Raw genomic sequence first — 204,008 nt, 5'->3', positions numbered from 1 at the left:
GAATTAAATTAAATTCGAAGTAAATTTAATTTAATAATTTTAATTAAATTAAATTTGCAAATTAAATTATATATGTAAATTAAATTCAAAAGTAAATTTAATTCAACAATTTGAATTAAATTATATATTAATTAAAGCCGTAGTAAATTTAATTTAATAATTTTGAATTAAATTAAATTTAAATTAAATTCGAAGTAAATTTAATTCAAAAAAATATTTCAATACGTTCAAAATAATTTATTAAAAAAAAAGAAAAGAAAATATTTCCACAATATAAAATACTGAATTTAAATCAAAATAAAATTTTTTTCTCATTACTTTGAATGATCAACTTTTGCCAATAATGATAATAATGATAATAATATTAATAATAATAATGATAATAATAGTAATAATTATAATAATTATGATTATAATAATTATGATTATGATAATTATGATTATGATAATTATGATTATAATAATTATAATAATAATAAAAATTAAATTTATTGAGATTATAAGTATATTCTAAACACTATATAAAAGCATGCCAATATTGTCAAATGTCAATCAAATATTACACTATTGTCAAATGTTGCATTAGGCAAATAATATAATTTTAAAAGTAATTTTTCACACTCTCTTTTTTTTGCGATTCTTAAGTACATTCGTCATGAGCTCGAAAAATAAAAAAAAAATTCCCTTCCCTCTACTGGGCAATGCAACCGGCAACGTGTTTAATATTTGACGTGTAAAGATATTTTTGGATAAGTAAGAAGGCGTTTTAACGTCCCCGTTAGCCGATGAATCTATTTAAGCTCTCGCATCATGATATTTCCGTCAGAGTTGAGCTTTTAACCGCGTAAAATTGTAAACTCGGAGTGAAATTCAAGTTTTCATTTTGCATTTTCAAATGTATGTATTATATATTTAAAAAAAAAAAACGATGAGTGTGTATTTTTTCTTTTTTTGGATTTTTTTACCTGACGACAACTTTAAATACAAATTCTTACATATCTAACTTACTAATGAGTCTCTCCTTAATTATATTTTTTTTTTTCATCCCCCACGATATGATAATATTTTCCCATCCCTTTTTTTTGATATTTATTATCCATCCCATTATTTTCCCCCCCTTGTACTTTTTCGACATTCCTTATTTATTAATTATATATTATCCTTCATTTTTTTTGATTTCATTTCTTATTTGGTATTATCTTTCCTTGTGTGACGATATTGTAATAGCACGCGGAGTATTACTTACAATAATACAAATTCACTTTTCTCATTTTTTTTTTTTTTTTAATCAAATTCTAATTTTATGCACGCAATTATCAATAGTTTTTAATAATTATATACTTATTTTTATAACGTTTATTAGAAACGTTATTAAGGTAGGTATTGTTATTATTGTAATTTAATTATTGTTTATGTATTTTAATAATTATTATCATTATTGTAAGTGACGACTTTTCCCTATAACAAACTCTCATTCATAATATTTATAATTATTTCTAACATTTAAAGAAGATAAGAGGAAATCGCGATCTAAAATCAGGCACTAATGATGAAACTACAGGGATTTTTGCACAATTTTACTTTTTTTTGGACTTCACACATTTTTTTTCAGAATTCAAAATTTTTTTTCTGGATTTATTTATTCATCTTGATGTTCTTTTTCGTTACCTTACAGTAATTTTGCAAAAAAATTTTAATATGCGTGAAAAAGAATACAAAAATTTTATGTAAAATAATAATTTAAGATAAATTTTTGTTCAATTTTATGTAAATTTACCAATTTTAATATTTTATGATATTAATTTTAATGAAAAATTAATATTAAATTTTCTTTTGTCAAAAAATGTGCAATTCAAAGCAAAAAGAGGAAAAAAAAATTGTAAAATTAAATTTTATGATTTCTAATTGTGCGAATTTTGGGATGCTGGCTAATTTATAGATATTTTTACTATAATACGAAGCAAGAAACGACAATATATTTTTTGTTAATATTGAGAGACAAAGATCAAGATTAAATATATATATATATATATATATTTTATGATTTAGATTCTGAATAGATGAAAGATTTTTTAAATTTTTGGAAGAACTGTTTTTTTTTTTTTTTTTTTTTTTTTATTAAATCTCTGATATTATTAAAAGATTATCTTAAAAATACGAAGCATATAGAAGCAATCGTCTCATCATTATGACTCCCAATAACAGACATTTATAATTCCTTAAATCATTATTTTTTTTCATTGTCATTTAGATCACTACAAACCTTGGACTATATTTTTTTCTTATTTACTAAATAAATCCTCAAAATAATACGCAACTCATCGTTTTTTTTTTTTACAGATGTCAACCGTTCCTTTGATGTATCGCGATTGGTGGGACGATTTAGATCGACCCAATCGATTGTTGGATCAATATTTTGGTAGCGGACTCAATCGAGATGATCTTTTCTCGTCATTTTCAAATTTGGCTTTAATGAGACCGCGCTCAACTTTTGGAAATAGTTCCTATTATCGACCGTGGAGAAACGTGGTTCGTCAAAGTTCAGGCGGTGCAAGCACCATTCAAACCGATAAAGATAAATTCCAGGTATTCATTACGTTTCTTTTTTTTCGATTTTTGATCTTTTTTTCGATTTCCGATCCTATCGATCTATTTATCGATATTAAAACAGCGGGGACAAAAACTAACTTACATTTAAAAAATGCCCATTTTTTCGATTATTATTCAGGAAATTGTTTTTTTTTTTTTAAATTATTCTCTTGACGATTGTCAAAACCATTATTGATGGTCCACTCGCGTCTTTTTCAAAACATCAAAAAAAAATTTCTATTTTAATTTTTTGAAAAAGACGAAGGCTGACACAATCATTTTTTCTTTTTCACTCAAGAAACCCCTTTTTTTTTGGCAGTTTTTATTTGCCCTCTACCAAAACAAATCTCAAAAAAAAAAATTTTTGCAATTCTTACCAAATTATTTGGTCATGGATAATAAAATCACAGGCTAGATTCTCTGTGAACTACTTCGAAAATTTTCAAGACAACAAACTATTCCATGATTTTCTTTTCTAAAAAAAAAAATCATGGAATAGTTCGTTGTCTGTTTTTTTTCTAAACTATTTAAAACTTTTTTCGAAATAGATAACAGCCAAATGAAAATCGAACAGCCGTAAACTAACTTATTTGGTCAGGAACTTTGTTTTTTTTTTAAAAAGAAAAAAAAGGAAATAAAAATTTTTAAGATAAAAAAAACTTTTTTAATCGAAAAAAAACTAAATTTAGAAAGAATAAATCTAATTCAAATTGAAAAAATTCAAAGGGTAACTATAAAAAAAAAAATAAATAAAAGTCTAATTGAACTTTTAAAAAAAAATACTTAGGACTAGATGTTAGCAAAAAACGCTATTTCTAAACCTTATTAATAAATTACCTTGTTTAGAAAATGTTCTTTAAAACTGGATAAAACGATTTTTAAAACACACACTGAAACGCTCTCTAACAAAATATTCTTTAAAAAAATCACTCTTTTTTTGTAACTCAGTAACTCGATTTTACATATTAATATCTGATTTCTAACAAACTGCAATTTTTATCATACGCAAAAAATCTTGTATAAAATTGTGCTTTTTTTTTTTGTAGGCGAAATTCTATCAGAAAAGAAAATTTTTTAATCTCCTATACACGGGGTCGTATTCGTAAAACGTAATAAAAGTAAAAAAAAAAAAAATAAAAAAAAAAATTAATTTAAATTCGGATTTCTAGAATTTTTTTTTCTTTTTTGCAAAATTACAAAACCAAAAAAAAACTACGCGGCTCGTGATTTAGAAAGCCACGGACAAACCTCCTCACAAACATGACTATTATCTAATTTTTTTTCATTAAATTTTTTTTTTTTCTCAATTTCCCTGTATTATTTGATAAAGTAACGCATTTTTTTTCGGCGACCTTTTACAAATTTCTATTTTCATCTATTTATTTAAAAAAAAATGTTATAGAAAATAAATAAATGAAAAAAATTATTGGGTAAACTCTAGATTGTATCTACAAATCACAGCACGATCTGTTTTTGTTGATTTCCTTTTTGTAAATATGTTATACAGTAAAGGATTATTATTTTGTTTTTTTCTACAAAATTTCAATTCAGTCTTTTTTTATATATATATATATTAAAAAGGGTTCAAAACTGTTAGGTCGACATATTTTTTTTTTCTTGAACCAAATGGAAGGTCTAAAAGCACGCGCCCCTAATAAAAGGGGCGCGTTAAAGTACTTCTATCACTTGGTTGTGGCCAATTTAAAAAAATAAATACTTTTATACAATCTCAACAATAGAATCATATACATATACAATGGTTTATAAATAGATTTTCTTTATATTTATATATACAAAAAATGTCGCTCAATAAAGAAGTTCCAATTATGGATTAATCATTTTTTTTTTTTTTTTTTTGAAAAGTTCTATTTCAGAACAAATTCGAAAAAATTCAAATAAAAAAAAATTGATCACCTACTTGCATGCATCACCGCTTTTTACGAGAAAATATCACACAAGTAGGTATTCTTTCCCACTACATCTTTTCGAATTTTAATTTAAGGAACAGAAAAAAAAAATTTATTTCTTTAATTACATTTAAAAATTGATCAACAGAATTCAATTATCATTTTCAAATTTTTTCGAAAAACACAAAAATTGGTACTTCTCTATTGGCGTAGGATAATTATATTTAAATTAATCGTAAAAAAAATAATTAAATTGTAGAAAAGTAGTTGCGCTTTTTAAATTAATAATAATAATAATAATAATAATTTTATAACAATAGAGATGTTAAAAGATATACCGTTCAAATCCTTGATTTTCTTTTTTTTTCCCCCAGGTGATTTTGGATGTTCAGCAATTTTCACCGGAGGAAATCACGGTGAAGACACGGGATAATTTTGTTATTGTTGAAGCCAAACACGAGGAGAAGCAAGATGAACATGGATTTGTTGCTAGAAGTTTTATCCGAAGATATGTTCTGCCAACAACTCACGATGTGATGCAAGTCACCTCATACCTTTCCTCGGACGGTGTTTTAACAATAACGGCACCCCAAAAGGTAGATGGAATTTTAATTTTTTTCACCCATTTTTTTTTTCTTTTTTTTTTTTTGAAAAAAAAGGGAGTCGATTCGTGATAAATCACGAGTCTGCTGTTTTTTTTCCAATCTGCTTTAGTCTTGTTCTTTTTTCTTTGATCTTTTGCTTTTAAAGTTGATAAATGACGATCATACTTTACACCTCTAAACACCAAAGTGAAAAAAAAATTCTAATTACATGATTTTGATTTATGTATTAAATAATATTACTAATAAATAATATATTCATTTATTTATTTTATAATAATAATATTTTTTTTTTAATATTATTATTATAAATATTATTTTTATAAATAATATAATAATATAATTAATAATATTATCAATAATATTATAAATAAAAAATATAATATAAATATATAAATATTAATGTATTGTGCAGATAATTTTTTTTTTTTTTCCAAATTTAATAATTTTTTAATCAAATTTTCCTTCTTACCTATTGTTGTTGGCCTTTTTCAATTCATTTAAGAAAAGAGTTGCTGCAAATCCAGGTGAGATTCATATGGATTGTCCAAGACCCAGAGGGTGCTCTGTAAAATGAAAATTAAAAAAAATATTAAATATCAAATTAATTAATTATTAAAATTTTAATGTATAAATTCAATGTTAATTATTATAGAACCCGATTTATTAATTTAGCAATTATCAAATTATTAAAACAAAAAAATTTCTTTTCAGACGGTAACACCCAGTGGTGCCGAAAGGCTCATCGATATCGTGAAAACTGGAACACCGGCAGAGAAAAAAGAAGAAAAATCAGAATCAAAGGAAACGAAAATCACAACTGAATTTACATAAATTTGAAAAAGAAATAAAAAAAAAAAAATTTATGTAACAATTTATATAAACCTTTTTTTTTGTATACGTTTTTACACGGTATTAAATGTTATTAAAAATTAGATAATTTTTATGGATAAAAAATAAAATTTGCAATCTTTTTTTTGGTATTAAATTTTAATACGATTAGAATTAAAATTTTCGATTTACAGCAAAAAAAAAAAAATATTTATCTCAGAAATAAATAAATGTTTCAAATTTATTAATTATTAATTCACTATTTATAAATTAATTAATATTTATTTATAAATTAATTGATAATTAATTAATTTTAAATTAATTTTAAATTAATTGATAATTAATTAATTGTAAATTAATTTATAAATATAAATAGTTATTCAGCCTGAGAAAAATATACTTTTATTTAAAAACAAAAAAATAATTTTATTTACATTTTGGAGTAAAAAATGTTTGGAAACTATACGAATTTCAAAGATAGTGAAACATTTTTCCGAATTGACAAAATTAAAATATTTCAAAGTACAAAAGAATTAAAAAATTTTTCGAATTCGAAACGATAAATTTTTTATAAACCAAAAAAATGTTTAATTTTTTTTTTTTTTAACGCTGTACTGCGCACAAATTCAATCACTTAATAAATTGAAAATTTACACAAGACTTTATTTAATTAATATAAACAGTACCTGCGAAACAAAGATTTATCATAACTTAAATAATTTCAGAATTAAATTAAATTTACAAATATAAAAATTGTGCTACCGCTTCGTCAAAAAAAAGAAAAAAAATAATATTTCTAATATTCAGACTACGGATTTTGAAAAAATTAATTTTCTTAATTTTTTTCAACATTTTTATAAACAAAATTAGTATTGATTCTTGATTAGGGAAACACGATTTAAAGTTCAAGGACAAATTAAAGAACATAGACCGTTATATCTAATAATTGTGAAAAAAAAGCAGTATGTACATACGGTTGCACTCCGCACTTGACAGCCTCGCTGTCTACATTTTGTTGTTGTTTAACAGCGTTCAAATTGACACATATGTGTGGGAGGATTTAAAAAAACAAACTTTTTAAAGGTGTTCTCACTTTGAGATCTGAATGTGACGAAGTTGTTTATACGAATACGCCGGGCGCCGGTGAGCCGCACGCTTATATAGCCTTCTACATCGCAGTTTCCAGAACATTCGAGATCGCTTCATTCTCTTACTGCGCATAATTTTCTAGAAACCAATTTCTCATTTTTTTCCCTAATAAAATTGATGAAAAATCATTCATTTATTTTAAATAAATATTATTATTTTTCAGTTTTTTTGCAATAAATTAAAAAAATGTCTTTTATTTTCCATTTTAGGTCTTTTGCAAAAAAAGAAAAAAAGAAACAAGGAAACTTGGCAGTATTGATCGGTTCAAAGAGAGCGGACGGGATTTCTGGCACGTTCGCCAGGTCCCCCATCTCCCATATACCCATACCACAAGAGGAGTGAATCGACTTCCCCACCCGGCAGCCATTGTTGATGTGCTGGAAATTAACGTCCCAGGGACATGAGAAAGAGAGATGAAACTATAAAAATTAAATGTTAGATAGAAAAGGAGAGGACAATAACAGAATATATATTTTGCGCAGTTCAAACTTCCTTTTGGAAGGATTTTGGGGGGATTTCGTTATTCAAGGTCAAACTTGGAGAACTGCGTATTATTGCGTTTTAGGGCTTGTACAATTTATATATATTCGTTTATATAAAAAAAAGACAGTTAAATTTAGAATTGTATAATTTGATGCAGTCATTGAATGCATCTGACCTAACATTAAGTTTAACGGCCTTTTTGTAAACGATAAGAAGATGTATGCAATTTGCATTTATCCCTTATGAAAATTTCTTATAAGAAAATAATGTTAAAGTTGAAATATTTTCAGTATAATGTTTTTTGCATAATATTTTCGCGATTATAGGTAATTTATTATAAGAAATTCATTATAAAATTTTTTTTTCCCAAATAATTATAAAAATATAATTATTAGAGACTTTGTAATGAAATCATTACAATTTTATAATTATGAAAATGTAATTATAGAAAATAAAATTTTTCATGTGCAAAAATTAAAATATTATAAAATTAAAATTATAAAAATTTAATTACAGAAATTAATTAATTTTGTATTTTACTGATAACTATATATAGTTATCAGTAAAATACAAAAAATTAAAAAAAAAAATTAAAACTATATATAGTTATCAGTAAAATACAAAAAATTAATTAATTTCTGTAATTAAATTTTTATAATTTTAATTTTATAATATTTTAATTTTTCGCACGTGAAAAATTTTATTTTCTATAATTACATTTTTATAATTATAAAATTGTAATGATTTCATTACAGAGTCTCTAATAATTATATTTTTATAATTATTTGGGAAAAAAAATTTTATAATGAACTTCTTATAATAAATTACCTATAATCGCGAAAATATTATACAAAAAAAATTATACTGAAAACATTTCATAACATTATTTTCTTATAAGGAATTTTCATAAGGGATATTTGCAAAAAAAAAATTGTTTGCATATTTTTTTGTTATAATTTATATATAATTTAATGTTAAAGTTATTTGTAAAAATATTTTTAAGATGTAATTATATTTCAAAAGCGTAGGAAAAGTTTTACATTTCTTTTTTTAAAGCGATAGTTTCATATAAGAGATGCGTGGCTTAACTCTTTAATTCGGAATTTTGAGCAAAAAATAAATATTAATTATAATCCAAAAAATTTTTTAGATGAAAATTAAATATTTATAGAAAAAAAAACTAAAAAAAATTTATTTAATTAAAAATAAATATTTATTTTAATCAAATATATTTTTTTTGAACTTAAATTAAATAAATTATATTATTTGCTTCAAATATTTGTGTATTTAAAATAAATACAATTTAATTGACTCAAATAATAATTATTTAAAAATATTTATTTGATAATAGTCAAGTTAATCGATTATTTCAATCAAATTTAAATTATTAATATTAATTAATTTTTTAATATGCCAACAAATCTTGTTTGTTGTTGCAAGAATTTTTTTTTTCGTCCAAACAATTTGAAATTATTTAAGTAAAATGTAATGCGTTTATAATAAATGTTTATGTTTATAATTTAATAACATATATATATATATATATTTTACTGTAACAATTGTAATTATATAAAAAAAAAATCATTAAATTTTTCTCCGCTTTACAATTACGCATTATTACGTAATAACATTCTAACAAAAATTAATTGGAAAAAAAAATTTTTTTCATTAAAAAAATTAAAAAAAATAAGTATATAATATTTTAATCATATAAAATATTATAATTGTTGATAAAGTTTTTTTTGTTAATAATAATTATATATAAAATACTGTAAAGTGAAAATAATAAATGTTTATATTATAATAAAAGTTTTTCTTTGAAGTTTTATTTATTAAAAACGTTCCTGTTTTTCAGTTGAATTTTGTACTAAACGATATAGAAAATTCTAGAAGGTTGCACTGGCAGCTGAAACAGGGCAGATGGTAGGTAACATATACGTGTCTATATATGCGTGTATAATCACGTATACATATATAAATTTGCGCATTTAGCATTTTCTATATAAAAAAAAAAATTACTGATTTTTTTTTTTATGAATGAAACTTATTTTTTCTAAAATAAATTCAAGTCAATTTTTGTGAAAATATAGAAATAATTATTTTTTATTTTGATTTAGAAACAAAAAGTTATTAATAAAAATTTTCACTAAGTTGAATATTATAAATAACTTGATTATTCAACAAACGTGAGCGACCTAATTAAATTTTATCGAATTTTAAAAGTAAACCATTAAAATAAATTTATAAATAAATATATAAGAAATTAAATACATAATAAAAATAAATTATAAGAAACTAAAAAACTAATATAAAATACAAAAATATTAAAACAAATTAACATATAATTCGAATGTCTAGTGAAAAACAAATATGAAATCTCTGCATTTATAAGCGTCTTCTACATTGCGTAATATTCAGAAATTCACATATATATATAAGACAAATGAAAACGTTTTTGTGAAGCAATTTTTTTAAAAAAAAGCTAAATAAATAAATTTAGTCAAATATTTACGTAAATTATTATTTACTTTATTATATTATAAATGTACATTTAATAAATTATGTTATAATACATAAATATATAATTTTATATTCATTATAAAGTATATATTATTATTTAAATATATTATATTTACATAAATGAAAAATTTTTTTAATTTAAAAATTTTTGAAACAAATTTTTAAAGTATTTCATCGTGAATTTTTCTATCGATACTCTCTGAAGCGAAAGAATCCTTTTTACATTCTTTCGTTGGAACACCAAATAAAATTTTATATGTATATGTTCCTAGAAGTGCTCCAAAAATTGGCCCAACCCAATACACCTGTTATATAAAAATTATATATATATATATATATATATTAAAAAATATATTTTCAATAATTAAAACAAAAATCATTTCTTTTTTTTCTTTAATTTACCCAATGATTTTCCCATGCATTTTGAAATATAGCTGGGGCAAAAGTTCTCGCAGGATTCATACTGCAACCAGTGTAGGGTGACTGTAATTAAAAAAATTTTAATGGAATATAAAAATAAAATTTTTAAAAACGTTAAATTATTATTTTTTAATTTCAATTTTCGAATTAAATAAATGATTTTTTGAAAAAAAAAAAAAAAAATGCTTACAGCCGCAAAAGAAAGAGCAGCTACTGAAAAACCAAATCTTAATGCTGTTGAATCAGTCGTATGGGCACATCTTGGGTCCCATGTTGCGGATGCACCTAATAAAATGCATCCAGTACAAAGTGTTTCAATTAAAATTGCTTGTGAAATAGAAATTTCTGGATGTACAAGCGTCACACAAAATGGATTATTTTTTCCTAGGCCATCGTCTAATAGCATGTACGGAGTAACAACCTATATTTTAATAATTATTAAATAAATACTAATACTTTTAATCAAAATTTATATATAATAAACGTCAAAAATAAAAAAAAAATTGTAGATGTGATAAATGTCATATCGATAAAATTATTACCTCACGAATGTGTTTATTATCTGATTTTTGAACAAGAAGAATTGCGTCATTTTAAATCAGAATTAAATGCATTTAATTTGCAGTAATTACGATAAAAGTTTATCCGATATATAAATTATAAATACATAAATACTCTCTAAATCTGAAATAGTCATTTTTTACTAATTCAATTGCACCGATTCGTTCATTAAATAAATTAGTAACTGTTTTTACTGATTCTTAGTTGAAAATTACTAAATTTCAGTAGAAAACTATTAATTTTTAGTAGAAAATTACTAATTTTAGTAGAAAAATACTAATTTTTAGTAAAAAACTACTATTTGTTAGTAGAAAAATACTAATTTTTAGTAGAAAACTACTATTTGATAGTAGACAATTACTAATTTATAGTAGAAAATTACTAATCTTTAGTATACAACTACTAATTTTTAGTAGAAAATTACTAATTTTAGTAGGAAAATACAAATTTTAGTAGAAAACTACTAATTGTAGGTAGAAAATTACTAATTTTTTAGCACGAAACTACTATTTGTTAGTAAACAATTACTAATTTATAGTAGAAAATTACTAAGCTTTAGTATAAAACTACTAATTTTTAGTAGAAAATTACTAATTTTAGTAGGAAAATACAAATTTTAGTTTGAAAATACAAATTTTAGTAGAAAAATACAAATTTTAGTAGAAAACTATTAATTGAGTCGCCGGAAAGTATAACCACACATAAAATTCTGACTCCCATTGAATTAACATGGCCGTCAGAATTTTATGTGTGGTTTTACTTTCCGGCGACTCAATTGTAGGTATAAAATTACAAATTTTTTGCACGAAACTACTAATTGTTACTAAAGAGTTATTAATTTATTGTAGAAAATTACTAAGCTTTAGTATAAAACTACTACACTCAGAGAAATGGTATATTTGTCTCCGAGCCTACTATCTCATTTATTTGTTGCAAGTATATTTTATTTCATTGAAATAAAAAATTTATTTGAGCCAAAGAAAAATTTATTTGTGACAAATAAAACTTTTATTTACGCCAAATAAATAAGTTAGTAGGCTCTGAGACAAATATACGTTTATTTAACTCAAATATGTTTTATTTGGTTCAAATAAATCATTTCTCTGGGTGTAATTTTTAGTAGAAAATTACTAATTTTTATAGAAAAATACTAAGTTTTAGTAGAAAACTACTAATTGTTGGTAGAAAATTACTCATTTTTAGCACGAAACTACTAATTGTTAGTAGACAATTACTAATTTATAGTAGAAAATAACTAAGCTGTAGTATAAAACTACTAATTTTTAGTAGAAAATTACTAATTTTAGTAGAAAAATACTAATTTTAGGAGAAAACTACAAATTGTTGGTAGAAAACTACTAATTGTTAGTAGACAATTACTAATTTATAGTAGAAAATTACTAAGCTTTAGTATAAGACTACTAATTTTTTTTAGTAGAGAACTACTAATTTTTAGTAGATAATTACTAATATTAAGGCTAATTAGTAAACATTAATAAATTCATTAGTAGTTTTCTACTAGCAATTAGTCATTTTGGACTAAAAATTAAGACAAAATGTTATTAATAAATTTAATTAACAAATAAGCGCAATTAAATTTAGTAAAAAGTGACTAATTCAAACTTAGAGAGATTTAGTTGTATATATATTTTTTTATTTTATAAATAAATATTAATTACCATTAACATTCCATAACCAATTATTGCTCCAATAAATTGTGCTATAACATATAATATTCCAGTGGGAATGGATTTAATTCCCAAAATAACAGCTCCTATTGTAACAGCCGGATTTAAATGAGCTCCACTTATGTGACCGAGCATCTGGGGGATTTAATTATATAATCAATCAGTAATTATCATGGTAATAATATAAAATTTTATTTTTATAATTATTTTTTTTTTAAATTTTTTATTTATTTATTTATTTATATTAATAATTTATTTAATAATAAATGAACATACCATGATAATGAGATTCACAGTAAGACCAAAAGTAAGGGCACTTTGCATTGGTGGTGGTGGTGATGAACCTAATGTTCCAATAGAACCCATACATCCTATAAATATTAAAATTGCCGTTCCTAAAATTTCGGCAGAACACATTGTTAATGTTCCTTGATTTAGATTCCATAGTGAGACTGTAAGTTTAATAAATTTTTTTTATTGCAAAATTTGACAAAAACAAGGCGAGAAAATTTTTTTTTTATTAAAGAAAAATTATTTTTTTTTTAATTTTACCACTTCTTATGCTGGACATGGTAAATGATGATTATAATCTATTATAATAATTGATTTTTTTTTTGACTTAATTAACCTATTAATAATTTAATTACTAGATACTTTGTTACGTTCTAAAGAAAATAGACTGATTCTCTTTATAAAACCTCTTTTACGTGAAAATCTTCCACTTAGTTTTAATTTTTAAAAAAATCTACTTATCATTAATATAAAGTGCTACCTTACATTATATATATATTATTAAATTACAATTTACTTTGAATTTTTATATTTTACCTTCTTGACATTATCTTCTTTTAATCTGATATTGAACAGATTAAGTAAATATGAGAAATTCACAATTTATTATATTTTCTATATTTTTATATGTTTTAACAAAAAAAAAATAAAATAAAATTATTCGCTTAATATATATCTATTAAGGGATATAATCAAATAAATTATTTTTTTAGGATGATATTAAAATTCATGTATCAATAATAATTTTCGACTTGCACGCAAACATATTTAATATTTCTTTTTTCATATAAAAAAAATAATAATAATAAATAAATGTAACTCTGAATAAAAAATGAAAAAAAGTAGAAAATTTATGATTAAAATATTTATTAATAAATTTATTAATATTTATTTATAAATTTATTAATTAATAAATTTATTAATATTTATTTATAATAAAATATTAAAAAATATATACAAACAAAAAGTAAAATTATGATAATTCACACCTTAATATTTTTTTCATCTCACTGGTAATTTATAATATGCAACTATTGTGTTCTAGAACTTTCTTCAATATTTATTGCTTTCTTATCAAATTTATTAGAAATATGAAATCAATTTATGATAATACACACATTTTCTCACAATTTTATTTTTCAAAAAAATATTCCACTTTTTAAATAAATAAAAAATTTTTTTATATATATATATATTTCGACAGTTCAACTGCGTTTTCTCACCAAAAGTAAAAATAATTAAACAAATTTTAAAAATTTTGAATAATTTTTAATTTTAATTTTTGCATGATTAACCCGCGTGTTTATTTAACTGAAGAAAATAAAAATCACTCGATCAATTTATATATATATTTAACATGAAAAAAAGGTTAATGAACTTTTCAAAAAAAAAAAAAAAAAAAAAAAAAAATATCAATTAATAAGATAATATGTATAATAAAAAAGATATCTGCGAATTGGAATTCATAAATGATAACAAATATTGGAGAGTTTATAATTGGTGGAAAAAAATATTTTATAATTAAAATATTTATTAAAAATAAAAAAAAAAATTAAAAATAAAAATTTTAGAAACAAAATTTTACATGTAAAATATTTTTTTTATTTTCATATTGAACTTTGGAACAATATTAAAGTTAATAGTTGTCACAAAATGATTCAAAATAATTTACTTATGAATGTCAAATTGTTCCTATAAAAATTCAAATGATGATTAAATAATGATCTTTCTTTCTTCCTGGAAACAATTTTCCTACAACTCTTTTATGGATATAATTTAACTAAATGACAAGGGTAATTTTTGTTCCCTAATATAAACTTTTGCGCGCGCATGACTTATACAAAAAAAAAAAAAAATAGGAATGATCAAGTCAGTTATAAACTAAACATCAATTCATCATGGTCAAGAGAAACAAAGAATTTATAAATTCAAATTATTTTCACGATTATAATTATGTGGTTAAAGTTGCTCAAACATTACTCACACCACTTGGAATTTGGCCACGTTATGGAAATGATAATTTTTTTTCAAAATTACAAGTAATTTTACATATTATCATAGTTTTCAGTTTTATGCTATTTTTACTAATACCACATTTGTATTATACATTTTTTGACGCTGAGGATTTAAAGAAATTAATGAAAATAATAGCGGCACAAATATTTAGTACACTTGGTGTTATTAAATTTTGGACAATGATTATTAATAAAAAAAAAATTAAAAATTGCCTCGAGGATATTGAAAAGAATTTTCAAAATGTTAAAACAATTAATGATCGTGATATAATGTTAAAAAATGCAAAAATTGGTCGTTTTTTTACAACTGCTTATTTGGGTTTATCTTATGGTGGTGCATTACCATATCATATTGTAATGCCATTGGTGGCTGAAAGAATTATTAATAATGATAATTCAACGCAAATTCCATTACCCTATTTAACTGATTATATATTTTTTAAAGTTGAAACATCACCATTTTATGAATTTATTTTTATTTTACAAATTTTCATTAGTAGTCTCATTTTGTCGACAAATTGTGGTGTTTACAGTATGTTGGCAGCAATTATAATGCATGCTGTTTGTCTCTTTGAAATTGTTTGCAAGAGACTTGAAAATTTATCAAAAAATGCAAATAATATTCAAGAATTAATTACTGAATTGAGAATTATTATTCAAATGCATAATCGTGCAATTAAGTGAGTTTCATTTTTTAAACATTTTTTAATATTAATTTCATTTTTTTTCAATTTTATTATTTTATATTTGTTTTATTATTTTAATATTTTATTTAATTTTTATTTTTATTTTCTGTGCATTTTCAGAATTAATTATTTGTGCTAAAAATAAGAAATTTTTGAATTAGTTAAAAATTTAATCAAATTCAATAAATAATTTCAGATATGCTGAAAGAATTGAACGTTCATTAAATGTTGTATTTCTCTGTGAAGTTGTTGGTTGTACAATTATTATTTGTTTCTTGGAATATGGAGTGTTGCAGGTAATATTTTTATTAACAATAATAATATTAATATTTTTATAAAAATAAAATTTTTATATTAGTAATAAAAAATTAATAAAAAAATAGTAATAAAATAATTAATAAAAAAATTAGTAATTTTTATAAAATTATTACCACTATTAATAATTATTACTATTTTTTTTTTAAATAATTAAAAACTATTTGTCCAAATGTAATGTCAATTTTTTTTTTTTTTTTTTAATTAAACATTAGGATTGGGAGGAAAATGATCTACTTGGAACAATGACGTATTTCATTTTAATGACATCAATTTTCGTCAATGTTTATATAATTTGTTTTATAGGAGAAAAACTCAAAGAACAGGTAATTTTTTAAAAATTTTTTTTGAAAAAATAAAAAATTGAAAAATTTATTCATAATTTAAAAATTTTTCTTTTTATAAAAAGAGCTCAAATGTTGGTTATTCAACATACTCTATAGATTGGTATAATCTTCCAAAAAATGTAGTGGTAGATTTGACATTTTTAATGATGAGATCTGAACATCCATCTTGTTTAACTGCTGCTAAAATGGCTGATTTGTCACTTCAAGCTTTTACTGGCGTTTGTATAATTTTTAAAAGTTTTGTTAACTATTTTTAATTTTTTTAGATTTAAATTATTTTTTTTTAATTTTAATGTTTTAATAAAATAATTATAGTAATTAATTTTTTAATTTTTCAAATTTTAAATAATAATAAATGTTTTTAATTTTTAGGTAATTAAAACATCGGCGGCATATTTAAATTTTCTCCGAGCACTTGAAATTTCATAACAGCATTTATTAATATTATTTTATAATAATTAAAAAAAAAAATTCTATTAAAAAATTAGAATTTATAAATATGTAGTAGAAAATATATTACAAAATTAATCAGCAAAATTTTTAAAATAGCTGAAAAAAAATTGTTTTGATGCGCCTGAATAATGGCAATCAGTTTCTGACTCGTAAGTTGTGTTTCCTACATAAAGGCGTTAAAAAAATGCTGTACTGTTTTTTTTTAAATAAAAGATTTTTTTTTTCATATTTTGAAACACAAAAAAAATATCTACATTTTTTTTTTTTTTTTTTTTGGTACTAAGAAAAATAAATATTCAAAATTACTGCTATTATGAAAATTGTCAGTATAACTTTTTTTTCCATTAAAGTAATATTGTATAATTATATTTATATTTCAATGACGGCTATTAATCTATAACCCTTTATTTTACAATTAGAAGACAAAAGCGCATGCGTATATTATTTTTTCTATTCCATTTGTTCTTTAGAATAAAAAGAGTAGACTATTCTTTTCTAGTATAAAAAAAAAAAAAAATAATCATGATTGTGAGAAGAGAAAAGAAATTTGAAAATTTATTTAAAAATTCCAATTTAAATGAAGATTTTAATTTTGCTATAAAATTAAATCGACGACTATTAACATTAATTGGCATGTGGCCTATTGATAAAAAATTATTAAAAGAAAAATTAATTGCAAAATTTTTAAATATTTCTTGTATATTTTTTTTATTATTTATCATTATTCCTGGTTGTATTGATATTATTTTAACAAATGATTTTCAAATTGCATTAATAAAAATAGGACCATTAAGTTTTGCCATAATGAATATGTTATATTTTTCATTTTTTTTTATTCATCGTGATGAAATTTATTATTGTTTTGAATTAATTTACAATGATTGGCAAAATGTTAATAATAAAGAAAATCGTGAAATTATGTTAAAAAATGCAATAATAGGGAGAAATTTTATTATTTTATGTTCAAGTTTTATGTTTGCCGGTTCACTATCGTTTACAATTTTTTTCCCCTTATTGGATAATTTTATTTCATCGGGAAATTTAACAGAAAGAAATATTGCATTTCCGGGAAATTTTTTAATATTTAATACTAAAATTCGTCCATATTATGATATTGTATTTTGTCTACAAATATTCAGTTCATTTACATGTTGTTCGATAACAAGTGGAATTTGTAGTATTGCCATTTCATTTGTAATGCATATTACTGGACAACTTGAAATTTTAAATGGTTTTCTTCAATTATTAGTTAATGAAACTTCTGATAAATCAAAAATGATTTCATTTATTGTTCAACGACACATTCGTTCATTAAGGTAATTATTATTATTATTACACTGAAAAAAAAATTTATTTGATTCAAATACTTCAAATTATTTGAAAAATATTTAATTGGTTCAAATACTTTTTATTTGGATCAAAAAAATATGTATTTGATTCAAATAAACTGAATTATTTAATACAAATAATAAATTATTTAATCCTAATACACTATTTCATCAAGACAAATAAAAAAATATTTCAATCGATTAAATATTTATTTGAAACGATCATAATGATTTACTTGAAACAATTAATTTATTTATTTCACTCAAATCTTTTGTTTTATTGAAACAAATAAAAAGTATTTGATATAATAACTTTATTTAATGGATTCATGTAAACTAAATTATTTAATACTAATACACTATTTTATCAAGACAAATAAAAAAATATTTTAATCAATTAAATATTTATTTGAAACGATTATAATGATTTACTTGAAACAATTAATTTATTTATTTCACTCAAATATTTTGTTTTATTGAAACAAATAAAAAGTATTTCATATAATTACATATTTTTTAATTTATTGATTTGAGTAAGAATATTTAATTTAGAAATGGAAGAATTAGTAAATAAATAAGTTATTTATTCAATTCAAATTTTGATTTATTTGAATCAAAAAATTCTTACATTTTATGCAAATAACTTATGTATTTGGATCAAATAAAAATAATAATTGCCGCAATTAAAGAGGTTTTAGTTTCAATTAAAACAATTACTTATGACAAATAATCGAATATTTGATTCAAGAAAATTTTTAGTTGTTTCAAGAAAAATATTTTATTAATGCAAATAAATATTTATTTGAATCAAAAAACATGCAGTATTGAATGAAATAATTTTCATAATTGATTTAAATAATTATTTATTTGCTTTGAATATTCCATTTATTTGATTTGAATATTTTGTATTTGATTCAAATAAATATTTATTTGATACGATAAAATAAAATACTTATGTTTAGTAAATATTTATTTGAATGGAATAATTTTCATAATTGATTTAAATAATTATTTATTTGCTTTGAATATTCCATTTATTTGATTTGAATATTTTGTATTTGATTCAAATAAATATTTATTTGATACGATAAAATAAAATACTTAGGTTTAGTAAATATGTATTTGGTTCAAATACATATTTATTGGATAATAGACAAGTAAATGATGTATTTGAATCAAATACTTTTTATTTGATCCAAATAAATTTTTTTTTCAGTGTATTTATTACTATTTAGTATAGATAAAAAATTTTTTTTGTTTTATAAAACAATATTTGTAATTTATATAGATTTGCAGAACAATTGGAAAATATTATGAAGGAAATTTGTTTAGTTGAATTTTTGAGTTCGACATTTGGTATTTGTTTAATAGGATATTATATCGCATCGGTATATAAAATTTTTGATTCATTTTTGTTTTTATTTTTATATGCAAAATATATTTCGAAATATAATGATATTCAATTATTTTTTTTTTAGGAATTTAAAAACAATGATATAACAAAAACTATTGTTTATTGTATACTATTGATATCATATATCTTTAATATATTTATTTATTGTTTTTTGAGTGAATTACTTTTAACAAAGGTATTAAAATAAAAGTTTCTTTTTCTTCTGTAAAAAATAAAATTATTTTTTTTATTATTTAAATTTTTATAAAAAAAAAATTATTAAATTATTATTATTATTATTATAAAAAAAGTGTGAAGATGTTGGAAAACAAACGTATATGATTAAATGGAATTTATTGCCAAAGAAAAAATCACTTGATTTAATTCCAATTATAATGATATCTTCAAAACCAGCAAAACTTACTGCAGGCAAAATAGTTTCATTTTCAATAGGTTGTTTTTGTAGCGTAAGTTATTTTAATATTTAATATTCAATTATTTAATTAAAATATAATTTTTTTTTGTTATTTTTCAGGTTTTAAAAGTGTCTGCAGCTTATTTAAATTGTCTTCGTTCATTTCTAAACTGATTTAAAGAAAAAACATTTATTTACTAATATTTAGGGTAAATTTTACACAATTTATATGTATCATTGTGCATAATAAAATTTTTTAAAAAAAATTTATTATTTCATTTTTATTAATTTTTAAATTTCGCGCCTATATTTATTGTTTTGTGTTACAAGGTTGGCACTCCTCAATTCGATTCCTAACCTAAAAATTATGTTTTAAATTGTTTTTTTGTACTTATTTGTATAGCAAATTCTCGATCTATAAAATCATGAAAACAAAACTATAAACTATAAACACAGAAAATTAAAAGGCATTAAAATAAGCTGCAACGCTTCTTATTTTAATCCAATTTTGCTTATTTTAATACCAAAATGGATTAAAATAAGCAAAATTGGATTAAAATAATAAGAGTTGCAGCTTATTTTAATGCCTTTTAATTTTCTGTGAATGTTATAAACAATTATATTATTAAAAATCTAAAACTTGCGCTTTACGAAACTTGTTCTTTATTAAATTTTCATGGCAAAAATAAGTTGATAGCCATAAGATAAACACTTTTAAAAACTTTGTAAAAAAAAAACAAAACTATTTTTTATAAACAGTTTTTCTTAAATTCTGAAATTTTTTTTTTTTAATAAAAAATCTATTTTGCTTTTTAATCACAAAAAAAACTGATTGTAATTTAAGAATAAAAAAAAAAGAGTTTAATTTTACGTAGTTTATAGATGTAATTTGTCATCATTGAAGAAATAATAATATCATCTAATAAGCGCAAGCGCAAAGCTTGTTACGTTGAAATGAGTGGCTTTCAACAAAAGTTGGCAGTTGCTAAAGTATCATGATACAATGAACTTTAATAAAAAAAATATGATTGAAAAAAATTTGAAATTTATTTCAAATCCATTTTATAAAAATGATAATAAATATGCAATTAAATTTTTTCGTAAATTTTCCATAATACTTGGCCTATGGCCAATGATAAATTCAAATTTAGAATTTTTTTTTAAATTATCTTTACGATTTTTATATTATTCAACAACAATATTTACATATTCATCTTCTATTCTTCATGGAATATTTATATTAAATGATTTACATTCAAGATTATTAATATCGGGTCCAATTATATTTTGGACAATGTTATTATTTAAATATACATTAATATTGAATCGTAGTGATTATATAAAAAAATGTTTATTATTTATTGAAGAAGATTGGCAAGAAGCTAAAACAAATGAACATCGTTTTATTATGATGAGAAGCGCAAAATTTGGCAATTATTTAATAATTATATGTGCAAATTTTATGTTTAGCGGTGGTATTTTTTATCATTTAATTGCACCATTAACGGCTGATTCAATAATAACGGAAAATAATATAACAATACAACCATTTCCAACGCCAGCTTATGGAAAATTTTTCACCAGTGGCTATACACCAGTTTATCAAATTGTTTTCATTGTACAAGCATTCACGGGAATTTTTAATGATTTATTGAATGTGATGACATTTAGTTTGGCTGCTGTTTTAATTTTACATTCTTGTGGACAATTTGATGTGCTTATTATGTATTTAAATAATCTTGTTTCAGATTATGATGATGATGATGATGATGATAATGATAGTTATGATAAAAATGTTGCTTTGAGTCATAATCGTTTGGTTATTATTGTTCAACGACATTTGCGTGTATTGAGGTGAGATTTATAAATATGATTTTGATTATAAAATTATGATTTTGATTTATGATTTTAATTAAAAAATTACGAATTTAATTATAAAATGACAAATTTTGAATAACTGAAATTTGTCTTCAATACATGAAAAAAAAAAAAAAAAATTAATCAGCGAAAGTTTTCAATAGAATAGTGAAAGATTTTTAATTGAAATCATTAAAACTTTTCCTATTCTAGTGAAACTTTTCGCTGTTCCAAATAAATCTTTTATATTTCGTGTATGCTAATAATAATTAGATAATAATACTAAAAACAAATTAATAATTATTAATATAATAATTATAATAAATTAATAAAAATTTTTTAAAAACAATTTTAGTTTTGTTAATCATTTAGAAAACTTGTTGACTGAAATTTGTCTTATTGAAGTGATGGGTTCGACAATAATAATTTGCTTATTGGGATATTATATTATTGTGGTATAAATATAATTTTTATATTTTAACATTTATTTTTTAAATTTTAAATTGAAAATTTTTTTTTTTTAAATATTTCAATATTATTTTCTTTTATTTGAACTAAATAATTATTCTTTTCTTTTATGTAAAAAATTATAGGCATGCAAAGAAGTTGAAGTCTCAGATATTTTGGCATACATTTTTCTTATTGCTTCATTTATTTTCAACATGTTTAATTACAGTTATTTAGGAGATCTTCTAACATGTCAAGTAAAGAATAATAAAAAATTAAATGTTTTATTTATTTTAATTTTTTTTTTTAAATAATTTTTATTATAATTTTTAAAGGCGGTAAAAGTCGGCGATTTTGTACGCATGATTAAATGGTATAAATTACCAAAACAAACAATTAATGAACTTATTTTATTAATAAAAATGTCACAATTCCCAGTAAAAATTACTGTTGGCAAATTTTCAGCTTTATCATTAAATAGTTTTAGCGCCGTAAGTTACTTTTTAAAAACTATTATATATTTCTTTTGATTAATAAAAAAAAAAAAAAATTTGCATTTCTTCAATAAAATAAATTCTTAAATTTTAGGCACTTAAAACGTCTGCAGCGTATTTCAATTTTGTTTGGAGAATGACGCAGTAAAATTTATTTTTCTTTTTCAATTGCAGGTTTCTTTAATAATTTCCAATTTTTTAAATTTGTAATTTACAATAACGCCCTTATAGACAATTATATAATATTGATATTAATAATAATATTGACGCACAATTTTTGATAAACAAATTGTAAAAAACAAATCCTTTTTTTTTGTAATTTAACAAGTATTTTTATTTTTAAGCACACACTGTTAAATAATAAATAAATTTGTTTTTGACAATATATAAAAATAAAAAAAATTAATTTCTCTAACTTGATGAATCGTAACAAACTGATGGGACAATAATTGCAATAATGAAATTTCTGTCTATGAATTTGTTTTGCGCAAGCGTAAGCCTAACTTCTCGACTTTCGCAAAGAAAAAAAAAGAAGCGTCAGTATAAAATGAGACTGAGAACTTGAAGAAACTTACAAGTTTATAGAATACAAAAAAAAAATGTCTAATAAAAAATTGAATTTAGATTATGAAAGTGATTTAAAATTTACAATAAACATTGCTAAATTATTAGGAATAATTATATGTTTATGGCCAAATAATTCAGAGAAATTTTCATTAAAATTGATAATTAAAATAATTATCAATTTTCTATCAGGTTTTCTAATGACATGTGTTGTAATATCAAATATTCTTTGTACAATATTAAAAGCAAAAAAAATTGAAGAAAAAGTCGATATCATTGGACCAACAACATTTTATATAATGTCATTATTAAAATATTTTCTATTTTTATATCGTAGTGAATCATTTAAAAAATGTTTAAAATATATTGAAAATGATTGGATGCAAGTTAATGTTAATGAAGAAAGAGAAATAATGTTAAAAAATGCAAAATTTGGTAGAACAATTTCAATTTGGTGTACTATATTAATGTTTAGTGGTGGTTCTGGTCATCATTTTTTTAAACCATTATTGTCAGATAGAATATTAACTAAAATGAATATTAGCGTTAAACCATATCCATCACCAGTTTATGGTGATATTTTTAATACTGGTTTAAGTCCATTGCATGAATTAACATTTGGAGGAATAATTATTGCTGATTTTTTTATTCTTTCAATGAGTGTTTATTCATTTAATATATCATCAGTATTTTTAATTCATGCATGTGGACAATTTAAAATTATTAATTTTCATTTAAACGATCTTGTCAATGGATTAAATGGAATGAAAAATACTGTTGAGGAGAGATTTATTGCTATTGTAAAGCAGCACACGAGAGTATTGAGGTATTTCTATTTTAAAAATTTATTTCTCATAAAAAAAGGAAAAAAAACCCCATTTAGGTTTTAGAGTACTTTAATTAAATTTTTATATAGAGACATTGTCTGACTGAAACCGATTTTTATTACTGATTTCCAAGTTGCAAACATTTTTATTGAAAGAAATTATAAGAAAAAAAAATGTATGTCTGACTAAACCAGATTTTTACTACTGATTCCTAAATTACAATTATTTGTATTGAAAATCAAATAATAAATATATGTCTGACTAAAATTGATTTTTACTACTGATTTTTAAATTACAAGCATTTCTATTAACAGAAATTTTAATAAAAAACTATGTCTGACTAAAACTGACCTTTACTACTGATGGAACAACATTGCCTGACTGAAACAGATTTTAACTACTGATACTCAAATTGCAAACATTTTTATTGGAAGAAATTATAATAAAATAATATATGTCTGACTCAACTAGATTTTTACTACTGATTCCTAAATTACAATTATTTTTATTAAAAAGAATCTAATAACTAAAATATGTCTGATTAAAGTGAACTTTGACTACTGATGGCATTGAAAATCTAAAAATAAAAAAATGTCTGACTAAAATTGATTTTTACTACTGATTTTTAAAGTACAAGTATTTATATTTACAGAAATTCTAGTAAAAAAATAAATGTCTGACTACACCTGATTTTTACTACTGATATCTGAATAACAATTATTTTTATTAAAAAAATCTAATAACAAATATATGTCTGACTAAACCGACCCCTTACTACTGAAGGAAAAATATTGTCTGACTAAATGTGATTTTTACTACTAATTTCAAAGTTGTAAATATTTTTTTTGAAAGAAATGGCCGCCGAATGAAATTCTAATAAAAAAAATATGTCTGACTAAAACGGACTTTTACTACTGCAAAAAACATTGTCTGACAAAAACTGGATTTTACTACTGATTTCTGAATTACAGCAATTTTTATTATAAGAAATACTAATAAAATATAATAACAAAAATATGTCTGACTAAAACGAACCATTTCTACTTATGGCAAAAGATTGTCTGACTATAACTGATTTTTACTACTATTTTGTAAATTAAAACAATTTGTATTAAAAAATAATAATAATAATAAAATGTGCCAAAAATATGTCTGATTAAAACTAAATTTTACTACTGAGAAAAAATATACTCTGACTAAAATTGTTTTTTTTTACAACTAATTTCTAAATTACAAATATTTGTATTGAAAGAAATTTTAATTAAAAAAATATGTCTTACCGAAAATGACTTTTACTACTGAGAAACAATATTGTCTAACCAAAACTGATTTTAACTACTCAATTCTAAATTACAAATATTTTTATTGGAAAAAAATACTAATAAAACAATGTGTCTGACTCAAACTGACCTGTTCTACTGATATCTATATTAAAAGTATTTTTATTCCTAAAAAAATCTAATAACAACAATATGTCTGACTAAAACGAACCATTTCTACTTATGACAAAACATTGTCTGACTATAACTGATTTTTACTACTATTTTGTAAATTAAAACAATTTGTATTAAAAAAAATAATAATAATAAAATGTGCCAAAAATATGTCTAATTAAAACTAAATGGTACTACTGAGAAAAAATATAGTCTGACTAAAATTGTTTTTTTCCTACAAATTTCTAAATTACAAATATTTGTATTGAAAGAAATTTTAATTGTAAATAAAAAATCTAATAACAAAAATATGTCTGACTAAAACGAACTATCACTACTGAAGGAAAAACATTGTCTGACTGAAAACTGATTTTCACTATACTAATTCCCATATTGGAATTATATTTTCAAAAAAATTAAATAAAAAAAAAATATGTCCATACTTATAATTTTTATTTACTTTTAGTTATGTTTCTCAATTAGAAATGGTATTTAGTGAAATATTTCTTGTCGAAATATTAGGCTGTGCCATCAATTTGAGTATATTGGGATATTTTGCAATATCGGTAAAAATAATTATTTCTAATTAAAATAATATGAATATTTTTTACTTCATTTAATATTTTTATATATGTTTAAAAAAAACGAATTCATAGAATTGGAAGGAGGGAAACATTGCTAATTTTATAACATATATAATTTTAATAAATGTTTTTATTTTTAATATTTTTATATATTCCTATATTGGAGAAATGCTTACTATTCAGGTAAATATTTTAAATTTGAAATATAATTTTTTAATTAATGTTTTTTAATTTATATTTTTTTTCAAAAATTACACAGAAAATTAAAAGGCATTAAAATAATAAGCGTTGCAGCTTATTTTAATGCCTTTTAATTTTCTGTGTAATGATTCAGGCTAGAAAAGTCGGTGAAACGGGATATCTAATAGATTGGCATCAATTGCCAAAAAATATTTCCCTTGATTTGTCATTTTTCATTCAAATTTGTCAATTTCCAAAAAAAATTACAGCGGGGAAAATTGTTTTTCTTTCTCTTGCTTCATTCACTGCGGTAAAAAAAATTTTTTTTAAACAAAATTATTCATTTAAATATTGTCTAAATTTTTATTATTCTTTTTCAGATAATGAAATCATCTGCTGCTTATTTTAATATTCTTTGGAAAATGCCGTAATTAAAAAAATGGATATTACAAAAAAATATATGAAATTATTTTTGAAATTAAATTTTTTTTTTTGGAGAAATATTAATAAAAATTTTACTGAGAATTTTAAAACTTGTTTTACACAATAAAAGTTTTAGGATTTTTTTTCCGTAAAAACGATTTATATAACTTGTTCTAGTTTCTTTTTATAATTAATAAATTATTTAATTAGTTAATAATTTTTTTTTGAATAAAACTCGGATATAGACAAAAAAATTAGTTTAGATTTCTTTTTTAAATAAATTTTAACAAGTACTTTTTAAGCACACTATGAAAGAAATAAATTCTTTCAAAACAGAAATAATTTGCGAAAATATGTAAATTTCTCTAACTTGATGAATCATAAGAAACTGATGGGGAAAATAATTGCGTTAATAAAATTTATGTCTATGAATCTGTTTCTGCGCAAGCGTAACTCACCGACTTTCTTATAAGGAAAAAAAAAACCCCTTTCAGTATTAAATGAGACGGAGAACTTGAAAGCAACTTCCAAGTTATAAAAAAAAAAATAATAAAAAAAAAAAATGTCTATTAAAAAATTGAATTTAAATTATAAAAGTGATTTGAAATATACATTAGACGTTGCAAAATTATTAGGCAAAATTATATGTTTATGGCCAATAAATTCAGAAAAATTTCCTATTAAAGCAATAATTAAAATAATTATCAATATCATTGCATGTAGTCTAATGACAGGTGTTATAATATCAAATATTCTTTGTACAGCGTATAAAGCAAAAAATTTAGATGAAAAAATTGATATTATTGGACCAACATTTTTTTATACAGTGTGCCTATTAAAATATTGTTTCTTTTTATATCGTAGTGAATCATTTAAAAAATGTTTAAAATTTATTAAAGAAGATTGGATGCAAGTTAATGTTAATGAGGAAAGAGAAATAATGTTAAAAAATGCAAAATTTGGTAGAACAATGTCAATTTGGTGTACTATTTTAATGTATAGTGGTGGATCAGGTCATCATTTTTTTAAACCACTATTATCAGATAGTTTTTTAACTGAAATGAATATAAGCGTTAAACCATATCCATCACCAGTTTATGGTGATATTTTTAATACTGGTTTAAGTCCATTGCATCAATTAACATTTGGAACTGTTTTTTTTACCGATTTTATTATGCTCTCAATGGGCGTTTATTCATTTAATATTTCAACAATTTTTTTAATTCAAGCCTGTGGACAATTTGAAATTATTGTACTTAATTTGCATAATCTCGTTGAGGGATTAAATGAAAATAAAAAAAATACTGTTGAGAAGAGATTTATTGATATTGTTAAAAGGCATACGCGTGTATTGAGGTATTTTTTAATTTATTTATTTACACTGAAAATTAAAAGGCATTAAAATAAGCAGCAACGCTTATTTTAATGCCTTTTAATTTTCTGTGTAGAAAAAAAGTTGTTAATTTTTGATGATTTGAAAAATCTGTTTGGATATGACAAAAAAAAACATTCATTTGGAACAGCAAAAGATTTTATTAGAATAGAAAATGATTTCACTGAGACAATTAAAATTTTCTTTTCTACACAGAAAATTAAAAGGCATCAAAATAAGCTGCAACACTTATTATTTTAATCTAATTTTGCTTATTTTAATCCATTTTGGTATCAAAATAAGCAAAAGTGGATTAAAATAATAAGCATTTAAGCTTATTTTAATTTTTTTAATTTCCAAAATGGATTAAAATAATAACCGTTGCAGCTTATTTTAATTTTTTTAATTTCCAAAATGGATTAAAATAATAAGTGTTGCAGCTTATTTTAATTTTTTTAATTTTTAATTTATAAAATGGATTAAAATTATCAAAATTGGATTAAAATAATAAGCGTTCCAACTTATTTTAATTTTTTTAATTTCCAAAATGGATTAAAATAAGCAAAATTGGATTAAAATAATAAGCGTTGCAGCTTATTTTAATTTTTAATTTCTAAAATGGATTAAAATAAGCAAAAGTGTATTAAAATAAGCAAAAGTGGATTAAAATAAGCAAAATTGGATTAAAATAATAAGCGTTGCAACTTATTTTAATTTTTTTAATTTCTAAAATGGATTAAAATAAGCAAAATTGGATTAAAATAATAAGCGTTGCAGCTTATTTTAATTTTTAATTTCTAAAATGGATTAAAATAAACAAAATTGGATTAAAATAATAAGCGTTGCAGCTTATTTTAATTTTTAAAATGGATTAAAATAAGCAAAAGTGGATTAAAATGAGCAAAATTGGATTAAAATAATAAGCGTTGCAGCTTATTTTAATTTTTAATTTCTAAAATGGATTAAAATAAGCAAAAGTGTATTAAAATAAGCAAAAGTGGATTAAAATAAGCAAAATTGGATTAAAATAATAAGCGTTGCAGCTTATTTTAATTTTTTTAATTTCCAAAATGGATTAAAATAAGCAAAAGTGGATTAAAATAATAAGCGTTGCAGCTTACTTTAATTTTTTTAATTTTTAATTTCCAAAATGAATTAAAATAAGCAAAATTAGATTAAAATAATAAGCGTTGACAGCTTATTTTAATACCTTATAATTTTTAGTGTAGTGAAACCTTTAGCTGTTTCAGGTAAATTTTTTTTTTTCCTAATGAGCCTCAAGTTCTGAATATTCAATAGAATGAAAAATTTATTTAATACTTTTTTTATAGCTGTAAATTTTATTATAAAACATTGCTTTCTGTATTTAAACACAAAAATTAATAATTTCTAATATTTTTTTTTATTTTTCCAAATTTAAAAAAATTATTTTTAACTAAAAAAATGATTTTGTTCATTGGAACTAAATTTTTTTTTATGTATTTTTAGTTATGTTTCTCAAATAGAAAAAATGTTTAGTGAAATATTTCTTGTTGAAATATTGGGTTGTGCTATAAATTTGAGTGTTTTGGGATATTATGCAATATTGGTAACATATAAATTACTATATTATTATTCTCTCTATAAATTTTAATTTTCTATTTAATTTAAAATTCTTTTATTGAAAACATAGAGTTGGAGAGTGGGAAACATTGCTAACGTTGTAAGTTACATAATTCTTCTGAATGTTTATATTTTCAATATCTATATAGATACATACGTTGGAGAACTTCTTACTATTCAAGTAAATTGAAAAAAAAATTATTATTTCAATTTAAATAAAAAAAAAACAATTGCTTATTCATATAATTAATTAAAATTTACATAAAAAATTATATAATTAATTAGTTAATTTAATTAATTTAACTGAACTTGTTATTTTTAATTATTCAGGCTAGAAAAGTTGGTGAAACTGGCTACATGATAGAATGGCATCAATTGCCAAGAAATATTTCCCTAGATTTGTCATTTTTCATTCAAGTTTGTCAATTTCCGATAAAAATTACAGCGGGAAAAGTTGTTTTTTTATCAATGACTACGTTCACTACGGTAAAATTTACTTAATTCGAAAAAGAAATTTGTAACAAAAAAAAAGGAAAATAATTTCTAAATTATTTTTTTCAGATAATGAAATCAACTACAGCTTACTTTAATATTTTTTGGAAAATGACACAATAGAAAACAAAAAGAATTATTAACAAAAAAAAATTCACATCTTTCAATACAGATATAACTCTTCTTTTCCCAGAATAAAAGTTTCCTTCTTTTTTTTTCGTTTTAAAGAAAAACGACTATTTTCTCCCTAGACGCAACTATATAGTCTCTTAATAAAGTTCTAAAACATTAATTCTCTTTGCTTTTAATTTGTTTGAGAACAAACAACAAAAGTTTTTTGTAATTTTCAGCAAGTTGATTTTTTTTTTTTAAAACAAAGAAATTAAATTTTAATTCTAATTGCAAATTATAATAAAAGTGAAGAAATAAATTTTTTTAAATATAAAATTTTTATTCTTCATTTTCGAATTAAAAATTACTATGGGAATTTTTGATTATCAAAAATCTAAATTAAAAATTGAAAAAAATAATTTCCAAATAGTAATTATTAGTTTAAATATGTTAATATTAAAAATATCACGTAATGTAGAAAAAAAAGAAAAAATGTTAACACATTAAACTGAAGAAATTGATAAACAAATAATTGCATTCAATTTCTTTTCAACTATAAACAGCGCAAGCGCCAAAGAAAGAATGAAAGCTTTATATCAGAAATGAAACTTCAGTATAATGTGAATATTCCTTCAAAGAAGAATGTCTCCAGATTTTCAAGATAATAATAATAATACCACTAATAATAACAATAATATTAATAATAATAATAATAATAAAAATAATAAAAATTCCAAAAAAGATATAAAATACACAATAAATCTTTGTCGAATTTTAGCATTAATTTTAGGTTTATGGCCAATAAATTATTATGAATCAATATGGAAAAAAATAATAAAATTTTTTCTAAATTTTAGTGCGTGTTTTCTTATGATTTGTGCAATTTTATCAAATATTTTATCAGCTATTTTTGAAATGAATGAATTACATGAAAAAGTTGAAATTACAGGACCAACAAATTTTTATATTATGAGTTTATCAAAATATTTATTAATTTTATTACGTGGTGAATCGGTGAAAAAATGTTTTAAATATATTGAAAATGATTGGAAATTAAAAAAAATTGAATTACATCGTCAAGTTATGTTAAAAAATGCCCGTTATGGAAGATATTTAATAATAATATGCGCTATTTTTATGTATTTTGGTGGTTTTGGTTATCATTTAGTTAGGCCATTATTATCAGAGAAAATAATAACTGAAATGAATCAAACTGTTTATCCATATCCAGCGCCAATATATGGAAAAATTTTAAATACTGGTCAAAGTCCATATTATGAATTAATATTTATTACATTACTTATTGCTGATTTTGTATTATTTTCTGCAACTGTTGTTTCATTTAGTTTTGCATCTGTATTAACATTACATGCATGTGGACAATTGGAAATTATTACATTATATTTAAATGATCTTGTTAATGATGATTTGGAGGAGACAAAAAATTCACCACACAAAAGATTAATTATTATTGTTAATTCACATTTAACAATTTTGCGGTAAAATTTAATGAAAAAAAGTTAAATTAATAAAAATTTAAAAAAAATTCAAAAATTTTTTAAATTTACAGAAAAAATTTAGTCTAAATTGGTATTTTTTATTTTTAGATTTGTTAATCAATTGGAGTCATTATTGAATGAAATATGTCTCATTGAAGTTGTGGGATGCTCAGTGAATATGTGTTTAGTCGGCTATTATGTAATAGAGGTGTGATTTAAATTTAAAAATTTTAATTGAATATGAATTAAATTAATTAATTATTTAATTATTGAGAATTATTATTAATTAATTTTATTTATTTTTATTATTAATTATTATTCATATTAAGGATAATTAATAATTAATAATTAATAACTAATAATTATTAATTAGTAAATAATTATTAACTAATTAATAACTAATAATTATTAATTAATAAATAGTTAATAACAAATAATTATTAATTAGTAAATAATTATTAACTAATTAATAATTAATAATTATTAACTAATTAATAACTAATAATTATTAATTAATAAATAATTAATAACTAATAATTATTAATTAATAAATAGTTAATAACAAATAATTATTAATTAGTAAATAATTATTAACTAATTAATAACTAATAATTATTAATTAATAAATAATTAATAACTAATAATTATTAATTAGTAAATAATTATTAACTAATTAATAACTAATAATTATTAATTAATAAATAGTTAATAACAAATAATTATTAATTAGTAAATAATTATTAACTAATTAATAATTAATAATTATTAATTAGTAAATAATTATTAACTAATTAATAACTAATAATTATTAATTAATAAATAATTAATAACTAATAATTATTAATTAATAAATAGTTAATAACAAATAATTATTAATTAGTAAATAATTATTAACTAATTAATAACTAATAATTATTAATTAATAAATAATTAATAACTAATAATTATTAATTAGTAAATAATTATTAACTAATTAATAACTAATAATTATTAATTAATAAATAGTTAATAACAAATAATTATTAATTAGTAAATAATTATTAATTAATTAATATTTAATAACTAATAATTATTAATTAATAAATAATTAATAACTAATAATTATTAATTAGTAAATATTTATTAACTAATTAATAACTAATAATTATTAATTAGTAAATATTTATTAACTTATTAATAACTAATAATTATTAATTAATAAATAGTTAATAACAAATAATTATTAATTAGTAAATAATTATTAACTAATTAATAACTAATAATTATTAATTAATAAATATTTAATAAATAATTAATAACTAATAATTATTAATTATTATTATTTATTATCAAATTTTTGATAATCGAAAAAATTAATTTTTTGTTGTGGTCACAAACCAAATTTATAATTTTTTTTTTTTTTTTTTTTTTTTAGAGCTGGAAACGTGAGGAATTAATTGCCTGTTTTTCATATGCAATAATTCTTACGTCATTTACGTTTAATATTTTTATCTATTGCTACCTCGGCGAGCTATTAACGAATCAGGCAACGAAACTTGCGGAGAAAGCATATATGATCGATTGGCATCGATTGCCTAAAACAACATCATTAGATTTGCTATTCTTCATCAGAGTTTGTCAATTTCCAGCAAAAATTTCAGCGGGAAAAATTGTTATACTTTCCATGTCAACATTCAGTACAGTATGATTTTTTTTGTTTTAAATAAAAAAAAATTAAATTCATTAAATTTAAAAAAAAAATTACCTTTCAGGTGATTAGATCCTCGGCAGCATATTTTAATGCCCTCTGGAAGATGTCACAATAAATTTTTCATATTTCCCATCTGTAATAAAAAAAAAAAATTAAATTATTTTCAATATGAATAATAGAAAATTTGTTTCAATAAACAAAATATTTTTTTTTTCATTGCGAAAAATATATAATGTTTTCTTTGGAAAAAAAAATGGAAAATATTTTCATTGAGAAACATAAAAATTATTTTCATTTACTAAAAATAGAGAAGAGAAAAAAAGTGGTGCTTTTAAAGTGAAAAAATAGTTTAGAAACTTCGTCGTGTATTTGTACTTTTTACAAAGAAACTTTATGTAACTATTTTTTATAAAAAACTTGTAATTATAAAACCGAGAAATTAATTTTAGATTTCAAAATCAATTTTTTTTTATTTATTTATTTCCAAAATAATTTCCAAACTATAAAACAATATTTTTATGAAATTAAATGGTAAAATAAATAATTCTGTATAAAAAAAATAGAAACTTGGGACGATATTATTACAGATCGTAGAACTATATAATAACAAATACGCAAGCGCAAAACTTTTATGTTCTATTCTTTGAGAGGAAAAAAAGTTTCAGTATCAATTCAGAAAGAAAAGAAAGAACAATAATAATGTCTCTTAATGAAATAAAAGATTCAAATATTGAAAGTGAAACATTAAAATTAATTTCCCTATTATTAGGATTATGGCCAACATCATTTCTTGATTCAATGTTAAAAAAAATAATTAAACTAATTATAAATTTAATTGCATGTTCACTTATGATATTTGTTATTGTATCAAATATTCTCTATGGTATTTATCAAATTAATAATACAATGGATCAAAAAGTTGAACTTATTGGTGCAACTAATTTTTATATTATGAGTCTTACAAAATATTTATTATTATTATTTCGTGGTAAAAGTATTAGAAAATGTTTAGAATATATTGATGATGATTGGCGATTGGCAAAATTTTCATCTAAAAATCGTGAAATAATGTTAAATTATGCACAATTTGGAAGATATATGACAATTATTTGTGCAATATTTATGTATTTTGGTGGAATTGGTTATCAAGTGTTAAAACCAATATCGTCTGGTAAAATAATAACTGAAATGAATATAACAATAACGCCATTTCCATCGCCAGTTTATGGAAAAAAATTAACAAGTGGATTTAGTCCTATTTATGAAATACTTTATGGAACATTAATTGTCGCTGATTTTTATTTATATTCAGCGACTGTTGTTGCATTTAGTATTGCCGCTGTATTAACAATACATGCTTGTGGACAATTTGAAATTGTTATTTATTATTTAAATGATCTTGTTAATCAAACAAATAATAATAATAATGATCAAGAGAAATTAATTGTTATTGTAAATTCTCATTTGAGAATTTTAAGGTAAATTTTTGAAATTAGTATAATTAATTATTAATTAATTAATTATAAAATTTTTTATTTTTTGTTTCAAATAATCGATTAATTAATCAAATAAATATTTATTTATTAATATTATTTTTATTATTTATATTTTTATTAATATAATTGATTCGAATAATAATTATTTGAATCAATTAAATGATATTTGTTTCAAATACAGAAATTATTTTTTTAAATACAGTTTATTTAATTTAAATAAAAATTGTTTGGTTTAAGTAAATATTTATTTGACAGTCAAGTAACCGATTATTTGAATCAAATAAATTTTTTTTAGTGTACAATTTTTATTTAAACAATTTTTTGTTTATAATTATTATTTGTAATATTATTTATATTTATTATTATTAATTAATTTAAATAATAATTATTTGATATAAAAAAAATATTTATTTGTACGAAATAATTATTATTTGAATCAAATAGTGTTTCTTTGAAATACAGAAATTATTGGTTCAAGTAAATATTTATTTGATAGTCAAGTAACCGATTAATTGAATCAAATAAATTTTTTTTAGTGTACAATTTTGATTAAAACAATTTTTTGTTTATAATTATTATTTGTAATATTATTTATATTTATTATTATTAATTAATTCCAATAATACTTATTTGATATAAAAAAAATATTTATTTGTATGAAATAATTATTATTTGAATCAAATAGTATTTCTTTGAAATAGAGAAATTATTGGTTCCAGTAAATATTTATTTGATAGTCAAGTAGATTTTAGATTAAAATAATTTTTTGATTATAATATTTTTTTACAATATTTAGTTCTTTAATATTTTATTTATAATATTTTATTTATAACATTTTGTTTATAACATTTTGTTTATCACATTTTGTTTATAATATTTTGTTCATATTTTGTTTATAATAATATATTTTGTTTAATTATTTGAAATTTTCAATTTTTTAAAGAATTTATTTATAGCTTTGTTTCTCAGTTGGAAGCTCTGTTAAATGAAATATGTTTCATTGAAGTTTTGGATTGTTCTCTTAATTTATGCCTATTGGGTTATTGTTTAATAACGGTAAATAATTTAATAAAGATAATTTTAAATAATTAATAATTATTAATAAATAATTAAATTTCAAAAAAGTGATTTGTTTTTTTCCTCCTTTTTCCTTTTTTAGAGCTGGAAGCAAGGACAATATACAGCACTAATGTCTTATTCTGTTTTACTTGTTTCTTTCATATTCATCATTTACATTTATTGTTATTTGGGACAATTGCTTACAACTCAGGTTAATTTTTTTGTTTTCCTTGATTTAATTTTTTTTAACAAAAAAAAAAAAAAAAAAAAAAAAAATTATTTTCAGGCTGAAAAAATTGGACAACAAGGATATATGATTGAATGGCATCGACTACCAAAAAGAGTGTTACTAGATCTTTTATTTTTTATCCACGTATGTCAATTTCCAACAACAATATCGGCGGGAAAAATTATTGTTCTTTCAATTGGTACATTTAGTGCAGTAAGAATTTTTAAATTCAAAATTTTTATTCCAATGACAATTTCTACTGGAAATTTTTTTTTTCAGAAGGTTTTAAATTTTTTTTTTAGGTAATAATTTTTTTTTTTAGGTAATGAGAACATCTGCAGCTTATTTTAATGCCCTTTGGAAAATATCACAGTAGGTCTTGGAAAATAGTGTATAAAAAAAATGAAATGTAAATATAAATATAAATAATTAAAACTGAATTTTTCTTAAATTTTATGAAATTTAAATAATTAAAAAGTTTTTCTTGGGAGAAAATAGTTTTAAAAAAAAAGAATAAGTTGACAAAAAAAAGTATGAGAAAGAAAAAACAATTCTTTCTTCGAAAGAAGTAATTTAATAATTTCAAAGTATAATTTAAACTTGTGTTGTTATTAGTTTAAAAATAAATTTCAAACTTTTACGCAAGCGCAAACTTTTCAGAGATTAAGTCCATCAGTGTACAATCATCACTTGTGTAAAGAAGAACAAAATAAATTATGTCGGTTGTTGAAAATTTCAACAAAACATATAAATCCGATATAAGATATGCAATTAATACTTGTCGAAATATTGCATTATTTTTGGGATTATGGCCAAATAATAATAATGTGAAAAAATCATTATTAAAAAAAAGTTTAAAATTAATTATTAATTTTACATCAATTTTACTTATGACATTTGTCATTATATCATGTATATTATTTGGTACATTTGAATTAAAATTAATGTCACAAAGAATAATATTAACGGGACCAACAAGTTTTTATGTTATGGCATTTATGAAATATTCAATAATTTTATTTCGCAGTGATGATTTGGAAAATTGTTTAAAAATTATTGAAAATGATTGGCAATATATTAATTATAAACAACGTCAAATTATGTTAAAACATGCAAAATTTGGAAGAATAATAACAATTTTTTGTGCAATATTTATGTATCTTGGTGGTTTTTGGTTTCATGTTATTAGTCCATTAACTGCCGAGCCAATAGTGACGGAAAAAAATATTTCCATACAACCATTTCCATCGCCAGTTTATGGAAAATTTTTAACAAGTGGTCAAAGTCCAATTTATGAAATAATTTACATTGCTGAATTAATTGTTGGTTTTATAATGTATTCAATTGCAATTACAACATTTAGTTTTGCGGCAATTTTAACAATACATGCGTGCAGTCAATTTGAAATTGTTATTTTAAATTTGGATAATCTTTTTAGTGGAATTGAAAAATATTCCGATTTACATGATAAATTGATTGTTACTGTTAATTCGCATTTAAAGGTTTTAAGGTAAAGGAAAAAAAAAAAAATTTTTTTTTTTTAATTTTCTGAAAAGTGGATAATAATTTCAGTTTTGTTTCACAATTGGAATCTGTTTTTAATGAAATATGCTTTATTGAAATTATGGGATGTACTTTAAATATTTGTTTACTTGGATATTACACAATTATGGTACAATAATTTTTGAAAATTTTAAGAATTTTTAACAGTTAATAATATAAAATATATTTTTAGGGTTGGAAAAAACAGGAATTATCAGCTATTCTCACGTATAGTATTCTTTTAGCTTCGTTTATATTTAATATTTTTATTTATTGTTTAATTGGAGAAATGGTAACTATTCAGGTGAGTAAATTTAATTTTCTCTTTTTTTTTACTTCAATAATTTTTTTTTTACAGGCAACAAAAGTTGGTGAAAAAAGTTATATGATAAATTGGTATTTAATGCCAAAAAAAACGTCCAAAGATTTATTATTTTTCATCAGAATTTCTCAATATCCATCAAAAATTTCGGCGGGAAAAATTTTTGTCCTCTCTCTTGGAACTTTTTGTACGGTAAGTTTTTTTTAGAGAAAATTTTTTTTGAGCATTAAAAAAAAAATGTAATTTTAGGTACTAAAAACATCGGCAGCATATTTCAATGCTTTATGGAAAATGTCACAATAATTTATATATTTTACTAACAAATATATATTGTAATTTAGTAATAATACTTCCAAATATAGAAATATTTTTAAAACAAATGGAAAAAAGTTTTCTTTTTTTTTTGTAAACTTCAATTTAAAGTTGAAAATAAAAATTAAATCAATAAAAGAAAGTTTTAAACTTGCATTTTGAACTAAAGAAAAGAAAATTTATCTCTTTTATTGTTAAGTGAAAAAAGTTTTTAACGCAAGCGCAAATGTATAGTTTTTTTCATCGTTAGATTGTAAAGAACAGTATGAAATCAACTCTTGTCGTAACAAGATGAAAAATTTTAATAACAAATCCGATATAAATTATGCTATTAATAATTGTCGACGTATTGCATTAATATTAGGACTTTGGCCAAATAATAATAGAAATTTTTTTCAAAAAAATTTAATATTTTTTCTCAATTTCACATCATTTATATTTATTTTATTTATCATTGTCTCGTCAATTTTATTTGGAATATTTGAATTAAATGAAATGTCACAAAAAGTCAGTATAACAGGACCAACAAGTTTTTATGTTATGGCATTTATGAAATATACAATTATTTTAATACATAGTCAAGATTTGCAAAATTGTTTTAAACATTTGGAAATTGATTGGAATAATAATCAAACAATTGAACAACGTAATGTAATGTTAAAACATGCAAAATTTGGTAGACTTATAACAAATCTTTGTGCAATTTTTATGTATCTTGGTGGTATTTGGTATTCAATATTAAATCCATTAACGGCTGATTCAATTGTTACATATAAAAATATTTCCTGTCAACCATTTCCGGCGCCAGTTTATGGAAAATATTTAACAAGTGGTCAAAGTCCAATTTATGAAATTGTTTATGCTATTCAATTAATTGCAGTTTTTATTATGTATTCAATAGCTGTTGTGACATTTAGTTTTGCGGCAATTTTAACAATTCATGCATGTGGACAATTTGAAATTATTATTATTTATTTAAATGATCTTGTCAGTGGTGTGGGGAAAAAAAATTATAATCTAAATGATAAATTAATTGTTACTGTTAATTTACATTTACGTGTACTTAGGTAAAAAAAAAGAAAAAAAAGAAAAAAAAATTCAAAAATTTATTACAATTATGTTTTTTTGTGAAAGGTAGATAATAATTTCAGTTTTGTTTCTCAATTGGAATCGGTTTTTAATGAAATATGCTTTATTGAAATTATGGGATGTACTCTTAATATTTGTTTACTTGGATATTACACAATTATGGTACAATAATTTTATAATATTATTTTTAAAAAATTTAATTTTTTTCAGTGGCCGCAAAATTTAATTTTCAACTTGATTTTTACCTAAATAATTTTTCTTCTTCCTTGATTAACAAATTTTTGAATTTTAATACATTATTTAAATTTTTATATTGAAAATTTTGTTAAAAATTTTTATTATAAAATACAAAAAGTTTATAATTAATTTTTTCTGTTTTTTTCAAAATTCTTTTTGACTTTTTCTTTAAATAATTTTTCATCTTTTTAAATTAATAAATTTTTAAATAATTTAAAACCTTGCATTCTTTAAATTTTTATATTACTTTTTCAGTAACAATTTTATTTATAAAAGAAAAAAAAAAATTTTTTTTTTCTAACTTTTTATAAGAAAATACAAAAAACTTGATAATTTAGAAAAAAAAAATTCCCCTACATAATTTTTCTTCTTCCCTAATTTTATTTATAAAAGAAAAAATAGAAAAAATAATCAAAATTTTGTTCATAATTAATTAATTAAAAAATTTTAATTGAATTATTTTAAAAATTAATTAATTACAAAATTTAAAAATTAATTTCAATTAATTAATTACAAAATTTAAAAATTAATTTAAATTAATTAATTACAAAATTTAAAAATTAATTTAAATTAATTAATTAATTAATTTCTTTTTTTTTCAAAATTCCCTGACTTTTGAAGATTTTTTTTTACAAAATTCCTTGATTTTTTCCCTGCGGCCACAATGGAATTTTTTTTCACTTTCTTATGAAATTGATTTTTAATAGAAAAAATTTGTTTATTTTAATTTTAATTTTTATTTTTATTAGGGATGGAAAAATGAAGAAGAATTAGCAGCTATTATGTCATATACCTTTCTTCTTGCTTCCTTTATATTTAATATATTTATCTATTGTTTAATTGGAGAATTGGTGACTGTACAGGTGTGAGAATTTAAAAATTTTTTTTTTTTTTTCGGAAAAATTGGCATAATTTTTTTTTTCCCCCACAGGCTACAAAAGTTGGTGAAAAAGGCTATCAAATCGATTGGTATTTATTGCCAAAAGAAACAATAAAAGATTTATTATTTTTCATAAGAATTTCTCAATTTCCACCAAAAATTTCGGCGGGAAAAATTTTTGTCCTCTCACTTGGAACTTTTAGTACGGTAAGTTTTTTTTTTTTTGAAATAACAATGTTTCGAAAAATAAATTAATTAAATTTTTTTATTTTAGGTACTCAAAACTTCAGCAGCATACTTCAATGCTCTTTGGAAAATTTCACAATAATTTTTCCATAAATGAAAATTTATTTTAATTCACAAAAATTATTTTAGTTTTTCTCCTCTGTGTGGTACAAATTGTTTTTTTGAGAAATAATTGTACACTTCCAAATAAATTTTTAATATAATTATTTTACGAGATTTTTTTAAGTTTTTAAATTTTTATAAATTTTTTTTTATTTCTAAATTAAAAAAAAAACATTTCGGTGATATAACTATTTCAGCAGAAAAAATTTTGAATCAATGAAATCTAAGAAAGAAAGAAAGTTTTCACAATGGAAGGTGAAGAAAAAAAAATTCTGTGGAAATTATATATTTGTTTGGTAAAGAAGAAAAAAAAAAACAAAGTTGATTGTTTATAAATTCATAAGTTTTACGCAAGCGCAAACTTTTAGTTTTCATTGAAACAATAAAGGAAGGCATTTAGTATAAAATCTATTTTTGCTGATGAAAGATATGTCTATGGAAAATTTCAATAAAACATACAAATCAGATATAAGATATGCAATTAATACTTGTCGATGGATTGCATTATTTTTGGGATTATGGCCAAATAATAATGAGAAATTTTTAAAAAAATTATTAAAAATATTTATAAATTTTTTATCAATTACACTAATGATATTTGTTATTGTTTCTTGTATTTTATTTGGTATTTTTGAATTAAATGAAATATCACAAAAAATTAGCTTAACAGGACCAACAAGTTTTTATATTATGGCATTTATGAAATATTCAATAATTTTAATACATAGTCAAAATTTGGAAAATTGTTTTCAATTTATGGAAATTGATTGGCAATATCTTAAAAATAATGAACATCGTAAAGTAATGTTAAAATATGCAAAATTAGGAAGATCCATGACTATTCTTTGTGCAACATTTATGTATACTGGTGGTTTTTGGTTTCATATTTTAAGTCCATTAACAGCTGGAGCAATTGTTACGCATAAAAATATTAGTTGTCAACCATTTCCACTTCCAATTTATGGCAATTATTTAACAACAGGAGAGAGTCCAATTTATGAAATTATTTATTTTACACATATTATTGTTGTTTGTATAATGGAATCAATAGCTGTTGTTACATTTAGTTTTGCGGCAATTTTAACAATTCATGCATGTGGTCAATTTGAAATTGTTATTATTTATTTAAATGATCTTGTCAGTGAATTGGAAAAGGAGAAAATTTTTCATCTCAATGATAAATTAATTATTACTGTGAATTCACATCTTCGAGTATTGAGGTAAATTCTATTAATAAAAAAAAAAAAAAAAAAAAAAAAAACGTAAATAAAGATGCACATTTTATAATTTATAAATTTCAGTTTTGTTTCTCAATTGGAATCTGTTTTTAACGAAATATGTTTTATTGAAATTATGGGCTCAACACTTAATATTTGTTTACTTGGATATTACACAATTAGGGTAAAACTATATTAAATTATCATGTTTTTTTTTGTATAAAAAAAATGTTAATTTGGAAATATTTTTTTGATTTCGTTGGGAAATTTGATAGAAAATATCTTTTCAATTTTAATTATTATGGATCCTTTTTTTTGCAATAGGGATGGAAAAATGATGAAGAACTGGCAACTATAATATCATATACTATTATTCTTGCTTCTTTTATTTTTAATATCTTTATTTATTGTCTAATTGGAGAAATGGTGACTATGCAGGTGTGATACCTATTTTTTTATAAAATTAATTAATTTTCATATTAAATTTATTTATTTATCTATTTATTTTTTTTATTCATTTTTTTATTTAATTATTTTTTACTTTTATTTATTTATTAATTAATTTATTTAGTAATATAATAAAAAATAATTATAAATTTTACAGGCTAGAAAAGTTGGTGAAAAAAGTTACATGATAGAATGGTATTTATTGCCAAGAACAACGTCAAAAGATTTATTATTTTTTATTATAATTTCACAATTTCCACCAAAAATTTCAGTGGGAAAAATTTTTGTATTGTCTTTTGAAACTTTTAGTGCGGTAAAAAAAAAAAATTTTATTTCAATATTTTTTTACAAGTCGATAGACAATTTGTATAATTAATGATATTATTAATTTTTATAGATACTTAAAACATCCGCAGCATATTTAAATGCTCTGTGGAAAATGTCACAGTAACTTTTTGAATAGGAAAAATTTTTTTCAGAGAAATGTAAGAAAAAAAAAAAAATTATTTAAATTCTCAACTATAAATTTTAAAAATAATTTAGTAAATAATATAGAGAGTAATAAATTAATTATATAACTCTATATATATTTAATAAAAAGTTTTAAAAAATAATTAGAAAATATTTTTTATCTCCCCGTGTGGAAAAAGCCACGATCTTGCCCTCAAGAGTTCGGGGCCCCCGGCGGGGGCCCATGAGGGCTGATCCATATGGCGAATCCATGAGGGGCACCGTAGGGGCCCCGCATGGATCGCCCTCATGATCGATTAGCAAAATTTTCTAAGTCCAAAAATCAAATATTTTTTTATCACCAAAAAATTAATGTTTATAATGATTCAGAACCACGAAAAACGCGTTTTTAATAAAAATATATTTACACTTTTTTGAAAATAACACTCACACTTATGGCAAAATAGATGAGGGCCACCGTATGGGGCCCGCATGGATCGCCCTCATGATCGATTAGCAAAATTTTCTAAGTCCAAAAATCAAATATTTTTTTATCAACAAAAAATGAATGTTTCCAATGATTTAAAACAACGAAAAACGCGTTTTTAATAAAAATATATTTACACTTTTTTGAAAATTCGCCTGAGATGATTCATGATAATAATCATAAAGCATATAATTAATTATATTTTATAAATTGCATTTGATTGGAAAATATAATTTAATATCTTAACTTTAACTAAATGATGTTAAGCACTTTTCTTTGTTAGGTATTTTTGAAGTTTAAATAGCATCAAGAAGTTAGCATTCGTTTTGAAGTAGCGTACGTAGCGTAGTTGGTAAAGCGTTAGACTCATAGTCCGTAGGTCGTAGGTTCGATTCCCCCCATGCGTTAGATTTATTTATTTCTCAGGTTTGCGTTTAATCATTAATTCTATGTATGAATTAATTGAAAAATGAAAATATCCGTTAATAGTATGCATAAATTAAATATTTTTTAATTTTTTAATTAATTAATTTATTATTACTTTTAATTATATCCGACAGTTAATTAATTAGAACGTTAATTAATAAATTGAATTTGAGTAAGAATTTAATTTAAAATTGAATAATTATTAAATAAATATGTTATTTATTCATAACTTAAGCTTATTTATTATTAATTAACTTTTATTATTAATATTATTGATTAAAAAACATTATGGCAAACTTGAGGGCAAGATGAGGGCAAACGTGAGGGCCCATAAGGGCGCCCGTAGGGGCACCCTCATGGATCGCCCATGCGGGCGCCCTCATCGATGAGCATGTCGTTTCCATGAGGGGCCCCTATGGATCATCCATATGCGGCCCTCATGGCATGAGGGCGATCCATAAGGGCCCCCGCTGGGGGCCCACATCACTTTTCCACACGGGTCCCGCAAAATATAAAAATTTATAATTAAATATTTCATTAAAATTATTTTTCTCATATATATATATATATAGTAATTTTATTTTATTATTGTACTGAAGAAAAAAATTTATTTGCTCCAAATAAATAATTATTTGATATAAATAAATATTTATTTAATAAAAAGTAACCCGATTATTTGAAAAAAATAAATTTTTTTTAAATAAACATTTTTTAGACCTAAATATTTTTAAATTTAAAAAAAAATTATATTTGCAGAGATTGGGTTAAAAATCAATTTTTTTGCCAAATTTTTTTCCCCTGTGAGAATCACTCAACAAACTCTATTATACAAAGTGCAATCGAAGAACAAATAAAATTGTATTTTAATTACTTCTTACAAACTTTAGACGCAAGCGCGTAAAACTTTTACAACAACCAAGCTTTGATATCTAAAGCTTTTAGTATCATTTTATATTCGAAAGAATAATAATGTCTTCTAAATCAAATGAAGATTCAATAAAATTTTATAATAGTGACTATATCATTGATTCTTGTAGGCCAATAGCAATAGTTGTTGGTTTATGGCCAATTAATTATCAAATATCAAAAAAAAAAAAAATTATTACCATTATTTTAAATTTCATTGCAATTACATTAATGTCACTTCGTCTAATATCAAATATTCTTTATGGAATATTTGAATTAAAAACATTAGCACAAAAAGCACAAATAGCAGGTCCTGCATGTTTTCAAATAGCAAATATTTCTAAATATTTATTAATTTTAATAAAAGGTGAAAAAATTGAAAAATGTTTTCAAATTGTCAAAGAAGATTGGTGTCGTATTGAAAATAATGAGCAACGAGAAGTGATGATGAAACATGCAAAATTTGGACGTTATATAATTATTATTTGTACAATTTTTATTTTTTTTGGTGGATTAGGTTATAATTTAATAACACCATTAACAAGTAATTCAATAATTACACATATGAATATATCAGTTAAACCATTTCCATCACCGATTTATGGAAAATTTTTTACAAGTGGTTTATCACCAATTTATGAAATTGTTTTCTATTCACATATTTTAGTTGCATTTTTTTTATATAGTGTTACACCAGTGGCATTTAGTTTTGTTGCAATGTTAACATTACATGCGTGCGGTCAATTTGAAATTGTTATTCTTTATTTAAAAAAAATTCTTAATAACATTGATGATGACAAAAATTCGATTCATGAGAAATTTGTCATTGTTGTCAATTCACATTTGCGTGTGATAATGTGAGTACAATTAATTTGAGTCAAAAAAAAAAAATAGTTTCGTTTAATGAAAATATTTTTTTTTTTTTAGTTTTGTTGCTAAATTAGAAGCTGTATTCACAGAGATATGTTTAATTGAAATAATGGGTTGTTCAATTGATTTGTGTTTACTGGGATATTATATAATAATGGTATTAATATTTTATAATTTTTTTTTTGTATTTACGAATAATTTTTAAAAACTATTTTTTTTTTAGTGTGCCAAACAATCGAATTATTCACAATTAATAACATTTAGTTTTCTTTTCTCATCGTTTCTTTTTAATATTTTCATTTATTGCTATATTGGAGAGATGCTTACACATCAGGTACAAATTCCGATTTTTTTTTTTTCAACAAGAGTTCAAAATATACAAAAATTTAATTGTGAATTTTTAATTAAAACAGGCTAAAAAAGTTGGAGAAAGTTGTTTTTTGATAAATTGGTATCTTTTACCAAAGAAAACATTGAAGGATTTGATTTTTTTTATTAGATGTGCACAATCGTCAACTAAAATAACAGCTGGAAAAATTATTACATTGTCATTTTCCACATTTGGATCGGTAAGTAAATTTTTTATTGACAAGTGTTTATTTTTTTTGTAATAAAAGAAATATATTTTAAATGTCTTTTCCAATTAAAAATTAACTTTTGTGTTATATTTTGAATTTTGTTGTCTGACTAAAAACTAATTTTACTACTGGAAAAAAACAAATATTTCAAATACTTCGTCTGACAAAAAGTTGATATTACTACTTAAAATAAAATCACAAACGCTTTGTCTGACTAAAATCAATTTTTACTACTTAAAATAAAATTACAAGAACTTCTAAACTCTCTGTTTGACTAAAGTCGAATTTTACTACTGAAAAAAATCTGTGTCCAACTAAAAGCTAACTTTACTGCTTAAAAAAATAACAAACGCTTTGTCTGACTAAAATTGCACTTTACTACTTTAAAAAACCTTCGTCTGACTAAAACCGAATTTTACCACTTACAACAAAATTAAACAAAATTCTGTGCCTGACTAAAATCGAATTTTACCACTTAAAATAAAATTTAAAAAATGCTATGTCTGACTAAAACCGAATTCTACCACTTAAAATGAAATCAAAAAAATTCTTTGCCAAAGTCCAAATTTAACTACTTAAAATGAAATAAAAAAATTCTTTGTCTGACTAAAACCGAATTTTACTACTTAAAATAAAAAAAATGTTTTGTCTAACAAAAGACGGCTTTTACTACTTAAATATGAGAAAAAACATTTAACCACTTACAATAAAATTAAACAAAATTCTGTGTCTGACTAAAATCGAATTTTACCATTTATAATAAAATTTTAAAAATTATTTGACAAAAACCAAATTTTACTACTTAAAATAGAAAAAAAATATGCCTGACTAAAACCGACTTTAACTACTTAAAATATAAGTGAAACGAATTGTCTGCCTAAAACCGAATTTTATCACTTAAAATAAAATTTTAAAATTCTTTGTCTGACTAAAATCGACTTTTAGTACTAAAAATATAACAAAAAAAAGTGATTTGTCTGACTAAAACCGAATTTTACTACTTAAAATAAAATAAAAAATGTCTTGTCTTCCAAAAAACGGCTTTTACTATTTAAATATGAGAAATAACTTTAAACCACTTACAATAAAATTAAACAAAATTCTGTGTCTGACTAAAATCGAATTTTATCACTTAAAATAAAATTTAAAAAATTATTTGACAAAAACCAAATTTTACTACTTAAAATAGAAAAAAAAATTTGCCTGCATGAAACCGTCTTTAACTACTTAAACTATAAGTGAAACGAATTGTCTGACTAAAACCGAATTTTACCACTTAAAATAAACTAAAAAATTCCGTATCTGACCAAAACCGAATTTTACTACTTTAATATATAATAAAAAAAAGTTTAAATCATTTTCTCAATAATTTATAGTTTGTTTTGTAATTTTTCAGGTTATAAAAACAGCAGGTGCATATTGTAATGCGCTTTGGAAAATGACAAAATAAAATCTATTAAATTAAAAAAAAAAAAAAAATTTTATAGAAACAAACATAATGGAAAGTTTATGTAAATATATGTGTATATAGTAGAAATCAATCAAAATGAAAATAAAAAAAATATATTCGCACAATTTTCATAAAAAAAAAAATTTTTTTTTTTTAATAATTATTAAAAATTTAACAAGTATTTTTATGCACTCTTTCAAAAAAAATTTTTACACATTCAAAATTTTTTTTTTACATTTTTTAGATAATAGACAAAATTTTAATTTTCCCTATCAAACAGATTTCACTACTGTCATTAAAGTACATTAAAGTATAATAAATACAGTTGGAATAATTTCGTATCAAGTTTCACGCAAGCGCTTAAAATATTTCTAAAGGAGCATGATGTCTAAAGCTTTAGTATCATCTTGCATGCGAAAGAATAATAATGTCTTCTAAATCAAATCGAGATTCAATAAAATATTATAACAGTGATTATGTTTTGAATTCATGCAAACTAATTGCATTAATTGTTGGTCTTTGGCCAATTAATATTCAAAATTCATCGCAACAAAAAATAATAAAAATTATTTTAAATTTTATTGTACTTTCATTTATGATGTTACGTTTTTTATTTACAATTCTTTTTGTTACATTTGTATTAAAAAATATATCACAAAAATTTCAAATGGTTGGTCCAATATTATTTCAAATAACAAATATTATAAAATATTTATTATTATTAAATCGTGGTAAAAAAATTGAGAATTGTTTTAAAATTATTAAAAACGATTGGTGTCGTATTGAAAATGATCAACAACGACAAATGATGATAAAAAATGCTCAATTTGGAAGAAATTTAATTATTATGAGTACTATTTTTATGTATATTGCTGGTTTGGGTTATAATGTTATATCACCATTGATGAGTAAATCAATAATTACACATAAAAATATTTCTGTTAAACCATTTCCATCACCGCTTTATGGAAAATTTTTTACAAGTGGTGAAAGTCCTATTTATGAAATTATTTTTAGTTTACAACTTATGACGGGTTTTTTCTTATATAGTGTTACACCTGTGGCATTTAGTTTTGTTGCAATGTTTACATTACATGCGTGTAGTCAATTTGAAATTGTTATTTTTTATTTAAATAAACTTCTCAATAAAGTTGACAATGAAAAATGTACAATTCATGAAAAATTTGTTATTATTGTCAACTCACATCATCGTGTTATAAGGTAAAATTATTTTTAAATAAAATTTTATTTTATAATTTTTAAAATTTTCAACTAAATTTTTAAGCCAAAAGAATATATATATATATATATTACACTGTATAATAAATATTTTTACACATACAGAAAAATATTTCTATGATGAAGGGTCAAAGAAAAATTTTTTTTTTATAAAGGAAAATTCTTTTTCAAAGAAATTTTTTTTATTTTAAGAAATACTTTTTAATTTCAAAATTTTTTTTAGAATAAAAAAATTTTCTTTAAATCAAATAAATATTTTTTTAAATAAACAAAACATTTCTTTGACTCTATATAAAAAAAATACTTTTTTAATTAAAAAAAATATTTTTTTGGATATGCTAAACATTTTTTTTTTAATTCTAATTAATGTGACGAAAATTGTATTTTTTAGTTTTGTTGCTAAATTAGAGGCTGCATTCACGGAAATATGTTTAATAGAAATATCGATTTGTACAGTCGCCTTGTGTTTGATAGGTTATTATATGATAATGGTATAAATTTAATAATGACGTTCTTCAATTAATTTTTTTAATTTCTTCATTCTTTTTTTTTAAATTAAAATTTTTTTTTTTAGTCTGTGAAACAATCAAATTACTCCAATTCAATAACATTCCCATTTCTTTTTACATCTTATTTATTCAATCTTTTTATTTACTGTTATGTTGGAGAGTTGCTTGTACATAAGGTAACTCTAATTTGTAAATATTTTTTTCAAAAATATTAAAATTTAATAGTGAATTTTTAAAAATATTTATTATAGGTTAATAAAGTGGGAGAAAATTGTTATTTAATTGATTGGCATCTTTTATCAGCGAGAACATTAAAAGATTTAATTTTCTTTCTTCGATGTACACAATCATCAACTAAAATTACAGCTGGAAAAGTTATTCCACTCTCCTTATCAACGTTTGGTTCAGTAAGACAATTTTTAAGTTTTGATAAAAAATAATGAAAATAAAATAATTAAATATAATTTAGAAAAAAAATAATTTTTTAAACATTTTTTAAATTATTTTCAATTTTAATTATTAGAAATTTAAAATCATTCGTCTGACTACAAACTGATTTTACTACTTAACGTAAAATAACAAGAATTTTAACATTTTTATGTCTGATTAAAATTTGCTGCACTACTTAAAATAAAATAACAAACTATTTGTCTGACCAAAACCTACTTTTACTACTTATATAACAACAAACGCTTTGTCTGACTAAAATCTACTTTTACTACTTAAAATATAAAAAAAATTATTTTTCTGACTAAAACCGAATTTTATCACATAAAATAAAAAATTCATTGTCTGACCAAAACCTACTTTTACTACTTAAAATAAAATTACAAGAACTTCTAACCTCTCTGTTTGACTAAAGTCGAATTTTACTACTTAAAAAATTCTGTGTCCGACTAAAACGCTAATTTTACTGCTGAAAAAAATAACAAACGGTTTGCCTGACTAAAATCGCACTTTACTACTTTAAAAAACCTTAGTCTGACTAAAGCCGAATTTGACTACTTAATGTAAAATCAAAAATGCCTTGTCTGACAAAAATCACCTTTTACTACTTAAAATATAAGAAAACCCGCTTTGTCTGACTAAAACCGAATTTTCTACCACTTAAAATGAAAAAAAAAATTTTTTTGACAAAAAACAAATTTTACTACTTGAAATGAAATAAAAATATTCTTTGTCTAAATAAAACCGAATTTTACTACTTAAAATAAAATAAAAAATGTTTTGTCTAACAAAAAACGGCTTTTACTACTTAAATATGAGAAAAAACTTTTGACCACTTACAATAAAGTTAAACAAAATTCTGTGTCTGACTAAAATCAAATTTTACCATTTAAAATAAAATTTAAAAAATTATTTGACAAAAACCAAATTTTACTACTTAAAATAGAAAAAAAATTTGCCTCACTAAAACCGACTTTAGCTACTTAAAATATAAGTGAAACGAATTGACTGACTAAAGCCGAATTTTACCATTTAAAATAAAATTTTAAAATTCTTTGTCTGACTAAAATCGACTTTTAGTACTAAAAATATAGCAAAAAAGTGATTTGTCTGACTAAAACCGACCATTACTACTTAAAATATAAGAAAAACCGCTTTGTCTGACTAAAATCGAATTTTCTACCACTTAAAATGAAATAAAAAAAATTCTTTGACAAAAACTAAATTTTACTACTCAAAATGAAATAAAAAAATTCTTTGTCTAAATAAAACCGAATTTTACTATTTAAAATAAAATAAAAAATATTTAGTCTAACAAAAAACGGCTTTTACTACTTAAATATGAGAAAAAACTTTTAACCACTTACAATAAAGTGAAACAAAATTCTGTGTCTGACTAAAATCGAATTTTACCATTTAAAATAAAATTTAAAAAATTATTTGACAAAAACCAAATTTTACTACTTAAAATAGAAAAAAAAATTTGCCACACTAAAACCGACTTTAACTACTTCAAATATAAGTGAAACAAATTGTCTGACTAAAACCGAATTTTTCCACTCAAAATAAAATTTAAAAATTCTTTGTCTGACTAAAATCGACTTTTAGTACCAGAAATATAGCAAAAGAAGTGATTTGTCTGGCTAAAACCGACCATTACTACTTAAAATGTAAGAAAAAATGTTTTTTGTCTGGCTAAAGCCGAATTTTACTACTTAAAATAAAATAAAAAATGTTTTGTCTAACAAAAAACGAATTTACTATTTAAATATGAGAAAAAACTTTTAACCACTTACAATAAAATTAAACAAAATTCTGTGTCTGACTAAAATCTACTTTTACTACTTAAAATATTAAAAAAAAATATGTTTCTGACTAAAACCGAATTTTATCACTAAAATAAAAAAAATTCTTGTCCGACCAAAACCTACTTTTACTACTTATAAAATAACAAACGATTTGTCTGACTAAAATCTACTTTTACTACTTAAAATATAAATAAAATTTTAAAAATATTTTTGTAAATAATTAAAAATAATTACTGTATTTTTTTTTGATAATTTTTCAGGTCATAAAAACAGCAGGTGCATACTGTAATGCATTGTGGAATATGAGCAAATAAAATTGAGAAATTATAAAAACACGAATAATGAAAAAATACCAATTTTTATTTTTCATGTGCATGTGTATTGTATTTGTAAAAAAATTAATTAAAATTATAATAAAGAATCTATTTTGTGACAATTTAAGAGAAGTATATTTTTTATGTAAAAAAAAAATTATTTTAATATATTAAAAAAAAATCTAAATTACGTAAATTGATAACTTTTATTTCACTATAGAAAAATATTTTTTTTTCTTTCTTTTCATATACTTAAAATAAAAATAATATATAAAACATTCACCCTATTTCAATTGCACATGCTCTGTGGAGTAATTAATTTTCACGCACGCGTAGGTTTCAGAATTTTCAAACAAAAAAAAAAAAAAAAAAAAAAAAACTTTCAGTTTGAATACAGACAGAGAAGTCAAAAGAGAAAATTTGTACATAAAAAAATAACAAAAAATGTCTATTAAAAAATTGAATTTCAATTATAAAAATGATTTGAATTATACGCTAAACGTTGCAAAATTATTAGGTAACATTTTATGTTTATGGCCAAATGATTGTGGACAATTTTCAATAAAATCATTTATTAAAATAATTGTCAATTGTATCTCAAGTTTTCTCATGATCAGTGTTTTAATATCAACTATTCTTTCTGCATTATATATAGCGAAAAATAATAATGAAAAAGTTGATATGATTGGTCCGGCATTTTTTTACACAGTGTCAATAACAAAATTTTTTTTCTTCTTCTATCATAGTGAATTATTTAAAAAATGTTTAAATTATATTAAAGAAGATTGGATGCTAGTTAATAGCAATGAAGAAAGAGAAATAATGTTAAAAAATGCAAAATTTGGAAGAAAACTTTCAATTTTTTGTACTATTTTTTGGTACAGTGGTTGTTTTGGACATCATTTTTTAAAACCTCTAATGTCTGATAGTTTTTTAACTGTAATGAATATTAGTATTAAACCATATCCATCACCTGTTTATGGTGATATTTTTAATACTGGTTTAAGTCCACTTTATGAATTAACATTTGGTGCAATTGTTATTGCAAATTTTTTTCTAACTTCAATGGCTGTTTTTTCATTTAATTTGTCAGCAATTTTTTTAATTCACGCATGTGGACAATTTGATATTATTATTTTAAAATTAAACAATTTTGTCAATGGATTAAGAAAAAAGGAGAAATTTAATGATATTGTCAAACAACATGCGAGAATTTTAAGGTATTTTTTTTTCCTTTTATTTATTTGCAAAAAATTATTATTATTTTTTGGAAAATTAGTAATTTTTAATTTTTTTTTCCAGCTATATTTCGCAATTAGAGAAAATGTTGAGTGAAATATTTCTTGCTGAAATATTGGGTTGTGCTGCTAATTTAAGTGTTTTGGGTTATTTTGCAATATTGGTAATGTACAAATAATTAATATTTTTGTAACAATTGTTTTATATAATTTAATATATTCGAATTAATATTTTAATATTATTTATTTAAATTGAAATTAAATAATTATTGTTTGTAATTTTATTTATTAATATTTTATTAGTCAAGAAATTTATGTGAAAAACAGTTTTTGTTTAATATATATATATATATATTTTTTTTTAAAGAAAACTGGTTATTTTTATGCTTCTATGAAATTAATATTAATAATAAATAACAGGAAGAGTAATAAATATAATGAAAATGTGTTTGTTTTATAACTTTCTTTGAAAGGGGCTCCAAAACATTACGCTCCACTAATTCGAATATATTAAGAATTACAAAAAGGTTAATGAAACTTTACTAACACTTGATTCAATATTTTTATTTACCGATAAAACAAAACGTCAACGATCAATAGAATTGGAAGGAGAACAATTTTGCTAATGTTGTAACATATATAATTCTTCTAAATGTTTATATTTTCAACATTTTTATATATTCATACATTGGAGAACTGCTTACTACTCAGGTAAATTGAATTAAACAATAATTATTATTATTAATTATAATTATTATACTTATTATAATTATAATTATTTAATTAAATTATTTTTTAAATTATTTTTTAAATTATTTTTTAAATTATTTTTTAAATTATTTATTTAGATTATTTTTTTATTATAATACTTAAAATTATTATAATTATAATAATAAATGAGATTTTACACATATTAATTGAAATTCTATTGTTTTTTAATTAGGCCAGAAAAGTTGGTGAAACATGTTATATGATAGACTGGCATCAATTGCCAAAAAATATTTCGCAAGATTTGTCATTTTTAATTCAAATTGGTCAATTACCAAAGCAAATTAAAGCTGGAGGATTTATTTTTTTATCTATGACAACATTTGCAGCAGTATATGATTTTTCTTTAATTATTATAAAAACTATAATAAAGTACTTCTTTTTCTCTATATTTCTAAATTTGTATTATTCTTTTTCAGATAATAAAATCGTCTACAGCTTATTTTAATATTCTTTGGAATATGCTTTAATAAATTAAAACAAAATTTGTAAATTTAAATAAATAAATAAAAATACTAAAACCTACATTTACTACTTATAAAATAACAAACGCTTTGTCTGACTAAAATAAATTTTTACTACTTAAAACAAAAATTACAAGAACTTCTAAACTCTCTGTTTGACTAAAGTCGAATTTTACTGCTTAAAAAATTCTGTGTCCGACTAAAACCTATTTTTACTGCTTTAAAAAAAATAACAAACGCTTTGCCTGACTAAAATCGCACTTTACTACTTTAAAAAACCTTAGTCTGACTAATACCGAATTTGACTTCTTAAAGTAAAATCAAAAATGCCTTGTCTGACAAAACCGCCTTTTACTACTTAAAATATAAGAAAAATCGCTTTGACTAACTAAAACCGAGTTTTACCACTTAAAATAAAATTTAAAAAATGCTATGTCTGACTAAAACCGAATACGATCACTTAAAATGAAATAAAAAAAATTCTTTGACAAAAACCAAATTTTACTACTTGAATTGAAATAAAAAAATTCTTTGTCTAAATAAAACCGAATTTATTAATTTATTTTTTTAAAATAAAATAAAAAATGTTTTGTCTAACAAAAAACGACTTTAACTACCTACTTAAATATGAGAAAAAATATTTGACAACTTACAATAAAGTGAAACAAAATTCTGTGTCTGACTAAAATCGAATTTTACCATTTAAAATAAAATTTAAAAAATTGTTTGACAAAAACCAAATTTTACTACTTAAAATAGAAAAAAAAATTTGCCTCACTAAAACCAACTTTAACTACTTAAAATATAAGTGAAACGAATTGTCTGACTAAAACCGAATTTTACCACTTAAAATAAAATTCCTTGTCTGACTAAAATAGACTTTTAGTACTAAAAATATAGCAACAAAAGTGATTTGTCTGACTAAAACCGACCATTACTACTTAAAATGTAAGAAAAAATGTTTTTTGTCTGGCTAAAGCCGAATTTTACTACTTAAAATAAAATAAAAAATTTTTTGTCTAATAAAAAACGGCTTTTACTACTTAAATATGAAAAAAAACTTTTAACCACTTACAATAAAATTAAACAAAATTCTGTGCCTGACTAAAATCGAATTTTATCACTTAAAATAAAATTGAAAAAATTATTTGACAAAAACCAAAAAGTGAAAAGTAATTTGAAATAAGCCAAATTTAATTAAAAATAATATGCAATTTTTCTTAAATTATTATTACTCTCTAAATCTGAATTAGTAAAAATGTTTACTAATTTGAATTAGTGACTCACTTTTTGCTTAAGAATTAGTTAAATTTTACCAATTGTTAGTAAAAGTTACTAATAATTAGTAAAATTTTACTAATTCTGAAGCAAAAAAGTGAGTCACTAATTCAAATTAGTAAAAATTTTTACTAATTCAGATTTAGAGAGTATTTAAAAATAATTTTTTATTAATATCATTGCAATTTTAATTAAATAATTTCAAATTTATCGTCCTCGTAAAAATAATCAACAAACTTGAAAAATAACCACCAAGGAAACATGGGAAAATATCTCGATTTATCGAAGTATATTTGAAGAACAAGAAAATGCATTTGAATAATTTCATGTCAAGTTTTACGCAAGCGCGGCAAATAGTTTACAAGGGTTCTTATAATGTCTAAAGCTTTAGTATCATTTTGTATGCGAAAGAATAATAATGTCTTCTAAAACAAAACGAAATTCAATAAAATTCAATAATAGTGACTATGTTATTAATTCATGTAAACCATTGGCATTATGTGTTGGTCTTTGGCCAATTAATTATAAACATTCACAAATAAGAAAAATAATTAGTATTATTTTAAATATTATTGCAATTTTATTAATACTACAACGATTTTTATTTACAGTTATTTTTTCAACTTTTGTACTAAAAAGTATAACTCTAAGAATAGCAATTTCAGCACCCGCATGTTATCATATTTGTAATCTCATTAAATATATAGTAATTTTATTTCGAATTGAAAAAATTGAAAAATGTTTAAAAATTATGAAAGAAGATTGGCGTTATATTGAAAATAATGAGCAACATGAAGTGATGATAAATAATGCTAAAACTGGACGTTATATAATTTTTATTTGTACTTCCATTATTTTTCTTAGTGGATTGGGATATAATATTCTAGCACCATTATTGAGCCATTCAATTGTAACACATAGAAATATTACAGTTAAACCATTTCCATCGCCAGTATATGGAAAATTTTTTACAAGTGGTCAAAGTCCTATTTATGAAATTATTTTTGCTGTACAACTTGTGACGGCTTTTTTCTTATATAGTGTTACAGCTGTTGCAATTAGTTATATTGCAATTTTAACAATGCACGCATGCAGTCAATTTGACATTGTTATGATTTATTTAAATAAACTTATTGACATTCAAGATAAAGAAAAAACAGTTCATAAAAAATTTGTTATTATTGTCAATACACATCATCGCGTTGTGAGGTAAAATATTTTTCATAATTTTTTTTTTATTCCACATACAAATAAATAAATTTTTATTTTTAAATAAAATTTTAATTGCGCTAAATAATATTTTATTTTTGTGTTAAATAAATATGTATTTGTTTGCGATAAATAAAATTTTATTTTTATACATCCAGAGAAATAATGTTTTATTTGAAAGAAATATAATATATTTTAGTTAAATAAACGTATATTTGTCTCATAGCCTACTTATTTGGTGTAAAAAAAATTCTTTATTTAAATCAAACAAAAAATTTATTTAAATAAAAAAAAAAAATTTATTTGAATTAAATAAATATTTATAAGGCTCTGAGACAAGTATATCATTTCTCTGGGTGTACTAAATGTTTGTAAAATTGTTTTTTTTTTTTTTAGTTTTGTTGCTAAATTAGAAGATGCATTCACAGAAATATGTTTTATTGATATGGCATTGTGTTCAATCGGTTTGTGTTTGTTGGGATATGTAATAATTTTGGTATATAATTTTGTTTTTTTTTAAATTATTTTAAGATTAAACTTTTTACTATTTTTTTTTTACAATACATTTTCGTTATACACCCAAAGAAGTGATACATATATTTCTCTCAGAGGCAAGAAAATAATTAGTTGATTCAAATCAACTTTATTTGATTTAAATAAATTTCATTTTGGTTTAAATAAAAATTTTTTATTTGTGCTAAATAAAAATTTTTATTCATAACAAAAAGTCATTAAGCCCTGAGACAATTATATTTTTATTTGATTCAAATAAAAAAAATTTCTGAGTGTATATTTTTAAGATTGTAAAATTTTTTTTAGTTTGCAAAACAGTCTAATTATGTAACCGCAATGTCGTTTGTTATTCATTTTACATCGCTTCTATTCAACATTTTTATTTACTGTTATATCGGAGAAATGCTTCTTCATAAGGTAATTGAAATTATTTTCCCCGTTTAAAAAAATATTAAAATTAGTGAAAATAATTTAAAAATTAATTAATTATTAATTAATTTTAATTTAATTAATTTTAATTATTTGAAAAAATTAGGCCACAAAAGTTAGAGAAACTTGTTGTACGATTAGTTGGCATCTTTTGCCACATGAAACATCAAAAAATTTTATATTTTTCCTCCAAAGTACACAAACATCTACTCATATTACAGCTGGGAAAGTTATTACTTTGTCTTTTACAACATTTAGTTCTGTAAGTCAAAAATTATTTCGTATATTATTTTATTTGTTATTTTAATATTTTTTTTTATAAAATTTATAAGAATTGAAAAATTTTTTTCTGACTAAAGCAAATTTTACTATACTTCAAATAAAATAAGAAAAATTTAATACGTTTTGTTCGACTAAAACATGGTTTCACTACTTGAAAATAAAATAACAGGAATAGAATTGAAACCAAAATGAAATTTACCTGAAACAAATATATATTTATTTAGCTTTGAGACAAATATATAATTTCACTGTATGTAAAAAAAATTTACAAAAAAAAAAAAAAAACGAAAACAAATACAAGCAAAAACTATGTAAAAAATTATAATAATTATTACAACTATTGTTCTTGTATATTTATTTATTCAAATATACGCACAAAGTACAAAATACCGATAAATACAAAAATTATGAATACAAAATACAAAAAACGTATATTGTTTTTTTTTTTTTTTTTTTTTATTAATGTTTGTATTTTTTTGTATTTAGAAAAATTTTTTTTTTTTGTATTTTTTGCAGGTCATCAGATCAGCAGGTGCATATTGCAACGCGCTTTGGAATATGAACAAATAGAACAAATTTAAAATTCAAAAACTATGACGAAGGAAATGAATGAAAATTATTTATATAAATATTATATAAATATTTATTTATCATGTGTGTTAAAAAAAAAAAATTAGTAAAAATTGTGATGTTCTATAAAAAATGATAAAGTAAATATATTATATTTTATGTAAAAAATGGTTTAATGGAAAATAATATGTATCCTTGTAAAAAGAAATTAATTTAAAAAAAAAAAAAAAAATTTTCTAATTTTATTTATATGGAAAAAAAATTTACCTTTACGATATTTGAAAAAGAAATTGTAAAAATCTACATTTATTTTAAGGAACTTGACAAACATTTGGTAAAAACTTTAAAAATTTTTTTTTAATTTAATCGAAAATAATTTTATTAAGCACAATTGAAATTTTTATTTAATTGTAATAAAAATTATTTGAAACAAATGAATATTTATTTGGCTCTGAGAAAATTATATCTCAACTGTAAAAAGTAATTTGTAATGAGTCAAATTTACTTTTAAAGTATGATGCAATTTTCCTTAAATTATTATTATTATTATTATTATTTAAAAACAATTTTTTATTAATATCATTGCAATTTTATTACATTCGAATAACTTCATGCCACTGAGAAAAAAAAATTTAGTGTTTGCAATAAAATTGTTTGGTTAGGCAATTTTGTTTCTTGTAACGAAATTTTAGTTGGCTGAAACAAAGTCGTAGAGTTATCTCAACCAAACATTTGGTTAGGCCAACAAAATTATTTGGTAGAAAATTTTTAAATTCCAACCAAAATTTGGTTACGACAATAAAATAATTTGTTTAACACATTTTTGTTGACCTAACAAAAAAAAATTTGGTTGAACTAACCAAACATTTTTGTTATGCCAACAAAAAACACTTAACCAAATTTTTTGGTTGACTCAAACAAATAGTTTGGTTGCTTAAATACCAACAAAAATTTTTTTTTTGGTCCTCTTTTATTTGTGCTAAATAATATTTTATTTGTGTTAAATATTATTAGGTAGAAAAAAAAATTTATTTGCTCTAAATAAAAATTTTTAAATTATTTTTATAAAATTAGAAGAATTGAAAAAATTTTTTGTCTGACTAAAACCTGGTTTCACTACTTACAATAAAATAGCAGGAAATAGAATATGGCTTAAAAAAAATTTCTGGATATTATTATCGTTTTGAGGGAACTTTTTTTTTAAAAAACACCTTAAAAGTACTCTAAACATAAAATGTAATTAATGTTAAAAAAAATAAAAACATTTAGTTAATATTAAATGCAATTATTATTAATAGAAAATAAAAAAATATTTCGCTAACCTTATTATATGTATTGTAGTTTTGAGACGATGAGATCTTCTATGAACACACGCGATTTAAAAGAATTTCGAACACTCCCGAAATGACCTGTAAAAAAAAAGATACTTTTACTATAAATAATTTAAGCGATCGCGGTTTTAAAAATTTCGAACACTCCCGGAAAAAATATACTGAAAAAAAAGTTTAAAAAAAAATACATTATTATATTTAACACTAATTTTAAAATTATAAAATTTATACTAACTTTGGCAACGTCTGAACAGGTCAAGACACGAATTTCAACTGATTTAATTATCTTTGGATTTTTATGACCTTCGACTTCAAATTAACCTTTCGATTTCAATATAAACATAAAGCTCGAAATTCAGGTATATAAAGATAATCAAAATAATAATATTCCAATATCGGTGAGATGGATTTAAAATATTTCGAAATATTTGTAATAAATAATATATTTAATATTTATAAATATAAATATTAAATATTTTTTTAATACAAAATATAACATTTTTTTTTTTACATAAACCATTTTAAATTTCAAAAAATTCTCTCTTTTAAAAAAATTAATTACATTTTATTTATTATAACTATTTATTTTTTATTTTATTTTACTTTTAATTTTAGAGTACTTTTAAGACAAATTAAAATTTATTTAAGTAAAATAAAAATATATTTTTCTCAGAGCCTAAGGTCTTATTTATTTATTTAGAATAAAATTGTTTATTATTTGTTTGAAATAAAAAAAAATTAATTTAGCGCACTAAATAAAATATTGTTACCTAAACAAAATCAAATTTATTTGAAACAAATATATATATTTTCACTGGTTGTAAAAAATATACAAAAAATAAAATAGAAAAAAGAATTAAAAAATAAAAACAAAAAAAAATTTATAAAAATTATAATTATTATTATAAATATTGTATAATAATACAATAATAATAATAATAACAATAATGTGTATTTACATAATACAAAAATTACGAATACAAAATACAAAAAATGTATATTGTTTTTTTTTATATTTGTATTTTTTGCATATTCTTTTTTTTTTAATTTCAGATTATCAGATCAGCAGGTGCATATTGTAACACACTTTGGAAAATGACCGAATAAGAATGAATTTAAAATTCAAAAACTATGACGACAGGAATAATGAAAATATTTATATTTATTTATGTGTGTATTTGTATAACAAAAATTAATAAAAATTGTGATGTAGTATTTATTCTGTAAAAATGATAAAATAAATCTAATAATTTTATTTTATGTCAAAAATCGTTTTAAAAAAAATTTATTTATTCTATAAAAATAATAAACAAAATTTTCCTGTAGTGGACAATTTCAGGCTCTCTAAATCTAAATAAAAAATATTCAAAAATAAATAAAAATTAAAATAAAAAAAATAACATGAATCCTTGTAAAAAGAAAAATATTTTTTTAAAAAAGTTTTTTTTTTAATTTTATTTGTATATCTGAAGAAAATTTACCTTCTTTTATGATATGACAAAAATGAAAAAATCTACTTTTGATTTTAAGGATTTTTAAAAACTGTTATTTTAGCAAACTGTATATCAAATGCACAATAACTGTATTTTCTATTATTCTTCATGTATCTATTGCCAAAGGGAACATTGAAAGATTTGATATTTTTTCTTCGATGTAACAACTAATACTAAGCATTACATGCAAAAAATTACCAACGATTTCACAATCATTGGTAACAACTAAAACTAATAACTACCAAAGAAAAAAAATTACGTACCAAAAATTTCACAACCATGCAACCCTAGGTTTTAGCGCGAGTGTAAATTCGGTTAAATTAAGAATTCATTTGAACAAAAAAAATTTAGTGACAAAGAAATTTCGCGAAATAAAAATTCTACCAAATTAGTTAAAAATTTTGATAATTAAAAATAAATTCCATTAACTGTTAATTCGAAAACTGAAAATACGTTTAAAAAAATAATTACATTAGTATACACTAAAAAAAAAACCAGTAGGTTTTACTACTTTTTAACTACTCTGAGTAATATAATAGGTACTCAACTGAATTTAAACGGTTCTATTAACTATATAAAAATAGTTAAACCAATTAAAAATGTAATTGGTAGAATGACATTTTGTGATTGTATTAACCCTTTGAAGCATACATTTTTCTTTAACAGGAATTGAATCTTTGAAGTGCATTATAGGAGGTTTAAAAGGGTCGCTGATTACGAATCCGAAGCCAGATTTAAAAAATTTTCAAAATTCAAAATGGCAGATCCAATATGGCGGACAATTTTTTTTAAATTGATCATATCCGCTCGAAACTGGTTACTCAGGGGTTTTTGGGGTCGCTGATTACGAATCCGATGTCAGTTTTATAAAATTCAAAATGGCGGACCCAATATGGCGGACAATTTTTTTACAAATTGTTCAAATTTGCTCGAAACTGGTTACTCAGGGGTTTTCGGGGTCGCTGATTACGAATCCGATGTCAGTTTTATAAAATTCAAAATGGCGGACCCAATATGGCGGACAATTTTTTTTACAAATTGTTCAAATTTGCTCGAAACTGGTTACTCAGGGGTTTTCGGGGTTGCTGATTACGAATCCGATGTCAGTTTTTCAAAATTCAAAATGGCGTATCCAATATAGCGGACAATTTTGTTAAAATTGATCAAATTGATCATAGAAACACACACACACAAAAGCGCCATTTTGAATTATAAAAATCCAAAGTCATATTCATAAAAATTTTGATAATTAAAAATAAATTCCATTAATTGTTAATTCAAAAACTGAAAATACGTTTAAAAAAATAATTATATTAGTAAAATTTTTTGAATTGAAATTCTTCTTTTTTTAAACCCTCGATAATTTTTCAATTTCAAAATTTTTGAAAAAAAAAAAAAATTATAAATTTTTTATCGACTTTTTTAACATTGAATAAACGGTCCGTGAATGTTCCGCGAGATAGCGCCTCGCGGTAGATAAGATACCCCGCTGTGCGTTTAGTAAGCGGTGAAGCTGGAGGCATGCGCCCATTTGCCAGTCTGTGCATGGCGGTCCGAGACTATTGAGGTAAATTTTTTTTTTTGTAGATGTCGGTGAGTGTAGTTACATTCAAATCGTTTAATTGACGTGTGATCCTTTAAAATATAACATTTCACTACTTTTTCATTATTCTTTCTTTTGTGGATTATTGATTATATCCATTGGAATACACAACGAGTAAGTAAATTTTACTATATACATGCATATATACGCCCGACCTTCTCTTTTCTTCAATTCTTAAACACATATATGTATATACATACATATATACTTTTACAACCTTCAAAAATCCAGTTTACTTCCCATAAATCTTCTGATCCTTATTGCATCCTCAATACAGTAGTCAGGATAATAATTTTTAAAAAAATATAAATTGCATCTTTTTTTTCTAACAAAAATGCATTAATGGTATATGATGAGAAAACAAGTGATTTCAATGTATGATAAACAATAATAGCGTTTTAAAATTGGCACCAACATATCAGGACAAAATGTCGGATAAGAGAATATTTATCCTTGCGATTAATAAAAAAAAAAAAAAATTTTTAATAAAAATAATAATTTTTTTTTTAATTTCTTCATTAGCACCCAAAGAAAAGATATATTTGTCGCAGAATTAAATAAATTTTGGTTTGTTTTAAATAAATATTTGTTGCAAATAAAATATTTATTTGTTGCAAATAAAATTTATTTGTTACAAATAAATATTTATTTGCTGCAACTAAATTTCATTTGAGTTAAATAAAAATTTTATTTATGACAAGTAAAATTTTTATTTACGCCAAATAAAAAAGTTATTAGGACTCTAAAACAGTTTATTTAACGCAAATATATTATATTTGTTTCAAATAAAACATTTCTTTGGGTGTAGCTCGCAGTACAAAAGTATTTAGTTTTATTTTTATTTTTTTTTCATAAAAAATTATATTTCGTTTGTCGAACTTAAATTGAGTTTAATCGTCTTTTCACCTATTAATTACAGATGTAAATTTTTTTTGTCTCAAAAATGATAATTATGTGATTCACACCTTTTGAATGTTTCTATATTTTTCCAGGAAAGTATGACAGCTTCTTTAATTATATATAGTCATTAATTTTATCTCATTTAATCCAGGGAAAAAAAAATTTACTTGATTCAAATAATTGGTTACCTATTATCAAATAAATATTTATTTGAGAATGTTATTGGCTCAAATTGAAATTGTCAATTGGCAATTGCCAAATTATTGGCTCAAATACAATTTATTTAATTCAATTATTTTGTTTCATTTATTTGATTCAAGTAAATATTTATTTGATATAATAATAAAAAAAACGATTATTTGAATTAAATAAATTTTCTTTTCAGCGTATATGAAAAAAAAAATAAAATTTAGCAATTAAAAATGAAGCAAATAAAAATTAAGTAAATAAAAATTATTCTTAAAATAAAAAAATAACTATATAAAAAAAAATTCTGATGTCTATTAATGGGTCACTATTTCGGCATATAAATATAAGAGGCACAAGCGTCTTGTCATCAGCTTAAATGTTTTGACAACTTAATCCCTCTGCAACCGTATTGGAGAAGGGGACCGCGACTCATGATCGTTACATATATGAGCATATATAGAATACTAAATTTTATTTGCGTTGAAAAAAAAAATATACTTTTTTTTTTCTTATTTATAGCCAACTATAATATTGTATACAATTTTAAATTTTCTTTTTTTTAAATTGTTTTATAGTTTAAAAAATTTTCCAAATGTAAATTTTTGATGTAACTATTAATTGAATATTTAAAAATAATTATTCAATTAAAAAAAAATTTTTTTGTATTTTTTTTCACCGTTTCTTTTTGATCTGCAACAATTTTTTTTTTTTTTTTTTTTTTTTTTTGATGGAAATGTGACCATTGGTTCATTGATTTCTCATTTGAATGATTGCAATACAGTACCGAGGGGGAATTCGACATCCATTTCCGGTCGGATGTTTCACACACATTATTGTGCGTTGCGATTATTCTCTCTCTCAACGATCGTTTTATAACTTTATTATATTTTGAAATAATTAATTAAACAAATAATTTTCAAATACTATTTATAAGAAAAATATTTTTTATTTATTTTCAAAAAATTTATATTTTATATTTCAATATTTTTCATTATTTGAAAAAACATTAATTGCAAAGAAAAAAAATTAAAAAAATAGAAACAAAAAATAGAATTATTTAAAAATGTATAAATATTGAAAAATCATAAACAAATATTAAATATTATACCTAATTGTAAATTCAAATAAATTGAAATGAGAAAAAAAAAATATTTCCTCTTGATTATAATGTGAAACGCAAATTACAATATATATTCGACGAATCGTACATGTTTTCGCTGTCAGCGAATCGTTTTAACGCGCCTTCATTGAATTTATCTCGATGTCAATTGCTCTTGGTCGTTATCGCCATTTTCTTCACATACGTCCATCGATTATTCTCTTAATCGTTTGCAGTCGTTTTTTTTATACTTTACTTTTATTAACCAAGGTTCTATAAAACGACACGAGAGTACTAAATATAAAAAATATAAATGTAAAAAAATATTTAATAGAAAATGAAAAAAAATAAATAATTTTACACTAACAATACATTACTGAGATTAAAAATATAATTCCACCTTATATTGAAACTGCTGACGTTGATTTACTTTTCCAACGAATAGCATATCCTGTATCTTTCTTATCAGGATACAAAGAATATATTGAAACACAAGCTAACTTTTCTTTTATTTTTATTTATTTTATTTATTTATTTTTTTTTTTTTGATAGCAGATATATTTTTGTGGGGAACAAATTGAAATAATTTATTAAATAAACGAACGTATGTAATTGTAAAATATTGAGAATTAATTAATGGTTTGATTTTATCATAAAATTGTATTTTGCTGTGGGGTAAATTTGGTTAACACGAGATTTCCGATTGCTTATAAACAATTTCAAATGGTTGGAGGATTTTTTTTTTTAATAAGTGAATAGGAGGCTATTGTGAAGCTAAATGTAAGGGCGAATCAATGAAATCGTCCCTTCTATATATATATATATATATATGTCTGTTCGAGAATAACCTTAACCCCTCATTATTTACTATACAAAAATATTATTACGATATTCAATTTAATTATTAACGAGTTTCTTTGAATTGAAAATTTTAGATAAAAAACAAATTTTTACTCTCTAAATCAAAATTTGTTAAAAATTATTAAACTGAAAAAAAATTTATTTGATTCAAATAATCGGTTACTATTGACTATTATCAAATAAATATTTTTATTAGTATCAAGGAAATATTTATTTGTAAAAAAGAAATATTTATTTTTATATCAAATTACTCTCTAAATCTGAATTAGTAAAAATGTTTACTAATTTGAATTAGTGACTTACTTTTTGCTTCTGAATTAGTAAAATTGTACTAATTATTATTAACTTTTACTAACAATTAGTAAAATTTTACTAATTCAGAAGCAAAAAGTGAGTCACTAATTCAAATTAGTAAAAGTTAGTAAAAGTTACTAATAATTAGTACAATTTTACCAATTCAGAAGCAAAAAGTGAGTCACTAATTCAAATTAGTAAACAGTTTTACTAATTCAGATTTAGAGAGTATTATTTGAGATGTTATTTGTTTCTAATACAGAAATTATTGATTTAAATACAATTTATTTAATTCCAAAAAAATATTATTTGGTTCAAGAAAATATTTATTTAATAATATTCAAGTAATCGATTATTTGAATCAAGTAAATTTTTTTTTTCAATGGCAGAAAAAAAATTCAACTATTGTTTCTAATAGAAATATTTCTATACAGAATAAATTTAAATCTCTTGTCATGCTCTATTTAGTATTAGAAAATTTTTATTTAACTAAATGGTACTTTTAATAATAAAAAAAATACATGTACAGAATATGTCCTTGTATTCAATTATTCAAGGAAGTTATTATATTTATTTTGCATTCTTTTTATAACAAAAAAAAAAAAAATTTTCCTTTGATTTCATAATAAATATATATATATATTTTTTTGCAAACAAAGAAGAAAATTTAAGACAATTATTACACCTGCTTTTGCATAAACAGTAATCTATACAAATACATGTAAATATAGTTATTTAAAGTGAAGGCACGTATCAAAACGTACCCAATGGTACGAAAAGTCTGGGGTTTCATGTGCACGCGCCAGTTAAATGCACATGCACTTGTGCTCTCACGCAACTGCTATTGTACATATATATATATATATATATATAAAGTTAGGGTGCGACCTTAAGTGACTTTAGGGTTATTTTCAAGTATATAAAGATAAATTCTGCAAATATGTAAAGGTATTGTTGAACATGTGTTCAATTTTAATTATATATATATATATATATATATATATATATAATTAATTAATATATATATATATATATAATTATATATATATATATATATATATATATATATATATATCTACACTCTGAATTTAAATTAGTAAAAAAAGTTTAATTAATTTTTAATTAATCTACTCTCTAAATCTGAATTAGTAGTTTTCTACTAATGAAAGAGTGCGTATTCGTTTACCAATTGAATTAGCAACAATTTTGACTCTTTTTTAGTAGAAAACAATTCTCTAAATCTGAATTAATAAAAATGTTTACTAATTTGAATTAGTGACTCACTTTTTGCTTTTGAATTAGTAAAATTTTACTAATTGTTAGTAAAAGTTACTAATAATTAGTAAAATTTTACTAATTCAGAAGACAAAAGTGAGTCACTAATTAAAATTAGTAAACATTTTTACTAATTCAGATTTAGAGAGTACTAATTGCTAGTAAAAAACTACTAATTCATGGAGTAAATCGGCTTAATAATTTAAAATAGTAAAAAAATACGATTTACTCCATTAATTAGTAGTTTTCTACTAGCAATTAGTTGTTTTCTACTAAAAAAGAGTTAAAACTCTTACTAATTCAATTGGTAAACGAATCCGCAGAAATTGACACTTTTCATCCCGATTACCGACCTGGCCCCGATTCGATTTCCTGTTTTGGCCCTCGGGTTAGTAAATTACTATGGGCCCAACCAGGGCCAAGACTGGCTGCCATATTTAAAATTTTTTAAAAACTAATGAAAATACATTTATAGAATTTTATGACATTTTTTATTCTCGAAATCTAAATTAGTAAAAATGTTTACTAATTTGAATTAGTGACTCACTTTTTACTCATGAATTAGTAAAATTTTACTAACAATTAGTAAAATTTAACTAATTCTAAAGCAAAAAGTGAGTCTCTCTCAAATATTTACTAATTGTTAGTAAAAGTTACTAATAATTAGTAAAATTTTACTTAATTCATAAGCAAAAAGTGAGTCACTAATTTAAATTAGTAAACATTTTTACTAATTTAGATTTAGTGAGTAAACGAAACATCAAATAATTTTTTTCAACTTTTATTTCATTTTCATTTTATAAGGTGTTTTCTTTAAATGCAGATTCATAAAATAAAATAATATTAATTAATTTTATTGTTTTATTTATCAATTAGAGATAAATAATTATAATTTATTGAAAATTACAATCACTATAAGATCGGGTAAATTACCATGGCCCAGGTCGGGTCCCGACCAGAATTCCAGATCGGGCAAATTGGCATGGCCCCGGTCGGGTTCTCTGTTTCATTTCGATCGGGCCCAGATGAGGTTGCCAGATCTGGGCCCGGTCATAATTTCTGCACGAGTACTAATTCAGATTTAAAGAGTATATATTTTATTAAATAAATTTTATTTGAACCAATAATTTCTGTATTAGAAATAAATACCAATTCATTGACACAAATAATATAAATATTTGATATAAATAAATATTTCTTTGATATATAATAGTCAATAGTAACCGATTATTTAAATCAAATAATTTTTTTTTTCACTGTCAGTGTCATTTTGTTTATTAATATATTTATTTATTTATTTATTTATTAATAATACAAATAAATTTTGGACAATAAAAATTTTTTCCATTGATTACTGAATTAAAAAAGCATCTTTATATAAAGAGGAAGTGAAATTTATTTATTATTTAAACAATTTTATAAGCGCGTGACAATGTTAAGAGAAAAAAAAAGAATTATAAACATAAAATTATATTTTCTAGACAATGAATCAGGTAGGCAAGAAACAAGTCTCAAGTGGGCGACCACACTATATACTATATGTATATATATATATAAAAATGTGTTTGTGTATGGTAGTTGAACCAGCGTGTCGTGTTTTCACAACGTCGCGAACGAACGGGTTTTTTAGACGAAACGTGCGCGCGTTTGTTACGCCTGTAATTTTCAGGAGCAACGACGCTGCTGCATCCCAGATAATATGCGTGTGTGTGTATATATATATATATATATGTACATTGTGCATAGAAATTTCTCGTATACTCTTCAGTACTGGGAAATGAAAATGAAACTCTTGACGAATTGATCTTTTTTTTTTTCATCGTGGGCGGTCTTTTTATATTAAATTCAGGTGTAGATATTATTCAATTTTATCACAATAGTTGATTCAATTTTATTTTTTTCAAATAATTTTTATTTGAATCAAAGAAAATTTAATTGATTCAAATAGAAATTTATTTCCCTCAAGGAAATATTTTTGTGTATCAAATATATATTTATATTTGTTATAATTGTTATTCGAATTAAATAAACAGTATTCGAAAGAGAAAATTTAATTGACTCAAATAAATATTTATTTCGCTCAAGGAAATATATTTTTTTTTGAATCAAATAAATATTTTTTTATATCAAATAAATATTTTTTTGGTTCAAATAAATACTTATTTGGTTCATAATAATTTTTATTCAAATCAAATAAACAGTATTTAATCCAATAATTTTTTTGTATTCGAAAGAGAAAATTTAATTGACTCAAAAAAAAAAATTTATTTAGTTCAAGGAAATATTTATTTATTTGAATTAAATAAATATTTGCTATTTTCAGTGAAGATTTTTTTTTCCACTTCAAAAAGGGAGAATCAATTAAAATTAAAAATTTATTTAAAGGACAGAATTTAGAACGATGAGGTGATATTTATCTCTTATATAGAATTTTGTGAAATGTGTTTGCTTAACGGAAGAGCTTTGACCGTCAATATTGAAATATAAAAGAGTTGAAAAAAGATCATGTTGATCTCACGATGGATTTTAGAGAAATTCAATACCACCATATCTGAATGAAAAGAAAAAGCTAAGAATTTTTCTGATCATTTAGAAATAAAATCTTTTTCTATAAGCATCCAAAAGATGTATAAATTTATTATTGAGGGTGAATTCATTTTACCGTATCAAGAATATTCTTTTTTAATCATAGAAAATTTTCTCTATAAATTTTTTAATTAAAAATAACAAATTTAATAGCAAAATATATTTAATATTAAATACAAAATATAAAAATAAATAAATTATTATCAAATAAATATTTATTTACATGAAATAAAAAAATTATTCCTTTAAATATAATTTATTGAAATAAAATAAAAATTATTTAAAACAAAAATTATTTTATTCAAATAATTGATTACTTTATATATATCATATATAAATATTTACTTGAATCAAATAAATGAAACCAAATAATTCAATTAAATAAACTGTATTTGAGCCAATAATTTTTGTATTTGAAATAAATACCATTTCAAATAATAATTAATTGATAGAAATAAATATTTATTTGTTACATGTAAATATTTATTAGATAATAGCCAATAACCGATTATTTGAATGAAATAAATATTTTTTTGTAATCCATTATTTGAATAAAATTTTTTTTTTTTTTCATCGAACACAAGTTTAATAAAAGTAGGTTTTGTTGCAAAATAAAAGAATTTCACACATTTCTTTTTCACGTAGGACAGAAAGGTAATAAGATATGTGTAGGATTGCTTATATATAGACAGATTATATACATATATTCACGACACACACACACACACAACGCCTCATATATACAATTTGTTGGAGCGCAACGTCCGGTCTTTCTTAAGGTGTCGGACACCTTATTTGTTTAATGATAGAGTCATTGATTCATGATTTATCAACATTTGATGAGATATTTAATATTACGTATGTAGGTACATATATATGTTGATAATTTAGATTTATAAAACAATTTTTTTTTTTTTACATAATTAAACGATAATTTTAAATATAAACAAAAATACATAAATTAAAATAGATTGGAAATTTTTTTATTTTTAGATATATAGATATTGAAATGTGGGTGACTGATTAGGAAACTAGAATTATGGGTTTATAAAACTTATCAATCGTATAAACCTGTCTTTAATCGAATAGTAAGTTGTTGAAATACCATTGGAATGCTAAACACTAGTAATTTTTTTTTTTTATTGCACTAACATCCAATATTAATAATTTTAGATTTACTATTGTAGTAATATTATAAAAATCTAAAAAAAAGTTATTTTAATTTACCTTGAAAAAATGAGGTATTTTTTTTATATTTTCAAGAAAAGATAATTTAGTTTAAATTAACTAATTTTGTGAAGAAAAATACATTTATATATAGATTATTTATGAATATTGTTCAACTCGGTAAATTACTTTTTTTTTTTTTTTTGTAATGAAAATGTTCAATTTTGAATATATTATTATCGCAGGTTTTGTAGCAAAGTTTATACAGGTTTCTTCCCACGATATTCGTGCCAATTTCAAGTTTTGCGCGCCCAATGCCCACGTGCTCATCGCCATCGCAAGATTTACGCCTATATAACCACGTATGTTCATGAGTGCAAGGTTCCCGGAAATTAGGACTTCGAAAGTCCTACCACGCGTATAAATATTTCTCCGATATATAAAAAACAAAAAAAAAAAAAAAAAAAACAAAAAATATTTTCACTGAAATTATATTTTTCCATATAGAAAAAATGGAAAGAAAGAAAAAAATTTGTTTCCCCTTTTCTTTTTTTATGATTTTCCTTTTCAGTTATACAATAATAATTATAATAAAATATAATTGTTTATAAATTAAAAAATTTGTTTATTATAATTAATTTTTTTGAAGTAAAAAATATTTAATTTTTATTTATTTAATATAATAAATAGGCAAAAATTAAACTTCCCTTTATTATTTAATTTTAAAAATAATTTATAAATTAATATTTTTACAATTTTTTAATAAATTTAAACTATATTTAGATAAAAAAAATTATTCTATTGGTGAATTAAAAAAAAAATTTGTAAAATAATTTTCAGGTTTTTTTTTTTTAGAGAAAAAAAAAAAAAAAAAAAAAAAAACAAGTGCTATAAGTCTGACATTTAACTGATTTGACAGAGTTTGTTCGTATGCGCATTCGATGTATTTCGTGACTGTTATTTTGTATTTTGTATGCGTCTAGTCCTTATTCTGTCCACCCCTTCTCCATAAATGACTGCGTCTCTCTTTATATAAATTTAAAGAAAGATCGTCGACCTCTTATATATTCTACCATATATATATATATTCTACAAAAGCTAGTCCAGTTATATATATTAGGTACTCGTGTGACTTATAAATGAGTCTCGCGAAAACAAGTTTTTTTTTTTTTTACAAACCAAATTTCCACTCTTTGTTAAAAATAAAATAAATATATAATAAATTTTGTTATCATTTGTTATTATTTTTTTTTATAATTTTTGTTATTTTTATTATTTGTTATTATTTTTTTATAGTTTTTGTTATTTTTATTATTTGTTATTATTTTTTTATAGTTTTTATTATTTTTATTATTTATTATTATTCTATTAATTAGATTTTATTGTTTATTATTTTTTAAAATATTTTTTATTACTTTTTATAATTTAAACATTTTTTTTGAATTCATTTTTTTTTTGCTATTTTTTATAATCTTCTTCTTGGGTGTTCCTAACCATTTTTTTTTATTGCGAAACGAGAATAGTTTGATAGGTAAATTTCTACACGATCGGAAGATAAAGTGAGGTGTGAAAGAGGCCGGAAGTTTTGCCTCCGATATCGAGTGACATTAGAGGAGTTTGATTATATTCGGAAAGAGGATGAGAGTTGTATTCGGAAACTTATCGAGCCTCCTGTGTATAATTAATGAAGTTATGGTGCCTCACCGATAATAAGCTTTCCTAGTTTAATATATAAATTTCCCTTCAAATTATAAATCACTTATAAAGCATCTTTTTTTACAATTCTGAAAATTGTTCTTCTTTTTGAAATTTATAAAATATAAAATAAAATTATAAAATAAAATCCACATTTATGTCAATCGTATACAATAATATTGAAATTTGATGAGATTTTTTTATAAAAAAGGGAAAGCTAAATTATTCTTTTTTTTCAACAAAAAAGGATTCTTTCTCGATTTCATAAATATTTTATATATTATATATAAAATAGTACTTTATATTTCTCATCATTAGAATATTTTTCTGATATATTTATACGTAAGTTGTGGTTAACCACATCTTCACAGCTCTTAAACATTTCACTTCTTAAAAGATATTATTATTTACTGATAAATTCAAATAGAAAATTATTTGAACTAGTTTGGTACAGAAAAAAGACATATATTTTCCCTATATAGAAAATTTAAATTTAAAAATGTACAACAAAAGTGTCATTCTACTTTTTCTTATCACTTTTATATAGTCATGTCACGCAACAAGGAAATGATTTTGCGATAGCCGTCGAAGTAAAGTAGACAGTTTAATTTGAATTGTCGAAAAAAAAAAAAAAGAGAAGCGTGTCAGTTATAAATGTAATTTGACAAGACGCACGCGACCAAATGGGAACAACGAAAGTTTATTTCTTGTGGGAGGAATTTTATATTATATTAAATTTTCGATTGAGAAAATTTTCCTTTTTTTTCCAAAAAAAGAAAAAAAATAGTTTGAAAAATTTATTAATCCCTAATTATAATACTGTAAATAAATTTTGTAACTAGAAAAAATTTAAAAAAATTAAATTATTTATTAATAAATAAAATAAATTAGTAATAAATAAAATTTCTTTAAAAAAACAATTTTCAAAGAATATAAGTCAGTTTATTCTTTGAATGTGAATTGATTGTAAAGGCTCGGTAAGTGCATTGTCCTGATGAGACTCTTATATATAGTGGATGCGGTGACCCTTTATATTCATTTCTCATTTTCTCCAAGCTGTATATATGCATTGGCTAACAACTAAAACGTTATCTCACGCATAAGTTCCTGATGTAAGCGAGGAGTATTTTCTTCCTGTCCACAATGTTAGTTGTGAAACAAAATTTTCAAAAATTATTCTATTTTTTTTTTTTTTTTTTTTTTTTTTGATCATCAGTCATTTTATAATCTTCTTTCTCCTTATAACGGTTAGTTTTCTCACTCTTTAGGTGTTTAAAATTATATTAAAATTTCATAGATGAAAACATTCATTAAGAAATTTCACACTCAACTAATCGTATTTTAATTCTAAATGGTTGTCATATTAGAAGACAAATATTTTTAAATGTTACGAAATATTTTTTTTTAAAAAATTCCTCCTATAATGGAAAATTGAAAAAATATTACCCGAATATAAATTCAATTGGTTCGTAAATTAATTTAAAAAATAATATTTTTTTTATATATATTAAATATATATTTTTTTATTGTTTTATTTTATTTATTATTTAATTTCTTTATACTTTTTTGGTTAAAAAAAAAGTGAAAGCAATTAAGTTCAGAAAAAATATTTTCACGATATTTAGATTTTGTGGTTTAGTATATGTACCTATATAAATGTATACCGTTATCAAAAAAGTTTGTTTGAACATTTTTCAAGAGCAACGCCTCCAGTGCATAATAAAAACATAGAAAGAGAGATGTGTGGGTGGAACAATTTATTACAATGCGCACCTAGAGATTTTCGGCGGCGGGTGGTCCCTTTTTGAAGATTCTCTTCTCTTTTTTTTTATTTTTTTATTTTTTTTGAAGGATTGCGCGAGAATAAGAGAGAAAGTGTTCAAGTCGACACTTTAGTATAATCGTGAATAAATAATGAAGTTGGCAGTAAATTTTAGCCAAGTATTGCCTAAATCTTTCAAAATTTTTTATTCTTAAAACAAAATTTAAATTAAAAACTTAAAATAATTCAAAATAATAACTATAATTAGTTAATTAATTAATAATAACTAAATAATAATAATTTAAATTATTTATTGTAATTATTTTTATTTTTTTATTTTTTCATTTAGAATTAATAATTATTATTTTCAATTGTAACGTGTATTGTAATTAATATTATTATTTTTTTAATTATTTGCAACTTTTTTTTAAAAAGGAGAATCAGATTTTTAAATTGAGACAATGCAAATGTTAAATCAAATCGAATATTAATGTTGCAATTTGAAAAGTGATACAATAAATATTAATAAATACTTTTCCAAATTGAAAATTAAACATCTGTTTATATTCTGATCATCAAAATGCAATGTATAGTGGCGCCAAATGAATGCAGACTTTAAATAAAATTAAACAATTTTTTCTCATTTTTAATACTTTTAATTAGTATTTTTATAAAAATTAAGATTCAATTTTTAATTAAATATTTACTAAATAAAAAAAAAATATTTACTAAATATAAATAAATATTTATTAAATATAAATAAATATTTTAATTAAAAATAAAATTTCTTGTGCAAAATTATATAAAAATACTTTTGACATAAAATGACGGCGTTAATTTTACTTAACGTTTGTATATATGACATAAAAAGTAAAGAGTTTTAAGGTGTCCTTCATTCCAACCCTTTATAAAAAAGAGAGGGTTATTCAAAAAGTGATCAAAGGACAACTTAAACGACTTGAAGGGTAAAAAAAAGGTGGTAAAGCAAATGTAGAAAGAAAATGATTTTCACCAGTAAAATATACTCAAAAAAAATCTCTATTTTCTACATCATAAAACAATATTAATTATTTTAAAATTCCAAAATTGCTTTTTATAAAAAAAAAAAATATTTGCGTTTTGAAAATAAAATTCAAAAATTATCACGATTTTAAAATTCAATAATATTATACATCGCGTACAAATTTATTGGTTTCGTTTTTGGTAATGGAATATACGTTCCCATTGCTTCGTCCTTATTTGGAAATGAATTCGGACCATCTCGCGCGATTCGAATAAAAACATTGGTTAGGAACAAAAAAGAAGAAGCATTCTTTTCGATCAAAATACGATTTATTTTAAGGAATCAAGAAAAAAATTCTTCAAATAATAAAAAAAAGTTTGAATATGAAAAATTCCGTTTATATTCAAACCAAAATTATAATTTTTTTTTAGCAAAAATTTTTTTTTGTAAATATTTTTTATTTTAACGCAATTATATAATGTATTCCATGAAAAAATGTAAATAAATTTTGACGACAATTTGCGATGGTGGAAAATCACGGTTTACGAAACAAATAATCGTTTTTTTTTTTTTTTTTTTTCTTTTATCGATCTTCGTGGATCAAAAAACCCAAAGGCAAAGATTGGATCGTGCCAGAGCAAAAACGAGGCGTGTACATAGGTAATTAACTTGCGAACGATGCACAGTCTCTTTCGCTGACAATTGGAACCTGACTTTGCTTTCCTGCATCTCGTTAAATTCGATCCGAATAATTAGCTTTCCACAATTTCGCTCTCATGTCATTGAACCGATTTTGTAATATCAATACACAATGGGAACCAGAATTTCGAAAAAAAAAAAAAAATTACATCGCAATTTAGAAAGTAAAAGATTTTTTTAATTTTAATTATTTTTAATTCAGGTGTCATTCGTGAAATATTTTAAAGAAATATTTATATATTTTTTTATATTATTTGCGAATGGATGTGTGAATTTTTTTTTTTTTTTTTTTTTTTGCTGGTTTCATTATATCCAAAACCTACCGCACATACGTAAAACGTAAAAAAAAAAATTCACATGCAGCTTTAGAGAGTGAAGAGAGAGAAAGAGAGAGACGCCTCTTGAAAAGTGAAGCTCTGAAGAGACGAACTTTATACAAAGCTCAATAGAAATATCGATTCGAGGGTCGTCGTACCCGCATCTCCATTCCTAGAAATGAGAAATCTCAATTTCTTTTTTCTAGACGGATCATCTGATTTTTTTTTAAAGGCAAAGCCATTTTTCAAATATATCAAAAAAGACAAAATTCAATCTCATCTTTTAAGAAAATAAAAATCATTTTCTTATATCATTTTTCCTTTTTTTCATTTTCATTTTGTTGCTTCAAAAATCTAAAAAAAGTAATCTTTATTCTAGCGAATTCCTCTTAATTTGATGCATTTTTTTCTTTTATATATTTTATCAAAAGTAATAATCTTTGCTTGAGAGGATTTTCCTCTCGCATATAATTTGACAATTATGGTTATAAACTGATAAAGAAAAGCTATTATCATGCACTAAATTAAATATTTTTAATTAAATATAAAAATATATAATTAATGATTTATAGTTAATTACTTACATTAATTAATAGATTTGTTTATTTATTTACATAAAAAATATTTATTTGATTCAAACACCGGTGTATTTGGTTATTATCAAATAAATATTTACTTGAATCAAATAAATATTTACTTGAATCAAATAAATATTTACTTGAATCAAATATTTCAGCATTTGAAGCAAATACCATTTATTTGATTCAAATAAGAAATATTTGATTCAAGTAAATATTTATTTGATAATAACCAAATACACCGGTATTTGAATCAAATAAATTTTTTTTTCAGTGTAACTTTAATTCAATGTTTTTGACATCAGAACCTCAAAAAAAAATTGTTTTGTTTTATTATTAGTCACCAAAGAATAAAAATATTCTACATTCAAGTGGAATACTTTTGTTTTAAGAGGAAAAATTGAGAGAATATTAGAAGGGGATTTTTTCCTCTAAATATGAGATTACTTTTTTCAGGGTGAATAATTTTCGAATTAATTAAATTTGAAAATTTAATATTTTTTCTCAATTTTTTTTCCATTTCTATCTTTTGTCGCTTCGAAAATAATTTTCAAATAATTAAATTTGAAAATTCGATAATTTTTCTCAATTTTTTTTTCCATTTCTATTTCTCATCGCTTCAAAAAGTAATTGTCAAATAATTAATTTCGAATATTTAATATTTTTTCTCAATTTCTATCTTTTGTCGCTTCGAAAATAATTTCCAAATAATTAAATTTGAAAATTCGATATTTTTTCTCAATTTTTTTTCCATTTCTATTTCTCATCGCTTCAAAAAGTAATTGTCAAATAATTAATTTCGAAAATTTAATATTTTTTCTCAATTTCTATCTTTTGTCGCTTCGAAAATAATTTTCAAATAATTAAATTTAAAAATTCGATATTTTTTCTCAATTTTTTTTTCCAATTTCTATTTCTCGTTGCTTCAAAAAGTAATTTTCAAATAATTAAATTGGAAAATTTAATATTTTTTTTCAATTTTTATTTTTTGTCGCTTGAAAAAGTAATTTTCAAATGATTAAATTTAAAAATTCAATATTTTTTCTCGCTTCAAAAATAATTTTTTTTTTTTTACTTTAAAAATTAGAAAAAATCAATATTTATTCATGTTTTTTTTTTTCTTTAAGTTTTTTTTTTACAGGATTTGTTAACTACTAAACCGGATGTATGGCATTTATATGGGGGATCCCAACATCATGGTTGTGTATATTTATAGATTATGCTGGAATACTTTATCCCAGGCACAGTAGTTTAAGCTCTGTTTATGGATGATCATATTTTTGGTATCCGCTTATTATCATTTTCATTTCCCTTTTGTTTCTATTTCTATTGAGTATAAAAAAAAATTCAATATTTTTTATATTTGAAATTATTTATACCATATAATAGGGAGAAAAAAATATAATTGATGTTTGTTTTTTTTTTTTTTACTTCTTCTACTGGTGTTAAAATTTTAAATAAATAAAATAATTTTATTCAAAAGGAATAAAAAAAAAGGAATTTTTTTTTTTCAAAGATATTTTGCGAAAAAGGGTGCAAAAATCATACATAACTGCGACGTCAGGCTCTTTCTCTCTTGATTCTCAAAATAGTTATAACGTTTGGGGGCGTTTAGTGAAAAGAGAAAAGACGAGAGAAGCTAAAGATTATTTTTCAAATAAATCACGAACACCAATTTATATATACAAAATTTAAATTTCAATTCTTTTATAGATGTGGATTACAACTTGAGTCTAGAAATTTTAGAATAGGAACTATTTTCAAAACCGTTCGTGCTGATTTTAAAATGACGCACACAATGTATATTTCTATTATGCGATAGAAATTTCCTGTTTTAAAATAATTTCCTTCGAATTGACAAATTGTTTATTTAATTTTTGAATGGAAAATTATTTATAAAGAAAATGATTTTAAAATCTCCAAAAAATTCCATTAGTAAAAATCAAGATTTTTAAAATAGAAAAAATTTTAAAAAATTAAAAAACAAAAAATAATTTAAATTTTGGTAAAATTAAAATAAATATAAACTTTTTTTTTGAAGTAATTAAGTAATTGTATAAAGCAGTAAAGCGGAAATTTATATAGATAACATTATTGTAAAGGATTGACTATTTTACGAACTTTGTCCAGACGGCGCCTTGATGGTTGCGCGAAAAAGAAGACTAAAAACGGCACTCGACAAATAAGAGCAAAAAGATAGGGATATATTTAAATATACGAATGTGAAAGGAAGTTTTAAATAATTAAGTGGGAAAATAAAATATATTTACTTCAAATAATTCGGAAATATTTTCTGTAAATAATTTTATTTTTCTTCAAAGAAGAAGAAAAAAAAAAAAAGAACGCTAATGAGAAAAAAAGGGAATAAACTTATACAGAAGTCAATTGTATATTAAAAATAAAGGAAGTTATGTAACATTTTGATTAATTTTTTTTTTTTTTTAAATAGAAGTCATTGTTATCTTAATTGATAGTAAAATGTATGGGGAATATAACCTTTAACATGAGTCAGTGATTTGCCAATTTTTTTTTTTTTTTTTGCGATAAGATAAATTTACTACCATCAACACTCATTCTCATTTTGTTTATAATATTACAATAATTAATTTTTAGATAATTTATAAACAATATTTAAATTTAGAGTGTAAATATTTGATAAAATATTTGCAATATTTTAAATAAAATTCAATGAAATATTAAATAAAATTCAATAAAATATTAAATAAAATATTTTCAATAAAATATTTATGCAAATATTAAAGAATACAGTAAATTTTCTACCAGTCTTCTTTTCTTAATTTTTTTTTTTCTTTTTATTATCATATTTCCTTTTTAAGTTGCGTGGGTATAACTTTATTGAGTTGAATGTCTCAATGAACCGATTAACTGTAACTGAATCGCGAAAGTAGTACTAGTAGTCATAGAAACGTGTTGCATTTGTTATTTTATTGAAAATTTATTATATAAATTCAAAAATTCAAAAAATAAATTTCTAATTTTAAAATGAATAAATAAAATTATATTATTAATTACTTGACTCTAAAAATAATTATATTTTTGTAAAGTATCGACTTTTTTTTGATAATAAAAGATCTAATTTATATTTTCCGTTTCTATTAAAAATATATATATAAAACCTGATTCGTTTTGGATCAAGAACGTTTAAAATAGATTATAATACAGATGAAAATGTGGGTTTGCTATATAAAAAGAATTACAAAAAAAAAAACTTTTTCTTCTTTTCACTCAATCATTGATTTGAAAATTGTCTTTTTTATCAATTTGTTTTCCAAGAATGGAATTAATGAAAAAAAAAAAGTTTTTTTTTTTTTTTGAATCATCGTGACTCATCATGACTTCCGCATAAGATTCATTCTTATATAGTTTAAGGAAATATCTTTTGGGACTTGTTTCCCTTATATATGATTTTAGTTCAAAAAAATAACTAAATAAAAAATTTTTTTTATTCTTTTCAGAATTTTTTTTTTTTTTATTTGACGCTTTCTCTATACCTTTTCTGACAAATTAAATAACACATCGATCCTATAAGAATTAACTCTAGAAATTTTATTTTTTAACTCGTCTTAACACACTTGTGTTAATAGTCATCATTGTAGGAAAATTTAACATTTATAAAATACTCAATATTTACATGAAAAAATAATGTATTTTCCGTAATATTCATTATATGCATTCGGATCGACTCTATATATTAGAGATGTTAATTTTATTCAAAATAAGGCATCTTAGGATGTGGTCGCACCTTGAAAAATGTATTTTTGATATTCGAACTTATTTTTTTTTTTATCTTATTCTCATTATAGGCAATTGAATATATAATAAATGAAAATGAAGAAATAAACATATAATAAATGAATAAATATAATTGAAAAATAAATGATATAAATTTATTTATTAATTAATATTATATAATATTATATTAATATTATAATTATAATAATAATAATAATAATAATAATAATAATAATAATAATTATTATTATTATTTATATTATTTATTATTTTTATTATTATATTATTATTCTATTATTATCTATTATTATCTATTATTATCTATTATTATAATAATTAATTATATAATAAATTTTATTATAGAAATTATAAATAAACATTTTTTTTAATCAAATCGGCAAATAATTTTTTTTTTTTTTTTTTTTTTTTGAGATAATACAAATATTTTCCAATTTTAAAATTACTATACTTATGCGTTACCTTGAAAAACTTTCTGTCAGTCAAGTTCTCTTTTGCTTTAAATAATATATCAACTCTTTAACGGTATATATAAGAGAATTCAAGAAATACCTAAACGCTTGATTGGAAAGTGTTTGAGTTAAACATACTCGGGCAGAAACTGCTTCCATCCTTAGAGTCTTTATAATTCTCCTTCTCTTTTTCTCTATTCATTTCTGTCTATCTCTCTAATTACCACGGACGAAGTAATTTTACGCTCTATCATGGAATGCAATAACGCTTTGCGCACACAGCTAATGCAAAAAAAAAAAAAAAAAACTTTTACAAATAATTTTTACCTTTTTTTAAAAAAATTTCTTTGTTAATTTTTTTTTTTTTTGTCTCTTCTTAATTTACAATTTTTTTTTATACATTTATTATATAATAAAAAAGAAACTAAAATCAAATTTCAACTTTTAAAAAAAATTTTTTTTTTTTTTTTAGAGAGAATGAAATAAAGTTTATAACCCAATTCACTTTGGTTCTTTTTTTCTCTCTCTTTCTCTTTCTATAGTTTTATTTGTGCGCGGCCAAAGCGTAAAATCGCTTGGACGTGCTTGGAGAACCAGGAAGAAGAAAGAAGACTCATGAAGATCATAAACTTCACGGCATATAAGACAATGGCCTCTATATATCTGATAAATTTAAAAAAAAAAAAGAAATTTTCACCTACTTTATGCGTAATATTTTAGAAAGAGAAATCTGCGCTTTTTTTCCTCAATGTCAATTGAAAAAGTTACGTCAAAAAAAAAAATTTTTTTTTTTTAAATAAAAAAGATAGTAAAAATTACATAAACTGTATAAAAAATGGTAATTTTATGAGAAAAGAAAAATTTACATATTCTATTGATTTATATATCACACTATTTGACTAATAAATATATATATATGTAATAATAATCGGATTTGATATTTAGGCAATTGGCATAAAAATTTCAATCCGTTATACAAGAGAATTTTTGTAAGAAGCTTTAGTAAAATGGTTCACGTAACAAAAAAAAAAAATAAAAAATTGATGTTTTGGAGCACAGAATAAAATATATTGCAAAATATTTTAAATTTTGAGAATAGAAAATTACAAATAATTATTTGATAAAAATAAACAAATAATAATAATAAATTAATTAATTAAAATTTCAATTTTTGAATAATTATTTCTATTTATATGATATAATTTCTTTTTCTCCAGCAACTTATTTTTCTACATCGAGAAAAAAGATTTCTTTAATTCAAAGAAATCAATTCCTTTAATAAATTTTTCTTTGATTCAAAGAACATTTTTTTGAATCAAAGAAATTTTCTTTGAAACTAAAAAGCTTTTTTTGTTTCAAAGAAAATTTTATTTTTTGAATGAAAGAAAATAAGTCAAAGAAACTGGTTTCTTTAAATCAAAGAAATCTTTTCTCTCGGTGTATTCCGCATATATTTGTGTTTCATAAATATAATGTGCGATTTCCTTTTTCTTTTGAATTTTGAATATTACATGATATTTCATATAAATAATAATAAAATTTTATTTTCCCTCATAACAATAAATTTTGTTTCTTTGAAATTTCAGAAGACTTGAAATTTAACTTTTTCCAAACTGGAATAGAGTTTGAAAATGGAAAGATACGAGGAAGAAGGAGGCGAAGACAGCGACAATGAAACAGATCCGGAACAACTTCTAAACGAATGGTTGGGAGAGCTGGATAATCTCACAGTGGTGAGTTATTATTGTATTTTTAATCTCAAAAGTTAAAAAAAAAAAACCAAAAAATTCTAGTTTGCAAATTATTATTAATTAAACTGTTTTTTAAAATAAAAAATATGTAATACCTTTTATTATTTAAATTAATAAACAGAATAAAAGGAAAAAATTTTCAATTCCTTTTTTTTTAGCTCTATTAAAATTCTCGATATTGATAATTTCCACGAATCGAAAATGAAATATTTGATCCGAGAAGTTAGTTCAGTTTCGTTTTGAAGAAATTGCGCGAATGTATTTTATATATACGCGGAGATACGCTTCGCAATTGGCATCAATTGGCATACAGTAATAATCTTAATAATTTTCTAGAACAGCAAGTTCTAGATTTTAATAAATAGACAACTTCTCGAATATCGGGCATATATATCAATTTCCACGTATTTCTATAATTAATTTGTTCCTCTGATTTAATGTATATTTTCATTATTTATTAAATTAATAGGTATTATTTGAATAATAATTATTTTTTAATAATCAGAAAATATAAAAATAATTCTATTTTAGTGAAAACTAATTTTAATTCCCATTGAAATTAAAATAATATATTTAAGTATACAAACATAAATAATGTATTTTCATTCATAAATTATAAGGATATTTTTAAATATAGTAATTAATTTCCCTATAATGACGTGATATATCGATGATTCATTCTATATGCACTTTATTTGTTAAATAACTATAAATGTTTGATTTTAAACTTTTGACCTTTTGAGTTAAAATTTTTTTCAATCATTAGATAATATTTTTTTTTTTTTAAATGTTTATAAAAATGAAAGGAATAATTAAATTTCAAGGGCATAATGCAAAAAGTCACTGTCTACTTTTTCCGTACGGCTTTTTTTTTAATTGTAACAATAATCAAATTGTCACAAAGGAAAAATATCGCATATATAACATTTCGAAATTTTTTCATTTGAAAATAAATTTTAAATTGCAATAATTATTAACTAAATTATTGTATCAATTATTAATTAAATTATTACAATAATTATTAATTAAATTATTGTATAAGTTATTGCAATTATTAACTAAATTATTGAAATAATTATTAATTAAATTATTGTATCAGTTATTGTAATTATTAATTGAATTATTGAAATAATTATTAATTAAATTATCGTATCAGTTATTGCAATAATTATTAATTAAATTATTGAAATAGTTATTAATTTAATTATTGTATCAGTTATTACAATAATTTTTAACTAAATTATTGTATAAATTGTTACAATAATTATTAATTAAATTATTGCAATAATTATTAATTAAAATATTGTACCAGTTATTGAAATTATTAACTAAATTATTGAAATAATTATTAATTAAATTATTGTATCAGTTACTGTAATAATTTTTAACTAAATTATTGTATAAATTATTACAATAATTATTAATTAAAATATTGTATTAGTTATTGCAATTATTAACAATATTATTGAAATAATTATTAATTAAATTATTACAATAGTTATTAATTAAATAATTATTAATTAAATTATCGTATCAGTTATTGCAATAATTTTTAACTAAATTATTAACTAAATTATTGTATAAATTGTTACAATAATTATTAATTAAAATATTGTATCAGTTATTGCAATTATTAACAATATTATTGAAATAATTATTAATTAAATTATTGTATAAGTTATTCTAATTATTAACTGAATTATTGAAATAATTATTAATTAAATTATCGTATCAGTTATTGCAATAATTTTTAACTAAATTATTGCAATTATTATTAACTAGATTATTATATAAATTATTGCAATAATGATTAATTCAATTATTTCAATAATTATTAATTAAATTATTACAATAGTTATTAATTAAGTAATTATTAATTAAATTATCGTATCAGTTATTGCAATAATTTTTAACTAAATTATTAATTAAATTATTGTATAAATTATTACAATAATTGTTAACTAAATTATTGCAATTATTATTAACTAGATTATTATATAAATTATTGCAATAATGATTAATTCAATTATTTCAATAATTATTAATTAAATTATTACAATAGTTATTAATTAAGTAATTATTAATTAAATTATCGTATCAGTTATTGCAATAATTTTTAACTAAATTATTAACTAAATTATTGTATAAATTATTACAATAATTATTAACTAAATTATTGCAATTATTATTAACTAGATTATTATATAAATTATTGCAATAATTATTAATTAAATTATTTCAATGATTATTAATTAAATTATTGCAATAGTTATTAATTAAATAATTGTATAAATTATGGAAATAATTGTTAATAATTTAATCATTGTATAAATTGTTGTAATTTTTTTTTGCAATAAGGACCAGATTTACTTTTTTCGTTTTTTTTTTTTTTTTTTATATATGATTCGCGACTACTCGCGAGGATTAAAATTGTAAAAAGGAAAGTGATAAATGAGAAAAATGTATAATTGAAAATTTAATTCGTGTCAGAGGTCATTGTACTGTCGATCGTATGGGTTGCACTTGCACTTGGCGCGATACCTAGAGGTCGGTCAAGGCGGTCGATCAATAGACTAGCAACCCGGAACGGATCGTATCGTACTAGCATGCTTTACGATGTTCTCTATACGAATGCGGTGACTTCTTCACATTCAAAAAGGCAAATTTAATATTTTCCATATTTCAATATATATATATATATATATATATATATATTAAAACTGAAAACCAATAACTACACTTTCAATATAAATCTTTCAATATAAATAAAATATATTTACAAAATTACCTTTCTTATTTCTATCAGCCCAGCAACAGATGTTATTTATGATGTATATATAGGTTTGGAAACTGTAACAAAAAAGAAAAATTATTTATTTAATTAGATTGCTATGCAAAAAAGAAATTTCAAAATACGTTGTATTTCAGAAATATTGATATGTAATATAAAAAAAATTTACTGCGCACAGAAAATTTACTATGTAATTAAGAAATAGTTACGTATTCCGTAAACTATTAAATGCCCGTTTTTTTTTATGAGAGAATATAAAAAAAGAGAGAGATATATATTTTTTTAAAATATTATTTACACAAGTATATTTCCTTCTAAAAGTGCTTCATGAAAATTTATTCATTTTTTTTATTTACATTTTATTAACATGAATGTGAATTACGTAATTGTAAATATGTTGTTTTTGTGACCCTCAAAAAATGTGCATTGACCAGCACAAGTAGGCCTCGGATTAATATAAATTTGTTGAATTGCAGAATTTTTCACATGTAAATTTCTAAGAAAATTAACCAATGTTTTAAAAGTACCATTTTGCACTTTTTAAATGTTTATTATAATTGAAAATATTTAATTTTTTCGTTTTGCAATATATTAAACAATTTTTAATTTGTAAAAAATCAATTTAAAATTATTAAATTATATAATATTTTTCCTCATAATATTTTAATATTTATTAAAATTTTTTTTTTTAATTTATAATTTTTGAATTAAAAAAAAAAAAAACTTTTTTTTCATCCTTTGGCGAGATCTATCGGGAATAAGTGAAAGCCACATATAACGTTCTGTAATTTTATTATCGACACTTGGATATACATTGTGTTAGTCGGTATAGCAGGAAATTTTCAAAACTATAATATTCATTTCACTTATCACCGTCAATGGCGCTATAAGAAAAAAAAATTGACTTTGTTAATAAAATTTAAAAACAATTTTTTTTATTTATTAAAATATTTATCAAAATTTTTTTTTTTTTTTATTATTATAGGATCTATGAAATATGAAAAAATTAATTTCGACATTTCACGCGTTTGACCGTTGATTACACCCAATTTTAAAACCATTAATTTCATGGTCAGATTATATAGATGAAATTCATTTGTTTAAATTGTTACGCGTTCCTTGATCTTTATATTATTATCATCATTTATTTATATTACATTGATAAACAAGACAATAAATAAAAAAATAATCGCAAATTTTTAATTTTAAACTAGTTTTAAATTTTAGTTTCAATTATTTAAAAAAAAAATTGTCTTTAATCGTATATTTAAAAAATATTTATTTGATTCAAATAATCGCATATTTGACTATTGGCAAATAAATATACCTACTTGAGACAAATAATTATTTGAATTAAATAAACTGCATTTGAACTATAATAATTTCTATATATTTGAAACGCAAATACACCCAGAGAGGTGTTTTATTTCAACCAAATATAATATATTTGAGTTAAATAAATGTATATTTGTCTCAAAGCCTACTAGCCTATATTTATTTGGCATAAATAAAATTTTTTATTTAAATCAAATAAAAATTTATTTAAAGCAAATAAAAATTTATTTAAATCAAAAAAAAATTTTCTGTGTAATTTAAGAAAATTCAGTTTTAAACTTTGGAAATAAATTTTGATAAAGGATAAATTGGATATTAAAAGTGAGATTATCAAATTTAACTTTTTTTATTAGGACGATTATGAATAACTACTGTTCCCTTATTAACTAGATATATGTCACAAATTAGGGGAACATTCTGCATAAATATAGTAATGTAAAAAATTCCGACCCTTGCATATATAATATAAGGGAAAGATCAAAGAGGTCGATAAAATGAGGCTTATTTTTATTGGCTGCTGATGCCACATAGATATGGTTGCTCAATGCAATACTTTATATATATACACGCGGAGCAAGACTCTTATCGAAAGGGCAGACACGAGTCATGTCGCATCTGTTGCTCCCCTAAAAAAAAAAAAAAAAAAAGAAAATGAAAAAGTAGTTCTATAATTTTTTTTATGCATATAAATACCGATAGTGTCATTTTTTGCATTTTTTTTTCCCAAAATAAATGATGCATTAATTGGAGAAAAATAAAATTTATTTGAATTTTTATTTAAACCAAAAGAAACACAGAAAAATAAAAGTCATTAAAATAAGCTGCAACGCTTATTATTTTAATTCAATTTTGCTTATTTTAATCCATTTTGGTATTAAAATAAGCAAAATTGAATTAAAATAATAAGCGTTGCAGTTTATTTTAATGCCTTTTAATTTTCTGTGAAATTAATTTTAATCAAAATAAAATTAATTTAAATCAAATAAAATTTATTTAGTAGAAAAAGAATTTTATTTAGTGCAAATAAAATTATTATTTGACTAAGAAAAAAAATTTTTTTTTTTTGAAACAAATATTTAATTGTCTCTGAGATAAATAAATTTTTGTTTCAAAAAAAAAAAAAAAAAAAATTTTCTTAGTTAAATAATAATTTTATTTGCGTTAAATAAAATTTTTTTTTGTACTAAATACATTTTTTTATTCAAAAAAAAAGAAAAATTAAAAAGTTTTGAAATAAATAAATTTTTGTTTCAAATTTCTTGTCTTGAATTTACGTCAATATTCTTGGTTACAAAAGAAAATAATTTGAAACACAGAAAATTAAAAGGCATTAAAATAAGCTGCAACGCTTATTATTTTAATCCATTTTGGTATTAAAATAAGCAAAATTGGATTAAAATAATAAGCGTTGCAGCTTATTTTAATGCCTTTTAATTTTCTGTGAACTAAAAAAAAAATTATTACATAAAATAATAAACCCGCATGAATAATAAAAATTTTTAAATAAATTTTCTTTAAAAAAAATAAAAAAAAAATTATGAAAATTATATACAGAATACACTTTTTTTTCAATAAAAATCGAAAAACACATAAATTTCAAAAAAAAAAAAAAAAAACTCGAAAGTGGTCTTTTATATTCTCTTTTTTTTATGTGTCGTTTACTGGTTTATGCACCAGTTCCTTTTTTATTATTTGGAAATTTATAATCTGTTCTTTTTGAGAGAGAGAGAGAGAAAAAAAGAGAGAAGACAGGCGTAATCTGCAGGTAGAAGGTATAGGAACATCTGCTCCGAAATGGTAACCAGGGGCAGCTTCATCAGCGCACGTGTTCTCTAAGGCAGGTGGTTGCCGAAGTTAAGTGATCGGTGCCTTCACCCTCATATACTGAGATTTGAACAGAGCTCCAAAAAATATATAAGAGAGATCTTTGCCAAAAGACTACTATACAAAATAAAAAAAATAAAATAAAAAAATGAGACGCGCGTATATTTTCACGGGGGAGGGTTTACGACAGAAAAGAAAATATAAGCGCGGTACAAAATTTTTATATGAGGAACGAAGACAAGCGAATGAGCAGGTGATGTGGCTCGTGACCGGTTTCAAACTCCACTTTTTATGTATACAATATACATTAACCATTTTTTTTTTTTTTTTTTTTTTAATATATAAGACACAATCAGTTCTTGTACTGAATTTTTTTTTCTTTATTTAAAGAAATATATTTTAAGAGTGATATGTATAACAACAGGTGATCCCTTGACATTTTTTTTTTATAACAGTTAATTTTCTATCTCAAGTACGGCAATGATTTAACAATTATGATGTGTTAAATATTTTAATTTAATTTAATTAAAATTTCTATTATTGTGTTTTATTTCATTAACTAATTCTACACCCAGAGAAATGTTTTATTTCAACCAAATATAATATATAGTTAAATAAACGTATATTTATCTCATAACCTACTAGCCTATTTATTTGGCGTAAATAAAATTTTTTATTCAAATCAAATAAATATTTATTTAAAGTAAATAAAAATTAAAATTTATTTAAAGCAAATGAAAATTTATTTGAATCAAATAAATATTTATTTGATAATAGTAATATATGTGATGCGCCCTGAAGAAAGGGACCTTAGAAGCAAACGAATTATAGGTTATGTTTACGATTATTTTACCTTGATTAAAAGTTTCTTTTTATTTATATATAGAATAAAAATCAGTTTTTATTGATAATTTTCAATGTAATAAAAACTTAAATATCAATAATTTGTATTGAAAATTAATCCATGTATATTTTCACTTTGAAATTTTGAAACATAACCTATAATTTTTTGCTTCTAAGGTCCCTTTTTTCAGAGCGCGTTATTTATTATAAAATATTAAAAAAAAAAATTTTATATGCATAAGATGTCAATCTGATGGAATAATAGGAACATTCACCCCATGATTCATAATTTTTAATCGTAAAAAAAAATTGAGTTCAAAAGAGACATTCTAAAGCAGGGTTGAATATGTTGAAAAAGATTATTATTTCTTTTTTTTTCTCTCTCTCTTTTACTCTGGTAAATCAGATGCAATTCAAGTTCTTTTCGCCTCTTGCCACAGCAGCAACAGTTGGCAAGAAGAAAACATCTGTCGATCGAAACGCATGCGCATTACTCAGGTACGATCTCAGGGATTCTCAAAAATTTTACCTCAAATTATGGTTTTAGTTTTTCTTTTCTTTTTTGTTAATATACGGGTCAATTTTATATTCTTTCAAAAGATCAAAATATATACAAAAACAGAGAAAATTAAAAGGCATTAAAATAAGCTGCAACGCTTATTATTTTAATCCAATTTTGCTTATTTTAATCCATTTTGGTATTAAAATAAGTAAAATTGGATTAAAATAATAAGCGTTGCAGCTTATTTTAATGCCTTTTAATTTTTTGTGAAACAATAATCTTCTAATAACATTATTTACTTTAAACAAAAAAGAAAAAAAAAATTAGACATTCAGAGGCAAATAAATATTTATTTGTTACAAATAAATTTTATTTGATTTAAAGAAAATTTATTTATTACAAATAAATTTTCTGTGATTTAAATAAAAATTTTATTTTGGCTTAGAATATTTTTTTTCAAATTTAAAATTTATTTTTCTCGAGTTTACGAGTTTCTCTATATTAAATTATTATGGTCCATATAAATTGGTGTGTAAAACGATAATATTATATGAAAAAGCAAAGAAAATAAGAGAAAGTACCTCTCTTGCTTTCCAAAAAAAAAAAAAATTAAAATATAGAAAATTATTGACAATAATATTCGCACTAATATACAAAAATTGAAGAGTAATTTAAAAAACAGTATAATGGGATTTCTTTTTTCTGTAAAAAAAAAAAAATAAATAAATTTGTTTGATAGCCAACTTACATGAGGTATTCAAACTGTCGTGGTTTACAATTTCAATGTTGTGTGTGCGTGTCAAAAGTTAACTATGTAACAATATATATCTATATCCCATATACTAAATAAAAGTTCGTTGAATCGATTTCCAAGCAATTTGCATTTCTGGACTTTCTCTGTGTGTGTGTGTAATATCAAAAGTGGTCTGTCTGACTCACAAAAATTATATTCGTTTCTTTAGGTATATTATAAGGGTTCGCAACCCCCGTTATACCATTTAATTTTCTGTCAAAGTTTATCGTAATGTATAAATGAGACACATTTTGTTTTTTTTTCTATTTTAGTCACGATTTTATTTTTCACGTGAATTCCTATTACGAATATAAAAACTTTCTGACTCCCTCTATTTATTACAACAAATTTACGGACTGCAAATCGATTCTTGAAAAAAATTGAAACAAATTTAGTCTTTAAATATACGAATTAGTTGCAATAATAACTAATTATTAAATTAGTTTTAAACATACCCAATTAGGTTTCAATCAGTTATATAAAAATAACTACTTATAATTGAATTAGTTATTTTTATAATTAGGTTATTTTTTAATTAACTATTTTTATAACTAATTCAAACATAATTAGTTATAAAAATTACTAATTCAAATATTAATAACAATAACTAACTAAAACATACTTAGTTGATTTTATAATTGATTCAAACATAGATACTTTTAAAACTAATTATGTTTGAATTAATTTTTTTTATAACTATGTTTTAATTATTTATAAAAATAACTATAATTATATTTTCAATTAGTTATACAGAAATATAATCAACTATGTTTGAATCAATTATAAAAATAACTAGTACAAAAATAATTCGTTATTATTTTAAAACTAATTCAAACATAATTAGTTATAAAAATTACTAATTCAGACATTTATAAAAAATAACTAACTAAAATATAATTAGTTAATTTTATAATTAATTCAAACATAGTTGGTTATTTTTAGAATTAGTTATGTTTGAATTAATTATTTTTATGACTATGTTTGAATTATTTATAAAAATAACTATTTATTTATGAGATGATTAAAAAAATAACTAATTATTTTTGAATTAGTTATAAAAATAACTAATTATATTTTCAGTTAGTTATACAGAAATATAACTATCTTTGAACTAGATATTTTATTTAATTATTTATTTATTTATTTATTTAGAAAGTTAACGGGTCATATTTTAAGAACTAGTAATTTTTAAATTAATTAGAAAAATCATTAATTATTTTGGAATTAGTTATAAAAATAACTAATTATTTTTAAATTAGTTTAAAAAAAACCCCAATTATGTTTAATCAGTTATAAAAATTACTAATTTTGTTGGAATTAGTTATTTCTATAACTATGTTTGAATTATTTATAAAAATAACTAATTATTTATGAGATGATTAAAAAAATAACTAATTATTTATGAGTTAGTTATAAAAATAACTAATATTTTTTGAATTAGTTATAAAAATAACTAATTATTTTTGAGTTAGTTATAAAAATAACTAAATATTTTTGAATTAGTTATAAAAATAACTAATTATTTTTGAGTTAGTTATAAAAATAACAAATTTTTTTTTAATTAGTTATTAATTAGTTATTAACTAATTACTTCAGTAAAATCTTGTCGTTAGCAATTAATAAAAATTATACTAAATATTAGTGAAAAAAAATGACTAATTAGTAGAAAAAATTTGTTTTTTCCTTTTTCTTTAAATTTTTAAAATTTTTAATTTAAAACTTTAAAATTTTTAAATGGCTAATGTTTCTATAATAATATATACATTAAATCTCCAACTATTTCTTTGGGGTTTCTTTTTTTTTTTTGAGGTGTGTTTTGAGAATTTTGCGGTTTAGTTACGGTCACTCTGTTATTAGAGAAACAGAAATATCCTTTGCAAGGTGTATATTTTTTTGAGAAACACTGCTTATCTGTGCCGAATGCCACGCGACCAGGTCGTCCAGTTAAGCCGGGTGCCGGGTGTTGTTGAAATCAACGTGGTGGGGTTCCTTCGACCACTATTAGCAAACCTGATACCTCAGTCGTTTCTTGGCTCTCACTCCGTTGAGGCAGAGATTCAATTATTAATATTATAAAATATAAAATTTTCTCACAAAGATCATCAAAATTCTAAATAAAAAAAAAAAAAGAAACAAATTTTAGTGTTTCTGATAGTCATCAATTTTTTTTTTTAAATAATTTCGCAAAAGTTACTTGGATAAATAGTGTTATGTGCAAGCTTAGTATTTTTTTTGTAAATGGAGAAAAAAAAATGTTGACGACATCCGAGACATGATCATTATGTACTGGGTTCTGAAACTTGCTTCTGATATCAAGGGAGATCAAAGAAATTTGACACTGACATCTAATAACTTGGATGATTAACCTAAAACCCTTTGGGTAGAGTATCAGCTGACGATACACCTCATTTATTATTATATCTCAAAGCGAAGGGCATTAGAGATTAAGGGCTAATTAAATATTGGTAGAGGCAAAAGCTTTTTTTTTCTCAAAAATAAGGAAAAAAAAAATTGCACTTGAAAACAAAAAAGATTCCGAAGGGGTAAAAAAAAAAGAAGAAGATGGCGCCAAAGTAAAAGCATTTCAAGAATTTTTTCGGTTCTATTCAGTTTTTTTTTTTTTAATTCCATTATTTGAAACCAATTTTTCGATTTTTTGAAATTAATGTCTATTGGTTGGGAAAAATTGATCAAACAAAATTTATTGCAACGATTTTTGCAAATAATTCGAAAATCATGCTTTGCGGAACGTTCAATAAGAATAAAAGGAGACACGTGCTGGATGAATATAAACTGATCAGATCCAATGTTAAACCAAGAATGGTTTCTGGCAAGGATAATAATAGTTCAAGAAAGCTAATGAGAAATAAACTACACAAATCTAATAGTCAGCTCTTTCTCAAGGATCTTCTTCAAACGGTAAGCACTTTGGGAAATAATTTTATTTATTTTTATTCACTTTTATTTAGTTTCATTTAGGTATTTATATTTATTTTCATTTAGTTTTTTGTTTAAAAAAAAGGTTTTTTTTTATAACTGATTCAAAAACATAATTGGTTATTTTTAAAATACTAATTTTAAAATAATTAGTTATTAAAATAACTAGTTCAAATATAGATATAAAAAAAATTATTACGTTTGAATTAGTTATTTCTATAACTAATTATGTTTGAATTAGTTATTTTCATAATTAATTATGTTTAAATTAGTTATTTTTCTAACTGATTATATTTGAATTAGTTATTTTTCTAACTGATTATATTTGAATTAGTTAATTTTATAACTAATTATGTTTGAATTAGTTATTTTCACAGAAAATTAAAAGGCATTAAAATAAGCTGCAACGCTTATTATTTTAATCCAATTTTGCTTATTTTAATCCATTTTGGTATTAAAATAAGCAAAATTGGATTAAAATAATAAGCGTTGCAGCTTATTTTAATGCCTTTTAATTTTCTGTGTTCATAATTAATTATGTTTGGATTAGTTATTTTAATAACTAATTATGTTTCAATTATTTATAAAAATAACCAACTTTGCTCGAATCAATTATTAAAATAACTAATTATGTTTCAATTATTTATAAAAATAACCAACTTTGCTCGAATCAATTATTAAAATAACTAATTATGTTTCAATTATTTATAAAAATAACCAACTTTGTTCGAATCAATTATTAAAATAACTAATTATGTTTGAGTTAATTATTTTTAAAACTATTTTTGAATCAAAGAATTTATGAATTAATTATTGTCAGATTAGTTAGAAAAATAACGAATTATTTTTCGACTATTTAATTTGAATTAATTGATTAATTAATTAATTAATTAATTAAATTAATTAATTCAAACATAGTTGGGTATTTCTGTATAATAATTAATTATTTTTATAAATAATTTCATTGTTATAAAAATAATTAATTCAAACATAATTTATTATAAAAATAACTAACTATAATAATCAATTATAAAATTAACTAATTATGTAATTAATTATTAATTTTCTTTTTTTTTATTGCATTACGAATGGAAAAATCAACTAAAAAATGAGTTCGAAAATTTAATTTTACGAACTTGTCCGCAGTTAATTAAGTAGATTAAAAAATACTCGAATCCCGTTAGTTATAAGCAATCAAATTTTTCCACTTTTCTCGATGTGATTAAATTTCTCGATATACAGTAATGTGTGCTCCATTTTGTGCTTCAACTTTTTATAAAATTTTCTTTGTTGTTTTTGTTTTTTTTTTCATATGGTTCAAGGATCAAAGGTATAATTTTCTTTTTCATTTAGATAAATGAATTTATAGAGTAATTATTCTTCAATTTATCCTGCGATTATTATTTTTGTATTCCAATTTTTTTTTTTTTTTTTTTTTGTCAACAAAGTTTATATCGCACTAAACAGGAGTCGTGTTTGTGTCCTTATAAGGCGTCTTGGCGAAACCCTTTGTCGTGTCTTTTTCTTCTTCTCTTTTTTTCTCTCATTGCTGTTTCTTTATTTTCTATGGGTGTATATATCTTAGCGAGATATTCGACATTTGGGGTCAAGACACAACAACTATTTCGAAAAAAAAGATGATTGCAAATATTCTAGTGCGCGAGAAAAAGGATTTATATTGAAAACTCACTAATTATTTCTCTTTCTCTATAAAAATTACATGTATGTGTTGCAAAATCTTATAATGTCAAGAAAAAACGCAGCATCCAATATTAAATCCACCTTTAAGTATATTGCACAAGTTATTATTTCTGATAACTTGTTAGGTAATAACAAATAAGAATTATAAACTATAATTTATTTTCTATTTTTTTTTCTCAAAGGTGCAAAAATAAAAAATCTTTTTTTAAAATCAAAATTCATTTAGTTTTTATTTCTTGATATAATGGGGGAAAACTATTTTTTTAGTATATATTTTGTTTCTAATCTAATACCAAAACTTAAATTTTGATTATTATTTACGTTTTATATACTAGTACAAAAACTCCTTTTTGAAAAGAAAAGTTTTTCATTATATATATAAATATTTAGAGAGAGAAAAAAAAATTAGAATTTTGCTGAAGAGAGCAAAGGTAGCAAAAAATATTCTTTTTCCTCTTGCAGCAATTTGTATATGCACGACTTGTTCCAAGTTCTTCTTTTTGTCTCCTGTCCCCTTGTCTTTTCACGGACTCCAAGGGAATTCATTTTGCGGTATATTGTGTTCTTACAAATTCATACCATCTTAAAAACATCTAACTATACTGAAAATTTACTGTATAACAAATTCTAATTATAAAAAAAAAAATTGAAAAAAAGTAAAACAAAAAAGTATAACAAAAAAAAAATTCTAATATAATAAATACATCACTTAAATAATTTATTTGATCTTTGTAACGAGTTATTTTATCGAGGCCAACTTCGACACAATGTTTTCTGCACATTACAAGGTCTCGAAATAAATAATCATTCGAGGTACATATTGAAAGATGTCATTTGTCACGACACTTGTTTTAAAATGAGAGACACACTTTGTTTTAAAATATATATAAATTTTGTTAATTATTAAACGTCAACCCTTTTACCACCCTCCATATGATGTCATCGTCAGTAATTATCCTCAACTGTCTTTAAAGACACCGACATTTTTCTTAAAATCTCTCTCATTATAAAAAAAGTTTAAAAGAAACAGAAAATTAAAATTTAATTCAATTATTCATTATATATATATATTGTAAATATTCAGTAGTCCATTTCTGAATAGTATAAATCAAAGAAAACAATGTATGAAAATAAATCAGGGCACAAATACATAATATTTTCTTTATATGCATTATGGAAGAGATTTAATTTTTTTTTTTGTGATTCATGTCTCAGTCATTGACCCCCTTTCTTTTCTTCCTTCGGTTCTTGTATATATGTGCTTAATCTTAGTCTCCTCGTCTATCAGCATAATATACCGCATTATGCTGATGTTAACTCGAGATTTAAGACAAAAGAGGCGCCACTTCAATATCTACGTTCTCTATATATATATATATAACAAAATAACTACATTCAAATTTTCCAATAACAAAACATTTTCGCCCACTTTCTATAATAATATTTCCCGGATCTAAATAAGATTAAATAACGTTAAATTAAATATTAAATACTAAATTTTGGTGAAAATTTTATCAAAATATTTAAAATTAATATTGAAATTACTGTTTTTTTTTTTTAAATAACAAGTTGATACTTGAATTAGATATCAGTATTTGAATCAAATCATGTTTTGATGCAAAAATATTAGAACCAAATATATTTGAGTTAAATAAACGTATATTTTTGTCTTACAGCCTACTAGTCTATTTATTTGTCCTAAATAAAATTTTTTATTTAAATCAAATAAAAATTTATTCGAATCAAATATAAATTTATTCGAATCAAATAAATATAATTATTAGGCTGTGGGACAAATATATCATTTCTCTGGATATAGAAAATATTTTCTATATCGATGTCAATTTAAAAACTTTCAGGTTGCACTATTTTTCTTATTTAAAAAAGCAAGATTGTGTACTAAGATGTTTAGCAAAAAAAAAAAAAAAAAAAAAAATGCGAAATATTACGATCGTAAGACCGGATAACGTTTATAGTAATTGGCATTCCTTCTATAATAAATTCAAAAGACTTATATATATATATACTATATATAATCGTTGTTGTATATATTTGTAATATATGCAGTATATATATAGTGTGCAAAATGCAATTGTTGCTTCAGTGTTGATAGAATGCGTTCACACATTTTGCTTATGTTCATATAACATTGTCTATATAAGAACGATGCTCTCAAATTATGCCATATATATTTCCAGGAAATTATTTATACGCAACTTAATTCCTAAAATATTATTTTCAACAGTGACAAAAAAAAAAAAATTATTCTAAAATTTTGTTTCCACACTGAACAAAATTTATTTTATTCAAATAAATTTTTATTTAATTTAAATAAAAAATTTTATTTACGCCAAATAAATGGGCTAGTAGGAAATAGTATTTAACTCAAATATATATAATATTTGATTCAAATATAAAAATTTCTCTTGGTGGAGGTCTTGCATATTATCAAATAAATATTTATTTGTATTAAATAATTACATTATTGAAATTAATTAAATGGTATTTGTTTCAAATATAAAAATTATTGATTCAAATACTGTTTATTTAATTCAAATATATTATTAGTTAGTATAAATATTTATTTGATATTTGATTTATATACATGCACACTATATTTGTATATATATATATATATATATATATATAAATGAAAATCGTTATCTCAAATAAGTGAAGGTATAATCTCATATTATATATTTACCGCGTTGCGTGTTGGATTTCCTTTATATATATATGATTTATTGCAATTTTAAATTTCTTTTAATTACTGTCAGCTTATAGAGATACATACTGCTGCCTGTTTTTGCATCTTCTTTATATATATATATACATATTGATAAACTAACTTAAAAAAATATGCGTATTAAATTGGCGCCAAGTTTGTGACATGAATCTGGAGCGAGATTAATTTCCCCACGCGCACTATATTCAAATACTTGAGTTGAGTCAAATAAGTGTGTCCATCGTGCAGAAGCAATAAAATTTGCAATTTACGATTGGCAATATCAAGTGTCGTAGTGACAAATAACTATAACGAGATATATGTATATATATATATATACGAGTATAACAACAACACACTAAACGTGATTGGCTGAAAGACTGGTTTTGTGATCACTAAAATTTCTCTCATCACAAAACCGCTTTTGATATACCATAGTAAAAATCATCAACTTCTTTAATTAGAATAAGGTTTGCTTTTATTTTTACTTCGTCAATAATTGTGGGAATTTTGAAATCCGCACCCGTAATTTGAATTGTTAATTAAAATTAAGAATACAGTACTAATAATTATTAGTACTGTACACTGAAAAAAAATTCTAGTTAAAATAACCAGAATTCTGGTTATTCCAACTAGAATTCTGGTAAGGATATATTTAACATTTTGATTCTGGTTAGTGTTAACCAGAATTCTGGTTATTTTAACGAGAATTCTAGTTAATGCAACTAGAATTCTGGTTAACTTAACTAAAAAGTAATGTTAAATATAGCCTAACCAGAATTATTTTTTTTCAGTGTATATAGTAATAATTATTTTAGTGCTAATAATAATTATACTACACTGAAAAAAAATTTTGGTTAGGCTATATTTAACATTACTTTTTAGTTAAGTTAATCAGAATTGTAGTTGCATTAACTAGAATTCACGTTAAAATAACCAGAAATCTGGTTAACCAGAATCAAAATGTTAAATATACCCTAACCAGAATTCTAGTTAGAATAATCAAAATTCTGGTTATTCTACACTGAAAAAAGGGTTTGGTATTGACAACCAAACGTTTGGTTGGTATTTAAGCAACCAACATTTTTTTGTTAAATCACCAAAATTTTAATTGTCCCAATCAAAATTTGTTTGACACAACCAAAATTAGAAAAAAAGAATTTTTGTTGTCTAACTAAAGTTTGATTGGGACAACCAAAATTTTGTTGATTCAACAAAAAAAATTTGGTTGCTTAAATACCAACCAAACGTTTGGTTGTTAATACCTAACCTTTTTTTCAATGTATGGGAAAAATTCATATGACCAAAGTTAGTTACTATGGCACAAGTTACTATGGCAATAGTTACTATATAGCTAAAGTTACTATGGCAACAGTTACTATGGCACAAGTTACTATGGCAAAAGTTATAGTTACTATGGCAAAAATTCCTATGACCAAAGTTAGTTACTATGGCAACAGTTACTATGGCACAAGTTACAATGGCAAAAGTTAGTTACTATGACAAAAGTTAGTTACTACACTAAAAAAAGGGTTTGGTATTGACAACCAAACGTTTGGTTGGTATTTAAGCAACAAAAATTTTTTTGTTAAATCAAAAAAATTTTAATTGTCTCAATCAAAATTTGTTTGACACAACCAAAATTAGAAAAAAAGGATTTTTGTTGTCCTAACTAAAGTTTGATTGGGACAACAAAAATTTTGTTGATTTAACCAAAAAAAAAAATTTGGTTGCTTAAATACCAACCAAACGTTTGGTTGTCAATATCAAACCCTTTTTTCAGTTTAACTAGAATTTTTTTTCAGTGTAGTACTGCACACTAATAAGTACTAATAATTATTAGAACTGTAGAATAATAATAATTATTATAGTACCTACTAATAATAATTATTCGTTCTGTTTGCAATAATAATTATTTTAGTACTAATAATAATTATTACTAAAATAATTCTTACAGTACAGTACTAAAAATTATTAGTACTGTAAGAATTATTTTAGTACTAATTGTTATTATTACTGTATTTTTAAAAGTATCATATGGCTAAAAAAAAATTTCTGCACAAAATCCTTGTTTGTAAATAAATTTCTCGTTTTAATGACATAATTTCTATGGGGCATTGACTGAAAAGGCATCGAAATTGAATTAAAACATATAATTAATTTACAAACTATGAACCAATAATATACAGTTTTGAATAGTAATACATTTATATATATATACCACTAACTAACCAACAACATATTTTGAATGCGTCGCTCTAGAGTGCATGTATTATATATATATATTACTCGCGTGGGTTGCTATTGGCAACCATTACTAACACAATCCAGCATCCAGCAAGGTATCCTGTAACCCCCCTTCCCCCACCCCAACCCCTTTGGGAAAGAGAGGGGTCACCCTTGTGAACCTTTCTCAATCTATATATATATATATATATATTGGAAATATTGAGGGGAAAAAAGGGACAATAGAATAAATTACATTTTTAAAAAATGTATCGAAATATAATATGTAATAACTTTTACAAGAGGGAGAATGTAAAATCTCTTTTCTTCCAGTATGTAAACAATTTTAATATGTAAAACCATTTGACGTAAAGTCAATATAAACAAACAAAAAAGGGCAAAAAAGAAATAAAAGGGCTAATAACTTTTTCATTGGTTCTATAAATTGTAACGAATTTTAACAGTTTTAAAATTTTTTCATTATAATTATTAATATTATATTTGTAATCATTTTTATAATATTTATAATATATTTTATTATTTATAATTTATTATTTATAATTTATTATTTATATAATTTATTATTTACAATTTATAATATTTATAATAATTTAAATCGCACTCATAAAAATAAAAAAAAAATTATTAAATTCAGGTCCAATTTTTTTTTTTTTTGCATATTTTTTCGAGCATTTATTATGAAAATTTTTCTCACAAATTCACGTATTGTTTGAAATTAATTTTATTTTAATTAAAATATTGCCACATAATGGAAAATTAATTAAATTGATGTAAAATTATTTTTCGACTTCATTATTTCACAATATAAATATTGGTGCGCAATCAATATTGTAATGGAAATTTTATTCTGTTGACTTAATTCGAAATTAAGTTAACATGTTTTATCATTAAGTTATGTACATACTTTATTGAAATTTATTTATTGTTGAAAAAAAAATTTAGTTTTCCAAAAATTGCATAGCGAAAAAAATATCTGAGTCGCTCTGTAAAAAAAATGCCTTTACTGTTATATTTTACTTTACTTTTTTTTTACTGTTATCTCAAAACTGGTTTTCAATCATAGTGTCTCATTTAATATACTTTTCATTTTCTTTTCACTTCTATAATCTTTTTCGTTTTAAACTATTAATTTTTTTTTTTCGGGAAATATTCCTAGAAAAAGGGTTTAGGGTCAAATGTCCTTCATTTTTACAGTTAAGTTTTTTTTTTTTTTTTTTGTTAATTTATTTCTTTGATTTTAATTTAATTTTAATGGCTTAATTCCCTCATCGTTATCGAAATGGTCTTAGAACTGGAGCTGGTAGTTGTAATTGTGTGTATATAGTAGTAGTATATGTCTCTGAAAGAATCGTCCCTGAACTCATGCTGATTGTATATAGAAAGAGTAGGGGTAACCGCGTCTCTATGGTAGGAGTTTTAGAGGGGAAGCCAGATGGATAAAGAAAGAGAGAGATATATACTCTTTTTCAGGGCCGTAACAATTATTTTTCTCTTCTATTTATTTAGTGAAAATTTTTCCATTTAAAAAATAGATAATTTTTTTTTTAAAAATTAATAATTTATACTTTTTTTTTTTATTTAGAGATACAAAACTATATTTATTTATTTTTTATATATTTCCAGAAATTTTACTAGGGCCCAGATTGGGGGCGGATCAAGCTGCTCTATTAGGGAATGAAACGCCGCGCCTAATGTGGCCCTGATTAGGAAATTCACATTTTCTCGTCACTTTGATTTGGCCCTGATTAGGTGTGGTGTTTCATTCCCTATTAGGGCCCTGGGGAAATTTCTACACGAGATATTTATTTTACATTCCATTAGTGTTTTGCAAAAAAAAAAAGAAATTTTTTTACAATTTTCGTTTGTCAATTTTAAATTATGTTTTAGAAAAAAAAAGTTTTGTTAGAAAATTGTAGAAAATTTCTATTCAAATACAATTATGTTAAAAATTACAATACTTTTGAAATTTTTTTTGGAAAATAAAGAAAATTTTCAATTCGAACAAATGTTTGTCCGATTATTTTGTATTCGGCTTTTGAATATTGACAACTTCAGGGACGTCATTATTTATCATTTTTTCTTTGCAGCTAAATTAAATAATTTGTAAATAATTTTTCATTTTGCAAAATTCGCCAAAAAAAAAATTGTGTTTCAGTCTCTGATTTTGGAAAAAAAAAAATTACGCCCCCGCGAGTTTTTCTTTCTCTTTCTCACTCTTTTTTTCTATCTTATTCCCCTACTCTTGTTGCGAGTTCCCCTCTTCCCACTATTTCCTCTTCTCTTGTGTTTGTCTCTTTCTCTTTTTAGCTGGCTTTTTCCCCCTAAAACTCATTCTGTCTCACTCTCACTGTATTGGTACACTGCTTTCCGGCCGGCTTCAACGCTATACTATATTCACATTGCTTCCTCGGCATTCTCCAACTGCACGCAGACTGCTGCAGCTGCACTATATATATATATATCATATTCGCGGCGTGAAAAACTCGCGTCTTCAATTTCCCCCTTTTTTTTTTTTAAAAAAAAAAACCTATTTCAATTTTTTTTTTTTTATTAAGAAAATACTATTGTGCCTAGTGATCGTGAAAATTGAGTGTGTTCATGACAGGTATTACTTTTTTTTATGCTCATAAAAGTGAGAAAAAAAAAGTGTCATGTGAAAAATAGATTACAGTGGTGCAAAGTGCAGTGCTTTTTTTTTATATAAATGAAAAGAAAAATTATTTCGAAAATTAAATAACGAGAAGAGTTTGAAGAAAAATGTATCAACTATCAAAAGAGGGGATCTTGTTAATTGTGATGCCCGCGTGATCTGCAAATATTCTACTAAGGAGATAAAGTCTCATCAGAAAATCAGTATTTAATACTTTACCTAGAATGGAGTGGCTAAAACGACACGATATCAAAGAAGAAAACGATGAATGTTTTTACGAGGAAGAATTTTCAATAAACGAAAATGTGGTACGTTATTAAAAAAAATTATTTAAAAAAATAAAAAAAAAAATAAAAAAAAATTAATTTAAAAAATTAAAAAAAATTAATATAAAAAAATTAAAAAATATTAATTTAAAAAAAATTCCTTTTTTCTATCCTTTTCAAAAAGGTCAATGCCCAACATGTAGAATGCAGAATAACTATCTTGGCTCTACAATTGTGCTGTCCTTGCAAAATTTTTTTTTACTCTTTGTTAATTTTTTTTCGATAATTGTTTTTCTCTCTCTCAAAAAAAAAAAAATTGAATATAAAATACACGTGTACGTTTTCAGTGTCCTCGAAAAAAAAGGACACTATTGATTATCAATTCCATTCGTGTATACGCCTTTTTTTTCTCACTGATTCATTTTTTTTTTTCGAGAACCGTAAATGTTGTAACATATATTTATGTAAATTGAAAATGCACACATATTTTAAGAATTGCAAATATTTCTTCCTTTTTTTTTTGGATGTTCAGAAAGCTGATCTTTCTTTCTTTCTCTTTTTTTTTGAGAATCTTTGAAAGAACCTTTCATTAACAAGTAACTCTTCCCATCATCGCGTCTTCGCCCCCTTTTGCTTTGATATTGCGGTTGTATTTGAAGATTCTTAAATAGAGTCTCATTGCGTGTTTTAGAGAGATGCTGCGGGATTATTATTCTTTTTGAAACTTGAGTTCGATGTTGTTATTTTTAAGACACCAGATATAGAGACCAAAAAATCCTTTTTTAAATTCACATCTGGTGGTATTTTTTTAAAATTTAATTTGTTGAAAATTAAAAAAAAGAATAAAATTTATTTTAAAATATGAAAATATTCGAAAAACTAGAATTTGTAACGATTTTCTAACTTTATTGCGAAAGAAAAAAATTATCGTTGCAACTATTTATTTTGGAAGTGATTATATACTCGAAATTACCCTTAAGGTATATAAATTGTCTAATGCGAGCACGCATGCTCATGAAACACACACGTGTGTTGCCCTGGGTGGATAACAGTAATGCAGGTATACAGTATTAGGAAATTGATTCACTTATATAAAAATTCTCAATATTTTGTCAAAAAAACTATTGAATTTTTCGCAAAAAAAAAAAAAAATGTAGAAAAAAATTGATTTGATTCAAATAATTTTCTTTACTATTATCAAATAAATATTTATTCCAATCAAACAATTTAAATCAAAAAAATATATTTCAGAGTCATAATTTTTTTTTTCAAATAAAAAATGTAGAGTACACTGAGAAAACGATATGTTTGATTCAAACATAATATGTTTAACCCAAACTTAAAATAGCTTTGTTATTCAGTCAAACATATTTATGTTTAAATTTAATATATTCTCTGGTTGATTCAATGTGAAAATATATTTAATTTAAACATAACTTATGGTTGATTTCAATTTATTCATAATAAATTTTTATGTTTAAATCAAACATAAAAATTTTAAACATATTTTCAATTTAAGCCAAACAGAAAATATGTTTGAATCAAACATAATTATTCAAACAAATAATAATTTTAAGCCAAAGTAGAAAATATTTTCTATATATTAAAATTAAACATAAAAACTGTGTTGGGTTAAATAAAAACTTTTAAACTGATCTTTATATTTGAAACAAATAATTCTTTTTCTCAGTGTATAAATAAAATTTTATTTAGCGCAAATAATATTTATTTGCCCCCGAGGTAAAAAATATAATTAAATATTAAATAATAATTATAAATTATACAAATTAGTATTTTTTCTAAAAATTAAAAAATTATCACGATATAATAATTCTGATAATAAAACTCGTGATATTCCTCAGGGAGTGGCATTATTTGTGATTAAGAGATGAAATTTTCTGATTAAAAAAAAAAAAAAAATGCTCTTAAAATCCTTAGAAAACGTGACAACGTCGCAGAGTATAGTAAGAAGCGTCTAGATGATTCAACGTGTGGCAGCTGTTTTAGGCGCCTCTCTCCCAAACAAGGTTTCCTCCCGTTTTGTTCTAAATTAAAAGCATCGCATCTTAATTATCTGTTTTTGAAACCTACAATAATTAATAGAAAAAAAAATTTCCTAATTAATTTTTTTTTTTCTATTAAAATTAAATACTTTTTACTAATTGTTAAAAAAAATAAAAATCTGATACAATCTGGACACCCAGTATTGTTTCAATTGAAGAGAAAGAGAGAGAGAGAGAGAATCTGCCGCAACGAGAAATAGGGAGAGCAAAAACCCACCCCCCGCAGGGGATGAAGTATGACTCATCCGTGAGGTCTCTACCCCACCCTGTTTGGCTTAGTGCTTTTTGTGCCAGGACTTTGACGCAACATGATAAAAAAAAAAGTGGGTGGGGGGGATTGAAAATTATCATAATTCGATTTGACGAGAGCTGGTCTGCTTCAGGTGTCAATCTAAATAACACACACCCTATAATACCACTTTTAGGATTACCTGAAGTCAAATTATCAACAAAAAAAAAAAAAAAAGAATCGATAGAGGGTAAATCTTTTTTTGTAAACTCCAATGACTCATTTTAATATATGCGCGAGAAACCCTAAAATTTGCATCATTTTTTGCTCAAGGGCCAACCTTTTATTTTTTTACACCCAGAAATTTATCTCAGAGTCAAATAAATATTTATTTGTTGCCAATAATTATTTAATTGTTGCAAATAAATATTTATTTAATTTAATTGGTTCTGAGAAAAATAAACGTTTATTTAACTTAAATATATATTATATTTGAGTTCAAATAAAATATTTCTCATTGTAAGAAAGAAAAAGTCATCAAATTATTATTATGTGAAAAATAGGTTTTTTTTTTATTTCCTTCCGTCGCGTTTTTTTTTTATTTTAATTATACAATTTAAGAGCGTACATAATATAATATGGGGATAAAATAACTCTCTCGTTAATTTTTTTCAAGTTCTCATTACTTCCCTTTTTAATTCTAAAGCAATCGTTATATATATACCAAGGGAAAAAAAAAATATATTTGTCTCAAATATTTATTTTGTCTCAAATAAATTTTATTCAGTTTAAATAAATTTTATTCGGTTTTCAATAAATATAATTCGATTTAAATAAATTTTATTTGATTAAAATAAAAATATTTTATTTGCTCTAAATAAATTTTTTAATTAAAACTAATAAAAATTTATTACACCCAGAGAAATGATTTATTTGAACCAAATAAAATATATTTGAGTTAAATAAACGTATATTTGTCTCAGAGCCTAGTAACTTATTTATTTGGCGTAAATAAAAATTTTATTTGTCAGAAATAAATTTTTCTTTGGCTCAAATAAATTTTTTATTATTCAATGAAATGAAATATATTTGCAACAAATAAATGAGTTAGTAGGCTCTGAGACAAATATATTTATATTTGATTCAAATATATGTTATTTGGAACAAATAAATATTATTTCAGATCAAATAAATTTTTATTTAAATCAAATAAATTTTTTTTTTTTTTTTATCAAATTGAAAAAACAAATTTGTTAAATTTTATATTAGTAAATGAAAGTAATACGAAATGGTGAGTAACATACAGGCTCCGGAGAGAGAGAGAGAGAGAGAGGGAAAAGTCGTTTCTCTGCAAAACGATGTTTCGCCGCGTGGGTGAAGGGTTATTATAGCCTGGCGCCAGAAGTATTCGAATATCTAAATCCTTTGTCAAGGACTTGTTGTATACCAACCAAGACTTATGTACTCGCTTTCAAAACTCGCATGATAAAAAATACAGATACATAATCTTTTTTTTTTTTGATTATTCAAACATGAGAGTAAAAATTATCAAAAACCAAGTTTGAATATATATATATATATATATATATATATATATATGGGACGTTCCGCGTCAACCGGATCAGTGCTCTGTACATAATTGTATGGGACCAATTGAAACGTTTAAGGTCTTAAAATGTTCATCTCGAAGTACTTTAACATTTACAATATGGCCTTTTTAAAAATCCAAAATGGCGGCCGAATTATGACACATTATATGGCTGAAATGTAGAAAATCTATAATTAAAACATTATTTAAGAAGCAAAAAATGTTCGAATTGGCATTAAATTGATCATCAACAGTGCTAGGGGTTTACAGAATCAAAAAATGCTGACACTTTTCAAAATTTTCAAAAATACAAAATGGCAGATCCAAAATGGAGGAATAGTTTTAAAAATATGACTCAATTTACTCGAAACTTAGGACCCGGGGGTTTTTGGGGTCGCTGATTACAAATCTGAACTCAGTTTTCAAAAATTCAAAATGGCGGATCCAATATGGCGGACTGTTTTTTGAAAAAATTACCCAATTCACTCGAAACTTGTGACTCGGGGGTTTTTGGGGTCGCTGATTACAAATCTGAACTCAGTTTTCAAAAATACAAAATGGCGGATCCAATATGGCGGACTGTTTTTGAAAAAATTACCCAATTCACTCGAAACTTGTGAGTCGGGGGTTTTTGGGGTCGCTCTTTACAAATATGAACATAGTGTAGATATGTGATTTACGAAAAATAATTTTCAAATTTCCAAGACCTCATTGAAAAATTGTTTTTGTTTTTAAAAATTAAAAAAGTACTTTTGGGGGTTTCTACTTCCAAAAGGGCAAAAATTTCGTTGAGAGTATGGTGAACTTAATTACCGAGTATTATAAAAACGATATATGTAGTAGAATAATTGGCAAATATAAGAATAAATGGTCAGAAACAGGTTATTTAGAAAATATTTTTATTACATCTAAAATTTCTTAATGAACTGCTTAAGCATCAAAATTCTCGAATTCAAATTAATTTAAGGAAGTTTGCAGAATTACAAACAAAATAAGGTGTATGTTTAATCAACAAAAATCTCAACTAGGTTAAAAAGCATTCCGCCTTAAATTTTGGAAAAATATCTACAAAATTCAATAAAATATCAAAATGACTGCTTCAAGTTTATTGCGTGTAAAATATCATAACACGTATTTTAGTGGAGAAAATAATATTACGTAATGCTAATTTTAAAAGACACATGTTCATACAGTCCTAATTCTTAAAAGGTAGAGAGATTGATAAAAAATTAATGTTTATAGAACGTACTTTGGAAAACTGAGTTCATATTTGTAAAGAACGACCCCAAGAACCCCCGAGTCACAAGTTTCGAGTGAATTGGGTAATTTTTTCAAAAAACAGTCCGCCATATTGGATCCGCCATTTTGAATTTTTGAAAACTGAGTTCAGATTTGTAATCAGCGACCCCAAAAACCCCCAAGTCACAAGTTTCGAGTGAATTGAGTCATATTTTTGAAACTATTCCTCCATTTTGGATCTGCCATTTTGTATTTTTGAAAATTTTGAAAAGTGTCAGCATTTTTTGATTCTGTAAACCCCTAGCACTGTTGATGATCAATTTAATGCCAATTCGAACATTTTTTGCTTCTTAAATAATGTTTTAATTATAGATTTTCTACATTTCAGCCATATAATGTGTCATAATTCGGCCGCCATTTTGGATTTTTAAAAAGGCCATATTGTAAATGTTAAAGTACTTCGAGATGAACATTTTAAGACCTTAAACGTTTCAATTGGTCCCATACAATTATGTACAGAGCACTGATCCGGTTGACGCGGAACGTCCCATATATATATATATATATATATTGTAATGAAAATATAATGATTACTAAATTAAATATAATAATTAAAAAGATACAAACGACATTCTAAATATATCGCTATTCAACAAAAAAAATTTGAATTTTTAACGCCAATATTAGAATTCTCATTACAAAAAAATTAAAAGAAAAATATCGGAATATCAAAGAAAATTTACCAGAAGGGCGCCAGATCTTGCTTGGATCAACTCAAAATTTTAAACAAAAAAAGTTATAATTCATAACATAAATTAACTCGACTAGCTCTACGAAAAATAACGGAGAGGCGTGAATTCAGAAAATTAATTCATAATAAAATTTACAAATAATCGTTTATTATATTGTGAAACAATAGTTGGGGAAATTTACAATAATAAAAGGAAGAAAGTGGTGACCATTACAGAATATCCAATAATAAAAAAGGGATTGACAATAGAAAGAAAGGGGAACAAAAATCAATAATTAGGGTAACCAATAATTGACTCTCTCTCTCTATGCTCAGTAATGGCCAAATCTTATCAAAAACATATTTATCACAACAACAAATAAAAATTAGAAAATCAATGTAATAATCACAATAAACAAGAAAAATTCAAAAGAAAGATGGTCACATGGTCAGGAATGAGGATCTCTCTTTATGTTACCGGTAAATTAAACAAAATAATGCATGTAATAATCAAGCAGCCACACGGCAAGATGTTAAGATTATTTTAATAAATTATAAATAATATTCATTAACAAGAATCACAAGGTCACCAGACTAGATTCTCTGTTAATAAATTTAACGGCACCAGCCAAATCAAAAAAAGGGGTAACAAATTGAGAACATCATTCCTTACAGGTAACCATAATATTAAAATAAAAAAATAGCAATTATCGTCGGGAAATCAACCAGATATTGCCTGAAGGGCCAAAGACAAAAGTCCTACCTTTAATTCCAGTGAAACACAATATCACGTTCAACACAATTTTTACTATAATATTATAATAGACAAGTTTAACAATAAGAGTTCCAAACTCGGAGGATCGCCAGGAGAGAGTGTCGACAGCGTGGTCGATACAGATATTGATCGTCGGCGTTTGAGATTGATGTCGTCTGCTCCATCAGTGACGTGACTAGTAATGGTGACAGGGTGCTTTCCGGGATTCGTTTGATATTTTACTATTACCATGTTGAGTGTGGTCTCATCCTGATTTGAAATTTAGTAAATTATCCCTCCTGAGTTCTTTGACTTCCAGTGGTTAGACCATTAGATTCATGACTTCTAAGGTAACCTGCATTGTCGTGAAGTCCAAAGAGCGCAGGGCCGTAAGCTGACAGGGCCCTTGGCCGACAGGCCAAAAGGTAACACTAACAAATCGAAACTTTATAATTTTTTACTGCGATGATTTTCCATTTTTCAATGCATTTTGAGCAGTGGATGTCATCTTTACATCGGAAATTTCCGGAATCCTTAGCGGCAAATTTGAATTGAAGGCAGATTACATCTTCATGAAAAATTTGAATTTCAAAGATTTGACATATCAGGTGACCCATGGCGGCAAATTCAAACATATTTTTTATATAAATTGTCCTGTTAGCCATTCCATAGTCGTGAAACATCAGACATCTTGCAAAAAGGTTGTCCATTCAGCTTCGTCTCTCGAGATCCATTATTCCGAGGAAGATTACATTAAAAAATAGAAAATACGAAAATAAGAAAATGAAAAATAAAATTATTTTGGCCAATTACCGAGCTTTTGGCGATCCTCCAGGTATTATTTTATACAAAAAATTTTGCAACGTTACAACACCCCTGGGTCTAGAGAAGGCCTATGAAGGACTACTTGTCTCCGACAAGTCAACTTCCCGACGGATGGTGCCAAAAACTCAGTCATTTAGCAAAATTAAATTATATCATAATAACTCTTGAATTGATCTTAACAGAAAATATTATTCATCTTAACACAATCTTAAAATAAAAGAAATCAACTTATATTTCAAGAATCAAAAAAAAATTGTAATTTAAATAATTTTTTTTTTTTTTTTTTTTTTTTAAATCGAAATGAAAAATTTGAATACTGCAGGATAAGTTAATAACAACAACAACTTTCTAAGAAAACTATTAAATTTTAATCAAAGGCTTAAATTTAAATTGTACATGGGAACTCGGTTACTCTATATCACAATTTTCTAGAGATAACATGGTTCAAGTCAAAAATGAAATAATACTTTTTCTCTGTTACACCAGATAATAATCTCATGAAGTAATACTTTCTAAGTCACAGGACTTTAATAACTTACTAATATCGTTAGTACAGTCTTTAATCGATATGATCTATATCGAAATTTTATTTAATAATTGACTAATTACTTCAGTCTTTTATAGTCGAACTTAATTATTAGAACAAAAATTATTTCTTTTAAATGATAATAGTTATTTCAATTATGGTTATATTATATTAAATATTATAACGGATGAATGATGTCAATTCAACCAAGCGGTAACTTTAACACTTTAATCTAAACTAAAGAAACAAAAAAAAATTTGAATTATATATTTTATAAGAAGATTAATATGATTGGTAAATAAAAATATAATAAAGTGAGAATATTAAAACAAAAAAAATACTTTTTTTTTTTTTTCGTTAAACTTTAACGTTTGCGATTCATTACGTTCTCGGTGATTTGGCAATTTCTGCAAACTTTGTTTTCGGGAACAGTATCTCCGCAGGTTTTACAAAATGATCTTTCTTCGGGATATGGACAATTTTCATGTCCATGTTTGGAATGTCCGCAATTCCAGCAACCATGAAGTGGGCTGCGCTTAAGCCATGATATTGTTTCGCGGTCTAAATTAGCGGGTTTATCTATTTTGAGGGACAAGAGAGATGGGACCTGGTCACGAGTATTTGTTTTATGCGAGGAATCTTTAGGGGTGACTATGTTTTGACGGGTGGCTTGTTTTTTAGTCGAGGAGGTTGAGGTAACAGTTGATTCCGCGACATGTTGACGTTTACTTCTGACAAAGTTCTCTTTCAATATGGGGTGATCTATATCTTGGGATTCAAACCTAGTTTGACGGAATTTGGAAGAAGACTTATTTTGGTCCATTTGGGAATCATTGATAGGAAGTGATGATGTGTCGTTAGACGAGATTACTTCAAGATCATTGGTATTGGTGAATGGAGGATAGCAATGATGGGGGGGAACTGCTGACTCAGCGGAAGAGGTAACATTTGAGTCACCAATCAGGAGGTTCTCTAATTCGTGTACAGACGGGGAATCATTCGAGCTCAAATTATTGGAACGGTGATTTGGTAACTGAAATTCTAATAGAATTTCATCAGGGGTACTAGGGTAACTGGGCCTGGCAGCTGAGGATTCATCGAAAGGGATGAGTGGATCATCATCAAAGGTGATTAATGGTGAGTCATCAAGGATGATCAGTGGAGTTTCATTGGAGCAAACAATTGGTGTGTCACCAGGGGTATCTAATGGGATTTCGTCAGAATAAATAAATGGGGAGTTATCAAAAATGTTAAGCAGTGTGTTGGTTTGAGTGGATTGGTGGTACATACAAGGAAGGGCTATAGGAGTTTGGGTACCTTGACTTGGAGTTAGCCGAAGAGGAGTTTGAGTGGTTTGATTGACGGTTGGTGGAAGTTGATGGAAATGGTTACCGGGATTTGTTTGACAGGCAACATGTGTTTTATTTAGGGAGTGTTCTTCGCGTTCGGATTTGTTCTGAATATATTCCTGCAATTCATGCTCCTCTGGGAAAGGTATTATTCTTCCTCCACTGCTGACGATTCTGGATTCGATTTCCAACTTGTATGCTTCAATCAGTGAGGGTAACAATCCTTCGTACAAGTGTGTCATTCTTTTTAGGACTTTATAGTATGGCTTTATAGATCGCCATCCAGCACAATTTGATAGAATGATGTCATCCTCTGCAGTCCAGCTGTTTTCCACGTTTTCTTCAATGAGAAAGGGGGCGAGTTTGTCTCCAAGTCTTCTGTTCTCTTGGGCTAATGTGTTGTTTAAACAAAGAAGATTTTCTATCCTTGTTTTTTGTGCTGTAGATTCTTCTTGCAACTCTCGTATTTGCGTACGAGCTACAGCGATCATTGTTTCCATTATTTCTTTTAAGTGTTCGCTAGTATTTGGATCATCGTCGCCATCTGACGTTAATGGTTTCGAATTATTATTGTCCATGATGTGGTTACTCTTTGGAGGTTGGTTACCAAATGGGGGTAAATGGGTTTCTCCTTGGACACCTTTAAGAAAATTTTAAATTGTTGTTATGGAATTCTTAATTTGGAATATTATAATGAAGACAGTAAATAAATCAATTTGAGTATAATGTTAAGATAGAGAAAATAATAAAATAATAATTTTTGTGATTTACCATGCCGTAAATGTTAGACTTAATTTTAATTGTTGAATTTAATTGTTTTAATGTGATCAACATTGAAAATATAAGGGAGCTCGGGGATACGTCATCGGATTTCGGGATCGGAATTTTCATTATTGTCTGGAGTGTCCGGTTGAAGGTATGGTTTAAGATCTTGGATATGATATTTTCCGATTCTTTTCAAGGACAAGTCAGATATTTCATACACGGTAGGGGAGAGAACTTTAGTGACTTTATATGGTCCGACATAACGAGGATTCAACTTAGCAGAAACATTTTTCAATTTAGAGGATAATGTTCGACACTTCATTAATACAAGATCTCCGACGTTTAATTTTAGAGAGCGGTGATGCAAGTTATAGTAGTGTGATTGTTTTATGAAGGCAAGGTCAAGGTTTTTAATTACCCAATCTCTCAGGATTTGTAATTTAGACATTCTTTCTTTCCAAATTTCAGGTTTTAATGGATCAATTTCTACTTTTCCTTCTTTATCTCTACGCAACAAATTAATTGGTTCAGGATACCTACCATAATTAAGAAATGCGGGTGTAGTTTTCAGAGAAGAATGATGTGCATTGTTATAGGCAAACTGGAATTCCATGAGATGTAAATCCCATGAGCGATGATCTTGATCAATATACGATATAATCATAGTTTTTAGGACTCGGTTTACGCGCTCGACTGGGTTTGCCTGCGGGTGATATAGAGGAGTAGTGGAATGATGGATGCCATATTCTTGAGTTAGTGACTCAATAGTACCGTTTACAAACTCTGTTCCATTATCAGTAATCAGGACTTTTGGGGTTCCATAGCGATTGAGAATCAAATTGCTAAATGATTTGCTAATTGTTTTTCCATTAGCTGATCTTAATGGGGCTATCTCAATCCACTTAGAGAAAGCGTCTTGGAACACTAGTATGTATTGGTATCCTGACTTACTTCTGGGCAAGGGTCCCATTATGTCTGCGCAAACTACTACCCAAGGATTTTCAACAACGCGGTGGCCTAACAATCCAGGAGGAACGCGTTGATCAACCTTGCATCTCAGGCAAGTTTCGCATCTCTTGACATACTCATAAATGTCGTTATAAGCTCCGGGCCAGAAATATCTCAAAGCTAATTTTTTATACGTTTTTTCTGTTCCTAAGTGTCCGGATTGAGGGTCATTATGAACTTCGCACAGTATCTGATTTCGATCTTCATCGGGAGGAACCAATTTCCATTTATTTAAATCTTCTTCGTCAGGGAACACAACCTTATCTGGACGGTAGAAGTAGAGATTTTTATCAATTATTCGCCAAGTAGGGTACCTTTCTGGAAATTCAGTCACAGATAGAAACTTTCTCATATACCAAGAACCAAGTGCATCTTCGGCGAGATAGAGATTTTCATCTACAGGAGTAGATTCATCGGGTGACTCAGCTGCGGGTATTCTCGATAAAGCATCAGGCACGCGATGATTGGCACCTTTCCTATGATAAATCTGGAATCTATAATCCAAAAGTGCGAGAGACCATCGAGCGAGACGACCAGTAGGATTCTTTAATTTATCTAACCAAAGGAGACTGCTATGATCGGTGATAACCTTGAATTCGTATCCCTCAAGGTAACCTCTAAATTTCTGTATTGCCCATACTACGGCTAAACATTCCTTTTCCGTAGTGGAATAATTCTGTTCTGCCATAGTCAGAGATCGACTTGCGTAGGCAATTACATACTCAACATTATTAATGGTTTGAGTCAAAACTGCGCCGATTCCCACATTGCTGGCATCAGTTTGTAGGACAAAAGTTTCATCGAAATTTGGTCGCGATAATATCGGGGCTTCAGTTAACATAACTCTTAATTTCTCGAATGCTAACTGCTGATCTTCCTCCCATTTCCAACTATGCTTTTTACTCAACAACTTGTTCAAAGGCGACGCGATAGTGGCATATCCAGCGATAAATCTGCGGTACCATGAAGCCATGCCTAGGAAGCGTTGCAGCTCCTTGATATTGCGGGGAACTGGATAATTTACGACAGGGGACAATTTATCAGGGTCAACTGATAATCCCTTTTCGTCAACGATAAAACCAAGGTATCGAACTTGAGAAGTGCAAAATTCACATTTTGCATTATTAATTTTAAGACCTGCATTTTTAATTTTATCTAACACTCGGTGTAACCAATCTAAGTGTTCCTCGAAAGTACTCGTGACAATAATTATGTCATCGAGATATGCAAAACAGTACGGCTCCATTTCTGGTCCTATTAAGCTGTCTAAAAGTCGCTGAAAAGTCGCAGGGGAATTCGTTAGACCAAAAGGCATTCGCTTAAATTGAAATAATCCGCGACCTGGCACAGTGAATGCAGTAAGTTCTCTACTGTCGGGATGGAGAGGTATCTGAAGGAAACCTTTATGAAGATCAATTTTGGAGATATATCGTCCATTTCGGAGTTTATTTAATATGGAATCCATTAAGGGGAGGGGGTAAGCATCTTTTTTGGTAACCGCGTTCAACTTTCTGAAGTCAAGACAAAATCTGTAAGTCATATCCGCCTTTTTTATCATAACGATAGGATTTGACCATCCGCTTTTAGATTTTTCGATTACATCATCCTTCAACATTTGTTCGATTTCGGATATTATTGCTTCTAACACCTTAGGGGAGACCATATAATACCTTTGTTTAATGGGGGAGTGATTTCCTACATCAATTTTATGCTCTACCAAATTTGTCATACCTGGTTTCGTGGGTGCTTCAGGAAGTTCCTTTGATAGAAATTCAGCCAAGCGATCAGCTTGATCTTTTGATAATTCCAAAAGACCATTGCAAAGATCCTGAGGTTCTTCATTCGACTCTAGATCATGGGTTTCTTTCGGCAGGTCATTGAAAGACCATTTTCTTTCACCGAAGTCTATATTTATGTCGAATAATTTTAAAAAATCTAATCCGAGGAGAAGATCCATTGGAAGAGAATCAAGGACTTTGGCCGATACAAGTTGCTTTCTATTTTTTAACTCTAAGGGAAGAATAATCTCTTGAGATACTACTGACAAATTACCGTTGGCGAATTGAACTTGACTATCTACGAATCTAGTCGTCAAATTGTGACTTTTAATGAGATCATGAGCCTTGGGACCAATAAATGTCTTTGAAGCTCCTGAATCAACTAAAGCTTTGATTGGTTGTCCTAATATATCAAGGGTTAAATACATGAGAGGTTGACGAGTGGTAACATTGGAGGGGGGATAACGGATAACAGATAAATGAATAGTGTTAGGAGGTCTTTTATTGACATTGCGTCTATAATGTTTTTTGCGATTCTTTTTTGGGTTTTTTCGCTCACAACTAATAGGGGTTTGGGAAATAGATACTGAGGAAATAGAATGATTATGGACAACTTCGGGATCAATGAGTGAGTCATCAGTTGACACGTCTGAGAGAGAACAGTCAGACGAGTTATCAATTTTTGGCTCGGACGGAATAGAATTTTCAATATCGTCAACGGGTGATTTAGAGGGATCTGGAATCGGGGACACCCCTGCCAGCGATTCCTTTTCTAGTTTCCCATGCATCTTGGACAATTTGTTTTTATTACATCTTTGTTACCGCACTTATAACAAAATATTGTCCTGGGTTGAGGGCAATCTTGGAATCGATGACCTTGACGATCGCAATTCCAACATTTAACGGGAGTTGATAAATTTTGAGCTGGTTCAATTTTTTCCGCTTCAGTGGTAGTGGTTTTTGGAGAAGGTACTTGATTTTTATTCGCAGAGACACTTTTTGAATTTTTAGTTTCAGATTTAGATGATTTATTATTCTTGGAATTTTTATTTTTAGTAGAGGGGAGTTTATCTATTTCTTTTGATAAAAAGGCTTCGTCGGCCGATTCTTCGTCTTCATATTCCACATCTAACATATTTAGAGTTACCTTTTTTCTTGAATGTATTCGGTTCGATGGGACGCGATAAGCTAAATCTGGTAACAGGGAATTTTCGGGACGCGGGGGCGGACGATAATTTCTAGCAATCTTAAACGATTTTTCTGCTGCGACTGCGGCGTATTCTAGTTGTGAAAAACTAGTGAGACTGGCACGCGGGATAGTGATGACCAATCGAGGGAGCATGTTACGGTGCGCGTAACTTATCTCATCACTCTCTGATAACCGTGGTGACAACCGATTAAACATGACTATCATATTTGTCAAATAGTCAGCCACTGGTTCGTGATCTCCTTGTGTACGTTTATTGATTTCTTGCAAAAGTTCAAATTGAAAATCTGCGTCACAAAATCGTTCACGGCAAGCACTGGCAAATTGTTGATACGTTTGCCAACTGTGCTGATGCGCATCGTACCATCGCGCTGCGATTCCTGTCAGGAAAAAGGGTATAAGACGTAATAATTCATGATCTGGGATATGAATCAGGACTCTGCTATTATTGATCTTAGTTAAAAAGGTATCTGGATCTTCGCCATTGGCTCCAGAAAAATTTAGATTCCATTTCATCATAAGATGATAAGCAGAAGCTAAGGGTGAATAATTTGAATTTCTTCGATTCGCATTATCAAAACTATCACGATAAGGTAAATAAGGAGCTTGATTTGAATAATTTTCTCTACGAGGGTAATAATCTTGATAATTTCTATTTGAGGATAAAGGTTGAGTAGGAGGATAAATTTCTCTTTGAGGATACTCATTTCTTTCAGGAAAATAAGGGACTTGATATGATTCACTAGCTCTTTGTCTTGGATCGACATATTGAGGAATTTGATATTCACGGGATCTTTGTCTTGGATCGTCATAGTGTAAAGGTGGGGGTAGTACCTCGCGTTGGTCTTGGTCGGAAAAATCGTAGGATACTCTAGGGATTTCAATTGACGGTTGTGATCTTTCAATATTTATCCGGTGTCTATCAGTATATATTGATGGACGAGACAAATCTTGACGAGATTGTCGTGAGTCAAATTGTTGTGAATCTTGAACTGGCTGAGTAATATTTGGTCTTACTACTTCGCGAGAATCTAATGTGTTGATTGGCAGTTCATATGGAGGGGAGGCTGCAATGTCGGAAGATGGTTCGACAAATTCAAGTCGATGTGGTCTACGAGGAAAATTATCATAATAGGGATGTTGTTGAGAACTGAGGGCAATATATTCGCGAGTGAAGGTCATTTGAGGTGGGTGTGTGGCATAATCATTTTGGGAGATTTTACGCATCTCTCCTTCCGAATGGATATTCCGCGGCAGATGTCGAATCCTACTATTAAGTTGATTTAAATCAAAAGGATCTCTTCTAGGTGTTGGATTATCTAGGACCACGTCTTGTCTGGTAACAATATTACTACCAGAATATCCACTATCTAATGAAATAGGTCTCTGATTTGATCGCGAGTCGCTTGGGGTTTGATGCGAGGTTGATCGAGATGATTGACCTATAGCGGTGGTTGTTAGTTTCTTTCTCGCAATCGCACCTTGAGACACAGAGTCGGTAACAAATGGTGGATCTTGAGTATCTACTGTTTGTGGTAATATATTTCTTGTACCTTGAGTAACTAAAGGAGGATTAATCTCATTTGATGATTGAGAAAAATTATTTTCCACACCCTGAGATACAGTATTGGTAACCGAAAGGGAATTATCATTGTTAGGTGATTGTAAGGGAAGGCTTCTTGCGCCGTCAGTTTCGGTAGTGGGGGTTGTAGTTCGAGTATGCGGAGAGGGGCGTTGTTGGGATGACGCCTCTTCATTGGATGAAAGGCTTTCACCATCGGAAGCGGTAGTAGGGACACGAGATTCATATTCTTCTCCTCTTTGGATGATCTGGAATTTACGTAATCGTTCACGTAAAACTCTGGTCGAGCCATCTTGAGGGAGATCTCGTTTACCTAACTCTAACAAAAGTACTTCTCTGGTAATTGAATAGATCCATGCATCCTTTGGATCGGCCATGATAATAAAAAATAATTTTTTTTTTTTTTTTTATTATCACTTATTTTGTTATTATTCGCGAAAAAAATAATTATTAAAAAGATTTAGTGAATTTTATTTATTTATTTAATTTTTTTGTTAATAATTATTAGAAAATAATTTATTCCCCTTTTTTTTTTATATATTTGGCAAAGAATAATTTGAATAACTCGTATATTTTACTCGGTTAAATCATTCATTACACGTGAGAGAAATTTCCAATTTAAAATAAAATATTTCAAATCAAAACTATTTCAATTGATCGTTTGTGGAAAGATCCACAGACTTTGATTAGGATGAGATCATTATCCTTTGTATAACCAAGAAAATAAAGTCGAGAATTACATGGAATTTAATTAAAATAAGATTTCAATTTCAACTAAAATATTCTATCAAAAGAATATTTTTCTTGCTCAGGTTAATGTGATACAATGGGCATACACAGAGCAGTTTGTTTTGGTAGCGATAAGGGACAATGACCGGTGAGTCACTAGAGAGAGTATTTAGTTTAGATGGGAATAAAGTTTGACTTTCATAATTGTTTCACAATTTTATTAAATTTATTTTGGCGTTAGCCCCACGTTGGGCGCCATATTTTGTAATGAAAATATAATGATTACTAAATTAAATATAATAATTAAAAAGATACAAACGACATTCTAAATATATCGCTATTCAACAAAAAAAATTTGAATTTTTAACGCCAATATTAGAATTCTCATTACAAAAAAATTAAAAGAAAAATATCGGAATATCAAAGAAAATTTACCAGAAGGGCGCCAGATCTTGCTTGGATCAACTCAAAATTTTAAACAAAAAAAGTTATAATTCATAACATAAATTAACTCGACTAGCTCTACGAAAAATAACGGAGAGGCGTGAATTCAGAAAATTAATTCATAATAAAATTTACAAATAATCGTTTATTATATTGTGAAACAATAGTTGGGGAAATTTACAATAATAAAAGGAAGAAAGTGGTGACCATTACAGAATATCCAATAATAAAAAAGGGATTGACAATAGAAAGAAAGGGGAACAAAAATCAATAATTAGGGTAACCAATAATTGACTCTCTCTCTCTATGCTCAGTAATGGCCAAATCTTATCAAAAACATATTTATCACAACAACAAATAAAAATTAGAAAATCAATGTAATAATCACAATAAACAAGAAAAATTCAAAAGAAAGATGGTCACATGGTCAGGAATGAGGATCTCTCTTTATGTTACCGGTAAATTAAACAAAATAATGCATGTAATAATCAAGCAGCCACACGGCAAGATGTTAAGATTATTTTAATAAATTATAAATAATATTCATTAACAAGAATCACAAGGTCACCAGACTAGATTCTCTGTTAATAAATTTAACGGCACCAGCCAAATCAAAAAAAGGGGTAACAAATTGAGAACATCATTCCTTACAGGTAACCATAATATTAAAATAAAAAAATAGCAATTATCGTCGGGAAATCAACCAGATATTGCCTGAAGGGCCAAAGACAAAAGTCCTACCTTTAATTCCAGTGAAACACAATATCACGTTCAACACAATTTTTACTATAATATTATAATAGACAAGTTTAACAATAAGAGTTCCAAACTCGGAGGATCGCCAGGAGAGAGTGTCGACAGCGTGGTCGATACAGATATTGATCGTCGGCGTTTGAGATTGATGTCGTCTGCTCCATCAGTGACGTGACTAGTAATGGTGACAGGGTGCTTTCCGGGATTCGTTTGATATTTTACTATTACCATGTTGAGTGTGGTCTCATCCTGATTTGAAATTTAGTAAATTATCCCTCCTGAGTTCTTTGACTTCCAGTGGTTAGACCATTAGATTCATGACTTCTAAGGTAACCTGCATTGTCGTGAAGTCCAAAGAGCGCAGGGCCGTAAGCTGACAGGGCCCTTGGCCGACAGGCCAAAAGGTAACACTAACAAATCGAAACTTTATAATTTTTTACTGCGATGATTTTCCATTTTTCAATGCATTTTGAGCAGTGGATGTCATCTTTACATCGGAAATTTCCGGAATCCTTAGCGGCAAATTTGAATTGAAGGCAGATTACATCTTCATGAAAAATTTGAATTTCAAAGATTTGACATATCAGGTGACCCATGGCGGCAAATTCAAACATATTTTTTATATAAATTGTCCTGTTAGCCATTCCATAGTCGTGAAACATCAGACATCTTGCAAAAAGGTTGTCCATTCAGCTTCGTCTCTCGAGATCCATTATTCCGAGGAAGATTACATTAAAAAATAGAAAATACGAAAATAAGAAAATGAAAAATAAAATTATTTTGGCCAATTACCGAGCTTTTGGCGATCCTCCAGGTATTATTTTATACAAAAAATTTTGCAACGTTACAATATATATATATATATATATATATTGTGAAAGAAAAAGTTTTAGTCTAAAAAAAAAAATTTATTAAAATCATTTTGTAGTTGAATCAATGAAAAGTATTTATTTGGCTCAATTAAATAATTTCTTGATTCGAAAAATTTATTAAAATAAACGAAAATTCGATTAAATAATTATTTATTTGAATCAATCAAATAGTTAATTTAATCAAAAAAAATATTTACTTGAACCAAACTAAATTTTTATTTGAAAATATTTGTTTGATGTAACAAAAAAAAAATACATTTCGTTCAAAACAAAACTTTTCTCTGCTAGAATATTATTTATAAATATTCTAATTGTTTATCTAATTGAGACAATAAAAAAAAAAATTTTTTTTCTTCAATTTCTGCATTATTTGTCACTTATACGTAACTTTGAATGATACAATGACCTACATTAATGACAAGAAACTGACTCTCTTTGGTTGTAGAATGTCTAATATCCTTTCCCTTTGACGTCAGACCAGAAGTATCGTATGAATCATCGTAAATTTCTCATGAGGGAATTCCATAGAATGAACGCCTTGAAATCGAAAATGAGAAAATATAATATGAGTTATAAAAACTGTCGAGACTTTTTTTTTCTGTCATAACTCGTTTTTCATTATCCTTGAAAATGTGATGTAACATATATATATATATATATATATATATATATATATATATAACATAACGATTGTTTAGTTTTTTGGGGGCGCAAAGTTCCAAAAGGTATAACTGATTAGAAGACCCCCTTAATCCATGGAATGTCATTTGTCATTGGGGGGACCCTTCTGGTCCCCTGAAGAGAGTGAAGTCGCTACTTTTTTTTTTTGGACCACACAAAAGGGACAAAATGAAGAAGACCCCCTGAGTCTATATACTGGGTCTTAGACTTATTTTATTCAAATGAGAAAAGTTCGGCTTTTTACCTTATATTCTTTTCATTAAAAAAAAAGCGATCTCAAAAGTGCCGCTGAATTTTTATTAGTAGATTCGTGGAACATGTGCCACCATCGATGAATTTTTTTTTTTTGCAATATCTATTTTTTTTGTCTCATGCTCCTCTGTTTTCTTTCTTTTTTTTTTTCTTACAATTTTTATTTTAACAAATTCTATTAAATATAATTTTTTTTCCGAATTTCCATTTTTCGAATTATTTAAGAAAATTTATTTTCAAACAAATTTTTGATACAAAATTTTTAAGTACCAATTTTTTGGAAAGTTTGTAAAATAAAAATTATTTTTTTTCCGAATTTTCATTTTTCGAATTATTTAAGAAAATTTATTTTCAAACAAATTTTAAATAAAAAAATTTTTAAGTACCAATTTTTTGGAAAGTTTGTAAAATAAAAATTATTTTTTTTTTCCGAATTTCCATTTTTCGAATTATTTAAGAAAATTTATTTTCAAACAAATTTTTAATAAAAAATGTTTAACTATACCAATTTTTTTGGAATGTTTGTAAAATAAAAATTCAGTCAAAAATTACTTAATTTTGTAAAAATTCGTTTAAAATGAAATTAAATGCAAATTATTAATTTTTTTTTAGCATTTAATTTCATTTTAAACGAATTTTTACAAAATTAAGTAATTTTTGACTGAATTTTTATTTTACAAACATTCCAAAAAAATTGGTATACTTAAAAATTTGTTAAAATTCGTAAAATGAAAATTCTTCTAATTAGTGTATAATAAAATTCTTTAAATTAAAAATTCTAATTATTTTCTAATCCACCAATAATTTTCATATTATTCAACAATTATTTTATAATATCAAATAATATAATAAGTGAGGAAATTAATTTCACAATGGTTTTCACACTTATTGTTTGGATGAAAAAAAAAAAAAAAAAAAAAAAAGTGGGTCATACTCTCTTCACGTGTAAGTAAGAATTTAATCCGCAGATGTCGAGCAGCTGCGCCGTGTAAAAATTGAAACCGATTGAACGCTTCCGGGCAAAGGATGCGAATACTTGTGATTTGTTGGTCCAGCAGAAAGGCAGCAGCTGGCGTTTTAGTTTTCCAAGACCAAAAAAGGATCCTAAAGTACATATAAGTGGGTGGTGCTTGAAACTACAAATATATATATATATATATATATATATATTGAAAAATGGTTTGTGTAAGGGTGTCAAATGAACGGGGGGTGAAATTTGAATCTTTAAAAAATGACGCGTGCCATAGGACAAAAATTTTTATGGAAAAAATTATTTGAAAAAAAATCGAACCTTAAAATAAAAATATTTTACCGAATTTTTAAATTAAAAAAAATTTCTATCTCCTTCATTTTCTGATATTGATTGACATTGATAATTCCGATCCATACCGAAATTATATAGAATACATATATACGTCAATTCTGATTTGATATTATGATAAAGGATGGGTCAGATGGAATTACTATTGATTATGCACATCTCTCACATCACTTACTATGACGTGATGGGGTTCAAGATTAAATATATATTCTTTTATTGTGTATATATATATAAGTGCATCAAGAGAAATGTCAATTTAAATAAAGATCCCTCATTATAAAATACAAGCGCACCGTTTTGAAATTGAAAAAAAAAAAATTCACATTAAAAAAATAAAAAGGAAATTAATAAAGAAAAAATGAAAATTAGGTTTCAAACTGCAAACAAATTCGCACAGTTTGTAAATATTGGAAAATATTACCAATTCAAATATATACAGTGTGCAAATTTGAGTTGCGGTGTGCAAAATTTAGTTTCAACTTTGTAAAACAAATATCCCTCTGTTACACTTTTATAAAAGCTCCTCCTCTCTTGTATATAAATCGATTATACACCCTCTGATACTATATAAAGTGAACCTACCCTCTGTCGGTAATTTTTTTTATTTTTCAAAATTTTACTTTTTTTGCTATTTTTGAAGAATTTTCTAAATACAACCTCTATGCTGCTTGTGAAAAATAGAATAAGAAATTCTTGCTTTGAATTTTGAAAAAAAAAAAAGAAATGTGACTATAGACAGGAAATTTCATGAATTATATGCACGATGGCGACACGTATACAAGATGCGTGGCTACGCATAAATTCACAAATGATGGTACATGGGACCCTTTTGTTGACGCTCATCACATCCCTCGAACGTGGTTTTTCTATTTAGTGTCGAACATCATACTAAATTTTCACCTGCATCGTCTGGTGCACCATTTTATTTAGGTGTTAACATATTTTACCATTTAATTTAGTGTTGATTTTCTAATTTTAAATATCATCCATGTGCCAGAATTAAAAAAAAAAAAATTATCAAAAAGAGGGGCGAATAAAGTAATATTAAATAATAATTATAGAATAACAATAAAATAGTAATAATAATAAAAAAATATTAACTATTAAATTATTATACTAATATTAACTATTAATATTAATAATAATAATAATAATTATAGCAAATATCTTTTTAATTATCTTGAAAAATGATAGAAATAATTTTATATAAATATATCAATTAATGATTTTTTTTTAAATATTAATACTAATGGTATTTTAGTTTTACTATTAGTAATTAATAATTTCTTCATTTATTTAGTACTTAAATAAATTATATTTTCCTTTACCGTGGTTTGTGAAAGAACAAATTTTTTTTTTCCAAAAATTCCATTTAAATAATTAAATGCGGAAAACAGTTTATTTAGGTCAATGTTCACAGCAGCAGTTATCTTTCTTGAAGCCCAAAGGGACGATTATTGATTTTAGAAAAAATGAGAATATTTCATGAAATTTTGTCCTCGAGAAATAATACAGGGCGTGTGTAAATTATTTCCATGTATATAATTATTTTTATTATTATTATTATTATTACTATTATAATTATATTATTACTATTATAATTATATTATTATTTATAAATAATTTAATAATTATTTATAAATAAAAATAAATAATTATTATTATATTATTTCATGTATGTTTTCATGTATACATATTTATGTATATGTACATCATAAGTTTGTGATAAATAAATATGATTCAAGCACCTTTATCCCATATAAAAAGATCTTCTTTCACCATAAAGAAGAACCACGCCTTCTAAAAAAACTAAAAAAAAAAAAATTTTTTTCGCTTGTAGTTCGTGGGTGTTAAATATATTATTATCATAATTTCACAAGTTTATGTTAACATTTTTTTGTTTTTGTAGCTACAACTTTTAAAACGTGAATAATAATAATTTAAACGCTTCTGTTATATTGTTAAATATAATAATTGATAATCAGATTTTAATTGAAAAATTAATAGTTACAATATGAGGGGGGAAAAAATGAAGTTGTCAGGTTGACTAGTAAACTAAGTTACGCCCCTTTTTTCATACATATATATAATGTTTGATGAGTGAAATGTACCCTTGTATTCATCGTGGGTGGTGTACCTTACCCTCCGAACTGTTTTGTAAGGAATAAGGTTTCCCCTTCTTTTTTTTTATGTATAAGTAAGTACGTGACGACATTCATTTTTCACTTTCTATATATATATATGTGTTTATTGAATTGAGTAGGTTGCGTTTATGACAAAATTATAGAGTGGAAAATGGGGATGTATTTTTATGAGCTTCTTCATTGTATTCGAAGAATGAGAAAAGTACACGTTTTCTGATTTTGTATTTCTTAACTTCTTTTTTGTTTTTTTTTTTTTTTTTGTTTCTTAAATATATAAACGGTTTTTTAGAGTCTTTTGTTTAAATAAAAATGTTTTTTTTTTTAAATCTTTTTTTCTCAATAGAAAATTTTTAGTTTTGGAGAATTCTTGTTTTTTTTTTTCGCGTAAAACATAGTTTAGTTTGTACTTGAATCATACAGCTAAGAATATCTCCAGGAGTCGTCGCTCTAACGCACTTTGAGTGTCCATGGTAGAGACCACTCGTTCTGATAAATTTAGACCCGATTTTCATTTTAGTCCCTCTTTCTCTCTTTCCACCTCTCGATTTTGTCGCCTTCACTCATTTCAATAATCCCCTGATTTGCTTTCGTTTCTAACTCCTAGGATTCTATTCATTCTGTCTTTCTGACTTCTCAATCTTCTCATATATATATATATATATATAAATAGAAATATGTTTTTCTTTTCCAAGATAAAAATATGTAAATTCACATATATATCTCCAAAAGATTTGGAAAATCAATGATTTTCAATTTTTTATCTGATGAAAAATATTCAAAAAATTTTTTAATTTGAAAAAAAAAATAATTTTCTTTAAAAAAAAATATTTAATACCTAAATTACACTTCTTCTGTTAATTAAATTAGCTGATTTTTCTTAACTAGAATATTTTTTTTTCCGAAGATGTTCTAACACCTCCAGAGAAAATAAGAAACACGGGGTCAGAGAAGACTGCTCTTCTCTGAGAGACAGGAAGTCGGGAGCAATAGATTTATTTCCTTATGAAAGCATAGGAAGTTCTGTACGTGACATCTTGAATTCATTTTTACATTATACATTCCAAAACAAAAAAAAAAAAAAAAAAAGGTTATATATCTTTTTTTCCGGAAGTAGTATTCAATTTATGAAAATATGTATGGAAAGAAAATCCTTTCATATAATGAGATTTCACATAGATAATATTTTTCTATATATATTGAGAAATGAAGATCGTCTATCACCATATTGTAATTGCAACATTTTATATGTTTGATATATCGATAAAGCAAACGAATGGAACTGGTAATGATTGGACGAAGGAAGCTATATTTATCTCTAAAGCAATGTTCTTATTAAAATGCGTGGAAATGCACCTGAACGTGGTTGGCTACTAACAGGGCTTGAATGAACGGAAGTAAATTGCGGCTACAGCAGCCACCTCGATCGACTATATACCTATAAAGAAAGAGAAGAAGATGACAGCTTACCTCGAATTCTGTTCTCCTCGAAACGTGATTCGATTTTTCAATTCTCAAAATATTTATTTTTATTTCCAACTTGTAAAATCTAGAGAAAATTATCTAAATATATATGGGCAAATCCACGAAACTTTTAACTTTCAAGAAAAAAAAATTTCTTTTTTTAATTTGCAGGCACATTGATGTCACTTTAACACAGAAAATTAAAAGGCATTAAAATAAGCTGCAACGCTTATTATTTTAATCCAATTTTGCTTATTTTAATACCAAAATGGATTAAAATAAGCAAAATTGGATTAAAATAAGAAGCGTTGCAGCTTATTTTAATGCCTTTTAATTTTCTGTGATAATAACTAATGCCATAGTGACTAACTGTTACCATAGTAACTAATGCCGCAGTAACTAATGCCATAGTAACTAATGCCATAGTAACTAATGCCATAGTAACTAATGCCACAGTAACTAATGCCGCAGTAACTAATGCCGCAGTAACTAATGCCATAGTAACTAATGCCACAGTAACTAATGCCGCAGTAACTAATGCCATAGTAACTAATGCCACAGTAACTAATGCCGCAGTAACTAATGCCATAGTAACTAATGCCACAGTAACTAATGCCACAGTAACTAATGCCGCAGTAACTAATGCCGCAGTAACTAATGCCATAGTAACTAATGCCATAGTAACTAATGCCACAGTAACTAATGCCGCAGTAACTAATGCCATAGTAACTAATGCCACAGTAACTAATGCCGCAGTAACTAATGCCATAGTAACTAATGCCACACCATAGTAACTAATGCCGCAGTAACTAATGCCATAGTAACTAATGCCACAAGAACTAATGTCATCACAGAAAATTAAAAGTTATTAAAATAAGCTGCAACACTTATTATTTTAATCCAATTTTGCTTATTTTAATACCAAAATGGATTAAAATAATCAAAATTGGATTAAAATAATAAGCGTTGCAGCTTATTTTAATGCCTTTTAATTTTCTGTGATAATAACTAATGCCATAGTGACTAACTGTTACCATAGTAACTAATGCCGCAGTAACTAATGCCATAGTAACTAATGCCATAGTAACTAATGCCATAGTAACTAATGCCACAGTAACTAATGCCGCAGTAACTAATGCCGCAGTAACTAATGCCATAGTAACTAATGCCACAGTAACTAATGCCGCAGTAACTAATGCCATAGTAACTAATGCCACAGTAACTAATGCCGCAGTAACTAATGCCATAGTAACTAATGCCACAGTAACTAATGCCACAGTAACTAATGCCGCAGTAACTAATGCCGCAGTAACTAATGCCATAGTAACTAATGCCATAGTAACTAATGCCATAGTAACTAATGCCACAGTAACTAATGCCGCAGTAACTAATGCCATAGTAACTAATGCCACAGTAACTAATGCCGCAGTAACTAATGCCATAGTAACTAATGCCACACCATAGTAACTAATGCCGCAGTAACTAATGCCATAGTAACTAATGCCACAGTAACTAATGCCGCAGTAACTAATGCCGCAGTAACTAATGCCATAGTAACTAATGCCATAGTAACTAATGCCATAGTAACTAATGCCACAGTAACTAATGCCGCAGTAACTAATGCCATAGTAACTAATGCCACAGTAACTAATGCCGCAGTAACTAATGCCATAGTAACTAATGCCACAGTAACTAATGCCACAGTAACTAATGCCGCAGTAACTAATGCCGCAGTAACTAATGCCGCAGTAACTAATGCCATAGTAACTAATGCCATAGTAACTAATGCCACAGTAACTAATGCCGCAGTAACTAATGCCATAGTAACTAATGCCACAGTAACTAATGCCGCAGTAACTAATGCCATAGTAACTAATGCCACAGTAACTAATGCCACAGTAACTAATGCCGCAGTAACTAATGCCGCAGTAACTAATGCCATAGTAACTAATGCCATAGTAACTAATGCCATAGTAACTAATGCCACAGTAACTAATGCCGCAGTAACTAATGCCGCAGTAACTAATGCCATAGTAACTAATGCCACAGTAACTAATGCCGCAGTAACTAATGCCATAGTAACTAATGCCGCAGTAACTAATGCCATAGTAACTAATGCCACAGTAACTAATGCCGCAGTAACTAATGCCGCAGTAACTAATGCCATAGTAACTAATGCCATAGTAACTAATGCCATAGTAACTAATGCCACAGTAACTAATGCCGCAGTAACTAATGCCATAGTAACTAATGCCACAGTAACTAATGCCGCAGTAACTAATGCCATAGTAACTAATGCCACACCATAGTAACTAATGCCGCAGTAACTAATGCCATAGTAACTAATGCCACAGTAACTAATGTCATCACAGAAAATTAAAAGTTATTAAAATAAGCTGCAACACTTATTATTTTAATCCAATTTTGCTTATTTTAATACCAAAATGGATTAAAATAATCAAAATTGGATTAAAATAATAAGCGTTGCAGCTTATTTTAATACCTTATAATTTTCTGTGTATATTTGTTTCTATTTTACAATTAAAGATTAATTATATGTGATGCGAACTGAAGAAAGGGACCTTAGAAGCAAAAAATTATAGGTTATGTTTTGAAATTTTAAAGTAAAAATACACAAAGATATTCAACTCGTAATGCAAACTAATGATATTTAGGTCTTCATTATACATCCAAAGTATTCAATAAAAACTGATTTCAGTTTTATAAAAACAAAAATAAACTTTTAGTTCAAGTAAAACTGTCATAAACATAACCTATAATTCATTTGCTTCTAAGGTCCCTTTCTTCAGATCGCGTCACATATACACTGAAAAAAAATTGTTGATTCAAATAATCGATATTACTTAACTGGAAAAAAAGTATCGATGATTCAAAAAAATCATTTTACTTGTTTTTGACATTTTTTTTTAATGAAAATTATTTTTTTTATTTTCCAATTAAAACACAGAAAATTAAAAGGCATTAAAATAAGCTGCAACACTTATTATTTTAATCCAATTTTGCTTATTTTAATACCAAAATAGATTAAAATAAGCAAAATTGGATTAAAATAATAAGCGTTGCAGCTTATTTTAATGCCTTTTAATTTTCTGTGTCGAGAATCACAAAAGTTAAAAGTTTCGTGGATTTGCCCATATAAATAGAAATATAAAATTAAAAGAAAAAAAATTTCTGCTCCAGAAATAATTTTTTATTTTTCTATAATTGAATAAAGGTTTTTTTCTCACGAATCTATATATATATATAGTGGTAGGTAAAAGGCCTTAACCCTTTGAGATAGAATCGTTTAAAGATTATTGCCCAATTACCGTCGTGATGGCGGTAGAAAGAAAAGGGGCGCGGTCTCATTATTTGCGTCCGGCGGCCCGGCATCAAGTCTCTTTTTTTCTATAATGAAAAAGCGAGCAGTTTTATATTCTCTATTGCTTATATTCAAATCTTCTCAAATGGCACTGATTTTTTTTTTTTTTTTTTTTTTTATCTCCTCACGTTTCTCCTGCTTGCGCGAGATTCATTGCAAAAAAAAAAAAATTCGAGATTAAAATTTGCACTCTAAACAAAAACAAGTTTCAATTACATAAAAGAATTATATCTTGCAAAAAAAAACTATTTTCAATATTCTTTGATAAAAAATAGTTTTCAATTTTTTTTTTTATTTAAAACTCTTTGTCTATAAAATGCGCACTAACTATGACCGTGGTTTTTTTTTTAAATGTTTATCAGGCTCAACAGATGATATGCGTTTCCTGTTTTTGTTACGTCAAACTGTTTCCTTGCTTTATATAAATTTCGTATGTAAATTTACAAGCATTTTGCATTTTTTCATAATTTTTTTTATATTGATTTTATCTACTATGATTTTTTTTTCTATTTTTATCTTTTTTACTTTTTAGAGTACTGGAAATATATATATATTTGTTTCAAATAAATTTTAATTGGTTTAAATAAACTTTAGTTGGTTTAAATAAACTTTATTTGGTTTAAATAAATTTTACTTAAATAAAAATTAAAAAAAAAAAAATACTGTGGAGAGAAATAATTTGATATTTCTCTCCGGATGAATTGAAACTAAATATGAAAATTTTCAATCTAATCAGAACCGGAAGTTTCTGGATTTGTTTCATCCTATACCACTATATACAGTTCTCTTCGCGTCCCCGTACGTTTGCTAATGGATTTTTAAAAATTGTGTCATAAGTTTTTTGTTGACTCTTTTTCCCTATAGAAAAATAAAACATTTCTAAAAATAAGAACTTTTTATACAACTGTTAAAGAAAGTTAATCCGGGCTTTTTTTTCTCTAATATTGATTATCTTTGAAATTGGAGGGTTATCAAGGGAATTAAAAGGGCTATAGTATATAGTTCGAGCCAAACGCCCTTGGAAGAAAAAAAAAAAAAGTATCGATCACTGAAACTTTGGCATGAAACACGTTCATTTATCAAATAACATATATCAAAGCAGATATATACATTGTGACGAAGGGAAGTCATTTTACGTTCGCATTAAGAGGGTGAAAATCGCAGAAATAGATCCAATCTAGTTCATTGGTAGGACGTCGGGCGGAAGTGTCATTTGGTCCCTTAGGTTGTATAAAACGAGTGATAAGAGCCGAGGCTTCCGAGTCATAAATATATATATATATATATATAATAACTTTTTTTTCTCATCGAACTAAAATAACTAATTTTTAATTTAGTTTCAAATATTATTCAATTGTAAAGAAAAAAATTGTATAAGGGTTATTTTTATTTTCCAAACCCCCTAAAAATTATTATTTAAATTTCATTTCTTTCGATTTTTAAACAAAAAAAAGTGGAATTAAAAAAATATTTTTTAAGGGGGAATATAAAAATCACTCAAAAAATTGTATATTAAAAAAATTATAATGTAGTTATAAAACATTTTTTATAGAAACATTTTTATAAAAAAAAAATATAACCTCATTTCCGCTAAACTTTTTCTTTTGTTTCCTTAGGAAAATGTTTATGACACCGTTAAGTGAATATCGATTCCTGTATAATAATAATGGAGACGTTATTAATTTCATCTCCTATTTTCCAAGTGCTACCTTGCAGAACAATTTACGTACATATATATAGTATAACTATAGGAAAATGTGTGTTACAGGGGTGCGATAATTATGCTTTGTCGACAACTAGAATGGAAAATAAAAAAAAAAAAAAATGTTTCCATTCTAACGAATGAAAAATAAAAGTAAATTATATAAAGGTGCGAGCGTTCTATATAAAAGTTAAGTAAAAATAACCTCTCAAGGGAAAGATAAGAAGAAGAAGAAGATAGACACAATGGACTTGAAAATAGAAAATTTAGTTTTGCACCAAATGGAGTATAATGCCATTTATCGACAATATAGCGTTCATATATTGTGTCGTCAGTCTTCACATTCAGTCTCTTATCTTCTTCGTCAAGCTGATATAATATAAGTGCAAGAGATCGCATCGTGCGAACACGTGCATGTCTCTAGTGCTCGAGCATTGTGTGTAAGAATAACAGTACACCACGAGGAATAAGACAATGCCAAACCAGATAAGAACAAAGAGAGAGAGAGAGAGAGAGAGAGAGAGAGAGAGAGAGAGATTCATGAGAAAGTAGCATCATAAACTTAAACTTTACGTCACCTGTCTTTCATACAAAAGACTTAATTTTCCCCTCCTAATTAAACAAACGTCATCATTTCTCAAATTTTCTTACAATTGTTCAAATTCACTGAGAAAAAAAAATTTAGTGATTGCAACAAAATTGTTTGATTAGACAATTTTGGTTCTTGTAACCAAATTTTGATTAGCTGAAACAAAGTCGCAGTAGAGTTATATCTCAACCAAACATTTGGTTAGGCCAACAAAGTTATTTGGTTGAACATTTTTAAATTCCAACCAAAATTCGATAACGACAACAAAATAATTTGGTTAACACAACAATACAGTTTGATCTAAAAAACTAAATGATCGTTTGTTGTCCTAACCAAAATTTGGTTGCGACAACCAAATAATTTGATTCGCTCTCAGCTCATAGCTTATAAGAGAACAGTTAGTTTAAATCTCAACCAAACATTTTTGTTGACCTAACAAAAAAAAATTTGGTTGAGCTAACAAAACATTTTTGTTATACCAACAAAAAACACTCAACCAAATTTTTTGGTTGACTCAAACAAATAGTTTGGTTGCTGAAATACCAACAAAATTTTTTTATTGGCCCAACCAAATTTTAGTTGCTCTGACTAAACATTTTTCTCAGTGTTCTTACTAAATCATTATTACTATTATTATTATTTTACTACTATCATATCTGTATCAAAAAATAATTTTTATTTACTAAAGGCGAGACTAACTGGATTTTTTTTTTCTTTCATTTTGTGAATAACGAGTAAAGATTGTCAGTGTGTGCGCGAAAGATAACAGGCAGAAAAAGAGGTGCGGAATGGGGGCACAAGGGGGAGAAAGTAAAGAATATCCGAGACATGTACATTTGCGTTAACGTATATAACGAAGGGAAGATAGTCGAGGCTGGTTTTTCGTGGGACGACGCGATGTGTGTTATACGCGATAATGAAAGGCAAAGGGACACAGAGAAAGAGTTGGAAAAAAAAAAAAAAAAAAAAAAAAAACCGCAAAGAGTGTTTGACTTTACCGGTCGTTGGGAACCCTCAGACAATCCATTAGCGTGGCTACTCATATATATAAGTACCTACATCATACTAAAAAAAAAAAAAAAATCATAGTAACTAAAATTCTGAATAAAAATTCTAAAAATAAATTCTGTAAATCTTAAAAAAAATCCAACTCATTTGAACTGGATTTTTTTATTGTTTTTATAAAGGTAATTTTAATCCCTTCTATCGATAGAAGGGGGTATTGACTCCTTGTATATGCATATGCGGGTATATGCATGAATAGATCTCAATGCGGCACCTGAGTGTTTACTGCATCGAATCTCTGTCGACAAACGTGCAGAGTTGAATTTACCCTTTGGTTTTGAGCGCGTGGGGTCGAATAGGATCACTGAGGGTCGAGCAAACACTGAAATCCTTTAAAGCCGAGCACACTTTCAAGAAGAAAGTCACACCCCATGCTACTAAAGCCTTTCACTCTAATCTTCTTTTACTACATGGTAGATTAAAACTGGTTCAAAAAAGAAAAAAAATTGATGTTTGCTTTACCCAAACAATTTGATTTTGTGCATCATCATTTGAATTTTATTTATTGGTTGTTAATTAATTTTTCAAAGAAGAACAAACAAAATTTGCTATCTTTTTGATATAATAAAATTCAACTTAAACAAAGTAAATTTTACTTTCCCTTACACGAAGAAAATGTATCCTACCGACAATTGGATTAATATATATAGAGCCAACAAATCTCGTTTGCTACATTGAAAAAAGGGTTTGGTATTGACAACCAAACGTTTGGTTGGTATTTAAGCAACAAAATTTTTTTTGTTGAATCAACAAAATATTAATTATTGTCTCAATCAAAATTTGTTTGACACAAACAAAATTAGAAAAAAAGGATTTTTGTTGTCCTAACTAAAGTTTGATTAAGACAATCAAAATTTTCTTGATTCAACAAAAAAATTTTGGTTGCTTAAATACCAACCAAACGTTTGGTTGTTAATACCAAACCCTTTTTCTGTATATGGCAAAAATTCATATGACCAAAGTTCGTTACTATATGGCAACAGTTACTTACTATGGCAATAGTTACTTACTATGGCAAAAGTTACTTAGTATGGCAACAGTTACTTAGTATGGCAACAGTTACTATGGCAATAGTTACTATGGCAATAGTTACTTAGTATGGTAATAGTTACTATGGCAAAAAGTAACTTAGTATGGCAATAGTTACTATGGCTAAAGTTACTATGGCAACAGTTACTTACTATGGCAACAGTTACTATGGCAAAAGTTAGTTACTATGGCAACAGTTACTTACTATGGCAATAATTACTATGGCTAAAGTTACTATGGCACAATAAGTTACTATGGCAAAAGTTAGTTACTATGGCAAAAGTTACTATGGCAAAAGTTACTTTGGCAATAGTTACTTACTATTGCAATTGTTACTATGGCAAAAGTTACTTTGGCAATAGTTGTTTACTATGGCAAAAGTTACTTTGGCAATAGTTACTTACTATGGCAAAAGTTACTATGGCACAAGTTACTATGGCACAAGTTACTATGGCAACAGTTACTTACTATGGCAAAAGTTAGTATGGCGAAAGTTACTATGGCAACAGTTACTTACTATGGCAATAATTACTATGGCTAAAGTTACTATGGTAACAGTTACTTACTATGGCAATAGTTACTATGGCTAAAGTTACTATGGCAATAGTTAATTACTATGGCACAAATTCCTATGGCACAAGTTACTATGGCACAAGTTACTATGGCACAAGTTACTATGGCAAAAGTTAGTTACTATAGCAAAAATTCCTATGACCAAAGTTAGTTACTATGGCAAAAGTTAGTTACTACACTGAAAAAAGGGTTTGGTATTGACAACCAAACGTTTGGTTGGTATTTAAGCAACCAAAATTTTAATTGTCTCAATCAAAATTTGTTTGATACAACCAAAACTAGAAAAAAGGATTTTTGTTATCCTAACTAAAGTTTGATTGAGACAATCAAAATTTTGTTGATTCAACAAAAAAATTTTGGTTGCTTAAATACCAACCAAACGTTTGGTTGTTAATACCAAACCCTTTTTCTGTATATGGCAAAAAAATCTATTTAGTTGTTGCTACAAATCTGATTGTAAAAATATCTTATATTTTCAACAAATTCTTTGTACGTATTAATTCGAAATTTTTTGAGATATAATGATAAGAAAAAATTTGTTAACAAACCAAATTTAAAGAACAGAAGAAAAATTGCTTCAGGTTTTTTGGTAGCAGATTCTGATATTATTCTCCGCATATCCTTCAGAGGAACCAGAGTATTATATGGAATCGATAGCTGCGACTGCGCAACGTGCTTTTCTCCCTTCAAAAAGCTCATGGAAAAGAAAGAGACAGAGAGAGATAAATATTGTTGGGGGCTCTATGTGAAAACCTCTGCGGTACAGAATCCAGTACACGTCGAGTAGAGATGCCGGTCTATACCGTCCATTTATTCTCAGGTTATTCTAACAAATTTGCGGATTAGTAAACTAAATTTTGTGTGACATCAGGAAAAATGTAACAAGTACGTTTGAGAATTAAATTCTTAAATTTTGCATCCAGCTTCCTTTTTCTAAAAAAAAGTATTTTCCCTTTTTTCTTACTCCAAAAATCTATTATTATTATTACTTTCTACAACTTTTTTTTTTTTTTTTACTAATTTAACAGCAACTAAAATTCTGTATCGAAATTTTAATTCATCTTTCATATTTTTTTTCAAAAGAAAAAAAAACAGAAGCATTTTGAATATCAAATAAAAGTGATGTTATTTTGAGAATGATGGTATGTTACAGGTTATAGGTTGCACTGTTTTACGAGGGTGTTAACGTTATATGCGTTATATGATAGCCCGTAGAAGAAACGTTTATAGGCGATTACAGTTCAGTACAAGTTTTAATCATTACTATCAATAAGAAGAAGAGAAGCCTATTAAAAGTTTAAGTTTCTCTCTAGATATATATATATATATATATATATAATTCGTGCAACTCTTAGAGAGTCAATTAGCAAAACTATGATGTTAAACTTTTTGTTTAATTCCATTTTGCAAATTATACCCATTCACCCAGGGGGCGAAAATTTGAGCAACTAATTTAAAGAATTTTTAAGATTATTATTTTATTTTAAGAAACTTTTGTGGAAATTTTTCAAATAAAATTTATAGTGAATAAATTGTGTTAGCGGATAATATATATACAAAATGGATAGACTATTTCGATGGAAGAGTCACAATAAGACAAATGAGGATGTGAGTATTCAAATTTTCATGATCAAAATAATATCTATGGATAATTTTGATCAGAATTTTCCAGAATTTTTTATTTTCTTAAATAGAAACTGAAGTATAGTTTATATTTCTTTGCTTTGTAGGACATATTTTTTTATCTATAATAAATAAAGGATAAGCTTCAAATAACATCAATCTTTAAACGAAATTGATGATAAAGGACGCCCCTTATTTTTCTTTCTATGAAAAGTGATTGGTTCGCATTTTTCTCAAAGATATATAGTATATATATATAATATTATTCAAGTGACCCTCCATCAAATCTATCACTTCCCACGGAATTTACTTTTTCAAAAATTTTATACCCAATTATTTTATTTTCAATACTTTTTCCAACATAATTTATTATTACAAGTATACTAATATCCAATTTATTTAAATCAAATAAAAATTTATTTGGCTCTGAGACAAAATTTTTCTGGGTGTATAATCAAGTTGGAAACAACTTTTATTAAAAATAGCTTTTTTCTTTTGTAAAAGATTTTAAAGAGAGTTTCGAGAGCATTTTCTATTCTCTCCCAAAAAAAAAAGTTTGGCACAATTCCTTTGTGAAGAAAATGCAATGCTTTTAACTCGATAAAAATTTGTTGCAAATATTTTTGCAAGTGTGTGGCGGAATTCTTTAAGCTAGAAAAATGTACTTTTTCTCTAAAAAAAAAAAAAATAAAGATAAAAAGGGTGTGAGAGAAATGGCAAGACTCGCAAGTAAACTCTCATCCTGAAGAGTTGACTTCAAGTCGACCTTTCCTTTGACAAAAGACTTACTTGAATGAAAAATTACTGCGCGACTTCCTGTCATATACCTGAGATAGAAAATTGCACCTTCCGCACTTGGTGCATTAATTCATTAAACTAAATTTCATAAAAAAAAAAAAAATTATTTAAATTATACTCGTTAACCAATAGTAGATAATATCAAGTTATAATAAATTATAAAAATGTTTTGGCAGGTATTAGTTTTCTTTTCCGAAAAAAATATTGAAACTTTTAAATTTTCATATGGACATAGTTTTATCTACCAAACATCTAATTGTTGAAGGCTTGTTCATATATATAGTTGACCGGTAATTCCACTCCCACACATATTTATTTTAAAAAAATAATCTACACAGAGGAAAAGAAACAATTTTAATTTTCACCTTTGTGTATTAAATTACTGTAATTGCAGTATACACGGAAAATTATAATTGCACACTAATATAGAAAAGATAATTTAAAAATAACACTGTTTCCTGCCTTATGGATATAAAAATAAAACAAGGTTTTAAATCGTTTTCTGGAAGCATATTTTATATAATATTTATAATAATATATATATATATATATATAATATAAATAAAATATTATATATAATTTAAATAAAATATTATATATAATATAAATAATATATAATATATTGTAAATATATTATTCCTATACAGGAAAAATATTACTTTCTATAATTAAAATTTATTTAATATTATGCATATTTAACATATAATTTCATTGGATTAAATGGCAAATTATTATAGCGTAAGGCGGAACTAATTTTGTTTGACACTATATATACATCCATGGTTGAGTATATGGATCTTTCAATGTATCGTATAATCGCTGTTGTGTGAAGTCATATTATTTACGGTTAATGGCACAAAACGCGATACTTTTCCTTCGAAATTATCTTAGAAGATTTCTTCTTCTTCTTCTTTAATATTACATCACACCAGCATCTTTTTTTTTTTTATTCGAAAAAAAAGTAACTCTAAAAATAATCTCTCCCTAGGGGTAAAAAAAAAATATGAGGGACATATAGTTTCTTACAAGAATTATATATGAAAATAAATATAAGAAGAAAGTATCAAGAGACTTTTTTTTTAAAGTTAGATTTTATTTTTAATTTAATGTTTCTTTATGAAATCTAATAGAGATTAAAAAAAAAAATTTTTTTTTTTAAATATTTTAAATTTGAATTTACTTATTACACGGTGAAAAAAAAATTATTTGCCTCAAATAATTGGTTGATTATTATCAAATAAATTTATAATAAATAATTATTGAGTTTTACCCACTTGGAAAGATTCCCCGGAAAGTGCCCCCCTGGAGGTTCTATCAGAATTCCGCCGGAACTTCCAACGTAATTTCGTCGGAATTCCATCGGAGTTCCAAAGAATTTCCGATGGGATTCCGACGGAATTCTGATTAATTTTTTTCAAAATTTTTAGAGTTCTAATTCCGTCGGAATCCCATCGGAAATTCTTTGGAACTCCGATGGAATTCCGACGGAAGTTCCGGCGAAATTCTGATAGAACCTCCAGGGGGCACTTTCCGAGGAATCTTTCCAAGCGGGTAATTAAATCGTATTTGTTTCAAATATAGAAATTATTGGTCCAAATATAGTTTATTTAATTCAATTATTTTAAAAATTATTTGCTTCAATTAAATATCTATTTGAAATCAAGTAATTATTTGAATTAAATAAATTTTTTTTACAGTGCATTAAAAAAAAAAATTACAATAATTTTTCCGTGTAAAAAATTTGTAATATTTTTTTTCAGTGAAAAAAATTGCAATATTTTTTTCAGTTTAAAGAATTGCAATATTTTTTTTTTTAGTGACATTCGTTTTGCATAAATCAGCAAAATGTAATATTCGTTAATTTTAAAATATAGAGAAACGTTGCGGGTACAAATTTGATATGTCGAGTCGAAAATAATTGTACTAACACACCTAAATTCTTTATGTATAGTATATATATATGTCGTTTTGCCTGGTTTGCCACAAATGGGAATTGAATTCTCTCCAATCGGGGAAAATTACATCCCTTTCGTGTCTCTCTCTCTCTCTTTCTCTCGTTTACACTTTTCTGTCCTCATCACACGCGAGTTAGTTTGGATGAGAGACTATAGAATAATTCACCTTTTCACACCGGAAATTGAGTGTACAGACTAGCCAAATCGCATTTCTAGTAATGTGATTCTCGTTACAGAAAAGCGAGATTAGCGGTTTTGATGATATATATGCAAGTTAGTAACACGTGGTTTTTCTAACTATATTTTATCTCTTATTGAAACATTTAAGCCGCAAAATATTCTAGATATTTGTATTTCTTAATTTAAATTTCTTGTTATCGTAAAACAGTTATATTTGCATTGAAAAAATAATTTATTTCATTCAAAATAATGTTCAACTATGTAAAAAATTTTTTGGGGAAAATTCCCCAAAAAAATGTTGTTGACATAAAATACATCAAACTTTTTGGGTTATTTTTTTTTTGCTGTATATAATAAAACCATATTTAATTTAAATATAATTTTATTTTAGTTCAGCTAAATCCATACTGATTTTAATTCAGTGAAAACCACTTGTTAAAATCGTAAAAAGCAAGTCATTTTAGACACATTACAAATTTTTATTATTTATTTTATTATTTAGTTTCATAATTTTTTTAAGTTAAAATAATCAGTTTTAACATGAATAAAAACAATTTTTCATTTTGACAAATTAAGAAAGAAAGCTATAAATTTTCCAACGATATTTTTGTATTTCTTTTAAAAACTTATTAAGTTAATTACTATAATTATAATCAATCATTAAATATTACCAAAAATGTTCCGTAAACATTATTTGATATTCTGTTCTATATGCGCTTTTCAAAAAAGTTAATGAAAATTAATCAAAATTCTGTTCAATACTCTTTTTCCCCTGAAAAAAGTGGTGAATATTCCCTAATTTTAAAAAAGTATTCCTTAAAAATTAAATAATATTTATAAATTTGTTGGGGGAAAAACATATTCATTAGAATTTTGTAGAATTTTCACGAACTTATAGGTTAATATTCACTAATTTTTTTTTTAAGGAAAATATATTCACTGGAAGTTTTGTAAATTTTCACAAACATTTTTGGTAATAATTTTACAAATATTTTAGGGAAAAGTATTTTCCCCAAAAAATTATCAACATTCACCAAAAAAAAGTTGGTGAATATTCCCAAAAATTTTTACAATATTATCAAATAAATATTTATTTTTTTCAAATAAGAATTATTATTTGAACCAAATATTTCTTTGACAATAGCCATAAGTAACAAATTTTAAGTGAAATAAATTTTTTTCTACAATAAGTATAAAATTGAGATAATTTATCATCTGCAAATATATACAATATATATAACTGTAAATTATAATTTTTGTTTCAGGGTCTTGACAATGTCAGTTCGGCAACGCTCAGGCCTTTCAATTCGGACATCAATACACCACGTATAGATAGTTATCGATTTTCTATGGCAAATCTAGAAGGTAAGATATATTTTATTTTTTTAAAAATGTAATTTTTGTTGTTCTTTTTTTTTTATAAAAAACAACTGCATAAAAGAATTTAAATTTATTCTCTCTGCAAATACGAAGTGTCGTTATATTCGTTACGGATAATTAAGCGAGTAGTTTCAGTTCAGCGCATTTCTAAAGAATCAAAATGTGTCGCCATTTTTCTATAATGCAATTTCCCGAATGAGAGATGACTCTTTGTTCAAAATTTGACACACACGCGCACAAAGAAATTTTTGTATATATGTAATCTATCTTTTTGCCATTGTATTATTTATTTATTAATTTTTTTTTTAAATGAGAAAAAATAAATTGTATTTATTTTTTATCATAATAAAAATTCACCAATAACTATAACTTCATTTGCACCTTAATTCTTTTCGAGAAAAAAAAAAATGATATTAGCCTCGAAATTACACTTTCTTATTTTGTAACTTGGCATATACAAAATATACGATGCAGTATATATATATAAAAATAGCAATCTGTCTGAAGAGATAATAAATGTCGTTTTTCAAATTGTACGCTCCCTTATAACTTTCTTTTATTGTAGTTTTTGTTGCCAGGTGGTTTTGTATTAAAGATATATATACAATACAAATGTTTCAGCCCTAGTTTTCTAGTTACAAAAATACATCGATTTTAGATTGTATTGATAAAAGAAATTCCCCTTGTTCGGTTTTTTTTTTATCTCTCAAGATATTGTTAATTTATCACACACAAAAAATCCGCATGATCAATACTTTGATAAAAAGAAAAACAATGCTTTCTCTTTCGATTGTTTTTTACAATTGTAAACAATAATACACTTTATACATTTTATACATTTTATACATTTTATACTTTTATGTATTTTATACATTTTATACATTTTATATATTTTATGAAAGTCAATAATTTAGTAGATAATAATTATTTTATTAACATTTCTTTGTGTCTCTCAACTTCCTAAATGTTTAAATTTCCTCTTACAGATTATAAATTTTTTACAATCACTCCAAGTGTCTTTGATATTTTTTTTAAAGATTAAGATCTCTGTTTTATTCTTTATTTATTGGAAACTATATTTCTTTTTGGTGTAGAGAATCGAGAAGGGCCGTAAGGCACATAGAGTGTGCAAAACACACGCCATCTTTAAAACTAGAATGGTATATAGATGAAAAAAAAAAAAATCTCTATGGCTTTCACGTCCTATCAGTAGATTTATGCTTCATGGTATAACCGCGCGCGCGCATCGTTGCCTCCATAAATGCTTAGCATCATTTGAAAATTTTTTTTTAATTCCTTTTTTTCAATAGATTTTTATGATTATAAAAAATTTTTTAAATTCGTTTTTATTTTTTTCGATTTAAATTTTTCTTGAGCATAGAATTTGATTAGAGTTAATTGAAAATTTTGTTGTTCATTATAATGTCGCACAGTACGATATGTCTCTTACTCTCACAGTCGATCATCAAGAGTCAAGTGCCCCTGTTAAAAAGCTTGAGATAAGCTTCGTGAATTCCATCGTTCATTAAGAGTTATTACAATTTATAAAGGGCCTTGTGGTCTTCGATTTTTTTAAATGATGACCTGTTCTATACTTAATAACAATGGGAACCCGCACCAATTTATAATTTATGATTCTTTTATATAAAAAATTAATATTTATTAAAACGCACATTTTTTCCAAATTTTTTTTTCCACTCTTTTATTTATTGTAATTTTTATTTAATAATTTTTTTTAAAAATATTTAATTCTTAAAAATTTTAAGAGTATATACTTTTTATTGAAATCAATCATAACTTTCGAGCCTGTGAGAAAAGCTTCGGTCTCACGAAGCTGTAATTTCTTCTAACAGAATACCGCCAGTATCATAAGCGTTATTAATAGTAGTTGCGTTCTATCACTTTCGCTAGCAGACTCTACATTTTGTATACATAAATGCTGCTAACATATATAAATAAATGTTTTATGTTCTCTACTATTAACGCACTCTTAATTCGCATCAACATTTTACTACAAAAAATATTTCCTCCTTTAAAAAATTCATAATTAATTAATTAAAGAAACAAATACCTGTTTTTTTTTCAATATTTAAAAAATCGTTCCAATTTTATATTTAATTTTTCGCGAGACTTTATATATCCCGTTTATAATTTTCCATTATAATAACACACACGATTAAAAAATAAGATTGCGGACTAATTAATTAGTTAGAAACAGATCATTAACAATACGTAATCGACAGAAGCAATTTTCTATTTTCAAAGGAATAATATATATATATGGAAGTGAAATTTGTTTCGTGATTGTGTGCGATAAAATTATACAATATAGTTGATAAACTGACTTTATTTATTCCACGGTTATCTTTTATTATTTTTTTTTTTTTCAAGAAAAAGCGCGCAAAGTTAACTTTCTTTGTGATTTAATAATATTCTTGGGATGAATCGACTCGTGGATTAGCGAACGTTCACCTTGGGATTTGTGAACCTTGCTCGTTGTAGTGGAGAGTATCGTATCGGTGTTTCTTCAGTAAGGTGTGTGCTACCATGCTCCATAAACGATATTTTATATATATATATATATATATATACAAGTGAAGCTGCTTTAAACTTCGTGCCTCGATGCGCTTCAGTAATCTCGTTAGAATTTAACGTTCTTTAAAGGTGAATTTAACTTCCTATTGTCATATATATATATATATATATATATATGTATTTAAAAAATAAATTTTTAATTAATCCCAATTTTCGAAAATCATTCTCCTTTTTACGAAAATATTTTTCTTTTGGTATGATGAATTTTCAATTATATAATTATATAATTATATAATTATAAAATTATAAAATTATAAAATTATATCATATTATATTATACAATTATCCCTTCGTTCGTGCAGATTGTCAAATTACAAAACAATGAATGAATATTAAAATTTGATTGAAACCGCAGTATCGTTTTTTTCTCTCGTGCGATTCAAGGTGTTCTTTTTTTTTCTCATTCGCTTAAATATATTTTATCCACTAATTTGGTGCTTGTAATTGTTTATCTTCTGAGCCTACTATTAGTCTTTCGCTTATAACGACTATGAGAGCCACTATATATATATATATACGGCTCAATAATTTATTCTCTTTGAAGAATAATTGATCGTACCTAGCGGCACGTGCAGAAAGAATGGCAAAAAGATGAAATTACTATATAGGTGATGAATTGGCCTTGTACATTTACACAAGATGAAAATTTTATTCGAAATTTATCCAATTTTTTTATTTTTTTTTCTCTCTCAATAATAAATAATCACATATAACAAATAGAAAATATCAAAAAAAAATTTCTAATTTTTTGAAATTTATAATTATTTACACAAAAAAATTAATTTTTAATAAAAATAATTTTTCGAAATTAGAGTGAAAATTTTAATTGAAAAAAAAAAAATATACACTAATCTTATATATGTAAAGTATTTTTAAAAGAAGAGTCAAACGCACGTGTGTGTTTTAAAGGCGAGGCTCATTAGTTAATTAAAATATAACCCTGCGCATATACGTTTACGCATATACGCTCATCAGGGTCATTCATTATAATTTTAATAATTTTTCTTTTTCACTAAATATTATAATTCATAAAAGACATAAGGGAAAGTGTATATATCTTATTTTCTAAAAAAAAAAATCATTCACTAAATCGTAGGAGGAACTTTCAATGTCAAAATTATGGAAAAAATTTGCAATAATGAAATTTATCATATAAAATTAATCTCACTTTCACTTAATCAATTTGTTGTATAGTAAAAAATTTTTATAATTAGATTTCATAGCGAAAGGATGAAAGTATATAAATGATGTATACATAAAGAAAATTTTCTTCAAGAAATTATATTTTATAGGATGAAATTATATATATTTCTATAAATTATAATTTACGAATGAGAAAAAAAAAAAAATTCTCAAAAATGAGAATATTTTCGATTGTCTGTTTTGATTTCTGTGATCAAAAAAAGAAAAAAGTTTATAGTAATTCTTTTTTTAAAATAACTTTGTAACTGTTCGGGACGTGTTTCTTCCTTTTTTTTAAAAAAGTGTGCATAAAACTTGAGTCTGATCGTACGAGTATAAACGTTTACGAACAAGCCTATAAGCCGCTAATTAAACGTGATCGAGAATTATTATGGTCCACCGTATAGTGCGAGGCTGTGTGTATATATACAGCATGTCATTGACATCGGGCGGTATAACGCAATGCGTCGCATATAATACTTGCGCGTCAATGTAAAATTTTCTCCCTTATATTGCAAATTTGAATATTATATAGGAATTCCTATTTTTCACCCGGGAATCATTTGAAACGTATATAAAGGCTCTTTTAACGATTTAGAATTCAAAAAACATTTCATTTTATAAAAAAAGTAAATTCTTTCCAAGATTTCATTTAATATTATTATTATCATTATTATTATTATTATTATTATTAAATTAAATATAATATTTAGATAATATTATTATTATTATTATATTAAATATAATATTTAGTTAATACACCCAGAGAAATGATTTATTTGAACCAAATAAAATATATATTTGAGTTAAATAAACGTATATTTGTCTCAGAGCCTACTAACTTATTTATTTGGCGTAAATAAAAATTTTATTTGTCAGAAATAAATTTTTCTTTGGCTCAAATAAATTTTTTATTTCAATGAAATAAAATATATTTTTAACAAATAAATGAGTTATATATAATAGGCTCGGAGACAAATATACCATTTCTCTGAGTGTATTATTCATAAATTGAAAAAATTAAAAAACATTTTTTTTTACTTAAAAATATTTATACAAATATTATTTTCAGTTTTTTTTTGTAAGATAAAGAAATTTAAAGGATTTATGGCAATTTAAGATAAAGAATGATAAGACTGAAAAAGTGACAACGATTTTGAATTTTAATAATAATGATTTTTTCCGAAAATATTTTTTAAATTATTTCAAATAAATTTATGATTTTGCATTTTTATATGTTTCAATACGAAAATTTTTATTTTATAAGAATTTATAATATATTGCATTTACTTCTCGAAGGCAGGAAATTGTTGCGAGTTTCTTTTTTTTTTTCTTATTTCTATATATGTAGTAGAGAACAAAAATGGTTGATTCGATTCAACGAAAAGTTCTGCAATATTTGAGTTGTATTTCAAAGGCATATAATTACTTGGACGCCGACTCGGTGCTTTCCGAGATAAGTATGTTGGCACAATTCTTATAGATCGAGTAAATAAAAAAAAAGTTATGCTTTACAACCATTTTTTTTTCAATTTTTAAATTAAAAAAATAGATTAAGAAAATTTAGTAAATCTGAATTAGTAAAAAATTTTTAACTAATTTGAATTAGTGAATCACTTTCTGCTTTTTAATTAGTACAACTAATTAATAGTAAAAAAAAAATAATTTACTATATCGAATTAGTAAAATATTTAACCAAAAAGGAAAAAGTGAGTCACTAATTTAAATTAGTTAAACTTTTTTTTACTAATTCTTTGAGTAGATTTTATGTTTTAATTAAGAGAAGAGTTATTTCATATCCTATTTCATAAAAACAGAAGGCTTATTATTGAAAGAATAGCTGAAGAAATCTTTCTAACTTGATTGTTATAAGTTTCTTCATTAAAACCACAAATCATGGCCTTTCAAAACTTCATATAGGAGTTTAGGAGTATTTTTTTTTTCAAAAAGAAATTGTGATTTTCAGAATTTCATAAAAAAATGTTTTTTCAATCTCATATTTATAAATATAATAATTATATTAATTATTTATTATAATAATAATATAATGAATTAATAATATAGTTATAAAAATTATTATATTATTAATAATATAATTTGTATATTTTTGAAAAATGTAGAAATTAAAAAAGAAATTTTTTAATAAAAGTAAATAGGGAAATTTTTAAGAAAAAGACAGGTATATTTTCACACCTGAGACTGCGCAAGCACGGAACTAAAGAGAGTATGACCACTCACCTCACCTTACGTCTGGCCGCATCGAATGAAGTCTACAGTTTAGTCTTTAGTCGAGCGCAGGCATCCGTCCGTCACTATTATCCGCCGGTTATTATCCCTCTGTAAAAGAAAAAAAGTTCTCTCAATGAAATGCAAAATGTGATTTTCTGTATAATTCAATTTTTATTTAACATTTTTTTAAAATGGTGATTAGTTAATTTTCAATTTAGTAAAATATTATCACAAAGATTTTAAAAGTAGGGGAAAATAATTGTTACTCTTTTTTTTACGATGGGTCAGTTTTTAAAACAGATCGAAATAAAGATTTCATTGTTTAAAAGTGCATCGACAGGCAATACAGTGAAAGTGAATGTGTCGTGGATCGGATAACTATATATAATAATTCTCGAGGAGGCGATTCGATAATGTATCGATAGTTACTAAAATTTTATTTTAAATAAATAATTTCGGTAATTGTGAAAAAAATTCGCAAAATAAAGAGAAATTATGCAGCTCTGATTTAGAGCGGTTTTTTTTTATTTTGTTTTATCCAAAGATGATCGGCAACTTTAGTAGCAATGAAAGCATCCTTGGATATTTCTCTATCAAAGGTAGTTTAAAAAAAATCTCATCTATTTTGAAAATAAATTTCTTGACACGTAATACGTCTAAAAATTCATTAGGAATTTCCCTTATTCCCCGTTAATTGTAATTTCATATAAATATTATGACTTTTCTTTTCCATTAATTTTTTTTCCACAGTAGGATTTATTTACAGCAATATATTTAAAGTCAATTAACTCACTGATAAGATTGTCTAATATCGAAAGATAAGAACAATATCTTAGTCATCGGGTAATATTTATGATTTTGTTAGGAAAAGAAAAGTAGTTTTATGAAAATTGATATTGAAACAAAGTTTATATATATATTCGACAAAAAAGGACGTGTTTTGATTGAAGATTGCGGTAAGTTTCAAGAAAGATATCTCTCTGAATACAGGATGGAGACTATTTTTTTTTTTTACTATTATTTTGCTTCGTCATCTCTCTTATTTTCTGCCTTTCTTCGACACATGACTTCCACCTTAAAAGCACCTTTTGGCGTGGTAATCACGAGTCTTGAGAAGAGTCATTCGACATGGCCGTCACTCACCCAGAGAGGTGATGTCGCTTTGGGCACGTTACGAGAATACAAATCTCTTATTTCCTTTCATCATCATCTGATTTTTATTCATATTTACTTTTTTTTTTTTTTTTAAAATTTTTATTCATTTGCAATTTTTCTCTATTGAAAAATTTACCAAAAAAAAAGGTAAATTCTCCATATGCCCAAAAAAAAGGAACTTTTGACAATTTTTATTTATACTTATATTATAATTTCTATGCTTCAGTTGTAAGATAATATTATAATATAAAGATAAGTATAAATATACAACTATACTGATAAAAACTTGAAGTTCTTAATCTGTGATTATTAAAACAGGTCTTAGTTTTCATATGTGTATATGTAATACTTGCGCCCCGAGTGCTTTAGAAAGTGCTCTTCACAAAAATGTGATAAAAGCGTGGGATGACTTTCATTGGATGTTTTTAATGCTCTCCTCTAATTTAGTTAAAAATTATTTAAATAAATAGCTAATTATGAAAACGTGTATATTCTAACTAAATGGAAAAAAAATGATCTATTATATTAAAAATATCAAAAATACTTCGATTATGTAATCTATACTTCCAAAGCTTAGAATACGGGGAAAATACATTTCCTTTCAAGTTTCTTCTATTATTATACTGTAATTCGAGGCATTATGTTTTATGCCAAAATAAAAAAGAATATAATTATATATGGTCTAATGAATTTTATGTCTTTGGATTTTTAGAATAATTTTTATCTAGTTTTAGTTTTTTACTTCAATTGTTTAAAAGTTTAACGGAAGTGTTAATACATTTTTTTTCATGACTATAAAAAATGTGAAATATATATATATATATATAAAAAGTTACTTAATTTTCTTTCGATTATTATAAGATTATATAAAATACTAGTTGTACATTTCCTTTGCATTAGATTGATAACTATAGTTTTTTTTTTCCGAGAGTGACATCGCTCTACATGCACTGTGTGTAGGACAGTTTTCTGATGTTATCTCGCATTCCTTTCACAGCTTGTCATCATTAAGTGTGATTCCGAGACGGAAAATATGTTGTGTTCTTTTCTATCATAGTATATATATGTATATTGCTCGGAAAGAAATTTTTCATTAAAAATCTTATTAATTTTTAACATATTTTTGAACTATTTGAATATTTTAAATATTAAAATTTTTTTTATTGCTTTTGCGACTTAGTTTATTCAATTCATTAAGTATATATATATATATATAAGAATATAAATAAGACGTTTTTAATAGATGCACTCTTTAAATGCATAAATTTGCATTTGAATATGTGCATACTCGTCCACTACGCGTCAAACTTGTAGGAATGTTACGCCTTCGCTTTGGCGAATCACAAATTTATTTTACAGGTCATGTCAGGCGTTGTAAAGTAGATTTATTGGTTCATTGCGCTAGCACTTTTGAATTCTTAACTATAGAGATATTTTTCTCATGAAATTGTATATTGATTCTAATTAAAAGAATAACTACCCGCAAAATTTTCGAAAAAATATTTTAATTAATCATTTTTTTAATCTAAATGTAATTATTAAATTTATAGAATAAATATAATTTCCTCGGCTTCAAAATGATAAATTTTTATATTTTTTTTTCACCTTAGACTGCATCCGATGTATTATATATGGATCTATCAGAAACACAAGCGATTTAAAAAAATTTCGAGAACTCCCGAAACCACGTTTTTAAATAATAATAAAAATACTCCCGAAAAAAAAAACTAAAACAAAAATAAACTTATTTATAAAAAAAAATTTCTAAAACTTTTCTAACACTGAAAATTCGTTCGCGAATTAAAAAATTCGAGCACTCCCGAAAGAAGAAAATAAAAAACGATAAAGAATATTTAACATTGATTTTAAAATTATATTTACTGACCACGTTCGAACAGGTCAATACACGAATTGCAACTGATTGAATTATTATAATTTTCCATCCTATATTGTCATGACCTTCAACTAAAGGTTCGCTTTGTACTTTAGTGTAAATATATAAAGCTCTTCGTGCAGGTATAGAGATAATAAAATTCAAAAAATGCTTCGACGCAATTTATAATTTTTCGAAATTATCATATTTAAATATTATTTTACTTCTATTGCTTAAGACCAATTTTTGTAAATGAGAAAATACTTTATGCTCCTTTTGCTAATTATCCTTATCAACTTCTATTTATTTTTTCCGTCTGATTAGATATAACAATATTTTTCGAAATTTTTGAAAAATGAGTTTTTTTTTTAAATAACCCGTTTTCATGTAAAATCTTAAAAAAAAATTAATTTTAATGGTTGAAAAAAATAACAATTTTTGATAATATTCAGTTTTCTTTGTTGTTTTAGATTCGCAAGATGTTGATCTCGACGCAATTCTTGGAGAACTTTGTGCATTGGAGAGACGATGCGATGGGGATATTGCTGCAACGCCCGTGTCTGACTCTCAGAGACAAGGACGCCCGGGTAGTACGAGGATCAATTCCGGGGAAAATACGGAGATTGGAAAAAATGAAGGCGGTTAGTTACCTCTAGTATTTATATTTACTTTTTCTTCAACTTTAAAAAAAAGTAATTTTTTAAAATGAGAATAAAAAATGCAATCTAAATAATAGCGTAAAAATAAAATTTGTAAATAGCAATTCTTGTTTTAGAATTATTACAAAATTGTCCTTTATGCAAGAATATTATTCTCAAAGAATTATTTTGATAAATGAAATAATTTTTTTTTTACAGGGATGCGAACCGATAGTCCTGACAATGATAGCGCCTTTTCGGATACCGTGTCAATGTTATCAAGCGAAAGTTCAGCGAGTAGTAGTGGCTCAGGACATAAGCCACCTCAGACCGCCATGCACACAGCCCCACAACAACAATTACATCAACATGTTGGTGAGTCAATTAAAAAGTAGAAAATAATAATAATAAAGTAATATCGTTTTGCATCAGCCTCTTATATTTTGTTGGAGAGTTTTTAATGAATAAGTAAATAACTCTCTGTAAATTCTACAGATGCCGCGGGTCGAGCAAAGGCAGAGAAAATTCGTCTTGCATTGGAAAAGATGCGAGAAGCAAGTGTACAGAAGCTTTTCATTAAGGCGTTTACCCTAGATGGAAGTGGAAAAAGTTTACTCGTTGACGAAGGAATGAGCGTCGCACATGTTTGCAGACTGCTTGCTGACAAGAATCACGTTCCAATGGATCCAAAGTGGGCTGTAGTTGAACATTTGCCAGATCTCTTTATGGGTAAGTAGTTTTTTTTTCCCCCCTCTTTAAGAGAGAGGGACTAAGATTTTAAGATCTGAGTATTACATTTTTTGATTTTTAATTCAGAGAGGATCTATGAGGATCACGAATTGTTGGTGGAAAATCTGCTACTTTGGACTAGAGACTCAAAAAATAAATTACTATTTGTCGAAAGACCGGACAAGACACAACTTTTTCTCACGCCAGAAAGATTTCTTCTTGGACCATCGGATAGAAATGGCGGTGAATACGATGATCATTCGAGGAATATTCTTCTGGAGGAATTTTTCTCCAGTAACAATGTGGGTGTTCCAGAGGTAGAGGGACCGCTTTACCTAAAGTCAGATAGTAAAAAAGGATGGAAGCGATATCACTTCATTTTACGAGCATCTGGTCTTTATTATTGGCCAAAGGAAAAGGCAAGAACAGCCAGGGATTTAGTTTGTCTCGCGACATTCGACGTGAATCAAGTTTACTACGGTGTGGGTTGGAGAAAGAAATATAAAGCTCCTACAGATTTTTGTTTTGCCGTTAAACATCCAAGACTACAGCAGGCAAAATCAACCAAGTATATAAAGTTCCTTTGCGCTGAGGACAATGCCTCTTTGGAGAGATGGATGGTTGGTATTAGATTGGCTAAATATGGAAGACAATTAATGGAAAATTATAGAACCCTTGTTGATGAGCTTGCACAAGAAGATTTGGACCTTTTGGCTCACGCAAGATCATGCTCAGTTAGTTCTATTGCAATTCCTCCCACTCAAACACAATACAATACAACAAATGACAATGCTAGACAGTTTACGGAGACTGTACGACATAATGGTGAAACAAATAGATCTTACGAAAATCAGAGACAAAGTTACACGAGCGATGGAAGACTGAGTAGGGCCAGCAGTTCCAGTTCAAGTGGGTGCTTATCAGATGGTGCTCCAAGCAGTTGTGAAGTCGCCTTTGAGTGCGGTGAATTTCCAACGGGAACGATTAAACGAAAACCGTCAATGAATCCAAAACTTCCTCTCACATCAATTACGCGACAATTGAAAGAAGTTGGAGAAACAGTCAGAGATGAGCCGGATTCATGTCCAAGTCCAACGAGTTCAGGATCTGGTACTCTCACCAGGAGACACAGTCGAAGAAGAAGTGGAACCGATTCCGATGGTTCTGGCACTCTAAAGAGGCATCATCGTTCTGGGAACGTTACTCCAGTCAGTCCCGTTCCACCAGGAACACCTGTCAGGGAAAGATCAAGCCCCCTTATTTATAGCAGAAGCGAAAGCCAGGAATTGAAAACTCCAACTAGTCCAATTCAACCCTGTATGGTAAGTATACCGCTTTTTAAAAATACAATAAAACTAAACAATTCAAAGTTCTAATTATCAAATCTCCCATTGCAGATGGACTCAATTACATCTCTACCGCCACCGCCTCCATCACCATCGAGAGTCTTGGAGGAAGTTGAATCAGACAGTGAACCTCTACCTCCTCCACCTCCGGAGATGTTCCGTTCAAATCTGTCTCTAGATTCCCTTCCTCCACCACCAGCACCTGGAGAACTACCATCCTGCAATTCTCCCGATCTAAGTGGTTCGTCCCTGAGTCTCGCCTCACTGCCACCTCCGCCAAGTCCCCTTGTCGGTGAAACAGGAACAATTCGTCGTGCCAAACCCAAACAATCCACCCCCACAAATTCCCTCTCTCCAAATAGTACACCAACTCACGTGCCCTCAAGGCCTGTAAATCAAATTTACCTGAGTACAAACATGATGAATCAAAACTGTGTCTCACCCACGCAGAACAATCAAATTTATAATCCAGGTCACACCAACAGTATAGGTAACTCCTCTCCTCATAATTCGTTCTCGGACTCTAACTGCAGTACACCAACCTACACCCCAAGTTCCCCAAGTTTTGGATCTCCACCACCATTTATACCACCGCCAGCCTATGGTATTGCAAATCATATCAACCAACAATTATCAAGACAAAATTCCAAGACTGAATTGATCTACGCCAGTCATCAAAATTCAATAAGGCCAAATCCAAATATGGACACAGTGAGACGAAGTGCTCTCAAACAAACAACAAGTCACTATGCAACACCACCTTATTTGGCCGAATTAAAAGCCTCCTCAAGTCCACAATCCCAACGAAGGGTCACTATTCAAGAACCACCAATTTCTCCAAAGTCGAAAACAGGATCAGTAAAGAAAATCACTTTCAATTTACCACCACAACAAGAACCTGGTAGTCCAGCATTACCACAAAGAAAACCCATGCCACCAATAAGATCCGACAGTACAAGGCTTACATCACCAAAAAAATTAGCCGCCTCCGATCAAGCACCACCAGGTGATTTTCTAAAAGATCTTCAAAGAGTAATGCGAAAAAAATGGCAAGTGGCACAAAAATGTAAATTAGATTCAACAACAACGCCACATGAAGTTCTTGGTTTTAGAGATCCTCCACCGGCTGTTGCCGATTATAGAGAGACAAACGTTTCCAATTGGGTTCAAGAACATTATGGTGTTGACAATCTTTATGAAAATGTCTACAATACAGATCCAAATGCTCCAGTTGAGTACGCCTCAAGTCCTGCTCGTCAGCCAACAATAAGATTTGCCGACGAGAACAAAAGTATTAACATAGTTAACGCAATTGCGGCTAAACGAAGACCACCACCGCCACCTCCAAAAAGAGCCGAAACCACACAATTAACGACAAGAGCGATGCACTGACAATAGCAGATAACACAGCCCCATCCCAATAGGCGATGGTATTGCTGCATTTGTAGCTGGTGGAAGCACTAAAGTGTGAGATACAAAAAAATAAAATTTATTATAGCTTAAACTTTAGTCAAAAAAAAAAGCGAATGAATGAAAGTACGATTTTTATGTGAATTTTCCCAAAGGGTTAAATAGTTGATCGAACTTTTTAGGCAGATAATTTTGCTTCATCTTGAAAGGATCAAGATTTCAGATACAGGGAAATTGAAGGATATATATATATATATATATATATATATAATATAGATAAATTTTAGGCAATAGGTACGATAAAAAATGTCGCGTGCAAACGACTTTAAAAATGTATATGAGACACTGCCGTTCGAGATATACTGAGGATGTGATATATAATCTTTAAGCCAGCTTTTTGACTCTCCATTGTCGAATCCTTCTGACCCCCCAAAAAAAAGAACTATGCACTCTGCCTCTAAAAAAAAAAAACAGCACAAAAAAAGACGCACATTTGTAATCGATTTATAATTATATATATATATGACTGGTGCATCTTTTTTTATACAAAAAAATTTATATCGAATCTTTATACATAAAAAAAATCTTTATATATAAATATACCAATCGCATCGAATCATTTTGACGAAAAATTTTTATGACCAATTTTCAAATTTCGAGAATTTTTCAATATAAAGGAAGGTGACAAGTTTTTTATAAAGGTGCTTTAATAAGAGTCGATGATGTCATTTTCAAGTGATCGCAAGTGTTTTTTTTTTTTTTTTTTTATACAATCGGTGAAAAAATTTTTACAACAAAATTCGAATAGAAAATGCTCAATTTAAATCGAGTTTCTTGCTTTTGATAATAGAAATGCAGTGAATAAAAAATGTATTTGATTCAAACGTTATCAAATATTTACTTGAGCCAAATAATTGAATTAAATGATATTTGAACCAATAATTTCTTTATTAGAAACAAATCCCATTTAATTGCATCAATAATTATTTGATACAAATATAAATATTTTGATAATAGTAAAATTAGAATCAAATAAATTTTTTTTCATTGTGGATTTTTTTTTTCTGATCAGGATAAATGACTTTCAATCAAATATAATATAAGTGTATAAGTATATAAAGAAATCTTTTTGAAAACTTGTACAAAAAAAAAAAAAAACAATTGACGCCAATTGTAGAAAATAATATTTTTGATCACAGGTCAATTGTGTCTGACAATTTTTTTTTACACAATTGACTTGCAATGAGAAAATGTTTGCATATATGTATATATATATACGCAAGGCGCACATTCTGTATCACGCACTTTTTTTTTTTAAATATCTCCTATGCGCGATATTGATGCAGAGCATAGGTTTTGAATGTATAACTGAGATCTCGTTTATGCCATTACTTTTTAGAAATATACAAAATATTATAATTCGAATGTATAATCAAGTAAAGTGTTCGCGCAATAAATGAAAAAAAGAATATATTGCTTGAGTACCTATGTTACATAAACAAACATATATATATATATACATACACGATATAAGAATATTTGTTGAAGCTTATTGTTCGGAAGATGTTCACCGGTCAGTTGGAAATATTATATAACGCACATCAAAAGAGTTTTTTCGGGGAACGAATTCTTTGAATCAATAAGGTTTATTTATTGTGGAAAATGTAAAAAAAATTGAAATTGTCAACGAAAATGAATGTATATTTTCTATGGTGAAAAAAAAATGAAAGGCGAAACTATTTTTGATGTGCCATAAAAAAATGTCAAAATTCAGAAGCGATGAGTATTTTTTCGATATACGATGTGGAACATCGACAAAATTGCTTTGTTTTTTTGTTTTTTTTTTTTTTTTTTTCTAAGTGAAACTTATTTACATGTACGAGAATATAAGGAGAAAGAAATATTTGGAGACTGCCGCTTTTTATTTGTAGATTTTTAATTTAATGATGACAGTTAAAAACTGTTATCCTATATTATAACGAGTCGATTCATCAAAAAAAAAAAAAAAAAAAATTTTTTAATGAAGATTATCAAAGAAAAATTGTCTTCGTCAAATATATAATATAAATTTTTTTATAAGAACGATTTTAAGTGTCGAAATATTTATATCCTAAAAAAATGTGTCAGCATGTGTTGACGAAAAAAAAAAAAAAATTTATACTTGTATACGTTAGAAAACCTTATAATGTTATACATACATTTTGGATGTTTTAGGCAGTTATAAAATAAACATAGGTACGAAAATATCGCTGCCATTTTTTTTTTAAATAACATTAACAGAAATTGGCGACACGATTGTTTGGCTGCGATTGAATGCTCCTTTGTTCGCTTTTATAATATAGATTTTTAATATGAGATGTGAGCAAAAAAAAAAAAAAAAAATATAAAAGATTGACAAAAGTAGGCCTCTTTAAAATATAAATTGAGCCTCAGTGCAATTGGCAAATAGTAGAGAATTAATTAATGCTCGAAATACGCATGTAAAATGTTTAATACTTTTTATTGTTATTAATTATTATTACGATCTTAACTTGAAATGTTTATTTTTTAGTTTATTTTATTTTTTTGAATGTATGATTTTTGTAAATATTGTAACGAATGATTTTATGCAAATATAATTATTAATTGCGATTTTATTAATATAATAAACGTACTATTTATGAAGATTAAATTTATTCGATGAAAAAAATAAAAATTATTACTCGTCACACACTTTATATATATTTATATATAAGTTTGGTACGTCCATTCTCATTATTGTCGCAATTTCTGTGCGTGATAATATATTGATAATAATAATAAAAAAAAAAAATAAACCGATCTCGTGGGAGTTAATTTTCAATTTTGTTGTAACGATATAAAAAAAATATATATATATAAATATTATATATTTTAACAATTAATTACTATTTCCCTACAGGTAACTATATCGATTGCGCCAATTGTGACAATACTATTATTTTCAGAATCGAAAATAAAAAAAAAACTTTCGCAGCAGTTGAAAACTTATAGGTATTATATTCATGTTTTTATGTAAATAAATTTTTGGTATATTATATAATTGCTGTTTACTTAACCCTATTATTTTCCAAATGATAAAAAATAGTTTATAAAATAATTTGAAAATCATAAATAGTACTTTGAATTATCGCGCTTTGTTATTAAAAGTAGACATTATCATTAGTTGGTAAAATAGAAATCTTCTATGCCAAAGAAAGAAAATGCAGGTGATTATCAATAGGCGAAAGAGAGGAAACTACTTTATCTGTTGCTGGTTATCTTTTTATTTATTTAATAAATTTAATGTTTATAGAATGACGAAAATTAAATTCAAGAATAAGGGAAATTAAACCCAAAAAGATTAAATAATTTTTAATTAGTTCTTTTTTAACTATAAAAATAATTTAAAATAAGAAAATAAAGATGGCTTTTTACACTAATATGAAATTTTGAAATATTTATTTATTTCTAATATAAAATTGTTTATTGTGTTTTATCTTAATATATTTTAGCTATTTTTCATTTTTATTATTTTAAAAATATAATCAATAAAAAGTAATGTTAATTTATACGCACGTCTGACTAAAAATACTTATACTACTGAAATTCTGTATTGTATTTTATATACAAAAAAATTATTTCTAAATTTTTTTATATTAAATAATTATTCTATAATTTGTACTTATAAAATTTATGCATAAATATTTTACAAGTAAACTCAAATTTAAATAAATAATAAATTTTTATTTTGTAAACAATTATTTAAAGAAAAAAAAAAAATTTCCCTTACTATTTATCTATTCTGCGCTTCTTTGAACAAAAAAAAAAACTTACATTAAATATTTCATAAACCTTTGAGAGTCTTATCACCTTTTTTTTTTGTAAATTTTACCAACTTTAAAAACTTTTAATCGAGTTATAAGGAGCTTCATTTTTTGCGCGTTTTAATTAAAAGTTTCTTTAAGTTTTAAAGCTTTTCTTCAAATATTGATTGCTTCTATCATCGAAATACAATAACTAATTTTTGATTTTAATTATTTTCCTCCTTAATAATTATATTAATTTTTTTTTTAAACGGAATATTAATATTTAATTTCTTTTCTTCTCTTTAAAGGAAACGTTTCAAAGAGTTAATATATACTCCTAATCTAATTATGAGTATTATTTTTTTTTCGTTATTTATTAAGTTATTTTTGAATTGTTTGAAAAAAAAAATAATAATATGATGATGATGGGAAGAAAAAAATTGTTATTTCATCAATTTGGGAAAGTAAAATGAAGGATTATCGTGACTGTGTTCTGAACGAAAATAATAATTACTATACAACAAAAGGTCAGACTCAAGGGAGTTAGTGCTTGAGATCGCTTCGAACGTCACTAGTTTGCAGTCTGTTTTCTCAGAAGGTTAACATAAATCAAAATTTTATTACGGATAATTTTACGAGAAGACTAGCGCCGTTTTGATGCCGCCGATGGCGGCTACCTTAAATCGACGATCGCACCCATGCCCACATGCTTTTATTATATTTTCACTAGTTTTGGTCGTTAACTAATCTACATACTAAAGTTTTTTTTTAACAAGTTGCATTATTAAACTTTTCCTAAAAAAAAAGAAATTTTACTTTTATACTTATTCGTTAAAAAAAATAAATTATTTTTTCTAAAATAAGTATAACATACACTGAAAAAAGGGTTTGGTATTGACAACCAAACGTTTGGTTGGTGTTTAAGCAACAAAAATTTTTTTTGTTGAATTAACAAAATTTTAATTGTCTCAATCAAAATTTGTTTGATACAACCAAAATTAGAAAAAAAGGATTTTTGTTGTCCTAACTAAAGTTTGATTGGGACAACCATAATTGTGTTGATGCAACAAAAAAATTTTTGTTGCTTAAATACCAACCAAACGTTTGGAATTGTTAATACCAAACTCTTTTTTCAGCGTATGGCAAAAATTCGTATGACCAAAGTTAGTTACTATGGCAACAGTTACTATGGCAAAAGTTACTATGGCACAAGTTACTTACTATGGCATAGTTACTATGGCTAAAGTTACTATGGCAACAGTTACTATGGCAACAGTTACTTACTATGGCACAAGTTACTATGGCAACAGTTACTTATTATGGCAATAGTTACTATGACTAAAGTTACTATGGCAATAGTTAATTACTATGGCAAAAGTTACTATGGCAAAAGTTACTGTGGCAAAAGTTAGTTACTATGGCAAAAATTCCTATGGCAATAGTTACTATGGCAAAAGTTACTATGGCAATAGTTAATTACTATGGCAAAAGTTAGTTACTATGGCAAAAATTCCTATGGTAATAGTTACTATGGCTAAAGTTACTATGGCAACAGTTACTATGGCAACAGTTACTTACTATGGCAAAAGTTACTATGGCAATAGTTAATTACTATGGCAAAAGTTAGTTACTATGGCAAAAATTCCTATGGTAATAGTTACTATGGCTAAAGTTACTATGGCAACAGTTACTTATTACTATGGCAAAAGTTACTATGGCACAAGTTACTATGGCAACAGTTACTTACTATGGCCAAAGTTACTATGGCACAAGTTACTATGGCAACAGTTACTTACTATGGCACAAGTTACTATGGCAAAAGTTACTATGGGACAAGTTACTATGGCAACAGTTACATACTATGGCAATAGTTACTATGGCTAAAGTTACTATGGCAAAAGTTACTATGGCACAAGTTACTATGGCAACAGTTACTTATTATGACAATAGTTACTATGGCTAAAGTTACTATGGCAATAGTTACTTACTATGGCAAAAGTTACTACGGCAAAAGTTACTATGGCACAAGTTACTATGGCAAAAGTTAGTTACTATGGCAAAAATTCCTATGACCAAAGTTAGTTACTATGGCAAAAGTTAATTACTACACTGAAAAAAGGGTTTGGTATTGACAACTAAACGTTTGGTTGGTATTTAAGCAACAAAAATTTTTTTTGTTGAATCAACAAAATTTTAATTGTCTCAATCAAAATTTGTTTGATACAACCAAAATTAGAAAAAAAGGATTTTTGTTCTAACTAAAGTTTGATTGGGACAACCATAATTTTGTTGATTCAACAAAAAAATTTTTGTTGCTTAAATACTAACCAAACGTTTGGTTATTAATAGTAAACCTTTTTTTCAGTGTAATTCTAGAAAATAATAACTTTTACGTAAAGAGTAAAAATTGAGTTTACAATTAAAATTGATTGCTAGCTTTAGCTGAAGAATCGTTATGAAATTGCAAAATAGGGGGAAAAGGGGATTTGCTGTCAATTCGACGAGAGAGTTCGATACTTTTACGATCGCAAATGTCAGAACGATTTTTTTTTTTTTTTTTTTTTTTTTGTTAAATTGTAGATTGTCACATAATTTTTTTGCCCCGCCCAGTTTTTAAAAAAGAAGATTTTATTTTTTAGCTATTAAAATCATAAAGATTTATAGACAATATTTTTTAAATTCTTCGTAAATTAACGGTTTCGAAAAATGGTTTTTACATTTTCGAAAAGTAGCAATTAATAATAATTACTTTTTTTTTATTTTAAATTTTGTCTAAAATAGTAATTATGGTAAATTTTTGAAAAATGAGAATTTTTGTTTAAATTATGAATAGAGAAAAACGGAAACAATATGAATTTTAGTTTTGGAAAATGAACTCTATTAATTTCCGGTGAATCCGGTTTTGATCTTAAACCATCATGTCAAAAGAGAATTTTTGCTAAGAAATTCTTTTTCTTTGTGCTGTCGGCATCAGAAGAGGCTTTAAACATGAGTTAATTTCACGCAGCGGGATAGAATGTCACTTTTAGAAGAACTCTCTAAAACAAACACTTTCCCTTTTCTTCTGGCGCTTCTTTTATTTCATTTTTTTGTTTTTTTTTGAAAAAAAAGAAAATAAATAATAACACATATTTACATGAGTTATTTTTTCATTCTTCTTTTTTTATCAGCTCATGTTTTTAAATCTAAGGTTATGGTTTAATTTAAATTTCATAATGGGAATTTTCCAGACGGAAAAAAAGTAGCTTTTTTATTAGCTGATTTTGATTTTGTCTATATGAATTAATTTACATATTCTTTTTTGGGAATAAAATGAAGAAATCAATTGTTTGATAATAAAATATATATATGGTCTACTCGTGATTTACGGAAGGTTCATTATTTTAACTCCTCATTTAAATCCTTCAAAGAAATCCGCAAAAGAACACGAAAAATACGAATTAAAACTTATTCGTAAGAAACCAATTCGCGGAAGTGAAATAAAGGTATCGGCTTTGCTCGGTTTGCGAAATTGAATGTCAATCCTCTTAAATTTACACGCGTGGTCGCAGCATTCGGTTTACTTTGTTGTTGGAAAGGCCGAAATTATGCTAATTTAATTTATGCTGCGCGCTCGCGAGCATCCGATTCATCGCTTATACACACGTATACATTTTCAACCTATATTTATAGACAATTTTTACATACATTTAAGAAAATAAGCTATAGGTTAGTTGCTCTTTCTTTCTCTCTCTCTCTCTCTCTCTCTCTCTCTGCAACTTTCGAAATGCCAGATTAATTAGTCAAGTTCATAGTCTGCTTTACGATTGTCTCGATTGCTATGGCCACCCGTATCCAAGGAATTTTAGTGAGAAGAATCTATATATACAAAAAAAAGCGCTGAAAATTATTATACACGCACGATTGGAAAAAAAATTATTGGACAAGATTTACGAGTAACTTCAACTTGAACGAATAGATCAAGCGCTATCTAGGAAATTTTTTTTTTTAATTTTTTTCACAAAAGATTAAAATCAAAATCCAGTTTCAATTTATCGATTTCTTGCGGTTTTCTTAAATTAATTCCAATGAATATGACAATTTTAAATAAATGTATTCTGATTGAATATTTATGTAAATTTAATTGAAATATTGAGATTTCAAGAGAAAATAATAATTTGTTAATTATTTATATTTTTAAAAAATTTTATTTTATAAAATAAGAAAAAAAATTCTATTTTATAAAATGAAATTGGATTTTATTTTTTTTTTGTAAATATAAAAGTCGAATAATACTTCTATCGATCCATATAAAAATAAAAGAAGGAGGGATGTAAAAATATGGTAGTAAGTATATAGGAAAAAGTATATACGTAATACGAGGTCTTCGGTCCTAAGATCAGCGAAGAGAGGAGCCCCAGTCCCTGCGACTTTGACCCACATCATATCGTTCTCGTTTTTGCCTTCGCAACTCTCTCCATCTCCTTCGCAGCCCTCCCGAGACTATTATCTTAATCCTGCACATTCTACTTCAAGACCTTCTTCAAGGACTATGTGTATGTATATATAGTACTATCACTACAAAAGTCAACCTCCCTCCAAATGCCGTTCATTCATTTCAGTTTAAAGGGTCTATAAACTCGCAGACAAGTGTTAAGTAATTTTCCAACTCATGTTATTATTTTTTTTTTTTTTTTATCTAAAATCACTTTTAATTGGAAAATAAAAAAAAATAATTTTCATTAAAAAAAAAAAAAAATGGCAAAAACAAGTAAATTGATTTTTTTGAATCATCGATACTTTTTTTCCAGTTAAGTAATATCGATTATTTGAATCAACAATTTTTTTTCTGTGTATATAATTAATCTTTAATTGTAAAATAGAAACAAAATTATAATTAAAATAAGCTGCTACGCTTATTATTTTAATCCATTTTTTAATTTAAATCCATTTTGGTATTAAAATTAGCAAAATTGGGATTAAAATAATAAGTGTTGCAGCTGATTTTAATGCCTTTTAATTTTCTGTGTATTCTTTGATTGCAAAGAAAAAAAAAATTTCAGTAAGGAATAAAATATTGAAATTAAATTAATAATAAATTTTTTAACATGAGAGGAAAAAAAGATCACACTAGAATTTCTTATGTTAGGTTCACGCGCGATGGATAAAAGAAGGACAAAAGTGATGACTGATGGTTTTGTGGGGTAGGTTCTCGATTTCTTCTCATTTGTCTTTCTCCCTATTTCGCGAATAGAAGGTCTTAATAAGATAAGGTATATATAAGAATAAAATAATAAAAAGAACTCATCCTTTTATTATTTATTTATAAATGTTAGTAATTTTTTTTCGTTCTGAAATATTATTTTCATTAAATATCATTTGTTTAGTATAAAAATAATTAAAATAATAATTTAATTTTTTCTGAAAACATTTGTCTAACACATAAACTCTATAAATTAATACTAATCTTATAGCACTCTAAAACGTGGATTTGTGACTTAATAGCGGATTTATCCGAATCCAACATAGTGAACTTATCTTTTGACCATTTTTCAGTGTCGTGTGTGTGAAACAAATTCTTTTTTCTTTGTTAATGTCTATACGAAATCCATTTTTTTTGCACTTTTTCTCTAAATTTGAATTAGTTTATGAATTATTTTTTTTTATATATAGAGAAATGATATATTTGTCTCAGAGCCAAATAAATATTTGTTTCAACTAAATTTTTATTTGATTCAAATAAAATTTTTCATTTACTCAAAATAAATATAGACCAAATTGGCTATGAGAAAAATATAGTTTATTTAGCTCAAATATATTATATTTGGTTTAAATAAAATATTATTTCTCTGGATGTAGGGTCAAAGAAATATTTTCTTAATTTAAAGAAAATTTATTTTCATTTATAGAAATTTTTTTTTTATTCTAAATAAAACTTTGAAATTGAATAACTATTTCTTTACACTAAACAAAATTTTCTTTTTAAATCAAATAAATTTTCTTTAAATTAAAGAAAACTTTTTTTTATATATCAAAAGAAACACTTGTTTTAAAAAAAAGTTTTCTGGGAGCAAATTTAGAGAGTATGTATAAAAATTTGAAACTAAAAATTGGTTTTTTTTTTGATGATTTTGTGTGATTAAGATTTTGAAGCAGCTGAGCACCCCTTGCGCCTATCTAACATATAAGAGGTGAAGCCAGGAATATAAAGGGAGGGAGAATGACGAAGGAGGTAAAAGAGGAGGATGAGAGCGAGGAAGGAAGAGAGAGAGAGAGAAGAGCGAGAGTGAACGGTTCTGGGGCAGCTCGGAATGCTGGACTTTGGACTCACCAACCCTCCTTTGCTCCATACACCACATCGAGGAACCCTCTTTGCTCAACTCCCAGAAACACGTATATATAGGGGTGTTCATGGAGGGTCGGAGGAAGCAAAAGGAAGCGGCGGAGAAGCAAAGCTAGATCAATACTCGCACATCTCCGACGACTGGACCATGCCGGACATTGTGTTCCGAAACTCTCTTCTCCATATCGTAATACAAGAGAGACCCCTTCAATACGCACCCACCCTTTTTTTTTTTTTCAAAATCACCCTCAGTTTTTTTTTCTTTTTTTTTTTTGCCGCAAATATGTATACCAGAACCCCTTACATATTCTTTTGATATGGAAGAATGCACTCACTGACTTTCTAATTTCCACCTTGCATGTTATAACACATGTGTGTATTTTCACTTTGATGTTGATGAACCTACAGGAAAATTTCAACTCAATAAGCGGAAAACTGACCTAAAATTCATACTCCTCATGTATGACGTATGTACTTTAAGTAGATCTTTAAAATAATCTCTTAAATTTAAATGAGACGATGCATTTTTTAAAAAGAGATATTAAAAAAACATTTTAAAAAAAATTTTTAAAAACAGATTTTGAAAAAAATTTTCCAACTTTAAAACTTTGTTCGCGAACTTTTACCCCATCGCGTCTGACATAAACGGTACTATATCCCTTGCGCCGAGCTACTGCTACACGTCTGATCGTACGTCTGTTCGTATCACTTATTTCGCCTATCCATAATCTATTTACAATTTTTTTTTATATTTTTTCAAATAAACAAAATCGTCAAAAAAATAAATAACACAGAAAATTAAAAGGCATTAAAATAAGCTGCAACGCTTATTATTTTAATCCAATTTTGCTTATTTTAATACCAAAATGGATTAAAATAATAAGTGTTGCCGCTTATTTTAATGCCTTTTAATTTTCTGTGAAAATCTTAAACTAAAGAAAATTTAAATAAAAAAAAAAAAAAAAGTTGCAATACATTGCAAAAGAGTATTAAGAAAATAATTAATAAATTATTTTCCATAAAGAAAAAAAAAATTATTTAAAAAAATCGATTTTAACAAAAAACATATTTTAAAAAAAGAAATTCTTATTGAGAAAGTTGAGAGTCACTGTGCTAGACGGTCAATTTTAGTAGTGCCTCACGCGAATAAGAGGACGACTCCATACTTTCTCAAAATACGTTTTCATGTACGCGCAAATGGTATAAATGTATGCATGTCCATGCGATACTTTATACACTCGAGCACACATAAACGTATACGCAAATCCATACAAAGACACACTGGAAAAACTCACCCAGTCGGTCCATTTGCATTCTCCTCTTTTTTCCATTTTCCCATTCTCCACACTACTACGACGACGACGACGACGCTAAGGGACGTTCGTGTATTTTGCCAGAATTTTGCCTTCGCACAAAGAAATTCGTTTCTGAAATAAAAAAATAAAATAAGAAATTCGCCTTTTTTATCCTTATATAAATTATTTCTATTTATTATTATTATTATTATTATTATTATTATATTACTATTTTTTTTTCATTTTTAAAATTTGTGTAAAAAAAAATGAAAATTTTTAAATTCTTTTTACGTTGAAAAAAAACAATTGGAAAAAGTAAAAAATGGAATAGTGATATTTTAAGAAATGGGCATATTATTATCATTATTGTTGCGTGTTACAAAGTAATAATGGAAATATATGGGAAAAAATTCGGAGATATATGTTTTCTTTTCAAAAGCGCGAAAAATCATCAGTTACCAAGGTTGGCGCGAACAGGATAATTGCATGCTCATTTAACATTTTTCCACTAAAAGTATATACCTTATCGACAACTGATGTTCTTTAGAAATAAGTGTTTTCCTTCTAAAAATAAAAAAAAAAAATTTACTACCATTCGTCAAGTAGAAAATAAACTGCATATATATTTTTCGAAATAATTAACTTTACAATGTCAATTATTTTGCAAACAAGATTTTACAGCTTTTTTTTTTTTTTAAGAAAAAGGCAACATTAACCTTTCAAGGAGGTTCATATAACATAATCGCAAAAATAAATTTTCGAATTATAAGAGAAATTAATTTTGTTTGATAATATTTTACATTGATTATTTTTATATTTATATCAAGTGACCGATTATTTGAATCAAATTCCTTTTTTTTAATGTACAATTTGAGGTTATGTGGATTAAACCACCTTAATAGAAACCATGATGTAATATAAGAAGCCCCACTTTCTGTCTTTTCGTCTGCTAAACACAAAACGCATGCTTTTTTTTTAAATTTACTAAATTCACACATCCGCCATTTGTAATAATTCATCTCTCACCTGAGTTGCAACAGTTTCCCCGCAAGAGCGCTAGTATCGTTAGGAATTTTTTAAATTCACTTAAAACGGAAATTAAAATTTTTTTCGAATTCTAAATAAAATAAATATGGTGTCAAGATGAAAATATTAGTATATGAGTAAAAATTGTAAACACTAGTCAAGTGGTTTTTTTTTCTCGAAGATATTTAAAAAAAAGAAAATTAATTGCCAAACATTGAATCTTGAGAAAATGAGAACCATCACGTTCACTTTCTCCAAAGAGAGGAGAGAACCCTTTGGAATTCTCACCCCTTGGTTTCCTGGGAGTGCTCTCACTCTCGCTCTCAATTCGCTCTCACTGTTGTACTCACTCTCTCTTTCTCTCCATTTCCTCTGTCTCACTCACACATTTCATCCCTTTGCCCTTCAACCCCTTTTCGCCCCAAACCATCCACCCACCAGGATTCATTGCTCTCTGTCCTTATCTCAAATTTTCTCCTTCCCTTCTCTTTTCCCTTCCGCGCGCGCGGGAGGTAAGTGAGAGTGGACCTTGGTCCAGCGCTGCATCGACCCTCTTACCCCTTCCAGTTGGGAATTTCACCCTCATATATATATATATATAGTCTCAACATCCCCCCCTCTCCCTCACCCCTTCCTTCTCCCTGACCACGGACGCCGCACCCTAATCCCTATCTCGAAAATACGGCTCTTGCTCGACCCTCATACACGTGAGTATTGATTGGAGACAACATCGCTAGAGAGCGCCACCATTGGCCAACTCCAAACTTCCTATATAGCAGAGATTTTTTTTTCATCCCCCTATTTTTTTTTTTTTTCTAGGATTGATTATGATCTTTATTTTTCCCTCCTCCTCATCTAAAATCATCTCATTTTTCTTTACTCCTTAATTGACTTTACATTGGGCACGGTTAGTTATTCCTTTTACTATATTATATACGAATAACCCAATTTAACAAACTTCCCTCAAAGTAAAAACATAAATTTTAGGTCGAAAATTTTTTTTTGTTTTTAATTCATAACTTTGTATAAAAAATTTTTATAAGGTCAATTTTTTTTTTGTTTCTTTTTTTCTTTCTTTTGTTTGTATTTTTCTCTCTTTATTATTTAATATCTCAAACAAGTAAATTTTTTTCTCATCGTAGCGAAATTCAGATATAATATTGATTTATACGAACGTGCGAAAATTTTCTTGGCTCTTATAATGTACGAAAAGAAAATAAATATCAAGTTTTTATAAAAGTATTTTCAAATTTATATTTATTTTTCAGTTAAAATTTGGTAAAACGTTCTTAATTCATTAGTAAATAATTATTTTTTATTAAATTTTGTATTTTAAATTTTTCTAATTAGAATTTTTTATAAAAAAATTTTTCCACGATTTAAAAATACTTTTATGAAATTTAATATTTATTTACTTTTAGTAGAAATTGAGTCAAATAATTAATAAACTCAAACAATAATAGTCAAGTAAGCGATTATTCAAAAAAAAATAATTTTCTTTTTTTTAAATAAAAAATAAGTTAAAGAAAAACTTTGTTTTCAAAAGTTCTTCAAAGGTATATATATAATTAGTAACAAATTTTTCAACAACAATCATAATTCCATTTCTTAATCATATAATTGTTTTCAGTTATTATTATATACACGCGAAACACGCAACAAAAATCAAAAGTTAGATTTATGGATTTATGCCATTCAAAAAAATTTGTAAGAAATACTTTTTTACAAATTTTAGTAAGTACTATATATATCTATATGCGTGTTTAGAAGCTTGGCATATATATATAGTGTTTCCGGCAATTGTAGATAATTAGATCGAGTCATGCGATCCACAATGATGTGCTCGCGCCCTTTAATCGTTATTGTAAAGGATAAGTTTCGCGTAAAATACCCAAAAATGAAAAAGAAATAAAAAAGAATTTGACCAAGGAGACTGAAAATCCCATTTTATAATTGGCACCTCGAGCATAAAAAAAATTAGTTTTTTAATTTTTTAAATTTTCCTCTTTTCTACGATTTTTTATAATAATAACACTGAGAAAAAAAATTCAGTCAAAACAAAATTGTTTGGTTAGGCAATTTTGGTTCTTGTAACAAAATTTTGGTTGGCTGAAACAAAGTCAAAGTTATCTCAACCAAACATTTGGTTAGGCCAACAAAATTATTTGGTTAAACATTTTTAAATTCCAACCAAAATTTGGTTACAATAAAATAATTTGGTTAAAACAACAAAATACTTTGGTTAGGCAATTTTGGTTCTTGTAACCAAATTTTGGTTGTCTGAAACAAAGTCGTAGAGTTATCTCAATCAAACATTTGGTTAGGCCAACAAAATTATTTAGTTGAACATTTTTAGATTCCAACCAAAATTTGATTACGAAAACAAAATAATTTGGTTAACACAACAAAATAGTTTGGTCTAAAAAACCAAATGATCGTTTGTTGTTCTAACTAAAATTTGGTTGCGACAACCAAATAATTTGATTCCCTCTCAGCTCATAACTTAAAAACAAAAAAAAACTGTTTGTTTGATCAACCAAACATTTTTGTTGACCTAATAAAAAAAATTTGGTTGAGCTAACCAAACATTTTTGTTATGCCAACTAAAAATACTCAACCAAATTTTTTGGTTGACTGAAACAAATAGTGTGATTGCTTAAATACCAACAAAATTTTTTTGTTGGCCCAACCAATTTTTGGTTGCTCTGACTAAACATTTTTCTCAGTGAATAATAATATTTCTAATTCCTTCTGTTAAATTATAGTTCTTTTCTAAAAATTACTTTTTAATACCCAAAATTTTTGACAATAATTATTTTTCGGAAATTTTGATTTATAATTAAAATACACAGGTAGGATTTATTTTTTTTTCTGTTACACAACATTTATGATAACCGTGGAAATGTGAAATTTGTCATGGTCAAGTGAGATAGAATCTTTTAAGGTTTCTAACTATATGAATTAGGTTTCTCCCTTCTTCAGATGCATATAACCTACCCTAACAATAAATATATTTAGTGGTCGTTAGTTGCCTTTCACTCTTAAAGTATATTCCACTAGTCATTTCTTTTTTTTTCTAGAGAGATCGACATAATGGTTCCCGAAGGGGAAACATGGGGAATTAGGTGAGCTTAGGAAATGGAGAGACTTCTTTCTAGTGTGTGTGTGTGTTACATTTGAGTGACAACTTTTGCCTTGTTTCCTGACCAACCATAAGACTTCAAAAAAAAAAAACTACTATTTTTTTTCCCTTTCCGATTTCAATAAAAAATATATTCAATTTCTGTTTAATTAAATTTTTCTTTAAATTTATTCTCCATTTAAGATTTAGAGAGTAAGGAATTTGAATTTAAATTTAGAATTAAATTTAATTTAATTCCGTGGAGAAATTTAATTTAAATTTACGCGCAAACATAAAATTAAACATAAGTTTCAACATTTAGAATTAAACTTTTAGGCTTAAATAGTTTCTATTGTATTTGGGGACTGTAAATTAGAATTAAGATTAGTATTTACTAATTTTTTTTTTTTTTTTTTTCAAATTTCCGAATTCAAGGAAAGTTAAAACACGATTGGAATGTATAGTATCACTGAATTGAAAATGTAACTCACGATTTTGTTCGCAATAGGGGTGGCGAGCTTGCAAGTTCTTTGTGCCAAGCCTATATACCTTTGGCCATTTGAGACTTTTTGCGACAGAAGAAGAGGAGAGGGAAAAGAGATCAAAGGCCTCGAATTTTAGTCCCTTGATTTACAACTTTTGCACAAGCCTAATCGCATTTCAAGTTATTTCACTGATCTTTAAGTATTCTTTAAAGTTTCGAAAGAAAATTTAATTTTAAAAATAAAATTTTTATAAAATCCAAATAAATTGAAAAGAAAATTATTTTTTTTTTGTAATATGTTGTAATTACTATAATCCTATAGGGAATGAAACAAATGACAGAAAGCAATTCACTTTGCAAGCAAATAACAACTGTTACTTTATGAGCCATTAAATAAAAAAGTAAGAGAAAATACTGGTTTTTGTGGTGAGGAAAAAGGAAGGAAGATATTACATGCGTGAAGAAGGGGGAAAGAGATCGTAATTTCAGAGCTCCATCACCCACGTGGGGGTTCCTTCTCTCTAATAAGTGCCATAAGCTGACGTAATTTACAAGGTTCGTATATATGTATATATATGTGTGTAAGTGGAATAATGGACCAACTTCGTTTACCATAAATAATGAAATTACTAATATATAATAAATTTTCAGAAAATATTTTTTTTTCCCCATTATTTTTATTTATAATTTGTGAAAGAAATGTATTTTTTATTAAAATAGTAAATAGTAAAAAAAGGTACTAAATTTTTTTTAAATATTAAAAATAGTAAATACTAAAAGTACTAAAAATAGTAAATACTAAAAATACTAAAAGTAGTAAATACTAAAAATATTAAAAACAGTAAATACTAAAAGTACTAAAAATAGTAAATACTAAAAGTACTAAAAGTAGTAAATACTAAAAATATTAAAAATAGTAAATACTAAAAGTACTACAAATAGTAAATACTAAAAGTACTAAAAGTAGTAAATACTAAAAATATTAAAAATAGTAAATACTAAAAGTACTACAAATAGTAAATACTAAAAGTACTAAAAGTAGTAAATACTAAAAGTACTGAAAGTAGTAAATACTAAAAGTACTACAAATAGTAAATACTAAAAGTAGTAAATACTAAAAATACTAAAAGTACTAAAAGTAGTAAATACTAAAAGTACTAAAAGTAGTAAATACTAAAAATATTAAAAATAGTAAATACTAAAAGTACTAAAAGTAGTAAATACTAAATTATAAAAATAGTAAATACTAAAAGTACTAAAAGTAGTAAATACTAAAAATATTAAAAATAGTAAATACTAAATGTACTAAAAGTAGTAAATACTAAAAATATTAAAAATAGTAAATCCTAAAAGTACTAAAAATAGTAAATACTAAAAGTACTAAAAGTAGTAAATACTAAAAATTATAAAAATAGTAAGTACTAAAAGTAGTAAATACTAAAAATTATAAAAATAGTAATACTAAAAGTACTACAAATAGTAAAAAATAAAAGTACTAAAAGTAGTAAATACTAAAAATATTAAAAATAGTAAATACTAAAAAAATAAAAAAAAAAGTTTGACAAATGAATATGAAGACCTAAACTTCTCTCATCCTAACGATCACAACGAGGGTTAAACCGAGCGTCTTAGGCGACAGTTTCGTGGTGAATAAACTTACATCACGTTTGAACAAGTCGTTAAGACATTGTAGAAGACACGCGATTTGTTTGGGAAAAATTATTTTGGAAATTTAGTACCCGCAAATTTCCATCATAAATTCATTGTGTAAAACAAGTTCTCGTGACAACGAGCAATATTCTTGATTTTATGAGCTGTGAAATTCATTTCTTAACTCGATAATTATTACTGTTTTCGATGACATTTTTCCTATATTTAAAAATCGCTTTTTTCTTATTCAAAATTTTTATTTTTTTTTTTTGAAAAAAGTACTTTTAATATTTATTGAGAGTATTAAAATATTTAAAAATATTTTAAAAAAAAGAAAAAATAATGATAATATGGAACAAAAATGTTATTCTAAAGATATGTTTGGTCGAGGAGCTTTTCGTACCTGGTACACAAGAATATGAGCAGTCGGTCCGAAGTGAGTTAGTAACTAGCACCTAGTTTGCGGACAATTATTATCACACGAATAGTGAGGCAGAACTATAACGGGTCGATTGGCCTTCCATCACATGATATCAATTTTGCTTTATCATTAAAACTATATATTTTTCGATTTGATAAACTCTAACAATGAGAAAAAAAAACTAAATTTACTTCTCGCTAATCTATCATTGAAAAAAAATAAAATCTCCATATTAATTTTACATTTTATTTTCAATTTATTATTCATCTTAAAAAAAAAGACTTTTCTTTATTTGAAAATATTACTGATCAATAAAAAATAATTTATATTTTATTTAACATTCTCTAAATTTGCCACTAAGAAAAATGTTTAGTCAGAGCAACCAAAATTTGGTTGGGTTAACAAAAAAATTTTGTTAGTATTTAAGCAACCAAATTATTTGTTTGAGTCAACCAAACTATTTGTTTGAGTCAACTAAAAAATTTGGTTGAGTGTTTTTTGTTGGTATAACAAAATTGTTTGGTTAACTCAACCAAATTTTTTTTGTTAGGTCAAAAAAAAAAAATGTTTGGTTGTTCAAACAGTTTTTTTTTGTAAAATTAAAAATTTTATTCTATCTTATTTTCTTTTTATCTTTTTTATTTATTTCACTATTTATTTATTATCAATTTAATATTGAATTTATATTTATCCAATTGAAATATTTGTAGACTTTGAAAAATCTCATTTCCACCTGAGATCGAACCTCTGTTTCGTCGCAACCAAATTTTGGTTAGGACAACAAACGAAAGATTTTCAAACCAAACTATTTTGTTGTGTTAACCAAATTATTTTGTTTTCGTAACCAAATTTTGGTTGGAATTTAAAAAATGTTCAACCAAATAATTTTGTTGGCCTAACTAAATGATTGGTTGAGATAACTCTACGACTTTGTTTCATACAACCAAAATTTGGTTACAAGAACCAAAATTGCCTAACCAAACAATTTTGTTGCAAACACTAAATTTTTTTCTCAGTGTAAATTAGTAGTTTTCTACTAATGAAAGAGTACGTCTTCGTTTATCAATTGAATTAGTAACAGTTTTGACTAATTTTTAGTAAAGAAATACTAGTACGAAACTACTAATTATTATATAAATTATTATTATAAAATTTGGTATCTAGGGGTTTTTGGGGTCGCTGATGTCGAATCAGATGTTAAATTTTCAAAATTCAAAATGGCGGATATAAAAAATTAATAACATCTTAAAATTTTGACCGCCATATTGGATCCGCCATTTTGAATTTTTGAAAATCTGACACCAGATTAATAATCCGTAACCCCGAAAACCCCAGATACCAAGTTGTATTAAATGTTAATAATTTTTAAAAGATATCTTGTCACTTTTCATTTAGGGGTTGTTTTCACTCCTAAAAACCGCAAACGACTTGATCTATCAAAACGGCCAGACACGGGTATTTTTTTTTTTGGTCCTAGTTTCCGAAAATGTTGGATTTTTTTGTGGTTCAAAAAAAAAAGTTAAATTTTGTCGGACGGTGTACTAATTCAGATTTAGAGAGAAAAAAGTTGTTTTCTATTTTTAAAAAATTCACTGGAAATGAATTTTTTCGCTATACATATAGAAAAAACCTTTTTTGCAATAACAACTGGTTTTGAATAATTGCAAATAGAATTCCCTTCAAGTGAGATTTAATGTTGTGTATATACAGGAGAATTCTTTGAAAGTGTATACAAATATTTTTTTTTACCTATTTACATCGGTTTAACACGACTATATTTATGTTAGCATGCACACACAGAATTGTATATAGAAAGCATAGTTATTCGATAATAACACAAGTTCCGCGAGGGGTTGCTTTTGGTTGAGGGTGCTGAATGCACGCCAGTATACTTTCAACTTCTTTCCCGGTGACTGCTCATATATTAATAAACAATTTTTTCCCCCAAAAATTTTTAATCATTTTTATTTTTTTAAAACATTTAAGGTGAGTTTTATTCTCTTGTTTATAATTTTATAATTAATTATTTTTAAATTATTATTATATCTGCAATATCTGCATTAGAAAATAAAGCAGAAAATTTCTGGAATTAAAGCTGCTTGTAAGATATTAAAAATTATGCTGAAATGTCAATACTGATTTAGTCGCTTGTTTCGCTGAAGTAGCAAGTGGATTTGAGCGTAATTTTAACTTTGCTTCTTTTCGAGGTCGTGGTGCCGTCGGGAGAGATTAAATAAATTAAAGTCGATTGAGTCTCTCACGTGGATCTGAACAAAGCATCGAAACAGATCGGTTGCGTAAGCTCTTTTCAGAGGTGAGTGGACGCTGGAATAAGAGAGAAAAAAAAAGAAAGAAGAAGAAGAAGAATGAAATCTGGAACAAGGGAGTTTAGAATTTTTAAACTGGATCTCTCGTTTTTATTTCCCGGAAATTTCGTTTCTAAATTTTAAGATTCTAGAACGAGAGAGAATTCGCAAAATAAAAGTGGTGTGTGTGTATGTGTGTATGGGACTATACGCTCCCGTTAGTAATGTTCTGGCAAAAATAGAAAAAAAAAAAAAAAAATGACAAAAATGCGAGACCGGAACCGCGAGGCACGCGGGGTCCTTGATATTTGGCAATTGATTGGCAGGGTTGCCAATTTGGCCAATTATCGTCGCCCATTTTCGTTTTTCGCGGAATACAGAATTAAATTACTAGTTACAAACTAAATATCGCCTTAAGCCACCAATGAGATTGATTTCTGATTTTTAGAAATTTTTGATTTTTAGAAGATGAACTATAGAAAATATGAAATTTCAACGCGCAACTATAAAAAAATAGAAACGGTATATTGTTTCTCATGCGACAGATATTGTATATACGCCACATTATATATACTTATTGTAGTGATAGTTTAGAATTCAAATATTCAATTTTTACATTTTAAAAAATTTTTAAATTTCTATTTTTTAAAAATCTTAATATATTCTGAAATAATTAATTTTTTTTAATCAGAAATATTAATCATATTACCCAAAATTGATGTATAATTTTTTCGGTGCTTTTGCATTTTAAAAAAATATATACTAAACTATTATTCATAATCTCACTCTGGGGGTATACGTTTCTTTCAATGTACCATTATATATATATATTTATTTAAAATTTTATACTTTTTCAAAAACCTGTTGAGAGTTATGCTTCATTGATTTACTAATCTTTAAAATATAAATAGCATTCCAATAAAGAATAGTGCGCGTGTATAAAATATTCTCGAATTCTAATGATAGAGATCAAATAAAATAGATATCGTTTGTAATACGATCTTTAATTTAAGTCGATTAGATGGCCCCATGGTTTTTACTACGAATTCATTAAAAAAAATTTTGAAAAGAAATATTTAATTATTTTTTCATAAGTAAAAAAAAAGAACAATTAATTTTAAAAGAAATTTTTCCGAAAAATTGCAATAATTATTATTTAATGAAAAAATAATAATTATTAAATTATTTTTAATTTCAGAAGCATTTCTTATTCATTGTTTCACAATATTCTATTTTAAATTAATGGAAAAATAATTTTGAAGTTGTATATACGCAAAGATATCGTTTCAAATCGGCATCATCTTTTTGTAATAAGATATTAAAATTGATCGAAGATATGGTTGTTATAGCGTGAAAGAAGTTTACATCTTCAATTTTTTTTTCCTCTCTTTAATTTACAATAACGAGATTATTATTGGGTTTATACATTTACAAAATGATTATAATCATTTTTTCAGGAGAAAAGCTAAAAGGTTAATAAAAATCGAATGAAATAATAAATGAAGTGTGAGTAATTTCATCATTGTGGCTTCATACGGAAGAAGACATTTTGTAGATGAGGTGCCAGGATTATACATTAGACGCCTTAGATTAGAGGACCCAAAAAGCGCCAGAGATCGTCCTCACACAGGACCTCCTACAAAACATTCCTGTCATACCAGTAATAATTACTTTTTTTCGGGGCGTGGAACTTCTAGGTATTAAAAAAATGTATATTCTTTCATATTTTAAAAATATCTGATTTTTAAAAAATTATTCAATTGTTATTTAATTAATAATATTTAATATATTTTTTTTGTTAAAAACTAATTTTTGTTTAAACATTTTTTTTAAAATAGGAAAAAATTATTTCTCCTTTTTTGTCTTAAAAAATAATTATATTTAATAAAATTCTTTAAATTGAAAATTCTAATTCTATATTTATAAAATATTAATGATATTAATAGAACAATTTTTAATTTTCTACTGACAAGGGGAAATGATCGTTAGTGTAACCTGCAATTAAATGCACTAAAATTTAATGGTTCGCTAGATGCACGACTTAATAAAAAGCACTGTATATATATATCCGATTTAATGTCGGTGTGCGCGCATTATCGCGTTATTAAAGTGTGCATTAAAATACGAGCGCGCGTTTATAAGTCATCGGAGAATCATATTATTATCTTCGACGGTTCATCTTCGCTTTTCTTGAGTTGTGAGAGAGTAGAGACCAAAGTATGCGCGCCTTGAACCTAGGGTGTATATATTGCACTTCAAAAGCTGACCCCCAAAGCCTTAAGCGGGCAAGGTTACCGAGTTTATTGCAGTTTCAGATCTCATTACTTCGTGAAATACCTCGATTTAACTTTCTTGTTCTCTATCATATTAGTCTTTGTTTTTTTGAAAATTATAATTCTTTTGAAAAAAAAAATTTTAAGTTTTTATATAATAAAATTTTTCTCCAATAAATTAAAATATTTACCTTAATAACGAATTTTCAGCTTCATGGCGATTTTTCTTTCAAACTAAATAGCCCTCGGAGATCCCTACTTTCAAGTTAAATTTCCATTCAGAAAATGTGAAAATTAACCGTAAAAATAGACCGAGTTCTAAAAAGTCTGAATATGAAGAATTCTGGGTCCTTTTTTAATTTCACCCTTATCTTTGAAGTACGTGACACCACAAGCCATCGAGGATAGAATCTGCAAAAAAAAAAAATTAAAATACTGTCAGCGCTGTATTAACTAGTTAAATTTTTAATCGGTCGGTAATGTAGAAAACTATAAAAAATTTAATCTCCAAATTTGATAAAATTAAGTGTGGCATCAAGACTAAACCTAAAATAATTTAATTGACTACCCTAGACACCTCGGAGTAAGACGTTGTTAGGCCAAAAAAAAAAATTTATATTCTCCAAAATATATAATTCTAAAATAATTTTTAATTTTACAGTAGTTATAGATCATGGCTTAACCAAATAAGAAATGAGAGACAGGCATTTTTAACAATAATTTCATTGGAATTGCCTGAAAGTTCAGTGCCATTAATTGATGCAAGTGTTCCATGTAAAAGAATTGATGAAAATTTCGTCGAAAAAAATAATGAAATTGGAAATAAAGAACTTTTGGAACGAGTCACTCAAGTTACTGATGAGAAACGTGAAAAGGAAAAATGCGTTGTGAGCGTTGAACCTGTTAAGAAAGTTCGTAAAGCTCGAAAACAACAAGGTATTAAATTGTTGGCGTGCACGAAGAGACCAGCGACCCTCGAGAAATGCACGAGAAACATCGTTAAAGGTATACACATCTTTCTAAAAAGTTAAATTCAAAACAAAAAAAAAAAAACAATAAGATAATAAATCTTCCTGACAATGGTTTTGTTAATTATTTTTTAAATTGCAAATTTATTTTATATTTTCAAATTTTTAACCAATTAGTTTCCACAAAAAAAAATTGTCTAGAAAAATCAATACATATAAAAAATATTATAAAACAAATAAAATTTTTAATGTAGAAAATATTCTTCTAACTCTTTCATTACCAGACACAGATGCTGTTTGGGTTGCATGAATTCAGGCGCAATTCAACGCCTATAGAGAGGCAACCTGTTACTTTTCCTTAAAATATTTTCTACTTTCCTTCTCAATAATAATAATTCACTTTTAGTTGTAATTTAAATAGGATTTTGTCTAAAAAAAAAAATTATTTATTTCTTTTAGGAATAGAACAAACTGAAACTTCAGAAGATGAAGATGACAGTGATTGTATTTGTTCGAAAATTTCGGAGAATTTACGTATTACTTTACGCAAAAAAACCGAAGTAACAAGAACACCACGTGATCCAAGTCCGGAAGTGACTCACACAATTCGCATTGCAATGAAATATCATGGACAACCGGAATGTGGTCTCATCGATAGAGAAGAAGATGAAATACGAGAATCAGCTAATTCCAATTCTGAGAAAAGTAGAAAATCAATGGAAAATGACATCACCAAATTATTGGAAGAAAAACCAAAGGAAAATTGTTGTTCTAATCTAAATATTGCTCTTGATTTCACTCTCAATTGCAATAGTGTACAATTGACATCTAGAGATATTAGTTTAAGACCTGTCACCAAAAATCAACAAACACAAAATGATTTTGATTAATAAAAATGTTTACTGAGGTAATGAAACTAGTTTTGATTTTATTATTATTATTTTTGTACAATTTTTTACAAATTTATTGTTTAAGAATTTATTTTTAACTACTAAGTTATATTTTTGTATATTATTTTAAAATAACAATTTTCAAATTCTCAATTTATTGCTATTAATTCATAGAAATATTTCAAGATTTTTCCGTTATAAATAATTACAGAACTTGGATGTGTATAATAAATATGAATACAAAATTTCAAAATTCAATCAAATTGGTCATAAAAACTCAATGTAATTTAGGGTTAAAGCATGCTGAATGCTAATTTAGTGATCACTAGCAGCGATAGCCTATTAATTAACTTTACTAATAAATCTTGAAATAGAGGCCAACAAAATCGGTGCGGGTTTTTTTTAGCTTTACGACGAGTTTGTGTGTGCGACATCAAGTCTAGTTCCCGCGGCTTGACAAGGATAGCAAAAAAAGTTGACTGGGTTTCTCTTCTTTCTTTTTCTCCTTTTTTTGGTGGGGCCCAATGGCCCATTGCCCTCCCTTCTCCTCACTGCCCCACCACCCCCCCTTTATATTCTCGTCGCCACCCTCGCCGCCAAGTATTTTTATTTTGTCTGTGCACTTTACGCTCACACACAGAGAGAGAATCTTCTCACATACCGCAAGGATAAAATGGTTCATGGTCATTTAAAAAAAAAAAATTGCTCCCACAAAACCATTCTTTTAAGAAATGTTTTTAATATCTTCATTTAGAAAAATATGTAGTTCCAGTTTCAAAAAAAATTCTTTGTATTTATAAAAATCCATTATTACTATAAAAACAAAACTTTGTTTTATTTATTTGTAACACCGTTTTAATATAATCCGAACATAAAAAACAAATATTATAAAATAAAAATGTAGGTTTTTTTTAGAATTAATAAATCTTTTTTTGTTTTTTTCATGTAAAATTAAATAGTTGTAGAAACATAAATATTCTACAAGCCCTAATTAGAAAACATATTTTTAGTTCACACAGAATTTGTGATATTCTGATAAATTTTTTCCTTTTTTTAAGCAAAATCTTTTACCTAATTTATTATTAGGAATCACAGATCGCTCAAGTGGAAAAAGATACGAAACGCAAATAAATGGAGTGATTAAAAGAAGAATGAGAAAAATAAACAACTTTTATAAAAATCTTCTTTTGTTAGTTATACAACAATTGATTGGCAACATCCCCTTTAAGAAAAGACATACAAAAGAAGAGATCCATAAACCGTAATTAACATATTGTAATAAAATATTTTCTAAAAATAATAGATTATTATTGTATCGGGCACTTTTTTATTGGTCCAGCGGATGCTGAGCTACACTCAAATTAAGATCGGAAAAAAATTCGAAAAATATAATTTGCGAGATAATCCCTCCGGAATATCATTAAAATCTTAAACGGAAATTGTCTACCAAAAATGTATACCGCACTTTTTAATTGGTACAACGGACGCTGAGCTAGTTCAAAATGAAACTTGTCATTTTTAAAAATTTTAAATTAAACACTCTGAAAATAATTCCAAAGTCTTAACCCAGGAGTTGTCTGAAAAAAATGTATAGCGCACTTTTTGATTAGTCCAGCGGATGCTGAGCTGCACGAGAAAACAAATTTGGAAAAAATTTAGAAAAATTAAATTTGCGAGATAATCGTTCCGGAACACCGCCAATAAAATAGGGAAAAAGTAGCGAACAAAAAATGTACGGCGCACTTTTAGATTGGACCAGCGGATGCTGAGCTACACTCAAAAAATCCTGCAAAAAATTTTCGAAAAATAAAATTTGCGAGATAACCGTTCGGAAATACCGCCATAAAAATAGTCAAAAAGTTCCGAACAAAAAATGTATGGCGCACTTTTAGATTGGTCCAGCGGATGCTGAGCTACAGAAAAAAACAAATTTGGAAAAAATGTAGAAAAATTAAATTTGCGAGATAATCTCTCGGGAATAATGCCAAAGTCTTTAGCAAAAAGTAGCGAACAAAAAATGTATGGCGCACTTTTAGATTGGTCCAGCGGATGCTGAGCTACACTAGAAAACAAATTTGGAAAAATTTCCGAAAAATTAAATTCGCGAGATAATGTCTAGGGAATAAAGCCAAAAAATTGAGCAAAAAGTCTCGAACAAAAAATGTATGGGGCACTTTTTGATTGGTCCAGCGGATGCTGAGCTACACACAAAAAATCCTGGAAAAAATTTTCGAAAAACAAAATTTGCGAGATAACCGTTCGGAAATACCGCCATAAAAATAGTCAAAAAGTTCCAAACAAAATATGTATGGCGCACTCTTAGATTGGTCCAGCGGATGCTGAGCTACACTAGAAAACAAATTTGGAAAAATTTCCGAAAAATTAAATTCGCGAGATTATGTCTAGGGAATAAAGCCAAAAAATTGAGCAAAAAGTCTCGAACATAAAATGTTTAGGGCAATTTTTGATTGGTCCAGCGGATGCTGAGCTATGCTAAAAAACAAATCCGGAAAAATTTTCATAAAATGAAATATTCGAGATAATCGTTCGGGAATACCGATAAAGTATTTAGAAGAAAGTTCTGAACAAAAAATGTATGGCGCACTTTAAGATTGGTCCAGCGGATGCTGAGCCACACTCAAATAATTTTTTTAAAAAATTTCGAAAAAATAATTTTGCGAGATAATTGATCGGGAATACCGCCAAAGTCTTATCCCGGGAGTCTTGAACAAAAAATGTATGGCCCACTTTTTGATTGGTCCAGCGGATGCTGAGCTACACTCAGATAAATTTATTAAAAAATTTCGAAAAAATAATGTTGCGAGACAATTGGTCGGGAATACTGCCAAAGTCTTAACCCGGGAGTCTCGAACAAAAAATGTATGGCGCAATTTTTGTTTGGTCCAGCGGATGCTGAGCTACACTCAGATAAATTTTTTAAAAAATTACGAAAAATTAAATTTGCCAGATAATTGATCGGGAACACCGTCAAAGTCTTAACCCGAGAGTCTTAAACAAAAAATTTATGGCGCAATTTTTGATTGGTCCAGCGGATGCGGCGCTACAATCAGATAAATTTATAAAAAATTTCGAAAAAATTAAATTTGCGAGATAATTGGTCGGGAGTGATGCCAAAGTCTTAACCCGGGAGTCTCGAACAAAAAATGTATGGCGCACTTTTTGATTGATCCAGCGGATGCGGAGTTACAATCAGATAAATTTTTTAAAAAATTAAATTTGCGAAATAATTGGTCGGGAATACCGCCAAAGACTTAACCCGGGAGTCTCGAACAAAAAATGTATAGCGCACTTATTGATTGGTCCAGCGGATGCTGAGCCACACTCAGATAAATTTTTTAAAAAATTACGAAAAATTAAATTTGCCAGATAATTGATCGGGAACACCGTCAAAGTCTTAACCCGAGAGTCTTAAACAAAAAATGTATGCCGCAATTTTTGATTGGTCCAGCGGATGCGGCGCTACAATCAGATAAATTTTTTAAAAAATTTCGAAAAAATTAAATTTGCGAAATAATTGGTTGGGAATACCGCCAAAGTCTTAACCCGGGAGTCTCGAACATAAAATGTATGGCCCACTTTTTGCTTGGTCCAGCGGATGCGGAGCTACGATCAGATAAATTTTTTAAAAAATTTCGAAAAATTAAATTTGCGAGATAATTGATCGGGAATACTGCCAAAGTCTTAACCCGGGAGTCTCGAACAAAAAATGTATGGCACAATTTTTGATTGGTCCAGCGGATGCTGAGCTACACTAGAAAACAAATTTGGAAAAAATTTAGAAAAATTAAATTTGCGAGATAATCCTTCCGGAATACCGCCAATAAAATACGGAAAAAGTTTCGAACAAAAAATGTATGGCGCACTTTTTGATTGGTCCAGCGGATGCTGAGCTATGCTAAAAAACAAATCCGGAAAAATTTTCATGAAATGAAATATTCGAGATAATCGCTTGGGAATACCGCCAAAGTCTTTAGCAAAAAGTAGCGAACAAAAAATGTATGGCGCACTTTTAGATTGGTCCAGCGGATGCTGAGCTACAATAGAAAACAAATTTGGAAAAATTTCCGAAAAATTAAATTCGCGAGATTATGTCTAGGGAATAAAGCCAAAAAATTGAGGAAAAAGTCTCGAACATAAAATGTTTAGGGCACTTTTTGATTGGTCCAGCGGATGCTGAGCTATGCTAAAAAACAAATCCGGAAAAATTTTCATAAAACGAAATATTCGAGATAATCGTTCGGGAATACCGATAAAGTATTTAGAAGAAAGTTCTGAACAAAAAATGTATGGCGCACTTTAAGATTGGTCCAGCGGATGCTGAGCTACACTCAGATAAATTTATTAAAAAATTTTAAAAAAATAATGTTGCGAGACAATTGGTCGGGAATACTGCCAAAGTCTTAACCCGGGAGTCTCGAACAAAAAATGTATGGCGCAATTTTTGTTTGGTCCAGCGGATGCTGAGCTACACTCAGAAAAAATTTCGAAAAATCAAATTTGCGAAATAATTGGTCGGGAATACCGCCAAAGACTTAACCCGGGAGTCTCGAACAAAAAATGTATGGCCCACTTTTTGATTGGTCCAGCGGATGCTGAGCTACACTGAGATAAAATTTTTAAAAAATTTCGAAAAATTAAATTTGCGAGATAATTGATCGGGAATACTGCCAAAGTCTTAACCCGGGAGTCTCGAACAAAAAATGTATAGCGCACTTATTGATTGGTCCAGCGGATGCTGAGCCACACTCAGATAAATTTTTTAAAAAATTACGAAAAATTAAATTTGCCAGATAATTGATCGGGAACACCGTCAAAGTCTTAACCCGAGAGTCTTAAACAAAAAATGTATGGCGCAATTTTTGATTGGTCCAGCGGATGCGGCGCTACAATCAGATAAATTTTTTAAAAAATTTCGAAAAAATTAAGTTTGCGAGATAATTGGTTGGGAATACCGCCAAAGTCTTAACCCGGGAGTCTCGAACAAAAAATGTATGGCACACTTTTTGATTGGTCCAGCGGATGCGGAGCTACGATCAGATAAATTTTTTAAAAAATTTCGAAAAATTAAATTTGCGAGATAATTGATCGGGAATACTGCCAAAGTCTTAACCCGGGAGTCTCAAACAAAAAATGTATGGCGCAATTTTTGATTGGTCCAGCGGATGCTGAGCTACACTCAGATAAATTTTTTAAAAAATTACGAAAAATTAAATTTGCCAGATAATTGATCGGGAACACCGTCAAAGTCTTAACCCGAGAGTCTTAAACAAAAAATGTATGGCGCAATTTTTGATTGGTCCAGCGGATGCGGCGCTACAATCAGATAAATTTTTTAAAAAATTTCGAAAAAATTAAGTTTGCGAGATAATTGATCGGGAATGCCGCCCAAGTCATAACCCGGGAGTCTCGAACATAAAATGTATGGCCCACTTTTTGCTTGGTCCAGCGGATGCGGAGCTACGATCAGATAAATTTTTTAAAAAATTTCGAAAAATTAAACTTGCGAGATAATTGATCGGGAATGCTGCCAAAGTCTTAACCCGGGAGTCTCGAACAAAAAATGTATGGCGCACTATTTGATTAGTCCAGCGGATGCTGAGCTACACTCAAAAAATCCTGGAAAAAATTTTCGAAAAATAAAATTTGCGAGATAACCGTTCGGAAATACCGCCATAAAAATAGTCAAAAAGTTCCGAACAAAAAATGTATGGCGCACTTTTAGATTGGTCCAGCGGATGCTGAGATACACTAGAAAACAAATTTGGAAAAAATTTAGAAAAATTAAATTTGCGAGATAATCCTTCCTGAATACCGCCAATAAAATACGGAAAAAGTTTCGAACAAAAAATGTATGGCGCACTTTTTGATTGGTCCAGCGGATGCTGAGCTATGCTAAAAAACAAATCCGGAAAAATTTTCATGAAATGAAATATTCGAGATAATCGCTTGGGAATACCGCCAAAGTCTTTAGCAAAAAGTAGCGAACAAAAAATGTATGGCGCACTTTTAGATTGGTCCAGCGGATGCTGAGCTACAATAGAAAACAAATTTGGAAAAATTTCCGAAAAATTAAATTCGCGAGATTATGTCTAGGGAATAAAGCCAAAAAATTGAGGAAAAAGTCTCGAACATAAAATGTTTACGGCACTTTTTGATTGGTCCAGCGGATGCTGAGCTATGCTAAAAAACAAATCCGGAAAAATTTTCATAAAATGAAATATTCGAGATAATCGTTCGGGAATACCGATAAAGTATTTAGAAGAAAGTTCTGAACAAAAAATGTATGGCGCACTTTAAGATTGGTCCAGCGGATGCTGAGCTACACTCAAATAAATTTTTTAAAAAATTTCGAAAAAATAATTTTGCGAGATAATTGATCGGGAATACCGCCAAAGTCTTATCCCGGGAGTCTTGAACAAAAAATGTATGGCCCACTTTTTGATTGGTCCAGCGGATGCTGAGCTACACTCAGAAAAAATTTCGAAAAATCAAATTTGCGAGATAATTGGTCGGGAATACTGCCAAAGTCTTAACCCGGGAGTCTCGAACAAAAAATGTATGGCGCAATTTTTGATTGGTCCAGCGGATGCTGAGCCACGCTCAGATAAATTTTTTAAAAAATTTCGAAAAAATAAAGTTGCGAGATAATTGGTCGGGAATACTGCCAAAGTCTTAACCCGGGAGTCTCGAACAAAAAATGTATGGCGCAATTTTTGATTGGTCCAGCGGATGCTGAGCTACACTCAGATAAATTTTTTAAAAAATTTCGAAAAAATTAAATTTGCGAGATAATTGGTCGGGAGTGCCGCCAAAGTCTTAACCCGGGAGTCTCGAACAAAAAGTGTATGGCACACTTTTTGATTGGTCCAGCGGATGCTGAGCTACGATCAGATAAATTTTTTAAAAAACTTCGAAAAATTAAACTTGGGAGATAATTGATCGGGAATGCTGCCAAAGTCTTAACCCGGGAGTCTCGAACAAAAAATGTATAGCGCACTTATTGATTGGTCCAGCGGATGCTGAGCCACACTCAGATAAATTTTTTGAAAAATTTCGAAAAAATAATGTTGCGAGATAATTGGTCGGGAATACTGCCAAAGTCTTAACCCGGGAGTCTCGAACAAAAAATGTATGGCGCAATTTTTGATTGGTCCAGCGGATGCTGAGCTACACTCAGATAAATTTTTTAAAAAATTACGAAAAATTAAATTTGCCAGATAATTGGTCGGGAATAGCGCCAAACTTTTAACCCGGGAGTCTCGAACAAAAAATGTATGGCGCACTTTTTGATTGGTCCAGCGGATGCGGAGCTACGATCAGATAAATTTTTTAAAAAATTACGAAAAATTAAATTTGCCAGATAATTGATCGGGAACACTGTCAAAGTCTTAACCCGAGAGTCTTAAACAAAAAATGTATGGCGCACTTTTAGATTGGTCCAGCGGATGCGGCGCTACAATCAGATAAATTTTTTAAAAAATTTCGAAAAAATTAAATTTGCGAGATAATTGATCGGGAATGCCGCCAAAGTCATAACCCGGGAGTCTCGAACAAAAAATGTATGACGCACTTATTGATTGGTCCAGCGGATGCTGAGCCACGCTCAGATAAATTTTTTAAAAAATTTCGAAAAAATAATGTTGCGAGATAATTGGTCGGGAATACTGCCAAAGTCTTAACCCGGGAGTGTCGAACAAAAAATGTATGGCGCAATTTTTGATTGGTCCAGCGGATGCTGAGCTACACTCAGATAAATTTTTTAAAAAATTTCGAAAAAATTAAATTTGCGAGATAATTGGTCGGGAGTGCCGCCAAAGTCTTAACCCGGGAGTCTCGAACAAAAAGTGTATGGCACACTTTTTGATTGGTCCAGCGGTTGCTGAGCTACGATCAGATAAATTTTTTAAAAAACTTCGAAAAATTAAACTTGGGAGATAATTGATCGGGAATGCTGCCAAAGTCTTAACCCGGGAGTCTCGAACAAAAAATGTATGGCGCAGTTTTTGATTGGTCCAGCGGATGCTGAGCTACACTCAGATAAAATTTTTAAAAAATTTCGAAAAATTAAATTTGCGAGATAATTGATCGGGAATACTGCCAAAGTCTTAACCCGGGAGTCTTGAACAAAAAATGTATAGCGCACTTATTGATTGGTCCAGCGGATGCTGAGCCACACTCAGATAAATTTTTTGAAAAATTTCGAAAAAATAATGTTGCGAGATAATTGGTCGGGAATACTGCCAAAGTCTTAACCCGGGAGTCTCGAACAAAAAATGTATGGCGCAATTTTTGATTGGTCCAGCGGATGCTGAGCTACACTCAGATAAATTTTTTAAAAAATTACGAAAAATTAAATTTGCCAGATAATTGGTCGGGAATAGCGCCAAACTTTTAACCCGGGAGTCTCGAACAAAAAATGTATGGCGCACTTTTTGATTGGTCCAGCGGATGCGGAGCTACGATCAGATAAATTTTTTAAAAAATTACGAAAAATTAAATTTGCGAGATAATTGATCGGGAACACTGTCAAAGTCTTAACCCGGGAGTCTCGAACAAAAAATGTATGGCGCAATTTTTGATTGGTCCAGCGGATGCGGCGCTACAATCAGATAAATTTTTTAAAAAATTTCGAAAAAATTAAATTTGCGAGATAATTGATCGGGAATGCCGCCAAAGTCATAACCCGGGAGTCTCGAACAAAAAATGTATGACGCACTTTTTGATTGGTCCAGCGGATGCTGAGCTACACTCAGATAAATTTTTTATAAAATGTCGAAAAATTAAATTTGCGAGATAATTGGTCGGGAATAGCGCCAAACTTTTAACCCGGGAGTCTCGAACAAAAAATGTATGGCGCACTTTTTGATTGGTCCAGCGGATGCGGAGCTACGATCAGATAAATTTTTTAAAAAATTTCGAAAAATTAAACTTGCGAGATAATTGATCGGGAATGCTGCCAAAGTCTTAACCCGGGAGTCTCGAACAAAAAATGTATGGCGCACTATTTGATTAGTCCAGCGGATGCTGAGCTACAGTCAGATAAATTTTTTAAAAAATTTCGAAAAATTAAATTTGCGAGATAATTGGTCGGGAATACCGCCAAAGTCTTAACCCGGGAGTCTCGAACAAAAAATGTATGGCGCACTTTTAGATTGGTCCAGCGGATCCTGAGCTTCACTAGAAAACAAATTTGGAAAAATTTCCGAAAAATTAAATTCGTGAGATAATGTCTAGGGAATAAAGCCAAAAAATTGAGCAAAAAGTCTCGAACAAAAAATGTATGGGGCACTTTTAATTGGTCCAGCGGATGCTGAGCTATGCTAAAAAACAAATCCGGAAAAATTTTCATAAAATGAAATATTCGAGATAATCGTTCGGGAATACCGCTAAAGTATTTAGAAGAAAGTTCTGAACAAAAAATGTATGGCGCACTTTAAGATTGGTCCAGCGGATGCTGAGCTACACTAGAAAATAAATTTGGAAAAATTTCCGAAAAATTAAATTCGCGAGATAATGTTTTGGGAATAATGCCAAAAAATTGAGCAAAAAGTCTCGAACAAAAAATGTATGGGGCACTTTTTGATTGGTCCAGCGGATGCTGAATTACACTCAAAAAATCCTGGAAAAAATTTTCGAACAATAAAATTTGCGAGATAACCGCTCGGGAATACCGCCAAAAAAATAGTCTAAAAGTTCTGAACAAAAAATGTATGGCTCATTTTTTGATTGGTTTAGCGGATGCTGAGCTACACTAGAAAACAAATTCCGAACAAATTGCAATAAATTAAATTTGCGATATATTCCTTCCATTTGTAATTTTTAAAAATTTTTAATTAAACGCTCTGAAAATATTTCTGAAGTCTTATCCCGAAAGATGTCTACAAATAATGAATGGCTCACTTTTCATTTGTGCAGTTGATTTGTGCAGTGGATTTTGGAGTTTTGAATTTTTCGATATAATCGCTCCGGTATACCGTTAATGTCTTAACCCTGAGAGACGAGAAAATATATGTATTGTACACTTGTTTATTGACCCAAAAGGTTTTTAATAATGTACTTAAGTAATTGTAACTAAACAATAAAATTTTCATGACTCACCAAAATGATGCTAATGGTTAAATTATAGGAGGATGATTGATCCATTGGAATCGCTCTCACAGGAATCTGAGAAAATAAAATAAATTTACGTTTTAACAATGAAGAAATAATATCTAATAAATTGTTGTCACAAAAACCAATTCCCAAACGACTTTCATATTCGATGTGTTGAATTATTGTGTTCAGTTAATGAACTTTCTCATATAAGAATGATGCAGGGTGGGCCTGAAGTCTGCGAAATTATTATTATTGCTGTCAATTGACAGACAATTCTAAAGACGTTGTTGTATTAACAAACTCGATCTCATCTTATACATATACATGACCACACAGGAAGGCTTCTATCACCGCTGATTTAGCTTCATTAGAATTTTTATTAATAATTTCGCTAATTGTCGTTTGGGGAATTAATTGAACGACTCTGGGAATCAGCGTGCGCAATTTAAATATGTACCGCTTTTGGCGTGTCAAGGACGATTGTCCAAATCGACGATATTAAGATCTTATCTTTGATTATAGACGAGAAATAAAAGAGAGAGAGAAAGATTTGGAATTCAGCTCTCTTCACTGAAAATTGCTTCTAATTAATTAAAAACTCGAGATTTTTTTACTTAAATTAATCTTTTACTATAGAAATGGACAAACAAAAAAAAAATTTCTTACGTCTTGAAAAATGCATTTCATTTTTTTGAAATCTTGAATGATTTTTATCTTTATCAGCAATATAAAAAATAATGATTTAATTAAAAACTAAATTTATAATTTTTTTTGATATTATAAATAGATTCTTGACGAATAAATAAATAAAATAAGAATTAATAAAATTGTGTTGTGGGAAATTTTTGGTGGTAGAATTGCCTATATACTCTCTCTCTCTCTCTCTATTTCTCTCGAGTGTTAAATAAAAATTGCTTCTGATTGGTGGCCCCAAAGGAAAAGAATGGAATGCAGTTCCTTCTACTATGTCGCATCAGGCTTAAAACCGGGCACGATCTTCCAACGATAAGCCGACTTGCTTTAGAGTTTAGGACAACCTTGTCTGGGTCTTACTTGTACCAATTTAACTCGGTTAAAATTCGCATCGCAGTTTTGTTTATTTTATTAAGATGCAGAGCAAGAAAAAGAACTGCATCAACTTAAATTATGTAGGGAATTTTAATTACGTTTTTTTTTTAAATAAAAAAAGAACTTTTGTGTAAGAAATTCAAAACAAATATAAAGATTTTTATAGTTATTTCTTTTTTATATAAAAGAAAAAAATGTATTGCAGAAGAAAACAAAAATTAAAGCAAAATAGAAGTACTATATATGAGTGTGGGCATTGTTGTTTTAGGTCTTCATCTTGATGGAGAAAATGATAAAAGAACAAATTGAAAGTAATTTCGTCTTCAGGTAAGAAAAATAGAGTTCAAATATAGATGCATTGATAAAATGATTATTACATCTAAAAAGAATTATCTATCTTTGGCTAATAATTAAAAAAAGAAATATTAATTTAAGAACTCGGTTAAAAAATAAAAATAATATCTATAAAGTAGTGTTTAAATGCTATCAGGGTTGATCCACGGAAGCAGACAAACAAAATATAACAGCTCGGGGTTACATATATAAGTTACAAGGAAGAAGAGGAAGAACTGAGATGAAGGGTCTTCTCACCCATTCTCCAAGACCAAGAAAGATTGAGCTGGATCGTCGAAAGAAGGAGTGGGGTAAGGAAAAGGAGTTGGGTACATGAATGAATTACGGAGGGTCGTGTTCATTCATTCGCTCTCTTTAGCGGCCTAGAAACCTACAAAAAGTGTATATCTTCCACCAGTTCTGTATACCCCACTCAATTCGTCAATTGACTCTTCTAACTTTAATAAGAAATAATCCACACACAGATTATGAATATCATCCCTGAAAGAAAAAAAATTGCCCACATAGAATACAAGTCATTCATTTCGAAATTCATCTAACAAAAGATATGATTCTTTCCTTTCGAAAAACTAAAGAAATTAATTTTTTTTAAAGTATTATGATTTACCTTTTATACGAAATAGCTAAAAAAAAAACCATTTCCGTGATTATAAATTTTACATATGAGAAGATGTTCATAAATAACCATATTTTCGAGAATAATTAGAATTTCAATTTCACAAATTCAAATAATTTGTCTTCCTATAACAGCCAGTTTACGATTTCAGAGAATTTTTATACATGTATCATATACAAAGAAAAAAAAAAAAAGATACGAGTTTTTTTTCACCTTCAAAGACAGCCGACAATTCTCATATTTTTTGATTGAACTTGAAACTGCATAAAAAGATGCATATATACTATAAGAAACAAAGAAAGATTGATGAAAAGTTAGAGAATAAGAAGAATAAAAAAATTTTTTTTTTTTGGTAAATTGATCGCCACTGATTTATAGTTTATACCTGCCTAAAACCTAACCTGTAACCAGAGTCACTTTTTATTTTCAATGTCTGAACTGCAAAGAGCAAAAGAATCCGCTGACTCAGACGAAAATGATTTGACTATATATGTATGTATACATATATATCGAGAAGAGGAATGAAAAATATAATTCGACTTGTCTATATTTTCACATGCGAACCTATTAATTTTTGTCGGCAAATCCTTTCTCTCTCTCTCTCTCTCTATCACCACCATAGGTTTTGAATTCTTAATTAAAAATTATAGTCAGTGAAAAATTGTCTTTCGCTTATAGCCTTGAATGAATTTATGATGAGAACACTTAGAAACAGTTTCAAGGTCATGACATTGAAAGAAGACATTGAACCAGCTTGTTTTCATTTTAATTATTATTTGCACATTTTTCTTCTTTATGTTTATAACAAAGAATTGTTTTTTTATGAATTAAAAAAAATATCTATTGAGAAAATATATTTAATTTCTCAGAACAAGTATGTAAATTCTATACTTTTATTGTCTTAATTCACAGTTGGAATTCTCTAGTAATTTATAGACAATTTATCTCTCATAATTCATTATATATTGTTTTAATTAATTTTCAATCAATGATGTTTTAAAATAAAATCCGTGTGATTTATTTCCTCCATCCTAACACGTGGAATACTATTTTTACATTCTTGTTTTTATAATTATTTATATATATATATATAATTTTTATATTTGAATGTATTTGCGAGTTAAGATTTTGAAAATTTCGAAAAATTCTTTTGAAAATCATTACGAAAAATAAAAGTGAAAAAATAGGAAGAAAAGAATAATAAGATGAGGATCCACGACTGCGTTGGAGGAGGCGGAAGATTGGTGTTGAACCAGCGAGAAAGTGTAAGTTTGCGTCTGACCTTTTTCAAAGTTGGATCCCCTGCGGGCTGACGGAGAAGCTAATGGAGATAGAAAAAATCAAGGAGGAACAGAAACGATGCAAGAATATAAGAGAGTGTAAGAAAGAACGAAAGATATACTCTTTTTATACGTCTGGGGATGTCATTACCAAAATATATAAAAAGAGATCATCCTATTTACTTTAAATTGACTGCGACACTGACCCAATTACATTTCTATTCCTGGAGAAGTATTTTTTAAACTACTATTTCCGAAAATTTTGCCTTTGTCGCAATTCCTTTGAGTTACCAAAATACAGCGCGCAGATGTTCTACAAGAATTCGTTTATTATTCATTCGAAATAATTTTGGTTTTATTTTTTCAGATTTAATTATAATTATATATATATACATATATATATATATATATATATATATATATACACAAAAAGTTGCAAAATGATCCATAATATCTCTATTTAACTTCAATTATTTTGATCATGGCTTTTACTTCTCTTTCGCGATAGCTCAAAATCGTTCACTCATTGTTTCTTATACTGATTTTCTCAACGTAATTATATTATAATAATAAACTACAAGATAATAGCTGCTATAATAATTTAATTTAAAAAAAGTCACAATTTTGTAAATTGTTCTCTCATAATTTGAAAAAGAAAGAAAAAATCCAAATACATACTAATAGGAAAATAAACTGAAGAAATCATTTGTCTTCATCGTGTATATATAAATTGTGAGAAAAAAAATAAGCACCCCGAATTTCTAGCTTTTCTCATTCTGACATCCATTAAAAGAGTAATTTTAACGTATTCTGGGGTCAGCGAAAAAAAAAAGAAAAGAAAAAAAATAGTCGTTGTGCTAGACTAGACGAATGATCGGAGAGGCGCCGACTACCTTCGTTTGTCTCATCCTCTTTCATCGCTATATAGAAAATAATGTTCTGCCCCTCCTCTTTTTGTCTTCTTCTCATCTACTCACCTACAATATATATCCCTCTCTCCCTTCCTTGCGAACTCGTTAGATTCACCCCAAGATTATATTTCCACTTTGACTCGGAGATCATAACCTTACTTCTTTTATTCCTGATTCAAGCCGTCGGCTGATTGATAAGATAAATGGAACATAATAATTACTTTTTTTTTCTCTCTCCCTCTTACTAACAAAGATTGATAATTACAAACATGACTCGTCATTTTATTAAAAAATATTCCTAAATATTGTAAATATAACAAAAATCTTTGAATGAATTTTTTTTTCACATAATATAAATTGAAATTATTGCGGATTAATCGTAGCGAAAATAGAACAGAAAAAATCTTCATTCCGTTTGACAAAGTGCCTGCAGGGGAGCTTGATATTTTTTATCGTCAGACGACGAAGATCACTAAGTAAAGAGGGATCAGGTATACGTTAGATGAGACCGAGTTATCCGTTTCAGTCTCTCCGTTGAATCTTACAAGATATATTACATATATATACTTCAAGGGATGAGAAGATGGTAACACTTGTTTGATTCAATTCCAAGAACAAGCTGCTCGACGCCTTATAATTTTTCTTCTTTACGAAATTCGTATAATTTACTTGAAAATAAAAGTATATTTCGTCTAATCCATCTTTTTCGTCTGCTAAATACAAAACGAATGCGCAAATCTAAGCGCCATTCATCTCTCACCTGAGTTGCAACAGTTTGACCACAAGAGCGCTAGTATCGCTAAATAAAACTCGAATAGAATCGTCTCAGCGATACTAGCGCTCTTGCGGTCAAACTGTTGCAACTCAGGTGAGAGATAAACGGCGCGTAGATTTGCGCATGCGTTTTGTATTTAGCAGACGAAAAAGATGGATTAGGGGAAATATACATCTATTTTCAAGTGAATTACACGAATTTATATAGAATTCGTAAAGAAGAAAAATTATTATTGTCACATGTCTATTTCAAAATCACGTCTTTGTAGATTAAATACATTTTAGAGAAAAGAAAATTGCCTAATCAAAAAAAAAAAAAACAGTTATAAAAATGAATGAAGAAACGAATGAATGAGTGCGGGTGAAGTATCATATCAAAATCGAGCTTTATAATATTGATGAAAGATATTACATATGTGTATTGTCACACAGGTGAGGGGCCAATAGGCCAATGATACGACCTATGGCAATAAAATTCCTGGCCTACCTGCTGTTGCATGTTTCTAAGCAGAATCGAAAAAGTGATGAAGGAGAAGATCTCTACCTGCAGAATGGATCGGCGACTGTCTATAAGAAAGTGAGCCAGAGTGAACCAAAAGGTGTCGCGGACACCTCACGCGGGTTTCGATGGGCACGCGTTCGTTTCTCCCTTTTCCTTTCCATCTCACTCTCTCTCTCTCTCTCTCTCTCGATTGTGTCTTCAAAAAAAAGGTGAAAGAAGGAGAAAGAAAAAGAGAGGAAGAAGAAGCAGAGCAGACCCGGGCTTTTAAATCCTGCTATTATTGAAATACGCGTGCCACGTGCCAAACCTAACCACCCGTAATCCTGACCAACTGGCCCCTCCTTGCAAATCAAAGAATCAAGGGTTTCTTAATTGTCCAACAAAAAAAAAAAAGAAGACATTTTTCCTCTTTCTGGATGTTTGAAATTTTTTCTCTTCTGAATGAGAACAAGTTAGTAATTCATTTAATTACGATTCCTATTACAAATATATTGTCATTATTGTTACTTTGAGAGAGCGTTAAGTGCCAGTACCTACCCGTGTATATGTAAATGGCTGTCGATTATCGATAAACATAGGTACTATGGCATCATAATATTAGAGCCATTATCCATGTACTGCACTTTAGGCTCAAAGCACGTCCGTCCTACGTATATCCTATATGTGTTTGGTGTCTCGTTACCAGAGTACCCGATATAGTTACTAATAAAGACTCCCTATATCTTTCCTCATAAATTTCACGATATCTATACCTTTAATTTAGCACTACATTTAGACTATCATTTGATGATCGTGACATAAATTTTCTAAATAAAAAATCCAATATTCTAATAATAATAATAATAATAATACTTATTAAGATTCTAGAGATGATCATCTAAACGAGAATAACAATTTTACAGTATTCTAGAGAAAAAGAATATTCTTTTTTTTCCTTCTGTCCTACCTTCCAGTCTTTAGATTTTAGACAAGGGCCATGATTACTTTTTTTTGAAGAGGGTAGGTAAAGAAAGAAAGAACATAAAACGAGTGAAAGAGAAAACACAAGGGTTGTTATTCGATTAACGGGACTATCTATATATATACCTTTTTTTTCGCTCCCACGATTTAGAATTGGGATGCTCTTAAATGCTCTGAATAACGGCACTCTTCTTAGAAGAATATAATACTGGCAAAAAAAAAAAAAAAAAAAAAAAAAAATAGATCATCAGTGGTAATGAACCTAAAAAATGGAATCGTATTTCTCTTTCATAGAATAAATTCTTTTATAGGCAGATAATTTTTCGAAAATAGTAAAATAAATTCCCAGTGTATATATTAAATTGAATATATAATTTATAATCAAAAAAATTCTTTATTTCCTATGACCGGAAATGATGACGAACACTGAGAATTATTTTGTGTCTTCTTCGCACCGACTGAGTTTGGCCAATGGAGCATATAACACATATACATATACACGCGCTTCTTTTCTGGCCCATCATTATAAATGGTGACTCAGAAGAACGAAACCAGTTTTTCACATTTTTTTTTTTCGATTTTTATTTTTGTGCCACGACGTTGTGTTGTATACATACATCGTTATTTTTCCAATCGTATTTTATAAACTGAAAAGAAATTCTTTTGCTCCCAAAAGAATATTTCAAATGCAATTTTTAAATCCCAACGCATCAGAATGTAGCATTTGTTTAGATAAATATTGCTTTCAAAATAAGTTAATTTTATCCTATTCGAAATGAAGAAAAAAAAATTTAATTTCAAAGCAAAGTAACAAAAAAAAAAAAAAAAAATGTGGGGTTGTTGAAAAGGGCATATCAAGGAATATATCAATGTCTTTATTAATGAACAAGGCCCTAACGATTATATACTCTCAGGGAAAAAGTAGTCAGACAAGTTTAGAAATTTGAATCAGCGTTGATTGGGCGCGAATTCGCGCTGTTGGTCCTATACTCGAAAACTTGAACTCGACTCTCGATGAATAGGTGATTCGAAGAACCCCTTTACTCTTTTTTTTTTAGCTCTAAAATCTGCATAGATCACATTCTTCTGTTCAATTTAATTTTTTTTCTCTCGATATTATACAAACAAATTCGATTTAATTTCAAAGAATTGACATTTTTAAAAGTAAATTCAAATTCTTTGTAGAAAAAGCCAAAATTTATGTCATTTCAGAAATAAAATGAAAGCATTTTAGAGTTCGGATGTACATTGTAGAAGAGCTATTATTTGATTGAAAGCATTTATCATTCTAGTTTTATAGGGACGAAGGACACCTAAAACTGACTCAGTGAAGTAGAACATATTCATTGGACAACAAGATATCTGAGAGGCGCCCTATTTTTTGGGTGAAGATAAATACACAAAAGTTAAAGGCGCCGCAAAAATGTGTAGAGACTATATATATATACCATCAAAGATGGCAAGAGCGCGAATACATAATGCCTGTCACCTTATTCACGTCAAGAACTCAAGACTACCAACTTTATACCAAGAGCATATCGAAAGGATCAAATTACTTTTCTCTTTTTTTTTTTTTCTCTTTAATTTCATCTTTTCTCCTAATCACTACGTTTTACATTTCATTTGTATATCATCCGAACAATTATTTTTGAATTATATATAATAATAGTGAGTATTATAATAGAATAGTTAATTGAATGATTAAATTGTGATTTAAAAAAATTAGAAAAAAAAAATGTTCTGCTAAAAAATTTTCTATGAAGATGATAAAGCAAAACTGTAAATAAAAGTTTTTTGTAATCAGACCAGCCTTATCAATTGGTGACTGGCATCCCCTGTCACTTTCAGAATTGCACCAACTCGATCGACTAGTCCATGAGCGTCGGCTTAATCACGCCTAAACTATCGACCAAATTAATTAACGGTAGACGAGTAGACCCGTAATTAAATCGCCTTCAAATCAGCGGCCTTCTAATGAATATTCCTCTCCTCTTACCTCACCATTCCTACCCCTCCCCCCCCCCTCACCACCTCACATTCCTTGTGCGATTAAAGTGTGTCGGATCCCACGTTTTCTGCATTTTCCTGGAATTGTATCGACGCTCGTAAAAAATCGTTAAGTACATCCTGCTTATTTGGGAATATATTTCGACGAAAAAGAAGAATTTTAGGGCCACGAAAATAAAGAGTTTATTTTTGCAATTTTTGTTATTTACGAAATTATTTACAAAAAAGTACGAATGATAATAATTGTTTTAAAAATACATTTGTAAAAATAACATGGATAGTAAAAATAAAATTATGATGGATTTTGAAATGAATGAGTTGGCAAAGTTTTTTTTTCTGAATAACTAAAATAACAAATGTTTATTTTTTTGAAAATTTTTTTTTTTTTTTTTTTGCTAAATCATGGTTGCAGATTTAAAAACAGGATGCAGCGGGTGGTTTTCTCTCTGTTCGGTTTGCTTTTTGACTTATTGTTGTCTAAAATGGATGTTCAATTTTTTCGGTGAATATTCGGTTTTCTTTTTATTTGAAATACAATATTTGAATGCGTACTAAATCGAAATGTATTTCAATAATTGAAATACATTTCCTGAAATTCTACATACCGGGAATAAAATTAATAGTCAAGAACTTAAATTATTGTCCAGAAATATCGAGTTAAAAAAAATTTGCAGAATTGCATTTGTAATTGAAAATTTTTTCAATTGGTAATTGGAAATAATTGAAAAAAAGGGAACTATAGTAATAATACAATGGGACCACGTGTTTCATTGGTTCCTTTAGTCGAATGTTTTCGGTAAGGTTAGTTGAGGTGCGTCGAGAGAAGATAAAAGATCCGCGGCAGCAGAGAAAGATGGAAAGAAAGGAATGAAAGACGCTGGAGACCTTGGATCCCGCGCACCTATTCAAACAGGTCTGATGTCTGAAAAGCAAATATTTTGTTGTGATCTTGTGATGCAAGAATCATTAATAGAAAATATCGTAATAAAAAAAATCATTACAATCAGAACATTTAGAGTTCATAACCTCTACTTGCGAAAAAGTTATTTTTTTTTTTATATTTACGACACTGATTTTATAATTTTGATATTAATATATAGAAACAATTTTTCCCTCTATAGTAAAAACTACTTTCAACGATAATGTAATTAAAAATAAATATTAGTCAGATTTACAAGCATATAATTTGCATAAGTTTATAGGTACTAGATATCGTACAAAGACAACTTTGCAAATTTTCAAATGCTCTTTCAGTGTGAGTCTTTATCTTTACGAGGCTTCTCGATGATTTCTTTTATCTCTTTTGCATTATTACGACCACCGAACCAACGTAATCTTTGTGAAAAATTATTCAAAACTTTATTGCCAATTGTCACAATAAATTATTGTTATTTTTTTTTTTTTTTATATTAAAATTTTGACTTTTAGGTGACTTAATTTAGCCCATTAACATAATGTCAAACTGAAGTTGTTTTAAATAACAAATAAATCTATAAATAAAATTAATTTTGAAAGTTTAATTTTTAAAAATAATATTTCGCAAAAATTTGTTGTTAAATAATTATTATATTATTTAATAACAAATTTTAATTGTTTCGAATTTGAAATTAATTTTATATATATATATTTTTAGTTTTGTTAAAAACTACTAATTAAGGTGGTTGAACCACCTTAAATATTTGTTTATTTTGAATTTTTAATTCTCTAAAATTTTTGTAAGGGGGGGGGGCGACCTGTTTAAAAATGAGAACCATGATGCACTTTACTAAAATAAATATTAAGGGGGGTTTGATTTTTTAACGCAACAGTTGCAACCCCACGGGTGGAATGGAAAAACGCATTGAACTATAATTTGCGGCCAGGAACATTTCCCTCTCTCTTTCTCTTTCTTTCTAACACAAGAAGGGGAGAGATTTTACCGCAGTCCGGGGATTCCCTGCATGAAAATCAGATTAAAGGGAACGTGTAATTTCTTTTTTTTCTGATTGCGGGTGTCCCGTTCAAAGGGACCTGTAATTTTTTTATTACTCGCGTACCGGGTGGTGCGAAAACGAAAGAAGGAGGAAAGGGGTTACAAAAAAAAAAAAAAAAAAAAAAAAGAAAGAGAAAGAGTTGAAACGAAGGACACATATTGGAAACTCGCGAGCTACTTCTCACATTACAAAGACGTTGCAGGATGGGATGCTGCGAGAAACCTTGCCACACCGGAAGTTAATGTTATTTCCTGCAACGACGTGAAGTCTGCAGTTTCAAAAGAGCGAGCGAGAGAGAGAGAGAGAGAGAGAGAGAGAGAGAGAGAGAGAGAGAGAGAGAGAGAGAGAGAGAGAGAGAGAGAGAGAGAGAGAGAGAGAGAGAGAGAGAGAGAGAGAGAGAGAGAGAGAGAGAGAGAGAGAGAGAGAGCGACAATGCTTCGATTGTCAAGGCGTTTTGCCCGCCATTCAGAATTTTAGTCTTTGATATATATGTAATCGACATGAAAGGAAGTACAATGTCATTTTTCAAAATTATTCATGAGAGAAAAGTTCTTTTTTGATTTTGGGGAAAAAAAACAAACTAAATAATAAAACTATTTTTTGAAAATTATTCCAATAAACAGAAAATGAATTTGATTCAAATAATCGGTTACTTGATTATCAAATAAATATTTATTTTGTATCAAATAATTATTATTCGAAATAATATTTCTTTTAAATACAAAAATTATTGGTTCAAATACATATTATTCAAATAAAAATTATTTAGTAAATATTTATTTGATTGTTAAGTAAACGATTATTTGAATTAAATAATTTTTTTTTTCAGTGTAGTATTTTTTCCCCTTAAAAAAAGCACAAAGAAAATTAGTTTCACGATTCTAATTTTTTTTTTCGAAAACAATAAGATCCAAAAATTATTTTTCCTGAAACAAAATAATTTATGCATTCGCAAAGAAAAGAAACACCTGCTTCACGAAAAAAAAAAAAAAAAAAAAAAAAGAAGAAACTTTTTAGTCTACAGTCTACTATAGTGTACTTTATTCAGGGTGTTTTTGTCCTTGAGTGGCTAGACAATAAATTTTCTTTACAGGCGAAACCTCTCGTGCAATACAACGAAATCCAGCTTCCAGCGATGCTTCCAGTTTATTTCTATTCCATGAAACTTTTCAGAAGACTTTTATTCAAAGCTTTGCCTTACAAATAAAGATAATAAAAAATTTTTTGTATATTAAAATACTCGAAAAAAGAAGATAATTTTTTAGTTAGTTTATAGAGGAAAAAATTTGATTCAAAAAAAAAAAAATCATGAGAGAATACAATGTTGATATTAAAAATAAAGAAGTGAAAATGTTTATTCAGGTCCTTTATTTAGAGAAACTACTGTTTAAGTAAAAGCTAAGGATTCCCTGGGTATATTATATACATATATAGTGCGAGGAACTGGGCAGGACTTGTTTTCACTTTTCAGTGATGGGAGAGAGGCTTAGAACTGGTCTTGGAAATCTCTTTTTACTATACATATGTATATAACTTAGCCAACGAGCTGGTGTTTCCAGGAAGAGAAGATTTATTTTTCCGAATAGACTGGTGGCGGCACCATCAAGAAATACACGTTCTAAAGCGTTCTAATGCACCCTCCAATTTCTCCCCCTCTTTTTTTTTTTTTTTTTTTTAAAGGTGCGATCTCGATGCACCAATATATATCTCAAAGCACCAAGGATGTTCCAAATTATCGATGCACACTGAACAATAGCTATAAAGAACATTGTAGGAGGTCACAAAGAACCTTTCAAATGTTTGCTATAAGCACTAACTGAATAGAAATTCTTCAAGTTCCTAAACGATTTATATTTTTTTTTATTACACATCAAATAAAAAAAATATAACGAATTTGCTAATATGTTGATTCTATTTTCTGATAATAAAAATTGTTTAACCTTTCGAAAATTACAAAAAAAAAAATTTTTTAATTAATTTATTTTTTTTAATTCTTTTAAAAAATTAAATGCCCTTGTCAAAATATGTACTTTATTCTTGAGTGAAATAGAGAAGAGAGAGAGAGAGAGATAAATGTAGCGCCGCTTTATAATTTTGAGGATAAAACCGGTTTTCCCGCAAAATGCATAACTTGAATTCTCATAGTGGGAAAGTGTCGAGAGGAGGGAAAGGGAATGGAATAAATTCTGTCGAACGAAAAATCAGACGTTTTTAGAAAAGATGATAGTTCAAAAGGAAAGTAGGGGTAGTGTTACAGGAGGGATGAAACCTGTTGCCAAACATCCCTTCTCCTCATTTCCTTTTCTCGTTTCAAACTTCAAGTTTCAAACTTACGACGAGATTTTATATTTCTTTTTTTTTTTTTTTTTTATTTCTTTTTATATATACATACATATGTACTTTATATGAAGTGACGTCTTTTTATTTTCATTGTAACATTTTACTTTAAGAAATAAATTCGGCTTTCAAGATCATAAATTCAACACGTTGGATAGATAAAGGGATGTCGTTAAAATCACGATTCGTGGTCCAGCTTTACGAGCGATGATTGCACGGTTCGGCAGAATGAAACTGAGAGTCTTTATCGATTATCGAAAGCGAAGTGGACTGCCGACGCGCATATAATTAGTTGATCGAGAATCAATTTTTTTTTTTTTTTCCAATCGATACGGCAACAGTGTATCGAATTGATTAGGAATTTAATTAATAGCTTTTTGTGTTATTTTCTGCT

General features: G+C 26.0%; 15 protein-coding genes and 1 long non-coding RNA gene across 24 annotated transcripts; 13 read left to right on the top strand and 3 right to left on the bottom strand.

Moving 5' to 3' along the window:
• The first annotated feature begins 763 nt into the window (after positions 1–763).
• On the top strand, positions 764–6,072 carry LOC127282539 (protein lethal(2)essential for life). The gene is made up of 4 exons (XM_051306839.1): positions 764–897; positions 2,341–2,586; positions 4,871–5,092; positions 5,813–6,072. The coding sequence occupies exons 2-4, from the start codon at positions 2,341–2,343 to the stop codon at positions 5,930–5,932; spliced, it is 588 nt and encodes a 195-aa protein (XP_051162796.1). The 5' UTR covers positions 764–897; the 3' UTR covers positions 5,933–6,072.
• On the bottom strand, positions 5,040–7,068 carry LOC127282546 (uncharacterized). The gene is made up of 3 exons (XR_007843215.1): positions 6,904–7,068; positions 5,571–5,664; positions 5,040–5,275 (listed from the first exon to the last, which is right to left on the bottom strand). It is a non-coding gene; the product is annotated as an uncharacterized LOC127282546 (long non-coding RNA).
• Positions 7,069–10,068: 3,000 nt separating this feature from the next.
• Positions 10,069–60,318, bottom strand: LOC127282476 (aquaporin-4-like). 3 transcript variants are annotated; one of them, XM_051306747.1, is made up of 7 exons: positions 60,304–60,318; positions 33,623–33,701; positions 13,027–13,202; positions 12,742–12,885; positions 10,692–10,922; positions 10,484–10,564; positions 10,069–10,386 (listed from the first exon to the last, which is right to left on the bottom strand). In XM_051306747.1, exons 3-7 carry the CDS (start codon positions 13,165–13,167, stop codon positions 10,243–10,245), a joined length of 741 nt encoding a protein of 246 aa, XP_051162704.1. In that variant the 5' UTR covers positions 13,168–13,202; positions 33,623–33,701; positions 60,304–60,318; the 3' UTR covers positions 10,069–10,242. The 3 variants fall into 3 exon arrangements, with proteins under 3 accessions (XP_051162704.1, XP_051162713.1, XP_051162697.1); XM_051306756.1 differs by lacking the exons at positions 33,623–33,701; positions 60,304–60,318 and adding an exon at positions 14,031–14,145; XM_051306740.1 differs by lacking the exons at positions 33,623–33,701; positions 60,304–60,318 and adding an exon at positions 13,303–13,475.
• Positions 14,889–22,991, top strand: LOC127282595 (uncharacterized). The gene is made up of 10 exons (XM_051306941.1): positions 14,889–15,736; positions 15,939–16,038; positions 16,273–16,383; positions 16,467–16,622; positions 16,777–16,829; positions 21,254–21,847; positions 22,206–22,305; positions 22,444–22,554; positions 22,633–22,788; positions 22,886–22,991. Exons 1-10 carry the CDS (start codon positions 14,940–14,942, stop codon positions 22,937–22,939), a joined length of 2,232 nt encoding a protein of 743 aa, XP_051162898.1. The 5' UTR covers positions 14,889–14,939; the 3' UTR covers positions 22,940–22,991.
• Positions 16,859–20,202, top strand: LOC127282505 (odorant receptor 67c-like). Its single transcript, XM_051306777.1, has 6 exons — positions 16,859–17,006; positions 18,024–18,173; positions 19,474–19,573; positions 19,664–19,774; positions 19,890–20,045; positions 20,114–20,202. Exons 2-6 carry the CDS (start codon positions 18,055–18,057, stop codon positions 20,165–20,167), a joined length of 540 nt encoding a protein of 179 aa, XP_051162734.1. The 5' UTR covers positions 16,859–17,006; positions 18,024–18,054; the 3' UTR covers positions 20,168–20,202.
• LOC127282588 (odorant receptor 82a-like) lies at positions 23,655–26,798 on the top strand (the record flags this gene model as incomplete). Its single annotated transcript, XM_051306927.1, has 6 exons — positions 23,655–23,921; positions 24,141–24,181; positions 26,082–26,181; positions 26,272–26,382; positions 26,534–26,689; positions 26,760–26,798. Coding segments are annotated over exons 1-6 (714 nt in total), but the record flags the coding sequence as incomplete, so codon positions are not given.
• Positions 27,365–33,699, top strand: LOC127282581 (uncharacterized). Its single transcript, XM_051306914.1, has 8 exons — positions 27,365–28,158; positions 29,663–29,762; positions 29,847–29,957; positions 30,107–30,262; positions 31,298–31,878; positions 31,987–32,086; positions 33,293–33,559; positions 33,630–33,699. The coding sequence occupies exons 1-8, from the start codon at positions 27,365–27,367 to the stop codon at positions 33,681–33,683; spliced, it is 2,163 nt and encodes a 720-aa protein (XP_051162871.1). The 3' UTR covers positions 33,684–33,699.
• Positions 34,197–36,767, top strand: LOC127282470 (odorant receptor 63a-like). The gene is made up of 5 exons (XM_051306727.1): positions 34,197–35,046; positions 36,021–36,120; positions 36,224–36,334; positions 36,410–36,565; positions 36,675–36,767. The coding sequence occupies exons 1-5, from the start codon at positions 34,268–34,270 to the stop codon at positions 36,726–36,728; spliced, it is 1,200 nt and encodes a 399-aa protein (XP_051162684.1). The 5' UTR covers positions 34,197–34,267; the 3' UTR covers positions 36,729–36,767.
• On the top strand, positions 37,041–38,581 carry LOC127282437 (odorant receptor 43a-like). Its single transcript, XM_051306680.1, has 4 exons — positions 37,041–37,862; positions 37,925–38,024; positions 38,088–38,408; positions 38,466–38,581. Exons 1-4 carry the CDS (start codon positions 37,069–37,071, stop codon positions 38,517–38,519), a joined length of 1,269 nt encoding a protein of 422 aa, XP_051162637.1. The 5' UTR covers positions 37,041–37,068; the 3' UTR covers positions 38,520–38,581.
• LOC127282495 (odorant receptor 4-like) lies at positions 38,828–41,116 on the top strand. The gene is made up of 5 exons (XM_051306767.1): positions 38,828–39,595; positions 39,680–39,779; positions 40,604–40,717; positions 40,786–40,941; positions 41,009–41,116. Exons 1-5 carry the CDS (start codon positions 39,024–39,026, stop codon positions 41,060–41,062), a joined length of 996 nt encoding a protein of 331 aa, XP_051162724.1. The 5' UTR covers positions 38,828–39,023; the 3' UTR covers positions 41,063–41,116.
• LOC127282572 (odorant receptor 22c-like) lies at positions 41,398–54,659 on the top strand. Its single transcript, XM_051306903.1, has 10 exons — positions 41,398–42,302; positions 42,384–42,483; positions 42,624–42,737; positions 42,904–43,059; positions 43,144–43,193; positions 48,964–49,134; positions 49,544–49,643; positions 54,069–54,179; positions 54,412–54,515; positions 54,656–54,659. Exons 1-10 carry the CDS (start codon positions 41,503–41,505, stop codon positions 54,657–54,659), a joined length of 1,710 nt encoding a protein of 569 aa, XP_051162860.1. The 5' UTR covers positions 41,398–41,502.
• Positions 44,921–48,030, top strand: LOC127282449 (odorant receptor 82a-like). The gene is made up of 5 exons (XM_051306690.1): positions 44,921–45,872; positions 45,943–46,042; positions 46,109–46,219; positions 46,299–46,454; positions 47,860–48,030. The coding sequence occupies exons 1-5, from the start codon at positions 45,079–45,081 to the stop codon at positions 47,911–47,913; spliced, it is 1,215 nt and encodes a 404-aa protein (XP_051162647.1). The 5' UTR covers positions 44,921–45,078; the 3' UTR covers positions 47,914–48,030.
• LOC127282457 (odorant receptor Or1-like) lies at positions 56,197–61,452 on the top strand. Of its 3 annotated transcripts, XR_007843209.1 has the most exons (6): positions 56,197–57,187; positions 57,584–57,683; positions 58,007–58,117; positions 58,236–58,391; positions 58,928–59,121; positions 61,366–61,452. XR_007843209.1 is itself a non-coding variant. In XM_051306701.1 (5 exons), the coding sequence occupies exons 1-5, from the start codon at positions 56,397–56,399 to the stop codon at positions 58,979–58,981; spliced, it is 1,212 nt and encodes a 403-aa protein (XP_051162658.1). In that variant the 5' UTR covers positions 56,197–56,396; the 3' UTR covers positions 58,982–59,231. The 3 variants fall into 3 exon arrangements, 2 of the variants coding, with proteins under 2 accessions (XP_051162658.1, XP_051162670.1); XM_051306701.1 differs by lacking the exon at positions 61,366–61,452 and having other exon boundaries at positions 58,928–59,231; XM_051306713.1 differs by lacking the exons at positions 57,584–57,683; positions 61,366–61,452 and having other exon boundaries at positions 57,100–57,187; positions 58,928–59,231.
• A 1,889-nt stretch (positions 61,453–63,341) lies between these two features.
• Positions 63,342–159,040, top strand: LOC127282408 (amyloid beta A4 precursor protein-binding family B member 1-interacting protein). 5 transcript variants are annotated; one of them, XM_051306632.1, is made up of 8 exons: positions 63,342–63,522; positions 83,643–83,789; positions 142,883–142,982; positions 152,502–152,672; positions 152,889–153,044; positions 153,165–153,398; positions 153,486–154,720; positions 154,796–159,040. In XM_051306632.1, the coding sequence occupies exons 2-8, from the start codon at positions 83,688–83,690 to the stop codon at positions 156,134–156,136; spliced, it is 3,339 nt and encodes a 1,112-aa protein (XP_051162589.1). In that variant the 5' UTR covers positions 63,342–63,522; positions 83,643–83,687; the 3' UTR covers positions 156,137–159,040. The 5 variants fall into 5 exon arrangements, with proteins under 5 accessions (XP_051162589.1, XP_051162580.1, XP_051162599.1 ...); XM_051306623.1 differs by lacking the exons at positions 63,342–63,522; positions 83,643–83,789 and adding an exon at positions 93,917–94,814; XM_051306642.1 differs by lacking the exons at positions 63,342–63,522; positions 83,643–83,789 and adding an exon at positions 103,906–104,463.
• Positions 110,111–122,906, bottom strand: LOC127282429 (uncharacterized). Its single transcript, XM_051306670.1, has 2 exons — positions 121,979–122,906; positions 110,111–114,364 (listed from the first exon to the last, which is right to left on the bottom strand). Exon 2 carries the CDS (start codon positions 114,300–114,302, stop codon positions 112,740–112,742), a length of 1,563 nt encoding a protein of 520 aa, XP_051162627.1. The 5' UTR covers positions 114,303–114,364; positions 121,979–122,906; the 3' UTR covers positions 110,111–112,739.
• Positions 159,041–171,696: 12,656 nt separating the features above from the next.
• LOC127282823 (uncharacterized) lies at positions 171,697–180,721 on the top strand. The gene is made up of 4 exons (XM_051307339.1): positions 171,697–171,728; positions 178,091–178,282; positions 179,520–179,863; positions 180,286–180,721. The coding sequence occupies exons 1-4, from the start codon at positions 171,697–171,699 to the stop codon at positions 180,714–180,716; spliced, it is 999 nt and encodes a 332-aa protein (XP_051163296.1). The 3' UTR covers positions 180,717–180,721.
• Positions 180,722–204,008: the final 23,287 nt, after the last annotated feature.

Source organism: Leptopilina boulardi, unplaced genomic scaffold, assembly GCF_019393585.1.
Source record: "Leptopilina boulardi isolate dan_hultmark-lab unplaced genomic scaffold, ZJU_Lbou_2.1 LbouV2_114, whole genome shotgun sequence".
Taxonomy (NCBI): Eukaryota; Metazoa; Arthropoda; class Insecta; order Hymenoptera; family Figitidae; genus Leptopilina; species Leptopilina boulardi.
Note: the sequence above shows the minus strand (reverse complement) of the source record. Positions and strands in the feature narration are given on the sequence as shown.

Bases quoted from the DNA above. Each gene is read 5' to 3' on its own strand.
- LOC127282539 (XM_051306839.1), top strand. From the start codon at position 2,341: ATGTCAACCGTTCCTTTGATGTATCGCGATTGGTGGGACGATTTAGAT. The intron at 2,587-4,870 runs GTATTCATTACG...TTTTTCCCCCAG, and splicing joins CCGATAAAGATAAATTCCAG to GTGATTTTGGATGTTCAGCA. The intron at 5,093-5,812 runs GTAGATGGAATT...ATTTCTTTTCAG, and splicing joins CAATAACGGCACCCCAAAAG to ACGGTAACACCCAGTGGTGC.
- LOC127282476 (XM_051306740.1), bottom strand. The intron at 12,886-13,026 runs GTATGTTCATTT...TAAATCCCCCAG, and splicing joins CTGTGAATCTCATTATCATG to ATGCTCGGTCACATAAGTGG. The intron at 10,387-10,483 runs GTAAATTAAAGA...TTTATATAACAG, and splicing joins ATGCATGGGAAAATCATTGG to GTGTATTGGGTTGGGCCAAT.
- LOC127282595 (XM_051306941.1), top strand. From the start codon at position 14,940: ATGGTCAAGAGAAACAAAGAATTTATAAATTCAAATTATTTTCACGAT. The intron at 16,039-16,272 runs GTAATATTTTTA...ATTAAACATTAG, and splicing joins TGGAATATGGAGTGTTGCAG to GATTGGGAGGAAAATGATCT. The intron at 16,830-21,253 runs ATAACAGCATTT...TTTACATTCAAG, and splicing joins CTCCGAGCACTTGAAATTTC to ATTATTAATATCGGGTCCAA.
- LOC127282505 (XM_051306777.1), top strand. From the start codon at position 18,055: ATGCATATTACTGGACAACTTGAAATTTTAAATGGTTTTCTTCAATTA. The intron at 19,574-19,663 runs GTATATAAAATT...TTTTTTTTTTAG, and splicing joins TAGGATATTATATCGCATCG to GAATTTAAAAACAATGATAT. The intron at 20,046-20,113 runs GTAAGTTATTTT...GTTATTTTTCAG, and splicing joins CAATAGGTTGTTTTTGTAGC to GTTTTAAAAGTGTCTGCAGC.
- LOC127282581 (XM_051306914.1), top strand. From the start codon at position 27,365: ATGTCTATTAAAAAATTGAATTTAAATTATAAAAGTGATTTGAAATAT. The intron at 29,763-29,846 runs GTAACATATAAA...TTGAAAACATAG, and splicing joins TGGGATATTATGCAATATTG to AGTTGGAGAGTGGGAAACAT. The intron at 31,879-31,986 runs GTAAAATTTAAT...TTTTATTTTTAG, and splicing joins TCACATTTAACAATTTTGCG to ATTTGTTAATCAATTGGAGT.
- LOC127282470 (XM_051306727.1), top strand. From the start codon at position 34,268: ATGTCTCTTAATGAAATAAAAGATTCAAATATTGAAAGTGAAACATTA. The intron at 35,047-36,020 runs GTAAATTTTTGA...ATTTATTTATAG, and splicing joins TCTCATTTGAGAATTTTAAG to CTTTGTTTCTCAGTTGGAAG. The intron at 36,121-36,223 runs GTAAATAATTTA...TTCCTTTTTTAG, and splicing joins TGGGTTATTGTTTAATAACG to AGCTGGAAGCAAGGACAATA.
- LOC127282437 (XM_051306680.1), top strand. From the start codon at position 37,069: ATGTCGGTTGTTGAAAATTTCAACAAAACATATAAATCCGATATAAGA. The intron at 37,863-37,924 runs GTAAAGGAAAAA...TAATAATTTCAG, and splicing joins TCGCATTTAAAGGTTTTAAG to TTTTGTTTCACAATTGGAAT. The intron at 38,409-38,465 runs GTAAGTTTTTTT...ATGTAATTTTAG, and splicing joins CTCTTGGAACTTTTTGTACG to GTACTAAAAACATCGGCAGC.
- LOC127282495 (XM_051306767.1), top strand. From the start codon at position 39,024: ATGTCACAAAAAGTCAGTATAACAGGACCAACAAGTTTTTATGTTATG. The intron at 39,780-40,603 runs GTACAATAATTT...TATTTTTATTAG, and splicing joins TTGGATATTACACAATTATG to GGATGGAAAAATGAAGAAGA. The intron at 40,942-41,008 runs GTAAGTTTTTTT...TTTTTATTTTAG, and splicing joins CACTTGGAACTTTTAGTACG to GTACTCAAAACTTCAGCAGC.
- LOC127282572 (XM_051306903.1), top strand. From the start codon at position 41,503: ATGAAAGATATGTCTATGGAAAATTTCAATAAAACATACAAATCAGAT. The intron at 43,060-43,143 runs GTAAAAAAAAAA...TAATTTTTATAG, and splicing joins CTTTTGAAACTTTTAGTGCG to ATACTTAAAACATCCGCAGC. The intron at 49,135-49,543 runs GTAAAATTATTT...TGTATTTTTTAG, and splicing joins TCACATCATCGTGTTATAAG to TTTTGTTGCTAAATTAGAGG.
- LOC127282449 (XM_051306690.1), top strand. From the start codon at position 45,079: ATGTCTTCTAAATCAAATGAAGATTCAATAAAATTTTATAATAGTGAC. The intron at 45,873-45,942 runs GTGAGTACAATT...TTTTTTTTTTAG, and splicing joins TCACATTTGCGTGTGATAAT to TTTTGTTGCTAAATTAGAAG. The intron at 46,043-46,108 runs GTATTAATATTT...TTTTTTTTTTAG, and splicing joins TGGGATATTATATAATAATG to TGTGCCAAACAATCGAATTA.
- LOC127282457 (XM_051306701.1), top strand. From the start codon at position 56,397: ATGTCTTCTAAAACAAAACGAAATTCAATAAAATTCAATAATAGTGAC. The intron at 58,118-58,235 runs GTAATTGAAATT...TGAAAAAATTAG, and splicing joins GAGAAATGCTTCTTCATAAG to GCCACAAAAGTTAGAGAAAC. The intron at 58,392-58,927 runs GTAAGTCAAAAA...TATTTTTTGCAG, and splicing joins CTTTTACAACATTTAGTTCT to GTCATCAGATCAGCAGGTGC.
- LOC127282408 (XM_051306623.1), top strand. From the start codon at position 94,632: ATGCTTTGCGGAACGTTCAATAAGAATAAAAGGAGACACGTGCTGGAT. The intron at 142,983-152,501 runs GTAAGATATATT...TTGTTGTTTTAG, and splicing joins TTCTATGGCAAATCTAGAAG to ATTCGCAAGATGTTGATCTC. The intron at 152,673-152,888 runs GTTAGTTACCTC...TTTTTTTTACAG, and splicing joins GATTGGAAAAAATGAAGGCG to GGATGCGAACCGATAGTCCT.
- LOC127282429 (XM_051306670.1), bottom strand. From the start codon at position 114,302: ATGGACAATAATAATTCGAAACCATTAACGTCAGATGGCGACGATGAT.
- LOC127282823 (XM_051307339.1), top strand. From the start codon at position 171,697: ATGGTTCCCGAAGGGGAAACATGGGGAATTAG. The intron at 171,729-178,090 runs GTGAGCTTAGGA...TAATAAATGAAG, and splicing joins GGGGAAACATGGGGAATTAG to TGTGAGTAATTTCATCATTG. The intron at 179,864-180,285 runs GTATACACATCT...TATTTCTTTTAG, and splicing joins CACGAGAAACATCGTTAAAG to GAATAGAACAAACTGAAACT.